Below are 220,444 nucleotides of genomic sequence, written 5' to 3'. Positions count from 1 at the left end.
CCAGCCAGCCATCCATCTATTTATCCATCCATCTATCCATCTATCCATCCATCCATCCATCCATCCATCCATCCATCCATCCATCCATCCATCCATTTATCCACCCATCCATCCATTCACCCATCCATCTATCCATCCATCCATCCGTCCATGACCTATTCATTCACCCACCCATCTATCTATACATGCAAATACTCATCCATCCACCCAACCACCCATCTATCTATCCACCCACGCATTCATCCATTCACCCACTCATTCATCCATTTACCCACCCATCTATCTATACATATGTCCGTCCGTCCATCCATCCATCCATCCATCCATCCATCCATCCTTCTATCCACCCATTCATCTTGTCACCTGTACAGCATCTAGTATGCACTACTTTGAGACATGCTCAAATAAAAAACATAAATTCCTTGTTTTTCAGGAGAATATAATCTAGTGGGGGAGACAATGTACATATGAACAGTTCTGGTATTTAATTTTCATTAATTGGACAAATTGAGATAGATTTAATGTAGTTTTTCCAGGAGCACACAGTAAAATATTAGTAAGTTTATGTTTAGAAAACAGAGATCAGTCTGCAATGCTTGGAAAATGAAAAGGAAACACTACTTACTGGCTCTAATTGAAATTAGTGTTAATACTCTGATAAATTTGATGAAGTTTGGGTAGGAAAAGTCTTACTCATCAAAAATGTCTTCCAAATATTTTGTTGGCTGGGCACAGTGGCTCATGCCTGTAATCTTAGCATTTTGGGAGGCTGAGGTGTGAGGATCATCTGAAGCCAGGAGTTCAAGACCAACCTGGGCAACATAGTGAGACCCCCATCTCTACAAAAAATACAAAAATTAGCTGAGCATGGTGGTGCATGCCTGTAGTCCCAGATACTTGGGAGGCTGAGGTGGAAGGGTTGCTTGAATGCAGGAGGTTGAGGCTGCGGTGAGCCGTGATCACACTACTGTACTGCAATCTGGGTGACAAAGTGACACCCTGTCTTAAAAAAATAAAAATAAAAAATCCTCCAAAACACAATATTTTGTCTTTCAAATTTTTCATTTTTTAATTTTTTCCCTTTTGCTCATAATATTCCATCCAGGAACTTCTAATTTTTATACTTGTCCTCAGTAGAAGAGAACAGTTTACCCAGGGTCACTCTTCCTCCATAGGGCATCCATGAGGGGGTCTCAAGGTCCTTTTCCCTTGCCTTGAGGTGGAGCAACTCTGAAGCTCCCCAAGGGATCAGGATCAGCTGAGATCTTTGTTGTAACTGCACCTCAGTCCAGCTTCTACCGATTCTCCAACTTGCTTCCTTCTTGTCACCAAGAGTACTCATCTATAAACTTCTGCACACGGATCTCTGTATCAGCTTCTGTTTCCCAGGAACCTGACCCACAACAACACTTGACATAGGTTGTCAACGAGTGAATGAAAGACTAAATTGACTCTTTATTTGAGATGTAAATGCTACTCTTTTTGCTCTGAAGTCTAAAAAGATGTTTGACTTACAATTTCCCCAGAGCATTAAAGAAGAGCTTACTTTAAATTGCACTTTGGACGATGGAGAGTGTATCCTTTTCATCCACGGGTGCCATATTCAACTGGTTGAAAACCTTGACAAATGTCACAATAGTCCACTGGACTTGGACATTAAGAACGGTTGGTGGGGGAAATGCTACAAGGTGAACTGGTGGACGACATACATGTGTGCTTTCCAGGGTCCCTGTTCTCATTACCCCCACTTCAGCCTGCAGCTCATGTAGTATTCAACAGGAGAGGGCAGCAGATTGTGGCTGCTCAGTGAATTGGGAGAAAAAGACGAGGTTGGAAGGTAATAAGTGGTCTACCTATTTTCTAATGGGAAAGAGTCTACTGAACAGTATGTGGGAGACCTCACAACTGATAGCTAGTTTGTCATTTTGGTCTCCGTTTTATGAAATCTTCATATTATGTTTCAATACTAATAGGAAATAACATTTGGTGGGGTGGCAGAGGGGGGACATATTTTGGAGAAATAAACAAACATCCTCTCTATTTTTCATCGTCACCCTTGTCAACCTGAGTTTTGGGGGTGGGGGGGTGCAAACATGAAAAATAAGACATTTATTAAATAGGCTAAAGATGAACTGTTTTAAGGGTCAGAAAACAGGGGATTTCCTTATGTCTAGAAGCCACTGGGTTTTTTTGTTGCATTTACAAAAGGGGCCTACACTTTCTTCTTGACCTTTCACAGATTCTGTGAAGAATCGTGACCTTTCCCAAGGTCAGAGTAAGAGGTGGACTCGCCTGCATCTACCAGAAGATGCCTCAGATAACTCACACCAAGTGTTGAGGTTTTCTGAGCACTGCTGTAAAACTTGCACAAAGTGACTGTGGAGTTTCTAAGCCAGAGCAGCAGCCTTTGAAATTAATTATTGATTCAGAGAGAAGTTTCCTAGCAGTAGTGGGAGCTTAGTGGGACGAGCATGGGAGTGAGTAGCAGACAGACCCAGGCTTGTCCCCTAGGCCCTGTCACTAGCAGCTGTGTAGCACTAAGCACACTACCTGCCTGTTGGAATCAGTTTCCTCACTTGTAAAATGGGAAGAATAATTACAGCCTGAGGTGACTGTCCAGGAATCATAAGGCAGGAGCTGAGAAAGTTCGACTGTAGCATTTTTAAAAATGAAGAATTGGCCGGGCGTGGTGGCTCACGCCTGTAATCTCAGCACTTTGGGAGGCTGAGATGGGTGGATTGCCTAAGCTCAGGGGTTTGCAACCAGCCTGGGCAACACGGTGAATCCCTATCTCTACTAAAATACAAAAAATTAGCCAGACTACGGTAGCTGTAGTTCCAGCTACTTGGGAGGCTGAGGCAGGAGAATTGCTTGAACTTGGGAGGCGGAGGTTGCAGTGAGCCGAGATTGCGCCACTGCCCTCCAGCCTCGGCGACAGAACGAGACTCTGTCTCAAAAAAAATAAATAAAATTTAAAAAACCCAAAGAATTAAGAAGTTTGCCTGAAGTGACACAGTGAGTCAGTGATACACACACACACACACACACACACACACACACACACATTTTTCTTTGTCTATGAGATTCCTTTGAAGGACTTCAAATTTTTATACTTGCCCTCGGTGGAAGAGAACCAGCTCACCCGGGGCCACACCTTCTTTATGGGGCACTCATGGATGGTTAAATTGAAAATATTATAATACCCAGAGCACCCAGCATCTTGGCACAAAAAACATTCTCCATAAATCTGCAGACCTCAGGTGGCTGGAGCAGCATCTCATCCCCACAGGAACCATGGTAGGTTGGGTGTGCCGGGAGGAGGAAAGGCATCATTCACCTTTTGTTAAGACTTCTGCCGAAAAAACCTACTATTGTGAACCTGGGCTTTCGTGAGGGTAGAAACTTTATTTACTCTAGTGAAATAGATCATTCTGAAAACAACCCAAATATGAGCTGATTTCAGAAGGCAATTGTGGTTTCGGAGAGTATACCACAGGATAGCAAGGGCCAGCTTCAGGCCCCAGCTCATGGAGCTCTGCCCAGATAAGTGACCAGCCCTGGCGTCTTCATCTATAAATGAGATTAGATGAAAGTTGTGGTTTCCAAACTGTATTCTGAAGAACCCAAGTATCCCCAAGACACCTCAGGCTTCTGCAATATTTTCATTGAAGTTTCTTTTAAAAAACATTTTCCATGATTAGTCCAGGCTCTGGAACCAGGCTGACATGGTCCTGGTCTCAGCCCTAACACTCATGAGCCGTGTGACTGTGTGTGAATTATTGAATCTTTCTAAGATTCAACTTCCTCTTTCATAAATCGGGAATAATAGTTTCTACCGAATAGAGTTGGTGAGAAGATTTAAAAAGCTTACACATGTGAAGTACTTAGAAAAGTGTCTGATAAATACAAGCACTCAAATGCTAGCTGTTACTTTGCTGGCCACTGGATGCCACCAATCTATGAATTGTTATGTCAGGTAAAATAGTTTTGATGCTGGATTCTGTGGATTTAGAATAAAATCCAAATGTTTCACCGTGGTCTATGATGAGATCAACCCACTTTTTCTGCAAGGGGCCAAGTATAAACATTTAAAATAGTTTTACTTCTCAACTCTGCCCTTGTATCCTGGAATAGCCATAGGCAATATGTAAATAAGTGAATGAGGCTGTGTTCCAATAAAATTTTATTTATATATACTGGAACTCTAATTTCATATATCAATCTCTTTATTCTTTGCTTTTTCCCCCAAAGATTTGAAAAGCTAAAAATCATTCTTAGCCTGCAGCTGTACAGGCAGGCTGTGGGCCAGATTCTGCTCACGAGTGAGATTCTGCACAATGAGCAATACTTTGCTGACCCCTGGTCTGTAAGACCCCATGTCTTTATAAGCCCCCCACTTTCTATCATGCTTACTACACTTTAGCTCCCCAGCCTCTTCTGTTCTAACCCAGCTAGTGTCTTCCCATGTGAGGGCTTCTGTATACACAGCTTCCTGATACCCTCCTCGTTTAGGTCTTCAGCCCAACCAGCTCCTGCTCAGTTTTAACTGTTGGTTTCATCATCACCTGTTCAGGGACGCCATGCCCTAACTAAGAGTGTAACCCCTGCCCCACATCCCTTCAAAGTTACTTTCTATCATATTACCCAGTTTATTTCCTAAAGAGCATTTATCAAAATCTGTAATTATCTTGTTTATTTATGTATTCATTCTCTGTCTCCCACTCCATCAGAGCAGGGGCCTTGCATTCTTTTTTGCCACTATAGCTCCAGCCTGCCACTCTGCTGGAAATAGTGTTCAATAAGTATTACAGAATGATGAATGAATCCACAAGCTCAGTATCTTAGTTTCATTCATTGAGTTGATAATACCTGATCTCCTTACTTTGTAAAATTGTTATGAGGATCAAATGAGGAAGTGTTTTTTTTTTTAATTATAAAGAGTTATACGAAGGGAAGTGGTAAATCATTAAGGCAACTTTCATGCGTGTCTGTGTGAAGAGACCACTAAACAGGCTTTGTGTGAGCAATAAAGCTTTTAATCACCTGGGTGCAGGCGGGCTGAGTCCGAAAAGAGAGGCAGCAAAGGGAGATAAGTGTGGGGCCGTTTTATAGGATTTGGGTAGATAAAAGAAAATTACAGTCAAAAGTGGGTGTTCTCTGGCGGGCAGAGTGGGGGTCACAAGGTGCTCAGTGGGGGAGCTTTTGAGCCAGGATGAGCCAGGAGAAGGAATTTCACAAGACAATGTCATCAGTTAAGGCAGGAACAGGCCATTTTCACTTCTTTTATGCTGGAATGTCATCAATTAAGGCAGGAACTGGCCATCTGGATGTGTATGTGCAGGTCACAGGGGATATGATGACTTAGCTTGGGTTCAGAGGCCTGACATTCCTGTCTTCTTATATTAATAAGAAAAATAAAACGAAATAGTGGTAAAGTGTTGGGACGGTGAAAATTTTGGGGGGTGGTATGGAGAGAGAGAATGGGCGATGTTTCTCAGAGCTGCTTCGAGCGGGATTAGGGGCGGCGTGGGAACCTAGAGTGGGAGAGATTAAGCTGAAGGAAGATTTTGTGGTAAGGGGTGATATTGTGGGGTTGTTAGAAGGAATATTTATCATTTAGAATTATTGATGATGGCCTGGATACAGTTCTGTATGAATTGAAAAACTAAATGGAATAAGAGAAGGAGAAAAACAGGTATAAAAGGTCTAAGAATTGGGACGACTCAGGACATCTGATTAGAGAGAGCCTAAGGAGATTCAGCATAGTCCTGCCAGCAAAGATTATTTATTTACTTCAAGAGTTAAGAGTGGCAGTTTGGGGATAGCACCAGGAGATATCAGCTGTGATGGCTTGGAGAAACAGTGTAAACCGGCAGTGTAAACAAGAGCAGGGCATGTATGAGTAGTTGAGAATGGTGAATAGGAGTATGACTAGAGAGAAGATAGTAGGGATGACAAGTTTTTTGGGGGCACAGTCTAAGTTGGTCTGGTGTCTGGAATGAGACTGGGGCCTAATAAAAAGGAGTGTCTATACAGGAGCTCAAATGGGCTGTACCTTGTAGCATTCTGAGGACAGGTCTGACTTCTGAGAAGGTAAAGTGGTAAAAGTATTGTCCAGTCCTTTTTAAGTTGGTGGCTGAGCTTGGTGAGGTGTGTTTTTAAAAGACCTTTAGTCCGTTCTACTTTTCCTGAAGACGGAGAACCGTAAGGGATATAAAGGTTTCACTGAATACCAAGAGCCTGAAAACCTGCTTGGCTGATTTGACTAATAAAGGCTGGTCTGTTATCAGACTGTATAGAGGTGGGAAGGCTAAACTGAGGAATTATGTCTGACAGAAGGGAAGAAATGACTGCGGTGGCCTTCTCAGACCCTGTAGGAAAGGACTGTACTTAACTAGTGAAAGTGTCTACCTAGACTAAGAGGTATTTTAGTTATCTGACTCGGGGCATGTTGAGTAAAGCTAATTTGCTAGTCCTGGGTTGGGGCAAATCCTCGAGCTTGATGTGTAGGGAAGGGAGGGGGCCTGAGTAATCCCTGAGGGATAGTAGAATAGCAGATGGAACACTGAGAAGTTATTTCCTTGAGGATAGATTTCCACGATGGAAAGGAAATGAGAGGTTCTAAGAGGCAGGCTAGTGGCTTGTACTATAGCATAGCCTGCCTTTGCTGGTGTGTGGCAATTAGGCCTGGTGGAACCGCCATCAATAAATCAAGCGTGATCAGGGTGAGGAACAGGAAAGAAGGAAATATGGGGAAATGGGGTGAATGTCAGGTGGATCAGAGAGATACAGTCATGGGGGTCAGGTGTGGTATCAGGAATAACGTGGGAGGCTGGATTGAAGTCCAGGCCAGGAACAATGGTAATTGTGGGACTTAACAAAGAGTGAGTACAGCTGAAGGAGCCGGGGAGCAGAAAGCATATGCATCAGGTATGAGGAAGAAAATAGATTTTGGAAGTTATGAGAAATGTAGAGAGTGAATTGAGCATAGTTTGTGATTTTTAGGGCCTCTAAAAGTATTAAAGCAGCGGCAGCTGCTGCACACAGACATGAGGGCTAGGCTAAAACAGTAAGGTCAAGTTGTTTGGACAGGAAGGCTACAGGGTGCGGTCCTGGCTCTTGTGTAAGAATTCTGACCACGCTAACCATGCCTAGGAAGGAAAGGAGTTGTTGTTTTGTAAGGGATTGAGGTTTGGGAGATTAATCGGACACGGTCAGCAGGGAAAGCACGTGTGTTTTTATGAGAATTATGCCGAGATAGGTAACAGATGAGGATGAAATTTGGGCTTGACTGAAGTAATGGGGGCTGTCTGTGAAGCCTTGCGGCAGTACAGCCTAGGTAATTTGCTGAGCCTGATGGGTGTCAGGGTCAGTCCAAGTGAAAGCGAAGAGAGGCTGGGATGAAGGGTGCAAAGGAATAGTAAAGAAAGCATGTTTGAGATCCAGAACAGAATAATGGGTTGTGGAGGGAGGTATTGAGGATAGGAGAGTATATGGATTTGGCACCACGGGGTGGATAGGCAAAACAGTTTGGTTGATAAAGCGCAGATCCTGAACTAACCTGTAAGGCTTGTCTGGTTCTAGGACAGGTAAAATGGGGGAATTATAAGGAGAGTTTATAGGCTTTAAAAGGCCATGCTGTAGCAGGCGAGTGATAACAGTCTTTAATCTTTTTAAATCGTGCTGTGGAATGGAATCTTGGCATTGAGAGGAGTAAAGGTGATTAGGTTTTAATGAGATGGTAAGGGGTGCGTGACCGGTCGCCAAGGAGGGAGTAGAGGTATCCTATACTTGGGGGTTAAGGTTGGGGGATACAAGAGGAGGATGCAAAGGAGGCTTTGGATTGGGAAGAAGGGCGGCAATGAGATGTAGCTGTAATCCAGGAATAGTCAGGGAAGCAGATAATTAAGTTAAAGTGTCTCAGCCTAATAAGGGAACTGGGCAGGTGGGGATAACTAAAAAGGAGTGCTTAAAAGAGTATCGTCTAAGTTGGCACTAGAGTTGGGGAGTTTTAAGAGGTTTAGAAGCCTGGCTGTCAATACCTACAACAGTTATGGAGGCAAGGGAAACACGCCTTTGAAAAGAAGGTAATGTGGAGTGGGTAGCCTCCGTATTGACTAAGAAAGGGACGGACTTACCTTCTACTGTGAGAGTTACTTAGTGTCTGTGTTGGTCCTGTAGGCTTCTGAGGCGATCAGGCGGTGTCAGTCTTCAGCTGCTAAGCCGAGAAGATCTGGGAAGGAGTCAGAGAGCCTTGGGCCAGAGTTCCAGGGGCTCTGGGAGTGGTTGCCAAGTGAGTTGAACATTCTGATTTCCAGTGGGGTCCTGCACAGATGGGATGTGGCTTAGGAGGAATCCTGGGCTGTGGGCATTCCTTGGCCTGGTGGTCAGATTTCTGGCACTTGTAGGAAGCTCCTGGGGGAGGAGGTTCTGGAGGAATGCCTGGCCGCTGTGGTTCAGGCGTTTGGAAGTTCTTGTTTGCTGGAGATGTGGCTGGGGTTTGTCTTACAGTGGAGGCAAGGAATTGCAACTTTTTTCTATTATTGTATACTTTGAAGGTGAGGTTAATTAAATCTTATTGTGGGGTTTGAGGGCTGGAATTTAATTTTTGGAGTTTTATTTAATGTCAGGAGCAGATTGGGTAATAAAATGTATATTGAGAATAAGACAGCCTTTTGACCTTTTAGGGTCTAGGACTGTAAAGCGTCTCAGGGTTGCTGCCAAACAAGCCATGAACTGGGCTGGGTTTTTTTTTTTTTTTTAATACTTTAAGTTTTAGGGTACATGTGCACATTGTGCAGGTTAGTTACATATGTATACATGTGCCATGCTGATGCGCTGCACCCACCAACTCGTCATCGAGCATTAGGTATATCTCCCAATGCTATCCCTCCGCCCTCCCCCCACCCCACAACAGTCCCCAGAGTGTGATGTTCCCCTTCCTGTGTCCATGTGATCTCATTGTTCAGTTCCCACCTATGAGTGAGAATATGTGGTATTTGGTTTTTTGTTCTTGTGATAGTTTACTGAGAATGATGATTTCCAATTTCATCCATGTCCCTACAAAGGACATGAACTCATCATTTTTTATGGCTGCATAGTATTCCATGGTGTATATGTGCCACATTTTCTTAATCCAGTCTATCATTGTTGGACATTTGGGTTGGTTCCAAGTCTTTGCTATTGTGAATAATGCCGCAATAAACATACGTGTGCATGTGTCTTTATAGCAGCATGATTTATAGTCCTTTGGGTATATACCCAGAAATGGGATGGCTGGGTCAAATGGTATTTCTAGTTCTAGATCCCTGAGGAATCGCCACACTGTCTTCCACAATGGTTGAACTAGTTTACAGTCCCACCAACAGTGTAAAAGTGTTCCTATTTCTCCACATCCTCTCCAGCACCTGTTGTTTCCTGACTTTTTAATGATTGCCATTCTAACTGGTATGAGATTGTATCTCATTGTGGTTTTGATTTGCATTTCTCTGATGGCCAGTGATGGTGAGCATTTTTTCATGTATTTTTTGGCTGCATAAATGTCTTCTTTTGAGAAGTGTCTGTTCATGTCCTTCGCCCACTTTTTGATGGGGTTGTTTTTTTCTTGTAAATTTGTTTGAGTTCATTGTAGATTCTGGATATTAGCCCTTTGTCACATGAGTAGGTTGCGAAAATTTTCTCCCATTTTGTAGGTTGCCTGTTCACCCTGATGGTAGTTTCTTTTGCTGTGCAGAAGCTCTTTAGTTTAATTAGATCCCATTTGTCAATTTTGTCTTTTGTTGCCGTTGCTTTTGGTGTTTTAGACATGAAGTCCTTGCCCATGCCTATGTCCTGAATGGTAATGCCTAGGTTTTCTTCTAGGGTTTTTATGGTTTTAGGTCTAACGTTTAAGTCTTTAATCCATCTTGAATTAATTTTTGTATAAGGTGTAAGGAAGGGATCCAGTTTCAGCTTTCTACATATGGCTAGCCAGTTTTCCCAGCACCATTGATTAAATAGGGAATCCTTTCCCCATTGCTTGTTTTTCTCAGGTTTGTCAAAGATCAGATAGTTGTAGATATGCGGCGTTATTTCTGAGGGCTCTGTTCTGTTCCATTGATCTATATCTCTGTTTTGGTACCAGTACCATGCTGTTTTGGTTACTGTAGCCTTGTAGTATAGTTTGAAGTCAGGTAGCGTGATGCCTCCAGCTTTGTTCTTTTGGCTTAGGATTGACTTGGCGATGCAGGCTCTTTTTTGGTTCCATATGAACTTTAAAGTAGTTTTTTCCAATTCTGTGAAGAAAGGCATTGGTAGCTTGATGGGGATGGCATTGAATCTGTAAATTACCTTGGGCAGTATGGCCATTTTCACAATATTGATTCTTCCTACCTGTGAGCATGGAATGTTCTTCCGTTTGTTTGTATCATCTTTTATTTCCTTGAGCAGTGGTTTGTAGTTCTCCTTGAAGAGGTCCTTCACATCCCTTGTAAGTTGGATTCCTAGGTATTTTATTCTCTTTGAAGCAATTGTGAATGGGAGTTCACTCATGATTTGGCTCTCTGTTTGTCTGTTGTTGGTGTATAGGAATGCTTGTGATTTTTGCACATTGATTTTGTATCCTGAGACTTTGCTGAAGTTGCTTATCAGCTTAAGGAGATTTTGGGCTGAGACAGTGGGGTTTTCTAGATATACAATCATGTCATCTGCAAACAGGGACAATTTGACTTCCTCTTTTCCTAATTGAATACCCTTTATTTCCTTCTCCTGCCTAATTGCCCTGGCCAGAACTTCCAACACTATGTTGAATAGGAGTGGTGAGAGAGGGCATCCCTGTCTTGTGCCAGTTTTCAAAGGGAATGCTTCCAGTTTTTGCCCATTCAGTATGATATTGGCTGTGGGTTTGTCATAGATAGCTCTTATTATTTGGAAATACGTCCCATCAATACCTAATTTATTGAGAGTTTTTAGCATGAAGGGTTGTTGAATTTTGTCAAAGGCCTTTTCTGCATCTATTGAGATAATCATGTGGTTTTTGTCTTTGGCTCTGTTTATATGCTGGATTACATTTATTGATTTGCGTATATTGAACCAGCCTTGCATCCCAGGGATGAAGCCCACTTGATCATGGTGGATAAGCTTTTTGATGTGCTGCTGGATTCGTTTTGCCAGTATTTTATTGAGGATTTTTGCATCAATGTTCATCAAGGACATTGGTCTAAAATTCTCTTTTTTGGTTGTGTCTTTGCCCATGGGCTGGGTTTTTTACATTTGATGAAAGAGCCTAAACGCTTACTGATTTGGGAGAGGTCTGATGAAGAAAAAGGAGCATTAACTTTGACTATGCCTTTAGCTTCAGCCAGCTTTTTAAGAGGAAATTGCTAGGCAGGTGGGTGAGGGCTACTCACAGAATGAAACTGTAAACCTGACCGGGTGTGAGGAGGGGAGGTGATAAAAAGATTATAGAGTGGAGGAGCGGAGGCTGAGGAAGAATTGGGACTTAGCTCGGCCTGGCGAGGAGCAGCCTGGGGAGGAGGGGAGAGGTCAGATGGATCTGTAGAAAGGGAAGATTAGAAAGACTCAGCAACGCTTGGGGTTGGGACTGAGGGGACAGGTGGGAGGGAAAGAAGGAAGATTTGGGACAAGTTGCACTGGGCACAGAGACTAGGGAGGGACCGATGTGTAAAAGAATGCCTGGATGTCAGGCACCTCAGACCATTTGCCTATTTTTTGACAAAAATTATTTAGGTCTTGTAGGATGGAGAAATCGAAAGTGCCATTTTCTGGCCATTTAGAACTACTGTCGAGTTTGTATTGGGGTCAAGCGGCATTGTAGAAGAAAATAAGGCATTTAGGTTTTAGGTCAGGTGAGAGTTGAAGAGGTTTTATGTTCTTAAGAACACAGGCTAAGGGAGAAGAAAGAAGGAGGAATGGAGGGTGGAAGGTTGCCTATAGTGAAGGAGGCAAGTTTAAGGAAAAGGGAGAGTAGAGACACAGAGGGAAGTGGTTTGGGGGTTCTTACCTTCCAGAGAAGCAGGAAAGGGGTCAGGGCACAGAGATACGAGGTTGGGGCACAGAAATAAGGTATCAGGGTGCAGAGATATAAGAGGTTGGGGCATGGAAATAAGGGATCGGGGCACAGAGATATAAGAGGTTGGAGCGCAGAAATAAGGGATCAGGGCACAGAGATACAAGGTTGGGGTACTTGCCCCTCCCCCAGAAATGTGGGACTTCCTGCTAAGGGTGAAGGAGAAGGGTTTGGGGGTTTCTTGCCCTCCAGAAAGGCAGAGAAGGGGTAGAGACACAGAGAGAAGGGGTTGGGGGTTTCTTGCCCTCCAGAAAGGCGGAGAAGGGGTAGAGACACAGAGAGAAGGGGTTGGGGTACCTGCCCCTCCCCTGGAAAAGCGGGACTTGCCACTAAGAGTGAAGGAGAAGGGGTTGGGGGTTTCTTGCCCCCCAGAAAGGCAGAGAAGGGGTAGAGACACAGAGAGAAGGGGTTGGGAAACTTGCCCCTCCTCCAGAAAAGCAGGACTTGCCACTAAGGGTGAAAGACCAAGGCAGGCATCCCTGCGTGGTCTGACACCTCTGAAACATGGGTGAATAATCAGAGAGGCATCCCTGCAATGATTAAACACCAAGGGAAGGCTGCCTTTCCTAGTCCATGACCGGCGCCGGAGTTTTGGGTCCATGGACAAAACGTGTCTCCTTTGTCTCTACCAGAAAATTGAAGGAATTGAAATTAAAAGAAGGGAGAGATTGAAGTGTGGCACCAAGATTGAAAGGAGAAAGAGGTTGAGGGATAGTGAGGGAGGTTGGAGAAGAGAGTAAAAAGAGGCCGCTTACTGGATTTGAAATTGGTGAGATGTTTCTTGGGCTGGTCGGTCTGAGGACTTGAGGTTGTAGGTGGACCTTTCTCACAGAGCAAAGAGCAGGAGGACAGGGGATTGATCTCCCAAGGGAGGTCCCCCAATCTGAGTCACGGCACCAAATTTCATGCGCGTCTGTTTGAAGAGACCACTAAACAGGCTTTGTGTGAGCAATAAAGCTTTTAATCACCTGGGTGCAGGTGGGCTGAGTCTGAAAAGAAAGTCAGCGAAGGGAGATAAGGGTGGGGTCGTTTTATAGGATTTGGGTAGATAAAGGAAAATTACAGTCAAAGGGGGTTGTTCTCTGGTGGGCAGAGTGGGGGTCACAAGGTGCTCAGTAGGGGAGCTTTTGAGCCAGGATGAGCCAGGAGAAGGAATTTCACAAGATAATGTCATCAGTTAAGGCAGGAACAGGCCATTTTCACTTCTTTTGTAGTGGAATATCACCAGTTAAGGCAGGAACCGGCCATCTGGGTATGTATGTGCACAGGGGATATGATGTCTTAGCTTGGGCTCAGAGGCCTGACAGCAACATCTTAGACAAGCTACAGAATTCAACCAACACATCAATTTTTACCATTCTTATTGTGACTCAGAGAACAATACTCCAAAATATGGTGCTGAACACTTTTGAATTAAAGAAACTGGGAAGATGTGAGAAGCTGCCTCAGCACCAAGGGCTTTCTAACCTTCTCTTGCTTTTCTCCCCCAAGTCCAGAGAGGGGCTCTCTCTGGAAGTTCCTTTCAAAAGAAATGCAATTTGTCTTAAGACTCCTTTGGGCCGGGCACAGTGGCTCACACCTTTGAGACCAGCCTGGCCCATATGGTGAAACCCCATCTCTACTAAAAATACAAAAATTAGCTGGGCGTGGTGGTGGGTGCCTGTAATCCCAGCTACTCAGGAGGCTGAGGCAGGAGAAACACTTGAACTTGGGAGGCGGAGGTTGCAGGGAGCTGAGATCATGCCTTTGTACTCCAGCCTGGGCATTGCAGCGAGACTCCATTTCAAAAAATAATAATAATAAAAGAACTCCTCTGTAAGTATCTCATCAAATAACCAGGCAAGATTAACCACCACAGAAGAGGTTAAAAATTGTTACCACACCCAGACAGACTTTTCATCTATTATTCTAAGGACAGCTCTGAGAGATGACCTCGGAGACTTCATCTGCATAATAAGGCAACCTTTGTTTGCAGTGCAGTTCTGCCCCTCACCTTTCCATAACTTATTGGTCCCATTTTGTTTCAAAAGAGAATCAGTTATAAACTATTATTGGCTCTTTGTGCCCATTTAATTCTCCTGAAAATCACTTACCACCCCTCAAAATCGCTTACACTGTCATTTCTCTCTTTCCTATAAAGAGAGTATTTAAGCCTCAACAATCTGGCCGTTCTTAGAGTTGTATATTTGCGGAACTCCTATGTCTGAGGTGAGTTCATTTGCATGCCTTTCCTCCTGTTAATCTGTGTATTGTCCATTTGTTTAGCACACTTGAACTTTCAGAGGAGGTGGGAAGTTCTCTTTGCTTTACAGATTTGGCACAACTGGCAGGATACTAAAACTGCTCTGCTCCTCTGGAAGCTACAATTGAGAGAACCTAGGACCTGATGAAGCTGGGAAAAGGTTAGGAAATTCTTATCAGGCAGTCCTATGGATCTTTACCTATGGGATCCAGTTGAGCAGACAGTAAGAGTCACCTCTTGTCTCTTTTTCTTTTCCAAAATTAAAATAACAGGAGAATTTTTTTTAAATTAGTGCTTTGAATCTGTGACTCTTGTAGACTTATCTTAGGCTTATTGATTATTGATCTATAAACTCCTATAAATGGTCTTTGTTCTTCTTGCTTTTGTATTTGGTGTGGTTTGTCATAAGGAGGAAAACCATAATAAGATTATCTTTTTGTCTTGTTTTTATGTCTTGAGAAACTTGGCTTTGTAATCAGCGAATTTATTCTCAGGTGCTACCTCAAAGGGAATAAATTATCAGGTTTATGCCAGGCAGGCAGCCAGTTGGCTGAGAGTCCAAAATGTCCGTTTATCTGAATGTGCCAGCTCTCAAGAAAATTTGTCTTAATTGTCTTAAACTTCATTGTCTTATTAACAATGAGGATCTTTGCTGTCTTAGGCTATCTTTGAAAGAGACTTTAGATCTTGAGAGGGACTGCATGTATCCTCCATAAAACTCAGTTCTTACATTTATTGGTTTTAAGTTATAAAAATTCTTACTGATTTTGAGTCACAATTGAGGCAGGAATACCTTTAGAGGTTTGGAAGCTATTTGTATGACTCTGGACACTCCTTAATGATCCTCCCCCTGCTGTAACTGTCTGATGGGTTCTTCTGCCTGCTGCACAAATAAAGACCATGACATTGCAATAAAGCAAGAGTTGAATTGATGTCAGGCTGGCCAGGCATGCCAGCATGGGAGATGGAGTTACTACTCAAATCAATCTCCTCTAAAATTTGGAGACTGGGGTTTTAAAGAATGATTTGGTGAGTAGTGAGTCAGAAGGTAGGCAGTGCTGATTGGTTGGGTTGGAGATGAAATCACAGGGAGTTGAAACTGTTTTCTTGTGCTAGTAGTTAGTTCCTGGGTGGAGGCCACAAGATCAGATGAGCCATTTTATCAATCTTGGTGGCATCAGCTGGTGTATCGGAATATGGGGAGTGCAAAAAACAAAACAAAACAAAACAAAAAGCTCAAGTACTGATTTCAAGTTTTACAACAGTGACTCCTAAACCATAATTTCTAATCCTGTGGCTAATTTGTTAGTCCTGCAAAGGTAGTCTAGTTTCCAGACAAAAAGGGAGTTTGTTTTGGGAAAGGCTGTTATCATCTTAGCTTCAAAGTCAAACTATAAACTAAGTTCCTCCCAAAGTTAGTTCACCCTACATCCAGGGATGAGCAAGGGCAGTCTGGAGGTTAGAAACCAGATGGAGTCAGTTAGGTCAGATCTCTTTCACTGTAATAATTTTCTCAGTAATTTTTGCAAAGGCAGTTTCAGTCTCTCTCTTTGGGTTTTATAACACCTTATTCTTAAGATGTGGGCTATGAAGATGGAAAAAGCACAATGACCACTCTAGCTTTTTCTTGCTGACATGTGGCATGATGGGAGTAGGAGCTGACTCCAAGGTAAGAGGAGTGGAACTGCCTTGCAGCTGTCTGCACACACTCAGGGTGCCTAATCGGGGTTTCAAGGCTTGCATGACAAAGGCATTAGTATTCTTCTCTATCGTTTTAGCACAGCATTTAAATGAGCTATAAAGTAAATAATGAGTTCTAGGGTAAGGAGTGAGAGTCCTAGCTTCAGAAGCCTTTGTGGAACTGATCTGAAGCTCTGAGGGATCCAGGTGAATAGCGCGAAGAATCAATCAGAAATGGGGTCTGTAGTAGAGAGATATTTGGGTCAGAGGTTATTAGAAAGACTGATTAGGATAGACAGGAAAGGGCAAATTTAAATATACCAACCCATATATTTTTAATTGGTTTCCTAGTCCTGAGACTAGATCAGTTCAGTTAAATAGCTGTTTACCATATCAGGAAGTGGCAGTGCAGATGGGCTAGGCTTCTGTATGTGATGACAGCAAACAAGCTTTTAATAGGAGGCATTTCTGTGGAAACAGAAGAAAAACAAAGGTTAATGTTGGGCATAATTTATTGAAACATTAGACTCAAAGCATCTTTAGTTATAGAGGAGGAAGGCAGTGGCAATCTGACATGTTTTTCTTGCCTGTACCACAAGGAATAAGCTTCAGCTTTCAGGGCCTCAGGGAAGATATAGCAGCAATTTCACTGAGTTCAAGTCAGAAAAATGAAAGAAAGATTTGAAAACATTAGTTTTGGGACCTGTAACCCAGAAAGAATTCAGGAATCAGTCTAAATTGCAGAAAATAATAAAAACTCAAAAGCAGTGGACAAGACTAGAATCTAACAACAGAGGTACTATAGCTTTCTCTGAAATACAGTTTGTCTCTCTCCAGTCCCCATTTTTATTAAAAACAAATTTGCTTGCAAAATAAGTGTTAGTCTTATCATACTTGGCATGAATATTTGCATAAAGTCAGCAAGAATAATTATTTGCCATATAGGCTTTTTTGAAAATTGACTTTAATGGAACTTTATTCCATAAGGAATTTCAGCTTAGATTTTTCAAAGCCTTGAGCCCAGCCATGGATTTATCTGTGCCTGCAAATATCAGTATGACCCTTGGGTGAATTCCTCTCCTTGAGGTTCCAAGATAACTTGGGGCTCCTGGGCTTGTCAGAAAGTGATATTGTTCACTTACCACAGATCGAGAACCCTGGACAGGGACTGCATAGAAAAGGTTTAAGGCCAGTGTTTACCAGGGGTTTTCTTGGCCCTATAAGTCAACTTTGATTTCTTAAAGCAGTCTGTTTGTATATGGAAGTATGCCATTACAGTCAAAACCTTGGTAAAATAATCAGTGTCTCCAGCGATGTCCTGTTATAAAAGCAAACATTATTATTACATGTAGGCAAATAACTATACTGCCATAAAGTTAAGAATACTCACAAATAGTTTCCAAATTCCGGAGAAATCAGGTAGAGAGAAAGAAATATGCTCCAAGGTTTTCTCACAGAGTATACTTTATTCAATTGATAAAAGCTGTAGTTAGCTCAAAAGAAAAAAAATTTTTCTTGACTCTAAAAACAAAACATAAAGAATCAGTAAATGTTTTAAACAAAAAATCATAAGAGATAATTTCAGTCTTCTATTAGTTCAGTCCATGCATTAACTCCTGTTCTGCTTGATACTGAATTAGCAAACCTCAAGAATATATTAGCTCTCCATGAAAGTACTGAAAATTTGTTTTTTCCCCCTCTATTCCAAGGACCATGGGAGCCAAGAAGCATCACAAGGGAAAATCATCTCCTTTTGTTTCATAAAACCATAGGCAAAAGCCTGTCAGTTTTGCAAGATGATGCCCAACAGACTGCCTGGGGAACAAATGAACATTTTCCATCCCAGCCAAAGCAAAATACATATAACAAAATAGACACTAGTCACCTTTCTCAGCACCTGATATTGACCTGGCAAGGCTCAAATTTGCCCCTGTTCATCCCTGTCATCTTTGATCCACTCAAGGTGGGGAGAGATGACCTTCAACTGCGAATTCAGTGGGTGATCTGTGGGCAAGATGAAGAGCAGATGGTCACCCTGTGTCAGACCTGTGGAGCTTCTGCTAACAATTGCTTCAGGGTTTACCTAATGTGACCAAATAAGGAGAGTTCTCCAAGTTAGGCCTGCTTGACTTCCATTAGCATTTTTTTCAGAGATCACCTCCACATATACAAACACAGACACAACAAACACAAGACAGACAGAAGACCTTCTAAACAAAGATCCCTAACCAATAATTCTAAGTATTCTTTCCAAACTAACCACCTACTCTCTTCCTGAGAAATCTCCCCAAAATCTTCCTGATTAAGGAAAAATCTCCTGAACCAAGACTCTTCCTACTATTTAGGGAGATTCAGCCAAGCCCCTTAAAGGAGCTGAACCAAGACCCCAGAAGAAGCCAAACCAATCAGGAGAAGAAAGGAGGTGCTGGAAGCACCTAGAATATGCACCAAATCAGACACCCCATGATAGGACCACAGACAGACATCTAATGATGGGGTTACAGTTATAGGACTTTTTCTCCATTGCAATGAAATCCATGCACCATGGATTGTCAATGCCCTGCCAGTAGAAACAGTGCCAGAGACAGCCTCCAGTCCAAGAGAATTAGGCAGCCTCTTGGGCTGGCCTCTAGATCCATTGCTGGAGAGGGGGCTACCAAACCACAAGCAGTAGTCACAAGGGTGATCCTGGATGAGCCCTCAAATTTGGAACTGCCCAATGTGTTCTTCCTGCCCACTGCACAAATAAAAACCATGGCATTGCAGTAAGGAAAAAGTTTAATTGATGTGAGGCCAGCCATGCCACATGGGGAGACAAAGTTATTACTAAAATCAATCTCCCCCAAAATTTTGGAATTGGAGTTTTAAAGGATAATTTGGTGTGTAGAGAATCAGAAAGCAGGGAGTGTTGATTGGTCAGGTAGAAGATGAAATCATAGGGGTTTGAAGCTGTCCTCTTGTGCTGTCAGTTCCTGGGTGGATGACACAAAATCAGATGACCCAGTTTATCAATTTGGGTGGCATCAGCTGGTGTATCAATCAATGCAGGGTCTGCAAAATATCTCAAACACTGATCTCAGATTTTACAGCAATGACTCCTAAGCCATAATTTCTAATCCTGTGGCTAATTTTTTAGTCCTACAAAGGCAGTATAGTCCCCTGACAAGAAGGGGGTTTGTTTTTGGAGAAGGCTGTTATTGTCTTTGTTTCAAAGTTAAACTATAAACTAAGTTCCCCCCAAGTTAGTTTGGCCTACACCTAGAAATGAACAAGGACAGCTTAGAGGTTAGAAGCCAGACAAAATTGGTTAGGTCAGATCTCTTTCACTGTAATAATTTGCTCAGTCATAATTTTTGCAAAGATGGACAACTTTTGTTTTCCTGTTTTGTCTTACTGACTGTTCTTTCTTTTTGATTCTCCATTTATCAGGGGCATGTAGGTTATCCCAGATTTCTTTGCTGCAGGCAGCCAAACAAAAAGTTGAGCGCCTCAAGAATATGGGTGAACTAAAATGTGGGTTTACATCCATTTGTGGCTAGCTAAGCTTTCCTTTCCTTGGTTGTCCTGTGAGAGTGGTCTGGATCTTGGAAAGGCCACCTTGGTTAAAGCCATAAAGGGGCTTATTAGTTGAGTCTTGAGTCACTTGTTGAATATACCTTTGGATTAAAATTTTGGTTTATATTCAGAGCATGTTAAAAACATTTTTTTTTTGTTTTATTGGTTTGCTTTCTGCCTTCTCATTTGAGCTAAAAAGGTACTTTGTACTCAAAAGAGAAATTTGATTATTAATTACCCTGAACCTCTAAAAACTTTCAGTATTTCTCTGTACCTGTCAATTCTCTCCCTTGTCTTACCTAAGAAACCATCCCTCTTAAAATGCAAACTTCAGGGAAAGAAAAGCCAGGAAATGAGAATGTTTGCTGTTTGCCCAAAACTGCTAATGATATACTTAAAAGATTTTTAAAAAGAGCATTATTCTCAGAAGTCAGCTTAATTAAAAGGTGATATTCAGACTATATATATTTTTAAGGCTTTTCTCCTCTTGTTGGGATCTTATTTCTCCCATGAGAACTTCTTAGTCAGCCAAATTATCCCACATTCCCCACCTTTTTTGTTGTTTGTTTGTTTGTTTGTTTTAGGCAGAGTCTTGGTCTGTCACCCAGGCTGGAGTGCAGTGGCTCCATCTCAGCTCATTGCAACCTCTGCCTCCCAGGTCCAAACAATTCTCCTGCCTAAGCCTCCCAAGTAGCTGGGATTACAGGCATGCACCACCACACCTGGCTAATTTTTGTATTTTTAGTAGAGACAGGGTTTCGCCATATTGGCCAGGCTGGTCTCGAACTCTTGACCTCAGCTGATCTGCCTGCCTTGGCCTCCCAAAGTGTTGGCATTACAGTCATGAGCCACTGTGCCTGGCCTTTTTTTTTTTTCTTTTTCCTTTTTGCTAACTAGAACGTCATTGGCCTTTTTGGAAAACTTCCAGACTGGCTCCTCTAAAACTTGTTTTACCAGTTATCATTTCTGTCTTTCCTTCCTTTTACCACTTTTGATCTTTCACCCAGTTCCCTTGTTACGTTCCCTTGGTACATTCCCTTCACGCCCCTACCTCTTTACATAGCCAGAACCAAGCCAATTGGGCTTTACATGTTTATTTCTGGCACAGTGAAGTATTTTCTTTCTTCAGGAAGAAGATTGTTTTTGGTCCTCAAACAACTTTCAAATAAACCCTCCAAAACAAAAAAACCAAAAACAGACACTTTGCTGATTTAAGCTTAAACAAATCCCAAGTACACTATTCGTTTTCTCTGGATGTGCAAGCAGCCTTTACGTACATCACAAAAGAGCAGAATGAGTTTGGGAATCTGTCAAGCAGAGAATGGCTGAGAACCAGCCAGAAGGCTAAATATAGCCTGGTCTTTTGTCAGATATGAACATTAGCTGTTATGTTTCCTCAGGAAGTAAACCCTGCCAAGGTAGTAGACAGTTGGGTTAATGAAAATCTGTATTCATGTCCTCGGTACAAATTTGCATTCAAGGCTTATTTTAAGATCTTATTAGCCTAACATATAATTACTTCAAAAAAATAGAGTCAGCTGGGTGCGGTGGCTCACGCCTGTAATCCCAGCACTTTGGGAGGCCAAAGCGGGTGGATCACCTGAGGTCAGGAGTTCGAGACCAGCCTGGCCAACATAGTGAAACTCCGTCTCTACTAAAAATACAAAAAAAATCAGCTGGGAGTGGTGGCAGGTGCCTGTAATCCCAGCTACTTGGGAGGCTGAGGCAGGAGAATCACTTGAACCCGGGAGGCAGAGGTTGCAGTGAGCCGAGATCACAACATTGCACTCCAGCCTGGGCAACAAGAGTGAAATTCCATCTTAAAAACAAAAACATAAAAACAACAACAACAACAAAAAATGGTCTATGGCTTTTAGAAGTGCAGATTCTAGTTTGAGCTGAATGTGCCCTCTCTCTTACCCAAATTCTCACTCTCTGGATCATTCTTGGTGCAACTCCTTGAGGTAGATGGTGGGTAGTAGTAAACCATGAAGGTGACATGGAGTTCAGGGCACTATACCCGAAAATATTGCATCTCAGCCTATTGAATAGTTTAAGATGAAGGAATCTGAGAAAAAAACAGGAGCAGAAAGGTCACTTTGACTGTTCTCCCCCGCCCCACCCTTCTCCCCTGAATCAGGTGATAAAACCTAGGAAGGACTCTAACCTTTCCTGACGCAGGTCCTGAGAACTTCATGTGAAAGGTGCCTTCCCTAGAGCGGGAGAAAATGAGCACCCTCATCTCTGAAGACAGAGGGACACCCAGGGGAATCTGAACACACAGGCCTCATTAAGTCCTCCCAGTTTATTACCATTAGATCATACTCTTAGTTCTATCACGTTTCTCCATGACTATCTATTCTTCATCAAATTTTGCATTGAAATATTCAGGTTTAACTAGTTTTCTTCAAATCTTCATTTCCTTATGAAGGCTTTTGTGTCATGTGAAGGAAAACAGGGAGCTTCACCCCCAAATATGGCTCCCTGGTATAATGAGTATTTTGGGTTTTTGTTTGTTTGAGTCTCGCTTTGTTGCCCAGGCTGGAGTACTGTCATGGCTCACTGTCAGCTAGACATTCTGGGCTCAAGCGATCCTCCCACCTCAGCCTCCTGACCAGCTGGGACCACAAGTGCACACCACCACACCTGGCTAATTTTTGTATTTTTTTGTAGTGACAGGGTCTTGCTATGTTGCCTAGGCTGGTCTCAAACTCCTAGGCTCAAGCAATTCTCCGGCTCTGATCTCCAAGAATACTGGGATTACAGGTGTGAGCCACCACACCCAGCTGAGTATTTTGAATTAAAGGCCCTTAGAGATCAACAGATGCTAAAAGAAGCCTTTCCCCTATCTACATAAAGACTGGACAGGCCCACCAAGGAGAACAATTGCTTTTCCTTCCTCTATCCCCTCTCAGTCCTCTACCTGTCCCAAAGCACAGGATGAGGTTATTCTCATATCTACCAAAGAAGGAAACAATTACTTCTGGTCCCTTCTCGGAGTTTCCATTGACTGAACTCACATCACAGGATGGAAGACTAAAGTCTGACAACAAACCTGGACAGACTTTTGTCCCAAATGACTGTCCACTCTGTAGGCCTGACCGACTTTGTCCCAGACCATTGTATGTTCTTCAAGTCCATTGAATTTCCTTAAAAATCATTTACTATCTGCCTAAAATCACCCACACCTCCCCATTCTCTTTCCCCTAAGATGTAGGGCATATAAGCATCTGTACCCCGTTGGGAGACTGGGCACTCACTCTGTGATACTCTACAAGCTCACGTAGTTAATAAATTTATTTATGCTTTTTCTATTAATCTGCCTCTTGTCAGTCATTTTCAGTGAACCTTTAGAGGGCAGAGGGAAAGCTTTCCCTTGGCCCCAAGACATGAAAAACTTGTATGCTTTTTCTTTTGTTAATCTATGTTTTGTTATAGGGGCCTCAGCCATGAACCTAGGATAGGTAGAAGGAAATATATTTTTTGTCTCCTAGTTTGCACATAGGGCAGGGGAAGCATTTTGAAGCTTGCTATTTTCACACAGAGTGGGTGTTCAGCTCCCCAGTCTGAATGGCATGGAGGCTTGATGCCTGGTCAGAAGGGTCCAGAGACACACAGTGCTGCTGGAGCATCCTCCCCTTCCATCAGCAGAAAGCGCCCTCTGGCCTTTTGAAAACAGAATCACACTCTGAATGCACATTTATGAAATAATAATGAACAAAGTAACATCTGAAAACATGATAGGAAGAGACCACTCAGAATTTAAAATGACATTGCTCTGGATCAACTGAGAAGTTTCTTTTTATTAAATCATCTATGAACCATTTAATGGAGATGCTCCTGAAAGGTGCATCTGTAATTACAATGGTGCCATAGCTGTATCAACAGGGGAGAGCTCTCAGCCAGGAAAGCACAAGTGCCACGGAGAGTTTACAAAGAATTTGGCAATACAGGTAGGTGTGGTTTTCCTATAACTACAAATAGTCTTCAAATAAATACACCTGAATCACATACAAAAAAAAATACAATAGCCTTATAAATGAGAAAGAAACCAATACACCTCTCCAAAATAACAGGTTTAGAATGATCTGTGTATAACCAAAATGCCTTGGCATGGTGTTTCCATCTTGAGTGGCAATCAAAGAAAGAAGCAGTACATATTTTCCATTATACACATCTATCCTGTACAGAGTCCATGATAGTTGAACAGCTGGAAAATTCCAATTTGTTGTGTAATGGCAGCTAAGTGTAAAGTATTTGCAAGAACTGATTGTATATTAAGTTCGACTAGTCATCACTATAATTTTAAACCTACATACACCAATCCTACTATTATTTGTACTTAAAAATGAAGTTATTTCATCTGCATTTACAATCTTTTTCCCTTTTCGCTTGAATTTTCATTATAGCTAGTCACTTTCCTAGGGAAATTCAATATGTTGAAGTATTAAAGAGAAGCAAATCCAATTTTAATTCTATGTTTAAAAATGAAAAGCTTCTGCTATCACCTAACAAAATATCCCCCATCACCTTTGTAAAGTGAACATTAACCTAAATAGATGTTAAATCGCTCTTTACCCCACCCTCCTCTGCCTGTCTCATCTCTCCCCGCAATGCAGCCTTTTAGACTAGTGCCTCTTCTTTCTCACACGTGTGCTGGATTGCAATTTAAATGCAAATAACCCTGCACCTCATTATCTAAGTTCGTGCAGACTCAGTAACAGTTGCCTGTGCTGAAGGCTGTGAAATCAAACGGAGGTTCATCTGTATTCTAACACATGGATTACTTAGAGTAATTTCAAAAGAGCAATTCATCACTGCTTTGAAATTAAACACTGGACTTGCAGAGTGCCTAGGTTACGGAGGAATGCCTTTCTTTTACCACATAGGGAAGCCTTTCCACAAAGGCAATGAGATAGGAACTTCTTTTACTGTAGCTGTTCAATTAGTTCCCAACAACACTAGGTAATTGAAATAAGAGACTTCATTTTAATACGAATACAGCTAGTTGAGTGGAAAAGACACACTTATGGTAATGTTAAGCACAATGACAAGACAATCTATATGCATTCCAAATACCACTAACAAGGAAATTATCAACAATGATTTACCAAACAGACATCACTCCAGAAGGCATATTTTTTATTTTTTATTTTTTGCAAAATCATCTTTTAAATATAAGGTTACTTTAAAATAATTCTTTGGTTAAAGTATAATTAAAATAAAAAGTAGAAACTCCTCCAAGCCTTTCACTACAGAGTGAAAAATACGCCCCTCTTTCAGCCATCAGATGGCCATTTAATCAGCCATTCAGATTCTATGAATCTAAATGTAATGGAAAACACTGTAATCTGAACTCCATACTGGGGTGAAGCAATAAGCTCCTAGCTACCAATGCAGTGATGGTGAAGAGAGCCTGGGAAAATGAAACCCCCAGCTTATGCATTAAAATGTGCCAATTACTCTGGTCCATGGAGGAACAGACGCGGTATTTTAAAATCACAGGAAACAAAGTTCTGTCTGTGAATAACACTGGGGCATTACCGGATTGATGTGGCACACTTGTAGAAGCAGGAAATGCTTTCAGGCTTTCAATCCCAGATTAAAACCTTTAGTTAATTTCATTTCACCTAGTTTATTTCAAATAACTTTCTACATTAAAACAAAATTCCTCTGTACAAGAAACCATTTGCTTCTTATCTGTCAATTCCTTCCTTGCCCTTCCTTCTCCTCTCCCCATACATCATTTGTTTTAATAAGCATCAGCTTCAGATCAAAAAGAACCAGCTGCAACTTCAGGTTATATATATTAGCCTATACTTTTTGGATGTATATGAAATTGAGTAATATAGTTGTCTCTTTCTTTTATTATACATAGATGCCACATGATTTACAAATAATTTCTCAGTTGCAGTGCAAGTTTAGTTTTTTAAATAGGTAAGTGTGCAAGGGGAACTTAATGTGAATTCAGATCTTTTGGGCCATTTTGACAAGCAATTTGAAATAATGAAATTGAAATGAAAGCAGAGAAATACAATCTTTCTTGTTTTCCACCTGAATTATTCGGAAAATTATTTCAGATCTCTATCTCCTTTTGCTTATATAGACCATTGCCTAAGGCAGTGTCCATATTGGACTAAGAACAATGGATTGTAGCCCAGTCAGACAGATTTATCAGTTCGTCATACAACTAAGATAACCTAGAAGATGGAGTGGATAACCTATTCCAGACTCTATTTCATACATTACAGATACTGCCCAGAACACACTGCTACAGTTTCAAGGTGAGGTGTTCAAGCATTATTCTGAGCACTCAACGCCCATGAAAATTTGTGGTGAATCTGTTAAAGATTATGGATCTGATTAAACAGTGGATTCACTTCATTACAAATACCAGAAGAATGAATGGTAGAGCCATTACATTACTTGTAATGTGACTTTTCTCTTAAGACCTTTATTGGGAATATTCCCTCCCAACATTTTATATTAACACATCATCACAGGGTTATTTCCATACCCAGAAGCTGGGTCAGTGTTTGCGCAACGCTAGAAGAAACCATGATTGATTTGTTTCTCAAAATGTAAAATACATGACATATTTTTCTAAGTGACCTAAAAAAAATACAACTATGGGCCAGGTGTGGTGGCTCACACCTGTAATCCTAGCACTTTGGGAGACAGGGGCAGGAGGATCGCTTGAGCCCAGGAGTTCAAGACCAGTCTAAGCATTATAGTGAGACCCTGTCTCTAAAAACAAAACAAAACAACTATAATCCTTTTGCTCATTAACATATATAGCCAGCATCCTTTCATGTCCTCTTCTTTCTAGGGGTTATCAAGTTGTAGTTTCAAACGCAAGCATAGATGTATTTTTATATACCTTACGTTTTATGCATCTGAGTTTTGAAACATAGTCAATGTTACTGCAACATGTAAAGATCCATTTTACACTAACTAATGTCTCTTTAAAGGGCTGGCATTTCACTTTGCATACATCTTCTACAGAGTGAACTATACCATAGGAGACCATCATCTGTGGCCATCAACAGTCAGATAGTCACACAATTAAACAGACATTGATAACTGATGATTTGGTTTGATTGTCATTTATTTCTTTTAAATAAACTCCCTCTAAATGCAGGAAGTAAGTATAATGAGAAACCACAGAATGTGGCTCTCCAAATTTCCTCAGTAGCCCTACCTATGTATTTTAAATTATCATAGAAAAACAAACAAAACGACAGCACAAGTAGCAGTGCAGCCATGACTGTCATCATTTATATTAGTTCCCTGACTTACTATACATCCCTGGTATAATTGATGCATTTGTGGATGTTCCATTATGGTTGACACGTACTGTAAGTGTACAACAACCTGACCCTTGGTATGGTTTGCAAACATGTCCATATTGCACAGAATGAACTTCTTGCTGCAAATAATATATCTAACATACATCCTTTCAAAATGTAACATCCTTAACTAGTTAACATAGTCTAGAGTCTAGGGGCAAAGACAAGCAAATATTGATGATTTAGAAATGCAGTAGCACGTTAGGCTACAACATGGTTAATTCCAAGTCACTTCATATTTTGCAAGTTCTTTGCTCCTATGATTGAATACTTCAAACATGTATCTTATCTTTCCTCCTGAGTATCCAAAAGTGCTTTGGAGAGCAAAAGTGCTTTGTCTCCCCATTTCACAGAAGCAAGGAGGGGGGATAGGGCTGTAGCAAGAAGGGCCAGCTGCTCTAGAGAAAATGTGGCAGTACCAGGGTAAATGTTAGCATCCTTAAGCGGGTATCTTCAGCCAGCAACACTGGTGTATGGGGGCTAGTGACGGTAGGATTTCATGTGTAACCTAAGAACAACTCTCTTCAGGGCATGTTTTCTAATAATCTTAAAAGGATTCCTCAGCTTGGCTCTACCTAACTGGAAAATGGAGATAAAAAAAAAAAAATTCCATCCCCAAGCTGTCCTTTCAATGCTCCCCCAGCTGGTCTGGGCACACTCCTTCCTCTTGCACCCCTTAGAGCGGGCCAGCAGCTCCCTCTGGGAGAAATGAGGCCCCTTAGCTGTGCATACCCAGAGGGAACGAAACATTCTCTTCTGTAGCAGGTGCCCCGATTTAGGAAGACAATTCTCCAAAGCCTTGTGAGCTAGGCAAGAGTCCAGAGAGAACACATTTTTTTCCTCTGAATCAAGTCTTTCTCTCATTTACACAGTCTCATCTTAAGAACTTTAAGTGTGAAAGGAAATATGCTAAATTATTCTGAGCTGTCCACTTAGAGTGTGGTGTGGATTTTCCCACTGTTTTTAAACACACAGAAAGACACACTCCAAAAGGCCTTTCCTTCTTGTTCACTGGTGTGGTTTATTCTTGAAGCAAGGTCTCTCTCCAGTTGAAGCCCCCAGTTGGTCCATGGGTAAGAGGAAGGATTGGTGGATCTGTCAGCTGCCATATTCCAGTTTCTCCTAATTCTTCACAGGAACAAAATCCCAGATATGGGATCTGAAGTAAGAGTCGTAAAGAAAGGGGATATTAGGAGATAGGTTTAATGCTTTAACTTTTACCTAAATACAAAGATATTCATGTGGCCCTAGAGAATTGCAGTCAGAAATGGATAGTGGCTTTGTAGAAATGCATTCCCTTCAAAAATCGATAAATAAAATAAAATGGGTAAAACTGGTAACTTAGAAGAGTATTTACATTGCAAGAGGATTCATCAGAAGGATCCATTAAATGGTGACCTCCCCTAAAGTAATTAAGTCATTGTTCATAGATTGCTGCTTAATTGGGTGGCAGAAAAAGAGGACCAAAATACATAAGGCTACAATGCCAGGAGTTAATTCCCAATTGCAAGTCCAGGTAAAAAGGCAGCTCAAGGCCGGGCACAGTGGCTCACGCCTGTAATCCCAGTACTTTGGGAGGCCGAGGCGGGCGGGTCACTTGAGGTCAAGAGTTCGAGACCAGCCTGGCCAACATGGCAAACCTCATCTATACTAAAAATACAAAAAATTAGCTGGGCGTGGTGGCATGTGCCTGTAATCCCAGCTACGTGGGAGGCTGAATCAGGAGAATCGCTTGAATCCAGGAGGCAGAGGTTAAAGTGAACCGAGATTACGCCACTGTGCTCTAGCCTGGGTGACAGAGCAAGGCTCTGTCTCAAAAAAAAAAGAAAAAAGAAAAGAAAAAGTCAGCTCAAACATTTCTGAAATTATACTTGGACCCAATGGAAAATATTTTTCAATTTGAAAAAATTTGTTTCACCCGTTTTTTTTTTCTCCTTACGAGTCTCTGCAACATTCAAAGCTGAAGCTGTGCTCTCCCTCACTTCAGTTGTCACAGCAATTTTAAAACTTATTTTTGTCTGTGTCCAGAGCTGCATTTACAAACAAGACAAAATTCTCTGTCTTCCAGCACTTACAAATGAGGACAGATGCATAAATAAACTTTTCAAAAATGTGAAAAAAGATTGCAATTGAGTTTGAACCAGGTTCTCTGGCGGCAGAGAAAGGAAGTATGTAATTTGCCTGAAGGGAAGTGTGTGGGAGGCAGCTGACCAGAAAACCTCTCCCACAGGCACAGAAAGGAAGACTCCAGATGTGTGGGTCAGCCTCATGGGTTTTCTGTCTTGCTGTCTTGTTCCTGGCTTTGCCTTTTAGCCTCCTCATTTGAAACTGCTGCATGCCTCGGCCTACCTTCAAGGACCTGTGTTTGAGTTAAGCTTTCAGATGCTGTCTTTTGGACTGACCTCTATTGATCCAACCCAAGTTCCCTCAGGGAAATTCAGAGAAGGTCCCTCAGGGAAATCCAGACAATTTGCTTATAATTCCTAGCTGCTTCCTACATTTTAGCTCTTAGAAGCTAGAACTAGCTCTCATACATTGTTTTTCTAACACAAGGCTTAATAAAGTGCCCTGCACAGAGTATCACTCAATACATCTTGGTTGAGTGAAGCAATAAATGAATATTCCCAGCTCAGCATAAACACATGCTTCAAAGAACTTGGTAATCAGCCAGTCACTGTACTGACTTCAAACTACTAGCCATCACGGACCCCAAAGTACGAGAATGAATTACCTTTCGGACCATTTGTACGAAGTCCTTGGAGTTCTGAGGTGACAGGCCCTGAAGTTGGCAGGTACACGCTTCAAGGGAAGATGCGTGGGCCACAATCAGGATGTTATTTCCTGGGGGAAAATGGCAAGGTATGGGAAGACTGTTTCTATAAAGACATGGAAACTTTGCAAATACTGGAAGCTAACTAAATGCTCTGCAGGGGAGCAAACACACTCAAGAAGACAATTTGCCTAAGCAATATTTTGAAAGTGCTTTGTTACTGATAAGGCAGCTTAATCTTTTTAAAGAAAACATTTATCTTAAAATAGTTACAGATTTATGGGGCCGGGTGTGGTGGCTCATCCCTGTAATCCCAGTAATTTTGAGAGAACGAGGAGGGAGGACCACTTGAGTTCAGGAGTTTGAGACCAGCCTGAGCAACATAGTGAGACCCTGTCCCTATAGAAAATTTTTAAAAAATTAGCTGGGTGTGGTGGCCTGTGCCTGCAGTCCCAGCTACTTGGGAGGCTGATGTGGGAGGATCACTTGAGCCCAGGAGATTGAGGCTATAGTGAGCCATGATTGCATCACTGCGCTCCAGCCTGAGTGTCAGGAGCAAGACCCTGTCTCAAAAATAATAATAATAATTATGGATTTATGGGAGGGTTACATACATATACATACATACCGACAAGATCCCATGAACCCTTCATCCCATCCCCCTCCAATGGTAACATCTTACATAACTATGGTACAGTATCAAACCCAGGAAATGGACGCTGGTACAATACACACAGCGTATTCAGATTTTAGCAGGTGTGCAAGAAGTCGTTTGTGCATATGTGACGATACAGTTCATGCAATTCTATCATATGTGTAGCTTTTTGTAACACCATGACAATCAAGATACAGGACTGTTGTGTGTCCATAGGGCTGTCTGTGCAACTCCTTCTAACATAGTTTTAAGTGTTCCCACTATAGAACTATGAGCACTTGAGACTTCCTGGTTGATAGAACATGTTGTGTACCTTTATGGTAGTGAGTGGCTAATCAATGAAAACTGGAAGGTGGGAATCATTCATAATACTGTTGCTCATGGCTGCCTACTGTTTGAATATAAGTATTTTAACTTAAAAAAAGAGATGAAGGGAATGTCCATACTTTTTTTGCAATATGCCTTTTTCACTAAAAAATTGATAGTGAACAGTCTTACATATTAAATATTTGAGCTCAGTGTTTAGAAAATTCAATAGCAAACACACTTGAGCCTTATACAACACTGCTCTTGGTTGGTGATAGCAGGGAAGGTGTATGTGTTTGTGTAGGTGTGCTGTGTGTAGGTGTGCATGCCGCTGCATCAATTATAGGCAAAACAGTGGCATGCTAGAGCTTTTGGAAATTATAAGAGGGAATCTCTTTCACAGGGTGCAAGAAGAATAGCTATAACGCAGAATTTAAGTTATTAAGAATAGTAACTAAGTCTGGTATAAACCCCTGGAATATCTACCATTTTAGGAACTCAGAGAATATTACAAATTTAATGTAAAAGTATCTGGAAGAAAATCTGGAAATACATTTCTTTGGTTAGCCAAAGCAAGTTGAAACATCTTGAATAACCTATTAACCATTATAGAGAAATAATCACGTATGTACAGATGGAGTTCAGAATAATACCACTTACCTTTACTTTTACATTCACTTATTATTTCTTTTGTTACTTGGAAACTTCTACTGATATAAGTATCATAGGATTCTGAAACAACTAATTTGCTGATTGGAATGTGAGGTCTGTAATAGAAAAATGAACAAAGGAAATGAAAACATTTTGATCTTGAGACAAAGGAAGATATCACTCTAAACTTTTATTTCAAGGCATTTCTAAAGATCCCGTAGATCTGTTTGTTTATCCATTTCCCTAGAAAGGAGAAAGGTATAGGGAACAGCATTTCTACTATATGAACATGGAGTGGAAATGTACAGAAATAACAGCTATGTGTATGGCGTTACAGTGACCAGGTGAAAAATGAGACATTCAGTGCATGTTTCACTCTCGGGATAACAAATAAGCCATTGATGGATGGTCCTAGTCACATAGCTAATACAAAACAAAGCAGAGATGGAACCCTCAACCTATTTAGATCAGCAGGGATTTCCCAGACCTCTCTTCAAGAGCAGCAAGGATGGGTTTTAAACGCAGATATTAGGTCCATCTGATTCTTTGCGAGTTTATCAAATTTCACCAGTCTTTTCCTTTAATTCTCTCTTATTTTGAACACAGACCATACACTTGGCACAAGGAGAAGTGCAAAGCATAAAGATGAAGACCACTCAATTTCTGTGTTGGAAAAGTTCTCTGCCTGTGGTTGGGGTGAAGAGGTTATTGATGTAAATGATAATTACTATACAATCTACAAAGGCATGTGATACTGTGTGTCCCTCACCGGCCTGGGGGCCTGGCTGTGCCCCCCACCCAAATCTCATCCTGAATTTCCACATGTTGTGGGAGGGACTTGGTGGGAGATAATTGAATCATGGGGGCAGGTCTTTCCTGTGCTGTTCTCGTGATAGTGAATAAGTCTCACAAGATCTGATGGTTTATTTTTTAAAATTTTTATTTATTTATTTTTTGTTATTTGTTTTTTGTTGTTGTTGTTGTTTTATTTTTGAGATTGAGTTTCACTCTTGTTGCCCAGGCCGGAGTGCAATGGCTCGATCTCGACTCACTGCAACCTCCGCCTCCTGAGTTCAAGCAATTCTCCTGCCTCAGCCTCCCAAGTAGCTGGGATTAGAGGCATGCGCCACCACACCCGGCTAATTTTGTATTGTTTTTAGTAGAGACAGGGTTTCACCATGTTGGCCAGGCTGGTCTTGAACTCCTGACCTCAGATGATCCGCCCACCTCGGCCTCCCAAAGTGCTGGGATTACAGGCATGAGCCACTGCACCCAGCCAATCTGACCGTTTTAAAAAGGGGAGTTCCCTGCACAAGCTCTCTCTTTGCCTGCTGCAATCCATGTTAAGACGTGACTTGCTTCTCCTTGCCTTCCGCCATGATTGTGAGGCTTCCCCAGTCACATGTAACTATAAGTCCAGTTAAACCTCTTTCTTTTGTAAATTGCCCAGTCCCAGGTATGTCTTTGTCAGCAGCGTGAAAACGAACTAACACAGCATGGAAGAGGATGATCAAAGCTAGGCTTCCTGTCCCGGTGCCCCTGCATGTCTTCAAACCCAGTCACCAATGCCCTTGGGGCCTGCCTCTGCCTGCCTCCACCCCCGCTTAACTATGTAGAGTTTCTATGTTGTTTCTGGTCCACAAGATGTTTATCTTGTTTTCTGGGTACAACTATGTCATTTCAATTTTCTTATTTTGTCAATTTTCATATTTTGTCTTTCACTGCTGGGTGTTTAGTGCCTGGTGGAGGTGTGGTAAGTTCTCAAAATGAATTCACATGGCCTCTTGATCAGAAGTAGGCTATTACCACTACTATTAGCACTGAAAATATTTACTGAGGTTCCCATATGTGTCAGGCTCTGTGCGAGTGTCCTGCTTGCATTTCTTCGGTCTAATCCTCCCAGCAATGCTTTCATAAATGCTGTTTATGGATGACAAAACAGAAGCTCAGAAAGGCTGCAGCTGACTTCCCTATGCTAACACCGTTAGCAACTCTTAGAATCTGGATTTGAATCTGAGTCTGGAGTCTGGCCTGTGAGCCGATCCTCTACACACAGCTTCTGACAGTGCCCTTGCTAAGCCTGGCCTTCTGTGCACACCGGCTTACTGTCCAGGGGAAGGATGCCGTTCCACTTGAAGGAAACTTGCCCATATCCTGCATTCTCTCAGCATGCCTGTTTCTCCTAGGAAACAGCCTTCTGAGTCTCACAACACCCTGGGGGATAGGTAGAGACCTGAATCACCACTTGTTGGGGCTGTACCTCATTGTTCTGGAGCAAGCTTTCTCCTCTTTTTCTGTCCCCATCCCCACCTCTCACCCAGTTCCATCACCATTTATGTCACCTCATCTCCCAGGCCCATCCCCTGCCCACAGTGACAAAAGTCCACTTTGTATGGCCCAGGGAGTCATTTCAAGTGTGAGACCATGTAATGTGTGAGATTTATGTAGGTGAAGAGCGGGATACATGCTGGGATCTGGTTCGTCCTGATCAGTTCTTGCCTATGGCTTCTCCCAGCACCTTAAAGTGGAGCCTGTGAATGACTCCAGTGTCTGGAGTCCTGATGGGCTTGGCCTGAGTCAAAGCTTCCTCACCCTTGTCAGCAGGTCACGTCATGCTGCTAGCCACACCTGCAGGCCCTGTACTGTCCTCAGAGTCAGGTGGCCTTCCCCCCACCCACTCAACCTGGAATACGGTGCTCTGGAAGTCAGGTGGCATCCCCGAAACTGTATCCTCCCCCATATACTCTCTGCTCCCCACCTTGCTGTGGTCCAGGTTGTAAGCACAGGCCTCTGCTTTGAGCCTCATGCCAAAGTTTGATTTGTTTCCCCTCCAACACTCCAGATCCATACCCTCCCCCAGTCCCCTGTCCTCTGAGTCAGGGCTCTGTTCTGAAGCCCCACCCAGCTGGTGTGGATTTTGTTTTTTCTGCCTTGCTCCTCTGGCCCAGCTCCTCAAGGCTGGGGTTGTTTTCAACCCCCCCAGGCCCTGGGCTGGTCTTGCTGCCTGTGGATGATGCTTCAATATTAGTCACCAGCCTGGTTAGCTTCCCTAACTCGGCTTTCAGTCCCACCTCCCTCCTGTTCTCTTCCTACCCCTGTTGCAAGGTGAGAGGGCTCTTTCAGCAGAGCCTGCCTGATTCACACTACCCCGGCTCTCAGGGCTTCCCTTTCTGCCTGTCACCACATGTCTTCAATCATCTGGGCACCACTTCCTTGCTTCCAAAGGCTTGTCCATTTGGCATCATTAATTTCATAGGGAATTAAACTCCGGGGCTGTCCCTTTCACATGCTTCAACTTTGGCTTTCTCAACTGATTTTTCAAATTAGAGGCTTCATCTCCTACCCCAACTCCCTCGCCAAACAGAAAATGGTTGAATTGAATTCTGATTTGCCGGAGAGGAAAAGGCAATCTGGAATAAGGACTGTGTCCTGATCCCCAGGCTCCTGGCATTCATCCTTCTGCTCACACTGCTGGTGGGGTGTGTATCTGAGTGTACATTGACAGGCTCAGGTAGGACGATTCTGGAGACCTTTGTAAGGCCGCTTGGGAGGCAATGGCAAAACACATCTAGAGGAAATATAAAATACATAGTTGACCTAAATTGGTCTGGGTGGGGCTGGTGGTAAATGGTGAAAGTCACTTAACCAATGTTGGTGGCAACTCCTCCTCTTTCCAGGCCAAAGGGATGCTGGCTGCTGCATGGGGGACAACAATTTATTGCTAATTCCCTGCAAAGAACAGAAAACCAGTGGCCAGAGAGGGGATAGAACAAAATGTGAAGTGTATTCATAGGGGATCCTGTTGATTGATCTAATTTTGTTTTTGAGGAATGCTAATTCCTTTAAGACAAGCAGCAGCAGCAGCACATAACTAGTTAATGGGGTTATCCGAGGTCTTATTTGCTGAACAGAAAAAATGAGTATGGAAAAAGAATATATTGTCTATTACCTTAGCCAGAAATGCACATTGCTTTAATGTGGTTTGGGTAGGTATTTAAAATGAAAGGTCAACAGATATCACATAAGAAAGTTCTGCTTATATTGACCACTTGTTACAAACTCTGCCTTAAGAAATATGAACTTAATTCCCCATTATAATGGTTGTGACTATCTGTTCCTTCTCAAAGAGATTTTTACAAATACCTGAGTAGACTTTTGATAGTTAAGGTAACTATATTATTATTAATTCTTTTTTTTTTTTTTTTTTTTTTTCAGACAGAGTCTCACTCTGTCACCAGGCTGGAGTGCAGTGGCATAATCTTGGCTCACTGCAACCTCCGCCTCCTGGGTTCAAGCGATTCTCCTGCCTCAGCCTCCTTAGTAGCTGGGACTACAGGCGTGTGCCACCACGCCCAGCTAATTTTTGTATTTTTAGTAGAGACGGGGTTTCACCATGTTGGACAGGCTGGTCTTGATCTCCTGACCTCACGATCCACCTGCCTCGGCCTCCCAGAGTGCTGGGATTATAGGCGTGAGCCACCGTGCCCAGCCCTATTATTAATTCTTAATTGTATACATGCAGATTATTCACCTGTAAGCAATCAACAAACACTTTTTAAAATCCCAGCACAGTCGGGTCTAATGGAAAAAGGAAAGGAACAGGAATGAGATGACTGTACAGCAGATTGCATGGTGCTGGACATGTGGAAAATGATGAATAAAGTTTATTATTATTATTGTTATGTGTGGTCACTAAATGTATAAATACCTTTAGGCAAGTTATTTGAACTCTCTCATACATAAAAATGGTTTACCTACATTCTGGGGATATAGCAATAATAAACAAAGATAATACAGAGATTTAAAAATGCTTTGAAAAATTAAACGTAGAAACTGTAAGACAAGACATCATCATCTCCCTTATCGCTCCAATCTTCTCAACTGCATCATCATTAGCTCGTGCTTATTGCTGGAATGCAAAATGGTTTTATTACACTGAAACAGGTATAATAAAGTCAGAAAAATCCAACACGGGGGTGAGGCTGGAGAATCTAATCCACACTAATGCCAAATATGAAAAAAATGCTGGCTTTTCTCCAGTTTTGATTTCTAAAATCATAGCTCGTTTTCCACCACTATGGACAACTGCCTGTAGGTGATGTCCAGCCCTGGCTCCTTCCTGAACCTGGCCTAGTGCTAGTGCAGAAAGCACTTCCACACTGGCCTCAGTAAGCAGCAGTTTCCGAGGCTTACCTGTAGGTTGTATCAACACTCAGGTTGGCTGCAGCTAACTCTGATGGAGGTATCCATGCAGGTAATGTGCTCCCAGCAACCCATTTTGTCCACTCAAATAAGCCGGGCTCTACACGGATCTTCAAGTGATTTTCTTGTTGTAAACCTTAGGGGTAAAATACAGTGAAGATGAAGAAAGTGCCTGTGGATTCTCAGGCCAAGTTGTTATAAAAATTCTGATAAATCAGCTATTCTCTTTCCTACTGGCTGCTATATATAGCTAAACAGAAATGGAAGCATGTGGATTTGGACAAGGTTTTTAATTTTTGTGCATTACTAATACATGAGTTTAATACTCCTGCCGTACCCCCAGGATGTATGCTGGCTTTAAGTCATATCTGACTTCAGGAAAAAAGCCACAGCTCATTATCCATATAATTTATTCGAGGCTGGGTGCGGTAGCTCACACCTGTAATCCCAACACTTTGGGAGGCGGAGGAGGGCAGATTACTTGAGTCCAAGAGTTGAGAACAGCCTGGCCAACATGGTAAAACCCCATCTCTACCAAAAATACAAACATTAACAGGGTGTGGAGGCGTGCACTTGTGGTCCCAGCACTCAGGAGGCTGAGGCAGGAGAATCACTTGAACCCAGGAGGCGAAAGTTGTAGTGAGCCAAGATTGTGCAGCTGCACTCCAGCCTTGGTGACAGAGCGAGATTCTATCTCAAAAAAAGAAAATTTATTCAATTCTGTGACTACCATAATTCCTCTTTCTTTCTTTATTATTATTATTTTTTTTGATACAGAGTCTTGCTCTGTCACCTAGGCTGAAGTGCAGTGGTACAGTCTCGGCTCACTGCAACCTCCGCCTCCTGGGTTCAAGCAATTCTCCTGCCTCAGCCTCCCAAGTAGCTAGGATTACAGGCGCCTGCCACCAAGCCCAGCTCTTGTTTTTTTTTTTTTTTTTTTGTATTTTTAGTAGAGATGGGGTTTCACCGTGTGAGCCAGGATGGTCTCGATCTCCTGACCTCGTGAACCGCCCGCCTCGGCCTCCCAAAGTGCTGGGATTACAGGCGTGAGCCACTGCGCCTGGCCCCCATAATTCCTCTTTCTAAAGCAAATTCCATGATGGCCTTACCAAGAAACTTCAGATAGTCTCTGAGTATCCAACATCGTATTTGAATATCATGTAAATTATTCATTTTCTCTATCAGAAAATCTAATGCTGAACATTTACTAGTAGCGGTGTAGAAGTCCTCTGTTTTACTGTAGTGTAACTGGCTTCCTAGAAATAGTCCCTGCTTAGTTATCTTCATATTGCATGTAGTCCAGTTGTTCTGTGCAAATTTAATACATAAATCCCTTCTGGTAGTGAAGAGGTTTACTTAAGGTTAAAGGATAGAAGACTCAGATGCAGTGTCAAATTCTTTGTTGGCTTGTTTATTTCTGGCTCATTCATTTCTTGGTAGAAGTAAACAGTCTAATCCTGTTGCTTTTAGTTTTCCTTCCCATGAAATGAGAATGGAGATACCTGTAACTCACGCTTCCACAGATTTTAGGGTGAAAGTTGAGTATCTTGGTAGCAATGGTGCTTTTAAAGTCTTTCTAATTAAGTAAAGAAAAAAATGATGATTAAGATTTGAGGCTCCTAAGAGCACCCTTGCTGCTGTCAACAGGAGGCAAACAACAGACCAAAACAGGAAAGTTATTTGACTATTAAGTGTAAAGAAAGGATCACACTCTGTAAGTTCTAAACATTTTGCAAGCCTAGGATTCATCCAAGAGCACTTTAAATTCTCAAGGAAAACATTAGTATACTTCCTTTTATTTTGCTTAGGCTGCCAGAGTATTTTTTTTTTTTTTTTGAGATGGAGTTTCACTTTTGTTGCCCAGGCTGGAGTGCAATGGCGCAATCTTGGCTCACCACAACCTCCGCCTCCCGGGTTCAAGCAATTCTCCTGCCTCAGCCTCCCGAGCAGCTGAGATTACAGGCATGCAGCACTACACCTGGCTAATTTTGTATTTTTACTAGAGACGGGGTTTCTCCATGTTGAGGCTGGTCTCGAACTCCTGACCTCAGGTGATCTGCCTGCCTCAGCCTCCCAAAGTGCTGGGATTACAGGCATGAGCCACCGTGCCCGGCCCAGAGTATGTTTTTGTGACTTGTGCAAAGATCGCCTTCTGAAAGAATCCTTGCTTCATTCCAGATTCAAAGCTTTCAACTGGCAAATGTCCCATGGCTCTAAGATAATTTATGTGTGGGGCTGCCTAGAAAGAGAGGGATGGACTACTTGTTTTTGTCAACCTGCAAGTCTTACCTTTCAAGATATTGTGTGCAGTCTGAACGCAGCGAAGGGACGGGGAGCAATAGACATGATCGATAATGGTATTGCTCTCTAATAAGGCTTCACCTGCAAAGAAAACCACAAAAAAATCAGTCTGATGGATTTACTCAGTCTCACCTTGACCCGCAGTGTGAGAGGGGGCCAAGCAGTAAGCTCCTGTAAACCCCTCTTTCCTAACTGGGGCTCACATAGAGCCAGTAGTTTCAGCCTTTGTTAGTTTCTAACAAAACCCCTCATCGGCGTTCCTATGAGAGCAAGCGACAGAGCCCTTCTTGTCTTGTCTTTTTTTTTTTTTTTTGAGATGGAGTCTCGCTCTGTCGCCAGGCTGGAGTGCAGTGGTGTGATCTCGGCTCACTGCAACCTCTGCCTCCCGGGTTCAAGCCATTCTCCTGCCTCAGCCTCCCGAGTAGCTGGGAGTACAGGCGCGCACCACCACACCCAGCTAATTTTTGTACTTTTAGTAGAGATGGGGTTTCAACATGTTGGCCAGAATGGTCTCGATCTCTTGACCTCGTGATCCGCCTACCTCAGCCTCCCAAAGTGCTGGGATTACAGGCGTGAGCCACCACACCTGGCCCCTTCTTGTCTTTTCTTTCCCTTCCCTCTGGTGCTAACAAGTGGTAAAGGCTTTAGCTAGGAGATATTTAGAAACAGGACAATACTTTGGCTTCAAGTTTGTGAAAGAGGATTTATTTTATGAATATTAGGTCTTGTTTTAATTTTATTCTGTGCTAACCAAAATCTCAACATGTCATATTTTTAGATACCAGAGATAAATCCCAACACCTCATACTTTAATGCTATCCTCATAAAATCCACTTCTTTAAAAAATTTATTATTATTCTTAATTTAATTTTTAGAGATAGGGTTTTGCTCTGTCACTCAGGCTGGAGTGCAGGGGTGTGATCATACCTCAGTGCAGCCTCGAACTCCAGGTCTCAAGCAATCCTCTTGCCTCAGCCTCTCAAAGTGCTAGATTATAGGTGAGAGCCATCACGCCTGGCCTGGAATCCAGTTATTTTGTCTACTGGATTAAATCCAAACACCTTAATATGGTGGCCAAGGTCTTCCATGAACTTGCCTTTATCCATCTTGCTAGCCTCATCTCTGCCTTGCCTCACAATTTATACTCTAGACACAAGACACTTTGTTTCCCCTGCATTCCTGAGGCTGTTTCTCAAGCCTAAGACTCTTTATGTGGTCCCTCCCACTGAGAATGCCATTTCCTCACTCCTATTCCTTCTTTGCCCAGCTAACTTCTACTTCAGCTCTCAGCTCACCTCTTCACTCTTAGATGTCTTTTTGTGTTCCCATAATATTCTGTGACCATGCATAGCTCTATGCATATCACTATGTCTGGATGCATGCAATCAATACATACACATTAGTGCATAGCTCTATGTATATCATATTGTATGATATTTATCCACACATAAGTTTGTTTCCCTGACTCACACTTGGGTTCCCCTAGTCCAATACCTTGCACAAAGTAAGTGAGCACTAAATATCTGCTAAGTGACTGAACAGAAAATACTATCTCCCCGTGCCAGTAATGGAATGGGCTTGCAAAGAGCTAGGCATCTTCAAAGGATCAGTTGGCCTTTACAAATTCAGCAAGTCCAGGGTCCATCTTCTTCACTCTTGTCCTCTTCCACAGCCATGTTTGGCAGATGCTGCTGTCTTGAACTAGAAGCTGACCTGTCTGCTACATCCAAGAGTGAGCACAGTAACCCACGCCATTACTGGATCACGTGCTCCTCAATAAGGACCACACCTCATTCACTTTGGTCAACCAACCCAGGGCTGAGCACAGTGTCCTAAACTTAATGGTTGTGTAGTAAGTTCCTTTTGAATTGAGGAAACTTGTAGGAAAGTTATAGAAACCCACAGGAAGTGTCTTGCATATCCATGGTACCAGTGTTTTGAAGGAGGAGGCAAGAAATGCCTGGAGTGCAGTCACTCCAGGATACTTACCCACTAGTCTTGCTTGCATGCATCCAAACACAGTGATGGGAGCATCTTTCTCGTAATCTCGGAAACCACCACTCCGCTGAGGTAAACTATGAGGCATGTTCAGGTTGGTGCGTATGTAGCGGCCTGAAAAACAAAGAGGTTAGACAGAGGATACATACATTTCTTGTTTACTTGGGACTCCCTTACTGATCCTGACACTCTCCACCCCCATTCCTTCTTGGCCAAAGAGATCACACTGAGCTCTCTGGAGCTGATAGAAAATATCAAGGCTGACATTTTGTTTCATAAAGTGACTTGGAATCCACTTTTCCATTCTACTGACAAAAGTGACATGAGGTAGTTTCTCAGTGAAGGTAATAACCAGGCACTTTAAAGCAGGTGAGATTCCCTGGTTAAGCAAGCCTCTGTATCTTCAAATGCTACTCAAATGAAAATGGAACCGAGCGAGCCAGGGAGATTTAATGGCAGGAACTCTGGCCATAGGATCAGGGCACGTTTCTGCTGCTGACTTTGCCATATGACCTGGGGCAAGACATCTGTCTTCTTTGGTCCGTGGTATCCCAGTTTATAGAATGGGGACAAGAACACTTACTTCTTCTCTAAAGCTCAAGACAATCAGGAGGGGCTTACACATGACAGACATCTTCTATAGTACGCAAAACTATGAATGACTCCATCTAGATAACTGTAGCTTGACTGTGCCGCCTAGAGGCCACTATGGGTATGGCAGTGCTGAGCAGGCCCACCACCAACTCACCTTTGGCATCGAAGCACTGGGACAGCCAGTACTTCCCAAACACAACATCCATCCTCTCACCATGCCGACACACAAAAAGGCATCGCTTCTGGGGGCCGGGCTGGCTGTTGACCCTCAGCGGCTGCAGAGAAAGAAAGGCTATTAGTGAAGACACACATGGCAAAGTGGACATGTCTTGGAGCCAGGTGCCAGGTGAGCTGAGCTCTACTACCAAAGTTCTGCCAAGGTATGACTTGGTGAGGACAGTAAGACTCGTCCTACAGACCTCATAAGTTATTTGGAGGCTGGAATAAGATAAACTGCATGTGCTTTATAAAATAGGAAGGGTTATGAAAAGGGCATTATTGTTGCTACGGCTGCTCTTTGTAGGAGTAGCATTTGGCCATTAAAGTGGCCACTAAAATATGACGTCCACTTTAAGTTACAGCTCAGAGGTAAAACTAGCCATTCATGTAGAGAGAGCCATCTAGTGGGGCACCTTCCCCCCAAAAAGGGGCAATTCATCAACTTCTTCAGGGAGTGAGGACTTCTGTGATCACAAATGTGTCTACCTCTTCTCTAAAGTGTGTGGACAGACCACATGGTCCTCATGGTCTGCTCCAGTAATGAGACCCTGTTTTCCTATTCTAATCACTATGTAGCCTCTGCTGTCTGACTATATATATGATCCCCAAAATGAGACAACTGCTACCTCTGGGTGATGACATAGGCAAATCTAGTCAAAGGCTTGTCCAAATGACTTTGGCTTCTATAACTGCTGGATGGAACCTTACAGCTGTTTCTGCATTCCGTCTTTCTGATGCAGTCAGCTTTTCCAGTTTCCTTAGCGCGGGCCAGCACTTCACATTTGCTTCTAGTTGCCCTGACGTGGTTAATATGTGGAACGGTGGCATGATCCTTCCCATCTCTTTTCCTGTTGTTCCTTAATTTAAATCCTGGGCTCCAGCCACAATGGTTACTCTCTTGATCCTCAACATGCTTGAACTTTCAGCTTGCCTCTATTTGTACTGTTCAACAACGACTCCCTGCCTCCTTCCATCTCCAACCTTCCTTGAAAAAGTTAACACATACTGAGCACTCATTATATGCCAGTTATGGTGCTAAGAGCCTAATTTTATTATTTTCTTTAATCTTTGTAACAACCTACAAAACAGATACAACTATGGGCATTATTCCTACTTTAGAGATAAACTCTCCTCCTATCTCTGTGGAACAACGTTCCTTATGAACCTAGGTTCAAATGCTGGAAGTAACTGTCAGTACTGCTCATCTGACTCTTCCTAGCCTTGAATTTTTGTATATCTTTTATAATTTGGTGTACTTTCTTCCCAAGAGATCGTGGAAGCTTTGGAGACAGCAAGGGCAAGGCCTCATGCTTAATAAATAGGTTCTCAGTGAATCCTGGTTAGAGTTGGGGGTGTGACCCTAGCAATCAGCCTTACCTGCATGGGCTGGCAGATGATAGTAAGAGGAGTCGTCTCCCCGAGCCCCTGGTCCTCATAAGGCCGCCTCTCCAATACTCCATCCCCAAACGTGAGAGAGTTGGATGACGATGTATTTAAGATTGAATAAGAACTGCAGAGGAAGATAAGGAAGGTGTTAACTGCTCTGGCCAGCAGTCATCAGCACTTCCTCCTGGGCTCAACAGGAGTGTGGGAGTTAACTCAAAGCCCTCTGTGGGTAGCACAATGATGGGGGATGCTGAGCAGGAGTGGCCTCATTCCTAAGGGAAAAATACCTTGTTTTATACTGAAGTCTTGCAGTTAATAAATTAGAGGTAGGCCGGGTGTGGTGATCACACCTGCACTTTGGGACGCCGAGGCAGGCGGATCACCTGAGGTCAGGAGTTTGAGACCAGCCTGGCCAATGTGGCGAAATCCCATCTCTACTAAAAATACAAAAAATCAGCTGGGCGTGGTTGTGCGTGCCTGTAGTCCCAGCTGCTAGGGAGGCTGAGGTATGAGAATCTCTTGAACCTGGGAGGTGGAGGTTGTAGTGAGCCAAGATCGCACCACTGCACTCCAGCCCGGGCGATACGGCGAAACCCCGTCTCAAAAAGAAATAAGAATAAAAATAAGTAAATAAATAAATTAGAGGTAGATGGATTTCTGCACTGAGGACAGATATATTCATTCCTTTGGGCAGGGATGGATCCTAGTGATTTTGTGCCATGCATGGTTGGCACCAAAGACAAGTTCAAGAATAACAACGTATCAATGATCTGTTTGCAGCTATTTTTCTGGTTCAAAAGAAATCTACGATCCCTGTTGCCTTTAATATTTCCCGTGGTAATTTCCATCTGAAGTGAAGAGTGATGGGGGGTATTTTCACCATCTCCACCTCAGCCAGTGGCTCCTAACAGTCAAGGAAACTTTGTGCCAAAGTCCCCTATTCTACCCTCTTCGGTCTCCAAACCCTATCTCCCCCTCAATCACGCCTCCAACAAGATGATTACAAATAGAATTATTTCAGAGAAGACCATTCTCACCAGACGTTTAGAGCTGTGAGCCAAGAACTGTCATTTCTGAGTGTAACACTATAGCTACAGAAGCCTAAAAGAGGTCTTGCTGAAAGGAAGACAGTCAAAACCTGCCAAGCTTAAATTATTGTCAATAGTTAAGACTTCCACAAAGCTTTATCTAATAAACATTGCAATGTAAATATGGTTGTTAGGCAAATCCAGTGAACATCTTTGGAATCACTGAGCAGAGTCCAGGGGAAACATTTAAATTTTATAGATTTCTTGCTTCTTTACAATTTGGGTAGCCATCCATCCCAGTTTGCTCCATATACTCCTGGCTTGCATCTGTTGATGAGGCAACCCGTTTAGGCTACCACCTGTTCTGGATTATTCACTTTTAACATTGTATTATCAGAATTTTATTTTATTTTAGAGACGGAGTATTGCTCTTGTCGCCCAGGCTGAAGGGCAATGACATGATCTGGGCTCACTGCAACCTCCACCCTGCAGGTTCAAGCGATTTTCCTGCCTCAGCCTCTGGAGTAGCTGGGATTACAGGCGTGCGTCACCACGCCCGGCTAATTTTTGTATTTTTAGTAGAGATGGGGTTTCACCATGTTGGCCAGGCTGGTCTCAAACTCCTGACCTCAGGTGATCTGCCTGCTTGGCCTCCCAAAGTCATGCTGGGATTACAGGAGTGAGCCACTGCACCTGGCCCATAATTTTATTTTTGAAAATACCTTTTTATATTCACCAATATAATACAGCAAACTGGTTGTTAGTAAATTTTTGTTCCTTCACTTTCAGAAGTGGCTCCTTTTTCACTAGAAGTGATAGACTCATTCTATCTACTTATAAACGAAGTCTCAGAAGTCTCATGCCCTGAAAAACTGATTTTGAACCCTTGTGCATATCAGAATCACCAGGAGACTTAAAAAAAATACACTCGTGCTGGGGTTCTGCTCCTCACACATTGTGACTCAGTAGGTCAGGGGTGGGACCCAGGAACCTACAGTTCAACAAAGCAGCATCAGTCCATCTGCGTATGTTGCCAAGTGAAACCTGTTACAGTAAAATTTAAGTAACTGTAGCCCAAGGAAATCTTGTGCCGTTCACACAGTATAATAGACCAGCTATTCTACTTTATTTTAAACTAAGACCCTCCCAAACATCACACAGTTCAAGAAAATCCAGTTTGGCTGGGCACAGCGGCTCACGTCTGTAATTCTAGCACTTTGAGAGGCCGAGGCAGGCAGATCACCTGGGGTTAGGAGTTCAAGACCAGCCTGGCCAACGTGGTGAAACCCCGTCTCTATTCAAAATACAAAAATTAGCTGGGCGTGGTGGCACACACCTGTAGTCCTGGCTACTCGGGGGGCTGAGGCAGGAGAATCACTGGAACCCAGAAGGCAGAGGTTACAGTGAGCTAACATTGCACCACTGTGCTCCAGCCTGGGCAACAGAGTGAGACTCCATCTCAGAAAAAATTAAAAAAAAAAAAAAGAAAAAAAAAAAGAAAATCCAGTTTTATTGTCTGACTCATCAAAGCTTCAGGGTGCAAAATGTCTGGCTACCTAGAATCGTTCTTGTACATATCTGTTTGTTTCTTTATCGCAGCTGTGAAGATACTGATAGGATCCCTTCTCTCCCTCCTTCGTCTCCCATGGCAAGACGAATGCCAGCCTCTTTCCCTTCTTAACTGTCATTATAATCAAAGGACCTGACTCACTCTGAGACAGCGTGGAGCTGCCAGTTCCAGTAAGAAAACAGTCAGATGCTTCTTGCTCAGAACAGTGGAGGGAGGAAGCCGGGCCTGACATCCAGAACATCTCAAGCATCGGGAGAGCTGGCTTCTCCCTGCAACACACCAGGCCTGTGCTAAGCCCAAGCGGCCAGGCAGCTCACCCAGCTTCATCAACTTGTCTTGGTTCATAACTCAGAACCAAGTAAGACACTCCAGTTAGTGTGGAGAGAACATATTTCCTTAGGAGGGACTCAGAGAACTGAGAAGCACTTGGCAGGGAGTGTTGTCAAAATCATTGACCCCCAGTCATGACTTGTTGCCTGGATCCCCTGGGCAACTCCCACCATGCCAGCCAGGCCATGCTTGACATCCCCCTGGGGCTCTACCTCCTGATGTCTCTCTTGGGTTAGGAGAGAGAGAAGGTCTGTGTCTGTCTTACAAGGAAGCTGGGCTCTGCCTCCTTGAGTCATTTGACCTCTGGGGTTAAATAGGAAAGTGCAGTTCATCTACAGGATTGCTTTTATGGAAGACACATTTCCTTTGATGAGCACTAAGTGAGGACTGGCAAACACAAGATAGAAAAAAGAGAATAATCATCATTATGCAAATGGCGATTTTATAGTCACCGCTATACACCAGACTCTGAACCATGTAAAGCTAAGCTCTGTATTGCAGTCTTCCCAACAACCTTATGAGGTAAGTGCAATTATTAGTTCCATTTTCTAGATGAGCAAACAGAGGCTCAGAGAGGTAATGCAACTTTGCCAAGGCCACACAGCTGGTAAGTGGGAGAGTTATCGTTTAAATCCAAGACTATTGGAATCCAGTCTCAAATTCTTAATCACAATAAACTAATGCCTAACTTATTTACCTACTTTGAGCAGGGTTGGCTGTGGAAGCTGTTAGTTTAATTTCAGACATTGTTCTCAGAGACATGACATCATTAGTAATCTCTCGAATAAAAGATGACACAAAGACCTCCCTGGGACGCACTGACCGAAGTCACTCAGGTTCACCTATACATCGGCCTGAGTTGTAATTTAGGGAAGAGTGGGTTTGGATGGAGTGAACTCTAAGAGATCAGCACTGCTTCTCATATACCTCCACTTTTTTTTTTTTTTCAGACAAAGTCTTGCTCTGTTGCCCAGGCTGGAGTGCAGTTGCGTGATCTCAGCTCACTGCAACCTCCACCTCCTAGGTTCAAGTGATTCTCCTGCCTCAGCCTCCTGAGTAGCTGGGACTACAGGTGTATGCCACCACGCCCAGCTGATTTTTTTTTTTATTTTTGGTAGAGACGCGGTTTCACCATGTTGGTTTGGCAGGTCTTGAACTCCTGACCTCAAGTGATCCACCCACCCTGGCCTCCCAAAGTGCTGGGATTACAGGTGTGAGCCACCGCACCTGGCCATACACCCACTTTTAAGAAAGAGATCTGATAAAACAGCAACTCCAAGTACTGTAAAATAAAAAATAACAGATCTGAGAACTGTGCTTTGTCAGGCAAATAATGTTTTAGTTCTCAGTTTATTCACGCATATTTTGCTTTACTTGTTGTTGTAGGGATTAAAATGGAGACTTTGGAAACCCAGCTTATATATTTTGATCTTCCAAAGCATTTCTGAAAAAGCAAAATGTTTGGGGAACATAAGACAGCTTTGACCTCTAATTTTGTGCCATCCAATTCTGGAGGCTCATGGGCTGGGCTGAGGTGGGAGCAGAGTGAGGGAGAGGGGGAGGGATTGCTGGGTGGGGTTATTGAGGAAGAAAATATTCTTTCCCATCTTTGGATTTGTGGTTTGTCTGTTTGTGGCTCACTAGGGTAGGGGACCTTTATTTTCTCCTTCCAGGCAAAAGACTTGATGAAATCATCTCTCTCTGCTTCTCCTTTATGGCAATAATAACAATATTAGCCACCAAGCAGCTGGCGCTCAGGGCTTCTGCCTCTCAGCCATGTTGCCACATGACAAAAACAAGTGGGAGAAAAACAAACCAGCATGCAGACCCTGGCTAGATGCCCCAGTGTGCCAGGGAAGCGCTGGCTTTGAGCTGCTCCAACTAAGAAAGAGAAGATGGCTTTTGTTTCTATTTTATCTATTGGGACAAAGTTGGCCACTGAATGTGGTACCAGTATGGAATGGGGGCAAAATAGTAATGAGGGACGGGTGGAAAGTTATTACCCTAAAGAAGACTGGCAGAGGGGAGGGGGGAAATGGACCCCTTTTCAGTCTGGCAGTTGCCTGTTCCCTTAGACATGGTCTTTGTTGTCTAGGCATGCATAGGCTGTGTCTGGGGACTTGCTCAGGGTCACTTAGCAAATCAAGGATACAGTTAGGGCTCCTGCCTCTTGAAACCCCCTTCTCTATTGGTCTGGATGGCAGGGTAGTAATCCGCCCAGCTGCTTCGGGAAATCAGACCACCCTGACTCATGACCCAGGATAAGGTGGACAGAAGCCCTAAAGCAGTGAAGACGCAGCACTGGGATGATGCCACTCTTCGGCCAGAAGAGATGGACCCCAAGCCACCTCAGTTTAGTCTCTGATCAGGAACTGAAGCAGACAACCATGGCAAATGGGGCAGGCAGAGGGAAGCAGAGCAATCCATTTCGCATTTTCCCCATGCCTCAAATCAGCTCCTTTCCTGGAATTCTGGAATCCACAGGGCCTTCTTCCCATGGACTCCATTTACTGCTGCCCTGTGTATCCAGGATCCAGTCTGCCTTAGCAACATTCTTCAAATGGCATAAAGGTCTTTGTGTCTGCTTACCCATGAAATATCCAGGTGCTGCATTCATCAGCCTTGGTAATGTAATTCTCAGGCAGGAGTCCAGAGCAGCCGGTGGTTAAGGACGTGCCATAGATCCAACCCTCGCTGGTGCTGGTCTGCTCCATTGGAGACATGAAGATGAAGTCCCCGGGGACCAGCTCCAGCTCATCGTCATTTTGTGGGGTATAGGGGTAGATGACCTGTAATGTCTGGAAAAGGAAGAGAGGGTGAGTGAGCCCCATGCCTCACCATTCTCCTGAGCGCCTTGAGGGCAGGACTGTATGTTCTGCATTAATACTGCACACCTCCAGAGGGCGATGTGCCCAGGAGCCCTTGGGGTCTGCAGGCCCTGAGTAGATGTGAATTCCTATCAGAGAGCACTTCTCTCTTCAGGGTATTGACGGTGTATGCCTGGTGCTAGAAATGGTTTCATACTTTTCTTCAGGCATGTCTAGATTTCCCATCAGGATTCAAGTATCGTTTTTGGAAATTGACCTGAAATCCTGTAGGCTCTCTGGCCAACTGCTGTATAAATGGACATGGACCTAGCTTCCCTTGCTTCATCTGATAGTCACCATGATAGACACCTGAAACCCAGCTCATGGAAAGCCAGTCTTCCATACGGGGGTTACAGAGGGGCCAGGTGGAGTGTCTCTCCTCCAGGAAGGCTCAGGGAATGAAGTACCCCCTTTCTGTGTAACATAGCTCTTTATTTATGAATTATTATTATTATTATTTTGAGATAGAGTTTCACTCTTGTTGCCCAGGCTGGAGTGCAATGGCATGATCTCAGCACACTGTAGCCTCTGCCTCCTGGGTTCAAGTGATTCTCTTGCCTCAGCCTCCCTGGTAGCTAGGATTTCAGGCGGCCGCCACCACACCTGGCTAATTTTTGTATTTTTAGTAGAGACAGGGTTTCACCATGTTGGCCAGGCTGGTCTCGAACTCCTGACCTCAGGTGATTCCCCTCTCTTGGCCTCCCAAAGTGCTGAGATTACAGGTGTGAGTCACCATGCCCGGCCAACTTAGCTCTTTAAACCAGACATGGTTCTTGCCTTAAAGGAGTTTTCTTTAAACCTATAGTTTTAACAAAGATCCTGAAAGAAAAATGTCTAGACATCAGTGTCTATGTCAGCATGTAGCCAGCTTTCATCAGATGGAGAAAACGTTCTTACTTTGGGCTCCGAAACAGCCCCCAGGCCAAAAACAGGCCATGCCAGTTGGCTATTTATTCTTTATTTCTTTTTGCCTTCGTTTCCTGGTATGTATTAACATCACAGGTATAGGCATGAAGGTACTGTAGAGAACATTTATTTTAGTATTTTTTGTTACTAATAGTGGGAGACCTCAATAGTAAGGAAAATATTTCCTATCTTATTTGTTTCACAAGGGACACAAAGACGGAGAAAGCTTTAACAGCTTTTACTGTTTTCTAGGGTCTCAAAGCCGTTAGTTGAAGGCTAAATATTCTGGTCTCCATTTGCATATTTCTAACTTTGGCTTCAGGCTTCAGTTTCCTCATCTATAAAATAATACTTAAGCCCATAAAAGTTAAATGAGACAATCTAAGAAAACACCTTAGGACAGAGCCTTGTGCACCGAAGGGGCATAATTATTTCTACAGAACCAGAGCACCTGATCTCCCACGTCACATCCTTCCTTCCAGCCGACCCTGATCCCTGGACTCTGTGCTGGGTAGGCCTGTGAACTAATTGGCTGGTTGATGTCAAGGTGATACACCAGAACATGTTATAAAGAGAGAATTTCCTTCTGGAAATCGCTAAAGAAAGGAGCCAGTAAAGGTGTGATTCTTTTCAGAGGATGAGAGTGATTGTGCAGAGAGCTCATTTGCACCGCTGCATTTCCGATTTTCCTTTTATGTAGGGCACCTGTTTGTTTCCCTAATTCTGACTTCAGCATCTTTCAGTTCTAGGTCTTCCCTGCTCTGATTGCCTCCTTATTCTTCCTGTCCCTTTGCCTCATACACACTCAAACCACCTCCCCAAACAAGCCAGGAAGGTTTTCTGTGGGATTGTTAAATCAGCTTAAAGGGAAAAACAATTCACGCGAAATCTCATAAACTGCAAAGCTAAATGTGTGACGTCCCATGAAAAGGAACATTCTTTTTTTTCTGGGACAAGTGGAGAAAGTCACCGAGTCACAGGGAAACAAGCCTAAACTTGTGTTCCTTAAATGTTCAAGCACAGCATGGTCTTGGCTAATAATGCCTTTGGCCCAGTAGTGCCTTTCCCTTGAGAAACTCATGCGATTTCAGAGAAGTCCTCATTTGTTCTATCATGTGGGGCGGTGGGGGGGGAGCGGGGGTGGGTATTCATTCTATCTCTAGGTTATCCCCAGGAAAACTGAGGCACAGCTAAGGTTACAGACAAATATGTCCTAGGCATAGGGAAGCTGGACAATAAGTAGCTTCGATTTATTGAATGAACAATAAAAGAATTAAGGCATTGTAGCAAATCTAAAATTACAACTGGGACCCATGTCCCCAATGCCCTTTCTCACTCACCAAAAGCAGATACAAAACCTTAGCCTAAGTTTGAAAGATGTGAGAACACATGCCTAATTTATATTACATTCTACTTATTCTTTTGTTTTATGTTTGCCATCTACTTGTAAGAACTCTTTTTTTTGTGTGAGACGGAGTCTCGCTCTGTCGCCCAGGCTGGAGTGCAGTGGCATCATCTTGGCTCACTGCAACCTCTGCCTCCCGGATTCAAGAGATTCTCCTGTCTCAGCCTCCCGAGTAGCTGGGACTACAGGTGTGTACCACCAAACCTGGCTAATTTTTGTATTTTTAGTAGAGACGAGGTTTCACTGTGTTGGCCAGGCTGGTTTCGAACTCCTCACCTCAGGTGATCTGCCTGCCTCGGCCTCCTAAAGTGCTGGGATTACAGGCGTGAGCCACTGTGCCTGGCCTGTACTCATAAGAACTCTTGAATCCAGGACCGGCACTGTGGCTCACACCTGTAATTCCAGCACTTTGGGAGGCCGAGATAGGCGGATCATGAGGTTAGGAGATCGAGACCATCCTGGCTAACATGGTGAAACCCTGTCTCTACTAAAAATACAAAAAATTAGCCAGGCGTGGTGGCAGGTGCCTGTAGTCCCAGCTACTTGGGAGGCTGAGGCAGGAGAACGGCGTGAACCCAGGAGGCGGAAGTTGCAGTGAGCCGAGATTGCACCACTGCACTCCAGCCTGGGCGACAGAGTAAGACTCCGTCTCAACAAAAACAAAAAACAAAAAACAAAAACAAAAACAAAAAACCTCTTGAATCCACCTCAGGTATGTTTTTCCTCCTTACTACAATGGGATGGAACTCAGTTTGCTGAATGAAATGCAGCCACAGCCCTGAGTGAATACAAGAGCCGAACTGCCTTTGGAGCCCTTTTTATTCTCACTCACAATAATAGCTGCAGCAATTTTTCGTTGCTGTTGCACCCACCTTGTGCTGGGTATTACATTAGAGCCTTTCCATACATCTTCTTTATTTAGTCTTCATAACCATCTAGCAAAACATTGTCACCATTTTACAGATGAGAAAACTAAGGACTGGAGATTTATATAAGTTGTCAAAGTGAATTTAACCCTTGCTAAAGTGATGGAGCCAGGATTTGAAGCCAAGTGTGCTAGACTCCAAAATTGATGCTTTTTGGATCACCCTGTCCTTCCTCTGGATTTCTATCGGTTGGTATATTAAACTGGCATGGCCCAATGTAATCACTAACACGGAAGAGCCCATGTGAAATACAAATGGGATTCGCGTGTCCAAATCGAGTGAGAATCTAAATAGCAGAGGAATGAGGCCTTGGAGTTTTCCTAAGCATCACGGTGCCTTGCCAGAGTGTCCTTGCCTAAACCACTCTCCTTCTCTGGACATCTGTTCCCTCACTGGAACAATCAATCAAAACTGCCTCCTGGGGGCATGTTGAAGAAGGCAGGCAAGAAGAGGGTTACGTGTGCAGACGGCTCAGGTAGGACCGAAAGACCTCACGGGAGAGGTCCAGTCCAAAGGGGCCGAGGAGAGCTTTATCAGAACGAACGGTAATAAATGAGCTTTTACAAATAAGAGATAAAAGAGGCCAAGTTATTTTTAGAAAATAATTCCCGTGGGCGCTTGCTGCCTTTTTCCTTCCATGCCAATTGAGCAGAATGTGGGTCAGGCAGAAAAGCAATTACCCTTTGAGTTAACTGGAGGGCAGTGTTGATTAGAGGATATTCCTTGTAAAATTCCACTGCCACCTTCCTTCTCTTAGAAAGGTGACTTCTCAGAGGCCATCTGCACGCAACCCTTGACTTTTTTTTTCTTTGCCCTCAGAAGGAGTCCAACCAGTCACACCTCCCTTGTTATCTTCAGGGTTCGTTCTACGTGACTCTAGGAGATGTCAGAATTCTTAAATAAGATCAGGCCCAGTCTGCTCAAGGCATCTTACAGAAACCTGCATCAAATGACTCAAAAGGAGGACATCACGTTCCCATCAGCAGAGTCAGACAAAACTGCAGCCCCTGACACTCACAGGCGCATGCTTAACCCTGAACCTCTGACTCATGGGTTGGCTCTTCTACCACTTCCAAAACAATGAGCTTGCCTGCTCCCAGCCCTGGGGTTCTAACTGTTTTTCATGTTTTGTTTTTTAAAGAAGTCTAAAAGAGATGTTAAAAGGCTATGTAAACTAACAAAAATACCAGTTCTTTGGCTGTTTGAAAAATTGGGAAACAAATATAAGTATTGCTTAATAAATGTAGTTAAGTTGGAAGGCACATTTTTAACAAACGATGAGGTCTTTTGTGGGTGGGTAGAGATACAGTCTCACTATGCTGCCCAGGCTGGTTTGGAACTCCTGGTCTCAAGCAATACTCCTGCCTCAGCCTCCCAAAGTGCTGGGATCATAGGTGACAGCCACCATGCCTGGCTATGATGTAGTTTTGTTTCAGACAGGTTGCCCTTCTTTATTGGTCAAAATACATGGGCTCTTGCTTCATCTCTAGCCCTAAATTACTAAGACACTAATGTTTTTTGTGTCTCAGCTTCTCCTTCAGGATAGAAAAAGACACTATTGGCCAGGTGCTGCGGCTCACGCTTGTAATCCCAGCACTTTGAGACACCGAGGCGTGCAGATCACCTGAGATCAAGACCAGTCTGGCCAACACAGTGAAACCCCGGCACTACTAAAAATACAAAAAATTAGCCCAGTGTGGTGGCGGGTGCCTGTAATCCCAGCTACTAGGGAGGCTGAGGCAGGAGAATCGCTTGAACCCCAGGGGCAGGGGTTGCAGTGAGCCAAGATCGTGCCATTGCACTCCAGCCTGGGCAACAAGGAATGAAACTCCATTTAAAAAAAAAAAAAAAAGGCAATATTATGCTTCCAAGATGTCACATACTTGTCTAGAAGGCAATGTTGATTCCCTCAAAGGAAGGGTGCTAGGGGTGTACCAATCTTTCTTCTTGTGATGGAATTCAGTTTTCTCACTCAGGCCTCCCACTGGGATGTGCAGAAACTCTCACAAGAGGTGACTTGAGTTTTCTTTTCATGTGTGTCTGTTCTCAAAGCTCCTTGAGGACAGGACAACATTTAAAAATTCCAGTATGCTCCATGGTACTTTGCATGATACAGATACACAGCAAATATCTGTTGATTATGTCTTTGCAAGTGTTTTTGTTTTTTGTTTTGTTTTCTTTGGTATTTATATGTTCTTCAACTCACCTAAGGTCAAAATGATGTCTTCCATTAACACCATAAATTTATATAATATTAAAAATTTTCCAATATATTTTTTATTTATTCTCTCCCATTTCATTTCTTTTTTGCTGGAGTTGGATTGGCAGGGGAGACAGAACTAGGGGGATGTTACCCAGATGAACCACTTGTGACCCAGAGAGGAGGGAGGCAAGCTGGAAGCCTCCCAGTGAGGCAAGCAGAGGCTGGACACAATCCTGAGCCAACGGACTCTCTGTTAGGTGCTTGCTCCATTTTTCCCCTGTAGGTACCCATCTCCCTGCAGCAGCGAGCTGCTGATTCTGATTGCATCCCTGCACCTGGTAGCTTCTGGAACCACAGTGAGACATTACCTCATGGTTAGCAAATCGGATATCCCGAGAAAATATGGTAGCCACCCAGTCACACCCTAGCTTGACGTCAATGTTCTGGGCCAGTTTCTCTAGGGTGGGTAGGTGGCTGGCTTGGAAGTGGTAAGCCAGGGTCACATGTAGCTGCTTCTTATGAGGTTCCACATGCACTTCTGGAAAAAGGAAGAAAAAGGTCAGTAATTAAAAGGTGGTGATGATAGCAATGGTGAAGACTTAAGGAAAGGCATAGAAAGGTACCCTGAGAAATTCTGCTTCCCACATAACAAAGAAGACAAAAGACGTTTCTCTCCTTCACAGCAGTAGAATAAGGGGGTAAGGGGATGGCAAGAGATTCCGAATCAAGCCACTGTTCAAGAGATAGCCACCATACGGCTTTCCTCTAGGAGCTGCGGGTCAGCTGAGGGCAGTCCTTTTAGTTAAGTCCTTCTCACAACATTCCAGTTGGTGGTCACCAGCCCCACCTTTCAGAAGAGGGCACTATGACCTACAGTGATGAAATAATTTGTGTAGAAATACAAAGCATGTTTTATAGCTGCGTGACTCCCAAAGCTCTATTCCCTTCATTTTGGAATCACGTGTCTTAGCTTCTGGGTGAGATTGATGGAGAAATGAGGGGAAAAGATGGATATTTTCAAAGTTTAATGCAGGGTTTCTCTCAACAGCATTTTGGGTTGAATAATTATTTTTTGGGGGGGGTGGCTGTCCTGTGCATGATGGGGTGTTTCGCAGCATCCCTGGCCTCTACCCACAAGACGTCAGCAGCACTCTCCAAGCTGTAACAATTGAAAATGACCTCAGACATTGCCAAATGTACCCTGGGAGACAAAATCACCCTTAGTTGAGACATACTGGTTTAAAGTATACAGACTGTTATTCTAAGATATCCCAAGAGACAAAACAAAACAACCCTACCTATAGGAGGGAATGGCTTTTTTTTCTCTCTCTGGTACTTTTTTTTTTTTTTGAGACAGGGTCTTTCTCTGTTGCCCAGGCTAGAGTTAAGTGGCATGATCATAGCTCACCACAGCCTCCACCTCCTGGGCTCAAGTGATGCTCCCACCTCAGCTTCCTGAGTAGCTGGGACTACAGGTGTGAACCACCATGCCTGGCCTCTTTTGTATTTACAATGAGGGAGAATCATCTACTGTACAAACTAGAATAATGAAGAAGTTGCAACTAGAAGAAATTAGGGAATTTGAGAATTTAAGGAACTTGGTCAAGTCACACAGAGAATTAGTGGCCCAAGATAGAACTAGAAATTGAGCATTTCGGTTTTAAGTACTTTTTCTTTTATACTGCATTGCCTTTCTTTGGTGTAAGCCCCATGAAACAAGGTTTTTGTCTCTCGCTTACACTGTATCCTTACTCAGCATATCATGCAGGTTTTCAGTACTTGTTAAATGAATAAATGCACATGAATGAATCTCCCTTGACCACTTCAAATGGAGGAAGACACTAAATCTACTTGATGATATCTGGTCCTGCCAACAACTGGAGAATACCAAGTTCCAGGGCAAAGACATGGTGGCCGGCTTCCCATGCTGGGTAATAAGGAGCGGGACCAGCTAAGCTGCGCAGGGTCATCCAGTTCTCCACATCCCCACCAGGGGGCCACACAACAGCAGAGAAACGAAGCCGGCCAAGTTCTTCATGACAGCAGGATCTTGGAGAGGAATTGGCTCCACCCGCGTCCCACAGGGAAAGCTGGGGCTTCGACTGCTGCTCACTCAGTATGCACTCCAAGAATCTGTGCGGCCCTGGCTGAGGCTTGCTTTTCTCATTTGTGAAGGATTTGGGTTTTGCGGCTTTGACATTAGTTTTGGTCCTTGTGGGGATTTAGTGGTTCTGACAATAACTACTGTGGGATGAGAGAAAGCCATTTCCTTGAGATTGAGGGATAAGAGCAGGAAATAATTTGCCTCTCAGTTATGCTCTTTCTCTGAAATATTAAGCTCCTATGAAATGTCAGGCTTCACTGAAGTCAGGACCCGGAGACTAGTCCCGTCGCTGAGGGAGAGGAAGAGGTGGGGGTGGGGGTTGCAAAGTCTAAAGAGGACCCCTCCCCAGGTACAGAGGGGTCTTAAGGTCCTTGTGTTCCTTCCGAGAGCACTGTGATCCTGCAGTGATACTGAGCCCCGATCCCACTCATAGGTCCCAAGTCCTGTGTGGTGCTTTTCTGGTAAAGAGGAATATGGAACAAAGGGCCTGAGATGGTGATGAAAATAGCAGCAGGGAACAATGGCAGGTGAGGGATAGGCCAAAGGCCAAAAGGCTAAGGAGCAAACTGCGGCCTTGCTCAGGTCTTCCCCCTCTCTGGCACTCCCTAAAATTAGGGGTAGGGGAATTGTACGTCTCCTCCAGCTTTGCACTCAGCACTCGGCTTCCACTGTGCATCCTGCACCATCCACTCTGGTCAGGGCAGCCTCCCCACTGTCCTCTGCTCACACCATCTCATGCCTGCCTGCCTGTGCTCCTGCCACCCGCCCGCCTGCAGGCCTTTCCTCCATTGTCCTGATCAACATCGTCCCAGGGCAAGTTTCCTTCCTTCCGTGAAGGTAGAACCACCCCTTTCTCTTTTCAGAGCTGATGTTACACAGGGCCTGGCCGGGAGAAACCACTTCTTGTTCTCTTCCCTGTAGCACTCCTCATGTAGGAGAAATCCTCATAGTAGGTGACCAGTAAGTACCTGCCAATTGTGATTTCATGCTGGAGCGAGCCAAGAGGCTCTCCCCCCACCAGATTGTCTGTCTGTTTCCCTGCTGTCATTGAGCTAAGTGAGCTTGTCCACACCTGTAGTCAGACAGGAGAGCTTTGCAAACTTCTCCCTCTTTTCACCTCCATCGTGTCTCCTGCCTTGAGCACCCCCTTAAGCTAATTCCTTTGACAGGAAATCTCAGGTGTCCTGAACTAAGAGCTCCCATGAGAAGAGCAGGAGACATTTGGAAGGGGTTACATTTTTAGACAGACTCTTGGGGCTTGGGGTCCTGTCTAATGGTTTTCAGCAAGTTGAAGGGTATTGGTTCAGTGGATTTTATTGTGATATAATACGAAGTGCTTCCACTCTTCTCTCTATCCTCTGCTACCCACTGAGAAAAGATCTGGATTGTCATGGAGTGAACAATGAGACCCAGATAAACACCTACATGGGCGGGAGCTTGGGAGGGAGAAAGGATGTTTCTTTAATTCTGAATTAGGAGGAGATGGTGGTGCTACAAAGAAATACATTTCTAGTTCAGTATGGAAGTCATTTGTGAAACTTCAACTTGGGTGTTAGGGAATAAGCCTTAGACGGTCTCTCCAGGTCAGCAGAAGAGGGGTTGAACGTTTTTACAAGGGAGCAAGACGTGGGGTGCTGCAGGAAAAGGCTGTTTTTTTGTCACACGTCCATTCCTGCAGGGTCCTCCACCTCCTGACCCCATCCTGCTCCTCTACCACTATTTCCTATCCTTTTTCCTTTCCAACTCTTTGATTGACAGGGCCCAGGGCTGGCCTGGCAGCTGTTTGCTCACCGGTTTTGGATGCAGCCTCTGCAGCAAAGTCAGCAGCAAACTTCTTGAGGACCTCCGCACTGTCTTCCTTTACAAAGAGGCCGATGAAGTTGGACGACGTATAGAGCTCCAGGGGCAGCGGGGCCGAGAACTTACATTTCCAGCGACTGACCGTGGTCTGCAGGGCTTCCCCCAGGGCATCCACCTTGCTGTCCTCGCACTGGCAGGGAAAACAGGCAGTCTTCACTCAGAGACAAGGGGAGATGGAAGTCTGCTGCTACTTAACATTGGCATCCTCTCCCCAGAGACTGGAGGAGGCTGATAATGCAATTACTTAACCACTACCCCTGTCTGTGGGGAGAGAGGAACTGCAGACTTCCAATTATTCAGACACAGATTACCCAACTGGTGGATTAATGTGGGGAACACATGACCTCTTCCCTCCTTTCCTTGCTGTGAAGTGGCCCCCGTGAACCCAGCCAAAATGCTGCAGGACTGGTTGAGCCGAAAGCAAGAAAGGGGAGCGAGATTGGGGAGATATTGGTCAAAGGACGTAAAACTTCACTTAGGAGAAATAAGTTCAAGAGACCTATTGTACAGCACAGTGACTATAGTTCATCATAACATATTATATGCTTGAAAATTACTAAGAGAGTAGAGTTTAAGTGTTCTCACCACAAATGCCTGATAAGCATGCGAGGTAATGCATGTACAATTAGCTTGATTTAGGCACTCCACAATGCATACATATATTCAACCATCATGTTATACGCCATAAATGTATATAATTTTTATCAATTAGAAAAAAATCAGGCTGGGCGCAGTGGCTCATGCCTGTAATCCCAGCACTTTGGGAGGCTGAGGCGGGCAGATCACTTGAGGACTGGAGTTTGAGACCAGCCTGACCAACATAGTGAAACCCCATCTCTACTAAAAATACAAAAATTAGCCAGACATGGTGGCGGACGCCTATAATCCCAGCTACTTGGGAGGCTGAGGCAGGAGAATCACTTGAACCCGGGAAGCAGAGGTTGCAGTGAGCCAAGATCACGCCACTGCACTCCAGCCTGAGTGACAGAGAGAGACTATATATCCATAAAAAAAAAAAAGAAAAAGAAAAAAAAAATCAAAGTTCTCCTTGCTTGTGAAAAAAAAAAAAAAATGAAGGAATGTGACAGGAGAGAGTGCAGCATCCCAGGAGAAGCTGCGTGTTTTCTACTATTTTGTATCATCTGTACTTTTCTTTTCCTCTTAGATGATCAGAAGTTGACTCTACATCCACCCTCATGATAGTTGGGAAGAATGAGTCCCAGAGAGCTGTGACATCATCCTCCTACCTTCCTGAGAGCATTGGAAAAAAGAATGAACGTCTCTCAAACTCTGAAGGGTTTTGAGAAAGATCCTGGGATGACTAAGAGGAAATGACAGTCACTTTAATTTTCAGAGTGAATGGTAAAAGAGAAGGTGTTAGGAACATTATTATTACCTGAGAGAGAGAAAAAGAGAGAGAATATATCTGGGGAAGAAAGCAAAATATTTTTTATAAAAATGGTTTAAAATGCTACCACTTTGTTTGGTCTTGAATATATGGAGATAAATCAACTCTTCTCTATTACCACAGAGAGCTAAAGTAGACAAAATGTATTTACATGTGTGATAGTGAGGGGGATTATATTTGGTCAGTAGAGGCCAGGCATGGTGGCTCATGCCTATAATCCCAGCACTTTGGGAGGCTGAGGTGGGCGGATCACTTGAGGTGAAGAGTTCAAGACCAGCCTGGCCAACATGGTGAAACCCCGTCTCTACTAAAAATACAAAAATTAGCCGGGCATGGTGGCATATGCCTGTAATCACAGCCACTTGGGAGGCTGAGGCAGGAGAATCGCTTGAATTCGAGAGGTGGAGGTTGCAGTGAGCCGAGATCATGCTGCTGCACTCCAGCCTGTGTGACAGAGTGAGACTCTGTCTCAAAACAACAACAACAACAAAAATTGGTCAGTAGATAAGCTTTCTGACAGCTAGGATTATACACTAGGTAACAATGGCAAGTAAATATCTTTGCATTCTCTAGAAATATATAGCGGGAAAAAAAAAACTTGTGGACAGGAAATGGCTTTCCCTGTCTATAAACTGCCTTTGTTGTTCCCTGCTCTTAGTTCCTCCTCTTTGCTTGTCGTAAGAGTGGAGAGGGTAGACAGCAAACAGGTGTGAAGCTAGATCAGTGATTCTATTCCAGCAGCCAGACCAGTGTGTCCCTCACAGAGGGTTACAATCTGGTGCTGCCCCCATCCTGGGGTGCTCCTGGGCCTCAGCAGATAAAACTAGGAAGCGTTGGGGTGAGGGGCCCATTGTGGACCTCACTGATCCCTTGAAGGTCCCTCCAGCTGTAGGAGCCTGTGACTATTCCTGCTGTCTTCCTGCGAGGCCTCCCTTTGCTCCAGGTCCCAAAGGGCCGGCTGGGATCCTAGGAGCCAGGCTTCCCAGGGGTGGGGGCGCTGCCGCTCACCATAAAGAACTGGCAGAGTGTGATGTGGGGGAAGATGTTGTGTGCCTTGTTCTTCCCGCAGATCTGCTTCGACTGCTGCCAAAAGTCGGAAAGCTTCTGTGCTAAGGGGCCGGTGGGACGGAGGTAGAGGACGTACTCCCGGGGCAGGGGGTCATCCAGGAAGGGGTCACCGACATGGGAGAATAACCTGTAAGACAGAAGTAAGCCAACAAGGTGTCGCTTGAGAATAATGGGAGGGGAAAAAAGAACTGAGAGACAGATCCACCCTCCATGTGCTCCAAATCCCCGGCACAGCGCGGGGAAGGGTTTTCATTCATGATTTAAAAATCTACTTCTGGAAACTCACACTTCATAACCAATTCTCAGATGCAGCAACTTCTGTCTTCCTTCTTGTCATTTTGCCTCCTCATCCTACAACTCCCTAAAAAAGTCCTAAAACCGCTCTCCAGGAAGCATTCTTGGATCAACTCCAAATCCTTTCCCAATCCACTAGGACCAACCCAGCCTGTCCCTCAGGTCAGCCTGTAATTAAACCCATGTCCCTCCAAAGACAAGGGAAGCTCCCAGAGAGGTAACCTTGTAGGACCCACCCTGGGTAGGGATACCCTGGAAGATAAGTAGGGTACTTTTCTAAATGGATTTTCTCAATATCCATACCCCTAAAATGAATCTTTAAGTGACTGGAGCAGGGACAGATCTTATGAGAGAGGCTCTATCTGGGAATTACTTAGAATTTTCTTTAAACAGCTCCAAGGAGAAACATACCCTGGGGCCAGGGCAGAGGAGGCAATTGACTTGATAAACGCACTTGCCACAGTCTTTTGGCTCCTGTCTCTTCTGGAAGGGTCCATTAGAGAAAGTCTGCACCTCCCCACTCATCCACATGCACTTTGAGTTAATTATATGCTATTTTCTCAATTTATTTATCTCATACCAACCAGTCACATGCTGCCTGAACACTTCTTCCTCCCGTGGATGCCAAGGCTTTTTGTCTGAAAGAAGAAATCAAATTTCTATTGTTAATATTTTTAGCCTCCTCTCCCTGCAGTGGCAAGAGCTGAGTGTGAAGGAGGCGACATCAAAGCCTGTGTTCCACTCAATCCTCTGTGGTGGGGAGTAGACACCTGCAGCAGGTTTTCCCCCAAGGGTCATATCAAGACATATGGAAGTTAGGACTTGTAATTAATTTCCATGTGATTAGCATCAGATTTGCATGCAGTCTGACAGCCCAGGCAGTCTATTTTCAGCAGTTTCCACATTAGAGTTTTATTTTTGCTTCTCTAAAGGTTGTCATGTCTTGGTTTTTCCTCCTTCCTCTTCACCCACTCATTCTTAGTGACCCAGATCCCTGACAGAGCAGATTCTTGTTTTCAGCCCCTTTGGCAGAAAGTATTAGAAGTGGTGCTGATGGTTTTCTTTTTTCTTTTTTCTATTTTTTTGAGAGAGTCTTACTCTGTCACCCAGGCTGGAGTGCAGTGATGTGATGATTGTGGCTCACTGCAGCCTCAACCTCCTGCACTCAAGCAATCCTCCCGCCTAAGCCTCCCAAGTAGCTGGGACTACAGGTGCACGCCACCATATTTGGCTAATTTTTTATTTTTGTAGAGACAGGATATCATTATGTTGCCCAGGCTGGTACTAATTATTATTAAGACATAGGGCTAAAAGCTCACAAGGACAAATGGTTTGGATCAATTCATTGCCTCCCTCTACCCACTTCCAACCACCACCAGGCTGGATCCATAATCTCCAAGTATTTTACAGACATCTTTGAGGATGAGTATCAGTGGATTAAAGGGAATGGCCAGAGCAGTGCAGCTATCATTCTCGCTTCTGGAGAAACAACTCAAAGCATGACTAACTGTAGCTAAGTATCCATAGGCTGGTTATAGCAGTGAAGCCCTGTGTACAAACTTACAAGTGGAGCTCTTCTTAAAGTATACACAGGTCTCCAAGAGCCAGATAGTTCTGGATTTGTATCTAGCCTTGCTATTCATCCATCCTTTCATTCATTCATGCATTCATGCTTACATTTATTCAGCAAACATCTATTGAATCTCAACTATTTTGTCAGCACTGTGCTAGGCTCTAGGAATACAGTAATGAACAAGACTTATGTGATCCCTGCCCTAAAGGAGTTTTCTGTCTAGTAGGCATGTAAATATTAATTATACAGATAATGATTTAATTACATTGATGTTAAGTGCCATGGAGGGAAAGCATAGGGGACATAAGAACATAGGACAGGGAGATCTAACCTGGTCTGAGGGGCTGGGGAAGGCTGCACTAAGGATGGAACATTTCAAGTGAAATCTGAGGGTGTAGACACATCTGGGTGGGGTGGATGGGGCGCGTGGTGGTCGTTGATGTGGAAAACACCTGGTACATCTATTCTATAGTGAGATGTAAAGATTAAATGAGCCAGTGTAGAGAAGGAGCCTTGGACAGTGTCTGACCTATCATAGGTGATCAATAGGTGCTCACTCTTGTCCCTTCACACTACGTTGATTCAGGATCCTTGGGAGAGAGAAGAGATGAGTGGGAATCCAAGTTACACTGACACTCTGCAAGCATCCTTTCCCCAACTGGCTGCTAAACTCACCCCCTCCTTCCTTGTCCTACCCTTCTATGGAGCAATTAGAATGACCGATGCTGTGAGAATTGCAGGGTTGGATTGGAAGGGACCTCAGAGGTCATCTGTGAACCCAACTTCTTCATTTGACACAAAGAAAAACTCAGGTGGAAAGAAGTGATGAAATGCGCTTAAAGCAGCCTGGCTGGGGTGATGGCTGAGCAAAGGCCAGCCTCTGTTGTTCTGCTCCACAGAAAGACAAGTTAAAGACTATCCCCTTCCCCTATGAAAGTCTGCGCACAGATACCAAATGATCAGGATAAGGAAGTCTGCACAGCTAATGAGAACAGCACTGTAAAAGGCAAGCCTACTTACAGGTTGATGAAGTTACGGAGAAGCAAGACAGACCCCTCTGCTCCGCTTGGAACAGCTGGTGCAGAAAAGGCTGGAAGCACAGAGACCCACACACGCTCATTCCCACACTTTGACAAGGTGCTCAACTGCTGCTGGGTTGCAGCCTTGTCTGTTTCCTCACGACTTACTAGACAATCAGAGGCCACACATCTCGCTTTTTTTTTTTCAGTACAGAAGCCGTGTATGCACAAAACAACACAAATCATGACCTTTTAGAGGTTAGAATCTCTGAGGAATTAAAGTCACCAAAAAAGGACCCATTGTTCCAAAAACAACTGGGAAAAGGAAAACGCATTTGTGGCACCAGACAATGTGCTATTTATATAAGGAATTCAATTTCTTTTTTTCTACACCCTTCCCCCAATGAAATATATCCGAGTGAAATTTAATTTATTTCTTCCTAGGCACTAGGAGTATCCCCTGGAAATGAAAGATCTAATTAAGTGATGGTCTCTGTAACTCAAAAGACAAGTTTTGGAAAGAGTTCAAAGAAAAAATTGAAAAAGATAATGAAAGGTTTGGGTGATGAGATGATGATGAAAGGCTAAGGAAATCCAAATTCTTTGTTCTGAAAAGCCGAGATCTGAGAGGTCCCTGGTTTGGTGGAAGGTTATCGTATCTGGTACACATGCTCCGGGGAGGCTTGGCCAAGATAAAATAAGCACAAAGGGCTCAAGTTAGCTACCAGGAGGGACTTTCTGACAGCCATGTACTTTAAAGTTTTTATTTTTATTCTTGAAAGCTTCAAGAAAGCTGTTACCTATCTGAAACAGGGGTGTGCAATTCTCCAGGCAGGAGGCTGCACGAGGAGTAAAATCTCATTTTCCCTAAGGTCATGAGCCATAGACAAACCTTGCTGGCCCTTCACCCACTGCCAGGCTGGCATCGATTTGGGCTAAGTGTGTTCCTACAACTCTGCCCACAGAACAGACTGAACATGGGCGCGGCAGAACATGTGTCTCCCTCTCCACTCTGCTGAGGAATGACTGTTGCCATACAGCACCCACCTCCATGGTCCACCCATGGGGCCAATGCCAAGGGCAAGTGGGAGTATGCGGAGTGGACCCTAAACCCCAGACTGAGTCTGCGCATCTGCTATCCTCCGGGTGACTCAGGACTTGGCAGAGAGTTTACTCAGACACTGTCTGAGACCTCGAGAAGATAAAGGAGGCATATCCCTTTAAACTAAAATGCACCCATTGGATGATAGCAACAAATTACAGCAATCAGTGATTTAAATGGAACCTTCTTGTTTAGAACTGGTGAAATGTGAATTGTTGAAGTTTTGTCATGTGTGAACCTAAATTTGACTTCTGATCCTAGCCCTAACCTTCCTGATTATGTGTAGGGCTCATTTATAGCAGAATATGAAAAAGAAATAGTGTAAAAACTCTCCTGCCTACTAAGGATGGAGAAGAACAGCACAAAGAAAAGAAACACAATGGCTAATTAAAAAAACCCAGGTGAGCAGTGGTCCTTCCCACAGGGGAGGGAACAGCAGTGCCCGCCAATGGCCTTGCAGTGCTCCGGCGGGATTCTTCCTACTTTCTGCCCTCAGCTTGGAGGATTTTTGAATTCAAGGTTGGTCTGGCCCCAGGGTCACAGAGATATCTCTCATGACCTTGAAGGAGGTTTGCAAGGAAAAGTCGCTTTCCTGTTAGTCTGCCTGAGACAAAGCAGCTTTCCTTCTTTCTGCTTTCCCTCCCTCCTCTTCCTCCTTCCCTCTCTCTCTTTCTTCCTTCCTTCTTTCCCTCCCTCCTCTCCCTTCTTTCTTTTCCTTCTACTCTCTTTTTTCTTCTTCTCCTAAGGAACGCTTATCAGGAAACCAAATGAAAACCAAAAACAAAACCCCTGAATTATCACGGGATGTACAAAGAGGAGGAAGGTATGGTCCCTACCCTTAGAGAGCTCACAGCCTCAGAGAGTCAGATACAAAAGCAGCTTCTTACAATGCAATATGCCAAGGGCCATGACGGAGACGTGCAGGGTGTCAAGAGAGCTCACGGTGGGCCCACCTCCGTAGTGGGGAGTTCCCAAGCCTGAGGCTCTCAAATTGTACACCAAGCTACTCTAGGTCAGAACGCCACAGCAGACTCAAAGAGGTGCCACTGGATATTTTAAATGTTATAAGAGAAACACAGCAATACTCATCATCTGTTGAACACCACATAAGCTTCTAGCTTGAGGTAGTTAGAGTTCACAATATCAGACTGGGCTGCATTCTTGAGGTCCTATCTTGGTGAAGCTGCAGTTTTAGCAACTGTTGTAATAAAAACCAAGTATCCAGCGAAAATCAATGTGGAACAGGCAATGAGAGTGGCAGTGCCCCAACTGATCCTAAGGCTGGGGCAGTTGTGCAGTGCCCCACAGACACACACATCCCATTAGTAAGTAGCTGTGGTTATTTAAGAATAAAAAGGTGATTATTATTTTAGTGTGTGTGTGTGTGTGTGTGTGTGTGTGTGTGTGTGTGTGTTTTAACACAGCTCTTAAGTTGCCAGGACATAAATACTTATTAAGGTGTTTAGATCTAACTACTAAATAAACAGAACTGTTGGTATTTTTGTTGGCCCACAGGCTCTATGTAAAAATTATTGGACACTAAGGGGTTGTGGGCTGAGAAAGTTTAGGACTCTTTCCTAAAAGAAATGATGCTTGATCTGGACCTTAAAAGCTAAGTAAGAGGCTGGACACGGTGGCTCACGCCTGTAATCCCAGCACTTTGGGAGGCCAAGGCGGGTGGATCACCTGAGGAGAGGAGTTCGAGACCAGCCTGACCAACATGGTGAAACCCCGTGTCTACTAAAAATACAAAAATTAGCCGGGCGTGGTGGCGTGGTGGTGGGTGCCTGTAATCCCAGCTACTTGGGAGGCTGAGGCAGGAGAATCACTTGAACCTGGGAGGCGGAGGATGCAGTGAGCCGAGGTCGTGCCATTGCACTCCACCCTGGGTGACAAGAGCAAAACTCCATCTCAGAAAAAAAAAAAAAAAGCAAAGTAAGAGCTGACTAGAGAAAGAAAGGAAAGCAGAAGGACATCTGAAGTAGAGAGAATGGCACCAGCAAACAGATGAAAGCAAGAGACAGCACTGCATGTGCAGGAAAATCCAAGCTTGGTAATGCTAGGGCCAAAACTGTAAAGCTGGATGAGGGTAAAGATAAAGGCCTTTGCAGATACCTGAAAACGTAAGTGGGAGATCACTCGCAAAGGCCTTATGCGTCACTTTAGAGCTTGGACCTGATCTCAAATTAAGCTAGAGAGGCATGTTCAGATTTGCTTGCATTGAAGGATACATTTCAGAGAGATAAGCTGGATGCTGGGAGGCTAGAAGGCCTTGACAATAGGTGGGAAGAACACATTGAGAGGTTGAACTGAGGCAGTGACAATGAGGATATTGGCAATGATGTTTCGATGGTTGACTGAATAAAGCTGAGACTGATCTGGCACTGCAGCTTGAATATTTAGTGGGTGGTGGAGACACTCTCTGAATGAAAATGCAGGAGTAGAAACAAGTTGGGGCTGGGGGTGACAGTGACAGTGAGCTTAGTATTGTTCCAGGCGAATAGTGGGACCAGGTATCATTAAAGAGACACAACCAGTCTTGTTAGCTGCCGTTTTCTTTGTTGGCTTGACTGCACTTTCTTGTCTCTTTGCGTTTGTAATCCAGACACTTCTTTTGGGCCATCTATTGAGCTCCTATTTCCTGTCTAAGGAATACCTTCTGCTCCCAAATCACTCAATGCTATGGTCAAAAAAAAAAAAAACACTTAAGACATCCCCGACTCAGAGGGATAGGTTATCCCAGACCAGCAGGTTCTCTAGGGGTGCTCAGCATATGCCTTCAGAAGAGAGTTCCCCTATTTTAGTGCCATTTGATAAAACTCAAATATCTGACACCTGCAGTAAAAAGCAAGAGACAAGATGTAGGATAACGGAATGAAAAACATATTCCCTCAAAATAGTAAGACTTTGATTCAATTAAGTAGAAAACTAATTGGTTGAGCTTTCCAGTTACTTGGAGCTGTATTGTCCTTGACTTTGCATTGCTGGTGGACTCACATGCGTGGCGGTAGGCACTGTACCTGCTCCATGCATTGGTTCTCTGTGACCAAGGACTTGTTCACTTAGGAAATGGGAAGGCACAGGGTCAAGCATGTAATCCTTCAAGTGGATGAAATTCCCTATGCAACCAATATTAAATTATATCTTTCCTTCATGTAGCTAAGATGATCTTACATTTGGAAACATTTAATACGAACTACAATATTTTAAAAAATGTTCTCAACCTCCTGGATACCACTTGTTAAATTTTCCACACCTAACAGTTTGAATTCAATTAAAAGATGACCTAATTAATCAGATGCCTCATTCTTCTCCCTCAAAATCAGTTTAAAAGTCGGCAATGAACTGGGGGATGGGTAAACTGAGGTAGAACCCAACTCCTCTTTTCCCTGGTTGAAGAGTCCAGCCACACAGTGGTCATTGTTGCCACAACGGAAGATGGAGGTATTCTTTTGGGGTATATTTGGAAAACAACACTTTTTCATAAAGTAGTTTTAGGTAGAAATACCACAGCCTTTTGTTGTGCTCTGTGAACTGCTGAATCAGTCATGAACATCCTCACAGGATGCTCTGAGGCTGCTCAACAGAGTGCCTGGGGCTGGCGGCCATCTTGAGAACAGAGGGCACACAGGTGACTCTCCATCTATTTGTTTCTCTAGTAGAAGAAAAATGAGGATAAGGGAGTCTATCATAATTGAGGGTCTTTATGTACCAGGCACTTCAGACTTTAAACCTTTATGGCATGGCATTGCTTGACCCCACCAAGTCTCATGTTGAAATTTGATCCCCAATGTTGGAGGTGGGGCCTGGTGGGAGGCGTTTGGATCATGGAAGTGGATTGCTCATGAATGGCTTGGAGCCAGTCTTCTGGGAGTAAGTTCTCACTCTTTGTTTTCACGGGAGCTGGTTGTTGAAAAGAGCCTGGCAGCTTCTCCCCTCTCTCTCTCCCTTCTTCTCTCCATATGTCTCCTTCCTTTGCCTTCTGTCATGAGTGGAAGCTTCCTGAGGTTCTTGACAGAAGCAGATGCTGGAGTCATGCCTCCCATATAGTCTGCAGAACTGAGAGCCAAATAATCCTCTTTTCTTTATAGATTACCCAGCCTCAGGTATTCCTTTATAGTAATAAAAATGGACTAAGCTACCTCATGACAAACTTATGAAGCTGGTATTGTTAGAAACCTCCATGCACCTGGTGGCTCTGCCCTGAACGGCCAGCAGTCAAGTCATCTCTGGTTGTCCCGTAACAGGGGTTGGTTTTAGACGTTGTGATTAAAAGTCCATAAATCAGTGTACTGAGTAGTTGTCAATCTTGAGAGGGTCAGATGTTTAATTTTGTTTTGTAAATATATGAGTAAATAGGCTGGGCACGGTGGCTCACACCTGTAATCCCAGCACTTTGGGAGGCCAAGGTAGGTGGATCACTGAGATCAGGAGTTTGAGACCAGCCTGGTCAACATGGTGAAACCCTGTCTCTACCAAAAATACAAAAATTAGCTGGGCCTGGTGGTGGCTGCCTATAATCCCAGCTACTTGGGAGGCTGAGGCATGAGAATCACTTGAACCAGGGAGGCAGAAGTTGCAGCAAGCCGAGATTGTGCCACTGCACTCCAGCGTGGGCGATAGAGTGAGGCTCAGTCTCAAATATATATATATACACACACACACACACACACACACACACACACACACACATACATATATATCTCTATCTTTTTCTTTTTTAATATACTCATATATATATATGAGTAAATACATGATTCAGTACCCAAAACTCCTGACTGCAATATGGTATTTGAAACCTCATGCCATCCAGACAGCCCTCACGGACACAGCATTTCTGCTTCTCCACAGAGCGCCCTCTTGACAGGAGAGTCATTGGCCGTGGTGGTGGGAAGGACACTGTCTGTATCTAGTCACCAAATGGAGCCAATCAGGTCTGAGATATCTACTTCTCTGTTCCCTGTACTTTCTCAGTTAAGCAATGTGGCAACAGGACTGAAGGCAGCTTGAGATTTGTGGAGGGAAAAATCTCTCCCAAGAAGGATGCATGAAAATCGTCCCAGATAGCAAACTACTCAGGAGGGCTCCCAGGCTAGCAGTCATTTTTATCCTATTACAGATGAGGAAACTGAGGTTTCAGGCCACACGACAGTCATGCAAGTCAACCGCTACAAGTCAAGAGTCATTTATTCAGCACCTGAGGTCCATGTTTAAGGTCCAAATAAACGCAGAGACATCATTAAGACATTGGCCTTGCTCTTGAGGAGTGCACTATGTGAAGGTCCCCAGGTTTGTAACTCAGCTGCTTCTGACTCCAGAGCAACATTCTTGCCCACCCTGCCTGTCTCTACAGTACCTGTCCCATCTGGCTGCTTCTCTTCCTCTGTGAATGCTGCCCAATGAGACCTGACTGCACAGTCAGAGCTTTGAAAATCTCCTTCTTAGTCCTCTGTGCTGTGTGGCTTGGGAAAAGCGAGCTTGCCTCTCTGTGGTAAAGTTTTGTCCCTTAGTTAACCGATAGCATTCCCTTGAAATACAAAAAGAGCATAAGGGGCCGGGCGTGGTGGCTCACGCCTGTAATCCCAGCACTTTGGGAGGCCGAGGCGGGTGGATCACGAGGTCAAGAGATCGAGACCATCCTGGCCAACATGGTGAAACCTCGTCTCTACTAAAAAAATACAAAAATTGGCCACGCATGGTGGCACATGCCTGTAGTCCCAGCTACTTGGGAGGCTGAGGGAGGGGACTTGCTTGAACCAGAGAGACAGAGGTTGCAGTGAGCCGAAATCGTGCCATTGCACTCCAGTCTGGGTGACAGAGAGAGAGACTCCATCTCAAAAACAAAACAAAACAAAAAGAAACCTTTACTATCAGAGATTACTTTTTTTTTTTTTTTGAGACGGAGTCTTGCTCTGTCACCAGGCTGGATGCATTCTCACTCACTGTGACCTCCGCTTCCCGGGTTCAAGCAATTCTCCTGCCTCAGCCTCCCGAGTAGCTGGGATTACAGGCATGAGCCACTATGCCCAGCTAATTTTTGTATTTTTAGTAGAGACGCGGTTTCACCATGTTGGTCAGGCTGGTCTCGATCTCGTGACCTCGTGATCCGCCCACCTCGGCTTCCCAAAGTGCTGGGATTACAGGCGTGAGCCACTGCGCCCGGCCTAGAGATTACTATTAATAGAAGTCTGGGCTCTTCTACACCCACAGCTGAGTCTCCCCCAGACTCCTGTCAGCAGGACTACTCGGGGGAAGGGGCTGGAGACATGGGTGGGTGGTGGGAGAGTAGAAGCACAACTGAGTCCAGAGGTAGGCAAAATATGCCCATGCAAATGCATGCCAGAGCCAAGCAAAGATGTTTGTTACTATATCCTATTTTATTTTATTTACGTATTTATTTATTTTTATGTATTTATTTTTGAGACGGAGTCTTGCTCTGTCACCCAGGCTGGAGTTCAGTGGCACGATCTTGGCTCACTGCCAGCCCCGCCTCCCGGGTTGACACCATTCTCCTGCCTCAGCCTCCTGAGTAGCTGGGACTACAGGCACCTGCCACCACGTCCGGCTAATTTTATTTTTTATTTTTTGGTATTTATTTATTATTATTATTTTTTGAGACGGAGTCTCGCTGGCTCCGTCGCCCAGGCTGGAGTGCAGTGGCGCGATCTCGGCTCACTGCAAGCTCCGCCTCCCGGGTTCACGCCATTCTCCTGCCTCAGCCTCTGGAGTAGCTGGGACTACAGGCGCCCGCTACCTCGCCTGGCTAATTTTTTGTGTAGTTAGTAGAGACGGGGTTTCACCTGTTAGCCAGGATGGTCTCGATCTCCTGACCTCGTGATCCGCCCACCTCAGCCTCCCAAAGTGCTGGGATTACAGGCATGAGCCACCGCGCCCGGCCACTATATCCTATTTTATATCACTTGTGCTGCTTCTCCTAATTGGCAACTATGTCTATATTCCTGGCAGAATAAGATAGGCAGTTCATGATAGCTCTTGACTCATGGAGGCCTCCATTTCACTTGGAGATGCTTCTCCCTCAACTCATTCCACTGAGAAGGACCCTGGGTATCCACAGCTGCTATCCTGCCCCTCTCCTTTCGCTTCTTCCCTTAGGACAGGCAGCTTTCACAGCCTAGTGAAAGGCCATCACTTTTCTGCAGTGCACCAGCCACGCTGGGTGATTAATACAGGAGACTGCATACCTCAGGTAAGGCCTAACCTGTTACAATTTTAAGCTGAGCAGGAAATGATGTGCAGAGTGGCCACAGGCAATGGCATAGGAGTGAGACTATGTTACATGAAGCTGTGTAAAGGGAGGGTGAAGACACTAAAGCCACAATCATAGCCCAGGAGCAGCCTGGGCACCAGGTCCAGGACTTAAAACATACGTGAGCTCCCAGGCATGAGGCTTCCAAAAGACTTATATGGAGATAAGGGCTAGGCACAAAGCATCCAGTAACCCAATGGGCTGAGAGCCAGAGATCCATCAGGCGGTGGTTGCCAGAGTGGTTAATTAATTATCAACCACTTCTAGTCTGCTAAACTTCTTCCTCCACTGAGGTGGAACTCAACCTCATGAAAAAGTTGCCACTCCTCTTCTAATGTACCTGCTGTGTCCTGTCATGGAGGGGTGTGAGCAAGCAGCCAGGCCAACTCTTTGTTCCCCTTCACCCTCTAAGTCACTTGGATGAGCTGGAATCCTTGAGTCTCAGGTCAAAGCAAGAGTCCCACTCTCCAGTGTCAAAGCACTGAGCCCAGGGCTCAGTGGGAAGCGTCGCAAGTGCCCGTCCTTCCCTGGAAACCCAGTGAGAAGTGGCCAATAAGCCTCTCCTTAGGCACAATCATGGAGCTCTACTCCAGACCCTTGGTGCCTTCCAGGCTGGAATGGGGCTTCTTGGCATTAGAGGAACTTGAGGATATTGAAAATTTCACTGCCTCTCTGTCTTAGGGCCTGTGCCCCTGACATTTACCTTGGCTAAATCAGCAGAGGCTTTCCTTCTTATCTTCCAAAGACAAAAATGAATAAAACCGAACCTAGTCTCTGTGGGTGCAAGTCTAGACATGAAAAAAAAAAAGGGCTTTTATGACTATAAAACAAAAAATCCTGTTAATCTAAAAAGGATAGCTTCCCCCTACATTTTTTTTTTTCTATGCAGCAGAACTGACTTGCTTCTAGGCTTTTGCTAAATACCCATTCCTCTTGGATTCTACCTTTTTTCTTTGGCAAAGGTTCAGTTCCACCCCACACTAAAATCAGCATGCTTCCTTTTTCTCTTCTGTTGGCTTAGGCTGGTTCCAGGAATGGAGTCTACTCCGTGTGCAGAGCAGTTGGGTGTGAGGATGGGCAGAATTAGAGCCAGCCTGATTCCAGGCACTCCAGTGACCAAGGATGGAAGATGCTGGTAGAGTAACCAAACTAATTCCCTGAATTCACGTACTACAGCACCTCTCATCTACCACTGTCTGTTAGTTGAGACTTCAGTTTCTGATACGGTCACTCTTTCAGCTACCAGTGGCCAATAAGATCCACGCAATTCAGTCCCACCTTTCATCAACAGAGGTCAAGTAAGTGTTGGGAAGCCTTGGGGGAATAGCTAAGAGCTGCGCAAGCCAAGGAGGGGAAGCAGTGGTATTTCAGCCAAGCCTTCCAGGCTAAAGCAAAATCAGGGACTGGCCACATACAGCTGCTCTAGCAGGTTCTTGCAGGAGCTGGAACATGGGTATGTGTCTTTTTCCCAAAGGAAGTCATTTCTTACTTGGTGCTCTCGTTTTTTTCGTTTTCAGAAAGGAAGTGATTACAAGCCCACAGGGAGATCGAGAAAGATGTGACATCGATAAAGTGTTTTGAGGTCCTCAGAAACAACCGTAAGTGATAGTGATTCCTTGGCTGCAAAGGATCTTAGGACCATCCTGCCTATTTCTCCTTATGGCTAGATAAGACTGTACTTTAGACCATCCATGACTTTTGAAGGATTTTTCCTCTTCTCATGGATATTAAGAATAGGAGATCCAGCAATGTCTCTTGGTTGCCTAATGGCCCTTGCACTCAGAAAGTTTTTCCACGAGTCCAAACTCCTTCCAACGACACTCAAACTTACGCCACCCTTTTCTGTACCCGATAGAGTTGGTCACTCTTTCCTACATAATAAGATTATTTATTCTATCACTTTCATACAAGGAAGTCCAGCTACTTTTTATCACCAAGGCCAGTAAAATAGGCTTGCAAAGAGCCTGGGCAGTTCAGCTGAACAATCTCATCTCCGAAGTCTTGCCCCCTCTCCCCTAGCCTTCTCCCCATGAGGCTGAGGGAGGGCAGTAGAGAAGCCTGTCAGTAAATATCAACCATAATGGCTCTACACATTTCCTTTAGAGGAAATGAAACTAATGGAGAAAGATATATTGATCACAAAGACTCAATTTCAGAATCAGTCTCCTGGTGGTGAACCCTTTCAGTTAGGTGGGGTTAATGGCCTCTGCTTTCAGCTGTTGTCCAGTGTGAGAGCTGCACATCCCACAATCAATGGGATAGCAAGCCTGCTGGGGACATTACCACCAAGGCCAGCCAATGGGGAGAAAAAGGCTCTGGGTTTTTTTATAAAGCTAATCAGAGAAAGGGAAAAAAAATTTCCTGAGCTATTTGGGGGCTTAAGTAAGTCTTCAGCTGAAGGCCTCCAACCTGTGGGGGAGGCCTTTCTCTCCTATCAACAAGACTCTGCTTTCCAACCCATAAAGAGGCTGTTAGGCAGCCCTCCTTAGGGGGTGGTTAGCAGGGAAAATGCTGTTTAGGTTTCCCGATGTTTTTATGTGGCAGGGCCCAGCAGCCCATATAGGAGGCCTTGTTTTGTTCTCGCTAAAAAGGGGCTGGAACTCTGGCCTCTGCTGTAGGGAGGCAGCAGTTTGTAATTGGGAAACCAGCCATTAGACCATGGGTGGTGACATAATAAGACACATTTCTCTTTGCCTCTGTTATGTGTCCCTCTAGCATCTAGACAATGCCTTTCTGCTCCCCAAGATCAATGAGTTTTTGCACAGGGGCACAGGAGGGACCACATTCTTGGGAACAAAACTCTCATTAGCGATGGGACTGTGGACAAGTGAATTATCCTAAAACTCACTTTCCCAATCTCTTAAATGGCGGTAATAACGGCCTTACAGGGTAGAATAATGATTAATATCACATAATGTATTTGAAGAGCTCAGCACAATGTTTGGCATATATTAGGTACTTAACACAAATAACCTTTGCACATATGCCTGTGCATTATTATCTAATCAATCTTTGCAATTTTCCTGGAATAATGTCTGTAAATTCCATGCTAATAGAAATATTTTGAGACTGGGGACCAGAAGACCCAGATTCTTTCTCTGCTAAAATAATCTACAACCATCTGGTAAGGTCTTAAGGAATGTATGGGATTCAGGGAGAGAGAAAACCTCCTCAGGTAAGGCGATAACATAAGGAAAGGTGCAGAGGTAGAAACCATCCGGGAACGGGTGACGGTGGCAGGAGTCTACTGAAGAGCGCACATGACGCAGATTGTTGGGAGCCAGGCAGGGGAGTTTAGATTTGATCAGGAAGAAAGTGGGGAGTCAATGAGAACTCTCAGCAGGCGTGGAGAAGAAGAAAGCAACATTTCCCACTGTTGTCTTCTAGGCTGTCAATGGAGGGTGTGCATTTTTGCTGAGCGGAAGTATCCTAACAGAAGAGTGATAGCCCTGAGCTGGTGTCCACAGTCAGGCTCTGGGGAGAGGCTGGCCAGGGCTGCCTTCTTCCTCGCAGATCCTCGGATCAAGTCACTAGCGCTATCCCTGAAGCCTTTACTCCCCAGTTGGCAGAGTAGTAACATCACTGCCCACCTGAATATCTCTGGAGGGAGTAAGTTTCAAAAGCTCTCTCATTTGTATGCAGTGAACTATTATTATTTCCTGAGAAACAGAGGATCAGAAGCCTGTCTTACCCAAGGACAACAGCAAGCCAGGGGCACGGTGATTCCAGAATGAGGTCACAGATGTTATTAGGTCGGTGCAAAAGTAACTGTGGTTTTTGCCATTGACGGTAATGGCGAAAACCGGCCAGGCGCGGTGGCTCACGCCTGTAATCCCAACACTTTGGGAGGTGGAGGTGGGCGGATCACTTGAGGTCAGGAGTTCGAGACCAGCCTGGCCAACATGGTGAAACTCCATCTCTAATAAAAATACAAAAATTAGCTGGGCGTGGTGGTGCATGCCTGTAGTCCCAGCTACTCGGGAGGCTGAGGCAGGAGAATCGCTTTAACCCGGGAGGCAGAGGTTGCAGTGAGCAGAGATCATGCCACTGTACTCCAGCCTGGCAACAGAGTGAGACCCTGTCTCAAAAAAAAAAAAAAAAAAAAAAAAAAAAAAAGGATCTGGGAGAAACAGATGAAAATGAAGAGTGATTTCAGGTTGCAGATGACAACAGAGACTAGCTGTTTTTTCTCTTATTTCCACCCCCTTTTCTCTCTAACCCACTAGAATCAGCTAAAAATACTTAAACTTGGGTAATTTTTAGTCCTTCTGAAACGGTTTCAGCCCAAAGCTACATAGGAGACTCTGGCTAACGGCTTTGGTGGGTCAGAGAAAACGTATGCAGACCAGACAGAGCCACTGTCACTCTTCTGTAACTCTTCTTGGTAAGTAATTTGTTAGCAACACTTATTTATGTTTTATTTTTTGGAGTTGGTGTCTCACTCTCACCCAGGCTGAAGTGCATCAGTATAATCACAGCTCACTGCAGCCTCGACCTCCTGGCCTCAAGTGATCCTCCTGTGTCAGCCTCCTGTGTAGCTAGGACTACAGGTGTGTGCCACCATGGCAGGCTATTTTTTTATTTTTATTTTTGGTTGTTGGTAGAGATGGGGGTAAAGAATATGTGAGTAAACACAAAGAAGTCACGGACTTGGATAACTAAGCTGAGGCCTTTCTACCAGGAGGATGGGTTAGTATCATGAGACTCTTGAGAAGACCTTCCAAGGAGAGTGGGGAGATGCCACTTAAGAGAAACCCTCCTCTGCCACCTCGGCCCTGCCAACTGACACTCTCGTGAAGATTTGAAACTCCTCCAAACCAGACTATAGGTCAGATTCTACCAAAGGAAATACCGTCATGGCAAAAACTCCTGCGCAGTCAAACCCATCCTGCTGGTCATTATTTCCAGAGTTATCAGTTATCCAGGGAGACCGAAATCCAGGGTAGAGAAACAACTGGATGGTCTTGGGGTTCATGGTATAAAGAGATGACCAGTATAGTTAGGTATGGAATATGGTATGACAAAAAGAGATTTCCAGTTTACACTGCTGCCATCCAGGATTCAACGTAAGGCATCCCATCCTACTTTTTAAACTCTTCATCTCCAAAAACATGTTTAGACTCCTTAGCATGGCATGCTGAGTCCTCCATGGCCTCACATCTGTCTCCTTCTTCAGTTTCACCCTCAAACATTCTGCTCCCTGGTTCTTCTCTCACACTTAAAACCTTTCTCTGGGGCTGGGTGCAGTGGCTCACACCTGTAATCCCAGCATTTTGGGAGGCCAAGGTGGGTGGATCACAAGGTCAGGAGTTCAAGACCAGCCTAGCCAACCTGGTGAAACCCCGTCTCTACTAAAAATACAAAAAAATTAGCCAGGTGCGGTGGTGCATGCCTGTAATCCCAGCTACTTGGGAGGCCGAGGCAGGAGAATTGCTTGAACCCGGGAGGCGGAGGTTGCAGTGAGCCAAGGTTGAGCCACTGCACTCTAGCCTGGGTGACAGAGCAAGACTCCATCTCAAAGAACAATAACAAAAAAAAAAAAAACTTTCTCTGTTGGTTCCTTTTCCTGCAAGGCTAACTCCACCCTCAGTTACCTGGCTAGCTCCTGCCTATCCTTTAACACTCACTTGCATTTCATTTCCTCCAGGAAGTGGTCCCTACCTGTCTGGGCACCCTTACCAGCCAGGCGGTTGTATCATAGCACCTTCCAAATTATATTTAAAAGATCTGTCTTTGCAATAGACCATGAGCTACTTGAAGCAGAGACCATTTCTTGTTTTCTTTGCATCTCTAGTAGCTGGCACATAGTAGGTGTTAAAATTTTAAAAATATGAACTTCCTGAAGATGTTAAAGGTATATGTATATCAGTGTGGCAGACAGACCCTTGGTGACACCTTAGTAATCCTAACTTCTGGTGTTCACTCCTTTGTATAATTCCCTCCCCTCAAGTGTAGGTGAGACCTATGACTTACCTCTATATGGCAAAGGTGATGGAATCACTTGTGCTATTCCATTATGACACACATAAGACACATCTAAGTCAGGTGTCTCCAACCCCTGAGCCACAGATGGGTACTGGTACGTGGCCTGTTAGGAGCCAGGCTGCACAGCAGGCAGGCAGGCGAGTGAGCATTACTGCCTGAGCTCTGCCTCCTATCAGATCAGTGGCAGCATTAGATTCTCACAGGAGCACAAACCCTACTGTGAACTGCACGTGCAAGGGATCTAGGTTGCAGGCTCCTCAGGAGAATCTAATGCCTGATAGTCTGTCATTGTCTCCCATCACCCACAGATGGTCCCAACTAAGTCAGGGGTCTCCAACTAGACGGTCCCACCTAGTTTCAGGAAAACAAGCTCAGGGCTCCCACTCATTCTACATTATGGTGAGTTGGTTGTATCACTATTTCATTATATATTACAATGTAATAATAATAGGAATAAAGTGCACAATAAATGTAATGCACTTGAATCATCCCCAAACCATCACACCACCACCCGGGTCAGTGGAAAAACTGTCTTCCACAAAACCGGTTCCTGGTGCCAAAAAGATTGGGGACCACTGCTCTAAATGACTCGCTTTCCTGCTGGCCAAGGAGAAGCAGCATGTTGTGGACTGCCTATGAAAAGACAGCCACGTGGCAAGGAACTGCAGGCAGCCTCGTTAGGACCTGAGAGTGGCTTGTAGCCAACATCCAACAAAAAGCTGGGGCCCTCAGTCATATAACCAAAAGGAAATGACTTCTGCCAACAATGTGGGTGAGCTTATAAGTGGATCTTAGTCAAGCTTTCTGGTGAGAACACGGCCTGGCCAACACCTTGACTGCAATCTTGTAAGACTGAGCAGAGAACCCAGTCAAGCCATGCCTGGGCTCCTGACCTACAGAAACTGGGAAAATGTGTGTTTTAAGCCACTAAAGTTAGAGTGCTGAGTCATAAAAAGTGAAAACACCTAGCTTTTCAGGAAGAGTGAAATAGGAAAGGAAGAGTGAGCATTGGCTGAAATGACCTGGTATGACCAAGCTCAGCACTAAAGGGTAACCTAGGCATTTAATGCAAGAGATGGAAGATCCCAATCCCATAACCAGTGGAAATTGCTGATCTGAATTCATTGCATTTCGCTCCTGCCATCAGTTAAAACTTGATTTAAGTCCTTCTAGGCTGAGAGTTAAAGCTTGGCAACTTAAGGGAGGGAGTAGAGTGGCGTGGAGTGGCAGGTGCATCTACTTATAATCGCACAGACCTAACCCATCTAATCTCAGTCCCCACATATGTAAACGAAAGGAGATTCACACCAGCTGTTAGGGTTATGTGACATGCTTAGCTCTGAGTTTGGCACAGGGTCGGTGTTCTACGGCCACTGGGTGCCCCCTCCGCCCCCACCACTGACTGCCCTTTCCAGCTGTCCCGACTCTAAGCAGGCTAGGCCTGTCTGGGAAGCTCCTGGAGGGAATCTTTTGGTAAAACAGTTCCTGGCAGATGCTCTGGAGGCTTACTCTGCAGCTGAAATCTCAGGAAATTCTACTCTGCCCGTTCCACCACTGCTAAGCTGCTAAGAAAGGTTACGCTCAATTTCCTGAAATTATTTACTGCATCCCCCTTTATGGGAGTACTTTACATATTATAAATGGGACTTGACCAAACACGCCAGGAAGTGAGAGGGGTCCAAAACTCTCTAGCCAGCCGTGTGTCTGCTGGCCCAACTACGATACCCCCCAGACCGGCCCCACCCCCGGCCACATCTTCGCCTTCCTTCTGGGCCTCAGTTCCCAGCGCTCAGGGAATCTGGCAATTTGGCACTTGGTAAAGACACCTAAGCCCTTGCCAGACGAAGGGCCCCCAGGAAGCTTCGACTCAAAAGGAGTGGTTGAGTGTTTAAAGAAGGTCTTGTCGGCCTGGTGCGGTGGCTCACGCCTGTAATCCCAGCACTTTGGGAGGCCGAGGCGGGTGGATCATGAGGTCAAGAGATAGAGACCATCAACATGGTGGAACCCCATCTCTACTAAAAATACAAAAATTAGCTGGGTGTGGTGGCAGGCGCCTGTAATCCCAGCTACTCAGGAGGTTGAGGCAGGAGAATGGCTTGAACCTGGGAGGCGAAGGTTGCAGTGAGCCGAGATTGCACCACTGCACTTCAGCCTGGCGACAGAGTGAGACTCTGTCTCAAAAAAAAAAAAAAAAAAAAAAAGGGAAAAGAAGGTCTTGTCTTCCCATTGGGCTTCTGAGCACTCAGAACTCTTACCCCTCCTGAGCCCTCCTCCCTCAATGCCTTAGGAGGGAGGAAAACAGGGACTGAAAGGTGATTATTAATTGTATACTATGGATTGAGAATATACAGCCCATTTGTTTAACACAACACAGCATGAAATATCTAGATGTATCAGGTATATGCTGTCTTCATTCATTTGTGCTTCTACGACAAAGTGCCATAGACTGGGGTGGCTCATGGACAATAGAAATGTATTTCTCACTGTTCTGGAGGCTATCGGACCAAGCTCAGGGTGCCAGCATGACTGAGCTCTGGGGAGGGGCCCCTTCCAGGATGCAGACTGCCAACTTCTTATAGCCTCACACAGTGAAAAGAAGGGGAGAGAGCTCTCTGGGGTTTCTTTCACAAGGGGACTATCCCGTTCATGAGGACTCAACCTCCTGATATCATCACCTTGGAGGTAAGGATTTCAGCATATGAATTTGGGGGGAACACAAATGTTGAGTCCATAATATCTACAGTAACATGCCCAGTACTGCATCGGGACATCCCTTGGTGTGACAGTAAGTGCATGTGCGTGTAGGCAAAGATACTTAGGTTCTGATTTTAGATCGAATAATAGTATATATATTAAGATACGATATTTAGGATACGATGCTCACAGAATTTCAGGCCTTGGAGACTAAGATCACTTACTTCAATCCTCTCACGTTACAGATGAGGAACTAAGACCCGCGGAGGCAAGTGATTTGATGGGGACAGGAAGCCAGGTCTCCTAACTCCCCAAATTGTGCTCTTGGCACATTACCATGCTGAGTCTCTGTCTTTTTTGCTTAGACTGTGCTTCTTAATTTCCACTGGATCGAGTGCAACCTCTTTGGTCCAGTGTTAATTTGCTGAGAGGCTTGAGGACCCCCTTCATAGGGAGCAGCCTAAGAGATGACCACTCAGCTTGCCTTTGGCTCTGCAGTATGGTCATGGCAGGGGAGATGGGTTGTTCCTGTTCACAGCTTAGCCCTCCTTGCCTGAGGTCTAACTTCCTCCTTTGACTTCCTCCACAGTGGCTGCCCCTAGGGCCTACCACAGCCCTCCACACTGGGGCACCACAGCCTTTGATAGAAGCTAGAACCATCAGTAATGTGAAAGAGGCAGAAATGGCCCCTTCCCTGACATTTAGGAACCAGACACTGGAAATAAATGGGGTGTAGAGGGGATGAGGCAGGAAAAAAAGGCAGTGTAAGAAGGACTGTGTATCTTGCACTGTACTAGGCACATTTGCTCATGTAGCAATATTTTATTTAATCCTCAGGGCAGGCCTTGAAGGCAAATTTTAAAGACCAGGAAGCTGAGGCTTAAAGAAAGAGGCAGTATTAAGCTTCAGCTTACAAATGTGCAAGGGTAAGAATCCAGTTACTGGCTCTAATTATCGAGATGTAGTCAGTTTCACATTTCTGGACTACAAAGAGGACTCAATTCAGCTCTAGGTAACTCTCCATGGTTGTCAAGGCCAAAAGCTCTTGAGAATTTTCCTCATAGTTCATTCTTATTGCCACACTCAAATGCTGCCCCTGAATACAGTCAGCCTTGATTCCTGTTAGGCCAACACGTGTTAATGCTTATGCCTAAATCGGGATGGATTCCTTCCGTCCTAATTAATTGACCCTCTTCCATAACCAGCTCATGAACTGCCCAGGAACTCCTGTGTTCAGTGCCTTCCGTGGTAATGGGGAGAGGAACACTGCAATGTTTAGGTACAAAAGACTCCTGTAATTAGCTCTAAGCCCCAGGAAACAGACAATCAAATTAATCAGTGAGTATGGGAAAAAAGCAGATTATAATTAATTACCTATGTTTATGCCAGGGTTATCTTTAGCCATAAGTTTTCTTTTTTATCTTAATAGATACCCAATCTTAAAATTATCGGACCTCGGGCCTGAGTCGACAAAGCCTGAGTTGACAAAGCCTAATTTGACTTCTGTCCCCAGTTCAGAGGAGGATCCGAAATGAGTCAATTCTCCCTGCCTTGCTTCCTCCTTACTGATATGGCCTCCCTCACAGAGTGGGAGGGAGAGATAAGCAGCTCAGGGCTGAGAGCCGCTTTGGTACAACCCAGGAGCAGAGAGCATGCCTTTTCCCTGCAGAGCCATTTTCATTCATGGTGGAGGCTTTTTTGAACCTGGCCAGGCAAAGCTCCTCGGTGTCAGACCAGCACTCCATGTGGCCACACCCTCCTGTCCCGGTTGTTCCCTCTGCTTGCCAAAGCGATAACCTGATCCTCGCTTTCCATAAGATAGAAGAAAATGTTCAAGTCTTTTCCACAGAAGGCTATAAGCCAAAAGGCCAACTGCTATGTGGGTTACCGGAGCCTTCTGCATGGGCGAGGTGGGAAACCGAGACTCTGAGAGATGGGAGTGGAGCTGCACGTCCTTGTGCTCATGTATTAAACTGAACTCCTGGTGACGTGCAATGTGAGAATGACAGTGGGTATTAGCTTTCACTACATATGCTTAAGAGCTCTGGGGCATCATTGAAACCCACACAGAGATTATTCAGCGTTGAACCATGAAAAGAGAGAACCGTGTAGTCTGACTTCTCTCCATTGCATGGTGGAGGGAACCAAGGCTTAGAGAGAACAATGGCTTCTTTAAGGTCCCAGTGACTTGGCGCAGAGCTTACATTTAAGTCCGTGTCAAGTGCCCATTCCACCGCTCCAACGTGAGCCTTCTTTCCACCCCTTTTGACTATCGTGCAGCTCTAGGAGGAGGACCGAGCTGGTGGTAGAGTCAGGGGTCTAGTCCTGCTCTGTCACTAGCGGTATGACCTTGGGCAAGTCCTCCAACCTTCCAGGGGTCATGAAAAATGAAAAGGGGCTTACGTGGATCTCAAGGGCCCCTTCCAGCTCTGATAGCCTATGAGTTTCTGTGTGCTGCGGATTCTCTTCTTTTTCTGTCCACCAGAGGGAGGAAGTTGGGCGGTTTCCTTAACCTTAGATCACCATGAGTGGCTGAGGTGTGGGCTGATGATGAAGAACAGCCTTCAGGGAGTAAGGGGTTCATGGAGAATCCTCAGTGGGAACCAAGGCCAGATGCCAAAGCAGGAATCACACTCACAACACCCAATGCAACATAAAGCAGCCATTTCAAACTCTAGCACCTCCTTCCAGGTGGCAGCCTCAAGCCTAATGCTGTTCATCCCAGCTAGAAGATACCAGACACTCACTATCCAAGCCACTCATGCATGGACTGACCATCCAGATGTCCTCCCAGATGTAATACAGGTTGGGATCCTCCAATTACTGTTCTATGTTCACTAGTAAAGACCCCAAAAGAATGATTCTTCAGGAAAATGAGTTACCAATTTTAGCTCATCAGGAAGACAGTTTCCTTGAGCAGAAGACAGAGAAGCCTGAAACATCCGTCTTCACTTCTGGAGTGGCATTGATAAGCCAGAAAGGCAGGCTCCCTTTTTCCTAGGAAAAGACTCATTTCCCCTGTAATTTGTCTTTGTTAGCAATTGAGGGTAACCTTTGGAGTTCTCCTCACTATTGACTGTAAAACCATTCCATTAGACGTGCAGCGGCCAAAATGCTAACCACTAGCCACATGCTGAATAAAACTGAACATTCAGTTCCACATCACACTGGCCATGTTTCAGGTGCTAGTGGCTACCATGTCAGAGAGTGCAGATATGAAACCTTCCCATCATCACAGAACATTCGGCTGGACATCGCTGCACTAGGAGTTTCACAGGGAAGGCACTTGATTTGTCGAATGCATTTATTGAATTCATGGATAGACAGTTTAGATAGGGCAGGGAATACTGTAGTATTCCCTGGTGAAGGCATGTTAATCCTTCAAAATTATGCAGCAGGTTTCTTTTAAGAAACTCAGGGTTGGCCGGGCACGGTGGCTCACGCCTGTAATCCCAGCACTTTGGGAGGCCGAGGCAGGTGGATCATCTGAGATCAGGAGTTCGAGACCAGCCTGACCAACATGGAGAAATCCCGTCTCTACTAAAAATACAAAATTAGCCGGTGTGGTGGTGCATGCCTGTAATCCCAGCTACTCGGGAGGCTGAGGCAGGAGAATCGCTTGAACCCGGGAGGAGGAGGTTGCAGTGAGCTGAGTTCGCCATTTCACTCCAGCCTGGGCGACAATAGTGAAACTCCATCACCAAAAAAAAAAAAAAAAAGAAAGAAAAAAGATAAAGAAACTCAGGGATTTTTCTTTTCTTTTTTTGAGGTGGAGTCTCACTCCATTGCCCAGGCTGGAGTGCAGTGGCACAATCTCGGCTCACTGCAACCTCTGCCTCCTAGGTTCAAGCCATTCTCCTGCCTCAGCCTGCTGAGTAGCTGGGAGTACAGGCACACGAAACCACACCCATCTAATTTTTGTATTTTTAGTAGAGACGGGGTTTCACCATGTTGACCAGGAGCCAGGCTGGTCTTCAACTCCTGACCTTAGGTGATCCGCCCGCCTCGGCCTCCCAAAATGCTGGGGTTACAGGCGCGAGCCACAGCACCTGGCCAGAAACTCGAGTTTTTTTTTTTTTTCTAGTGTTCATACTTGAAGATGTTTTTTGAGCATTCATATGTATTTTCCTAGGCTGAGCGCTACCAGGAATATGAAAAACAACAACAATAAGAGAAGAGGCAGCTGAATGTATTGGGAGGAACAGAGGATTGGGAAAGAAAAGACCCAGGTTCTAGCACGGGTTCCAAACAGAAGGGCAGGTGAGGTCCATCAGCCCCTTTGAGTCTCAGTCTCTTCAGTCGGTAAAATGAGGGTAATAATAATACTATCCTCAAAGGTTGGTTGTTTGTATGAATCACATGAAAATATAACGGAACACACTCTGGAGACTATCAAGGGTTAGATGTCTGTGTTACTGACCTTGCCCTCAAGTCGCTTTCGAGTCCCACTGTCATAATCCTTGAGAATATTTTAGCTGCCTCTTTCAACGGCTCTCCCTGCCTTGGGATCATACTTCATTCCATCATGCATACCTCCAAGAAAATAATTCTGCCAAAATACCACTAGGATCATGTGCCAATGCTGCAAAGACTAAAATGGATCCCTACTGCCCGTAAGATCAAGACCAAACTCCTTCTTGTATTTGCTGCTGCATCGTGCCCTGTTTGCTTAGGAAGCTGCTACTTCATTTTGCAGGAGCTTCCTGAGGCGAGAAGCCTTATTCCTGTTACAAGTGTGACCCAGGTCCCACCCATGCCTTTCCTTCTTCTAGCTCTGCAAATTGCACCTGGTCCCTTGAGTTCACTGTCTCTAACTCGCGCCCCCTATAACCCTATCATTCTTAATGCCCACCTGGCCTCGCACATTATAACATGTTCTCCCATGTGGACTTTTTTTCTGATTGTTTTGTGTGTCTTATCTCCTCAATAGCACTAGACAACACTCAAAGAGAGTGTGCTTAGGCAGTGCTTGGCATCTTAGGGGTACCAAGGGATGGGGAGGGATGGGGATGGATGGTTGACCCTGAAGGCCTGGGGTTAGATGGGGCCAGATTGATAGGGACAGCGAGGCAAGACAGGAAGAAAATTTGGTTTGAAAAGACAGTTTAGCTTTATACAGGTAGACTATACTATTCCTTCAATGAAAACCCTGTTTTAGTATAAAAATTTCAAATACCTTTTGTTTATTAAGTTAAAATAATTAATTTTCCCTTTTTTTATACTTTAGGTTTATATAATTCCAGCCCAGCCAAAAGGACATAGAGTTTTAGTTACTTGTGGCTCTTCTTTGGAGAGCTGACTACTTTTGGTTGTAGCAATTGGTCTCACCCTAGATCAAACCTCCATGACTCATCTAGAGGTTTCTCTCACTGGAGAAGGCTGATGGAGCTAACATGAGATACAATGATGGATGTGATGTGGAGCACAGTTTCCTAAAATCAGCATTCTAATGAATAGTGGAGCACTATGGTCAGCCAGGATTCTCTAGGAAAATAAGCCAGGCTCCCAGTCCACTGCAGAAGGCCTGGGTGTGTGGCTCCAGACTCCATTCCCTTCATAATAAACACCATCTTCCCAGGGGAGAACAGGTTGCAGCCAGGCAGCATTGCCTGTGTGAGGCCTCAGCCAGCACAACAGTTCTGGCCGAGTATAAACAGAGCACCCAATTAAAACACCTAATTATAGGGTAGGCTGGAGCCAGGAGGTGGGCTCTGTTGGTGGCCCTGAAGCCGGCTGCTGGCCAGGCTGCCAGCATCTCCCTGACAAGCCACATCCAATTTCAGACTGCAATGAGCCTCCAATGGACAGATGACGACAGAGATGGGAGGGCAGAGAAGGAGTGTGACACACCTCACTGCTTCTTAGCTCCTGGGGCGTGGACCGCATTCTCCCAAGGAGCATTCAGGAGGCTTCTGGGAAGACACTCCTCAGTGCAAGAGAATTGGAATTTCACATTTTAGGGACCCGATTATCTCATCCACACAGTGAAATAATATCTAATTTTTCCATTATAATAAGATAAATGCTGCCAGGTGTAACTTAAAAAGCTCTTTGTTGTTGGCCAAAGCACTGCAATAAATTATGCACTTTCCCAAAACATGAGAGGCCGGGAAGCGTAAACAACATGGCCCAAAACCCAGGCGCGTGGTACGGTTCTTTCCGCCTACCTGCAGGTACACATCCGTCTTGTCAGGCACTGAAATGCTGATGTTCGCTCAACTCTATCTCAATAATCCCACTGTCAGTGTTCAATGCACCTTTCTCAGGGAAAATGATAATAAAATGAGTTTCTGTATCCTTCTGTCAAGGATCTCAAGGCATGTTCACATGATTGCCTGTTTCTCCAGCCTTCCTAAGAGGCTGACAAGAGGGGCAAGCATTTGCGTCTTCCTGGTGGAGAAGGAGGGGACTCTATGTTCAAGTGACTTGTCCCCAGCTTCTCTATCTTGACAGAAGTAGAGCTTGGACTAGGATCTTAAAACGCAAGCAATCAGGATCGTCACTCTGAGCTTACTAGGTTAGCCTTCAATGCATTATGAAAAATGGACTCTAGAGATGCAAAACGGCTATTAACCACCATCAGGTGCAAGGCAGGCAGTATCTGGGTTCTTAACTTCTCCAGATTCATTTCATGAGGATCCTTTGGAAATAATTCTTTTTCCCTTTCTCTTCAGGATGGATGGAATTTGGTTCCTTACCTCATGGAGAGTAAAATAATCAGTCACTTGCCCTTAACACACATAATACTAGTGTGCCAGTAAGCTAAGGTGAAGTTGTTGTAGCTTTGGGGGTTTGGGTCAAAATCACAACAACATTCTGTGGGGGTAACTGAGGGTACATTGTAACTTTGAGTGTGTCCCTCCCGGTTCCACCCAGCCGATGTGTTCTTTAAACTTGTCCCTCCCAACCAGCCTGAGCAATATGCCGGAAGTAAAGAAGAAAGGTGGGGGGGCCCTGCAACTGAGCCCTATCTCAACAGTGGGAGGAGGCCAGTGGTGATGAGCCGTTCCCCTAGCCCAGGCAGCATCGGCCTGAGGAACAGGTGTTGCACTCAGAAACACTGAATATGGGGTCACAGGATCTGACTTTGAGCCTTGGCTCTGCTATTTATCAGCAGGATTTGAAGAAAATCTCTCTGGGCATTGGCATCTCATCTATAAAAGTGGTTTAAGAATGATTACCTTGGCCAGGAGCAGTGGCTCACACCTGTAATCCCAGCACTTTGGGAAGCCAAAGCCGGCATATCACTTGAGGCCAGGAGTTTGAGACCAGCCTGGCCAAGATGGCAAAAACCCATCTCTACTAAAAATATAAAAATTAGCCTGGTGTGGTGACGCATGCCTGTAATCCCAGCTATTTGGGAAGCTGAGGCACGAGAATAGCTTGCGCCCAGAAGGCGGAGGTTGCAGTGAGCCGAGAAAGCGCCACTGCATTGCAGCCTGGGGGACAGAGCGAGACTCTGTCTTAAAATAAAATAAATAAAATAAAATAAAATAGAATGATTACCTCTCAAATAGCGATTACTCTGTTAGAGTTAGAAGACAGTGTGGTGCAGTGGTCAGACCCATGGACTGATGCACAGTCCTGGATTTGAATTATGTTCCCTTGTTCACTAGCTGTGAGGCCCTTGGTCAATTCACTAAATAGAGCTAACCCTCAGCTTCTGACAATAGAGAATGGAACAATACAGAGAGGGTTGTTTGGAGGTTTTTACAGACTCAATGCGTGGTGCACAGTTGGCACCCAATAAGCCTTCTTTGTTAATATTACAGATGTAAGATGCAAAGCACAATGCAAATGCAAACAATTGTGATTATTTTCTAGGTTTAAGGCAAGTGTTGCCAATACATGAAGTGCTTTGCATATAGTAAATGCATAATAAGTCTGTGCTAATTATAGCATCCATAGAAGCAGTTTCGCTCTGGAATGCAGCTCAGAGATTAGTATCATTTGCAATAACTACATTCCAGGCTGCCAGCCCCACAAATTAGACACCAACTAAAGACATGCAGTACATGATTCAGCTGTATCTCAGGGGAGGGCTTCTGATGACAGCCAAAGCCACAAGGGATCCGATCTGAGTACTTTCGATGTGTCAGCAGAAGGCTCTTCCTCTCACAGTGATGATGCACATACTGCTATGTGTAGTATGGGGCACACAGTGTGCTGGGACCTCTCCAGGTCCAGGAGAACATAAAGCTGTCGTGGACTGTCTTGGCCATGAAAACATTCTCCATGTAGGCGTAGCCAAAGTTGAGGGTTCTGGCAGAGGTGATGTGTTCTTTAAAAAATAAAAATTAATTTAAAAAAAAGAAAGAAAAAACAAGGGCTCTCTTTCCTTCCGTGTACTCACTCTTTTGCTGACATCCAAGGGACTTGTTAAGTGGCAAATCAGTATTAAGCACAAGCGTGTGCAAGAGACCCAGGGACTGTGACACAGTTTGGGGTTGGTAGGCGCTTAGAGTTGGGTGGGCAGCAGGCCTTGCATTTAGCCTCACGTCACTGCGACCCTTGGATGGACACTCACAGAGCTCTTGTGTCTTGTTCTGGGTTCACAATCTTCTGTGGACGGGAGGAAATGGAGGTATTCAAAGAATCAAGGAGAAGATGAAAATGTCAAGAAATGCTTTGTAGTAATAAATTGCATAAACGTAAATTATTTAGCCCAACCTAAAGGAAGCTAAACTGAGATTAAATGACATTAACAACAGGCTGTTTTCCATTTCCACTGAGGGAAAAGCAAGTAAGGAAGAGAATTCTCCGAGTGCACAGGGAGCTGGGATGGCGCGTGCCCGTCTATAGGGGCAGCTGGGATGAAACCAGACTGGAGGTATGTTGATCGTTACTGAATCTGGATGAAGATACATGGGGGTTCATTACACTATCCTCTCTGCTTTTGTGAATGTTGATAATTTCCAAAAAGTTAAAACAATGAAAGAAAGATGGCAGCTGCTACTCAACTCCCACCTACAGCTGAAAGGCAGAATGACGGTCTGAAGTTGTCCACACCGATTTGTTTGGAATGATGGATTTTGTCAGTTTTAAACCACTATGTGAAGTCGCTCCACCTTTTCTTATTTGCCACAATGTGTTTCTTCCAACACAAGGGAGGTATTCTTGCTCTCCTTTTGCAGGATCCTCCTTTTGCAGGATTGGGGGACTGAGTGTGCAGACTTTTGTCCCAGTTAATGATTTCATAGCTGCTGCTACTTACAAGCTTATCATGTGTAACGTGGTGTATGTACTATGCTCTTTACCTGCATTGTATCATTTAACCCTCACAACAGTCAGCTCATTATTATCCCTGTTACACAAATGAGGGAACAGAGGCTTTGAAAGGTTAAATAGCTCACTCAAGGGAATATATGGATCTTAGGTCACAAAGGCAGGATTTGAAACCAGGCAGTTTGAGTTCCTCTCCATGCCTGTGCTATGAAGCTTACTTAAACTTTGGCATCCTCCCTTTGTACTTTCCAGATAGAACAGCTCTAATATTTTCATTGCGTCTCTATAAAGAAAGCTTTCAGAAGCTTAAAGACGTTCCCCAGCTTTGACTCTGTCTCCAAACGTACAGGAACCCAAACCACCCAACATCACTCCAGCTGCAGATGCTATTGTTTATAATATGTTATCCCGCTTCTTTCTCACAGCAGTCCCAACGGGGGCTCAGTCAAGTCTCATAACTCTCTAAGGACACAGAGCCATGGCCCAGCCCACACTCCCCAGGACTCTGGTGTATTTTTCTCCCCTCCTATCTGATGCTGCCTCTAGGTCCTAAGCTCAGCACTGTCCCCACAGGGTGCCTTACATGCACAGTGAGAGAATAACATTTCCCCAAACTCCTTGGCTGGTGTCATCAGGACAATTCCACTCCACTGGTTCTGGGTCTATTAACTCATTCTGTTCTCAGTGCATAAGCTCTTGCTAAGACGATTTTAGGGGTCCTATTGGCTGCTGGTTTCACTCTCCCTTTCATTCTCCAATTTATAGTCCACCCTCCACCAAGACTAGAATAATCTTTCTTAACCATTAATCTAGATCACATCACTGTCCTGCTTAAAATCCTGCAGAGGTTCCCCATATCCTTGGCCATGCCTGTGCTGGCCCCTGTCAGCCCAGCTGCCTCTCCGGTGACCACCCCCACCCCGCAGCCTCTGCTTCAGCCAGGAGCCTCGGCAGTTTCCAAAACACACCCTGGTGTTCTCTCTGTTGAACCTTTGCCCACTTTGCTTTTTCTGCTGGGATTGTCCACATTCCCCCTTTTCTGCCTAATGAATTTAAAGGATGACTTTAGGTCAAGATTTCACCATTCAGCGAAATCCTTTCTGAATCACAAATCCCCCCTCACGGCCCCTCCCACACTTTACCTATCCATCACTCCCAGTGGACTGTAAGCTCTTTGGAGATAAGACTCCATATCTGTTTAACTTGGTGCCTTCAAAACTGAGCACACGGTAAATGCCCTGAACTATTCATGAAATAAGTACAGAATGAATAAATCCTCCCGACTTCCCCACCACAGATAGCAGAGCAGCTCTCTTCGGAAGTCTCATAGCACTCTCTACCATTCTTCTATTAGCCCTTCCAGTCTTATCTCTAATTATTTCCTTCTATGTCTATTTTTCCCACTACATTGGAAGCATTCTTCTCCATTAGACTCTGAGATCTTCAAGGGTAGGAGGTAAAGGCCTGAGCACAAAGCCCAGCACATAGTAGGTGTTTAATTTATTGATTGAATGAAGTGACGCTTTCTTGTCAAACTTAATCACCCGGAGGCACCATCTTATACCTCAGATAACTTCCGCGTCAATACAGTGGTTTGAGTTTGTTCACGCTGAAGCAACCTTCCACTTGTCCGCCCACTCATATCTTAGGGGATCCTCCCCTCCTCTACCCTTTTGGCATGGAACCTCCCTACCGAAAGAGCTCTGTGTCACCCATAGACGTGTGAGTTTCAGTCTGAACTTCCTTTTTCAGGTTATTTATAAAAACGTAAAAGCTGCCCTACTCAATGCCAGCCACTGTTGAAACACTATCCTTTGCATGGTCCCTGGGCCTTAGCTCAGTCCTAGGTTGCCATCTTTGTAGTGTATATCTTTCATGACACAAGGGCGGGCACGGAGCCTTCATCTAATTATCCGTCTGCCCACCCACCCATCCGTTCATCCATCCCACACATGTTGAACATCTAAGAAGGACGAGGTCCCGTGCCAGGCTCTGGGAACTTCAGTGATAGACAAAACAAAGTCTCTGGCCTCAAGGAGCTCAGCTGAGACAGAAAACAAACACAGAGCAAATAATCGTAATGCTGTGATATACGTGCTCCCCCAGTCATTTAAAGCATGCAGGTGGGTCACCTATCGGGAGATGACCTCTGCCCCAGAAGGGACAGGATTTGAGCTGGGCCTTGATAGATAAGTGGGATTTTGCTACCCAGACAAGAGTGACGGAACAGCGGGTGCAATGGGGGAAGGGACCCAAGAAGTCACAAGGTGGTCACAGGAGTGAGAGAGGGCATGGCAGGGGAGATGAAGCTTATCCATTTATATTTTCTCACTAAGGGAAAATTTTTGTTTTCAAAGCCTGTGGGTCAATAATATCTTTGTAAAGGAAGAAAGGCATATTGATTATGGCCTTGCCTCTCCCAATAGCCAGAAAAAGCCGGAGTCTCTTCTACAAAGCTATGGAAAGAGCTGGAAACGGAATCCATTCTTTCATCCAAGATTTTCAGCACCTGTCACATGTACCTATGTATTCATGGGACTGTGATCATGCTCCCCAGTGCTGTACACTCCCTGAGATCAGAGACTTTGTTATGATCTGTGTTGCCACATGGTAAGCACCCCATAAATACTTGCTGAATGAATGCACTGACCCCTGCCAGCTACCAGGAACTGTGCTAAGTACTGGGAATAGGAAAATGGACTAGACGTGCTGCCTGCCCATCCAGCTAGGAAGGCTGACAGTCTAATCTGTTTGTTACGTGATCCAGTTTCTCAGGAATGCATTTTTGGAGTGGTAAGAAATTATTTGTTTTAAAGTTTGAGAGAAAAAAAAGATACAAGCTGAGAGGTGAGTCTTTCAGTGTGGATGGAAGGCCTCAGGCAGCTTCCAGGACGTGCTTGCAGATGCCAGTGTTACCCTGCTCCTTGCTTTTGCCACTCAGGCAGACGGGCTCCCTGGGAGGACCACCGCTCCTCAACACCCTCTCCCCAGACCCCAGACCAGGCTGGTCCCCTGCAAGGAAAGTCCTCTGCCTCAGCTGCCCTTCCCCGGGCTGTGCGGCACACTCACGTGCCCAAGTGCGCGCGCGCGCGCACACACACACACACACACACACACAGAGTCACACATGTGATCATACTCAACACACATTCTCCCCTGGCCACACACATATATAATCACACACGATCACACAGTCACACACATGATCACTCATATAGCACACATGTGATCACTCACACACTGACACAATCACACACAAAACACTCACATCAGGTCACACACAGTTGCACATGTGATCACACCCACAACACACACTCACAGTGACACACATTTGATCATACACTTGCGTTGTCACACACATGGTCACTCATACAACACATGCACACAAACACCCTCACACACAGTCACACACAGTCACACACCCACACAGGCACTCTTAGACATGATCACATGATCACAGTCACAACACGAGCTCATAGATAGGCACACATGCTCATGCAACACACACAGTAACACACACATGATCATATACTTATATAGGCACTCACACAGCCACACACCGATACACATGCTCAAATGCACACAACACGTGTCCATGTACTCACTCAACCACTCACAGTCACACGCTCACCCACATGCACAAACACATGCTCATACAGTCACACCTACACTATCACACTCAAATTCACATTTGCACATACACATTTATGTGCGCACACAGGCTCACACAGCACAAACTCACACAGAACCTCACACACCCAGACACACACACAGCCTGAGCCATTCAAGCGGCAGTACTCACATTTTCCATCTATTGGTGGTTTCAAAACAGGAAGCCTGCGTGGGAAGGGGAGGTGCTGGTGAAGTGAGAACCGCTGTAAAGGGGCCCAGGTGCATGGGCTGGATTCAAAAGGGACATCTCACTGACGCCTGGGTCTCCCTCACAGGCAGGAGAGCTGGGCTGCATGAGGCCCTGACTTGGCTCAGCTCCTGAGCAGCACCAGCTCTGGTGGGAAAGGTACTGAACGCCTGTCTGATGCAGCCACCCTGATCAAATCACACCTCTTCCTCGCCAGGGGTTTTCTGTGAGGAAGAAGGGAGCACCCTGCACCTTCCTGCCTGCCAATATGGGGCCCTCTCCTTTGGAAACTGCTTCTTCCAAGAGCCCTGCTAGACTTACTCGTGCCTGCCACGCCACCTTGCCCCTCAGGCCCTCTGCCGCTTACTCCATCACGCTCCTTTGCAATGGAAACATTCTGCTTTGTGCCGTACCCCAACCCCACTCCAAAGTGAAAGAGACCAGGGACCTGCTTTCGAATATTCACATCCTTGCAGCACTTTGTGTTCTACAGTTTTTTCATAATTAGCATCTCTTTCAATCCTCAAGACAGCTTCATGAGGCTAATAGTATACCCATTTTACAGATGAGGAAGCTGAAGGCAAGAGATTAAGTCAGCCAGGCATGGGACTTAATCAGTCAGCCAGGAATGGGTTCATTCCTGTAATCCCGAAACTCTGGAAGCCGAAGCAGGAGGGTCACTTGAGCCCAGAAGTTTGAGACTAGCTTGAGCAACATAGCGAGACCCCCAACTGTACAAGAAGTAAAAAAATTAGCTAGGCATGGTAGTGCATGCCTGTAGTCCCAGCTACTTGAGAGGCTGAGTGGGAGGATCACATGAGCCCTGGAGTTGGAGGTTGCAGTGAGCTGTGATCATGCCACTGCACTCCAGCCTGGGCAACATAGCAAGACCCTGCCTCAAAGAGAGAGAGAGAGAGAGATTAAGTCACTTGTTCCAGGGTCCCAGAAGTAGACTTTCTGATCCCAACTTTCCATTTTCAAGGCTGTCATAACTCCTATCTCCCACTCTGGCTCTTCAGGTACCTCAGAACGGCCACAGCAAAAACTGATGGCAACAAGGACGCTGAAAGGAGAGAAGACTAAAGAGAGGAGGAACAGAGAGCTGCCACAGGGAGGGGGCACCCAGGGCCAGGTGGGCCATGGAGGCACTCACTCTATCCCATTTCTCACACACCACACACACAAAAAACTCTAGCCGGCCAGGCTCAAGCTCAGGCGGTGTTCAGGAGGTGGGGTCACTCCATTTACATAATTGAATTGCTGGAGTGGCTTGGAACAGATTTCCACAACACACAGAGAAAAAGGTTAAGGGGAAGTCATAGTATGACATTTCTGGGGGTGAATGACATCTCCGGAACTTCAGTTTTTCCCTTTCTCTGAGAAAAGTGATTTAAAACATTTTCCCACAGTAGTGCCCTTGCAAAGGAAAATGGCCTCAATGCCAGGCAGCTGAGAGGGAACCCTTCGTGCTATATTCCTGACCAAGGGGGTTCTGGAGGGGAGAGTGGGGATGTCGGCAGGCCGCCCTCCCAAACTAGCCTAAGAGAAGGCCTAGTGATGTCACACGTGTGGCTGAAAGGAGACAAGAGTGGACCGCAAAACAAGCCCAGACTGGCTTTTTCCGCCAGGCTAGCACTTCTGTAGCAGACCATGGTCTCCTTTTCCTGGCCCTCTTCCTTTTAGGTTTTACATATTTAACAGCCGGGACCCATAAAATGGAGCATCAGAGGTCATAGGAAAAAGGATGGGTTAGACTCAGGGGAAGCCCTGGAATTTCCTTTCCTGGAGATCTTCAAGACTGAAACGAGAGACTCCTGTACTTAGGATGGTTTCTTGCACTTCTTGGCTCGGTTTGCTTCTCCTGTCTGCAATACTGTCCAAATCTCTTTTTCTCCAAGTCCCACCCTTTTCTAAAAAGGTTCTCCCGACCCTTCCAGGCTTGAATAATCCCTGAGGTCAGAGGTTAAGACCAAGGCAGTCTCGCTGACTGACAAGTGAGGAAGAATCTTCCTGGAGGAAGCGGATCCCTGAGAAGACCTTGGACTGTGTCCAACTCCAGATTTCGTTGCCGCTGTGCTAGTTTTGTGAGGAGGTAGGGAGGGGTCCTCAGGATTCTGCTCCACCATCAGACCAGAGAGGCTAAATCTCATCTCATGAGTAGTGAGAGTGAGCCAGTTTCCAGAAGAGATCTGGCAAAAGGAGAGGGGAGTCCTCCTAGCGGGGTTGGACTGCTTGGGGTTGAGTGAAATACTTAGGAATTGCTCAAGGCTGGTTTCCTTGGTCAGCAGAAGGGTCCAGGAAGCAGAACCCGTGGGAGGGAGGGGGGAAGAGCAAAGGAGGGTTGCTGACTCCAGAAGAGGCTCTGAAGCAGCCTGGCCACCCAAGTTCAGAAAGTTCACGTTTCTGGGGCCTGGCTGTCGTGAGGGCCTTATGGGAGGGAAGAGGAGCAGCTGGATGCCTTGCTGCTTACAGGTCTGTGCTCTCCCAAGCAAAGCATCACGGGGCCTCATAACGCAAATGTCTCGGCCTTCCCACCAGGAGACCCGCGAGGATTTCAGGCTTGGAGTATTCGATCACTCACGCAGTTCCTCTGGAGTGGGATGTTCACTGACCACTATGTGAACTGACTTAGATCTTAAAGAGACGGGCTTGAAAGGAAGCAAACACAACCTCCGGTTTTGCTCATTCACTGAGTTCTAACACGAACCCGAATGTTCATTTATTGGTAAACAGCCAATGCAAAGAGTGCTATTTTTGTTGATTTATGTCTTTGTGGGTTTGGGTTTGTTTCTGCTGTTTGAAACACTTCGGGGATACATCTCATTTAAGATCCAATTGAAAATTTTTAAAATTCATTATGAAGGAAAAGAGCCGAACATGAAAATATTCTATGAACTGAGAGTAAATTGAATATTTTATTCTGTGAAGATCTTATAAAATCTGAATCACATCACAGCTTTAGTCCTCAAACTAGCTGAGAGGTTAAGTTCTGAATTCCTCAATTTTTATATAAAAAATAAACTTTGTCATTTTTAAGGTGAAAAGAGCGAATAACCTGGAAATACTTTTACGTAATTGGGGCTTACCTTGAGGACAGAATTCATTTATATGTTAATATGCGCTTTGAAGTAAGAAGGAATCAAAATCCCTGCGAACGATTTGTTTTTAATTAGATTACTAACCTCAGTCCCCATTTTATGTACACATTATGTCCCACTAAAGCAGGACTTTTGCTAAAAAATGCTCTAAAGAGTGGGTTCTGTTTCACTTTAAAAGTAATATAGTGAATTTTTATAAAAAATGAACATGCAGAGATGTTTGTCTACAACAACCTCTATCTTGGTGTTCAGTATCTCAAAGCTGGCCTCAACTGACCTTTCTGCCTTCAGCTTGCCCCCTTGCCCCACACACATGTACACAGATGGCCTGCACACATCTGGTATGGCAGGGTCGCTTGCAAGTACAGACTCAGGAGTGTACAGGATGGTTTATATTCAAATTATAGCTTATCACTCTGTTATGGGCAAGTTATCCAACCTCTCTAAGCATCAGTGATATCCCATGTACAATGGGAATAATAATAGGACTGCCTCATATGGTTGCCGTGTGCATCAAGTGAAATAAAACAAGTACTTAGCACCATGCACACAACACATATTGTGCTTTCAGTAAACAGCTGCTGGCATCCTAATCCTGGGACAACACACGGTTCACCCTTTACAGAGCCAGCCATTCTCTTTCAAGTACATGCTCTTTCATCAGGAAACATGTCAGGAAAGCCCATCCCCTTTTCTTCACCTGGGAAGATTCAGTTCACAATTCAAGGTGCAGTTCAAATGCCAGATTTGCTGAAAGTTTCTTGTGACCTCCCAATTCCCACCTGCATGATAGCCAGTTAGTAGCTCCAAATTAACCTATTCACAGTCTACTTAAATTATGTCTTTAGATCTTGCTTTGCCACAAAATATGGGATCCTTCAGCGTGTAGAACTGAATATTATTCCTCTTTGCACTGCAGATGCCAGGCACCAAGCAGACACTCAATATTTATTAAATGAATATGACAAAATGGAATCAAATGGCATCTGCGAGGATGTCAGGACGTATGGAACATATGGCTTTACAGAAATACAATCCATATTACAGCTTTTCTAGAAACTAGTTATTTCTGGGTGGACATGAATGTAAGGAAATCAGCTATCATAGAAGACAGGATAAAAGGAGAACACTGAAGAAGAAATTAGGCAATGGCTTCAGGGCTGTGCCATCTGTCTGAAGGATGTGTTATCCATCTTGTAGGTAAATCCCATAAAGCTTAATGGGAAAGTGATACTTTTGAACCACTGCCCAGCCCCAAATGTAAAAACTCTTGCATCAAGACAATTTGGTACACAGCAAATGAGCTATGCCAATTTGTCAAATCAGAGAGTGAGCAGAGATGAAAATTTAGCCCTGCACTTGGAAGGAAACTTTTCAGAAGACTGTTTTTTCCTTCAGTATTGCAAAGTTAGGAAGAAAATTTATGTCTCCTGAAAATCAGAGGAGAGTAAGACATTCCAATACCCGACCATGGATACCCACCAACAGCATGGAGCTGTCAGGAGGAGGATAGAGCGTGAGAAGAATACTGTATGCCAAGCACTATAGTAGGTACTTGATAGAAAATGCAATGCCCAAAAGAACCTCAGAGAGAAATCTTATTATTCCCATTTTATTAGTGGAGAAATTGAGTCTTGATGAGGTTAAGTGACCTAGCCAAGGTTAAATGCTTACAAGTGATTTTTTTGCTCTCTATTAAAATTCCTCCCCCAGCCACACACTGTGGACAGCTCTTTTCTAAATCTTCCTCCTCTATAATCCATACTTCTCTCTATTGTTAGAATAATTTTTCTAAAACAGGTTGAGTTAAACTTTCCACTCCTCAGTCTGGGCATCGTAGTGAGACCCTGTCTCTACAAAAAATTTACAAATTACCCGGGTGTGGTGGCACATGCTGTAGTCTCAGCTACTCAGGAGGCTGAGGCAGGAGGATCCCTGAGCCCTGTAATTTGAGGCTGCAGTAAGCCGTGATCGTGCCACCACACTCCAGCCTGAGCAACAGAGTGGGACCTTGTCTCAAAAACAAAACAAAGCAGAACAAAACAAACCCTTCCACTCCTGTACAACTGTCCATGGCTCCCTTATATCCACACAAAGCAAAATTCAAATATTCAAATTCATAAACGTAACTTTTTTTTTTTTTTTTTGAGACAGAGTTTCACTCTTGTTGCCCAGGCTGGGGTGCAATGGTGTGATCTCGGCTCACCACAACCTCCTCCTCCTGAGTTCAAGCAATTCTTCTGCCTCAGCCTCCCAAGTAGCTGTGATTACAGGCATGCACCACCACGCCCAGCTAATTTTGTATTTTTGTAGAGACGGGGTTTCTCCATGTTGGTCAGGCTGGTCTCGAACTCCTGACTTCAGGTGATCTGCCCACCTCAGCCTCACAAAGTGCTAGGATTACAGGCGTGAGCCACTGTGCCTGGATGAATGTAACATTCTTTACAGGCTCAACTCCCACCGTAGCTCTTCCTGCCTCTTCCTGACCATTGCACTTGACCACATCTGTTGTCATGCTGTGTAACCCCATGGCTCAGGCTTCTTGCCATGCCTGTCCTTCTGTGTTGCTTTACTTTATTCCCACTGAAAGCCTGTCTTCTCCTCTGTCTTCTATCTCTTCCTCCCTGGAACTGCTTCTTTGCATTTAAACAGCCTCTCTCAAGTGCTCAATTGCACTTTCCCCTTCAGCTAAAAGTCACTCTAATTTGGCACTTCCCCACTAACAAAGTCCCTAATAGTTATTCATGCCATTGAATAATAATGGCTAAGATTTACTGCACATGTATTAAGACACCAATCTAAATACAATGCAATCGTTCCAACTTATGGATGAGGCTCAGTGTAAATAACTGGTCTAAGGTCACTTAGTAAGTAACAGTGAGAATCTGAGTCACCACACTCTATTCAATGGGATTTTTGTCTCTTGACCTCTCAACGGCATTTCCCATTAGGAGCCCTCCCTTTGTTCTCTACTTTTACTTTCCTGATTATGCCCCTTTGGTTTGTCTTTTGCCCTTTTCTCTAGTGGCTTATTCTCAGTTTCCTTTGTAAACTCTGACTTCTCTACAGGCACTTTAATTGCTAGTATTCCTCAGGAATCTGTCCAGTCTTTCTCCATACATTCTACTCATTCTCTCCGGGTAATCCCAGCTCTTCCCTGGGCCATACCTCCAGCTTCTACATGCTAAGGATGCCCTTAGTCTCCAGGTCCCTCCAGTTTCTCCTGCTCAACCCTCTGGCGTCCTGACCTATTCCTTACTAGAAATCTCCACTTGAATATCTTGCTTGCACTAAACCTCATGTGTTCAAAAAGTGAACTCACCTTTTTCCCCGCCAATTTTGCTTCTCTCCAGAGTCTCTTGGCTCAGGGCAGAGCATCCATGCAATTTCCCAAGTTTCATTCATGCAGAATGAAAAAAAAAAGGGCTAGGGGAACACAGAGAGAATGCTGGGAGAATTCAGGAGTTTATGTAGAAGGTGGGGCTTTAGCGACGCTCCTCATTCTTACTGAGCATCTACCTCACGGCCTGTACTACACTTAGCACTGAGATCAACAGGCTAAGATCCACCTAAGATCCATCCTTGACTTCTCTCTTTCTCTCACCTCTCCTATCTAATTCATCATTAGGTCCTGTCCATGTGTGCCTCCTAAATTTCTTGGACACTGGTTCTTTTTTATCCCTTGTTTTCTCTCTGTGTTAAGCCCCATCACCCCTCGCTTTGACAACTCCGGCAGCTTTAACAAATCTCCTGCTTCCGGTTTTGCCCTTTCCAATTTATTCTCCAAATATACAATGATAATCATACACTCTTCTTCTTAAAACAACCCAGTAGCTCCCTATTTCCTCTAGGGTAAAGTTCCAGAACCTTAACATGGCTAATTTGCCTGTATGCTCTATTTTCTGGCCCTTCCCTGGTTTACTTTAGGCTACCCTCTTCCGGCAACATTAGATTTCTTTCAGTTCCTTGAACGTGCCACATTTTCTCACAGCTGAGCAGTGGGCATGCATTCTTTCTTCAGGAACATTCTTTCCCTTCCCTACAGTAATATCTCTGCCCACCTCTCAATCTTAGCTTAAATCTTCTATGTTGCTTTCCTTGATCCTTTATTTCCTTTCATTTCTTCATTTCATTCCATTTCATTTCATTTTGAGAGAGGGTCTCACTATGTTGCCCAAGCTGGACTGAAACTCCTGGGCTCAAGCGATCCTCTCTCCTCAGCCTCCCAAGTAGCTGAGATTGCGGGTGTGAACCACCACGCCTGGCTTCCCGATCCTTAAATCTCCCAGTTACACATTCTCATGACACCCTGCATTTCTTTCCCAGCATGCATTCTGCTTGTAGTTAATTACTTATTTGATGTGTGTTTTCCTTCTCATCATGTGTGCGTGTTAGCCTGTTGATCTCAGTGCTAAGTGTAGTACAGGCCATGAGGTAGATGCTCAGTAAGAATGAAGAGCGTCGCTAAAGCCCCACCTTCTACATAAACTCCTGAATTCTCCCAGCATTCTCTCTGTGTTCCCCTAGCCCTTTTTTTTCCATTCTGCATGAATTAGTATTTAGAGTTTTATCTGTCTCTCTCCTCCATAAGCTTATGAACTTCTTGGAGAAAAAGGCCAGGTCTCCCTTCTGCATGCCTTAACTTCTAGCATGATGCCCATGCTGAGAACTTGTAGTTCTCAGAACTAAAAGCATCAGAATATAGAATGAGGTTGTGTCCGAAAAAACTCTAGGGATGAGTTACACAGTTCTGAGAAGAAATGAAAGAACACCGAGAAGCAGAGGGAGTTGGGCTTTAGCAGTAGATGTTTTTATCTGTGCACTTGGAGAACTGGCACAAAGCTGAAATAACAAGAAGTTAGGAAGCATTCTTGACTTCTCTATCTTTCTCTGCCAGGTACCAAAGCATCCTAAATGAGGCTGAACTGCACTGCCTTTCCCCTTTCTGAACCTCCACTGTCTTGGGCCAGAATATCTTTGTCTCTTACCTGGCAAGTCTGCTCTGGTTTCCTGTCTTCTCTCCCATTTTATACACCATCCACATTGCTATCAGTTATTCTAGAGCTCAGATGTAACCATATTACCTCTGCTTAAACCTTCAGGGACTCCCTGTTACCTACAGGTAAAATCCTTTTCAGATGGTGTCCAAGGTGCTCCATGATGGTGTCCAAATCTATGTCTCTAGGCTCAAGCCGCCACTTCGCTCTCATGCCCCCTACATCCCACAACTCTGAACTCTGCCTCCCTCATGACCTCATTTTCTTCTTTGCCTTTGCACATGCTGGGCCCTCTGCCTGGAACTCGGCTTCCCCACTTCGACAAGTAGATAGATGTCTTCTACATACTTTTCTATGTCCAGATCAAATATTTCTCTGTGAAATATGGTGGAATTAGTTGTTGCTACTAGGGACTCTCAGAACTCTCTGGGCATTTCCCACACTGTGTATTCCTTTACCGAACCCAAAGAGGACAGGGCAATGTCTTTTTCTTCTTTGAACCTCTCGCCTCTATCACATATTAGGTGCTCAACAAATGTTTAATAACTAAAGGAATGAGGTCTAGGTCTTTGTGAATTGGGCTGGTGGAACAGGACTTCCTGTTCATCTAGCATTGCATTTCTTTCCTTAACTAGAAGAGTGTGTATTTAGCCTGTCTTTGTGACAAGCTGTTCTGGTTAGGAAAGAGTTATATTACACTAGCTTTCTGTTACCCACATGTTCGGGACTGTAAATTTCATTGCCCATCTAGTGTAAGAACTGCAAATGAAGCAGTTTAGTGCACTAAAAATACTATTTTAAGTACATTCCAAGGGCAAATAAACAAACGAGAAATATATGCTATTGGGTATTATCCATGTGATTGTTCTAATGTCATTTTGCTTGGAATTTATGCAGTTCTTCTCTACTCAACCTCTTAAGTGCAAATAATTGAAGGTTGTCAAAACATTTGAAATAACTCTGACCCTCATGTGTACAATAATAATAAGGTGCAGAAAAAGTACTGGCCTCCAAAAAGGGGAAAAGTTCACTCCTGAATGGCTTAAGTAAAAATAAAATGAGTTTATATAAAGTTTGCTAGGAAACAGGAAGTTAGAAAAAACTGTGATAAGGAAAGCCATAAAGAGCAATGGTGACCTAGAAAAGACAGATCTGAAAATGCAGAGGGAAACGTTTTGACACAGATGCAGGATCATTTCTCTAAGGGTTTTTTCTTTTTCTTTTTCTTTTTTTTTTTTAAGATACAGCTTAAAAAGTGAGGATTAAACTCATCATAATTCTATAAGATTAAGCACATCTGATGAGGGGGGAAAATGATTATTCACTCTACTGGAATTGCCTTAATGAAACCGTCTTGATGAAAGCTGCATCTTAAAATACTCATCCAGTGATGAGGACTTATTTCAAGATGTAAACCAAGGCAGTCGTTGGAGTGAGGCTTGCTTGTGAAGCACACCACATCTTCAGGATGCTGAGCTAAGCCAGATTACAGTGTGCTCACCAAGTGTCCCTCCCAGATGGCTTTTCTGGACAGCCAGTTCCCACCCTAGTGGTATACTGGAAGCCACCAACAACTAGTAAATCTATGAACACCATTCAAGCAAAGACATGGGGTCAGAGCACAGTGGCTTCAGACCTTGAGCCTCTTCCTTTCTCCTTGGGAATCCCCGTCTGCTCAGGCCAAGTCCTTTCCTCAGGCTCAGCCATGTCAAGCTCTTTTCAATGTCTTCCTCTTCACTGTAGCTGTTGATAAGGCCCACAGTTGATCACCAGGCTATCAGCCCCTTTTCTGTGCTCATGAAAACCAAAAGCTTTTGAAGTACAAATCTTAAGGGAGGAGACATTCAATTTTGGCTGGGCGTGGTGGCTCAAGCCTGTAATCCCAGCACTTTGGAGGCTGAGGCAGGCAGATCACCTGAAGTCAGGAGTTCAAGACCAGCCTGGCCAAGATGGCAAAACCCCATCTTTACTTAAAACACAAAAAATTAATGAGGTGTGGTGGTGCACACTTGTAGTCTCAGCTACTAAAGAGGCTGAGGCATGAGAATTGCTTGGACACAGGAGGCGGAGGTTACAGTGAGCTGAGATCATGCCACTGCACTCCAGCCTGGGCGACAGAGTGAGACTCTGTCTCAAAAACAAAACAAAAAAAAAGAGAGGAGACATTAAATTTTGACTGCTCAAATCTGCTGTAAATTCTCTTGTGCATCATTCAAGATACAAGTCAACTGTCATCCTCTAAGATATTCTAGTTCTTCAATAAGACAAGACATTACTTCTTCTGAGTTCATGCAGTGCTATACATACCTCTATTATCATATACTCTTATCATTACAATAATAATCTGTTGACATATCCATGGGTGTCTGTAAAGCAAAAATTCCAGGGCTACTCAACACATGTGTGGAATGAATACATCAATGAAGGCAGCTGCGAATGGAGGATTATGGGAAGTAGATTGTCTGTCAACACCCATTAAGAAACAAAAGCTAAACATGTTGAATGGCAGGAATTACTGATGTGAAACTTGGATCTGGGCCATGCTTTGGCGCGAGGCACTTGAACCACATAAACAAGCAAACTGGATGGCTGGGATTTGTTTCTAGTGACTTATCGTTGACATACTTGTTGATGTTAAGACTCCTCTTTCCAAAGTCAATACCTTCATCCAATCACTGCCAGACATCTTTCCCTGAAGAATTTTTTAAACTGGACACCAGGGAACTCCAGAAATAATAGAGATTGAAGAAAGCACTTTGTATTCGTGATGATCTGAATTAAAATTTAATTGGGTTTGAGATGGAGTGAGTGGGAAGCTGCTAAGGTTAGTCTTCCACAGCAAAGGAGGGAAACATTCTCTGCTGTGTATGAAGCCAACACCCCACCTCTACACTCGACTCCCCATATCCAAAGACCTTTGGCATTTTCTGTTTAGCACAAAGGCTTCGAGTCTTTAAAGAGAGAAAAGCCAATTATATGACCAGTTGGGTGGGGAGACCCTTGCTCTGCTATCCCAAAAGGCCTTCAAAAGCTTTCTGCTTGATATTATGTAGGTATAGTGACGGGTACATCATAACAAGCCAGGAATTTTAATGATTCATTGAGAGAGATACTAACATTCCACTGGAGGGAAGGAAGGCAGGTAGGATTCTGCCACTATTTGAATAGGAGGAGCTATTGATTAGAATCTATTGTTTGGAATCCAGAACACTGCCTGTCCCTTTGAATGAGGATGGGAAATTCCAGGGAAAACCTTTTCTGATAAAGTTGTTGGTTTACACAAGTGTCCTTACTTTAAGGCTATTTTTAATTAGCTTGTTAGTTTATCTAATTGAGGGTTGTTGGGGGTGGAAAGATGGGTGGTGGAAAGACAAACCACGATTTCATCTCCATTATAAACACAGGAAATACGTGGGGCTACAATAGGACTTTACAAGTTGTATTTTACAAGTTGCAGGAAATACCATGGAAGAACACAAGCCTTCCTTAAGGCAAGATGAAGTCCAGCCCAGAGCAAAATTCCTGTGTCTCCATTAGGAAACAGAGACTTACAACGTGCAGGGCCTGGGCAAGAGTATAAAGAGAGGCCCACATACACCAATGTCTAAATGTTTACAAATAATAAATCAAGCGAACCAACTCATAAATATGCCTTAGCCTCCAACCTTGGCCAATATACCTTCATAACAACCTGGTTAGAGGCTCAGACTTCTTGCCATTGTGTGTCAGGGTATGGCAACCTGGGAAGAGCCAGCAGCCAGCCGGCCTTGGTCTGTTCTCCTGTGGTCTGCTTCCATCTGCTTTTAGCTCAGACCCTGGCTTCTGTGGGGGTACCAGGAGGGTCCTCACATGTATGCATATGGGTACCCCAAGAAGATGTCAAAGTTGTGTCCACACCCCCACAAACAGAAGCTCCTTTGTCATCCTCAGGGCTAGGGCTGTCTGTCTTTGGGAGACTAGAGATGGGGGAGACACCCCGGAAGCAGGTTCCTCATCATTTGTGTTCCTAATATCCAGAGCATGGTGTGTGTGTGTGTGTGTCGTCGGGGTGGGAGACACATAGGCTCCAGGGTATGCACATCTCCTTCAAACTAAGAACTCTTCACTCTGTACTAAAGAACGTGGCCATGGGAAGACCAGAATGCAGTGCTCTAGGCTAGGACATGTCTGGGTACAAAAACCTCAGTAGTGAGTGTGACAAGAGAGCAAACATTTAAACAAACTAGTAGAGCAGTCCTGCCTTATCTGTGGTTTCACTTTCCAAGGGTTCAGTTACCAGTGGTCAACTGTGGTCCAAAAATATTAAGTGAAAAATTGCAGAAATAAACAACTCACAAGTTTCCAATTGTGTGACGTTCTGGGTAGCATGATAAAATCTTGAGCCATCCAACTCCATTCCACTAGGGACATGAATCATCCCTTTGTCTAGTCTGGATACAGGCTGTGGATGCAGTAGTGAATCCACACTGTTTGCACTCTCCGCCTGTTAGTCACTTAGTTATCTAGTGACTAGATATCTAGGTTATCAGACCAACTGTCCCAGTATTGCAGTGCTTATGTTCACATGACCATTATTTTACTTTATAATGGCCCCAAAATGCAAGAGTAGTGAGGCTGGCAATTTGGATATCCCCAAAGAGAAGACGTAAAGTTCTCCATTTAAGTGAAAAGGTGAAAGTTCTCAACTTAATAATGAAAGAAAAAAAATTGCATGCCAAAGTCACCCAGGTCTACAGTAAAAACTCATCTTCCATCCATGAGATTGTGAAGAAGGAAGAAGAAATTTGTGCTGGTTTTGCTGCCACACCTCAAACTGCAAAAGTTATAGCCATAGTGCATGATAATTGCTTAGTTAGGATGGAAAAGGTGTTAAATTTGTGGGTGGAAGACATGACCTGAAACAGAATCCGATTGGCACAATTGGGTCTGGTGCTCTCTGCGCTTTCAGGCATCCACTGGGAGTCTTGAGTATCCCCAAGGATAAGGAGGGGCCACTGTAATAGGAAAATCACACTGTAGAGACTATGGGGATTGCAGACATGGCAGAACCTTTAGGGGGCAGAAGTAGTGAAGGTTCCACTGTCAGGGAGGGAAATGAAAGACAGCAAGACAAGGACAGAAGGTGAATAAGAATCCAAATATTGGCCAGGAGCGGTGGCCCATGCCTGTAATCCCAGGACTTTGGGAGGCCGAGGCGGGCGGATCACCTGAGGTCGGGAGTTCAAGACCAGTCTGACCAACATAGAGAAATCCCGCCTCTACTAAAAATACAAAATGAGCCGGGCGTGGTGGCACATGCCTGTAATCCCAGCTACTAGGGAGGCTGAGGCAGGAGAATCACTTGAACCTGGGAGGCAGAGGTTGCAATGAGCCGAGATCGTGCCATTGCACTCCAGCCTGGGCAACAAGAGCAAAACTCTGTCTCAATTAAAAAAAAAAAAAAAAAGAATCCAAATATTTGCATCACAGCGGGCTGAGAAGGCAAGCTCAGTTGTGCAGCGATGTGCAGTGCTGGCCCTACACCTCTGTGAGGGGGTTTGGCTTAGGATAGGCCTCTCTGGGTGTCTGAGGAGGCTGACCTGAAACAGAGATGGTCTGGCAACATGAATGGAAAATACCAAGGATGGCATGGAGTTCACGTTGGCCACTGTGCCCGGCCAAGTCCTTGGGTCTCTTAGGGGACACATGGAAAGGCGGGAACCTCCCCACAATGTGAGTGCAATTGTTCAAGGACCCGTGTGATGTCACCCACACCCTGTCATGTCTGTGGAAGCCACTTCTTCCACAGCCACCAAGCCATCTCGGCTCACTGCAAACTCCACCTCCTGGGTTCAGGCAATTCTTCTGCCTCAGCCTCCCAGGTAGCTGGGATTACAGGCGCACACCATCATGCCCAACTAATTTTTGTATTTTCAGTAGAGATGGAGTTTTGCCATGTTGGCCAGGCTGGTTTTGAACTCCTGGCTTCAAGTGATCCACCTGCCTCGGCCTCCAAAGTGCTAGGATTACAGGTGTGAGCCACTGCACCTGGCCTTTTTTTTTTTTTTTTTTTTTTTTTTTTTAGATAGGGTCTCACTCTGTCACCCAGGCTGGAGTGCAGGCATGATCATGGCTCACTGCAGCCTCGAACTCCCATGCCCAACTGATCCTCCCAGCTCAGCTTCCCAAGAAGCTGGGACCTCAGGTACGAAGCTAACTGCCTGGGTAACTTTTTAGGGTTTTTTTTTTTTTTTTTTTTTTTTGTAGAGATAGGGTCTTGCTATGTTGCCAGGCTGGTTTCAAACTCCTGGGCTCAAGCGATCCTCCCACCTGGGCCTCCCAACGTGTTAGGATTACAGGCATGAGCCACTGTGCCCAGCCTGGAACATTTTAAAGCAAATCCCAGGTATTATATCATTTTACTCCAAAATACTCATAAAGATTTATTTACCCTAGAGTATTTTAAAACAACCCAGACATTAGCATGCATCTCTGATAAGAACTGTTTTATCTTTAACATAATCACTTGCCTTTATCATATCTAACATTTATAATCATTCTTTAATATCACTGAATATCAAATCCACATTCATTTTCCCCTGATGGTCTCAAAAATGTCTTTTTCCAATCAGTTTGTTTGAATCAGGGCCAATGAAGGTCCTGACTTCAGCAGGATGGAAAGCCCCAGTGTGTGGCTCAGGCACCAGGGCCTCTCACACCCCTTCCCCTCAACAAGAACCGCGTGGCATCTCAGCTGAACTGGGCCACAAGACCAAAAGTGACAAGGCTTCATCTTCTGGGCTTTCTGGCCTCTGGAGAAATAAGTCTCAGTGGGAACTGCAGGGAGCTGGCCCCTGTGGCGTTGGAGTACTCACTCCGCAGTCCTAGTCAGAGAGCCACTGTCCAGAGCCTCCCAGTCCTCCCAGGATTTAGGTCACTGAGCCACAGTAGACCTGCAATGAAAGTGGGTTCCTGCTCTCTCTGGTACTCCCTCTACTTTTCATGATTTGATCTTTCTAGTTAAAGGCCAAAGACAAGCTGCATGGGGTGATAGAGCCGAAAGCAGGGACGGCAGGCTGAGCACTCTCTGTCCCCGTCTGACCGGGTGGCCTTGAGCAAGTCTCTGACCAATCAGTTTCTTTACTTCCAAAGTGAGAGGGAGGGATTTAACAATCCCTAAGACCCTCTAGCTCTGACATTTTATGACTCTAAGCTCAAAAGCCACCAAATGACTTTGTTTCTGCCCCTGTGCTAGATGTTAGAAGTACACAGATGTCTCTCTTCTTAGATGATAAACTGTTTAAGGGGAGGGGCTCTATCAGATTTTGTCATCACCAGACTCCAGCACAGTGCAAAGCGCATTCTAGGCACTCAACAAATGTTGCTGAATGGGGTACCCAATCCAACAACCAATTCTTGAGCATCTACAGTGAGCCAAACACCATGTTAGGCTGGGGAATCACAAAGATCTCCCTGGGGAGGCTAATATTTAAATAGGGAGATGTTCAATGGAGAAGAAAAGTTTGATAATTATAAGAGAAGTAGCTATGGGTCTTAACAGCTCAGACCTAAGATAAAGAAATTGGGCTGGTGGCCCCCATCTATGAGCTTCCTGCTCCTCAAATTTTACCCTGTCAGCTACGCTTAATTCCCAATCCCCCGACCTGCTTCAACAGGAACACCATAAAGAGTGGTCCTAGGACAAAGAAAAGGCAGAAGGATGTCTGTGCCAACTTGCAAAAAGGAGTATCTCCCAAGTAGCATCCGGAATTCTTTCCAGGGTCAGCCTAGGGAAGCCCACAGAAATGACGTGGACGGCTAAATATTCCCCATGTAAACTCAACGACTCTGCATCCTCATGGAGGACAGGCATGTAGATCCTCCCAGAACAACTGCATAGTTTCACCTCAAGATGGGCTAAGGCCGGGTGTGGTAGCTCACGCCTGTAATACCAGCACCTTGGGAAGCTGAGGCAGGAAGACTGCTTGAGCCCCGTAGTTTGAGACCAGCCTGGGCAACACAGGAGACCTCATCTCTAAAAATAATAATAATAATAATAATGATAAGATGGGCTAAAACTACAGGGCAGGAGAAGGTCCCCAGTGAGGTGGACTTCCTCTAGGTAAGGAGCCTTCAGGATAGGGACTGGGCCACTGCTGCCATCTGGCCCAGCTGTGCGGGGAGGGTGAAATGACTGTTCAAAGTCTCTTTGGGTCTTTGGGTGGAAACAAGGATTTCTTGAATTCACGAAGCTGGCAAGGCTTTGAATCACAGCCCAGAACTGAGTTCCGCATTGCCAAGTCCACGTCTGAGAGAAAACAGCCTTATGCTCTACCTAAGAAACCAGATAAACACACTGCCTCAAGAAAAGACTTCCAGGAAGCGTCCCAGCAAAACAAAACCAAATCCCTTTCAAAACAGTGACCAGGTCCCGTGGTGTCAAGACGATAGCCTCGCTGTCCTTGTCTCCTGGTGCCCATCTCGGAGGCCTCCACGGGGCTTGCTGGGCCTGGTGCTTCACTCCCTACGTGGGGACAGGCGGGCCCTGGAGAAGATGTCATTAAAGTGTAATTTTAGAAGTGAAGGCATCTTGGGGATCATCTAGTTTCGCCCCTCCCTCAATTGATAGACAACTTCCTTCCTCTGAGCCTCTCCTGCGACCCTTAGAGAACGCAGGAAATTCACCACAGTAAGCAAAGACATGATGTCTTTATGACCAGGAGTTTGCAATTCTAGCTAATTACAGCCAACACTGGCTCGCTGCTGCGCTATGATTTGGAGTCTTAAAGCTTCTGTGTGGCTCAGCACTTGTGGTGGAAGAAAAAAGAAAAACGAAAGAACTCTGCAACAGAAACTGGGGGAGCACTTGCAGGCACATGTGTGCAGCAGGAGTCCCCGGCAGGACGCGGCTTAAAATCAGACACACATGGCCTGGCCAGAAACTGGGGCTGCTAATTAAGGCTCAGAAGTTTTGAAAGGAAGAGCTGGAGGGGAGGAAAAAAACCCAGCAACTTGTTAACAATTAGCAATCGGAATCCTTTTTTAAAAATAAGTCCTGGGACCCGTGGACAAGAGGGAAGTATTTTGCTGAGAAACCATCAAAACAGCACTACTCTGAGCATCCCTTCTGCCAGAAAGCTCAAAACGGTTGATCAATGTGAAATTACTTATTACTTTCCCACATGGGAGTCAGGGCGGACAATATTGTCCCTCATTTACATAACAGGGAGACAAAGTCACAGCAAAGCTTCTGCTTCCCTTTATTTCACTCTGGAAGGAATAACTGGACTAGCTAGAAATCCCTTAGCAAATATGACTTTGATTTTTCAAAGACCTTGTTGATACATCCTACAAGTGAAAGGGAAAACAGGAAGAATCTATGATCCCATTTGCTCATAGTTGCATAAAGAAATGTTGGTGCTGGGCACAGTGGCTCATGCCAGCAACTTTGGGAGGATGAGGTGAACAGATCACTTGAGGTCAGGAGTGCGAGACCAGCCTGGCCAACATGTGAAACCCCGTCTCTACTAAAAATACAAAAATTAGCCGGGCATGGTAGCAGACACCTGTAATCCCAGCTACTCGGGAGGCTGAGGCAGGAAAATTGCTTGAATCCGGGAGGCGGAGGCTGCAGTATGCCAAGATCGCGCCACTGCACTCTAGCCTGGGTGATAAAGCAAGAACTCAGTCTCAAAAAAAAAAAAAAAAAGAAGAAGAAGAAAGAAAAGAAATAAATGCCGAAAGGTGATCTTTTTATAGTTCATAAGCGTAATGACTGGGTGTTCACGTGCGTGTTTGAGATGTGCCACCCTCGAACCTTGTTACGATGTCGGTATATTACCCATCTGACATGAAAAGAAAAAAAAGAAATGCTAGAAGGATACCCAAGAAACAAATAAGAGTGGTTTCTTCTGGCAGGTGTGGAGACAACAGGGTGGATGAGCACAGAGGGAAGGGCAAACTTGTGTGTAAACCTTCCTATCATTTTGTTCTTTGAACCATGAGCATGTTTCCTATTAAATAATAAAATTAAGTGCAAATATATTCTATAGAAAAATGAAACAAGGGGCCGGGTGCAGTGGCTCACGCCTGTAATCTCAGCACTTTGGGAGGCTGAGGTGGGTGGATCATGAGGTCAGGAGTTTGAGACCAGCCTCGCCAACATGGTAAAACCCTGTCTCTACTAAAGATAGAAAAAATTGGCCGGCGTGGTGGTGCACACCTATAATCCCTGCTACTCAGGAGGCTGAGGCAGGAGAATCGCTTGAACCCGGGAGGCGGAGGTTGCAGTGAGCCAAGATTGAGCCACTGCACTCCAGCCTGGGCGACAGGGTGAGACTCTGTCTCAAAAAAATAAAAATAAAAATAGAAAAGAAAAATGAAACAAGCAATGGAGCCCCACTTTTCCTCCTGAGTAGGCTACATTTGCAGGAAATCCAGTACAGCATGCTCCTCCAACACTGTCTAAAGATGAGCTATGGAGAGGGAGTATAATGTCGCTACTGCACCTACAGAACGATGGGGAGACCAGACACCGGAAGGGCTCTTCTCCAGGGTACCCTGAATGTCGTGGGCTGAATCAGCACCACATTTTCCAAACCCTTGCCTCCTGACCACGGTTAAGGTTGGGCCCTCTCTGAAATGGTAGATACCTTGCACTCACATTTAACAAGGGCGAGGTACTCAAGTCATTGAGTTTGTTTCTTTTCTTTTCTTTTTTTTTTTTTTTTGTTTATGGTGCTATGCTCATCACAGCAACTAGAGTGATTTTATTAAAATCCAAATTTGAGGCCGGGCACGGTGGCTCACACCTGTAATCCCAGCACTTTGGGAGGCCGAGGTGGATGGATCACCTGAGGTCAGGAATTCCAGACCAGCCTGGCCAACATGGTGAAACCCTGTCTCTAGTAAAATTACAAAAATTAGCTGGGCATGGTGACGGGTGCCTGTAATCCTGGCTACTCGAGAGGCTGAGGCAGGAGAATTGATTGAATCGGGGGGTGGGGGTTAGGGGGTGGTGGGAGGTTGCAGTGAGCTGAGATCGTGCTACTGCACTCCAGCCTGGGGGAAAGAGCAAGACTCTGTCTCAAAAATAAATAAATAAATAAATAAAATAACATACAAATTTGAGCCTGTTCTTCGAACACTCCCAGTGAGTCCCAAGTGCCTTTCCTCCAGGCAAAGTCCTCATCCCTTGGCATGGGGCTTATGAGTCTTAGGATCTTAGGATGCCGCTCACTGGACTCTCCACTTCACCTCCCACTTCCTTTTCATGCAGCACATTCCCCACTTTCTGTCATTTCCTGCACATGCTGGAGTTGTCATGCCTCTGTGGCCCTGTGTGTGCTGTTGCCTCTCTCTGGAATGCCGTTCCCCTTTCCCCCATCTGGTGAATTGCTAATGACATTTTAAGATCAAATGCTACTACCTCCTCTAAGAAGCCAGTTCAGGCCTGGCCCAGCCCATCCATGGCACACAGCTGGCCGCTCCTCTGTGTCCCCGCAGTCCTCTGATTTTTCCTCTATTACAGCGTTCCCTATGTCAACAGCAACTTTACATGGCAGTGGTCTGTTTTCATGCCTGTCTCCCAGCAAACTGTGAACTCCTGCAAGGTGGGCCCCTGGTGGTTGCCTCTATGCCCTCTATGCCACAGTGGTGGACCCAGAACATGATGTTTGTCAAACAACAGTGAAGTTAGCACTTATGCCGCAACTTCTACATGCCTGCCCCGATTCTAAGCACTCCACACATAATAATTCATCTGCTCCTCGCCAAAACCTGAAGAAGTAGGTACCAGTGTCATCATGATCTTACCGATGAGTACACCGAGGCACAGTGACAATTACAAAGCTAGTAAGTGGCAAAGCCAGATATGGAATCCAGGAAGTCTGCCTCCAGAGCTTAGGCTCTTAACTCTATGTAATAATATCTATCAATAGATGAATGAACGAAATAACCAGAAATCAAACTCCCATTCCTAAGGCAAAGGTCCTCCAGGTTCCAATTTCTAAAATCCCAAGAATAGCTGCCACACTGGGAATCTGGGATGAGGGGACCACCCACCAAAGTCCACATAAGCATTTAAACTCCGGGAGCTCCCAATGACACAGAACCAGCTAGGACAAAAGAGCCCTGCTCTCAAGTTACTTTTACACACTGACATAGCCTCACCCAGAAGCACCAGAAAATCCACTCAAAGTTTCCCATAGCCACCCCCAGGGCCACCCTGCCTCCTTCCTATTACAATGAAACTTGAGATTTTTGAGGTTTCTTCATGATGATCTAGCTCCAAAACACAATGCACATGGAAACAGGAAAGGTTTACCACTAACTCTCTAAGCCACCGGCCCATGGTTTCTACCCGGTGCTCTTTGGGACTCTTTCTTGGAACTGGGCTGAAACATCCCTTGGGCCTGCCTGCCACTGTTGTCTGATGGGCCCAGATAACTGACAAGGATGGATACTTTGAGACACTTGCCTGGGGCCTGCCTTTCCACCACCTTCTCCAAATCTGCTTATTGCTGCTCGCAGGGAAGAACAGATGAATTTGGCCTTTTGCTGGTGAGCAAAGCAGAGTATGAGAAGAAACCAACACCCCTGGGACAACTGATAGATGGGAGAATGCGTCTCCAAGGGAGATCACGTGGAAATGAAATCAGGTTTGGAGACAAAGGCTTTAGGCTGGAGACTTGGCTCTACTATTCACTAACTTAAGGACTTAGGTTATTTACCATATTTGAGTCACATCTGCAAAGGAGGTTAACGGCTTCCTCATGTGTTGTGATGAACAAATGAAATATTATATACAAAAGGGCTTTGTAATCTGAACAGTGGTTTCCAAGCCTGGTTAATTGTCAGAAATGACAAAGGATTTTTTTTTTAATTACAGATTTCTGATCCTCTTAAGCCTACTGAATTAAAATCGCCAGGAGGAGCCCAGGAATCTGTATTTTCAGAAACTTTCTGGGAGCTTCTGAAGCATAACCACAACTCTAAAGCTCTGTGCAAAGGCTGGCAGTATTATAGCCCCATGGCGAAAGAAATACCAGGTCTGGGCCGGGCGCGGTGGCTCACGCCTGTAATCCCAGCACTTTGGGAGGCCGAGATGGGCGGATCATGAGATCAGGAGATCGAGACCATCCTGGCTAACATGGTGAAACCCCGCCTCTACTAAAAATACAAAAAATTAGCCAGGCATGGTTGCGGGCACCTGTAGTCCCAGCTACTCGGGAGTCTGAGGCAGGAGAATGGCATGCACCTGGGAGGCAGAGCTTGCAGTGAGCCGAGATCATGCCACTGCACTCCAGCCGGGGGGACAGAGCGAGACTCCATCTCAAAAAAAAAAAAAGAAATACCAGATCTGAATATTATGCTTAAAGGGTAACCCCCTAGAGCTGTCAGACTTTCATGTGAAGAATTTCTAAGGAATGTAACTTCACTATGGATATTCAGAAAAGAAGCCCAATTTTCTACCAAGCTGGAGCTTAGAGACCAAAGAACTCAGGAAGAGCAGTTTTCTCCTTGGATATCTAGATGGTTCCTTCTGCCACTGAGCACTCTCCTAGACAAAGAACAGTCTCAAAATATCCAGAGACACACAGACATTTCCCGTCTCTCTCAGTATCTGGCAGAAGCAGGAGAACCAGAAAAAAGATGTTGCAAGTTAGAAATGGACCCGTGCAGCAAAAGACAATCTTCAAGTGTTTGAGACCTGTACTTGGGTTCCTGGAGTGCAGGAGAGAACCAGGACACCTATCAGTAATTAGGAGAGGCAGAATGTTTAAGTCAAAGTCTTGCAAGGCGAGGAAGCAAGAGAGCATGAGGGCGGAGCTCTAGGTCCCACTGGGCCATCCACCAAGGGCAGCCTTCAGCTGGTCACTACCCTCCCTGTGCCTCTGTCTTCATCTGTAAAATGTGATACAACTTGTCTACTGCAGGAAGCTTTGTGAGCTTCAAACAAAATAACAGATGCAAAAGGTTGCAGGGCCCTGGGAGAGGGCAAATACCATGTGATGTCTTTATTCTTCAAAAGTATGATGACTAATGCATTATACCACAGATATGAACATTCTCCCAAGAATCAAAAAGTCTGTGTAACTGGTTCATCCAATAAACAGTGTCTTCTATGAATGTCATTCTTTGACTCCTTAAGAAAAAGAAGCCTCTCTCTGCTAAGAGGCATCCCCAAAGAACAGAGTAGCATGTTTCTAAATTTCACCCAATAGCAGTGAAATGCATTAACGGATTTGCCAATGAGCTACTAAGCCTAAGAAGTTATGTTAGGAGACCTGGAAAAGAAGGGTTAAAAGTGAGCAACCTCACTAGGGTAAAAAGGAAAGATCCTGGAAGGCTTTTGGAAACCACTAAGTAACAAATGTAGCTCCCACCTCCCACCCACGCACCACTGGAAATAACTTTAAATAATGCATCTGAGAATGTCTGCAGAACAGGCAGTCTGGATTAAGGACTTTTAAAGGGATGGTGTTTGAACAAGGATTCTTTCAGGGAAACCATCTTGAGAATTACTGAACTCTCAGGCAAGCTCACTCTGACAAATATCCTTAAGCAAGCTTTGAGCTAGAGCTGAAATCCTGGTGTGGTAAATATCATCATACGGGAAAGCAATTTATAGCAAAAAAGATTTAGTGGTCCTCCCAGCCACCACATTCCCACTCCCACCCCCCCGTAGTGCTGTGGAAGATTTGCTTACTCTAAGTGAACAGAATTCCATAAAGAGCTTGGCTGGTCAGTCAGCATCTGTTGTAGAAACTGACCTAGAGTCATTCATTCTTTTTTTTTTTTTTTTTTTTTTTTGAGACACAGTCTTGCTCTGTTGCCCAGACTGGAGTGCAGTGCCGCGATCTTGGCTCACTGCAAACCTCCACCACCGGGTTCAAGCGATTCTCCTGACTCAGCCTCCAGAGTAGCTGGGACTACAGGCACACGCCACCACGCCTGGCTAATTTTTTGTATTTTTGGTAGAGACGGGGTTTCACCGTGTGAGCCGGGATGGTCTCCATCTCCTGACCTTGTGATCTGCCCACCTCGGCCTCCCAAAGTGCTGGGATTACAGGCGTGAGCCACCGCGCCTGGCCGAGTCATTCATTCTTTTAACATCTACTATGTGTCAGACATTTTTCTAGCCTTGGGGATATAGCAGAGAAAAAAAAAATACAAAGATTTTTGACCTCATGCAGTTTATATTCTAGGGGAGAGGACAGTTATAGTAAGCGTTTTGGAAAAAATAAGGCAGGGAAGGGTGGGAAGGGATTCCTATTTTGCATGGAAAGATTAGATAAAGGTAATGAATGAGTCAGGGAGGGAGAGCTCTGTGGATAGCTGTGTGAAGAGCCTTCCTGGAAGAGCAAGCACAAAGGCCCCAGGCAATGGCGTGTGTAGTGTATTCAAGGAACAAAGAATAGACCATGTGGCTTCAGCTGAATGGGCAAGGAGGTACATGCTAGGAAACAGATTCAGAGAGGTAGCAAGGGAACACCCTAGAGACAGGAAGGCTTTAGATTTAACTTTGTAACACAGAGAACGTTGGGGCATTTTGAGCAGTGGAGTGATTCCATCTGCCTTACACTTTGAAAGGATCTCCAACTATTCTGATGAGAAGAGACTACAAGAAAGCAAAAGCCAAAACAGGGAGACCAGTTTGGAGGCAATTGCAATAATACAAGCAAGAGAGAATGCCAGGGATTTGGATCTGTGGAAGCGGCGAAGCTGACAGATTCACTGATGGACTGGATGGAAAAAGTGAGGCGCTAAGGGTGACTCCAAGGCATTAGAATGAACATCTGGAAGAAAGAGTTATCCTGCTTGGAGATGACAAGACTGTGGGAGGACCCATGTTTGAGATGCCTATTTGACATCCATAGGAGATGCTGAGTACGGAGTCTGGAAAATGGGAGAGAGGACTGGGTGGGGGATGTAAGTGCAGGAGTTGTCAGCATATGGATAGTACATAAAGCCAGGAGTTTGGAGACTACTATGGGGGTGAGTTTAGACAAAGGAGAGAAGGGGTCCATGGTTTTCAGCTGAGGGCTCTCCAATATTTACAGGTGAGGAGATGAGGAAGCCAGCCAAGGAGTTGGAGCAGAAGCAGGCACTGCAGTAGGAGGACTAAGAGAGAAGAAACTCCTAGAAGCCAAGGGTCTTTAAGGAAGCATCGAGAGAGGACTGATCGCCTGCATCCAATGCTGCTGATGGAGGATGGAATTGCTCACAATATATGGCACTACTGTGGCCATTAGTGACCTTGATGACAGCAGCTTTGGGGGGCAGTGTGACAGAAGCCTGATTGAAATAAGTTTAAGAGAAAAGAGGAGGATAGGAAGTGGAAACAGCCAGTAGAGACAACTTGTTTGGGAAGTGTTACTGTTCAAGAATCTGATTTAACACTTTAGGTTTTGCAAGAAGAGAAACAGATGAAATGATCTTTCCAGCTACTAAGGCTGATTATTACTACCTTTGCTGGGAGGCTCCTTGACCTATGTGATGGGATACATAGATGCCTGGTTCTGATGAACTCATGATGTGAACCACAGGTTTTTCCCTCTCAGAGACTTATTTTAAGGAGGACGAAGGGGAAAAGACAAGGAGAGAGTAATGAAAGAAAGGGACAAGAAAAATGGTAAGAAAGACTTTTAAAGAGTTTCAAGCCATGTTAAGTTTCCTAAACCATTTCTTTTCCATTGCAAACATCACTAACATAACTCCCAAATTTCCTGGTTAAATTTAGCACAGATGTAAAATTTTGAGCACTGGTGGACATGGGTATCTAAACCAATCATCTGATGAGGAAATTGAAGCTTAGAGAAGGGAATTGACTTCCGGGCACTCCCAATTATTAGCCGCGTGGTCTTAGACAAGTTACTTTTAACCTCAGCGTGTTAGTTAATCCATCTGTAAATTGGCAGTGTAAGAATACCCATCACCAATCTAACGTAATCATGCTTAGATTGTTCGAACAGCAGCTATCACATGGTAATACTCAGTAAGTGTTTTTTATTTATTTTTGAGAGACGGTCTCAATCTGTCGCCCAGGCTGGAGTGCAGTGGATCAATCATGGCTCACTGCAGCCCCAGCCTCCTGAGCTCTGGTGGTCCTCCTGCCTCAACCTCCCAGGTTTCTGGGACTACAGGCATGTAGCAAAATGCCCAGCTAATTTTTTGTATTTTTAGGTGAGACGGTGTTTCACCATGTTGCCCAGGCTGGGTTATTCTTTATTTCTGTTGCCCAAGTCACGTGGAGGAATTGTGTCAGATTGGAGTAAGAAGAGGATGATTCTACCTTATCCCTCCCGCCACAAAACACACACATGCGCTATGAGTTAGCTTTTCATTTCTGACCCTCTAATATCCCTTTTTTGGGGCTCCAATCAAAAAGACTTTTCTTTATTCCATACTATGAATATAAAAAGTACTATAATTGAGGACCTGCTGGGTGCAGTGTTAATTTGCTTTTACATATGTCATCATACTTAATCCTCACACAATCCCTACTATCCCATTTCCCCCCTAAATATCCCATTTGATGGATCAAGAAGCCAGTGTTCAAAGCTTCAATAACTTGCCCAAGGTCACACGGCTGGAGATGGCAGATTCAAACCTGGAGTCTGAGACTCCACATCCTTTCACAAGTCTGCCCAATAATATAACACTAGTACCCAATGCCATGCACTGACTTAGTGACTTGCAAGGAATCTGAGGCGCCAGGGCTCTATGTTAAGTAGTTTTAGAACAAGAAATGCTTCATCCGAAATGTATTTTAAACATTAGACTAGGTAGGTATGCATCCACTTTCTTGGACGTGTTTAAAACTTGGGTGAGGCCGGGCATGGTGGCTCACACCTATAATCCCAGCGCTTTGGGAGGCCAAGGCGGGAGGATCACTTGAGGTTAGGAGCTCGAGGCCTGCCTGGCCAACATGGTGAAACCCCGTCTCTACTACTAAAAATACAAAAATTAGCCAGACTTGGTAGTGGGTGCCTGTAATCCCAGCTACTTGGGAGACTAAGGCAGGAAAATTTCTTGAACCCAGGAGGCGAAGGTTACGGTGAGCCAAGATGGCGCCACTGCACTCCAGTCTGGGTGACAGAGTGAGACTGGTGACAGAGTGAGACTTGTCCGAAAAAAAAAAAAAGAAAGAAAGAAACTTGGGTGAGAAATCCACGTACAGTTGAATTTATTCTCACCAGGCAAGGACTGGCCTAGTGTCATGGGGGGTGGGGGACAGTAGGGGAAGGGAACAGGAAGTCATTTGCTGGTGGTTGACCGGGCCCCCTGTGACTTCTCAGAGTTATAGAACTGCCACCAACAGTCACAGCAGTTCCTGGAGAACAACGAGAAACTTGGGGTCAGCCAGAAGGCACCTGTGGTGATATCACGAGGTACAGCGGTGGAAAATACACACTTTCTAAGGGGCTGTTTCCCCACTTTGCTGAACACAGGGTACCAGAGAAACTAATTATAGCCACTGAGGGCAATTGACATTTACAAGCATCCGTGCTGTGTGCAGTGCTTCTCCCTCTACTGATCTGTGGCCAGAGCCACGCCTAATGCATGTGGTGGAGGCCACAGGATCCAGGCAGCCTGGGTGTGACAAGGACATCCTCCTCCCTACCCCTTCTTACTGCCAGGAAATCTCTCACACTACTGCAGGTCTGCTATATTCTGATGTGATTATCTCCTCGGACTGTGGGGTAGCATCACTTCCTCAGGGGCAGAGAGGGAACCTGGCCCTTCCGCTATCGGTTAGTCCAGGAAGTGGTGGTTCTTAGGACAGGCAATGAGGATTTGGAAGGAAGGCCTTAGGTGGGAGAAGAAGAGAGAATCTCCATGTCTCTGGGCCTTGCTTTCTTATGCTAGTACTCCCAGGAGTCTGGCAAAACTTGAGGACTTTTCTGGGGGCGAGAGGACAGGGATCTCTGTCATACAGTGGTAGCTTTGAGGGAACCCCCTGAGAATGGGCTGGTCCTAAGCATAGTCCTGATCCTGAGCTGCTAGTAAAGTCTTGTTCAGTTTGTTACACCTTGGCCTCGGCTGTGCTATGGGAAATTAAGGCATCAATCTGTGTGACTACTTAGACAGGACGGGAGAAGGGGAGATGAGGCTATAATCATCCTGATTCCATCTAACATCTCCAAATTGTGAGGCTAGAAGAGCCATGACCGACAGCTTCTACCGAGAGAAAAGGCAAGGCTTTTGTCTTTCTCTTCCTTCCAGCAAAGCTTTCTGGGGCTCCCCTCTTTAGCCTGGTCTGCTGTTCAAGATTCAGAAAACTGAACTGGACTCCTTAGACAGGAATTTTACAGAACTGGGTGACATTGTGGTTGCATTACCTGCCTTCAGGTGGAGAAAGGACATGTCTGCAACCCAAACCTCCTTACAGAGCGGGGCAGACTGAAAGCTCTGAGCAAGGTCTCCCACAGGCAACCTTGCCTCAGGAGGTGAAAGGACATCCTGATGTCCCAAGTCTCTGGGTGGACAGCGATTCCCCATGCAAGAGGCCACACAAGGGATATTAGAGGGGCAGAGATGAAAAGCTAACTCACGGCATATGTGTGTGTTTTGTGGAGGGAGGATAAGGTAGAATCATCCTCTTCTTACTACAATCTGACACAATTCCTCCATGTGACTTGGGCAATAGAAATAAAAAATAACCCAGCCTGGGCAACATGGCAAAACACCGTCTCTACTAAAAATACAAAAAAATTAGCTGGGCATTGTGCTACATGCCTGTAGTCCCAGCAAGCTGGGAGGTTGAGGCAGAAGGACCACATGAGCTCAGGAGGCTGGGGCCGCAGTGAGTCATGGATTGAGCCACTGCACTCCAGTCTGGGCAACAGAGTGAGACCCTGTCTCAGAGCTCTCCTCTGCAGCTGAGATCCCCCTTCCTCTCGCAGTTCTCACCAGCCCCAGCTTGCTGCTACTACCGTGCAGTTTTTCTGCCCCCACAGAGGGACACTGCATCACGATCAGGAAATTCCACCTCCTCGTCCTCTCTCCACAGTCCCTGCTGCCTCTAATCCAATACTGGAAAGAGAAAGCTGAAACAGGGACAAAGAAAGGAAGCACTTGAATCTCCTCTGTTTCTGGAGCATTTTCAAATGACAGGAAAATGTAATTTTGACTACAATTCAAGGGGTTGAACACCATGACCCTCTAGTCCTTGGCGGAGGAGTGCTGCCTCTGTCAGCAAATAGTGGCAAAGCCAGGGGACCACGGTGGAGGCTGGAGACCTCTCTCTTTGTGGTTACAGAACCTGGCAATGGCTGGGAAGCCATATGTTGTGTTCTGAGACTCAAGCATAAACTTCTGCTGGATGTTTGGATTTTGGTTTTTTAATTATCCCCTGTTTTGAGAGAGACAAAAGGGGTGTGTGTCTATGTGTGCTTTGAAGGAAGTAGGGGAACAGATGGGTGGAGAGAATAGAAAGAGGAGAGGAGCCGTCATTACTGGGCTTTCGGATCCGTGTTTCTCCAGCAGTTTCTGCTGTGTCTCTTTGGTGACACATTGGGTAAATGGCCCTAAAAGATGATAGCTATGCCAAAGCTACAACAGCCTCAGAGGTTCTATTGATTCAGAAGCTTTCTGGATTGTCTCTGCCGTAGCATATGCACCACCTCATTCTTAACAGACACTGACAGCAGCGCTACAACTGTTTTGAAGGAGGCAACTTTTGATGGCAGCAATGCAAGGTCTGTCCAGACCATGAAGTCCCACCTCAACCGCCAATCAATAATAAGACATGACATCTTAAGTGTTATTTAAATGCTAAGCACTGTGTCAGCATTTAACATTTATCTCGGCTGGGCGCAGTGGCTCATGCCTGTAATCCCAGCACTTTGGGAGGCCGAGGCGGGCGGATCACGAGGTCAGGAGATCGAGACCATCCTGGCTAACACGGTGAAACCCCGTCTCTACTAAAAATACAAAAAATTAGCCGGGTGTGGTAGTGGGCGCCTGTAGTCCCAGCTACGCGGGAGGCTGAGGCAGGAGAATGGCGTGAACCCGGGAGGCGGAGCTTGCAGTGAGCCGAGATCACGCCACTGCACTCCAGCCCGGGCGACAGAGCGAGACTCCATCTCAAAAAACAACAAGAACAACAACAAAAAATTTATTTCATTTAGTCTTCAGAACAACTCTATGACATGGGTACTAAAATTGCACTCACTTTACAGATGAGAGAAGGAGAAGGTAAATACTTTGTACAAGGTTATGCAGATAATGAGTGCATCCCGGGCTCAGACACAGGCTTGCCAGACACCTCTGTTCTTCAACACCATCCTACCCTGCCTTCCCATCATCAGCTGACATTGCTTCACTCTGTGCGAAGATGGAAAGAGGAAGCACATTTCAGGCTTAATTCTCACCATCAGTATCTTCAGTTTTACTGATGAGGAAACTGAGGGTCACAAGTTGTGAAGCAATCTGTCCAAAGTCACACGACCGTGAAGCAGCAGAACCAGGAGTCAGAGCCAGGACTGAGTTCAATCCTTCACTCTCTCCATTTTACCCCGCTGCCTCTGGGCCAAATACCTGGAAAAAGAGGTCTGCCTCTCACTTGCTTCAGGTTTTAAAGTAAAAGCAGAAGAGGAAGTTCAGAAGGTGTTCTTCTTCAGTGTCCCCTAAATATGAGATTTTGAGAAAGGCTTGACCCTAAGGGCCAATAGGTAGCAATTTCAGGAAGGCCGATTTAGAGAGAATTGAATGGCCTTGTAAGGTAGTGAGCTCCCCAAGAATGGAGGAGTTCAAGCGCAGTCTTGATGACTGTGGCAACACTGTAGACAGCAATTGTTGTTTTGGCTGTCCAGTATCTAAGCACTCTTCTTATTTAGGGGAATCCCAATATGAGCGAAGGGGGAGCCCCACTAAAGAAACTGATGGGGCAGATGTTCTGTCTTTCAGCTTCCTGACAGATGATGCCCAGCATATGACTTAGACGAAGGCAATCAACTACTCCCATTAAAGACTTTGGAACCTAAGGTGACCAAGAGTGGAGGGGTCACGGCAAGTGTCTGCAGCAGTGTCCTTGACTCCTGCCTGTTTCCAGAGTCTGATTATCCATGCCCCTGATAGTTCTGTGAGCCACCTAAACTCGTTTCCTGCTTAAGTTATCCAGAGGTGGTTTCTAACCTGGATATAAACATCTGATGGAAGGCTGCACTGGATGAGGTCACAAAGCCAGCTGCATATCTGAGTTACTGGTGGAGTTCAGTAAAAATACAGATTCCCATGTTCCCCAAGACCTACTGGATCAGAATTTTCAGGAATAACCCTGAACATTCATTTTTTTTTTTTTTTTTGAGATGGAGTCTCGCTTTGTCGCCCAGGCTGGAGATGACTGACATGTGGCCAGATTTGGGAGTGGCTGAGATAAATAAACTTTAGGGCCCCCAAAATAAAATACTATGATTTTCAAAAAAACTCTTACCAAGAATTTGGCCATGGCTCTCAGAAAAATGCAACATGCCTATAGTTTCTTTATAATTGCTAACATAAAGCTTATCTTTTTGGACAAATCACACACACTCCTAAGAGGCTAAAGCTGTAATATATCTTCTATTTCCATAGGATATTCCTTCCAAGGCCTTTTGCATCTACAGATCTATTATCACAGTTGATGTAACTTCCCACCTTCCTCAGGTGGGTGAGATCCATGATTTCACATGCATTCGTCTGATGCCGCAGAGTCAGCTGACCACATGGCTTTTTACTTCCCAAACCAAAGCCTCTCTTCGTCGTGTGGCTATTCTTGGGATCTACAGTGCACCTCCTGTGTGCCCTAAAGAGAGCTTCATCCCATGTGAGCCTCAACTCCTCTGTGTGAAAATGAGGAACACTGGGCCGGGTGCAGTGGCTCACGCCTGTAATCCCAGTACTTTGGGAGGCCGAAGTGGGCGGATCACAAGGTCAGGAGATCAAGACCATCCTGGCTAACATGGTGAAACCCCGTCTCTACTAAAAATACAAAAAATTAGCTGGGCGTGGTGGCGGGTGCCTGTAGTCCCAGCTACTCGGGAGGCTGAGGCAGGAGAATGGCGTGAACCCAGGAGGCGGAGCTTGCAGTGAGCCGAGATCGCACCACTGCACTCCAGCCTGGGCGACAGAGCGAGATCCATCTCAAAAAAAAAAAAAAAAAAAAAAAAAAAAAACCACCCAGAGAAGAAAGATGAATGTCCAGTCAGCTTCCTGGGGCTCAGCTCAGAGATGTACATCCCTGTACCACTATTCCTCATTCATCCAGGAGCAAAATCCCCTCTTCTCCTGCAAATGTAACTGCTGTTAAGAAGCTGCACTTGGTAGTGGAGTTCTATATACTTCAGGGCGTTTGCTTTTGTTTGTGCAACACCACAGGTAGGAAGGTACCTGTGAAACCCATGGAGTTCTCCTCTTGCCTCCCAGCTAGTCAGGGCTGTTGGGTACTTTCTGGGGTAGAAATTCCCTAGCTTCCCTTGGTGACCCTCCTGGTGCTCAACAGGATGCAGAATGTGAGGGAAAAAGAGCGAGCACCAACAGGACCCTGGTTTATGCCTATTACTCAGGGCCAGGATGGAAGCAAGCATGAGAGCCCCTGGGTCCATTTGGGCTGCTGAGAAAGCCCCTCTCGTGTGACGTGCGTCCCCCACCAAGGAAGCATCCAAGTCCACCCTGGGTGTGTATCTACCCAAGCAGCTCCTTAGGAAAGTCAGCAGACCTCCCACCTCCTCATGCTGGAGCTTCATGTCAGCTACCGCCCTCCAGAGGACTTTGAGGACAATATGGCCATCTGGTTTCTGTACAATCTGCATCCGTATAGTGCTCATAAACTTATCTTCCAGCTCGTTCAAAATGTACACAGCTGAATTCTACTGCTGACTTTGGCACTTGCTCCTGGTATCTGAGAAGAACAGATTCAATTAAAAAGGAAATAACAGATGCTGCAAATCACTCCCTCATTTTCAGAGAAGTTTTTTCCCCCTAGTGCCCTGAATTACTTGATGATGAACAGCAATGCAGTAAAAAAAAAAAAAAAAATGCAGCTGGCATGACAACTTCCAACTTGGCTTCAAACCAAGGGGAAGCTGCGGGCTGTCCTTTCTAGATGGTCTTTATGCCCGGCACATTCCTTTCTTTGGTATGGGTATTATTGTGTAGAGAACTTGGCTGGAAGTAAAGGGATAGAAAAAAATGAACCCTGGGGTTCTTTTAGCCTTAAGATTCTTTGCTATTACTCACTCTTCCTCACAGTATCTTTGTGAGGGGTGTATGTAGTCAGTGGGACATTGAAGGCAGGATTAGTATTCCCATTTTAGAGATGGAAATGCAAAGGCCCAAGGACAGCAGGTTATTTGCAAACTCCAGTAAAGGAAATTGGTTCTATCAGAAAACCTTGATTCTTTTTCCACATGCACCTGTGCCCGTTACACAGCATGAGGTAGTAATGAGGCCAAGGCCAGGCTGAAGTGCCCGGGGGCATGCTCAGGAGACTTAGAGGCATACACGCACTCCCGGCACATGTCCTTGCAAGGCACTTAAAGGCTGCCAGTGCCCGGCCTTCCTCGGCTCCGTTCAGGCCTGCTTATCACATCCTGCCCTGTGCTCAGCTTCACTCTGCCTGAGTCTTGTGAGCCTCCCTTGGACTCAGGGGTGACCATCTTGTTATTGATGACTTGTGATGGGACCCACGTGGCTGGAGAGTGACGAAAGAAAAATGGAAGGAAAGAGATGCATTTGGAATAGGGTCTGATTACCTCTCCTCTCTTTCCCTAAGCACTAAAATGATTACGAATTCCAAGGTTTGGACAGGAGATGGGGGACCCCCAAAAATGTCTGCTACAGAGATTTTGGGAGCCTGGGACTGCAAGATTAGGAGCTCCCTTGCCAGAGTGTATAAAGAGGAAGGGTGGGGGCTCTCTTCTGGAGAATTAACTGAGGAGATTCTGCCTGGACACTGAAGCACAGAGTCAGGAGAGCCCAGGCTTCCTTCCATGAATCTCGTTTCCAACAGTCATCAGAGAACAGGGCTCCCACACTTCCTAACCCATTGACTTTGCTGGGACCTTATTTTCTGAAACAAGAGTCAAGACCAATGTTTCCTCTATGGCCTGTCAATGAAAAGGGATGATTTGAAAATTATGATTATCCCTGAAAATCCAGGGTATATGCCTTTATGTTCCCATGGCTGCTCTACCATCTCCACCCCCACCACCCTGCCCCCAGGACAAAGCCTACCCACCTGGGGTTCCTCTCCTTATGGAATGAGAGTCAAAAGCTCTAGGGAAGTGGTATGCGGCATGGGCTTTCTGTGTTCCCATTGCCTACCAATTCTACATGCCCCGTCCCCCTCCCCAATTCTCCCCAGCAGGCCCTTATGGGGCAGCTTCCACCCCCTATACCACTTCTACTTTGGTGCCTTTATTTGTCCATTTTTGGCTATATCGGCATTAGCTATGATTTAGCAAGATCACACGCTTCTGGAGGCAGAGATTGAGGATACCACGACCAGATGGATGGATGAACGTTTGACTTCTGGCTCTGCCACTTTTCAGGTGGGGGAGATCATGTCTGGTCCTTAATGTCCCTGAGCCTTCTTTTCAAGAAATGGGATGAGACTGGACCTGCCTTGCAGGGTGGTTGTGATGACACAGAGATAATGTGTGCAGAAGGCAGCACAATGCCTGGCTTGTAATAAGCGTGCACAACAATGGTGGCCCCACCATCTCTCCAACCACCAGCCCGCTCCGGGACTTGCTCTTTCGCCTCCTCCTAAATGCCTTTCCTAAACTGCATTTACCTCTGTCTTCTAACTGTTGGCCTTATCTTTCTTCTGCTCTGAGAACCTAGAAGCTAGACCATGTTGTTTATTATGATTATCTTAAATCCATGATTCAGAATGCTTTTTTTTTTTTTTTTTTTGAGACAGTCTCACTCTGTCGCCCAGGCTGGAGTGCAGTGGTATGACCTCGGCTCACTGCAGCCTCTGCCTCCTGGGTTCAAGCAATTCTCCTGCCTCAGCCTCCCAAGTAGCTAGGATTATAGGTGCCCGCCACCATGCCTGGCTAATTTTTGTAATTTTAGTGGAGACGGGCTTTCACCATGTTGGCCAGGCGGTCTCGAACTCCTGGCCTCAAGTGATCTGCCTGCCTCAGCCTCCCAAAGTGCTGGGATTACAGGCGCGACCCACAGCCCCTGGCCTCGAGAATGCTCTTTTGATCTAGGCAAATGAATGAACTAACAAATGAACAAACACATAAACCAAAAACAGGTTAGAGCTCTAGTTTTTGAGACCGTGTGATAATCTCTTCCAGAACTCTAGGAGAAAAGGCTAGGTGGGGACTCAAATTCCTCCCTTGCAAAAGCCTTAGATTAGATAATTCCACCCAGGATGTCAGGAATGCTTGATGACTTGGAGCATTTCTGCTGATTGTAGGCCTATACCCAGAAAGAGTTAACCAGCAGCTGCTGGGTTTATTTTCATTCTCTTTAATAAGGGAATCAAAGCAGCAGGACACAAACACACTGAATCTCTAATCACTCCAACACCCACACATGTTCCCCATCCCCTTCTGATTTAGTAAAGTCAAAGCTCGCTTACCACGCAATACATTTGACTGGCTTCTACAGCGGCTCACTTGTAAGTGATGAAATCTCAGCTTTTCCCCCAAACCTTTATTCCTGAAAGTCCATCATTACCAAATTCTTCCCCTGGAATAGATATTGGTATTGCCCTCTTGCTGCAGCCTCTTTTACAACGTAGACATGAAGGTGGGGCTGGGGATGGGAAAGTGAAGACTTCTAAGTCTCCAATAACATAGTTTGTTTTGAGACAGGGTCTCGCCTTGCTCTGTCACCCAGGATGGAGTGCAGTCGTGTGATCATGGCTCACTGCAGCCTTGCCAGGCTCAAGTGATTCACCCATTTCAGCCTCCTGAGGAGCTGGGACCACAGGCATGTGCCACCACACCCAGCTAATTTTTGTAGTTTTTGTAGAGACAGTGTTTCACCATGTTGCCCAGGCTGGTCTCGAACTCCTGGGCTCAAGCCATCTGCCAGCCTCAGCCTCCCAAAGTGCTAGGGTTACAGGCATGCACCACCGTACCTGACCATGAATGAGTTTATCATGTTTAAGTTGGCTGGGTTCTGCATTAAGGGAAGGTGATGGGAAATGACCATGTACTGAACACTGGCTAGATACATTATATACATGTTCTCATTTCTCAGTAACTGTGACAGAAGGATTATTATATGCTTTCGGCTGGTGAGAAAAATTGAAACCTAAAATGGGAACTTGCCCCATATTACATGGCTCCTGGAAGACAGAGCCAAGACTCATGCCAACATCATACTTAGAGATGCCTGACTCCAAAACCTGCGTGGATCTTTTTGAGGGATGCAAGTGAATGGTGCTGTCTATTTGGCAATAAAACTTTTTGGAAGAATGAATGAATAAATAGGTTACCAAAAGCCAAACAAGAAGGCCGGGCACAGTGACTCACACCTGTAATCCCAGCACTTTGGGAGGCCAAGGTGGGCGGATCACTTGAGGTCAGGAGTTCAAGACCAGCCTGGCCAACATGGTGAAACCCTGTCTCTACTAATAATACAAAAAAATTAGCTGGGTGTGGTGGTACATGCCTGTAATCCCAGCTACTCGGGAGGCTGAGGCAGGAGAATTGCTTGAACCTGGGAGGCGGAGGTTGCAGTGAGCCGAGATTGTGCCACTGCACTCCAGCCTGGGTGACAAGAGTGAAACTCCATCTCAAAAAAAAAAAAAAAAAGCCAAGCAAAGTTCAAAATGACTTAACAAAACTCCTTGGAGAATAGTCAGCATCTCACCTCTAAGGAGCAACCTCTCCTAGCCTCTCTTCTCTAGCATGTTGAAGATGGTGGTGAGAACCTGCTCTTAATTCCTTTCCTTTGGACACTGAGTCTCCAAAGAGTAAGTGGCTTGGAACTAAAGCCCAGTTTTCAGATTTCTGGCTCAGTGTGTTTCCTAGTATTATGATGTCAGGAGAAGAGATAGCCAAAGAAGAACTCTATCGTAGTATTCAGGCATCATAAATTATATATTAGAGGCCAGGTGCAGTGGGTTCATGCCTGTAATCCCGGCACTTTGGGAGGCCAAGGCAGATGGATCGCCTGAGGTCAGGAGTTCGAGACCAGCCTGGCCAATATGGTGAAACCCCATCTCTGCCAAAAATACAAAAATTAGCTGGGTGTGGTGGCGCACACCTGTAATCCCAGCTACTCGGCTGTGGCAGAAGAATCGCTTGAACACAGGAGGCGGAGGTTGCAGTGAGCCAAGACTGCGCAACTGCACTCCAGCCTGGGTAACAGAGCGAGACTCCATCTCAAAAAAAATAAATAAATAAAAATAAAAATTATATATTAGATTAGCTGTTTATTGCTACTGGAAGAGACAAATGAGACAATAGCCTTTAACTGCCACCTGAGATTTAGGTTGCTTATTCATTCAGCAAATATATATTTACCAGGCATTGTGGTTAGTAATGACAAAAAATAAAAAATAAAAAGATAAGCTGTCAGAAACCTCACAACTTAGTGAGAAAGAAGGCTCATTCAAATAATTGTCTTTTATCATGGCAAGTGCTAAGCAAAGTACAAACAAGGTGCTTGGGCAGCCCAGAGGAGGAAGAGGCAAATTTGTTCTCTTGCAAGGAGTAGAAGAGGCACCACGCAGAGAAGGCACACGTTAGGAAAAGGTTACCACTCCCCGTCAGAAGCAAGAGGAAAATAGTGGAAAAGCCTGCAGAGTAGGGTTGTAGCCTGTTCTTCTGGGACAGGAGAGTGTCATTGCCTAATGGCTTCCAAGAAAGTAAGTAGGTCAGCTAGTCCCAGATATTTGGATTTTATGGACCAATATCCTTTGAAAAACAGGGGTCTATGGGGTAGGCGGGGGTGGATTGTGTGGATTTAATGTTTAATTTTCTCCAGCAAAAATCTGCATCTGAAATCCCCATGATCAATTACCACCATCAGTTCATAAAAGTAAGGATGTTTTAATCACAAAAAAAGTAGAAAGGGTACCATCTCAGAATAAAAGGAACTTCCTTCTAAGGAAGATCATCTACCAGTCTTCCACTGGCATTCTTTTTTACTTGACTCATTTCATTGTGGACTAATGACAACAGAATTTAGGTCCAAAGTCAGGACTGAAGAATGTAGCCCATTAACCCAGATAGATTTAGAGACAAACAATTTTCTTTTACCTAGAATGGTGCAATCTTCTGCCATATAAACATGTTAATCTACAGAAATGTGCAGCTGAAATTCTCCATCTTATATTCCCTTTTCAGTATGTGATTGCGTACATATATGTTTCTTCTTGGTACTCCTAGCCAAGGATTTCTATAACTATCCATCTACATAGTTCCTCTAAAAGCCTACAAGTCCACTCGTTAGATTCCAACATCAGGAGATCAGCAAGCCTCAAACTCATCATTCTGAAGGCTATCCTTGAGCCCTTCCACAGACACCCTCAGAAAATCAGCAACTTCCTAAAAGAATCTCGTATCTAGGTACTGGAGTAAAATGCAGAATGTACACTCTCTAGCTTAACAACACAAGTTGTTAGCAACAAAGCTATTTCTCCAGACCTTTATGGGAGGAATTTCCCCACAGATGGCCAGATGTGCAAACAAGACCTTTGAGTGCCTTTCAGAGCTTGGATTATAGAAGCCAGCAAAAGTGTATAGCAATGGAGAGGGATTCTTCCAAATAAGCCTAAAGTCCCAAGCCCTAGATCTGAATCCAGGGGTGGCATTAAGAATTAGAGCTCTGTGGCGCATGCCTGTAATCCCAGCTACTTGGGAGGCTGAGGCAGAAAAATTGCTTGAACCCGGAGGTGAAGGTTGCAGTGAGCTGAGATCACGCAACTGCACTCTAGTCTGGGCAACAAGAGCGAAACTCCATCTCAAAAAAAAAAAAAGAAAAAAAAAAAAAGAAAGAAAAGAATTAGAGCTTTGGTAAATAAAGAAGGAATTTTTTGGCTTTTCTCTTCATGATGGACATTTTGACCCCTTCAGAATGGACATGAGGTGGCCTGAGAGCTGAACCCAGGCAGCCCCCACTTGTGTCCCAGTGCCTCCGTGTGACTTGTGGAGTGGATGCCACACCTGTGATCACAGGAGTCCAGCCTGGTCAACGCCTCACAAAAGAAGGGCATCAGCTGCTGCGGATTGATTTAGTCAGAGCAAGGGTGGAACGAAGTCCTGTGATAAAGTTGAACGAAGATGGGACGTCAGCAAATCCATTGGCAGCCATTTTCTTTCTACTCTCAAAGCCCCCCAGCCTCCCTATTAACTACATGAGGTGGTAGATGGCAGTGGATGCCCCCATGAGTTGGTGAGATTTAAGGTCCCTGGTGAGGAAGCCCAGAAGCCACAAGCACATTTGTGACGGTAGCGCCTGGGGCAATAGTCCTCCTTGATTAGGGCTAGAGAGCAGGCCTTGCTTCAACAATTTCTGTGAGACACTGTCATAGCGTGTAAAGGGAAGGCTGGCCCTCGGGCAATGGGTAGTGGACTCTTGGATTGACTGTCAGTAATGGAGGGATTTTAGATTTTTTTCTTTTTTTCTTTTTTTTTTTTTTTTTATGTTTTTCGAGACAGAGTCTGGCTCTGTCGCCCAGGCTGGAGGGCAGTGGTGCGATCTCAGCTCACTGCAACCTCTGCCTCCCAGGTTCAAGCGATTCTCCTGCCTCAGCCTCCTGAGTAGCTGGGATTACAGGCACATGCCACCACACCCGGCTAATTTTTGTATTTTTAGTAGAGATGGTTTTCACCATGTTGGCCAGACTGGTCTCAAACTTCTCACCTCAAATGATCTGCCTGCCTCAGCCTCCCGAAGTGCTGGGATTACAGGCATGAGCCACTGCTCCCAGCCAGGATTTTAGATTTAGCTGCAACCTCAAAGCTCTGGGACTCATGAGTCCGGCTGGCAGCTAGGAGGGCAAACTGTGTCCACGGGGATAGTTTCTGTCTGTGCAGAGCCAAGGCCCAAACATATGTTGGCCAGGTTAGTGCCTGCTCCCTCCCATAGTTACAGTAACAAGGCTTAGAGCCTGAAAACAAATCCTTCTTTAACCATAGGTCTTTTTATCAGAGTGACCTTCTTTTCTTCTAACCCCCCAAATAAGGAAAACATAAGACAGTTGCCTATTTTCACCCAATGCCACTTCGAGAAAGTGCGGCCCTTAAAGAAACCTCATAATAAAGTTTTCTATTAAAAAAAAAATTGTTGACGGGGCACGGTGGTCATGCCTGTAATCCCAGCAGTTTGGGAGGCCGAGGCGGGCAGATCACTTGAGGTCAGGAGTTCAAGAACAGCCTGGCCAACATGGTGAAACCCTGTCTCTACTAAAAGTACAAAAACTAGCCAGGCATGGTGGTGCGTGCCTGTAGTCCCAGCTACTCGGGAGGCTGAGGCAGGAGAATTGCTTGAACCTGGGAGGCAAAGGTTGCAGTGAGCCGAGATCACGCCACTGCACTCCAGCCTAGATGACAGAGTGAGGCTCAGTCTCAAAAAAAAAAAGATTTCCAGAGACACTCATCTGTAACCTCTCTGAGGAAAGTGGCCTCTCTAACACGCCACCAACCTGACACTCGGGGAATTCGCTTATCTTCTGCAACTAAAGCCCTTCGGTTCCCCCATGCTCAGGTGCTCCTGGAAACTACTCTCCTACTCACGGCTGACCCGCGTAGCCTTTTGTAAGGCCATCTTCAACAGAGGTAAAGAGCAGAAGGTGTTTTCAATGCTGAGAAATGTGAACTTCTTCCAGCCACCTTCTCAGAGGAAGACTCAAGAGACTGTGATTCAGATGCTCCATATGACACCAAGTTAGACTGTTCAACTGGCAGGTTTCAAGCCAAGGACTCAGCCCGTAAATAAAAGGTCACTCAGCTTTCGTTCCTGTAAGTTGCCCATTCAGCTTATAAAGCACTTGCTGCCTTTGGCAAAACTTGGCTTTGGTCTACAAAAGCCCCACCGCCGCAGGCACCCTGAGTAAGTTAGGTTGGTTTCCGAGTCCAAGTGAGTCATTGTTGAGGTCTTGACTATTAGCACCTTGGAGACAGTGTCCCCCAAGCCAAGAGATCTTGTCCATAAGATAGGGAAGGACAGCCCCTCCAGTGCCTGCAGGTCACATTTGAAGAATTCCAGGTCCCTAGAGTTCATATCCCCGGCTTATGCCATCACCTGTCTCTCTTCTACCCTAGAGAAATGCATCTTTCCACTAACCACTAAACCAGTATCAGGGCGCCATGTTCTCTTGCTTTTAGAATCCCAGTCATTTCCTGTGTCATGGGACATGAGATGCTTGTCTTCAAAAAACAAGGGGCTTTAAGTACAATAAAACAATACATTATATTTATGCCAAGAACTTTATGTTTAACCCTCGAGTCTCAGACAATCCCACTTATTCACAATGTCTAAAAGTTTCTATTTCAGACATGATCTAAACTTCTTTTTGAAATCAATAAACTGCCCCAGTTTCTAAACCTAATCTATGACTTGCAGGCATTTTCCCCCATATTTCCAAGGGAATAAGCATCATTTGACACTATTTATTTTGAAAAGCGGTGGTGGAGGGGAGAAACAATATATTTCTTTCTTTTTTTTTTTTGAGACGGAGGCCTGCTCTGTTGCCCAGGCTGGAGTGCAGTGGCACAATCTCGGCCCACTGCAACCTCCGCCTCCTGGGTTCAAGCGATTCTCCTGCCTCAGCCTCCCGAGTAGCTGGGACTACAGGCACCCACCACCACGCCTGGCTAATTTTTTGTATTTTTAGTAGAGACGGGGTTTCACTGTGTTAGCCAGGATGCTCTCAATCTCCCGACCTCGTGATCCGCCCACCTCAGCCTCCCAAAGTGCTGGGATTTACAGGCATGAGCCACCGTGCCCGGCCAAAGAAAAAAATATTTCAAAGAAGTGGCATGTCCACCACCAACCCTGTTCAGTAAACATCTACTAAGTACCTGCTGTGGGCGAGGCTTGGGGGAAAGAGGAAAGAGGACATTTCAAAAGGAATCAGATACAGCACTGATCTTGAGGGAGTGTCCAATTTGTTTATAGAATGAGTGAATAAATGAGAAAACAAATGATGAGTGAATGCAGAATCAGGATTAGTAGTAAGTTTTATAGCAATTCCACTCCTTCATTTAATGATGTTAGTATAATTCAAAGATGAGTGAGGAGAATATAAATTTTTCCTGAGTTAAAAATCTGGCCAGGCACGGTGGCTCACGCCTGTAATCCCCAGCACTTTGGGAGGCCGAGGCGGGTGGATCACCTGACGTCAGGAGTTAGAGACCAGCCTGGCTGACATGGTGAAACCCTGTCTCTACTAAAAATACAAAAATTTGCCGGGTGTGGTAGCATGCGCCTGTAATCTCAGCTACTCGAGAGGCTGAAGCAGGAGAATCGCTTGAACTCGGGAGGCAAAGGTTGCAGTAAGCTGAGATCGCACCATTGCACTCCAGCCTCGGCGACAAGAGCAAAATTCCATCTGAAAAAAAAAAAAACCTGGTGATTTTTTTTCCTACTGCTTACTGTTTTATCTGTTCCCCAAAACTCCAAACACGTTTCTTGCAACCTAGGGTTCTCTGAAATCTCCAATCTGACCTTGAACGATGAAGGCAAGGGATCTCCGTGCTTGGTAGGGGTAGGGTCCTATATTATACTTTATGTGATGATATTCTCTGGCCTCCTTTAAGTACTTTAAAAAGATCTTTATTTTAGACTCTTCTCTCTCCATGCTGATGTCATTAGTATTCTGGATGAAATGTTTCCTTGCACGTAACTATGTTGGACTTGGATTCATTACTAAAGCAAATAATTCGGTTTTCCTAGGAACAAATGCTACTTTTCCTCATGGGCTGTTTGCTGACCATCCCTCTTGGTTGAGCATACGCTGCATTACTTGGAAGCCACATGTTAGGACTAAGGGAGACATAGAGAAGTAAAGAACACAGCATCTGTCCTCAAAGAAACGGTCGTCTTCACTGGGAGGGAAGATTGAAATGTGGCATTACAGCTGGGCGTGGTGGTTCACACTTGTAATCCCAGCATTTTGGGAGGCCGAGGCAGGAGGATCACGTGAGCCCAGGAGTTTGAGGCTGCGGTGAGCATGATCATGCCACTACATGCCAGCCTGGGTGACAGAGCAAGACACAGTTTCTTGGAAACAAACAAACAAACAAACATGGCAGTACGAGGGCTCAGAAGGGAAGATGCTAATATATTCACTCAGAGTTCAGAAAAGGCAGATGGTTTGCTTTGGGCAAAAGTTGTCAGGAGAGGTTTTCAGACCAAAGCAAGGACATCTTGAGGGGAGAGTCAAAAGGAAAGAATTAATCCTATTTTCAGCTCTCTATCCCTGAATACTCTTAGTTCCTTCAAGCAGCAGTGGGCTAACAAGTGATGCTACAGGACCGTATGCCAATGCAAGCGAGGACCCTGTGACCTTCAACAGACCTCTGCGTCACCATGGAGCTTTGAGATGAGTGTCAGAAGGAAGAACAAGCTCATTTTGAAAAGTACACAGACGTTGGAAACTGTGAGTATTACCCAAAAAAAAGCTTGAAAGGCTCCCATCCCCATCGGGTGACCAGCAGAACTTGCCACTGCAAGAGCCTCGTTCTCATTAATAAGAGTTCATTTTATTATTTCCATGCTATGTAATTTCTCCCACTGCCTTTTAGACTGGAACATTCAACTTTTTGCACTTCATATTAATTACCCTGGGGGATTCAGGCTACAGTGCACAATAAGAAGACCCAATTAGAACATTGCCTACTGTCTTTTTGTTTCTTTGTAATCCAAAATCAATCAATAACATCCTTAAATCCTCACAAGAAATGACTAGAGTTATTAACGTCTTGGACAAAGAAGCCAAGAAATTCAAAGCAGATGGAGCAGAATCACACAAATCACACAACCATGCAAATTAGTAGCAGCCCGTGGGCTTGACAGGGTCAGAATGCTGGGGGTTGGGAATTTTTAATATGAAACAGAAAATATACCCCATAACACTAATGTTCTTTTTGTGATGAGACGTGATGATTCTGGTTTAATGTGGAGCAGGGTGTCTTCAGGAGCTCTGAGAAAACACAGGCTTCCCAGTGCTCATCTACATAGCACATCCCTGTCTGGGACAGTTTACTGTTCACCCTACATGAAGTGTTCTCTCACCTGTCAGAAACACACTTCCTCTACAAATTGCATCCCCTACTGTTAACATCAAGATCAGAAGTAGGCCAGGTGCTTTGGCTCATGCCTATATTCCCAGCGCTTTGGGAGGCCGAGGAGGGTGGATCACCTGAGGCCAGGAGTTCAAGACCAGCTTGACCAACATGGTGAAACCCCATCTCTACTAAAAATACAAAATTTAGCTGGGTGTGGTGGTGAGCACCTGTAATCCCAGCTACTGGGGAGGCTGAGGCAGGAGAATTGTTTGAACCCGGGAGGTGGAGGTTGCAGTGAGCCGATATCATGCCACTGCACTTCAGACTAGGTGACAGAGCGAGACTCCATCTCAAAAAAAAAAAAAAAAAGATCAGAAGTAAACTATGAGAGTGAGTAAGATGAACATATGAACATTTACATTGAAAAATGTGAAAAAAACTTAAGATGTAATGGTGTTTGGAAAAGAATTGTTAACTGTATCCACTAAACCATAAAGCTTAACAAAATCCCAAACTTGGGAAATGAATTTTAAAAATGGACTCACCATGTGTAACTCTGGTCAGAGCCTAAACAAAGGAGGAGACAAAGCTTATGATGTCAGCCCATCTCATTCAGCACTGGGGACTTTGTGCTAGTTCAAAGTGTTGAGGAATTGGATCTCTACCTAATCATAAGAGACTGACCTCTTCCTCACTCCAACAGCGGTGCTGCTCCCGGGGGAATGATGGTTACCTCAGTTTCTCTTGGCCTCTCAGATGTGCAGCATGTCGGGTCTCCGCTAGTACCCACACATGATACCTCATGCTGCAAACCTACCCACTGAATACGGCCAAGTGAATAAAGCACCACCAACAACACGACCTCTAGTTCCACTGCTGGGCTCTGGGTACCATTGTCAATTCCTTGATCGATTTCCAAAGCTAAACAATAATATTTACGTAAACCTTAATAGATTACAAGACATTGAAATATCAGTCATCTGGGCTGGGCATGGTGACTCATGCCTGTAATCCCAGCACTTTGGGAGGCCGAGGCAGGTAGATTACTTGAGCTCAGGAGTTCAAGACCAGCCAGAGCAACATGGCGAAACCATGTCTCTACAAAAAAATACAAAAATTATCTGGCTGTCATGGCATTTGCCTCTAGTCCTAGCTACTCAGGAGGCTGAGGTGGGAGGATCGCTTGAGCCCTGGAGGCGGAGGTTGCAGTAACCAGAGATTGCACCACTGCACTACAGCCTGGTGGCAGAGGGAGACCTTGTTTCAAAAAAAAAAGAAAGGAAAGAAAGAAAAGAAAGAAAGAAAGAAAGAAAGAAAGAAAGAAAGAAAGAAAGAGAAAGAAAGAAAGAGAAAGAAAGAAAGAAAGATTTAAAAAGAAAAATCAGTCATCTGATGTGTTTCTCACAATAATTTTGGAAGGTGGATAATATTATCCACAGGCATTTCACAGAAGAAGAGATAGCATAGAGGTTGCAGGAAATGCCAAGAACACATAGCAGCTTCCTAAGATTCAAACTCAATTCGGTGACTCCACGTGCCACACTCCTCTGAGTTGTGAGTTCTCTAAGATGAAGATCACATTTTTCCATCTGTAAGACACTGAGTGTTGCCATGAGGATTAAATAAAATAACCTAGGTACAGCAGGCACCTAATAGATACCAGTTCCCTCCCATGCCCCTCCTCCATCAGGGGCGAAAAGATTTAAAAATAATCCCAATCCGGGCGCAGTGGCTCACGCCTGGAATCCCAGCACTTCGGGAGGCCAAGGCAGGTGGATCACCTGAGGTCAGGAGTTCGAGACCAGCCTGGCCAACATGGAGAAACCCCGTCTCTACTAAAAATACGAAAATTAGCTGGGTGTGGTGCTGGGCACCTGCAGCCCCAGCTATTCAGGGGGCTGAGGCACGATAATCGCTTGAACTGGGAGGTGGATGTTGCAGCGAGCCGAGATCGCAACATTGCACTCCAGCATGGGCTACAAGAGCAAAACTCCATCTCAAATAAATAAATAAATAAAATCCCAGTATATGGTCTGCACACACTACACATTTATAACCACAACTTCAGATTAAAGTGAACATTAATGACCGTACTGAAGCAAATAGATTTCCAGAGGCATGGGGAGTGCTGGGTGTCGGGTGGATGGAATGTGGGGGCTGTGGGATCATTGGGAGTTAGGGAACTAGCTTTAGGTTCTGACCATTGTAGCAACTCAGTGAGCCTCCACACACGGCACCCAGGATGCTCCCACACCTGGTTTCTAGTATCCTCACAGCTGGCACCTGCCTTACCAAACATATGCCCCAGGCTCTCCCATACTGTGAGTGCAGTTTTCATTACATAATGCATCCATCTTCTTGCTCTTCTTTAGCCTTATACCATCCTAATTTTCTATAGTTCCAAAGCCATTCTCTCCTGCCTTGTTGCAAGGTGGGGAGAAAATGTAAAATTCAAATGGTCACATAGTGTTACTTGGGAACAACTTTTGCCAGAGCCTAGATGAGGGGCATGGAAGATTTTGGAAGGTGGGGAGCAACAGAAGATAGAAATCCATGCCTGGTGTGAATTGCAACAAAAATTTGGCGTGACTATGGGGGTATGGGTAGGGGGAGAGGAGGTCATCTGCAATGTTGACAACTTTTCATCTAATACGACAGAGGAGAATTCCAACTCTAAGAGAAGAGATCTGCCAGGTATACTGGCAAGAACACTGAGACTACGTGGCTGAGCCCAGCTCTGCCCTTAATTTGCCAGAGCAGTCATTCCACCACCCTGGTTTCCTCACTGAGAGAATGTGCGGGTTGGACAGGGCTGGCTTTGGAATGAGACAAATCTAGGTTCAAATGCAGGCTCCATCACTGACTCGTTATGCAACTTTCGGCAAGTTTCCTTACATCGCCACGCCCCAGTGCTCTTAACTGTCAGATGAAAATGAGAGAATGTGTTTCCGGAGGCTGTTTGAGAATTAAATGAGGAGGTATATAAATATACTCCCCCTTGGACAGTGTCAGGTCTATGAAGCTCCCAGCACAGCAGCTGCTTCCTCTTTTCTTTATTCTAAGTTGCTGTAAACCCATGTATCTATGGTGCAACGCAATGACTCAATCCTTGCTTATTTAATGTGGCTATCCTGCCCAACCTAAGTCCTGACTATCAAGGTACTGAGGTGCTGTATGCTGAAGCAGCAAATAAACAATTCACATTGGACAAGAAGATGGAAACAAGTGTGAGGGAGGATGGTGGAGGAAAAAGGATCCAGAAGTGGGAGGCAGTGGATCTGGGTTCGAATTCTAGCGCCCTCAGTCACTAGAAATCTCTGGAACTCTATTTGCTTCAGTACGGTCATTAATGTTCACTTTAATCTGAAGTTGTGGGTATAAATGTGTAGTGTGTGCAGACCATATACTGGGATTTTATTTATTTATTTATTTGAGACGTAGTTTTGCTCTTGTAGCCCATGCTGGAGTGCAATGTTGCGATCTCGGCTCACTGCAACCTCCACCTCCCAGTTCAAGCGATTATCATGCCTCAGCCCCCTGAATAGCTGGGATTTCTGAGCTTCAGTTTTCTCTTCTGTAATAAAGGGAATAATCACATATGTAAAAGTACTTTGTCGATTGGAAAGCGCAATTGAAATGTTAGTGGTCTGTTATGCCACCATTCCCGTTGTTTGGAGAGTCCAATTACTTGAGTTTGAAAAATGTTTTGAGAGCTATCTAATTCCTCTTAGCAGTCAAACAAAACTTCAAACTTCCCCCCCAAACCCTAATCTTCAAAATCAAATGGCTGCTATGTAGATTACTGATGTATCCCCAAAAGAGCTGGGCTGACTTTTCTTTGCTATGAACAAACACCGCCAGTGACCCACTGGAGTCACCAACTCCTGGTGGCCTGATCTTTACTTGAAAAACAATACGGTAAACCACCCTCCTATTTTAACAGCTAGCACAGGGCAGGGCGGGAGGAACCCCCACCCACGCTTGCTCTGAACAGAAATCGTGCTGCAGCTGATGTGAAAACAAGATAAGGAGAAATGTCTGTCAACAGACTCCGGCCTGCCCTAGAACTGGGGTGCTCTCCGTGTATTCTGTACAGATGGGAAGGCAGGGGCCATTAGCCACCTGCAATTCTGCTCTGATGTGGCTGCGGTACTAAACACGGCCCAGGAAAGGGTGGGCATAGCTCGGACACACGTGCAACTTACACATTCTAGTCTTTAGCTAAAGTCTTTGAAAATACAGATTTAGAAATGTAGTATTGGTTGGGTGCAGTGGCTCACTCCTGTAATCCTGGCACTTTAGGAGTACCAGGTGGATCACCAGAGGTCAGGCATTTGAGACCAGCCTAGCCAACATGGTGAAACCCTGTCTCGACTAAAAATGCAAAAATTAGCTGGGCATGGTGGCAGGTGCCTATAATCCAAGCTACTCAGGAGGCTGAGGCAGGAGAATCGCTTGAACCCGGGAGGCAGAGGTTGCACTCCAGCCTGGGTGACAGAACGAGTCTTCATCTCAAAAACAAAAAGAAAAAAGAAAAAGAAACGTAGGGCCCTGAAGAAATCCTCATTAAGGTTAAAATCCTGCCGGCTTATTACCGAGAAATTAAAAACTATTTGGGGCCGGGCGCAGTAGCTCATGCCTGTAATCCCAGCGCTTTGGGAGGCCAAGGTGGGCAAACCACCTGAGGTCAGGAGTTCAAGACCAGTCTGGCCAACATGGTGAAACCCCGTCTCTACTAAAAATACAAAAATTATCCAGGCATGGTGGTGGGCACCTATAATCCCAGCTACTCAGGTGGCTGAGGCAGGAGATTCGCTTAAACCTGGGAGACGGAAGCTACAGTGAGCAGCGATCGCACCACTACACTCCAGCCTGGGCAACAGAATGAGACTCTGTCTCAAAAAATAAAAATAAAATAAAAAATAAAAAAACTATTTGGTTATCAGGCTGAGTGGAAACATAAGCTCAATGTGACTATTTAGTAACTTCCCAACAGTTCTAAACTACCACCCGTAGCTCTAAATGAAAACTTCATTTTTTAACCACTTTGGGCATGGCTGGGATGTAGGAATCAATGTGTTGATGCAAAAATGCTGCAAGGCAGTTCTTTTCTCTGTCTTTCCTGAGCATCATTAGACCTCCAGGGAGTGAGGCACTGTGTAACTGAAGGTCCAAACAACATATCCAAGGCACTAAGAGGATCACAATGCATAAAACACGATGTGCATAAATGCTGATGGATAACGGGGAAAAAGTAAAAAAGAAAAGAAAAAAAAGGAAAGAAAACCACAGAGTCTCCTAAGAGCTGCTGAAATGGCGACAGCATCAGACACTTATTAGCATTCACCACTCAAGGAGATATTCCCAGAAGGGGTTGAAGCGTTATCAAGGTTGGGAGGACTCAGCATGTTTGCAGAGGAGGAGCCGGATGCATATGCTCACCAGCCTGCTGGCACGAGTACTGGAAACTCCCACCCATCCGCAGGCTCTGATCAGATCATGCCAGAGCTTCAAGCTCCTTCCAGGCATCCATGCAACTGAGTGATGACAGGAGTGGATAGAAGAAATAAATGCAAGGTTTTGAATTTTAAAGCAGACCAGTGGGCCGGGCGCGGTGGCTCACGCCTGCAATCCCAGCACTTTGGGAGGCCAAGACGGGTGGATCACTTGAGGTCGGGAGTTCAAGACCAGCCTGGCCAACATGGTGAAACCCCGTGTCTAAGAAAAATGCAAAAATTAGCCGGGCATGGTAGCAGGTGCCTGTAATCCCAGCTACTAGGGAGGCTGAGACAGGAGAATCGCTTGAACCCGGGAGGCAGAGGTGGTGGTGAGCTGAAATCGTGCCACTGCACTCCAGCCTGGGGGAAAGAGGGAGACTCCACCTCAAAAAAAAAAAAAAAAAAAAAAAAAAAGAAAGAAAAGAAAAGAAAAATAAATAAAATAAAATAAAAATAAAGCACATCACTGGTGGATGGCATACCCTGGCATACCTCAAATTAAGCACAGGCTAAGTGTTCTATGCTAACAGCTAGGGTTTTCAAATCCACTGTGGCACACTAAATCTTGACACTCAAGGAACCCACAGTCCAAACAAGGCTTGTTTTAGGAGCTCTTCCTTGCCCTGTGCTTAAAACCCTTAAAACTTAAAACTCCCTCCACTGGCTTCCGATTATCAATAACAGCATTTCCAAGACTTCAGCCATTTCTACCATCAACCCATTAATTTTTCTATATCAATATCTATACTGTACTATATTTAAGTAACTTCCTTCCTTCCTTCCTTCCAAGTTTTTTTAGAGACAGAGTCTTGCTATATTGCCCAGACTGGACTGCAGTGCCTATTCACACATACAATCATGGCACACTGCAGCCTACAACTCTCAGGCTCAAGCGATCCTCCCACCCCAGCTTCCTGAGTAGCTGGGACTACAGGCATGTGCCACCATGCTGGCCTGAGTAAGTTTCATTAAAATAACCTATCTACTTTTATTCAAATAACTTTTGAAGAAAATGTTATTTTTACCATAAACAGAAAATTAGTACCACTTGCCATTAAAAAAACAAAACAAAAAAGGAAACAAAGGAATCTTACTAAATTCTTGTTACATCCCCTCCCTGCCAGTGTTCTGAACCTAAGGCCTATAGCTCTCATAAAAAAGAGATTAACAAGTACTAGAGAGGTTTTAAAGATAATAGGCTCTGAACTGAGCCCCTCACCCTTTGTAATTAGAATTGTAAAAAGAAAAATTGTTCATTATGTGATTCATCATTTCTTAATGTCACGTCTACATATCACCCAAATCAGGCTGCATGGGCCACCTGATACCACCTGCGTGCCCTAGTCGACCTTATGACTGGGCCTCCATCGTTGCATCCCCAGAGCTTCAAATGTCACATAGGAAAATTGTAAGCACACAACACAACTGGGTGAATGACTGAATGAATGGATGCATCGCTTAGCCTCATCATTCTTTCTTTCTTATTTTTATTTTTTTCGAGACAGAGTCTCACTCTGTCACCCAGGCTGGAGTGCAGTGGCACCATCTCGGCTCACTGCAACCTCCGCCTCCCGGGTTCAAGATTCTCTTGCCTCAGCCTCCTCAGTAGTTAGGATTACAGGCATGTGCCACCACGCCTGGCTAATTTTTGTATTTTTAGTAGAGACGGGGTTTCACCATGTTGGGCAGGCTGGTCTCCAACTCCTGACCTCAAGTGATCCGCCCACCTCAGCCTCCCAAAGTGCCAGGATTACAGGCATGAGCCACCACGCTCGGCCATCATTCTTTATTTCAGCCTCATTTACAGGCTTATTTTTCCTCCCATGACCCATGCCCACTCATCCCTCCATGACTTTGTCCATTCTGTACCTTTCTTGGAATGTTTTACTTTTCCTCCAACTGGTCAACTCTAAAATCTTCAAGCCTTAAGGTGTGTGATCTTCCCTTGATGGTTTCTCCTTACCACTCTGGGTGGAGAATAGACGTTCTTCTCAGTGTGCCCACCACACACTTATTGTCAGGCCTCTGAGCCCAAGCTAAGCCATCATATCTCCTGTGACCTGCACGTATACATCCAGATGGCCTGAAGCAACTGAAGATCCACAAAAGAAGTGAAAATAGCCTTAACTGATGACATTCCACCATTGTGATTTGTTTCTGCCCCACCCTAACTGATCAATGTACTTTGTAATCGCCCCCACCCTTAAGAAGGTTCTTTGTAGTTCTCCCCACCCTTGAGAAGGTTCTTTGTCATTCTCCCCACCCTTGAGAAGGTTCTTTGCCATTCTCCCCACCCTTGAGAATGTACTTTGTGAGATCCACCCCCTGCCCACAAAACATTGCTGCTAACTCCACTGCCCATCCCAAAACCTCTAAGAACTAATGATAATCCCACCACCCTTTGCTGACTCTCTTTTCGGACTCTCCCCACCTGCACCCAGGTGAAATAAACAGCCTTGTTGCTCACACACCACCTGTTTGGTGGTCTCTTCACTCGGACACTTATCACACTATAATCACAAATGCACTTGTCCTTTCTCTCCCTACCAGTCTCTAAACTCCTTGAAGGGAGGAATGTGTCTTCTATTTCTGTTGCCAGTACCTGGCATTAGTTGACACTCCATAGATATGTGTGGAATGAAAGCATCTCTGGCTATTTCCCCATATTCTCCGATCGTATGAGACAAACCCTGTCTTTCCCTTCTCTGAGTTTTAGCACATACTGTGTCTTTGACCAGCGTGCCCTCGGCAGTATGCAAACTGTCTTCCACATTCCTGCTGAGAAGGCTCACGGGGCCCATTCTCCAAGCCAAGGGTGCATTCCTTCCTCTCTGTTCCCACCATACCCCCTGAATATCACCTTTACTGTAGGGTGTATCCCACATCTCTGCAATTCTTTGTTTCTATGCTGCTGTAATTCGGTAAATTATGAGCTTCTTGTTTTTGTGTCCCCAAGGTTTAGAGAGTGGTTGGCATCTTACAGTGAGTAATCAATAGATATTAAATACTGTCTCAAGAAAAGAATGAATGTTTAGCAAGAAAATATTTTACTAATGTTTAGTAAGAAAATATTCATCTTTCTTCTCTTAGCAATCCCAAAAGTCCCTGGAGTTGAGGTCAGTAAAACCATAAACATATTAAATTTATTGCTGACTTATATGGAGTACCTACTATCTGCCAGGCACTCTGTCAACATTATCTAATTTAATTATCCCCATCTTGTGAGGTAGGTACTTCTATTGATGCCAATTTCCAAGTGAGGAAATCTGGGCTTAGGCTTAGGGAGATTAAATCACTTGTCCAAGGTTCTGTAAGTGGCAGAGCCAGCACATGGAACGAGGCCTGAAAAGCTCCAGTGTTCTTAACTACCACTCTGGCCTGGACTCTGAGCTTATCCTGTCTGACCTACCGCCCTCCTTCATGATCAGAAGCCAGATCCTGGGCAGATGGATCTGGGCCTGCCTGGGGGTAGCACTGATTGTGTCCTTTGAGAGCCCAGCTAAGCCACCAAGCAAACCCTGCCCAAAACACAGAACCCCGTCACAAATGGCCATCACAGCCTTTTGCTCAAGCCAGGGGACTCAGCAAAATCACCAGCTCCACATCTACCCAGCAGAAGGCCAGGCAAGGCAGCCTTTTCATTGATTCCAGAAATGTCTCTTTTTCATTTGTAAAATACCCACATTTTGGGATTTTCCCGCAAGTGGTGGGTGGCTACAGCAATAACAGATGAACTGGTATCTTTGAAAGCTGAATAAAAACACTTTTCAATAAAGATTTTAAGCCTTAAATTGACTGAGGAGCTAAGTGAGAGTCCAGCAGCACCCCGGTGGGAGAAAACATTGGCCTGGTTTTTATAACTGCATTCCCTGCACGAGAGGAAAGGGGTTACAGCTGCTCTTTCTTCACTCACAGCCTGTGTTGAAAGCATCTGAGCTAACAAAGGCCAGTTTCCTCTAGTTTGCACCCAAGGAAGTCAGAGAAATGCTGCTTGGCTGCAGAAGATTTGTCCAGAAAAGAGTGACTTTAACCTACAAAAGCCAGCTTCAAATAGTTGTATAAAATTTGAGAGGAAAGAAAAGGAGTCAGAGCCACCTTGTAAAAGCTCCTTCCTGCTTCTTGATGATGTTACCAGAATTCTCTGCAGGAAAGGCCCGGCAAAGGCACAGAGCAGAACACACAGCCATGTGGTTTCGTTTTTCCAGTGATGAACCTCTCAGGAGAAAAACTCCGTTTTGGAGAGAGGCAAACATATCTGGACAACAAGTTAACCATGACCTTTCATTTGCTGGAAATGAGCATAACCCAGGGGGAGAATCCTGCCTAGGGGAGGAGTCCGGAAGACCCGGGGTTTGGTTCTGGCTTTACCGCTACTTTGCTTCGTGGCCTTCGGTAAACCATTTAAGCACTCTGGGCTTCAGCCTTTCGCAGAAGTGAGAAGATCGGGCCCAGTGATCAAGTTCCTCAGCTCGGAAATACTATGATATTAGTAGCATATTACAGAGCGCAAGATGACAAGTCTGACTCAACTCTCCCAGGTGCTGTACCCTAAGGAGAATCCTCTTCCACTAGCAGCGCACACCACCCTCAGCCATCATTCCCACAACCGAGGCATTCACAACCGATGTGAAATAAGGCAACAAGCGTGAGTTTTGGAGGGAGCATAGCGCTATGTGTCTCTCACTGGCTCTCCATGCGTATGTATCTAAACTTTAGCAGCTGCTGGGCTCATGACAGCCAGTGGATTCGGAGGCCAGAAGATATTGGCAAGGGATGCTTGGGACAGCAGCAGTTTGACTGCCAGGACCCCATCTTTGAGGCCGCTGAGATGTCACAGAGGCTACCTGAACTTCAGATAGGGTAACACAGTGCAACCACACACCCTTCAAAACCATGAGAATGTAATCCTACTTAGCATTTCACTTACTAAAACCAAAAGTCAGATGTAAAGTAAGCTCAGAATAGTAGCTACCATTTATGGAGAGCTAACTATATGTAAGGCACTGTGCTAAGAACTCTACATGTATTATAATATAGAATCCTCATTATATATATATATATATGTATAATTGGAGATATATATATGTATAATTGGAGATATATATATATATAATTGGATATATATATATATAAAATTGGATATATATATATATAATTGGATATATATATATATATATATATATATATATATATATATATATGTTTTCCTGCCTCGGGAGCAGGCCTCAGGAAACAGAATCTCTCTGACCATTCACCTGCCCTAAGGCAGGACTTTAATCTTCCAAAGCAGGCCTCTGACTGTGGGTCAGAAGACCCTCCCCAGAGAATGTCCCACCCTGGGGGAAGAAATGCTGAGGTAATGAGACTTCCAAGAAAACCCAAGAAGGCGGGGTTTGGTGGGCTGCCCACACGGAGGGTCCTGGAGGGTGGCGCCAGGGGAGGCCGTGGAAGCTCCATGCCCCTTCCCCCATACCTCACCTTACACATCTCCTCAACTATATCCTTTGCAATATCCTTTATAGTAAATCAGTAAACATAAGTGTTTCCCTGAGTTCTGTGAGCCGCTCCAGCAAATTAATTGAACCAAAAGAGGGGGTTGTGGTAACTCCCAACTTGAAGGCAGTTAGTGAGAAGTTCCAGAAGCCTGGACTTGCAACTGGTGGGGATGAGGGCAGTCTGGGGCCAGAGCCCTCCCACTGTGGGATCTGAGGCTATCTCCAGGTAGACAGTGTTGGAACTGAATTGGAGGATACTAGCTGGTGTCCGCTGCTTGCCATGTGGGGAAAACCTCCACATGTGTTCATAGAAGGCTTCCTCGGTGTTGATGATTGCTGTTGCGGTGTAAAGGCAGAGGAAAAACCCAGTTTGAGAGTTTTCTGGAAACAACCTCCATTTTACAAAAGCGAAAACTAAAGGCTTTTAATCCCACTCTGCTATTCAGGACACAAAAATTCGTGTGTAAGAATATTCATCTAAATAAAATGACCTAGTTTTCCAAAAATAGGGAACTGATTAAATAGTATATTCATGTACTAGAAATGCAGGAGAAATCATTTTAGACAAATAATTGACAGAAAAATGTTTAGACAAACAATTGACAGCAAATTGCGAAGTAATAACCTCAATTTTGTTTAATTTAAACATAATTATAAATAATATGGTATTTATTCTTTGGGTTTTTCCATACTTTTCAAAATTTACACAATAAACATACGTTACTTTTTACATTGTGGGGCTATTTAAAAGCCCATCAGAAATAACCAACAGCTGGCCAGGCGCGGTGGCTCACACCTGTAATCCCAGCACTTTGAGAGGGCGAGGCAAGTGGATCACTTGAGGTCAGGAGTTCGAGACCAGCCTGGCCAATATGGTGGAACCCCCCCCCCCCCCGCCTCCCCGCCGTCTCTAGTAAAAATACAAAAATTAGCCGGGCGCGGTGGCTCACGCCTGTAATCCCAGCACTTTTGGAGGCCCAGGCAGGCGGATCACGAGGTCAGGAGATCGACACCATCCTGGCTAACACGGTGAAACCCCGTCTCTACTAAAAATACAAAAAATTAGCCGGGCGTGGTGGCGGGCGCCTGTAGTCCCAGCTACTAGGGAGGCTGAGGCAGGAGAATGGGGTGAACCCGGGAGGCGGAGCTTGCAGTGAGCCGAGATTGCACTACTGCACTCCAGCCTGGGCAACAGAGCAAGCCTCCGTCTCAAAAAAATAAAATAAAATAAAATAAAATAAAATAAAAGAAAGAAAAAAATTAGCCAGACGTGGTGGCGGGCGTCTGTAGTCCCAGCTTACTCGGGAGGCTGAGGCAGGAGAATGGCGTGAACCTGGGAGGCGGAGCTTGCAGTGAGCCGAGATTGCACTACTGCTCTCCAGCCTGGGCAACAGAGCCAGACTCCGTCTCAAAAAAAAAAACAAACAAACCACAAAACCCCAAAATTAGCGGTGTGGTGGCATGTGCCTGTAGTCCCAGCTACCCGGGAGACTGAGACAGGAGAATTGCTTGAATCAGGGAGGCGGAGGTTACAGTGAGCCGAGATCGTGCCACTACGCTCCAGCCTGGGCAACAGAGCAAGAGGGAGGGAGGAAGGAAGGGGAGGAAGGGAAGGAAGGGAAGGAAGAAAGAAAGAAAGAAAAAGAAAGGCAAACTCCCATCCCTCTCGGTGTCTGGATCCTGAGGAAGTGCTTTAACAGGTTCAGATTCTACACAATTGTCATCACCCCAATTAAAACCAAGAAGTCCCCTCAGCTTCTCCCTTTGTTCCTGAGGTGTGCAGTAAATAGGTGGGAAACCAAGGCAGTTGAACAGTTCTTTCTCCAAGGCTGGGGCACCTGCCATGCCGAGTGGCCCAGACCCCTATGTTCTAAAGAAGTCAGGCAGAGAAGCAAAAATAAAACCACTTAATAAAAGAAAACAAAATTTATGTATAATCTATCTCTGCTCAACTATTATGATATCATTATTATTAGGTATTTAAATGAGGCACTGATGGCAGGATAGGGAGGTAAGACAGGACAGAACTGGCTTCATGACTTGGCAAATTCTCTCATCTTGGAGACACGGGAGCACCAGGAAGAAGATGATCATGGAGAAATAGCAAGACTCAGAGGTGTGGTGGGGGAAATGCAGAGGCTGGCCTTCAAGCACACATGGATTAAAATGCGGATCCCATTTTACTGAGTGATGCTGTGCAAATTCTTAACTTTCTCATCTGTAAAATGGGTTTAAAGAGGCTGCTGAAAGAAATAAATACAGCATACAAAACACATAGTAGAAGCATAGCAGAGGACATGCAGTAGGTGCTTAATATCTTTCTCGTGGTCCCTCCTCACTCATCTGCCCCCCCAATACAACACACCTGCTCTCCATCTTCCTCAAGTTCTAAAGTTTTCCCCTTCGCAGAAGAGTAATATAAAACCTCCCCACTGGACGCCCAGTGCTGTGAGGGACCATGTTAAGTGGAAGGTTTGAATCAAAGGGCAAGTCATTTCATCAGTCATCACTGCTAAATAAGAATCAGGCAAGTTGCCAGCTATTTCATACTTGGAAATACCGTGACCTTATATGTATTACACACTGCTAAAGTGTCTACCATGATGCCATCAAAATCATCTACCATTTTTGTGGCTTATGACAGACTTTCTACTTTTGTATTTGCTGTATCTTACTGGAGGTACAGAATAGAAATAGCCTCATTTGCCCAGGTGCGGTGACTCACACCCGTAATCCCAGCACTTTGGGAGGCCAAGGCGAGTGGATAGCTTGAGGTCGGGAGTTCGAGACCAGCCTGGCCAACATGGTGAAACCCCCATCTCTACTAAAAATACAAAAATTAGCTGGGCGTGGTGGTGCACATCTGTAATTCCAGCTACTCAGGAGGCTGAGGCAGGAGAATCACTTGAACCTGGGAGGTGGAAGTTGCAGTGAGCCCAGACCGCACCACTGTACTCCAGCCTGGGCGACAGAGCTAGACCCTGTCTCAAAAAAAAGAAAAAAAAAAATACCTTCATTTTACTTACCGAAAAACAGGGCTTAGAGAGATGGGTTGATTTGTCTGAGATAAGCTGGCATATAGGAATAGCACATAGGATAAGCTGGCACATAGGATTAGGAAAGGGAAAAAGTCAACACCTGGACTAGTTATTTCACTAAGGCATTTGTGGTAGGGTAGGAAGAAGAGACAGGGCCTTCATTCTCCTCCCAAACGCCTGCACACGGAGCTCTATTAACAAGCCTGGATGGCTTTTCCTCCAGGGCCATGTTCTTTCCCTGCACACCACGGCCAAAAGCCTTACTCATCCTGCACAGATCCAGCCCCCAAACAAGTTTTATGGTTGTTTTCTTAACATTTAAGACCATCTCAGTACCATCTCCACCTTTCCTATAAATCTACCACTCCACTGGCAACACATCCTTGGATCCCGGTTAGGAGGAACGCTTGCTTCCGGATCCACACCCTGGAGTCAAGCCTTGTGCTTCCTCTCAGAATAATTGTACCTGAGTCTGCTGTCTCACGCTCGACCATGCGTGTTGACCAGTCTGCTTACATATTTCTCCTTGGTAGCCATTTGTCTCTTCCTCGACATGACTCAGCTCATAGGAGAAAAAACCTGCTTCTCTCAGCTCCACTTAGACTTTGTCTGGCAGACTTTTTGCTAAGCACTTAAGCAGTCCCAAATAATCATGTTCCCCAAAGGACTCCAAACCACTTAAGGCCATAGTTGAGATTGGACTTCCTCAGGGAGGAAGTGACCCGGGAAGAAACCTGCTCTTTTTAGTCTTTATTTTCCATGAGCAGAGGGAGAAGGGACTGGTGGTCTTGCAGAAAGAGCGCCAGGCAGGCCTGGGTTCAGTACCTGCTTTGCTCCTCCCTGGCGTGTGGGCTTGTGCAACTTAACCTCTCAGAGCCTCAGTTTTCTCCTCAATAAATGGTGGTAACATCATCTGTTCAGCCTGTATCCAAATAGGGCTGCTATGAAGCTCGAGGAAGACCCCATGAGGTGAAAATGCTTTGAAAATGTAACGAGCTATAAAAATGAGAGGTGCTGGCCGGGTGTGGTAGCTCACGCCTGTAATCCCAGCACTTTGGGAGGCCAAGGCGGGTGGATCACCTGAGGTCAGGAGTTCGAGACCAGCTTGGCCAACATGCTGAAACCCCGTCTCTACTAAAAATATAAAAAAAATTAGCTGGGCATTGTGGCAGACGCCTGTAATTCCAGCTACTCGGGAGGCTGAGGCAGGAGAATCGCTGGAACCCAGGAAGTGGAGGTTGCAGTGAGCCAAGATCACACCACTGCACTTCAGCTTGGGTGACAGAGCGACACAAAAAAATAATAATAGTAAAAAAGAAGTATTTTCATTATCACGAGGATGTGTCAGATTAAAACACTTTATATTTTGAAAACTCCATCTCTGCCTATAAATTGGAGTACTCACAGGCAGACACTTTCAGAGGGAAACCCTACCCTAGGTAAGAATGACAAAGATAAATTAATTTGCTCTATAGTATTTCTTGAGCACCTGCTCTGTGGCAAACACTCTTCCAGGCAGGAGAATCAGAGTAATGAATAAGACAGTCAAGGTCTTTGCTCTCAAAAAGCTACATCCCGGGGGTGGGGATATGGGACAGAGAATAAGCAAATAAAGAAGAAAAACAAGGCAAGTTGTCCTTCCACTGAAGGTACAATGGACTTTCACCATATTTTCCTATTCTGAGGCTGCAGAAGCATCAGCTGCAAATTCAGTGATAATCCAAGGAAAAGACCCAGAATTGGTGGAAAAAAGATAGTATTTTCCTCTTGCCGGGGGGCAAGATAATGCAGTTTCAGACCCGCGGCCCGTGAAGATATGTTGATGAGCCAGAAGAATGAAGGAATGAAACATCTGGACAAATGATTTATCAGTTATATAAGGATTTCTAGCCTCTGCTTGGAAGCCTTGTTGAAAGGCTCTCTTAAAAAATAACCACAGGCTGGGCGCAGTGGCTTACGCCTGTAATCTCAGCATTTTGGGAGGCCAAGGCGGGTGGATCACCTGAGGTCAGGAGTTCGAGACCAGCCTGACCAACATGGAGAAATCCCGTCTCTACTAAAAATACAAAAATTAGCTGGGCGTGGTGGTGCATGCCTGTAATCCCAGCTACTTGGGAGGCTGAGGCAGGAGAATCACTTGAACCCAGGAGGTAGAGGTTGCAGTGAGCCATTGCACTCCAGCCTGGGCAACAAGAGCGAAACTCTGTCTCAAAACAACAACAACAACAAACACAAACCTGCATCGCTTTGAGTTCCTCTTTACTTCTCCAAATTCAGGAAACTGAACCAAATATTTTCTGCTCTAAAATTGTTGATACCTCATCCTTCATAATATGTCACCCCTTCCAGGAAGCCTCACCTGCTTTAGTGAGGTTAACACACACTCTTCTCTGCAGCTCTTGCTATCTGTGAATAAGTACACACAGCATTTTCACAATATACCACCATTCCTAACTTTTGCTTGTCGCTCTCTAGAAGATAAGCAACCCCAGGCCAGGACTAGGCCTTCCTTATTTGATTTTGACTTCTTAGCACCTAGTATCAGGCAGATACATAGTAGGTACTCAATAAATGCTTATTCACTAGATCACTCCTCATTGATCAATCTTGTCTCTACAGCCAATTTATTAGATGGGTTGAATGTGCACACAGACTCTAGGATACGCCTTGTAAATGTGCATAATAGGACAAAATGTCTCATCTCATTCTATTCTTCAGCGACTTTCCCATTTTTTTCTATAAGAATGTGTGCTGTATCTGATGTTTTATCAAGAGTTTTTGGTCAAGTGAGCTTTTGATCCAAATGAGATCTATATTAAAAACTAATAGTTTCCTCTTGACTTAACTATCAACTTAAAGGAACTACAAGAAATAGATGTTCCCTGCCATCCAGGGCTGCAATCAGCATAATCTGGGCTATGGAGACTTTAGACATTAGACCTCGTCATCAACAAGAAAATTACAAATAAAAAAATCAGAAAAGACTGGGCAGGGAAGCTAACTACACTAAGAGACACAACCCTCCATCTCAAGTATAGATCTTATTTGAAACCTGGCTCACACACACACACACACACACACACACACACACAATTTTTTTTTAATTATAAGGCAATTGAGGATATGTGATCACTGACTAGATATTTGATAATATTAAGTAATTATTTTTCAGGTGTGATAATGATCCTGTGGTCATATTTTATTTTATTATTATTATTTTTTTTTTTTTTTGAGAAGGAGTCTCGCTCTGTCCCCCAGGCTGAAGGGCAGTGGCGCAATCTCAGCTCACTGCAACCTCCGCCTCCAGATTCTCCTGCCTCAGCCTCCCAAGTAGCTGGGATTACAGGCGTGCGCCACCACGCCCGGCTAATTTTTGTATTTTCAGTAGAAACGGGGTTTTGCTATGTGGGCCAGGATGGTCTCCAACTCCTGACCTCAAGCGATCTGCCCGCCTTGGCCTCCCACACTGCTGGGATTACAGGTATGAGCCACCATGCCAGGCCCTGTGGTCATAATTTAAATAGTCACAGTCTTTTAAAGATACAAACTGAAATACAGACTAAATGATACATCTAAGACTTTTTTTTTTTTTTTTTGAAACAAGGTCTCACTCTGTCTCCAGGCGGGAGTGCAGTGGCGGCTCACTGCAGCCTCGACTTCCAAGGCTCAAGGGATCCTCCCACCTCAACCTCCCAAGTAGCTGTGACTACAGGCATGCACCACCATGCGCCTGGGTAACTTATTTTTTGTAGAGATGGGGTCTTACTGTATTGCCCAGGCTGGCCGCAAGACCAACTCCTGGGCTCAAGCAATCTTCCTGCCTTGGCCTCCCGGAGTTTTGTGATTACAGGCATAAGCCACCATGCCTCACTCTAAAATTTAATTCAAAATTATATGGGGAGGGTGGGGAAGTGGGTGGTATTGATGAAACAGGATCAAGGATGAATTGCTTGACGCATTTGTTTTGTTATACTATTCTTACTACCTTAGGATAAGTTAGAAAATTTCCATTAAATTTTTTTAATCAGTAGTTTATTATATTTATAATCACTGTAGGATGGCTGGTGAATTCTACAGAGCAAGCTTCCCCGTGACAGTGCTGGGCTTGGTGCAGCTCCCTCTTGGAGGGGAGGGGAAGCTACAGGCAGCCCAGAGCTGGGTTATTCCTCTAGCCCTGCCAGGAGAGAATGAGAGGAGAGCTGGCCCCTAGTGTCCTAATTACCATCTTCCTCAAAGAAGCTCTCGGTTAGAAAGAGACGTGCATCTCAGGCTCCAGGAACCAAATGAAGGAGAAAGAAGTGTTTCTCAACTTTTTACAGGGAAAGATACAAACTCGGGAAAGGCAGACTGGAAAGAATATGGAATTTGGAGTCAGAAGGTTAGAGTCACTCCTTGCCCCACAACAGGGACAAGTGAACTTCTCAGGACAAGTGAACGCCTCAGCGTCCCCATCTATAAAAATGGGAATATAACTATCATCCATATCAAATAACTGCCACGAGGATGAGATGAGATCTCATACTGGACGGTGAGAGGCAGCTTGGTGCCGTGGGTCAGACTTGTGTCTGTTGGTGGCTCCGTTGTACCATCCACACAGTCAACTACTAAATAAATGAAAACTATTATAATTAATTATTTAAGAAAAAGCAATTTGTCCAAGGCCTCATGGTGCGTCGGCAGGGTTGGCAGGGTACTACGCAGGAGGAGAATTTGCACTCGCTATCCTCGCAGTGATCCCTCCGAGCTTCCAAGTGGCTGTACATGGGCAGATGATTCACGACTGGTGCTTTTTTGACAAGGCAGGGAGAACAGACAGGAGATGGGCCCATCTTGTTCTGACAGCTGGGCCACCCTGGGTGGCAGTGATGAGTCAGCCTTGCTGCTGCCACACTCAGCACACAAGGCTTCCCAAACCCAGGCAGAGCATCGTGGATCGCAGACACGCTGACCATGCAGTTGTGTGATGGCAACAGATGACTTGTCTCTTTGTGTCCCTTCCCCAAAAGTACTCAGTAACCTAACAGGCTTCTACCAGCCTCCAAATAGAAGCATCTTTTTTTCAAACCCTGAAGGGATCAAGCAAGCCAGAGGGGTAAGCATGTGGGTTTGCATGCATGTGCCTGTGTGTGTGTGTGTGTGTGCATGTGTGTACAGAAGAATGCATATGAACCTGTGCCTATTACCCCTGCAGACAGCATGCTATCCCAGTGTCATGGTGGAAGAACAAGGAACAGGACATTCAAACAGTGGATGACCAGGTCCCTACTTCCCAGGACTCGGCTTTCTTTGGAGGGAAGCTTATCCATGTTCCCCGAGGACCTACTACACACGTGATTTCAGAGTGGACTGTTCAGTGTGGCTTGTCTGGGACTTATATTCTCAATCTCATCATTGCCTTTCTGTGTCCAAAACCAAAGCATCAGAGGTACAAGAAGGCAAAACTCCATTTCCTCTGTGAGCACTGTTCCTGTTTGACTGAGGAATCTGGCTAGAACAAGAAGAAATAGGGCCAGAGTTGGGGCTATGTATGTAGAAATTTTGGGTGGATTTAAAGAAATCAACGTCTTGGATTTTGTCACAAGAAAAATCACTTAGACACCCTACAGTTATGGATAAGAAACCAAATGGAATGCTTGATTCATTCTATTATGCTTTTAAGTAACTATTACAATGAATGATTCATTAATTACTATGAAAGAGCAAGGTTTCAACAAAAACAAATACGAATAAATTAAATAATTTCTAGCGAAACTTCATTTGTTATGGAATAGCACCTAATCTAACTTTTATTTTGCTAAATAAAAAAGAGTTTTGGTATCTTATTTCAGGTATTGAAATGCCTCGGGTCTTGCTCTGGACAAACACATTGCCCTGGGACCGGCTGCTCACAGCATTTTGGCTTTGACACGGCAGCTCTGACATTAAAAAGCCCTTAACTAACCATTTGCAACATATCAGAAAAAAGGTTAATTTGCCTTTTACGCATCCTTTACTCTGCTCTGTTGTAGAGGAGAAAAGACAGGACTCTGGTTCTCCTTTCAAATCAGTTATGCATAGAATAAAGGAAGAGCACAGACAGGCACGGTGGCTCACGCCTGTAATCCCAGCACTTTGGGAGGCTGAGGCGGGTGGATCACTTGAGGTCGGGAGTTCAAGACCAGCCTGACCAACATGGAGAAACTCCGTCTCTACTAAAAATACAAAATTAGCCAGGCATGGTGGCACATGCCTGTAATCCCAGCTACTCAGAAGGCTGAGGCAGGAGAATCGCTTGAACCCAGGTGTCAGAGGTTGCGGTGAGCCAAGATCGCGCCATTGCACTCCAGCCTGGGCAACAAGAGCGAAACTCCGTTTCAAAAACAAAAATAAAGGGAGAGCACTTGATAGGAAGGCAGCAGACCTGCATTGAAGTCCTAACCAGTAACAAGCTGTGCTACTCTCAGCAAGTCACTGTCCCACTCTGAGTCTCTATTTCCTGATCTGAAAATAAGGACTTAGTGTAGGTGTCCTTCCCCGTGCCTTTGATTTTCACAATCACTCTCTGAAGCATATAGTTCAGGAGGTTTTATTTGAAGCTGAAGATACAGAAACCCACAGATCAAGAGCCAGCAAACTACAGCCCAGGGGCCAAACCAGCCCACCTCCTGCTTTTGTACAGCCTGTGAGCTAAGATGGTTTTCACATTTTTAAATGGTTAAAATAATTGGTTGGGCATGGTGGCTCACGCCTGTAATCCCAGCACTTTGGGAGGCCGAGGCGGATGGATCACTTGAGGTCAGGAGTTCGAGACCAGCCTGGCCAACATGGTGAAACCCCATCTCTACTAAAAATACAAAAATTAGCCGGCTGTGGTGGTGGGTGCCTGTAATCCCAGCTACTCAGGGGGCTGAGGCAGGAGAATCACTTGAACTTGGGAGGCGGAGGTTGCAGTGAGCCAAGATCGTGTCATTGCACTCCAGCCTGAGTGACAGAGAGAGACTCCATCTCAAACCAAAAAGAAAAGAAAAGAAGAAAAAAATCAAAAGAAGAATGACATGTTGTGACTGATGGAAATTATATGAAATTAAAATTTCAGTGCCCACAAATAAACTTTCATTGGAACACAGCCATGCTTATTTGTTTATATATCATCCATGTCTGCTATTGCAAAACAGCAGAGCTGAGTAGCCACCATGGAGACCATATGGTCGGCCAAGCCTGAAATATTTACTCTCTGGCCCTCTACAGAGTTTGCTGGTCCTTGCTAGAGATCAAGGTGTCCCAGACTTCAGTGTACATACCAATCACCTAAGGATCTTATTAAAGTGGAGATTCTAACGTAGTGGGTTTGAGGTAGAGCTGAGATTCTATGTTTCTAACAAGCTCCTGGTTGGTACCAAAAGGGCTGGTCTGAGGACCACATTTTGAGTGGCGAGGCTATGCTCTCTCAGACAAATCTGGTTACATCGTGAACTTGCTCACCATCCTTTGGTGCCTTTCCGGGGCCTTCAAAATAAACTGAGACTCCCTAGTACCATGCAATTGTCGCCAGCTTCTCCAGCTCCTCTGCCCCCAAATACACTGCGTTGGTGCACCAGGATTTCTCATCCATCGTGCCTATGCACGCACTGACCTCTTCACCTACACTATCCCCTCCTCGCCCCACCCCTTCACCCTCAACATGTCCAGTTGCCCAACTCCCTGTCTTCCCAACCTCAGCTCCAGTGGCACCTCCTTAGAGTGGATCCTTCCTGGATCCTGTGAGTCTTGTGCTTTCTGGGCTACGTGGCTTTTAGTCAGGTCTCTTAGTACCTCGTGTACCTCTTCACAGCCTGAATTACATGGTTATGACACTACGGCTCTTAAACACAGAGGCATCCTTGTTTATTCCTGCATATCCAGCAGCCAAGCACAGTTCTTGGTACATCATGGGGTATAATGAGTGTTATTTGGGATGGCACAAATGAATTACCCAGGATTATGCAGCAAATCAGGCGAAACGCTGGGACTAGAGCCCACACTTTCTAAATCCTGGTACGCGGTTCCTTTGCTCTAAGCTATGCCTCATAAGTGGATACTCATTCTCCTGACTGATGGAGGAATTTGTTCCACAGCATTCCAAACTCTGAATGGTCTGAAACTCTTAAGAGATTTTGGGAATGGCAGCCCCTCCCCATGACTGACTATTTTGTGGAGCACAAGGGTCAATCAGCTCCTGAAAACACACCTTTCAGCCTCTGGGCAGTGGGTCCTGGGATGATGGTGGCAGTGCCTGCTGGACCATCACATATACTAGTGAGTCATGTGGAAGTGATCCCAAGTGGTTAGTGAGAGACCTAGGAAAGAGATTTAGCCTTCACCATCTTCACTCCTAGAGGCTGCAGGCATTTCCCTTCTCACTTCTTATGGTTTCTATTTTCTTATTGGACATCTGGACTCAAAGGAACATGGGTCAGCCAGACAGATCTAGGCTGAGTGCAGCCACAATGGAAAGAAGGGCAGAGAGGATGGTCCCCATTGTGACCCCTGCTAGCTGACAGGGCTGTGGCAGGATGGAGTAGGGTCCCACCTGGCCTCAAATTCCCACCATTCAGTCACATAGGTATTCTCTCCAGGTCACTGATGGCTGATATGAACTGAACTGAATTGTTTCCTCTTAAAATTCATATATTGAAGCCCTAACCTTTAATATGATGGTATTTGAAGATGGGGCCTTTGGGAGGTAATTAGGGTTAGACAAGTTCATGGGAGGAATTCTAATGATGAGATTAGTGCCCTTGGCTCATGCCTATAATCCTAGCACATTGGAAAGCCTCAGCAGGCACATCACCTGAGGTCAGGAGTTTGAGACCAGCCTTGCCAACATGGCAAAATCCCATCTCTACTAAAAATACAAAAACTAGCTGGGCATGGAGGTGGGAGCTGGGTGTGGTGGTGGGCACCTGTAATCCCAGCTACTCAGGAGGCTGAGGCCGGAGAATTGCTTGAATCTGGGAGGCAGAGGTTGTGGTGAGCCAAGATTCTGCCACTGCACTCCAGCCTGGGCAACAGAGTAAGACTCTGCCTCAAAAGCAATAGTACCCTTATAAGAGCCTTTTTTTTTTCGAGAGGGAGTTTTGCTCCTCTTGCCCATGCTGGAGTGCAATGGCACCATCTCAGCTAGCACAGGGTATACAAAATAATAAATGTTAATAAAAGGTTATTAAAGAGATGAATGAATGGAGTGCTTATTATGTACCAGGCACCATGCAAAGGGCTAGGGAAAGATAAAAGACTAAGATACTATCTCTCCAAGGAGTCACAGTCTAGTCTGGGAAACTGACATAAGCTGACTTTGATGATGTGATAATGGTAAGTGCTCCACCAGAGGCACGGCATCAGGTACGTACAATGTTCCAGGGCAGCACAGACGCACATAAACACATTCTGCCTCGAGATGGGAATGTAGTATATAGGAGTTAGGAATGGATAATGCAACCTGAGAAATTTTCTCAAAGGAGAGAATATTTGAAAAGAACGTACAGTACTCCCTTGGTATCCATAGGGGAATGATTCCAGGACCTCCCTCAGATATCGAAATCCTCAAGTCCTTGATATAAAATGGTGCAGTATTTGCATATAACCCATGCACACCCTCCTGTGTACTTTAAATCATCTCTGGGTTACTTATAATACCGATTACAACATAGAAGCTATGTAAATAGTTGTTATACTGTATTGTTCAGGAAATAATGGCAGGAAAAAATTCTGTTCATGTTCAGTACACATGCAATTTTTCCCCCCAATATTTTTGATTTGCAATTGGTTGAAACAACAAATTCAAAACCTATGGACATGGAGGGCCGACTGTATAACATTTCATCTAAGAGAAAAATGTACCCAGGATGAAGTTATCCATGGATTCATCAACAAACATAAGCAAGACCCAGAGGTGTTGAAAATGCAAGGGCTTGAGTGATAAAGGCGGCTTTCATAAAGGTGGCTGAGTCACACAGAAGAGCCTGGGGGCGGGAGGCAAAGGTGAGCAGGAAGGGCCAGAAGGTGACAGTGATGCCAGGAAATACAGAAGGGAGCCTGAGGGGAAGACAGGGAGACAACAGTTCAATAATGCAGGGATGCTGGAATGTCGCTATTTAGAATTTTTTTTTAGACAGGGTCTGGCTCTGTCACTCAGGCTGGAGTACAGTGGCACATTCTTGGCTCACTGCAACCTCCATCTCCTGGGCTCAAGCAATCCTCCCACCTCAGCCAGTGTAACTGAGACTACGGGCCTGTGCCACCATGCCCAACTAGTTTTTGTATATATTATTTTTTTGAGATGGAGTTTTGCTCTTGTTGCCCAGGTTGGAGTGCACTGGCGCAATCTCGGCTCACTGCAACCTCTGCCTCCCAGGTTTTCAAGCGATTCTCCTGCCTTAGCCTCTTGAGTAACTGGGATTACAGGCACCTGCCACCACGTCCAGCTAATTTTTGTATTTTTAGTACAGACACGTTTTACCATGTTGGCCAGGCTGGTCTTGAACTCCTGACGTCAGGTAAACCACCTGCCTCGGCCTCCCAAAGTGCTGGGATTACAGCTGTGAGTCATCCTGCCCAGCCAGTTGTTGTATTTTTTTAGTAAAGACGGGGTTTCTCCTTGTTGCCCAGGCTGGTCTCGAACTCCTGGGCTCAAAGCGATCCTCTTGCCTCAGCCTCTCAAAGTGTTGGGATTACAGGCCTGAGCCACCACACCCAGCCAAAAATTTTTTTAATGAAATCTTACAAGGGCTGTTAGGGTGAGGTGGGAGAGCTGAGGGGTCTAAAGCCAGATAAACTTCAGTGCATTGGCACAGTCACTTCTGAGTGGGATAAATCCTTTAATGTATCTGTCTTGCTTTTCTCATTTGTAAAATGGAAGTACTGCTTACTACTTTCCTCAGGATTGGGAAAAGAGTAAAATTACACATAGTAGGTTCAGAACAAATGTAAGCTCTCACTCTCTCTCTATTTAATTGTAAAGAAGTTCCAAATACCCTGCAGTTCCAAGATGGTCCGCTGCAAACTGGAGGAAAATGGGCTCTGCCTTCAGCAGGTGCCTCCTTGTTTTGTGATTATCTACTGTGTATGCGTCTATCTCCTTCCTACTCTCAGGAATTCACTGGGGCCAGGATTACATCCTGTTTATCTCTGGGGGCCATGGACCCCAGTGCTTGGCTCATCAGAGGTGCTCCTTGCAGCTTTGAAGAACTAAATTGCACAGATGGGCAAAGCAGACATAAACTGTCTTACCCAAAGTCACAGGACAGAACAGCGGCTGAGCTAGTTCTAGAACTTTGACCTCACAGTCCATTGATTTCATGATGCCACATGGTCTCAGACCAAACAGAACAAAGACTCTGATCTCATCCAGTGACATATCAATTCCTCTCCAAATCCCCACCAAATGGGAACTGCCACAGAACGCTGAGCATCCGCGTCACCTTTCTCTTTCTCAGAACAGCATCCACACTTTCACACGGAGGAACAGAACCAACACTCAAAACAACTCTTAAAACACTTTCCTGCAATGTGGTCTCTAAACACAGGAAACAGCAGCTGGCTGCATTGCCAGTAATGCTTATTTGCCAGTCAGGGTGCTAGAGCTCTGTGTGCAAGTTTAAAGCTGTGATCCAGGAACAAAAATAAACCAGCAAAGCAGAAACCGAGGCACCATAAACACGGGTCTAATAAAAGGTTTTTGGAGCCAGGAAAACTTGGGTTAGGGACCCAGCTCTGCCACTTAATCATGGTGCATGTTTAATAAACTCAGTTTCCTCATCTGTAAAATGGGTTTATTAATACTAACTGCAGGCCAGGCACGGTGGCTTATGCCTGTAATCCCAGTACTTTGGGAGACGAAGGTGGGTGGATCACCAGAGGTGAGGAGTTCGAGACCAGCCTGGCCAACATGGTGAAACCCTGTCTCTACAAAAAATACGAAAATTAGCCGGGTATGATGGTGCACGCCTGTAATCCCAGCTCCTCAGGAGGCTGAGACAGGAGAATCGCTTGAACCCAAAAGGCGGAGGTTGCAGTGAGCTGCGATTGTGCCACTGCACTCCAGCCTGGGCCTCAGAGCGAGACTCCGCCTCAAAAAAAAAAAAAAAAAAAAAACTAACTGCAGAGCTTTGCTGTGCTGAGTAAGAAGACAATGTTTGGGCTGGGCGCGGTGGCTCATGCCTATAATCCCAGTACTTTGGGATGCCGAGGAGGGCAGATCACGAGGTCAGGAGATCAAGACCGTCCTGGCTAACATGGTGAAACCCTGTCTCTACTAAAAATGCAAAAAAATTAGCCGGGTGTGGTGGCGGGCGCCTGTAGTCCCAGGTACTGGGGAGGCTGAGGCAGGAGAATGGCGTGAACCGGGGAGGCGGAGCTTGCAGTGAACTGAGATCGCGCCGCTGCACTCCAGCCTCAGCAACAGAGCTAGACTCCGTCTCAAAAAAAAAAAAAAAAAAAGACAGACAATGTTTGTAAGGTGCCATGGCTTATGATTGGCACATAAGAGATGACTGAATGGTATTTACCTCCAACAGCTTTGAGAATCTAATATGAATTCACTTGACAAAATCCAGCTCTTCAGAGGAACGAGGGGCCCCAACTCGAGTTATTTTCACTAGCTCTTTCATGATTCCATAGCACCGTTTACATCTCTGTGTTTGTGGGCACTTAGCAGACTGCTGTATACTTATTTGGTTTTCTTTTTTTATTTTGATATAATTTAATTTTTATTTTTGTTTTCCCTACTAGACTGGGAGCACCAAGGTGGCAGCTCATTCTCTAGCCATATCTGTTTCTTTTGATACTAGCAGAGCACACACTTAATAAATGTGTGTGGGAAAAACAACAACACAGCCCTATTAACAGGAAATTAGTGGAAGAAAAAGAGGCATCCTGAACCCTAGATATGCAGCTCTAAAAAGATACTCTAATATTCTGGCAGGAGTCCAGCAGTAAGCTGAGAAAGGCTGAAGAAATTTGAGAGTACTTCCTTCTTCATCATGATCTTCTTTTTCTTTTAAAGTAGAAAATCCCCTCTGCAGAAAGAGCAATTCCAGAGCAAAGAGGACCAAACAAGGAGATAGGATTGGACTCTTTAGCAAAAAAATATGCATTCTCTCCATCATCAGAAATTGCAGTGACAATAGAAAGAGCGCCAGGCCTTCTGGAACTTTTTTAAGTGACGGAGTCTCACTCTGTCGCCCAGGCTGGAGTGCAGTGGAGCCATCTCGGCTCACTGCAAGCTCTGCCTCCCGGGTTCACGCCATTCTCCTGCCTCAGCCTCCCGAGTAGCTGGGACTACAGGCGCCCGCCACCATGCCTAGCTAATTTTTATTTTTATTTTTGTATTTTTAGTAGAGACGGGGTTTCACCGTGTTAGCCAGGATGGTCTCGATCTCCTGACCTTGTGATCTGCCCGCCTCAGCCTCCCAAAGTGCTAGGATTACAGGCGTGAGCCACCGCGCCCAGCCCTGGAACTTTCTATGGTAAGGAGTTAAAGGTTGGCTAAGGCTATTCCTTTTACTGCTGAAAACTTCAGCCTCCTAACTTACAAATTCAAATCCTCCTGAGTCTCAAGGGCCTGCATCCCCAGCTCAACAGTTCCTTTTCTTCCTCCTAAGGTGGCTGTTCTGCCCTGGCTTGGTTACACTGGACTTGCTTCCCATCTCCTTTGCTGAGGCCTCTCTCAGCAGTAATCCCTTCCCAAAATGCTGAGCACAACTCACTGTCACGTGCCCAGAGGCCAGACAGTGGCTGGCCAGTGAACGCTTGCCCAACCAGCGAATGCTGAGGGCTCATCTTTCCTAAGGCCATTGCTCAATTCCATCAGTTCATCACTGCACATCCCCTCAGCCCTGGGGTATGGATAATCCATCCCTAACCAACCTGAGAATCATGCCCATGAAAGCCGCTATCCAGAAGCTGATCCATAAAGGACACCCCTAGAGGCCATGTCCCTACTGCAGGCTGGCCCAGCCTGGTCCCCCAGGGACTTTAGGTATGCTCCTGACTCCAACACAGAATGCTTGGGTCCTTCTGAGGAGGCTAACCAGGAAGCTCTGCTGTGCTCACTCAGAACCAGAGAAAACTCTCGCTGAGGAGGTCGAGCATCTGTACGTGGGCCAATGGTTTCCAAAAGTTGTTTTTTCTTGTGAACTGAAATCTGACCCTGTCCCCAGCAATTATAACCACTCATTAAAGTTCACAAAATAGGCCGGGCACTGTGCCTCACGCCTGTAATCCCAGCACTTTGGGAGGCCGAAACAGGCAGATCACCTGAGGTCAGGAATTCGAGATCAGCCTGGCCAACATGGTGAAACCCCATCTCTACTAAAAACACAAAAAGTAGCTGGGTGTGGTGGTGTGCATCTGTGATCCCAGCTACATGGGAGGTTGAGGTTGAGGCAGAAGAATCGCTTGAATCCGGGAGGCAAAGGTTGCAGTGAGCCAAGATTGTACCACTGGACTCCAGCCTGGGTGACAGGGAGACTCCATCTCAAAAAAAAAAAAGTTCACAAAATAGGCATCCGTTTTTCAGTTGACAGCCCTTTCACTCTTAGAGGAGAGATACCCTCCATCCCTCTCCATCATACCACATTATGTTGAAGTCATCTGCTTGGGTCTGTCTTCTTCAAGAGGTTGAGGGCTCCTTGTGGTCAGGGTCTTATTCATGATTGTACCTTCAGAATGCGGCACAATTCCCAGGTGCCTGACACAAAGTCACTGCTCAGTAAACTTTTGTTGGACTAACAGGAGCCTGGTTCTGTCCTGCCTCAACATCTTCCTTATCTCTGCATGTCTTTTCCAGACTAAACATCGGTAGCCCTGCATGACCTGTTTCCCAGGACAACCCATTCTGGGGCAGCGGCTGGTGCCCCAGCATGCAGAAGATGGAAAAGGAACATTAAAAAACCAAACAACAAAAAACAAACCAAAAAAAACTTCACATACTGAGATTCCATCCTCCACATCCTTCGGAGCCAGCTGCACAGCAAACAGCAACCGTCTGTTTACTCAACACCCCCTGGGAGTCATCCCATTCGGAAGTCTTCACCAGTCACGCACAATGCAGGCCATCTCACCGAGGCGGTTTTCCTGGTGTCCCACCGCTCTTCCTCTGAGGCCCATCTCTCCTGCTCCACTGGTCTGTAAGGCTGGCAGCCACAGGCCGGAACAAGACAGCCCACTTGTGGCCTCCCTGCCAAGGCCTGATGGATAAAGTGATACCGGGAGATCTGTGGTGTCTGAGGCGGCCAGACAGCAAGGGGACACAGCTGTCTGTTCAGCCTTCCATTTGTGGGCCTGTGGTCTTACGTTTGGAGGAAGATAAGAACTTCAAATATTCTCCTCCAACCTGATGTAGAAAAGCTGCTGCAGATCTGAGGCCTGACGTCCCAGGAGGGTATCTTGATTGCTCAGTGGATCTTCAAGACCAGGTGCACACCACCATGCTGGCTAATTTTTATGCATTTTTTGTAGAGATGGGGTTTTGCCATGTTGCCTAGGCTAGTCTTGAACTCCTGGCCTTAAGCAATCTGCCTGCCTCATCCTCCCAAAGTGCTGGGATTATAGGCGTGAGCCACTGCGCCTGGCCCATGGATTTTTCTTGACAAGGCAGCAGCTCTGAACTTGCGAGGCCAGGCAGAAGGCAGGAGTGGTGTGGCTCCCACTGCGCACTGAGGAGCGCCACACTCCTAAGCCAGCTCCCCGCATCTCTGTTCCCCTCCTCAGAACACTCATCACACAAACTGAATGCTATTTTAATTATTCCTTCTAGCAGGGTGTGGTGGCTCACGCTTATAATCCCAGCACTTTGGGAGGCCGAGGTGGGCAGATCACCTCTGGTCAGGAGTTCGAGACCAGCCTGGGCAACGTGGCGAAACCCCATCTCTACTAAAAATACAAAAATTAGCCGGGCGTGGTGGAGCACGTCTGTAATCTCAGCTACTCGGGAGGCTGGGGAAGGAGAATCGCTTGAACCTAGGAGGCGGAGATTGCAGAGAGCCACAGTCGCACCATTGCACTCCAGCCTGGGCAACAGAGCTCAGTCTCGATAAATAAATAAATGAATAAATAAATAATAAATTATTCCCTAGGCTCCATCTAGGTCTTGAGGAGGCTGGGGAGGAAACAGAAACACACTCTTACCAGAAGACTTAGAATAGTTTATTAACATACCCAGAGTCCCCTTCTGTACTCAACACTGTAAGCCCAACCACCATGCCTACCATTTATCGTGCACTTAAGGTCAGGCTCTGCACTCACCATTCTTATGTGTATTATCTCATCTAATCATTGTAACAATTCCTTGAGGCACAGACTATTACCTTCATTTAACAGAAGACAAAACTGAGCTTAGAGGAATTTGGTAACCTAAGTGGAGTAGGAATTTGAATGTACATCAGTTTGATCATACACTCAAGTACCAGACACACCACTCTGCATTCTGCCCCAGGAGCCCTTTCTTGAGGCCACAAGAATAGGAACATGCTTCCTATTTCTACCACAGAGGTTCATCTGGCAGCAGCAGGTGGAGGCTGGGATAGGTGGTTGGCAGAGACTTGGTGCTCTGTGACCCGTAAGTACAATCCTGTCCCCATTTTCTCACAGTTGGGAGCTGAGATGGGCAGTGTATATACACACACACACACACACACATTCACACTCAGAAACACATACACACACACACTATTCCAGAAAGTGTGATAACCATTCCAACTCCAGACCACATCACTAGACAGCCAACCCCACTGCATTTAGCTGGGGCCAAGTCAAAGAACAAACCAATGGGCAAGTCGGGTTGCCCTCTTGACCCCAGTTCCATGTAATCTAGAGACTTCATATCATTTATTTAGATCTCAAGTTTCCTTCCTTCTGCTGTTCATCAAACCTTCATGAACACTAGCTACATGCCAATACCATGGATGCTGGCTAAGAACTCTTGAGTGTGCAGTTGATTGCCTGGGATTTGCATCCTGGTTTCTACCACTTTCTAGCTGTGTGATGTTGGGCAAGTTCAAATCTCTGTGCTTCAGTTTTCTTATCTGTAAAATGGGTATAATAATAGTTCCTATCTCATAGGGTTGTTATGAAGAATAAAACAAAATAATACATATGTTAGGTGTTTAAAATATTGTCTGGCACACTGTAGGTACCCAGTGAAGGTTAGCTATGACTACCTGGTGCTTGGGTTGGAAATGGTAAGGGTGACAAGTTAGTAACAGAAATGTCATGAACTCAGGGGAAAGGCAGACCAAGCGCTTACATACACACATGCTGTGGCTGACAGAATAATAGTCACCAAAGCTGTCCATGTCCTAATCTGCAGACCCTGTGAATATGTGACCTTACATGGCAAAAGAGACTTTACAGATGTGATTCAGCTGAGGAGCTTGAGCTGGGAAGATATAATCATTAGGGCCCTTACAAGGAAAGGAGTGAGGCAGGAGAGTCACAGACAGAGACAGGAGGTGATGATGATGAGGAGGGCTTGGAGTGACGTACTTGAAGATGGAGGAGGAAGGGGCCACTAGCCAAGGGATGGAGGCGGACTCTGGAAAAAGTCAAGGAAACACATTCTTTCCAGGAAGAACACGGTTCTATTGACGCGTTGACGTTAGCCTATGATATGCATTTCAGACTTTTGACTTCCTAACTGAATAAATGGGAATGCATGTGTGTTGTTGTAAGCCACTGAATTTGTAGTAATTTGTGAGAGCAGCCATAGGAAGCTACTACACATGCTTTTGGCTATATTTGCTGCATTTCACAAAGCCTCTTGTATTTCACAAAAGCCACCTGCTAACTCATTATGACTCATGTCCCTAGTTCCCAAGGGATAAAGTGAAAATTTAAGCTTCCAGAAGGATGTGTTTACTTTGGTGGAGATGGCTTCTCGAGTGACTCCTTCTGTTCCTCACGCTGACGGAATTAGCCTCTCTGAAACAGTGGTGCTTGGCAAGGAAGAAGACTAGAATAGCCCACTAAATACCACACAAAACCAACAGTTCACAGTACTTTGAGAGCCTCAAAGTACCAGGACCCAATTGTTGGTAACAAATAATAGTATCACTTTGCATGTGCATGACTTTTTGTGGTTTTTATTACTTTTATATCCACTGCCTCATTTCGATGCAGCCACCTATAGAAATAACGTTCAAAACCACATCCTCAGAAAGTGACAGATCCAGGACTTGAGCCAAGTCTTTTGTCTCTAAAGCCAATTTTCTTTCTGCTATAGCAGAATATCGCTTGTTCTTACCCTCATGGATGGGTGACTGAGACTACTGTCTATCCCTTCAATATCCTATCACTGGTACAAGTGGCACTTTCTCACCCAAGCATCTCACCCACCTAGAGAGATGCCCACTCCCATGGCCTACGGACAGGTTAGCTTTGTCTTCTACAGGCTGAGATGCAAACAAAAGGCCAGAAGCAAGAGAGGAGCAAAAGGAAAAGACAGAGAAAACCATATGAAAAGGCTAATTCAGAGAACAGATCCTCCCATTCTTCCAGAAAACAGAGCCAAAACCTTGTTAGAAAGCTGACTCGGCCACGCATGGTGGCTCAAACCTGTAATCCCAGCACTTTGGGAGGCCGAGGTGGGAGGATCACCTGAGGTCAGGAGTTCAAGACCAGCCTGGCCAACATAGTGAAACCCCAACTCTACTAAAAATACAAAAAAAATAGCCTGGTATGGTGGCAGGCGCCTGTAATCCCAGCTACTTGGGAGGCTGAGGCAGGAGAATCGCTTGAACCTGGGAGGCAGAGGTTGCAGTGAGCTGAGACTGCATCATTGCACTCCAGCCTGGCAACAAGAATGAAATTCTATCTCAAAAAGAAAGAACAAAAGAAAGCTGTCTCTAGGTGCCTGGACTCAGAGAAGTAGCCTGATATGGAAAAAAGAAACCATGGTCTCAACTGAGATCAGCAGGCCTAAGCTCTGGTTTCTATCACAGACTAGCCGTGTGGGATCTTGAAAATATCACTTCATTTTCTGGTCTCATTTTACTTAAGTGTAAAGAAAAAGGGTACTAGACTAGATGAGCCCTACTAGCAATTCCAGCTACAGATTTCTGAGCGTCTACCTCTGGAGGTTTCTTCCAAGCAGGATCTTACACCTGAGGCATAATATTAAATTATTTGAACTGTCTACTGGCCTTCCCAGAATTTTTCCTCTCCTCTCAAACTGAAGAGTATTGCTCCTGTCTTATTGGTGCTTCAGATGTAATCGTGTGCTCCCTGTCTGGTTTATGACCCTCACCCTCCCACACTGATGTGTCTTCCATCTTCTGTCTCTTGCCTCGCATTTACCACGCTTTATCATAATCGTGTATCTTCCACCCTAGATTGCCAGTTTCCTGAGGGTGGAGATTATAGCTAATTATCTTTATACTCTCAACTCCTGTTATAATAGGATATTATAGTTGCACATAAATGTGTGAAGTGTCTGTACAGTATATACATACATATACAGAGAGAGAGAAAGAATGGACTGGGCGCGGCGGCTCACATCTGTAATCCCAACACTTTGGGAGGCTGAGGCGGGTGATCACCTGAGGTCAGGAGTTTGAGACCAGCCTGGCCAACATGGCAAAACCCCGTCTCTACTACAAATACAAAAATTAGCCAGGTGTGGTGGTGGTGCGTGCCTGTAATCCCAGCTACTTAGGAAGCTGAGGCAGGAGAATCGCTTGAACCCAGGAGGCAAAGGTTGCAGTGAGCTGAGATCACAACATTGCACTCCAGCCTGGGTGACATAGTGAGACTCTTTCTCAAAAAAAAAAAAAAAAAAAAAAAAGAATGCCATTATCAGGGGATTTGTCATGGAGAAAGTGGCTGAGGACCCTGGGCAGATCACTGTGCATCTTCATAGGTGATTTGGGGTAATCCCCTTAGTCTGGCTTGCTTCACAGGGTGTGAAGCTTAATAAGACTTGTGGCAGAAGAGATGAGGAGAGTGAGAGAGGAGGGGAAGAGAAAGTGAAAAGAAGGGAAGAGGAGCCAGATGCATTACAGTGGAACTAGTTCTCCAGGATGGGTAAAATCTGATTAGGAAAAAAGAGGGGAAAAAAATGAGCAATCAGGCAATTCAAGGAAAAGTTGATTCAAAATGAAACTGCAGCTGGGCGCGGTGGCTCATGCCTGTAATCCCAGCACTTTGGGAGGCCGAGGCGGGTGGATCACAAGGTCAGGAGATCGAGACCAGCCTGGCAAACATGGTGAAACCCCGTCTCTACTAAAAATACAAAAATCAGCTGAGCATGGAGGCGCGCGCCTGTAATCCCAGCTACTCAGGAGGCTGAGGCAGGAGAATTGTTTGAACCCGGGAGGCAGAGGTTGCAGTGAGCCGAGATCGTGCCATTGCACTCCAGCCTGGGTGACAGGGCGAGACTCCGTCTCAAAACGAAAAACAAAACAAAAAACAAAAGAAAAAAAAAACAAAAACGAAACTGCAGATGCCATGGTTGAGAACTCCAGCGACCCTGCATCGTTCCACATGTCTGTGTCTAAATAGACTGTACACAAAAGCAGCCATGAGGCAGATTTCTTCCTAAGGTAAAGGAATAAACACTTAGGGAGCGAACGCTCTCTGTAAATGTTTTTGAAAGGCGCACCATCAACGTGGAAGCAGGATTCTAAACAATCCTGCTACCTGAATCACCAAGAAGGTTCACCCAACAAAACCTGAAAGAAATCGGGAGCATGCAGCTGCCTCTGGCCATCTGTGCAGTCGGCTTCCCCCTGGCATTTTCCAGACTGCCATGAGAGGCTACAGCGGTGGTTCTTTCAGCTTCCCACTCTGCACGAGAACAGCCTTGGTCCTGGTGGAGTTCACTGCCACAGTTGCTTTATGTACAAGAATGTTTATGCTTCCACAGAGGCCGGGAGCACAACGGGAAGTGTCACCCAAACAGCTGGTGACTCCACAGAAGGGAAGATGTCCCTTTAATTTAAAAGGTGCCCCTGAGCAATCTATTTGCCTCAGGTGCTGGGCTCAAGGCACTACCTTCCTCTTATTTAACCAGCACTTTGGTTGTATTTTGCAAGAAAACAAATTGTTTGTTTTTGTTTTGTACCAATTTGAGAATTATACTATTGCATACTAGTAAACGGCTCCCCACCACTGTAATTGCCTCATATCTTTCTTCCTTTCCGTTTATTTACTCTCTAAAATATCAAGTCCTGAAGAGTTTTCTTTAAAGGGAGAGGAGAAGAATTTGACCATAAAGCACTGTGAAAAACAAAACAAAAACAGGAACAGAAAAGCCAAATGCTCTGGAACAGAGAAGCACACCCATGAAGCAGTGAGAGCATCCTCGTGCTGTCCAAAAACACTGGTCCAGGCTGGGCGCAGGGGCTCATGCCTGTAATCCCAGCACTTGTGGGAGGCTGAGGCGAACGGATCACTTGAGCCCAGGAGTTTGAGACAAGCCTGGGCAATGTAGTGAGACCCCCATCTCTACAAAAATAAAAATAAAATAAATTTTAAAATTATCCAGGTGTGGTGGGGCACACCTGTAGTTCTCACTGTTCAGAAGGCTGAGGCAGGAGGATTACTGGAGCCCAAGTGTTCGAGGCTGCAATGAGCTAGGATCGTGTTATTGCACTGTAGCCTGGGAGACAGAGTGAAACACACACGAGCCGGGCGCAGTGGCTCACACCTGTAATCCCAGCAGGCCTCAAAAAGGCAGGCCTAGGTCAGGAGATGGAGACCATCCTGGCTAACACGGTGAAACCCCGTCTCTACTAAAAATACAAAAAAATTAGCTGGTATTGGCGGGCGCCTGTAGTCCCAGCTACTTGGGAGGCTGAGGCAGGAGAATGAAGTGAACCCGGGGGGCGGAGCTTGCAGTGAGCTGAGATTGCGCCACCGCACTCCAGCCTGGGCGACAGAGCGAGACTCCGTCTCAAAAAAAAGGCAGGCCTGCCCTCCGAGGGTCACTGTGGAGAACGTGCAGCCAGCTCAAAAGAGCAGTTGACTTCAGAGTGCCAGATGGGAAAAACCTGACATTTACCTTTTCCTCCGGAGAACTGCACAGAATTTAGCAGGGTGCTGCATGCACAGTAAGAGCTCAGACAGTTTCTGGATGTTCATCTAGGACACTTCACCATGGGCCTCACCGTCATAGATAGTAAGTGGCAAAGAGCATGACTGCAAAGTCACCAGGAAAACAGGGATGTGAGCAAGATGAAACAAGAAAAGGGATCACCTATCACATACCGAGGGCCCCGGGCAGAGGGTCCAGAGGACTGCGATCACTGCCACATCTACCCACCCATCCTCCAGGGAAAAGAGAAAAACCACAGATTCTCCATAAGCCTTTGGGCAAATAGAAAGTGGCCCCTGGGAGAATCCATCCATGAAAATGACAAAAGTGTTCAGTTCAATGAGGATCATAGTCATCTCATTCTTCTGGCAATGGCTCTGCATTCTGCTTGGCTGAGTCTGTCACCCTGCAGAGAGGATCCATTCTTGAGTGTGGTTTTTTCTCCCCACTCTCTCTCTTAGGCTTGAGTCTGATTCCATTTGAAAGTAATCAGAAGACAACCATATGGTACCCCTTCCAGTCCCCAGCCCCTGCCATTTATTATAGTCAGCAGCTTGGGTGGTGCTCTCTCTGCCCTGGGTCTGCTTTTTCTCAGGCCCCGCACCCCTCTGGGCACTCTAGAGAGAGAAGCACAGAGAGCAGAATGCAGTTATCAGGGAGAAAGCATCCACTGGCCTCTGCCCTATCTTACAGCCTTATACCCAAAGCTCAGTGAGGAACAGAGAACCATAAAAGTGGAAGGCGACCAAGGAACCAAACCACAGAGGGAGCCATGTGGAGTAACATCACCACTTGAGTAGCACTAATACCGACCTCATTTCTGAGGGTGTGCCCAATGCCAGGCGCTCTCCAGCTGTTTGCGTGGTTTGGCACCCTTCTCTCACAAAGGTCCTTCAAGACAAGTGCTGTTATTGTCTGCATTGTACAGACAGGAAAATTGAGGCTTAGCATGTTCAGCAACTTGCCCAAGGTCAGTCCCTCAGCTGGTAAGAGGCAGAGCTGGAATTCAAAGCCAGGCTGCCACAAGTTCAGACTTCTGTCTATCAGGGCAGGATGGATGGGGCAGATAATGATGGGGTCTCTTCAGCTTCTGGATGGCCAAGAAAGGAGATACCCTTACACAGGCTTATGCCGGCTGGGATTGGGGAGGCAGTGATAGTACCACCACATCATCATCAGCTGGAGCAAAGCTGGCGGGAGACACAGGATTCCCTAGGTTGGCTGCCTCTCTGAAAAGCAACGCCTTTAGCTCTGCGAATGACTGTCCACTCCCTGAAAGGGAGCTGGACTTTGAGGCAGCTGAGGGTGGGGAGCAGGTGGTGATCAAAGCCACAGGATAGAACAGTGAGGCAGGATACTCTTCAATCTCTGTAGTACTTAATCTTCCAAACCTCAGTTTCCTCATTAAATTATCAATGTCTGAGACTTAATAGTGATTATGTATGTGACTCTGCTTTGTAAGCTCGAACATGGTCTAAAAACTTAAGGTATTATTAGAAATTCTGGCGTAAGGCCAGGCGCGGTGGCTTATGCCTGTAATCCCAGCACTTTGGGAGACCAAAGCAGGCGGATTGCCTGAGCTCAGGAATTCGAGACTAGCCTGGGCAACATGGTGAAATCATGTCTCTATTAAAATACAAAAAATTAGCTGGGCATGGCGGCATGTGCCTGTAGTCCCAGTAACTCAGGAGGCTGAGGCAGGAGAATTGCTTGAACACGGGAGGCGGAGGTTGCAGTGAGCCGGGATTGTGCCACTGCACTCCAGCCTGGGAAACAGAGCGAGACTCCATCTCAAAAAAAAAAAAAAAAAAAAAAGACATTAGCGCGTAAGAGGGAATTTTCATAGAAGCTGTGTGCAAGGGGTTATAATTACCCTACTAGCACATCCAAATACCTGAAGGTCTACTCAGCAATTAAAAGAGATAAACTATTGATACATGCAGGATGAGTCTAAAAAATATGCTGAAGGAAAGAAGCCAAGTACAAGGGTATGCACTGTATGACCTACATGCAAATCTAGGAAATGCAAACTAATGTACAGTGAAAGAAAGCAACTGGGCTGGGCGTGGTGTCTCATGCCTGTAATCCCAGCACTTTGGGAGGCCGAGGCGGGCGGATCACCTGAGGTCAGGAGTTCGAGACCAGCCTGACCAACATGGAGAAACCCTGTCTCAACTAAAAATACAAAATTAGCCAGGCGTGATGGTGCATGCCTGTAATCCCAGCTACTTGGGAGGCTGAGGCAGGAGAATCACTTGAACCTGGGAGGCGGAGGTTGCATGCAGTGAGCTGAGATCGCAGCATTGCACTCCTGCCTGGGCAACAAGAGTGAAACTGTCTCAAAAAAAAAAAAAAGAAAAGAAAAGAAAAAGCGACTGGTGGCTGCTCAGGGTTGGGGGTTGAGAGAGGACTAACCACAAAGGGGTACAAACGAAACTTTTAGGGGCAGTGAACGTACTGTGTCTTGTAGCAGGTAATCACACAGGTACAGTTGTCAAAATGTATCAATCTTTAAATAGGGTTAGCTGATTGTACATGAGTTATAACTCAAAAAAGTTTTTTTAAAAAAAGCACATCGGCTGGCCGGGCAGGGTGGCTCCCACCTGTAATCCCAGCACTTTGGGAGGCCAAGGCGGGATGATCACTTGAGGTCAGGAGTTCGAGACCAGCCTGACCAACATGATAAAACTCTGTCCCTACTAAAAATACAAAATTAGCTGGGCATGATGGCACATACCTGTAGTCCTAGCTACTTGGGAGGCTAAGGCAGGAGAATCACTTGACACCTAGGAGGCAGAGGTTGCAGTGAGCTGAGATCACGCCATTGCACTCCAGCTTGGGCAACAAGAACGAAACTCTGTCTCAAAAAAAAAAAAAAAAAGAAAAAAAGCATATCAAGGTATTTTTTTTTTTGTTTTTTTTTTTTTTGGAACCAGGACCTCGTGTAGCCTGGAAAGTTCAGGAGACTTGCAGTTTAGCCTGAGGCTCTTATGGCAATGCAGTCCCTGCATACCAACTGTGTGACTCTAGACACGTCCTGAACTCCTCTAAGCCTCCAGTCTCATCTTAAAACAAAGCATATGTTGTGTGCTTTACCTCACAAGACTGCTGTGGGGTATCTAATACACATAAGAGCAATTTTTACAGTGTATAATAACACAGATAGAAGGGCGTGTTATGTGGGTGCACAGTCACAGCAGGTAGATTAGAGACTTCCTTGCCCTGCCCACCTATAAGAGCCCTTCAGCTCCAGGTGGGTTCCAGTTTTTCCTCTTTCTGTCTATCCAAGGCTGGGAAAGCAGCTGCAGCCCCCACGCCAGAGTCAGCTACATTTCAGAGATGTTGGGTTGGCCAAGTGTTCTCAGAGGATCCAATGTCAACCAACAGGTAAGCTGGAAAAAGCCAGGGAAACCAGATACTTTAATTCATGGGCTCCACATGCCGCTTCTCAACTCCTCATGCAGCCAACTTGGAGCTGCTTTTATCTTTGGGCAGTGAGGCATAGCTAACACAGCTTACTGTCCAAAGCCAAGTCAAAAGCGCTCATTCCAGCTCTTTCCTTCTGCCACTGCCTTGCTCTTTAATTTGGCATTGTTCAAATATTCTCAGTAGAAAAAAAAGGACAATCCAATAATACACGTAAATCCTCGCCAGACACCTCAACCACCATCTCACCTCCTCTCCCTTCTTGCAATCCAACACAATAATGCCCCAATCACATCTTGCATCCTGATCCTATCTTTAACTTTCCCAAGTTCTTTTCTGTCTGTTATCTCATTTTGTCTTTGGAAAGGCCCGTGACACATGACAGGTCTTGCCACGCACAGAAGCTGGTGAAGATATTAAGGAAAAGAGGTTAAATAGAAGACCTAAAAGGTGCAGATATCATTCAGAAGCTAGACCAGACCTTAGGACCTTTGATCCCTGCCACAGTGTCCTTCCCAAGACTATTATCTCTTAATCACTGGAAACATTAAAAAGCCATTTGTTGTAGACAAAGTTCTAGCCACCAGCAGCCTCAAAAAATAAAAATAATAAAAAAACTCATCAGGGTTGTATCAGCAAGGATTCCTCCAATTCAATTATTCAGTGACTTGCTCCAAGGCCCAGCATCAGCCCCAAGCTACAGAAGAGATGAGAGCCTGTCTCCCCAGAAACCAGAGGTCAGCAGGGGGATGACAGTGCTCTGACATCGGATCTGGCTGTGCAAAGTGATGGCTCTGATCTGAGTCCTGTCCCATCTTCTCCGGTGTTAGGCTCAGACCCTCTCCTGGCCTGTGAGGTCTCCTCTTCCTCAGGTCTTTGCCCCCAATACATTCTTTCTTTTCCTTCCAACCAACCTCACTAGCCTCAAGGAAGCTGGACCCTTATTTTTAGAACCCTTAAAACAGGGAAGTGCTAGTGGGCATAGAAAAAAGGAAGCGATTGGCCATTTTGACCTTTGAAAGGTTTCCTTCCTGATGCCTCCCGAACACCTCCTTAACTTGGACTTGCACACGAGCGCACACGCACACACACACCGTGAAATCGCCACTTCTCAGTCCTCCATGAGGCAAATTCTCCTATAGCAGTGTCTAAGTTGGACTGAAGTTCATATAGTGGAATGGAAAAAACCTAGCCCAGCTCCAGGGAGTAATGAGCTAGAGAGAGCACACCCTGAGGTCACCCTGCTTGAGCCAGCCCTGCAGCCCTCTGGTCCTCTTAGCTCTGTCAAGCACTTAACAAGCATGCAGTCATTAATTGCGTTCCCCTCAGAGGGCAACAGCATGGCCCTGAGGGGACTAAGTGACTTTTGCAAGACCACAGCACAGTGCAGCCCAGCACGGGCTGGGTGGGATCCAGCCTTGCTGGCCTCAACCCTCTCTGCCAGCCCACCAAGAGCCTGGCCTGAGTGCCCCTTCTTGGTGCCGCACACCACCAGACCCAGTTACACCCATAGGGGAAACTAGAGCTGTCAGCCCTGGCTGCTGTCACTCTGTCAAAAGGGCCTAGAGCTGTCAGCCCTGGCTAATGTCAGTCTGTCAAAAGGGCCAGGTTTGAGACAACCATCTTACCCCTTCTTAAAGCATCACATCCAAGTCTTCTAGACCCAGGAGACCATCACTGCTCTTTGGGGCTTTGGATTTTCATTATGCTCAGCCCTCCAGGCATAAAGCTCAAGAGAGAAGCTTCTGATGAGCTAAGCCCGATGCCCTTGCTCTTTCTTCTCAACTCTCAAAAATGAAGTTAAATGCCTGTTCTCTGAAGCCTCCGAGGGCCCCTCTTCATACTGGTCTAAGTTACTGGGGGGAAGGCCGACCACATCAGCCTTTCTGGGTTGAAGTAGAGGAGGGAAGCAAGCCTGGGCAAGGAGTCCAACTAGATCAGGTGACCTCCAGGACCTTCACTCCCTTCCAGGCAGAGAATTTAAGAAAAAGAGCAGCAAACCCAACCTCCCTCTCTCCAGGCCTGCTCTTGTTACCTCTTTGGTAAAGAGGGGCAGTGCTAGTAGTAATATAATAATAGCTGTGATAGGCTAAATAATGATCCCCCAAAAGACACCCACATCCTAATCCCTAGAAGCTGTGAATGCCGCCTTATACATTTTTTTTTAAAGGACTTTGCAGATAATGATCTTGAGATGGGGAGATTACTCTGGATTATCCAAGTGGGCCCTAAGTACAACCACATGTATCCTTATAAGAGACATGCCAAGGAAGATTGGACACAGACAGAAAACAAAGACAATTTGACCACAAACGCAGTGATTGGATTGATGCAGCCACAAGCCAAAGAATGCCAGCCCCCAACAGAAGGTAGGAGAGGCAGGGAGTGGATTCCCCTAGAGCCTCCAGAGGGAGCACGGCCCTGCTGATGCCTTGATTTCAGCCCAGCGATACTGATTTTCAACTCCTGGTCTCTACAATTGTGAGAGAATAAATTTCTGCTGTTCTAAGCCACTCAGTTTGTGACAATTTGTTACAGCAGTCACAGGAAGCTAATACAGTAACTAACACTTCACGATTGCTCACTATGTGCCAGGAACTGTTCTAAGCATTTTACCCACATTCAATCATTTCTATCCTGGCCCTACTGGCCCTAGATGGTGTGAGGCCTGGGCTGTGCAGATAGAATACCTGGGTTTGAATCCCAGCTTCACTGCTTACTGTTGTGACCTTGAGCAAGTTATGCAACCCTTCTAAACCTCAGTTGCCCAATTCATAAAATGGGCATGTGGTACCTTCCTCATTGAGTTGCTAGGAGGATAAAATGGGTAATAAAGATATAAGTACTTAGAACAGTATGGAGTAAGTATTCAATACATGCTAGCTATTAGGAGACCTCAGGGGTTAAACAAGCCAAAAATGACCCTTATGCTAATCTGTCAAGACATGTCAAGACCTCCTGGACTCAGAGCAGGAGAAAAGATGTCCCTTTAAAGCTGATTTGAATTTGAATCTCAAATATGACTGAGGAGTTCAGTTAAGTATTTCTTCCCTTAATTAAGCAATTTAGGTTTTTAATGCTGGCCTTATTTCAAAAAAGGCAGTAGCCTGAGACTATGCTAATTCTGCAGCATTCCCCAGCTGACTTCCCCACTCCCACCTCCAGCTTTTTTTTTTTTTTTTTCTTGAGATGAAGTCTCGCTCTGTAACCCAGGCTAGAGTGCAGTGGTGCGATCTTGGCTCACTACAACCTCCACCTACTGGGCTCAAGCGATTCTCTTATCTCAGCCTCCCAAGTAGCTGGGATTACAGGCATGCACCACCCCACCCAGCTAATTTTTGTATTTTTAGTAAAGACAGGGTTTCACCATGTTGGCCAGGCTGGTCTCAAACTTCTGATCTCAAGTGATCCGGCTGCCTCAGCCTCCCAAACTGCTGGGGTTACACCCAGCCCCACCTCCAGTTTTTAAGGAGAGCTGTGCACATTGATCATCCACACCGACGACTTCACCTGAAGCGTCCACACCTGACACACCCCTGCAGAACCCACATTTTCTCCCTGTAATTCTGGTATCAGGAACTGGAGCCCTAGTATTAGGAAGTCGTATTGGGACGTCAGTGGAAGGCAGAAACCATCAGTCCATTTTGCAGCCTTCTAAGGCCACTCCAACGTGTCCCAGCAGCCTGGAGAATAACAAATTCAAGGGTCTACTTTGATTAACAGATTACAACCAAGTTAGTAGAGAATAAACAAGGTTTGCCCAGAGATAAGGGAGGGGAGACATAAAGTTATTGCCTGTAATCCCAGCACTTTGGGAGACCGAGGTGGGTGGATCACCTGAGGTCAGGAGTTCGAGACCAGCCTGGCCAACATGGCAGAACCCCATCTCTTCTAAAAATATAAAAATTAGCCCGGTGTGGTGGCGCATGTCTATGGTCCCAGCTACTCAGGAGGCTAAGGTGGGAGAATCGCTTGAACCTGGGAGGCGGAAGTTACAGAGATTGCGCCACTGCACTCTAGCCTGGCGACACAGCGAGACTCCGTCTCAGAAAAATAAATACATAAATAAAGTTATCACCTGAAAAAAAAATGTGAGAAGGGAAAAAAATAAAAAGGACTTTCATTTACTTGGCCCTCACTGATTAAGTTTGGCCAACTCTCCTGTTCAGGTGCTGTAATTCAAAGATGAAAAGAAGCTGCGCCCAGTCCGGACGCCAGGCCTTGTGTCCCCACCTAAGAAATCTGCACGGCAGGGATTAACCAGGGGAGAAGGGCCTGGCCGCTGGGCCTTGGCTTCCTCTTAGGCAGAGTTCCAGCCCCTGAGACTTGAGCCGACCGGCCTGAGACGACTCCGGCCGCCGCCACCCTATGCTGGCAAACAGGCCTCTCCCCAGCAGGCTCCAGGGGCAGCCACCTGCGCTCTCCCTGCCCTCCCCTACCCCACTCTCCTAGAGGAAGGATGAAGAACAGCTCCCCCTCCTTACTCTCAGGCACCCACAGATTTCTGAGCTGCCGTCACCACTGACGAGAACCCAGGTCCCCTGGAGGGATCGCTTCTCCTTCTGATTCCATCCTCCCCATCAATGAACACGCAGGAACACCCACGCTCCCGCTCCTCCTACTCCAGGGGGAGACCGAACCCGAGAGCGACATCCGGAGCTGGAAGCCGCTGCAACGGGGGCGCCGGCCTCCCTGCCCCGCAGTCTCCCGCCCTTTCCCAGACACCGGAGGATCCCAGACCAGCCCAGTATTCCAGACGGAGAGGGTGCCCGAGTCCTCCGCAGGGCCCCGCCTCCCTAGGCGCTCGGCGCTGGAGACCTAGGGGAGCGCGCGAGAGAAACGCTGAGCTCCACCCGGCTGGGGCGGAGGCTGAGCACTATACCCGGGACTCGAACCCCGCGCCCTCGTCCCCCAGCTTTAGGCATCCCACGGCGAGCCCTGGCCCAACGCCCCCGCGCCGCGTCTTCCCCCGCACCCCCGCCCGGAGCCGAGTCCCGGGTTGCCAGCGCGCCCATCCCGCCCCCAACAGGTCTCGGGCAGCGGGGAGCGCGCTGCCTGTCCCGCAGGCGCTGGGAGGCGAGCCGGAGCGAAGCCGAGGGCCGGCCGCGCGCGCGGGAGGGGTCGCCGAGGGCTGCGAGCCCGGCCACTTACGCGCGGGCTCTGGGGAACCCCATGGAGAGGAGCACGTCCAGCGCCGATCCATGCTTGATGGTGCCGGGGCGCTGTTGGCGGTTCCTCCGGGGGGTGACTTTGCTGTACAGCTCCTCTCTCGCAGCCATGCCGAGCGGACTGGGGTGGCCGTACTGAGCCATGGCTCAGCGGCCAGCCATCGCCAGGGAAGGAGCCCGAGCCGGATGGTTCGGGAAGGAGGAGGGAGTCGGGCTGGGCCAGGGGAGGGGGCTCGGGGACCCAGAGCCAGGCAGGAGGCGGCGGCAGCGGAGGCGGCGCTCCGAGCTTCCCCAGTGTCGGGACTCTGACGCTTCCTGGTGAGGCCACAGGAGCCAGAACGCCGGCAAGCGGCCGCTGCGGGACCAGCCTCAGCCACTCGGGCCCCCGGCTGCCCCCAGCTCTGCGCCTGCAGTAGCCCTGTCTCCTCCGCCCCCTTCCCTCTCCTCGCCTAGCAGTCCGGGAATTTGCAATGAGTAATTTTTGAATGGATCAAAAAGGAAAAGGAGCCTTGTGGGCTGGCCCTGACTTGCCTGTACCCGGGCCCCGCCCCTCTCTTAAAGCGGCCGCGCTGTCCGAGGCTGCTCCGTGCGGGCAAGAGCTGTAGTCGCGCTACTTGGAGACGGAGGATCCCAACCTTATGGGCTGCTTGTGTGCTTCACCTCCCGAGAGTCACCCCCGGCGCCCCAGCCCTCTCCTTGGCTGGCATACCCGCCCAGCTGGGCCTCAAGACAGGAGATCAACCCATCTCAAGTTTCATGTGATTCTAGATGCGGTTATTAATGGAAATTGGGTGAACTGGTGGATGATACTAATGGACCAGAAGGCCAAGCCGTAAGGCCTAGGTAAAAGGTTTTGCTTCTCAAAGATCCTGCAAAACCCAAAGGGTTGTTAGGACCATCGGAAGTTGAGTTCCCAATCAGCCGGCCAAGTGGCTGCACTAAAGACCTACTGCGCTCTACAAGGTTATGGTCAGTGACTGAATAGTGCCTTCCCGGTGGGGCAGAGGGGTTGGGGAGAAGGACCTCAGGTTCTCAGAGGTGGCAGGACCTGGGAGGGGACAAGAAAAGAGGGACAGGGCAGAAAGAAGAGGGAAGGGAAAAAGAAAGGAGGAAGGAGGAGGAGAAGAAGGAAGGGCTAGGAGGGTAGAGGAAGAAGGAACAGAGAAAACATACTTCCTAATTATAAGAGGTGTTCAAAAGGGAACGGGCTTATTTCATTAGGGAGTGGATATCCTGTCAATAAAAGGATTCAAAGACGGACCGAATCACCACTGCACAATAATAAGTGAATTGTATCATAGGCTGGACAAAACTACTCCCACTGCAAAGATGGTGGAAGCCACAACCATATTGATGCCCCATGCCCCACCTGGTGAATTTGGCTGGGGGATGCTAACCCTCTTTCGTTTGGAAACAAAGTCATTGTCTTCAGTCAGGGACAAGGGTCCCACTTGCTATAATGAAAGAGGCAATGAGTACACCCTAACTGATAGTCTTTTTTGGGTAATAATAATAATAAAACCTAACATTTATTGGGCTCTTGTATGTGCCAGTCATTGTGCTAATCGTAATGAATGAACTCACTGAAGTTTTATACTGACCCTAGGAGTGTGTTTAATCATTATCCCAGTTTTACAGATGAGAAAACTCAGCTCAGAGAGGTTGGGGAAGATCATAGAGCTGGTAAGTGCGTAGCTACAGCACTCGTATCCACTGCGGTGCCTTAGACAAGTTACTTCTCTCTACAGCCTAATTTCCTCATTGGTATGGACCGTGGTAACCTAACCTTGCACACACTGGGTTTTCCAGAAATGTCAGTCCGGGCCTGTCCCTGGTTGGAATATGGGGGAGGGATGGTGACCAGCACCCATGGAGTGGCTTTTTGAGGTTGCTTTATAAGGCCTGTGAAGGTTTTACCAGGGGAAATGATACAGTGTAACTCCCTGAGCCCGGAATTGGTTTCCTAAAGAATAGCCAGTGGTGTTTGGAAGCAGGGAGATAAGACAGCTGGAGCTTAAGCAACAATGTGTATTAATTCTGCCTCCTGCTGTACAAAGGATGAGGGAAAATTAATGCTTCCTGGGTAGTAGCTGCTTCCAGAGCAAAGGGGATATCCTGGAGACCTTGCAGAATGCTCTTCCAGGACATGGAGCAAAAAGACAAGACTGGGCTGGCAACACCATACCTAGTATTAGCCTCCTTGGATGTGTTCGGTAAAACATGCTGGATTTTATCCAGTATTCTGAATTGTTTCCAAATGCCTGGGCTGAAAGTCAAATGATCTGGATCTTAGTCAAGAGATAATAATGTATGTGAAAGCGCTTTGTAAACCATAAAGCGCTACATAAATGATAACTCAAATTTATTGAGTACTTACTATATGCTGGTGTTGTTCTTTGCTTCTTACATATGTGACTCAAACAATTCCTTGACAAGACTATGAACTAGGAACTACTTTACAAATGAAGGTGCTGAGCCAGAGGTCAAGTATCTTGTCCAAGGTCACATGGCTAGTAAATGGCAGAGCCAAGATTTGAACTCTTAACATTTGGCCAAACAACTAGTTAACGACCATTGTTATGATGATAAAAGGACACCAGCCTTTAAGATAGTTTTTTGACTCCATCTATGCCCCTTGACATAGAATTGCTGGATCTCTGTTTCTCCAGAAAAATTGAATTAATTGTCTTTCTCCCTGCCTTTAGGCAAACTGTAAGATAAAGGAAATGATGCATATAAAAATAGTTTTAGGTAGACTGGAAAAAGCACTATGAAAAACTAGGCACCTGAGATGCAAACTGTTTTTGTCTGGGACACTTTTACAGAAATCCCAGCTTGGCTTCCTCACTTGTCTTCAGCTCAGTGCAAACCCCTGTTTTATTTAGGACTCCTGCCATTTGTTCTGCACTGGGTTGGGGGGCTGGCAATTCAGATGCATTGTGCTTTAATTGTGTTGACGTTGAAAAGCTAGGAAAAGCTTCATAAATGTCTACACTGTTCTATTACAAAGAGAGAAGAGGGGGGCTGGGTGCGGTGGCTCACCCCTGTAATCCCAGCACTTTGGGAGGCTGAGGTGGGCGAATCACAAGGTCAAGAGATCGAGACCATCCTGGCCAACAAGGTGAAACCCAATCTCTACTAAAAATACAAAAATTAGCTGGGCATGGTGGCATGTGACTGTAGTCCCAGCCACTCCGGAGGCTAAGGCAGGAGAATCGCTTGAACCTGGAAGGCGGAGGTTGCAGTGAGCTGAGATCATGCCATTGCACTCCAGCCTGGTGACAGAGCAAGACTCCATCTCTAAACAAATAAATAAATTGAGAGAAGAGAAATGACTATTCATCTGGCAGTATATCTTACAGTGGCCAAAAGAAGTGAGATGGGAGTAGGGGTCTTGCACAGGGACAGAGCTGACACATCAGCATGAAGTTCCTCCCTCAGAAGGGAAAGCAAGTTGACATGTCTCCGTGTGTGGTCATGTCAGAATCCACTCTGGACCACAAAGCTCTCTTTGTTCATGTGAGCATGTTTAACCCTCCCTCATTGGCCCCTGCCATATTTTTGCTATGGTACATCCTCTCAGATGGCCAGAGGGAGACCCAGGATGGACCCAGTTGGCTGCACTCACAATTTCTGAAGCATGTCCTATATCTTCTCCTTCTCCTTCACTCTGTCCTTGAGGAACGGTCAAGTAATAACAATAAGAACATGCAGTAGGTCTGTAATTCTAGTACTTTGGGAGGCTAAGGCAGGTGGGCAGATTGCTTGAGCTCAGGAGTTTGAGACCAACCTGGGCAAAATGGTGAACCCCATCTTAATTAAAAATATAAAAATTAGCCCAGCATGGTGGTGTGTGCCTGTAGTCCCAGCTGCTTGGAGGGCTGAGGCAGGAGGATTGCTTGAACTTGGGAGGTCGAGGTTGCAGTGAGCCAAGCTGAGATGGCACCATTGCACTCCAGCCTGAGTGACAAAGTGAGACCCTGTTAAAAAAAACAAACAAGGCCTGGCGCGGTGGCTCATGCCTGTAATCCCAGCACTTCGGGAGACCGAGGCGGGTGCATCGCGAGGTCAGGAGTTCAAGACCAACCTGGCCAAGATGGTGAAACCCTGTCTCTACTAAACATACAAACAAATTAGCCAGGTGTGGTGGCAGGTGCTTGTAATCCCAGCTACTCGGGAGGCTGAGACAGAGAATGGCTTGAACCTGGGAGGCAGAGGCTGCAGTGAGCTGAGGTCACGCCCGCCACTGCACTCCATCCTAGGCAACCGAGCGAGACTCCGTCCCAAAACAAAACAAAACAAAAAAACAAACAAATAACAACAACAACAAAAACAGGCAGTAAAGTCTGCCCACTGTTTCAAATCCTAAAGGCTGGGGTGTTGCCTTGCCAAACAAAGGCAGCTTTGGAACTGCTGGGAATGACTTTCACCCCTAGACTTTAAGGGGATCCTTCGTGGTCAGAAGATTTTGAAACCATGTGCTGCCCCTCTCTGGGCCTCAACTTCCTTGCTTGCCAAATGAGGGGATTAGCTTAGCCTGGGGATCGCTAGGATTTTGTCAAGGGACCCCCAGGAACTTTGAGGGACAGGGGTTGGGGTCACCCAACTGAGGATTAAGAGGGTAGTGTGGTATCCTCTTTTCTTTCATTGTAAGTCTATCAGCTTTATATGTTGGGAGTTTTTTTGTTTTTTGTTTTGTTTGTTTGTTTTGAAACGGAGTCTCTCCCTGTCACCCAGGCTGGAGTGTAGTGTCACGATCTCAGCTCATTGCAATCTCTGCCTCCCGGGTTCAAGCAATTCTCCTGCCTCAGCCTCCCAAGTAGCTGGGATTACAAGCATGTGCCATCACGCCCAGCTAATTATTGCATTTTTAGTAGAGACAGGGTTTCACCATGTTGGCCAGGCTGGTCTCGAACTCCCAACCTCAAGTGATCTGCCCGCCTCAGCCTCCCAAAGTGCTGGGATTATAGGCATGAGCCACAGGGCATGGCCAAGATCTAATTTTTTTAAGTGTTTTTTTCTTTCCTTTTTTTTTCTTTTGTTTTGTTTGTTTTGCTTTGTGTTTTTCAGGGTCTTGCTCTGTCACCCAAGCTGGAGTGCAGTGGTCTCAACTTGGGCTCAAACTATCCTCCCACCTCAACCTCTTGAGTAACTGGGACTACAGGTGTGTCCCACCATGCCCAGCTTCTTTTTTTTTTTTTGGAGAGATGAGGTCTTGCTGTGTTGCCCAGGCTGGTCTTGGACTCCTGGACTCAACTGATTCTCCTGCCTCAACCCTTCAAAGTGCTGGGATTATAGGCATGAGCCACCACACCTGGTCCCAAGATCTCATTTTGAATAGACTTGTTTTGTTTTGGGTAGAGACAAGGTCTTGCTATATTGCCCAGGCTGGTCTCTACCTCCTGGCCTCAAGTGATCCTTCTGCCTTCCTCTCAGCCTCCCAAGATGCTGGGATTAAAGGCAGGTGAACCACCTCTCCCAGATGAATAGACGTTTTTAAATGTAAATTTAGGCTAGATGTGGTGACTCATGCCTCTAATCCCATCACTTTGGGAAATCAAAGCAGGAGGATCCCTGGAGCCCAGGAGTTTGAGACCAGCCTGGGCAACATAATGAGACCCTATCTTTATTAAAAATAATAATAATAGACCTGGCACTGGCCAGGCGCAGTGGCTCACACCTGTAATCCCAGAACTTTGGGAGGCTGAGGGGGTCGGATCACCTGAGGTCGCGAGTTCGAGACCAGACTGACCAACATGGAGAAACCCCGGCTCTACTGAAAACACAAAATTAGCCGGGCATGGTGGTGCATGCCTATAATCCCAGTTACTCAGGAGGCTGAGGCAGGTGAATCGCTTGAACCAGGGAGGGAGAGGTTGCAGTGAGGCGAGATCACGGCATTGCACTCCAGCCTGGTCAACAAGAGCAAAACTCCATCACACACACACACACACACACACACACACACACACACACACACACACAAAATAGATCGGACACAGTGGCTCATGCCTGTAATCCCAGCATTTTGGGAGGCTGGGGTGGGCAGATCACCTGAGGTCAGGAGTTTGAGACCAGCCTGGCCAACCTGGTGAAACCCCATCTCTACTAAAATACAAAAATTAGCTGGTCATGGTGGTGCATGCCTGTAGTCCCAGCTACTTGGGAAACTGAGGCAGAAGAAGTGCTTGGACCGGGGAGGTGGAAGTTGCAGTGAGCTGAGATCGCACTATTGCACTCCAGCCTAGGTGACAGAAGGAGACTCCGTCTCAAAAAAATATAATAAATAAATAATTAAAAAAAAAAAAACAGACCAGGGCTCACATCTGTAATCCCAGCACTTTGGGAGGCCAAGGTGGGAGGATCACGACGTCAGGAGATAGAGACCAGCCTGGCCAACATGCTGAAACCTCGTGTCTACTAAAAATACAAAAACTAGCTGGGTTTGGTGGCACATGCCTGTAGTCCCAGCTACTCAGGAGGCTGAGGCAGGAGAATTGCTTGAACCTGGGAGGTGGAGGTTGCAGTGAGCCAAGATTGTGCCACTGCACTCCAGCCTGGGAGACAGAGCAAGACTCTGTCTGAAAACAAACAAACAAACAAACCCCAATCAAACAAAAAAAATCCAGGACAAGTCTTTGTACAAGTATGGCTCTCTGGATTGGAGACCACCAGTGTTGGCCAGCATCTAAGCAAGGAAGGGACAGGTCACCCTCTTTCTCTTTTCTCTCCTCTCTCCTTCCTTCCAAAAGACTCCTAGGCAAAAGAGATGCTTCATCTCTGGAGGAATCTGATTGTACAAGTTTCCTGTGGTAACTGTAACCGATGACCACAAACTGGGTGGCTTACAACAATTAGAAATGTTAATTTCACAATTCTGGAGGCCAGAAGCTCTAAATCAGAATCCCTGGGCTAACCTCAGGTGTCAGCAGGGCTGCGCTCCCTCTGGAAGCTCTGGAAGGGAATGTATTTCTTGCCTCTTCCAGTTTCTGGTGCCTGCTGGAGTTCTGTGGCTTGTCACTACATCCTCCTAGTCTTTTTAAATATAATTTAATATTTTTTTCCGAGACAGATTCTTGCTGTGTTGCCGAGGCCAGAGTGCAGTGATGCGATCTCAGCTCACTGCAACCTCCGCCTCCCAGGTTCAAGCGATTCTCCCGCCTCAGCCTCCCGAGTAGCTGGGATTACAGGCACACGCCACCATGCCTGGCTAATTTTTGTATTTTTAGTAGAGATGGGATTTCTCCATGTTGGCCAGGCTGGTCTCGAACTCCTGACCTCGTGATCTGCCTGCCTCAGCCTTCCCAAGTGCTGGGATTACAGGCGTGAGCCACCGCGCCTGGCCTCCCCCAGTCTTTAAGGCAGCATCTTCAAGTCTTCTTGTTCTGTCTTCACATCACCTCTGTGTGCATCTCTCTGACATCTCTTTTTACCTTTTCTTTATAAGGACAGTTGTGGTCGCAATTAAGGCCACTTAGATAATCTAGAATAGTCTCTCCATCTCAAGATTCTCAATTTCTTTTTCTTTTTTTTTTTTTAGATGGCATTTCGCTCTTGTCACCCATGTTAGAGTGCAATGGTGCAATCTTGGCTCACTGCAACCTCCGCCTCCCGGATTTCAGCAAGTCTCCTGCCTCAGCCTCCCAGGTAGCTGGAATTACAGGCATGCACCACCACGCCCATCTAATTTTTTTTGTATTTTTAGTAGAGACCGGGTTTTGTCATGTTGACCAGGCTGGTCTCGAACTTCTGACCTCAGGTGATCCACCTGCCTCGGCCTCCCAAACTTCTGGGATTACAAGTGTGAGCCACCACAGCTGGCCTAAGATCCTTAATATCATTACATCTCCAAAAACCCTGATTAGGACTTGCTATCTCCAGGTGGCCATTATTTTACCTACCACACTAGTATTCCTTAGAGCAGCTAATTTTGAGGCTGAATGGGCTTCAAGGTTCAGGAGAAGCTTTTTCAGCCTCATGACTTAGGTTAAGGGGAAGAGATAGATTATGGGCAGGGACAAGAAATGAGTAAGAAAATCATACTTGCCCAAGCCTTTTGGGAAAGGCCATACTTCTCAATTTATGCTGTTCCCTCTGCCTGGAATTCTTCCTTCTTCTGGCCTCCTTTAAGAGGCCTTGCCTGACCTCACTTCCCTTCTTTGCCCACATTGCATAGATGGGGCAGAGAGGGTGGGAAGCAGGACCTCAGGTTCTCAGAGCTGGCAGGACCTGGGAGGGGAGGAGAAAAGAGGGACAGGGCAGAAGGAAGAAGAGGAAAGGGAAATAGAAAAATGGAAGGAGGAGGAGAGGAAGGAAGGGCTAGGAGGGTAGAGGGAGAAGGAACAGAGAAAAGACACTTCCTAATTATAAGACATATTCAAAAGGGAATGGGCTGATTTCATGAGGAAGTGGATATCCTGTCCTCTGTGACCCCTTTATCATAGCACCAAGCACAATGAAGGGCATTTCATTTGCTTAAGTGCTTCTCTCCAGGGTAGAATGGGAGCTCCATAAGGCTCCATGCATCTTTCTTTAGCTGTGCCCTCAGTAGGGGCTTAATAAATGTCTATTGAATGGACTTGAATTGCATTTCAGCTGAGAGGCATCTTGATAGCACAAGTACAGTTGCATTTTCTCTTCTCCCTGGTTTTGAGACCAAAGCCAACAAATTTTCTTCCACCCCATAGCCGCACCTTGGCTGGACTGGCTCAGAGCCCTGGTCATAATCTTTCTTCTCCCTCCCTTGATTTTGTTGGTAATTAGACAGACCTTCATCCCCAGCTCATGTCTGGTGCACAGAGTGCTGTGAGTAACCTCAAGGGGATTCTCCTTAAAGGCAGTCCCTGAAGGGTCTGTCTAAGGGGCACACACAGGAAGTGGAGCAAGGAGAACCGGAAGTTTGAGGAGGGGAGCATCAAGGGAAAATGACCCTCCTAGAATGCGCTGGCCTGAACCAGCAAGAGAAATATTTTAGCCAATCTCTAATGTTCCATGGGAAGTGTGGTTTGGAAAACACATCTGTAGATGACAAGAGGCACAGTTCTTCCAGTTTCTTGGCTCTGACTTTTTACATTAGTCATTGCCCTCCCACCAGACTGTGTGTGGGTGCCTCTGGGGCTGAGTGTGCAAGGTGAGCCTGGACGGAGCCTCCTAGGAGCTTCCTTAGGGCCTGCTCCTCTATTAGCAGCTCCCGTTAAGGGAAACTAAGAGAGGGGAAGAAAAGCAAGCCCTAATCCACCTCTTAGCTCAAGGCTTTAATTGAAGAGCTGGGGACTGAGACTGCTCCTGGCCTTCGATTGTCTGTGCCACTTCAGCCCACCTAAAATGGCACACTCTTGTTCCTCTTTGGCAATAGTGTTTACATAGCTCTTTACAATTTCCTAGCACGTTCAGGCATAATACCTTGTTTAATTATTATTCACCTAAGAAAACAAAACAACATGGGAAAGTTGCTTCAATACATTTTTCTTTGGAAGAACAACAACAAAAATTTGAGGCTCAGAAAAATTATGTGACTAACCCATGATAATAGAGTGATGAAAGATGGTAAATCAGTGTTGAAATGCAGATTTTCTGAAATTAAAGCTATACATTAATGTTCTTGTTTCTTTCTTGAGCAGGGTCTAGAAATGTCTTTTTATTTTATTTTATTTTATTTTTTTGAGACAGAGTCTCACTCTGTCGCCCAGGCTGGAGTGCAGTGGTGCGATCTCGGCTCACTGCAAGCTCCGCCTCCTGAGTTCACGCCATTCTCCTGCCTCAGCCTCCCTAGTAGCTGGGACTACAGGCGCCCGCCACCACGCCCGGCTAATTTTTTTATATTTTTAGTAGGGACGGGGTTTCACCATGTTAGCCAGGATGGTCTCAATCTCCTGACCTCGTGATCCACCCGCCTCGGCCTTCCAAAGTGTTGGGATTACAGGCGTGAGCCACCGCTCCCGGCCTAGAAATGTCTTATGACTTGGTGCTCTTAGGAGGAAAGGGCAAGTTCCTTAAAGCAGCGAAGATGAATGTTTCAGGTGAAGCCAAGTGAAGGTTTAACTCACTCCTTCAGCCTCTGAAAGGCATCTAAAATAGAAATTCTCTCAGGATGAAGGTTGAACTGTCCTCTGGAGTCACACTGTATTGCTAGTAACCCTCATCATGTCTCAGGAATGCCTGGGATGAGGAACAGTGACCTGGAAATTTATTGATTGCAAATTGCATTTAAAAATTGCAGTGGACCAGGCATGGTCACTCATGCCTGTAATCCCAGCACTTTGGGAGGCTGAGGTGGCCAGATCGCTTGAGGTCAGAAGTTCGAGACCAGCCTGGCCAACACGGTGAAACCCCGTCTCTATCAAAAATACAAAAATTAGCTGGGCTTGGTGGCGAGGTCCTGTAATCCCAGCTACTTGGGAGGCTGAGGCAGGAGAATTGCTTGAACCCGGGAGACAGAGGTTACAGTGAGCCAAGATTGCACCACTGCACTCCAGCCTGGGTGACAGAGCGAAACCTTGTATCAAAAAAAAAAAAAAATATATATATATATATATATACACACACACACACACACTCACACACACACACACACACACACTCACACATATATATATAGGCCTGGTGCAGTGGCTCACACCTGTAATCCCAGCACTTTGGGAGGTCAAGGCTGGTGGATCACTTGAGGTCAGGAATTCGAGACCAACCTGTCCAACATGGTGAAACCCTGTCTCTACTAAAAAGATGAAAAATTAGCCGGGCATGGTGGCGTGCACCTGTAATTCCAGTTACTTGGGAGGCTGAGGCAGGAGAATCACTTGAACCCGGGAGGTGGAGGTTACAGTGAGCTGAGATCAAGCCACTGCACTCCAGACTGGGTGACAGGGCAAGACTCTGTTTCAAACAAACAAACAAAATAAACAAAATAAAGTAAAAATAAAAATTTTAGTGGGCCAGGTGTGGTGGCTCATGCCTGTAGTCCCAGCCCAACCCAGCTGAGGTGGCTGGATTGCTTGAACCCAGGAGTTCAAGACCGGCCTGGGCAACATGGTGAAACCCCGTCTCTACAAAAAATATACACAAAAAATGAGTTGGGCATGGTGGCGCACGCCTGTAGTCCCAGCTACTCAGGATGCTGAGGCAGGAGAATCCCTTGAGCCTGGGAGGTCAAGGCTTCAGTGAACTGTGATGGCACCACTGCCCTCTAGCCTGGGTGACCTGTCTCAGAAAAAAAAAAAAAGCAACGTGAAGATCAGGTGCGGTGGTTTAGCCTGTAATCGCAGCACTTTGGGAGGCCAAGGCAGGAGGATCACTTGAGCCCAGGAGTTTGAGACCAGCCCAGGCAACATAGTGAAACTCCATCTCCACAAAAAAGAAAAGAAAATTTGCAGAGACAGCATACTTGGCATCTAGATTTTGAGTTCTAAGTATCATTTTCTACTAAAACGAGCCAGAGCTTCATGGAGAGATGCTGATTCCAGGTCAGAGGCAGGGCAATCGCAAGGTGGGCCTAGAGTATCTTGTGCTAGATCCTTGATTGGTACTTGAATCCCAAAAAAATCAGCTACGAAGGACGTTTTTGGGACAGTTTGGGAAATTTGAATGTGGACGCAGTGTTGGATGCTGTTTTTGTATGAATGTGAATTTCCCTAGATGTGATACTGGTGTTGTGATTAGGTTGTGATTATGAATGTTCTTGCCCTTGGGAAATGCAGGCTGGAGTTTTCGGGGTGAAATGTCATAATATGGGCAGCCTTCTAGATGATTTGGCTAAAGAGAAGTGTGTGTGAATAGAAAGAGTGAAGCAAGGTGGATATGGCAAAAACCTGCTGCTGGTGAATCTAGGTGAGAAAACATATGAGGTTTTGTTGTATTATTCTCTTTGTATTATTCTTTCCAATTTTCTGGGGGTTTTAAAATGTTCATTTTTTTAAATTAAGAAATGAAAATGTTCAATTTAAAACAAAAAATTAAGAAATTGTGACTGAGCATGGTGACTCATAACTGTAAGCCCAGCACTTTGGGAGTCTGAGGTGGGCGGGATTGCTTTAGTCAAAGAGTTCGAGACCAGCCTGGGCAACATGGCAAGACCCTGTCTCTTAAAAAAATATAAAAAATTAGCCGGGCATGATGGTGCCTGTCTGTAATCCCAGCTACTGGAGAGGCTGAGGTGGGAGAATTGCTTGAGCCTGGGAGGCAGAGGTTGCAGTGAGCCGAGATCGTGACACTGCACTCCAGCCTGGGCGACAGAGGGAGACTCTGAGGAAACAAAAAAAAAAAAAGAGAAAAACAGAAAGAAATTGTGGCTAGGTGTGGTGGCTCACACCTGTAATCCCAGCACTTTGGGAGCCCGAGGCAGCAGGATCACTTGAGCCCGGGAGTTTGAGACCAGCCTGGGCAACATTATGAGACCCTGTTTCTTTTTTCTTTTTCTTTTCTTTCTTTCTTTTTTTTTTTTTTTGAGAACAACAAGAGCATTTAGCTCTTGTTGCCCATGCTGGAGTGCAGTGGCCTGACCTCGGCTCACTGCAACCTCTGCGTCCCAGATTCGAGCAATTCTCCTGCCTCAGCCTCCCGAGTAGCTGGAATTACAGGCACGCACTACCATCTCTGGCTAATTCTGTATTTTCAGCAGAGACGGGGTTTCACCATGTTGGTCAGGCTGGTCTTGAACTCTTGACATCAAATGATCCACCCACCTCGGCCTCCCAAAGTGCTGAGATTATAGGCGTGAGCCACCGCGCCTGGCCTGAGAGACCCTGTTTCTATTTTAAAAATTAGACATAAAGTAAAATAAAAAAGAAATTGCAGTTAAGCCTTTCAAATGACGGAGGACCTTGGGTCTCTCTCCAGTGGTTGTAGAGCCTTGCAGGAAAGATTACTTCACCTGAGCAGGGGATGCTCTCACTCTGAGTGCCTAGCACTGGCCCCAAGGTGCCAGAGCCGTCTAAGCTGCTTGGCTTCCGGTTCTTGGACTTTTCCGTTTTCACATCACCACACAGGCGTCTCACAAATCCACAGATCCAGCTAGTAATCACTGGCTAAGAGCATCAACATGATTGGCCTTTGAAATCTGAGGAAGGTGGTTCTTCTTCAGGATGCTCACGGTCACGCAACTTTTTCTGTAAATAAAGGCTCTTGAGAACATCTCCAGGGAAGTGCTTTTCCCTGAAATGGGTTTGCCTCTCTCCCACATTACCCTTGTTACATACCACCCACCCCTCATTAGAGCCAGTGTTTTTAAACCTTTCTGTAGAGAAAAGAGTGCCCTAGACATGTGTAAATCTATTTCTGGTCCCCTCTGTTTTCAGGAATGTCACCATCCCTCGCCTCCTGTGACTAATCCATGCTGTTCCTCAGAGCCAATCTCTTCCCCATTTAGAAAGTGGCTCCTGGTGAAGTTGCCAACAAGTGCTTCTCTGAGCGTATCTGGAAAAAGTTCTGGGAAGCTGAGGGATACTTGGTCTGAGTGCTGAATGGCCACTCTGTGAAGTGGTGTGAGGGTTGTGGCTTGCTCTTATCTGTTCGTCTGTTTTGAAAATAATCACTCATTCACTTGTTCAGGATGAGTAACAGTCTATGGCGGATGAATAGTAAATCATTGATTTCATTTCCTGTGAATGTCTTCTGCTTGGGGCTCTGACTGGCAGAGAGAAGCATTCCAAAAATGTTTTGAGCAAACACAGTGAGTGGAGTTAGGCCAAGTGGGTAGCTTCCCAAGATGTACTGCTATGCTGGGGATGGCAGGGATTTAGATGTTTTCATTTCAGTATAGTTACATGAAATATCGATCTTGTTCTTTATTTCATAATCACATCTCATATATGGACTAGTAAATTGTTATGAACAAGAGATAGTGGAAAGAGACTAAAGTTAACTTGTCACTGGCTGGGCACAGTGGCTTACACCTGTACATATATGGACTAGTAAATTGTTATGAACAAGAGATAGTGGAAAGAGACTAAAGTTAACTTGTCACCGGCTGGGCACAGTGGCTTACGCCTGTAGTCCCAGCACTTTGGAAGGCCAAGGCCGGCGGATCACTTGAGGTCAGGAGTTCAAGACCAGCCTGGCCAACATGGTGAAACCCTGTCTCTACTAAAAATACAAAAATTAGCCGGGCGTGATGGTGCATGCTTGTAATCCCATCTACTCAGGAGGCTGAGGCAGGAGAATGGCTTGAACTCGGGAGGTGGAGGTTGCAGTGAGCTGAGATTGTGCCGCTGCACTCCAGCCTGGGTGACAGAGCAAGACTCCATCTTAAAAAATAATAATAAAATAAAAAAATAAAGTTAACTTATCACCAAGTGCATATCAGGTCGTTTATATGAATTATTTCATTTAATCCTTATAACATCCCTGTAACTAAAGTTTTATTTTTCTCATTTTACGGATGAGAAAAGCAAGACTCAGGTGAGATTTACCCAAACACAGTTAGTAAGTACCAGAAGCTGAAATCCACACTTTTCCACTGTTGTCTGCCATCTCCAGTAATTTGTAGTCAACTCTACTATTTTCTCGATACGTAATGGTCAAGAGTCCTTTCATCCCCAGACACACATCTGGGCTATCTCCTTTTCCTGACCAGTTAGCACGTGATCTTGGTGAAATGGTCTTCGGTGAAATTTGTTGAGAAGAATAAGAACAATCATTTTCAAGCCAGATTGTTTTTTTTGTTTGTTTGTTTGAGACGGAGTCTTGCTCTGTCCCCCAGGCTGGAGTGGAGTGGCGCGATCTCAGCTCACTGCAAGCTCCACCTCCCGGGTTCATGCCATTCTCCTGCCTCAGCCTCCCGAGTAACTGGGACTACAGGCACCAGCCACCACGCCCGGCTAATTGTTTGTATTTTCAGTAGAGACGGGGTTTCACCGTGTTAGCCAGGATGGTCTCAATCTCCTGACCTCGTGATCCGCCTGTCTTGGCTTCCCAAAGTGCCGGGATTACAGGTGTGAGCCACCTCGCCCGGCTCAAGCCAGATATTAATGAAGCCCATACTGCTGCTTGTCTCCGTTAGTCTGAAAAATAAACTTGAATTATTCCTTTATTGTAGCAATCAGATATATCATTGATTTAGGTCACTCTCAATCATTCTGAAATCAATAGATAACAGGATATCACCAATTTTCTTAAGAGATGTTGTAGGGCTAGGAGCAGTGGCTCACTCCTGTAATTCCAGCACTTGGGGAGGCCAAGGCAGGTGGACTGCTTGAGCCCAGGAGTTCAAGACCAGCCTGGACAACATGGCAAAACTCTGACTCTACCCCCCAAAATATACAAAATTCAGACAGGCATGGTGGCACGTGTCTACAGTCTCAGCTACTCGAGAGGCTGAGGTGAGAGGATCAAGAGGTGGAAGGATCCCTTGAGCCTGGGAGACAGAGGTTGCAGTGATATCATACCACTGCACTCCAGCCTGGGTGATAGAACCAGGCCTCATCTCAAAAACAAAACAAAAACAGAGATGTAGACACTATACATCAATTCTGAAAAAATAAAATAAAATAAAACAGTACATTGAAAGGTAATCAAATAACACTTTTAGGAGGCTAGCACAGTATTTAAAAGTGTGGTCATTGCAATTAAATATCAGAGCCTTTCTACTTAGAGTAACACTGTTTCTGCTGTTTAAACTTGGAAATTGCCGGGCGCGGTGGTGGCTCACACCTGTAATCCCAGTACTTTGGGAGGCCAAGGAGAGCGGATCACCTGAGGTCAGGAGTTAGAGACCAGCCTGACCAACATGGAGAAACCCCGTCTCTACTAAAAATACAAAAATTAGCCGGGCGTGGTGACACTTGCCTATAATCCCAGCTACTCGGGAGGCTGAGGCAGGAGAATCGCTTGAACCTGGGAGGCAGAGGTTGCGGTGAGCCGAGATCGCGCCATTGCACTCTAGCCTGGGCAACAACAGCAAAACTCTGTCTCAAAAAAAATAAAAATAAAAAAATAAACTTGGAAATTAACTTAAACTCTACAAACTTCAGTTTCTGTATAGGTAAAACAGAGATAAGAGACTATCTTCATAAGGCTGTGTGATTATGTTATTAAATAATGGAGGTCAAGTCCAACACAGAATCTGACACATAGAATACCTTGCGGACTTCAACTCAAAAAATGAAATGATGTCAAATCATGGTAGTGATAAATGAAGAAAATAAAACAGGTGAATGAGAAAGAGAGCGAAGGGGAAGAGGGCACCTTAGCTGAGCTGGAAGGGAAGGCTGGCAGCAGGGAGGTGATATTTAAGTTGAGGTCTGAACGTTCAGCAGGAGGTAGACATACCAGATGAAAATAACAGTGATGCCAGGCTTAGCTGGAAAAGACCTGAGTTCAAGTTCTGATTCTTCTACTTCTGACCCAGTTCACTTTAAACAATGCTGAATCTCATACTCCTGGACTGCAAAAAGATTTTTTAAAATGCCACATAAATGCTGAGTGTAATGGCTCATGCCTGTAAATCCCAGCACTTTGGGAGGCCAAGGCGGAAGGATCGCTTGAAGCCAGGAGTTTGAGACTAGCCTGGGGAACAAAGGAAGACCTGGTCTTCTTATTTTATTTTATTTTTTAGAGATGGTCTCGCTACATTGCCCAGGTTAGCCTGAAACTCCTGAGCTCAAGTGATCCTCCCGCCTCTGCCTCCCAGGGTGCTGGAGTGCTGGGATTAAAGGTGTGAGCCATCACACCCGGCTGACCCAGTCTTCAAAAATTAAAAAAAAAAAAAAAAAAGTACATTGCAGACTGCAAAATCCTACAAACTCTGAGCTAGTGCATCCCTCCATTTATACTGAAAATAAACCACTGTATCCATTTAATCATCCACTCATGCATACATTCCTTTATTTCCTCATTCATTATGCAGGGTTGATGAGCCTGAAACTGGACTGGCTTTGGAATAGCTCTCGTGTGTGGGGCTTTACAGTTATAACATCAGTAGTCCTGGGCAGGTGGCAGTACTGTTGCCATTTCATAGATGAAGAAATTGGGAATCGCTTTTAATGATCATGGCTAAAGTGACAACATCTATATTCAAGGTAGTTGCCTGTCTCCACTGCCAGGTGAGAACACCTTGAAGGAAAGGATGTCATCAGGGTTCCGACTGGGGATGTTCGTTGAGGTGTCTTTCATCTTGTTAGCCTCTACATTGCTGGAGCCCCTACAAGCTCTTATGAGGTGTTAAGCACACACTATAAAAATGAAGACAAGATGGCTGCAGTCTGGCTGGCGTTCTTCCTTAAGAAACAACGGGTGTGAAACAGGCCTTCCCTGGGGAAGGTGTGCGGCCACTTATAAATGAAGCCGCCATATTTTCTGAAGCAAACCTCAGCTCATGTCACCTGACAATAAGATGCAATATTTAAAGTTGGACTGTCCCTAGCAGGGACTTGCTTGCTAAAAGAAGTCATTCTTACAATGGACTTGGGTCTAGCTAACTCGCTAACTACCAGTAATACTGGAATTAGAATGGGAGACGGGAAAGAAAAAGGGAAAACAAAATAGGTACAGGTGAAAATACAGTCCAGGCTCATCTACCTCCGAATCCCTGAGTTTTCTTATTTCTACTCATTAAAACCTGGGGAGGACAGCTCTTTGCCTATTGTTAATATCCCAGGGGTAACAACTACACAATGAGAGCTGGAGCTAGTTTCATAGAAATGATCTGTAAGGAATGAAAATAAGTGAATATCTTGAAATTCTTGACAACTTCAAATCTCCTGGGCCCATCAGAGGGGACAGAAGCCAGTTCAAGAAACCCCTAATTGTTGTCCTTTGCTGTTAGTCTGGAGGGGTTTAAAAGGCAAGCTGGCCGGATGCAGTGGTTCACGCCTATAATCCTAGCCCTTTGGGAGGTCAAGGCGGGTGGATCACTTGAGGTCAGGAGTTTGAGACCAGCCTGGCCAACATGGTGAAACCCCATCTCTACTAAAAATACAAAATTAGCCAGGCGTGATGGTACATGCCTGTAATTCCAGCTACTTGGGAGGCTGAGGGAGGAGAATCACTTGAACCCAGGAGGCGGAGGTTGCGCTAAGCCGAGATCAAGCCATTGCACTCCAGCCTGGGCAACAAGAGCAAAACTCCATCTAAAAATAAAATAAAATAAAATAAAAATTAGCCAGTTGTGGTGGCACACACTACTTGGGAGGCTGAGGCTGGAGGATCACTTGAGCCTGGGAGGTGGAGGTTGCAATGAGCCAACATCAAACCACTGCACTCTACCCTGCGTGACAGAACAAGACTTGGTCTCAATATTAATAATAAATAAAAGGCATGCTGTATTCCCAAGGCAGGAGTGGAGGAGGGACAGAGGAAGGGAAGGGTGAGAGAGAGGAGAGAAGACAAAAAGGATGGAGACGAGAGAGGGATTGGCTCCTTTAACTGCTTCCTGTTGTGGTGATGCTTTTGCACTTGTACATCTGTGGAAGGATGTGAAGTGGGAAGTGTTTCGTGGTCATAAGAAGAGCAGCAGCTGGTGGGGGATGACGTGGGTCGATGGGTACTCTGGAGGGAAATGGCAGAGTACAGGAGGAGGGAAAGAACCCGCTAAGGGAGTGGTAGAATATAGAAGACTATCATCCCCTCCAATCGGGCCAGCTTCCTCACAAATGGTTGTTAAATGAAGGTGTCTGGCTCTCATTCTCAGTCCAGTCCAGGCCCCACTGTGGTAGTGCTTTCCTTTCTCCCAGATAAAAGGACAGAATTGGAAAACTCACTCTATGACCTGGAGCCCAGTAGAACAAATGTGAGCTAAACTATCCAGAAGTCAGTCCACTTTAAATAGCATTTTGTGGGGCCGGGTGCAATGGTTCATGCCTGTAATCCCAGCACTTTGGGAGGCCAAGACAGTTGGATCACTTGAGGTCAGGAGTTCAAGACCAGCCTGACCAACATGTAAAATCTCGTCTCTACTAAAAATACAAGAAAATAAATAAAAAAATTAGCCGGGTGTTGTGGCACATGCCTATAATCCCAGCTACTTGGGAGGCTGAGGCAGGAATTACTTGAAGCCAGCAGGCAGAGGTTGCAGTGAGCTGAGATCACAACACTGCACTCCAGCCTGGGTGACAGAGCAAGACTCCATCTCAAAAAAAATGGTATCGTGATTGTGATTTAAATGGACTTCTTATTTTTTAGAGACACATGCTGAAATATTTGTATATGAGCTAACATGGAATCTGGGATTTGCTTCAAGATAGTCCAGTGGGGTAGTGACTAGAGAGAAGTGGCTGAGGATACAGATGAAGGAGGATTGTCCAGGAACTGATTGTTGCTATAGCTTGGTGAAGGGTACAAAGAGATTCATGGTGCCATTTGCCTCACTTTTGTGTATGCTTAATTTTTCTTTTACTTTTTTTAAATTTTCTTTCTTTTTTTTTTTTTTGAGATGGAATTTCCCTCTGCTGCCCAGCTGGAGTGCAGTGGCATGATCTTGGCTTAGTGCAACCTCTGCCTCCTGGGTTCAAACGATTCTCCTGCCTCAGCCCCTGAGTAGCTGGGATTACAGGCACCTGCCACCACCCCAGGCTAATTTTTGATATTTTTAGTAGAGACGGGGCTTCACCATATTGGCTAGGCTGGCCTCGAACTCCTGACCTTGTGATCCGCCTGCCTCGGCCTCCCAAAGTGCTGGGATTACAGGCGTGAACCACTGCACCCAGCCTTTTTATTATTATTATTATTTATTTTTCTTTTTATTTATTTTTTTTGAGATGGAGTCTTGCACTGTCGCCCAGGCTGGAGTGCAATGACGCGATCTTGGCTCACTGCAACCTCCACCTCCCAGGTTCAAGCATTTCTCCTACCTCAGCCTCCCGGGTAGCTGGGATTACAGGTGCCCATGACCACGCCCGGTTAATTTTTTGTATTTTTAGTAGAGACGGGGTTTCACTGTGTTGGTCAGGCTGGTCTCAAACTCCTGACCTCATGATCTGCCTGCCTCGGCCTCCCAAAGTGCTAGGATTACAGGCGTGCCACCGCACCCAGCCTTTTTTTTTTTTTTTTTTTTGAGACAGAGTTTCACTCTGTCGCCCAGGCTGGAGTGCAGTGGCACGATCTCGGCTCACTGCAACGTCTGCCTCCCGGGTTCAAGTGATTCTCCTGCCTCAGCCTCCCAAGTGGCGAGGATAACAGGCACTTGCCACCATGCCTAGCTAATTTTTGTATTTTTAGTAGAGATGGGGTTTCACCAGTTGGCCAGGCTGATCTCGAGCTCCCGACCTCAGGTGATTCACCCACCTTGGCTTCCCAAAATGCTGGGATTACAGGCGTGAGCCACTGCACCTGGCCTTTGTATATTTTTAAATAATATCATAATACAAAATGAGCTACATCAACACTGAAGGGCTACAGAATGTTTCCCCCTTTATTTATCTATTTAACAGAGGTGGGATCTCTCTATTTTGCCCAGGCTGGTCTCAAGGGATCCTGTGCCCTCAACCTCCCAAAGTGTTGGGATTATGTGTGTGAGCCACTTCACCCAGGCTTTTTTTTTTCACTTTAAAATGGTATCCATTTCTGAAGGAAAACATCAGCACGTTTTTGGGGATATAGAAGGACTGACTTTTGATGTTGAGAAATTGTTTGAATAGGATGTTGGCAGTACAGTTAAAAATGAAAAATTAGGTAAAAGAGATATTTTGGAAGTAAATCCACCCTTTCTAGAAGATTGAGACAACTTAGATATGGGACATTAAGGAGAAATGTTTGAGTCTACAGGACTAAGAAAATGGTAATGCCATTCTCAGAAACTGGTTATTCAAGAAGAGAAGCTTATTTAGGACAGGAAGAGAGGAGTTTGCTAAATTTATTTCGGATATGTTGAAGAAAGTGTCATGGCAGCAAACTGGAAATATGGAAGTGGGACTTGACAGATGTAAACGCTTCTCTTTCGAACCAAAGACACACCATATACCCTACTCCACCCTGGACCGGGGGCCTCTGTGCTCAGCACACTATAGATAGGGCTGAGTATAAAAACCACACACAGGGCTGGGCACGGTGGCTCACACCTGTAATCCCAGCACTTTGGGAAGCCAAGGTGAGTGGATCACTTGAGGTTGGGAGTTCGAGACCAGCCTGGCCAACATGGTGAAACCCTGTCTCTACTAAAAATACAAAAATTAGCCGGGTGTGGTGGTGCGTGCCTGTAATCCCAGCTACTAGGGAGGCTGAGGCAGGAGAATCGCTTGAACCTGGGAGGTGGAGGTTGCAGTGAGCTGAGATCGCGCCGCTGCACTCCAGCCTGGGCAACAGAGGGAGACTCTGTCTCAAAAAACAAAAAACAATACAACAACAACAACAACAACAACAACAAACCACACACAGGGCCCAAACCAAGGCTGGCTCCGTGGGACCAGAGATACTCTCAGTCAGCCTGAACCAAGCCCTAAACTGGAAGGCACCAGGAGCGGTAGGAACAGTAGCCGGCACCGCGTGTGGGGTGGGGCAAAGGGCCTGGAGCTCGCCTTACCCTGCATCCAGGAAGTTGCTGGCCTGACTTCCAGCCACCACCAGCTGTGTGAGTTGTCACTAAAAGGCAATTGTAACTGCCTCCTCTTTTTGGTTCAGATTACAAATGGTAACTAACCAACCCCCAAAAAGAAAAAAAATGTTCCGGTTTGGAAATCTGAGACCATCTGTTTCTCATTCTATTTCCCCTCTCTTTTCTGGATTTTTTATATTTGATCCTCTCCCTCTCTCACTCGCTCCCACTCCTGAAAACACACAGTTCAGCCAGGAGCATAGTGACCTTATTTGACTATCTTTTCTTTAATGAGAATGCTGGATTTGTTATTGGGATTAAATTTGAAAATTCCTTGTTTCCATTCAAAATAGATGCCTTGGATTGTTTACTTAAAAATGTTTTTTCATAAAAATTGTTTCTGTATTTAATCTAGATAATAAATAAATCTAAATGAAATAAAATAAAAATAAACAAAGTCACATATGATGAAGCCACATGTAGTTTTGTTGAAATCCATGCAAAATTCCATCTTAAAGTCTTTTTTTTTTTTTTTGAGACAAAGTCTCACTCTGTCACCCAGGCTGGAGTTCAGTGGCACGATCTCGGCTCACTGCAACCTCCACCTCCCAGGTTCAAACGATTCTCCTGCCTCAGCCTCCTGAGTAGCTGGGATTACAGGTGCCCACCACCATGCCAGGCTAATTATTTAATTTTTAGTAGAGATGGGGTTTCTCCATGTTGGCCAGGCTGGTCTCGAACCGCTGGCCTCAAGTGATCTGCCCCCCTCAGCCTCCCAAAGTGCTGGGATTACAGGCAAGGGCCACCTCGCCCAGCCTCTTAATGTCTTATTAACAGACTCATTTAAATTTAATGAAATGGCTGGATGTGGTGTCTCGCGCCTGTAATCCCAGCACTTTGGGTGGCTGAGGTGGGAGAATCACTTGAGGCTAGTAGTTCCAGGTTAGCTTGGGGAATATAGCAAGACCCCGATTCTACAGACAACTTAAAAAATTAGCCAGGCTTGGTGACACACCTGTAGTCCCAGCTACTCAGGAGGCTGAGGTGGGAGGATTGCACGAGTCCAGGATGTTGAGGTTGCAGTGAGCTGTGATCACGTCCCTGTATTCCAGCCTGGGTGATACAGCAAGTCCCTGTCTCTAAAAAAAATAAAAATAAAAATAAATTTTTAAAATTAATCAGAGGATCAGTTACGGATTAAAATGCAATATTGAACTCTCTGTATTGGAAGCAGCAACAGTGTTGCGAGGACTGCTTCTCTCCTGGGATTCAGGCATGGGCCGGCTGGCTTTAGAAACTCTCTATTTCCCTATAGTCTGGTGTTACAGGTCCCTCTTGTGTTGGTTGTTAACATTGTCTTGCTTCTGTTCTAGAACCATGAGAACCTGATTCTGTAATTGAGTTAATCAGCATATTGCAATCAATATTCTCCTCATCACCATCATCATCACCATCAATAGCTAGGTGTACATACAGAAGACAATGGGAAATCAGTGTAGGGTCGTTTAAAACCACGTGCTTTGTAGCCAGATGGATCTGAGTTCGAACTGTTATTTCTCAGCGATATTACCTGGGGCAAGTTAATTACACTTTTGTGTATTAGTTTCTGCATTGATTAAGTAGAGGTGATAATAATACTCATTTTCAAGAGAAAATAGGATAATGTATATAAAGTGTCCGATGTAGAGTCTTAAAAAATGTACTTCCTTTCCTATTCACTTCTTTTTCTAAGGAAGACAGAATTCTTTTTTATTTTTATTTATTTTATTTTATTTTAGAGATGGAGTCTTGCTCCATCGCCCAGGCTGGAGTGTAGTGACAAGATCTCAGCTCATTGCAACCTCTACCTCCCATGTTCAAGCGATTCTCCTGCCTCAGCCTCTCGAGTAGCTGGGACTACAGGCACCTGACACCATGCCTGACTAATTTTTGTATTTTTAGTAGAGACGAGGTTTTGCCATGTTGGCCAGGCTGGTCTCAAATTCCTGACCTCAGGTGATCTGCTCGCCTCGGCATCCCAAAGTGCTGGGATTACAGGCGTGAGCCACTGCGTCTGGCCCAGAAATTCTTGAAAAGTGAGTAAAGATGTAATCCAGGCAAATTGGATGTGCTGTGAACTTATCAAAGGATTGAGTAATTGTTAAGCTTCCTACATAATGACAAAGCAAAATTTTAAAAAATGACAAATTAGTCAAAGTATCATTTTAACCCATCATTATGCCCAGTAGAGGACCCCTTTGCTTATATCCTGTTTCCCTGTCTTCCTTCCTTTACTGTCCCCGCTCCGGAAGGCTTTGAAGGTCTTGGCTTTTCTTCTTGCGGTTGAAGTCTGGCAAGTGCCTGCTTGCTGCTTCTGTCCTACGACCCTGCTTGTAGCAAGTCCTCAGGTCAAGATATAAACACATTTTATTGCAATTAGTAGGGCAAGTTGTGTGTACAAAGTATTTGCTAAGGCACTACTGATTATACGTAATCATGCTTCTGCTCAACATAAAGGATTTCTCCTTCCTCTGAATTCATATGGGACGTGCAGTGCAAAAATTCATTGAACCCTTAGCATACACCATCTTGTTGTTTATACTACTTGTTCTAATATATACCTTTCCAGGATTCTTGGGGCTGTCTCAATTCCTCTTTGAATTTTTACCAACAAGCCTAGGCTTGACCACAAAGTCAGCTTTGGTAAATATTTATTGTATTAAGTTGAATTGTGTATCTTGTTTGCCTGAGGATACTGGAAATATTTCAAAGAAAGAAATTTGGTTCTCTACTTCTTTGTACCCCCTTTTTCCTCTTTTTAACCCACCATGATGCTCTCGAGAGGATCAGTACATCTTTGATAATATTCACAGTAAGTAATAGAACAAAGCCGACTAGAATTTTAATTTGCAAGCATCCAGCCCAGGACTGAACTTGCTGACAACAACCCTGCCAAAGGTCATTCCCCATTTGCCAGAGCAACTGTAGTTCTGGGGAATGCAACACTTATCAAGGCAGCTATTTCAGACAGAAATCTTATTTTTTTTTTTTTTTTTGTGACTAGAGACAGGGTTTCAGTATGTTGCCCAGGCTGGTCTCAAACTCCTGGCCTCAAGTGATCCTCCTGCCTTGGCCTCCCAAAGTGCTGGGATTACAGGCACGAGCCACTGTGCCTGGCCCAGAAATCTTTGTATGGGGTTACAGTTTTTGTCCCTTTAGATCTAAAACCTATGCATTGGAGGAATTGAAAACTCTTTTAAACCTGCTTTCTACACGACAGCCCAGCACATATTCAAGCTCTTTGTAGATTCAAGATAGCTCTTGAACCAGACATGGTGACATGTGCCTATGTTCCCAGCTACTTGGGAGGCTGAGCCAAGGGGATTGCTTGAGCACAGGAGTTTGAGGCTGGAGTGAGCTATGATCATGCTTGTGAATAGCCACTGCACTATAGGCTGGGTAACACTGCGAGACTCCATATCAAAAAAAAAAAAAAAAAAAAGAAGGAAAACTTTTGAATCTGAATCTGATTTTTCTATGATAAAAACTTCAGTTCACTCATGATATAATTTTTTTTTTTTTTTTTGAGACAGAGTTTCTCTCTTTTTGCCCAGGCTGGAGTGCAACGGTGCGGTCTTGGCTCACTGCAACCTCTGCCTCCCAGGTTCAAACAATTCTCCTGCCTCAGCCTCTCAAGTAGCTGGGATTACAGGCATGTGCTGCCACTCCTGGCTAATTTTTTGTATTTAGTAGAGACGGGGTTTCGCCATGTTGGTCAGGCTGGTCTCGAACTCCTGACCGCAGGTGATCTACCCGCCTTGGCCTCCCAAAATGCTGGGATTACAGGCATGAGCCACCATGCCCGGCCTTGGAGGCTACTCTTAGGGACAACATAGAATCCACATCTACCTCCCACTGCCACTAATCCCAATGACATGGGTAGAGGCTGGTGCTCTTTGCCATAAAACTGCAGACAGGCCTGGCGGAGGACTTGTAGAACTTGAAGTGGGAGATCCAGCAGGACTTGGAGGAACTACAAACATGATCCTGTCCTGAGACAGTCCCGTGCTGAAGAGATGACCCTCCCATCCCCATGAGCAATGACCTGCCAAGTGGGGCGTCACCCGAAGTCTCACCCAGCCCTCCTAGGTAATTCCTGCTGTGCCCCTTTCAGCTTCCACATTGCCTGCACATTTCCTTAGAGGCCGACCGTAATCCAGGACCATATAGAGAGGAGATTCCTGGAAACGTAGTTCCAGCTGAGCTGAGCTGACACAGTACAAATCACCACAATACCTTAAGGACTGCCTACAGACAGTGATTTTAACATCTCAAGTTTCAGGTGCTTCTGATGCCTTCAATACAAAAATTGTTTCAAAAAGCCTGGAGTAGACACAATGACCTTCTGCTGGGGGGCAGTTGAGTATTGGGAAATCTAAATGATACATCACATTGTCAATTGTCTGACTAGTTCATGAAAAAACAAACCAACCTTCTTTCTAAGTTTATACCACACGAAAGAATAAAAGGTGAAAGATTCAGCATCATGCAGCAAAGTCCAAATCCCTGGCTGACTGGCATTACCTTCCCACCTTTCTGCCTGCTCCTGGGTCCACATGGGTGGAAACCATCATCTCAGTGGGGGACTGAGGATTGAGGTCACTGCTCTTCATCATAGTGCAGGTGAAGGTGTTCAGGTAGTGTCGACGGAGTGGTGTGTGTGTGTGTGTGTGTGTGTGTGTGTGTGTGTGTGTGTTTTGGGAGTGGGGATGTGTGAGAACAGTATTTACAGAAAACATTCTTTCCCTGGGGGCTGGCTCACACCAGGAAGGGAGACTTTCCCACTGCCAGTCTCCTTGGGAGACTATGTGTCAGCAACACCAACTGGGTGACCAAATAGTGGTGATTCCCACAGTTCTTGGCTATGACCCTGTTATTATCTCTGCCTGCCCTGTCTCAAAAAGAAAAAAAAAAAAGGGCCAGGCGTGGTGGCTCACACCTGTAATCCCAGCACTTTGGCAGGCCAAGGCGGGTGGATCGCCTGAAGCCAGGAGTTCGAGACCAGCCTGGCCAACATGGTGAAACCCTGTCTCTACTAAAAACACAAAAATTAGCCAGTCGTGGTGGCGCGCACCTGTAATCCCAGCTACTCGGAAGGATGAGGCAGGAGAATTGCTTGAACTCAGGAGGCAGAGGTTGCAGTGAGCCCAGATTGTGCCGCTGAACTCCAGCCTGGGCAATAGAGTGAGACTCGGTCTCAAAACCAGAACAGAAACAAAAACAAAAAACAAAGAAAGAAAGAAAGAACTGGTTATATGTATTGTTCTTTGCCAGTTTGCAAAGAAGTGCTTGTTTAATAACTTTTTGTACATATTTGACTCGGGGCTTATTTTCATTTCAATCTGGTCACAAGGTTGCAAGAGAGCAGTTAATTTTCACCTGTTGAAAAAGACCCAGGAGTTGTGTGTTGCTGAGATGGCTCAGTCAATTTACAAGTAATTTCTCCTTTTCACAACGCCAGTCGCCATCTCCAGCTTCCTTCTTGCCCATCCACTAACAATGGTATTTTGTCTCTCAAACCAGATTTCACCCTTGCACAGAAACGACCCCTTGTGGCTTTCCCTGGGGCCTGCATCCCTAGGGCTGGCTCTGATGAGAGTAGCCAGCCTTGGGTTCGCCCTCCTGGAGGAGGAGGAACCTCCTCCTGCCTCCCTCTTACTGCACAGGATGCCACCAGTCTGTTGGAAGCAGAAATGAAAAAGAACAGTCTGTTTGCCAAAGGAATGTGTCTATGCAAAAACATATAGCTCAACACAACTGCTGCACCGAGAGGAAAATCGTAGCATCTGCCAACCCACAAAGCCTCCTCACAGCTTTTCCCTGCATCCCTCCCCTTCCAACAGCAGCCACTGTGCTTATTCCAATCACAGTGCAACAACTATTTTGGAAAAGAAGAGCCCGGGCCTGCAGCAGCCATCTGATGATCTAAGAGCTGATTTGTACTTGAGCAGATGAAAAATACTGCCACTGTTGACCTCGGGGAGTTGAATGCCATGGGGTGAAATTTTAATGATGCTTACATTTTTAAATAGTTTTTCATGACTTTTAACTGAGGAAGTCTGCTGTAAGGATGAAACCAGATAAACTAATGTTCAATGATAGTGGAAGCTATTTAGTTGAAACTGATAGCAAATATTTATTGCCTATATATTATATTCAAAGGACTGTGCTAAGTGATGCAGAAAAGTCAGAAGTGTTTTATTGGGCCCTGATTTTTCTTTTTGGCCCTTTGTTGTGTTTATTTTTTATTATTTTTGAATTTTTTGAGACAGTCTAGCTCTGTCGCCCAGGCTGGAGTGCAGTGGCGTGATCTCAGCTCAGCACAACATCTGCCTCCTGGGTTCAAGTGATTCTTCTGTCTCAGCCTCCCTAGTAGTTGGGATTACAGGTGCTTGCCGGCACCACCCAGCTAATTTATGTATTTTTAGTAGAGATGGGTTCATCATGTTGGCCAGGCTGGTCTCAAACTCCTGACCTCAAATGATCCACCTGCCTCAGCCTCCCAAAGTGCTAGGATTCCAGGGGTGAGCTACCCCACCCAGCCCGTTATTGAGTTTAGAAAACAAATATTGCTATTTTCTTTGGGTCCATTATGAATTCTGGTGCTGTGATCTGTCATTGTGCCCAGGATTAGAACCAGCTGATGGGTGTGCAACTTTAAAGGCACCGTTCTAAGATCCATTAGGGAAAGCCCAGTCCATTACAGAGAAGGGAGTCTCACTCCTTGGCTCTTTCCTTAGTCCTGCAATCTCTGTGTCACTCTGGACTTCTGCCAGATGGGTAGGGAGTCTGTCTGCATCGCATATTCCGCAGAGAGGATGAGCTTGGGTGTTATGACTGGTTGTGAATGTTGGGAGCCAATTTATTTCCAATCTTCCCAACAGGTAGAATTGTTACAGCTGATTCCTTTACTGGTTGACCTGTTAAATAATAACACATCTCTGAGACAAACATTAGGTATTTCCTAGAGACTATACGATCCAAATCCATACCTGGGAAAGGATATTCTCCCCATTAGCAAGGCTCTGTGACTATTTTTTGTTTTTTTGTTTTTTGTTTTTTTTTTGAGACGGAGTCTTGCTCTGTTGCCAGGCTGGAGTGCAGAGGTGCTATCTCGGCTCACTGCAACCTCTGCCTCCCGGGTTCAAGCGATTCCCCTGCCTCAGCTTCCCGAGTAGCTGGGACTACAGGCCAGCTGTGCCTGTAGTGCATCACACCTGGCTAATGTGCCATCACACCTGGCTAATTTTTTGTATTTTAGTAGAGACGGGGTTTCACCATGTTGGCCAGGATAGTCTCGATCTCCTGACCTTGTGATCTGCCCGCCTCAGTCTCCCAAAGTGCTGGGATTACAGGCGGGAGCCACCGTGCCCGGCCTGTGACTGTTTTTAAACAGGTGTCCTTGTTATAATACTAAAAAGCCTTTGGGACTTTTATTTTCTGTTTCGGTGGAAGGGCCTGGCAACATCACAAAAGGATGACACTAGGCTGGGCCTGGTGGCGCGTGCCTGGAATCCCAGCACTTTGGGAGGCCAAGGCAGGTGGATCACCTGAGGTCATGAGTTCGAGTCCAGCCTGGCCAACATGGTGAAACCCCGTCTCTACTAAAAATACAAAAATTAGCTGGCTGCAGTGGTGCATGCCTGTAATCCCAGCTACTTGGGAGGCTGAGGCAAGAGGATTGTTTGAACCTGGGAGGTGGAGGTTGCAGTGAGCTGAGATCATGACACTGCACTCCAGCCTGGGTGACAGAGTGAGACTCCATCTCAAAACAAACAAACAAACAAACAAAACTGACACTAGCTTTGAATGGTTCTCTATTCTTACTTCTCAGGGAATGAACCTTAATAAGTCAATTGGCTTCAGAGTCTCACCTTGGTGGAGGTACGGGACTATGAGGGGATGTTGCCAATTCCTCTTTCCCCTCTGTTCCAGAAAGTCACAGAAATGGGGCAGTGGAACAGGTTCTCCTCAAATAGGTTCTTACTAGAGATTCCCTTAGTGAAGTGTTTGGGACTTTGGAAAAAGTAAGAGAAGACTCTAGCTTCTTGCAGCAAAATAAGAACAAATGCAGTATGGAAAACAGAGGGGCAGGTCACTTTTGCGTGTGAAAGCAGATGTCTAAACCATCTGTAGCCTTTCCAAAGCCTGGCACCTTTGCACCCTGTAATGTGAGGTGGAGTTTCTGGAATACTTAGTGCTGGAAGGTGGCAATCTGTAAAGAGGCAGAAAACTACTCTCTCCAGCTGGGAGCTGGAGCCCTGGCTCGTGCTGGACTCTGATGTGGCTGCTGATATGGGCAGGAGAAGGAGCATGCCTAGCTGGCTGGAGCTTAAGGTCCAGCTGTTAACCTTGAGCCAAACTGTATGAAGAGTACCAACCTTCAGGCCATAGAGTCTCAAAGGAAGTTCCTCAGAGTCAGGAAGAGACTACCCCGAGCATGTTATGCTTGAGGTGGGAGGTGTCTGAGGCTCAGAAATAGGACTTTCATGGAGACGGATGTGTGCTGCTCCAGCGCGCTGGGCGCTGGAGCAACACTCTCACAGCTCAACACTCTCCAGCACATGGGAGTGAGCACTTCTGGGGTCAAGGCTCATTAAAGTGACACAGGGGACTCTGGTTAAAAGACTGTCTATCTCTCTACTTTTTTTTTTTTTTTGAGACAGGGTCTCATTCTGTCACCCAGGATGGAGTGCAGTGGCACCATCTCGGTTCACTGCAACCTCCGCCTCCTGGGTTCAGGTGATTCTCCTGCCTCAGCCTTCCAAGTAGCTGGGATTACAGGCGCCTGCCACCACACCTGGCTAATTTTTATATTTTTAATAGAGACGGGGTTTCACCGTGTTGCCCAGGCTGGTCTTGAACTCCTGACCTCAGGCAATCCGCCCACCTCAGCCTCCCAAAGTGCTAGGATTACAGGTATGAGCCATTGCGCCCGGCCCCATCTCTCTACTTGAGGAGGCAGAATTCTACTTTTCTTTTTTTGATGGCTTCGTAAACCCATAGAGCTTTTATTTTTCTAATAGAGTATTTTTTTAGAACAGTTTTAAATTCACAGCAACGTTGAACAGAAAGTACAGAGAGTTCCCACAGATCCCCCACCCACCCACACAGCCTCCCCCACCATCAACATCATTACAATAGGTGAACTAACATGGATTGACACATCATTATCAACCAAAGCTCATAGTTTACATTAGGGTTCACTCTTGGTGGTGTACATTCCTTTTTTTTTTTTTTTTTGACAGAGTCTCTCTCTGTCACCCAGGCTGGAGTGCAGTGGCACAATCTCGGCTCACTGCAAACTCTACCTCCCAGGTTCAAGCTATTCTCCTGCCTCAGCCTCCCAAGTAGCTGAGACTGCAGGCACGCACCACCATTCCCGGCTAATTTTTTGTATTTTTTTGTAGAGACAGGGTTTCACCATGTTGGCCAGGCTGGTCTCGAACTCCTGACCTCAAGTGATCCACCCACTTTGGCCTCCCAAAGTGCTGGGATTACAGGGGTAAGCCACTGTGCCCAGCCCATTCCATAGGTTTTGCCAAATGTGTGATGACATGCATCCACCATTGTAATAGTATACAGAATAATTTCACTACCCTAAAAATCCCCCCAGCCCCCATGGAACTTTTTTAAAGGAAGGATTTCTGGGTATCTCCTAAGATCTATGGAACTGGAATCCTTACAGGCAAGACCCAGGAATTTGCATATTAATGTTTCCCCCACCTACCTCCATACAGAGGGTGAAATTTAGACAGCTAATCCAAGCCATGGTCAATGTACAGAAACTTCTAGATGATACAATATCTAAGGCCTCTTCTCATTTTAAAATTGTGCGATGTATTGGCTTAGCCTGGAAATTCACTCCCAGTTGACTTCAGAAAGAATCAAGTGGTTCTCAGGGGACCCCAGAGGCCACCCATGAGTGGCTGGTTTGGAAGGGTCCTCCTCCCACTGCAAGTCTTTTCTTCCTATTAGATGGGGGATTGGGTTCTCGGACGTCTTGCCTTCCACTAAGGACACTCAGCAGAATTCCACGTGAATTTTTTCACATTTTCATGTGGTGGATGATGGCCAAAGTTTGGAACAAAACAAAGTGAAAGAAAGCCGGGTGTGGTGGCTCATGCCTGTAATCCCATCACTTTGGGAGGCCGAGGCAGGTGGATCACCTGAGGTTGGGAGTTTGAGACCAGCCTGACCAACATGGTCAAACCCTGTCTCTACTAAAACTAAAAAATTAGCCAGGTGTGGTGGTGCATGCCTGTCATCCCAGCTACTTGGGAGGTTGAGGCAGGAGAATCGCTTGAACCCGGGAGGCAGAGGTTGCAGTGAGCCGGGATCACGTCATTGTACTCCAGCCTGGGCAACAAGAGTGAAACTCTGTTTCATAAAACAAAACAAAGGGAAAGAACAAAAAACACGTATATTTTCTGGAGTTAGTACCCTCCGTCTTTGCTGTATAATAAGATTCCCACAGTACTACAGCAGCTTCCTTTACACTCAAGAAAGCACACTTTATGCATTAATGCATGTGGCTCTTACCATGAGAAGACAGGATTCTTAGGCAAAAGGGGGCACCTTTGGAAGAGGCTCAGATATTGCTTTGTGGAGGAAATGTAGAGAAGATACACAGTTGAGTTATAGTCACCTGCCCTTGGCCTAGGATTGTGACACGTGGGTTCATGCCTAGAGGACTGGGGGCTTGACCCGCAGGGACGTGTTTGCATGAGAGGCTGAGGAACCTCCTGAGAAAGAACTTCTCCTGAGGGAGCAGGGTGGCAGGCAGACAGATGGAGAAGTGGGCCACCATTCTAACTGTCCTCTCCCTACCCCATGGATTCCATATCCTAGGAGGGGACCAGAGGAGTGGACAGGACCTGCAGGTGAAGCAACACAGAAAGAGCAGTTTTATCAGAAACTCTGAAAATGGCCGGGTGCGGTGGCTCACGCCTGTAATCCCAGCACTTTGGGAGGCTGAGGCGGGCGGATCATTTGAGGTCAGGAGTTCGAGACCAGCCTGACCAACATGGTGAAACCCCGTCTCTACTAAAACACACACACAAAATTAGCCGGGCGTGGTGGCGGTCACCTGTAATAGCAGCTACTTGTGAGGCTGAGGCAGGAGAATTGCTTGAATCCAGGAGGCAGAGGTTTTAGTGAGCCAAGATGGCACCACTGCACTCCAGCCTGGGTGACAGAGCTCAGAGCAAGACTCCCTCTCAAACAAAAACAAAAACAAACACAAAAACAACTCTGAAAATGTTTGGAGCATAAGGGTATTGGAACCCTTGGTCTTAAAGAGTAGCAAAGTGAAGAAAGGACACTTCTTACTTTAGCATGGTACTGCCATGTCCCCTCTCAGGAGCTCTGTCAACTGCCAAACCAGCAGTCTCTCCATCTCCCTGAGCTGCCTCTTAAAATGACCCTTAAAACCCAGATCGTCTTTATTTTCCTATTCGGCGAGATGCGTATAGAGGGAAAGCCTTCTCTGTGCTTTGTCCAGCTCTCATGAACTCTCACAGGTACCTGCTGGCTTCCTCCTGTGGGGAGCAGCGTAAGAGACCCATGTTTTCAGTTGCTGCCCTTGAAACCCCGTTGCCATATATGTGGGAAACTCTCTCACCACTGATGGGAGTGTTGGGAGATACTAACTAAAGCAGATCCCTTTCTGGAAGACCTGGGGTTCTTTTGTCTGCTGATTGGCTCAAGGCCTCTGGATGGTCTTGTTGAAACTTCCCTTAACTGCATGGCAGTTTAGGACATTTCTACCCAAACTTCTCTCCCTCTCTGTGTGTTTTTTTTTTTTTGGTTTTTGGGTTTTTTTCCTTCTTTCTTTCTTTCTTTCTCTTTCTTTCTCTTCCTTCCTTCTTATTTTTTCAGTCTCGCTTGGTCACCCAGGCTGGAGTGCAGTGGTGCAATCTCAGCTCACTGCAACCTCTGCCTGCCTGGTTCAAACAATTCTCCTGCCTCAGCCTCCTGAGTAGCTGGAATTACAGGTACCCACCACTATTCCCGGCTAATTTTTGTATTTTTAGTTAGTAGAGAAGGGGTTTTGTCATGTTGGCCAGGTTGATTTCAAACTCCTGACCTCAGATGATTCGCCTGCCTCAGCCTCCTAAAGTGCTGGGATTACAGGTGTGAGCCACCGTGCCCCAACTTCTCTCTGTTTCTTTTGCTTTTTTTTTTTTTTGAGACGGAGTCTCACTCTTGCCCAGGCTGGAGTGCAGTGATGCCGTCTTGGCTCACTGCAACCTCCGCCTCCTGGGTTCAAGCAATTCTCCTGCCTCAGCCTCCCGAGTAGCTGGGACTACAGGCACCTGCCACCACGCCCGGCTAATTTTTGTATTTTTAGTAGAGACGGGGTTTCACAACGTTGGCCAGGCTGGTCTCAAACTCCTGGCTTCAGGTGATCCACCCACCTCGGCCTCCCAAAGTGCTGGGATTACAGGCAGGGGCCACCGTGCCCTGCTCTCTCTGTTTCTTAAATCATGATCTGACTGTGTTACTAGCCTTCTCCAGCTGCCCTTCCTCTCCCCACTGCTGTTTTCTTTACAAGTATTGCCCTTAAAACAAAAACAAAAACCTTTATAGGTTTAATCGTGTCTTGGCATCTGCTTCTTGCAGATTGGACTAACAATTCTTTCCTACCTGGGCTTGAGATCATTAGCTTAGGTCAGCTATGATTCTGAGAGAGTAGACCTAGATCTTTGTTTATCTCTCTGAATGCAAGGCCTCAGGTTAGAATCAGTGTGCTGGGGAGAGGACAATTCTTCACCAATTTATAGCCCTTGTGTGGGTATGTTAGAATTGAATATTGAGATAATAATTTCTTTTCTTCCCAGAAAATTTTATTTCCTCCACTCTAAGCAGGAAGACAGGGACTCCATGGCATGCAGAGGCTGCCTGAAAATATCTTTTCATCCTGTCCTTTGGGAAAATCTTGACTCATTATGCTAGGTGCCTCTGAGAGAGAGAGAGAAGCAGTGTTTTAGAGAGGGAAGGGCAAGCAGAGGACATCTCAAGCCCAGGAGCAGAGAGTGGTCCATTGCTTCTCATAGAATGGAGACTTGAGACCTTCCTTATCTTGGGGGTTGTGGAGTTGTAAGGAACTCAGAGCAGGATGGGGATGCACTGTGGGCTGTAGCATAGACACTAGGGTCCCAAGATGGTCCTAGATTCCCACCCCCAGGTACAGCATGTAAGTATGAGAGCCAGAAGACTTCAAAGTATGGTAGGGGTTGGGACAATGAAGACATTAACAGCCATGTTATAAACTGAATACAGAAGTTTCTTTCTTGGTCTATGTCAGCTTTCTGGATTCTTGGGGACCTTAAGGGGGAGGAAGGAGTCCTAAGAATGCCTGAGATTGAGGCCAAGTGCGGTGGCTCACTTCTGTAATCCCAGCACTTTGGGAGGCCGGGGTGGGTGGATCACTTGAGATCAGGAGTTCGAGACCAGCCTGGCCAACATGGTGAAACCCCCTCTCTACTAAAAATACAAAAAATTAGCCAGGCGTCGTAGCAGGTGCCTGTAATCCCAGCTACTCAGGAGGCTGAGGCAGGAGAATCGCTTGAACTTGGGAGGCAGAGGTTGCAGTGAGCCAAGATCGGGCCATTGCACTCCTGCCTGGGCAACAAGAGCAAGACTCTGTCTCAAAAAAACAAACAAACAAAAAAAGAATGCCTGAGATTGAATGCACACCAGCCTAGTGAGATGGGAATTCAGAGTCAGATTTGACCTGATTTATTTCTCATCCAGTTTTTTCGGTTATAATTCACATATTATAAAATTCATTCTTTTATTATTATTATTTTTAGAGACAGGGGCTCACTCTGTTGCCCAGACTGGAGTGCACTGGCATGAGTGTGGCTCACTGTAGACTTGGCCTCCTGGGCTCAAGTGATCCTCCCACCTCACTTCCTGAGTAGCTGGGACAACAGGCATGTTTCACCCAGCTGAATTATTTTTGTTTTTGATAAAGACGAGGTCTCACCATGTTGCCCAGGCTGGTCTTGAACTCCTGGTCTCAAGGAATCCTCCCATCTAGCTTCTCAAAGTGCTGGCATTACAGGTGTGAGCCACCACACCTGGCCAAAATTCATGCTTTTAAAGTATACAGTTTGGTAGTTTTTAGTTCTATATGTGCACAGAACTGTGCAACCATTAACACTAGTTAATACTAGAACACATTCATTATTCCAAAAGAAATCCCATACACATCAGTGTTCACTCTCCAGTCTTCTCTTCCCCCCAACCCCTGGCAAACACTAATCTACCTCCTGTTTCTATACATTTGCCTATTCTAGACATTTCATATAAATTGAATTATGTAATATGTAACCTTTAATGTCCGGCTTCTTTCACTTGGCATAATGTTTTCAACGTTCATCTGCCTTGTAGCATGTATCAGTACGAGTTTATTATGCCTAATCTGAAAATCTGAAATCTAAAATGCTTCAAAATCTGAAGCTTTTTGAGTGCTGAAATGACGCTCACAGGAGATGCTCATTGGAGCATTTTGGATTTTGGATTTTGGGATTAGAGATGCTCAACCGTAAGTATAATGCAAATATTCTAAAATTTGAAAAAATCTGAAATCTGAAATACTTCTGGTCCCAAGCATTTTGAATAAGGGATAACTTAACCTGTACTTCATTCCTTTTTATGGCTGAATAATATTTCATTGTATGGATATACCACATTTTATTTATCAGTTTATCAATTGATGAACCTTTGAGTCATTTCCGCATTTTGGTATAATGAATAATGCTGTAATGAACATGCCTGAATAAGTTTTTGTGTGGATATAGGTTTTCAGTGCTTTTGGGTATATACTTAAGAGTGGAATTGCTGGGCCATATGGTAACTCTACGTTTAACTTTTGAAGAAGCTGCAAAACTATTTTTCAAAGAGGCTATACCACTTCACTTTCCTACCAGTAATGTATGAGGGTTCCAATTTGTCTATATCCTTGTCAACGCTTATTATTGTGTGTCTTTTTTGATTATAGCTGTCTTGGTGCTTATGAAGAAATATCTCATAGTGGTTTTGATTTGCATTTCCCTGATGAGTAATGTTGTTGCATGTCTTTTAATGCAATTTCAGCTGACTGTATACCTTCCTTGGAGAAATATCTATTCAAAATTTTTGCCCATTTCAAACTAAGATTATTTGTCTTTGTTGCTGAGTTGTAAGAGTTTATAGATTCTGGATGCAAGTCTTTTTTTTTTTTAAAGGGTATGTGAACAGAAACACATTTATTACAAAAAAAAAGAAAACCCAAAATGAAAAACAAATTCACATTGTATTGAGCTACAATATGGCAGCAGATTAAAGAAAAATATTTTTAGACAGTTTAGGATAACTCCTAACAGAACATAGCCTTGTTGCCACGTGACAGGACACAGGATTCCAAGTACTCGGTAGCGGCGAGTGAAGCGGGCATTGATGGGCCTGCTCCCCCTGCTCGGGCCTCCGAACCCGCCTTGCATACCACCGTGTGGGATGGGGTGGCCCCGGGAGGCCCCGCCTGAGGCAAAGCTGCCGAGCCCTGACATCCCTTCTCAGTTCATCATGTGGCCAGGCCCGGAGTGACCGGACATGCTTCTCTCACCACCTTGCCATCTCTTGTGATCCCTGTCCATCATGCCCCCATCAGCTGTGCCCTGCCATGCTCAGTCATCCTCTCTTCAGCCACGGTCCCCCGAGTAGTCATGTCTGCCCCTGGGGGGAGGAGGCAGCCCCCGGCCCTCGCTCATCCTCCTGTCGGAGCCACAGCCCCCCCAGCCATCACGGGAGTCCCGGCTGTGGCGCTCTGGTCCTGCATGGCGTTCTGGGTAATGCTGGACATCACAGGGCCAGAGGGAAAAAAGAGCTTCAGTGTCAGCCCCCAGACCCCAAGGCTTTTCAGGCAACACGCTAACGATGACAACGACAGTCACTCTGGACAGAATTGTTGGCAGGCCGTATTGGTTCACATGACACAGCTGCCTCCCTGAAATCTGTAGGCCAGAGGCCCTGTGCCCTAGGCTCACGGCCTGGTACACAAAAGGTACCAGTACCAAGGCATCTCCAAGGCAGGTCCCCATGGCACCACCAGAGCTGGGAGGACCACCAGGAGTCACCCACTAAAGATGATGCTTACTAGAGAGATTCCCTGGGTCCCACAGCCCAAATGGTTAGTGCCCAGAGCCAATAGTATTCTCTTGTTAAGTGTCTTCTACTAAGGAAAGTTCAGGTTTATAAACTTTAAATGTGTGCATATTCTGGAAATAGTTTTTACAAATTTCTTCCTTCCACACTGAAGGAAGTATCAAACGTAGCCCTTCATCTGACCAATTGCTAGGCAAGCATCCTTCCTCATAGTCAAGTTTCTCAGAAGTTTCTGCTGGGTGCCCGGTACAGGGCCTTGCACCTTGCTCTGCTCAGGACACAGGACACTCAGAGATAAACGGCTGGAAGACAGCCGTACCCTTGGCCAGTCCCACCATTCCCTCCTCTGTGTCATTGTTTTTGTGAGCCACGTGGCTGACACAGACCAGGAGTTCTTCACCCTGCTATTTGAGGGAAGACCAAGAGAGGGCGAGTCATACTCTATGCCCACTTCTTTGATGGCCACGGTTAATATTTACACCCACAGCCTGTTTCTGTGGCTGGAAGCACTTTCCAGCCTGACTTTCACAAAAGCTAGTGAGGTAGCTTTGGCTCTACAGTCCTGTTCTTTCTCTTTCCACAAATACAGTATGTGGCCTCTGGGGTTTTTGCCCCATGACCATATTGCAAGAGAAAAGAAACGAGAAAGGAGTCCTGGTAAGGAAACCCCCTTGACGGAGCCTGGTCGTTGTCCATGTCCAAGTTCACCTCCCCATTAAACGGAGAGGTCGGCCAGGGCGAAGGCAAAGATGGCGGCATGCTCCACCACGTGCAAGATGTACTGCGTGACCACTGCCTGCTTCCCTGGCCTATTCTCCCAGTGTGTGCTCTGACGCCTCCCCTCAACAACGTAAGAAAAGGGACTCGTGAAATAAGAGCTCCTTAGTATTTGAAAATTGAACCAACATTTTTCTGTCCAACCAACCCAGCTAACAGTTCAATGAGGCCCATAAGTTCTGTGCTAGTTTTCCCTGTAGGGAGATATCACCATTTGCCTTTGGGGTAACTCTGATGACTCATTTATGACTGTGTGTGTGAGAAGAAAGGATCAAACCACCTTCCACTGTTAGGAGAGCGTATCTGACACCTGCATGAAAGCAGCTTGTGGCCAGGTGTGCTGGCTCACATCTGTAATCCTAGCACTTTGGGAGGCCGAGGCAGGAGAATCACTTGAGTTCAGGAGTTCAAA

General features: G+C 45.6%; 1 protein-coding gene and 1 non-coding gene across 5 annotated transcripts, besides 16 other annotated features; one reads left to right on the top strand and one right to left on the bottom strand.

Annotated features, from left to right (window-relative positions):
• Positions 4,953–5,625: an enhancer, noted in NCBI's record as "OCT4-NANOG hESC enhancer chr11:122702884-122703556 (GRCh37/hg19 assembly coordinates)". NCBI's record gives its function as "activates a minimal SCP1, AML or CMV promoter by ChIP-STARR-seq in naive and primed H9 embryonic stem cells {active_cell/tissue: H9 hESC(naive and primed)}" and the evidence as "EXISTENCE:reporter gene assay evidence [ECO:0000049][PMID:30033119]".
• Positions 23,328–182,079, bottom strand: UBASH3B (ubiquitin associated and SH3 domain containing B). 4 transcript variants are annotated; one of them, NM_001363365.2, is made up of 14 exons: positions 181,591–182,079; positions 61,525–61,582; positions 60,591–60,777; positions 58,106–58,304; positions 54,579–54,748; positions 48,493–48,701; positions 42,967–43,099; positions 41,525–41,645; positions 40,768–40,890; positions 38,767–38,859; positions 36,469–36,613; positions 31,285–31,391; positions 29,625–29,734; positions 23,328–28,052 (listed from the first exon to the last, which is right to left on the bottom strand). In NM_001363365.2, exons 1-14 carry the CDS (start codon positions 181,640–181,642, stop codon positions 27,915–27,917), a joined length of 1,845 nt encoding a protein of 614 aa, NP_001350294.1. In that variant the 5' UTR covers positions 181,643–182,079; the 3' UTR covers positions 23,328–27,914. The 4 variants fall into 4 exon arrangements, with proteins under 4 accessions (NP_001350294.1, NP_116262.2, XP_005271769.1 ...); NM_032873.5 differs by having other exon boundaries at positions 61,529–61,582; XM_005271712.4 differs by lacking the exon at positions 181,591–182,079 and adding an exon at positions 63,538–70,221 and having other exon boundaries at positions 61,529–61,582.
• Positions 23,993–24,600: an enhancer, noted in NCBI's record as "OCT4-NANOG hESC enhancer chr11:122683909-122684516 (GRCh37/hg19 assembly coordinates)". NCBI's record gives its function as "activates a minimal SCP1, AML or CMV promoter by ChIP-STARR-seq in primed H9 embryonic stem cells {active_cell/tissue: H9 hESC(primed)}" and the evidence as "EXISTENCE:reporter gene assay evidence [ECO:0000049][PMID:30033119]".
• Positions 24,601–25,209: an enhancer, noted in NCBI's record as "OCT4-NANOG hESC enhancer chr11:122683300-122683908 (GRCh37/hg19 assembly coordinates)". NCBI's record gives its function as "activates a minimal SCP1, AML or CMV promoter by ChIP-STARR-seq in naive H9 embryonic stem cells {active_cell/tissue: H9 hESC(naive)}" and the evidence as "EXISTENCE:reporter gene assay evidence [ECO:0000049][PMID:30033119]".
• Positions 32,467–32,985: an enhancer, noted in NCBI's record as "NANOG-H3K27ac hESC enhancer chr11:122675524-122676042 (GRCh37/hg19 assembly coordinates)". NCBI's record gives its function as "activates a minimal SCP1, AML or CMV promoter by ChIP-STARR-seq in primed H9 embryonic stem cells {active_cell/tissue: H9 hESC(primed)}" and the evidence as "EXISTENCE:reporter gene assay evidence [ECO:0000049][PMID:30033119]".
• Positions 33,789–34,531: an enhancer, noted in NCBI's record as "H3K27ac-H3K4me1 hESC enhancer chr11:122673978-122674720 (GRCh37/hg19 assembly coordinates)". NCBI's record gives its function as "activates a minimal SCP1, AML or CMV promoter by ChIP-STARR-seq in primed H9 embryonic stem cells {active_cell/tissue: H9 hESC(primed)}" and the evidence as "EXISTENCE:reporter gene assay evidence [ECO:0000049][PMID:30033119]".
• Positions 82,379–82,532: a silencer, noted in NCBI's record as "fragment chr11:122625977-122626130 (GRCh37/hg19 assembly coordinates)". NCBI's record gives its function as "represses an EF-1alpha promoter that drives an FKBP-Casp9 reporter gene in an ReSE screen in HepG2 liver carcinoma cells {active_cell/tissue: HepG2}" and the evidence as "EXISTENCE:reporter gene assay evidence [ECO:0000049][PMID:32094911]".
• Positions 88,535–88,584: an enhancer, noted in NCBI's record as "active region_5669". NCBI's record gives its function as "activates an Ori minimal core promoter by ATAC-STARR-seq in GM12878 lymphoblastoid cells {active_cell/tissue: GM12878}" and the evidence as "EXISTENCE:reporter gene assay evidence [ECO:0000049][PMID:35858748]".
• Positions 92,357–93,324: an enhancer, noted in NCBI's record as "H3K4me1 hESC enhancer chr11:122615185-122616152 (GRCh37/hg19 assembly coordinates)". NCBI's record gives its function as "activates a minimal SCP1, AML or CMV promoter by ChIP-STARR-seq in primed H9 embryonic stem cells {active_cell/tissue: H9 hESC(primed)}" and the evidence as "EXISTENCE:reporter gene assay evidence [ECO:0000049][PMID:30033119]".
• Positions 94,024–94,123: an enhancer, noted in NCBI's record as "active region_5668". NCBI's record gives its function as "activates an Ori minimal core promoter by ATAC-STARR-seq in GM12878 lymphoblastoid cells {active_cell/tissue: GM12878}" and the evidence as "EXISTENCE:reporter gene assay evidence [ECO:0000049][PMID:35858748]".
• Positions 110,248–110,307: an enhancer, noted in NCBI's record as "active region_5667". NCBI's record gives its function as "activates an Ori minimal core promoter by ATAC-STARR-seq in GM12878 lymphoblastoid cells {active_cell/tissue: GM12878}" and the evidence as "EXISTENCE:reporter gene assay evidence [ECO:0000049][PMID:35858748]".
• On the top strand, positions 111,490–111,593 carry LOC124902828 (small nucleolar RNA U13). The gene has a single exon (XR_007063013.1). It is a non-coding gene; the product is annotated as a small nucleolar RNA U13 (small nucleolar RNA).
• Positions 149,523–150,023: an enhancer, noted in NCBI's record as "H3K27ac hESC enhancer chr11:122558486-122558986 (GRCh37/hg19 assembly coordinates)". NCBI's record gives its function as "activates a minimal SCP1, AML or CMV promoter by ChIP-STARR-seq in primed H9 embryonic stem cells {active_cell/tissue: H9 hESC(primed)}" and the evidence as "EXISTENCE:reporter gene assay evidence [ECO:0000049][PMID:30033119]".
• Positions 166,157–166,657: an enhancer, noted in NCBI's record as "H3K27ac hESC enhancer chr11:122541852-122542352 (GRCh37/hg19 assembly coordinates)". NCBI's record gives its function as "activates a minimal SCP1, AML or CMV promoter by ChIP-STARR-seq in naive H9 embryonic stem cells {active_cell/tissue: H9 hESC(naive)}" and the evidence as "EXISTENCE:reporter gene assay evidence [ECO:0000049][PMID:30033119]".
• Positions 181,420–181,469: a silencer, noted in NCBI's record as "silent region_4009". NCBI's record gives its function as "represses an Ori minimal core promoter by ATAC-STARR-seq in GM12878 lymphoblastoid cells {active_cell/tissue: GM12878}" and the evidence as "EXISTENCE:reporter gene assay evidence [ECO:0000049][PMID:35858748]".
• Positions 181,673–182,174: an enhancer, noted in NCBI's record as "H3K27ac hESC enhancer chr11:122526335-122526836 (GRCh37/hg19 assembly coordinates)". NCBI's record gives its function as "activates a minimal SCP1, AML or CMV promoter by ChIP-STARR-seq in naive H9 embryonic stem cells {active_cell/tissue: H9 hESC(naive)}" and the evidence as "EXISTENCE:reporter gene assay evidence [ECO:0000049][PMID:30033119]".
• Positions 208,526–208,820: a silencer, noted in NCBI's record as "tiled region #14714; HepG2 Repressive non-DNase unmatched - State 12:CtcfO". NCBI's record gives its function as "represses a minimal TATA promoter and a strong SV40 promoter by Sharpr-MPRA in HepG2 cells {active_cell/tissue: HepG2}" and the evidence as "EXISTENCE:reporter gene assay evidence [ECO:0000049][PMID:27701403]".
• Positions 218,769–219,269: an enhancer, noted in NCBI's record as "H3K4me1 hESC enhancer chr11:122489240-122489740 (GRCh37/hg19 assembly coordinates)". NCBI's record gives its function as "activates a minimal SCP1, AML or CMV promoter by ChIP-STARR-seq in naive H9 embryonic stem cells {active_cell/tissue: H9 hESC(naive)}" and the evidence as "EXISTENCE:reporter gene assay evidence [ECO:0000049][PMID:30033119]".

The sequence above is a fragment of the Homo sapiens genome, chromosome 11 (assembly GCF_000001405.40).
Source record: "Homo sapiens chromosome 11, GRCh38.p14 Primary Assembly".
In the NCBI taxonomy this organism is placed as follows: Eukaryota; Metazoa; Chordata; class Mammalia; order Primates; family Hominidae; genus Homo; species Homo sapiens.
Note: the sequence above shows the minus strand (reverse complement) of the source record. Positions and strands in the feature narration are given on the sequence as shown.

Coding starts and splice junctions, on each gene's coding strand:
- UBASH3B (XM_005271712.4), bottom strand. CDS start 63,782: ATGATTTGTGTTGTTTTGTGCATACACGGCTTCTGTACTGAAAAAAAA. Junction 61,583..63,537: donor CTCCGTAACTTCATCAACCT/GTAAGTAGGCTT, acceptor TTCTTCTTTCAG/ACAAAAAGCCTTGGCATCCA. Junction 58,305..60,590: donor CACTCTGCCAGTTCTTTATG/GTGAGCGGCAGC, acceptor TTTCCCTGCCAG/TGCGAGGACAGCAAGGTGGA.